The 253,966-nt window shown below is 37.9% G+C and overlaps 1 protein-coding gene across 2 annotated transcripts; it reads right to left on the reverse strand.

Annotated features, from left to right (window-relative positions):
• Positions 1-10,723: 10,723 nt before the first annotated feature.
• Positions 10,724-243,381, reverse strand: TMEFF2 (transmembrane protein with EGF like and two follistatin like domains 2). 2 transcript variants are annotated; one of them, XM_086719175.1, is made up of 11 exons: positions 242,777-243,381; positions 240,288-240,397; positions 231,665-231,794; positions 227,135-227,161; positions 109,673-109,769; positions 59,248-59,396; positions 58,456-58,515; positions 53,717-53,776; positions 16,365-16,488; positions 14,414-14,572; positions 10,724-11,053 (listed from the first exon to the last, which is right to left on the reverse strand). In XM_086719175.1, the coding sequence occupies exons 1-11, from the start codon at positions 242,946-242,948 to the stop codon at positions 10,957-10,959; spliced, it is 1,185 nt and encodes a 394-aa protein (XP_086575301.1). In that variant the 5' UTR covers positions 242,949-243,381; the 3' UTR covers positions 10,724-10,956. The 2 variants fall into 2 exon arrangements, with proteins under 2 accessions (XP_086575301.1, XP_086575302.1); XM_086719176.1 differs by lacking the exon at positions 53,717-53,776.
• Between the last annotated feature and the right edge of the window lie 10,585 nt (positions 243,382-253,966).

A 253,966-nucleotide genomic window follows, 5' to 3' on the forward strand; every position in this document is an offset into this window, starting at 1 on the left:
CAGGCTTCCTGATCTCATTTAGCTTAACATGCTTTGGGGTAGAGAGGCCAGAGATGGAAAAAAGACAGGAAAACAAATACACATGTCTGATATGATATCACTTATAGAAATCTGAAATAACCTTGTTCAACTGTCTCCCCTGGCACTCATGCTTTAAGGTAGAAAGAGCTATGTGGACAGCGGAGTTCATCAAAATGGAGATAACGAGGAGGAGGGGGTGAAAGGAGAGAGTGGCAGGAACCCAAAGGCAGCATCCTTTTAATATGTTGAAACAGGTGTTCTGGTGTGGCTCATACGTCGTGTCTGAGGATAATTTCCATAGCAAAATTTCAGAATGATCAGAGCAATGGCACCATTATTGAAACAAGCATCTGGCCGGCCAATAGGTAACCCTGAAAGCTATACAATCTCTGACCTGCTCGTGTAAAATGAAAAGTAATAGAAACCACATGATATAGCGGAACAGACTGAATCCTGCTTTGATCTGGATTCAAATTTTGATGGTGGTTTATCCTGGCTCTGTGACCTTGGCCAAATTATCTACAACTCTACGAGTTACTTTACAGCTACTTCATCGTGAAACGGCTATAATCGTGAATTGTCTCAGAGGCCCATTATAAGAAATAAGTGAAATACTACTTACTCATAAAGTGCCCCAAACAATACCTCTCCTATAAAAGATGAGTAGGAATTTAATACATGAGGCTCCTGCTTTTATCCTTAGTCAGAAAAGATAATTTTATAGACATCATACATTATCACAATCAATAAGCCATAGTATCAATTCTTAAAATCCTCCAACATAGAAAGAAAAAGTCAGTTCTTTAAGGAGTTTCCTTCCTTCCGATCAGGTCAAACACGGGGTTAGGTCTGAAATGGAAAAAGTTTGGTTCTGTGTCTTCAGGATCAATTCCGGCATAGTGTTCCTTTGAGTACGGCCACTATTCAAGTTAGCTTTTGAGGTTTTTTGATATTGCGAAACAACAACTCAATGAAGGATCAAAGGATGGAAAATTCAAGGTTGATTCATGAATTTTAAAGTAAGGATGTCTTAGAACACGGGGCGTAATGCGAAGCAGTGAGTGCCAGGGCGATGGAAACTCAAGAGAACAGAAAGACCTTAATTTCAAAGAAAGAAAGAAAAGAAAAGAATCAACAACTTAATCTCTCTAATGCCTCGGATCCTGACAGAAAAATTTGCAATGATGAAAAGAAGGGAGCAAAATACAGATGACTAGACCAATTTTCCCCACACAGACCGGAGACTGCTCACTATTTCCAGCCTTTCCAGAGACGTCTTTGAAAATCTCCCACACAGGAGCCCTCCTGATACGAGGACCTGGGGAAGGCCTCTTCACTTACGTGTTGCTGACAGAGAAACAGGCAGGGATTATGAAGTAAAATAATTTTGTATGGTATACCAGGTGCTTCTACGTATTAAATGCAGGGTTAATGGCCTTTTTATCGAAGTCCTTGGTACGATGCAGGTAGCTGGTTTATTAGGCAAAGCATTCACAAGGATTGCTCAAGAAATGAACTCAGGAGTGTGTTTCTCTATTTTTCAATTTTCCGAAAATGAAATCCAATCTGCCTAATTTCAATGTACAGTCTTTTTCTTGCAAATGCAATCTGTTCTGAGCATAAGATCTTGCTCTCCCATGAATTTTTCTAGGAGCTCACGGGTTATCTGGTGTCTCTTTTGCCCCTTCAAAACCTTTTCTTAGGATATCCGGCTTTTCTGTGTACCGGGCGAAAAGAGGGTTGACGATGTGGCAAAATGAAATTGCCGTCTTTTGTGGTGAGCCGGTGCGGTGAGCGTTCGGTCCCCTTGAGGGGTTTTTGTGCGGCTTTTCAGAGAAGCATTTCCACGTCCCCACTGAACTGATAACGGTGACACTCCGTCCCTGTTACCTTCAATCATCTTCTTCTTGTGCCAGCTCGGTGATTTGCCTTCAACCCCACTGTTCTGGCACCAGGTCTGGCACCGGCTAGGAAAAAAAAAAAAATTCTTTCGGTGTGAGTGGCAGTGAACTTCACTTCCAATTCCCCGTTAATGTGCAATCTGAAGTCTTATTCAGAGAAAAATCGTGTTCGTGTTTGTGGCCAAAAGGAAGGCAGAAAGGCGACAGATGTACGATGAGAGCAGAGGCAGCCTTTAATCGTGTTGTTGTCAAAGCAGCTTTGGATGGCCCTTTGAAGACAGCATTTTCCTTACTGCTTCTGGAAAACTAGAGACCCATTCTCCCGTCCTTTGCGGATTCCTCTCCCAGAATGTTAAACTCCTCACTGCATGCAACACTTCGGAACTCGAGATCCTTGCTACCAAGTACTCCGGTTCATACATTCGCATTTCGGAAAAATTAGATTCCTTTGCTCTGGCTAGATAAGGACTCCGGTGACTCCACTGATACATCATCCTGAGAGAAGAGCACGGAGGGTGAAACCCAGTGACTGCAGAACTCATTTTCATTTGCGCCTGGGCCAGAAATATGTCGTACGGAGGCTAAGTGTTGAAGCGTATAATGTTTACAAAGTAAAAGCCCTTTCTCCCTTAATCCCTGCGTGGCTGCAATTAAGCAGGAAGAGTTAATTGTATGTAAATCATGCATTACTGTAATTGGGCGCAAGTGAACATTCATGTACATCTTGTTGAAAAGGGAAATGTAATGTCACTACGTGGATGCTGGTGCGAAGTCTCAACCCTCTGGGGGGACGTTGGCGACGTCACCGGCTGTTAACAAGGCTCCGGTGTGTGAGCTTAATCGCGGATCCCTGCAACTAACTCCTCTGCCCTTCGAAGAACAGAGCTCCGTGCCTTTGGACGGGCTGGGAGGTAGAACGCTGGGGCCCACCTCGTCCCCAGTCCTTTCTTGGCCTCCGCTTAGAGAGATGTCGTTTTTCTCGGGCTCCTCGTCTTTTCAAACCTGAACAATACTTCCCCATGGTTTGCTCTGCGCGGCAGTTCTGACCCGTGTTTCCCCAGGCGGGCCACAGATGGATTTGTCTTCGCTCAGCCAGGGCGAGTGGGCTTCCTTTTGTTGTAGCAGGTCTTTCCTGAACGCTGCTCGGGGCTGCTTTCAGGCCCCAGGATTTTGTTTTCCAAGCGTAGCCAGATCCGATTGCTACCCGGCGGGCCGCGGTTGTGACCGCCGCGCGGCCTCCCCAGCCCGAGAGGGAGGGCTAGCCTCTGGGTGGAGGATGAGCTGTTCCTTTACTCTCCATCTAGGAAGATCCAGGGCTTTGGGGCCAGGTGGTTCTGCAGAATATAAAGGATCTAATCTGCATATCTTGAGGTCAAGAGTGGTGAGGAAGAAAATGGGCACGTGACAAAACTTTGTATTTTAGACACATTCGCTTCCTCACCCAGAGGCCTGAAGAGTCATTTTTAGAGCTGGGCCCTGGCCTCGTTCTGCCCAGCTTGCAGGCTAGCTCCTCGCCCACCAACCCGTGCATGCAGCACGTTGGTCTTCCAAGACTTCAGGGCCAGAGGCCGGCTGGGGTGTCCCCTGCCTGCTTCCTGTTTTCTCGAGGCCCTTCTATACTCTTGCAATCCCGCTTACAGGCTTTGGCCACACTTCTTCTCGAAGGGCCATTTGAAGGAACCATCTTTAAATTCCTCTTCCCATACCCATCCCCTTCTCCCCCAGTCCAATTATTTGTTGTCTCAGTTCCTCTCACCCTCCGGGGCCCTGGATTCAGCTCTCTCTCACTCGCTTTTTTCTCCCCCATCCCTCATTTTGTCAGTTGGCCTTCTGAGGGTACTTTCTGGAAACGCCATTGGTCCAGAGGTTATGGATATGAACAGGTGAAATCACTTCTAGTTATCATTGTTTCTTTCAAGTAAGTAGTAAAGAGGTTAAGTGTGTCCCTTGGAGACCACGGTGTTTTCCTCTTTGTTTTGTAAAGAGACTCCTTGAAGCAATGCGTAACAAAGCCCGTTAGAAGAATAGACTGTCTTTACTGGACGAGTTCAACGAGGAAAATTCTCTGTCCTTTTATAGCAGCTAACTTCAGCTCAGGTGATGGGTGGCAGCTGTTTGTGCATTACTCTAAGTAAGATACATTCTTTTTTTTTTTTTTATGTTTATTTATTTATTTTTGAGAGAGAGAGAGAGAGAGCAGGAGAGGGGTAGAGAGAGAGGGAGACAGGGAATCCCAAGCTGGCCCCTTGCTGTCAGCACAGAGCCAGACACGAGGCTTGATCTCACAAACTGTGAGTGAGATCATGACGTGAGCCAAAATCAAGAGTTGGACGCTCAACTGATTGAGCCACCCGGGCGCCCCTAAGTAATATAACATTCTTATGGTACTTTTAATTATTCAACTTTATATTGTGTTCAAGTTTGAAATTGGCTCAAGTATTTTTGAAAAGAGTCACATAAGGGCACCTGGGTGGCTCAGTCAGTTGAGTGTCCGACTTTGGCTCAGGTCATGATCGCTCAGCTCGTGAGTTCGAGCCCCACGTCGGGCTCTGGTATGACAGCTTGGAGCCTGGAGCCTGCTTCGGATTCTGTGTCTCCCTCTCTCTCTGCGCCTCCCCTGCTCACACTCTGTCTCTTTCTGTCTCTCAAAAATAAATAAACATTAAAAAAAAAAAGAAGGAATCACATAATACATTTTTGGGTAAATAAAAGTAAAAATATGCACATTTCTTAATGTCATCGTTATTGTTATTTAACGTTACACTACTCATACTAACTCCTGGTTCTGAATCAAATCAAATGCCTGAATTAATGCCAACAAATGGCCTTTTACTCAGAGCAATCAAGGCAGGGAAGGGAAACACCTCAAGTCAGAGGTAGGCCCCATGATGGGCTGAGTTTGACTTCAGCACAAACCCTTGGCGGAATGACGGCATTGGTACAGGCACATCGTGGGCGCGAGATGGTTACGTGGCCCGGGGCTCAGAGAGAGGCCTCTCCGGAGTGAAAAGAGACACAGAACGGCCTCATGGTGAGTGGAGGGTACAGCTGGCTTGGCAGCCCTGGATCTAGGCAGATGCAAGTTAGGCACACGGACAATTAAGGAGAACTTGTCGATCTGGCCCCCATCCTCTGTGGGCAAAGTCTGGGCAGCAGAAGGCCCCTTGCAAGGATATGGGAGACGGTGGAAATTAGTGCTAAGGGGAGACAAAGAGAAAGATACAAAGGGGCGCTTGGAGACCCTAGGCTGAACTCTGAGGGCCTCACTGAGTCATGACGGAGAGGGGTTAAACAAGAACCGCACCGTGTACACGGATAGGTTAATACTGACTATGATTCTCTGTAGCTTACCCTTTGGTGAGGATTCGGTTTATTAAAAATTGTTTTATTGTCTTCTAAAATCCTCAACATACGTTCATAGACATTATCTGAAAGGATATACACAAACACCACGGTGTTTCTCTCTTGGTGGATTGTTTTATGTTTCTGGCTTATCGGCGTTTTCTAATTTTGGTTACATGTGGTTTAGGTAACACGTTTACTTGTCATTTGGTGCACTGTGGCGACAACTTGGGACATTATCCTGTGCTTCGTTTTCAGAGCTGGACTCCTAAAGAGGCCGGCGTCTTCAACACTTAACTCCCCGGAGGAGACTTAGGCTGGATTGCGGCAAAGATGGGCTGTCGCGGAGGATGAAGTCTTCATGAGGAGAAGGAAAAAGGTGGTGAGGACATTAAGAAGGGGAGAAAGCCCCGCAAGAGAAGACCCTCACAGAGAGGGAGGGCAAACAGCCCTCTCAAAATGCCCGGCGGAATGGGTTGACTGCGTGGGTCTGGAGAATGGCTGCCTCAGGAGATCACTCTGACTAAACGCCTTGTGGATCCAAGCTTACCAGTGGCAATGGAATCACTAGGAACAGAGGACAGGTTCTCGTTCCTGTCCTCTCTCCCCCGTAACACCTGCTTTGGGGCTTCTCATTAACTCTGAGTTGAGGTTCTTGGGCCGAATTGAATTTGGTTTGGGAAGTAATGGAAAACATTATTTCCTTCTTTTCTGATCTGATGCGAGGTAAATAATGAAAAATAATTGGTAAGTTAAGAGCAAATGCAAAACCTAAGTTAAAACAGCTCATTTAGTGTTACCGGAGATAGGTATCGATGAAGGTCACCTGCCTAGAGTAGGTGGACCAATAAAGCAGATTTTTGTCCAGGACGAGGGTGGACGGAAGTGTGAATGTGATCAGGTGGGCTGCACATCAGCCATACCTTCCTGACGCTGATTTCAAAGGGTCATATTCATTTGTATATTTACGCATCAGTTATAAAGCCGATGCCATTACTCTGTGTAATCCTTCATCCTTCATATAATGGGAATGCTCGTATAAAGATAGCAGTTAATTAAGGGAAAAGGTTTTTGTTATTGATATCCAGATGATTAATTATATAACCGAGGTGGCTACTGTAATTGAGGAACGGTAACAGCTGGCACAGGTGTGCATGACTTTGGAGAAGGGAGGCAGCATCTGAGGATAAACATTAGCTGAGAGACTAATATGACTCTGAGATAATCTCCGTCATATTTTGATAGTCTGCGCTGACTTCTCCTCAAGGATTCATGAAAGTAAAGAATTCAGCCCTGCAAAGTCCCTGCAATATTGACTCACTCATCCTGTGCCTGGGAATGCACACAAGAGGTTTAACAGTATGGGCTTTATCAGGATAGACCTCTTTTAACATGAAAGAATGATCCCTCCTTTTGTTCAGACATGACGCCAGTGAACCCATTTGGAAAAAAAAAAAAAAAATAGAGGAGCTGTATTGTTTCTTAACTCTATATTGCCTCATTTTTCCAGAACCAGCTCTCTTGTCTCCACAGAGACAATCCTTTGAGCAAGTGTGATAGCTTGATGCTTCCCAGCTTTACCCATCTGATTCCTTTTACGTTTCACTTAACTGATGAACTATGTTTTTTTCGTCTTGATGACTCTTACAGCAAATATGTATTATATCCCTGAAAAAAAGTTCCATGTGTCCGAAGTTTACTCTGTACACGTCATTGTTCCAAGCACAGCATGGATTGTCTTAGTTACTTGTCGCAGCAGTGTTATTGAGGATGGGAAGACATTCTTCTCTCTGTTTTAAATACAAGGCATATGGAACTGAGGCAACTTGCTCAAGGTTGAGTAGTTAGTAAAGTGGAACTTCGCCTAGGACCAATTTCTGTCTTGAGTCAGAGGCCAAGTTTTAAAGACCATACTCTCCTTGGAGGGACCCAATCCCCACTCACCATCCAGTCACCCCGAGTCACCTCATTCTAACTTTCATTCTTTGAATAGAACTTAAACTTTATGGTTGTGTTGTTGTTTTTGTTTACTGTTTAATTAATCCTCGCCTCTATCTCCTTTGCTAGAATGTCAGCCTGGGTGCAGAGACCTGTTATCTACTTCATCACTACGTAATAGCACCTAGAATAGTCTCTGGCATGGTATAGGCGCCCAATAAATGCTCGTTGAAGAAATGGGAACAATTGGCAAGGTGCTAATTTTCTGCTTTCTGATTGTTCCCAGGCTAAGGGAAAGACAGATTTGCAGGGACAAGTAAGGAATAACATGGAAAATGCTACAACAGAATTAGGAACACTGCCAAAGGAAACATGGAAGCTTCACTGAGGAGCTGCTCTTTGCTCTGGGTACTGTGGATAGAAGAAGGCTATAAAGAGAGCAGTGAGAAGTGGATAAAATCTCAGAAGCAAGAAGTGAGAGTTTGTATGGAGAATGAGGAAGTCATCCTGTGTATCTCACTGCAAAGAGGCACATCTACCTGGCCTTGAGAGTCTTCCTGCAGGGGTCCCAAGCTCTCTGAACTGACCATTATCATAGCCTTTGTTGCGTGCTTTATAAATTTTTATTTAGCTCTCAGTCTCCCAGCAGGGCTGTGGGATCTTTGATGCAAGGAACCAGGACAATCGGACAGTGAGCTCCTTTCAGGCAGGGATTCTGCCTTACTTATCTTTGTAGTCTCAGTGCTTCGTGTGGTGCTGGTAATTGGTGGCCCTCAGTACCTGTATAATGTAAAATAAATGTATAATGAATGAATGGGAGAATGACATGGCTTAATAGCAGTTTATTTAAAGAGTTTTAGATTTAAGTTGAGAACAAACAGCAAAAATAGTGTGGTCTTGGGTAGCAATAACAAAAGTATGGTATCGGATTTCTGGATATCTAGAAGCTTAGAGCTACAGAGATCGAAATAATGAGGAAAATAAGGCCGGTGATTTGAAATGACTTGCTTAAGATTCTACAACAAACTTGTGATCAAAGTAGGAACTTGAATTTAGAGATCGTGGCTCTCAGTTAAATTTGCTTTTTACAAGTTCAACTATATTCTCTTCTGGCCAGACCACAACCGTGTAATTCTGAACTCTACGCTTAAAGAAACGAATAGACAAAGTAGAATTTGTCCAAGGAAGGATGATGCAGATGTCAGGGGGTAGGGGAAACTATATCACACGAAGATCAGATGAGAACATGAAGGATATTTCACCAGGAGAAGAAAGCACTTGCAAAGGGGCCATGCAGTGAGTGGAGAAAACATGGTATCTGTTTTTAAAGTCTTAAATTCAGAAGTCATTATTCTTTTGCTCCAGTAAGGAAAAATAAGAGCCATGGGCAGAAACCACAGAGAAGTAAAATTCAGCTCAATATGAGAAAAACAGGTCTCAAAATTAGAATTGTCTAAGAATGAAATTCCAAGTTATAAGAAATGTGCAAGCAGAGGCTGGATGATTTTCTGTCAGGACTAGATTGTGAGTTGCTTTAGAGTAAAGATCGTGTTTTACTTGTATTTTCCTAAGATTTTGCATAGCGCTTGGCACATAGTATATGGGCACTTATGATTCACTATATTTCTTTTAAAAGGATTTCCTTCATCGGATAGGTGATCATGGAGGTGAAGAGGAATGCATTGTGTTATTAACTCCAAGGACTTTTCCAACACTCAGGTTTATGATTCTTTGATAAACATTCCTGCAAAGTAGCATACTGATAATTAGCAAAGCAAGTCATTTCATACTCTTAACAGGGAAAGGTCAGTGGAACTGTTTCGTTTAAACTCTAAGTTCTGTAGTATTGTATCGTTGCTCTTCCCTTGGGAGGAAGGGTTTGTCTGCCATTACCTACTGTCTTACAAAGGAGATCACCGCTAGTACATCTCTGTGCTTTTTAATCAAACTAAAGCTCCGTGTACAAGTTTAAATGGAGTTTGTTTTGTACAAGCAGCACAAGACCGATTTTTGGAAACACTTGTGTGATGGTTATGCCAATAGTTTCACACTTTTCAGAGGGCCGATTAACCTAGAAAACCAGGTTTTTCGCAGAGACCTAAATCCTATTTAGATCGTCCCCCCTTTAAATGTTTTAACAAATATCTTAAATATCACTTCAAGAAACTTATTTTTCACCGAATATTTTATATCCAGAATGTATTAATTTGATATTTATCTTTTTTTTTTGGGACACAGAAGTGGCGTTCCTCTTACTCCGTGCAGAGGTCATTTAAAGGAGACAGAGAAAGCTCTATTTAGATGTACTACATTAGCCACAGAAAGCTGAGGAGAATGGAGTCATAATAAGGCAATTATTTGATTCCTTATTTACTTCTTACTCTCAGAGAATACTCACATCTTATTTCTTTCCAGTCATACCTATTTACGTACTGAAAAATCCCTATTAACTTCCCACTAAATTCTTTCAGATGCTATGGGATTGATTTTTTTTTTAAGTTTATTTACTTATTTTGAGAGTGTCAGAGACAGCACGAGTGGGGGAGGGGCAGAGAGAGAGGGAGACAGAGGATCCTAAGCAGGCTCCACACTGTCAGCATGGAGCCCTGTGTAGGGCTCGAACTCACTAAGCACGAGATCATGACCTGACCCAAAAATCAAGAGTCGGACACTCGACTGACTGAGCCACCCAGGCGCCCCAGGATTAATTTGCTTTCTTATATCAGCGTATAAATATACTTAAAACATGTTTCTGTGTTTTCATGAAATAATCATCATCAATCTGGTTTCACTTCAAATAATGGCGTTGCATTAGCCATAAGGCCATTCGTAAGAAATTTGGTGGGGATTCTAACTTCTTTTTAAAGAACTCTATAATATAAATGCAACAAGGTGCTTCTGAGAATCCATGACTCTGGTGTTTCCCTTTTAATGGTGTTATTAAATTTTTCTCCAAGTTGTTAATTCCGCTCGCCTAAATGGAATAGATTTTGTGCTGTGTGTATTCCTGATATGTATCTCGTTCCAGATCCTTCAGGTATATGCACTTAACGGGGGGAGTCTAAGATGTCTTCCAAATAAAAACCAATATCTTCTTTCCCGCTTTTTTATGAGTTATAAAACACTTTCCCTCCCCTTTTTCTTTGATTTAGTTTATATGCCAGAGATTTTTCAGCTCTGGGGATGAAAATGGAAGACCGGGGAAGTTGATGAAATAGAGATGATTCGGAGATCTGAAATATTTTATCCTCACTCGATACAAAGAAAATTATTTTTTCTCTTTTCCAATACCCATCATTTCCCTTGATCTTGGAATCACTCAAAACCTAGCCACTGAGTCCTGTATAAACTAATGCTCTGTCTCAAGATGTGGGGAAAGATGAACTACTGGTACATGTACAGATTGTACTAGCTTGATTATATTTACAGTTATGAGATACCGCACATTTAAGAATGCCAATTTTTTCTCATCACTGAGTATTTATTATATATAACAAATACATGGGAAAGAAAAAACTATATTGTGTGATATAAATAGTTTATTTACATTACAGAAAAAACATCAAGACAATGTATACTATTTCAAATATATCCATACATAATCAAATATAGCTGTAGTACATGTTTTCATTGGTGTAGATTACCACAAATGCAAGGCAACATGTGTAGATCTCTTGTCTTATTCTTTTGTCTATAATACTGTATTGTGTAGTCCCAGCTCTCGGTAGTCCGGCCACTGTGCAACATGCTCCCTTTAGATTAACCTCGTGGATGCTCTTGTTGTGTTGTCTGAACTGTAGTGCCCTGTATTTTGCTTCTGTCTGTGAATTCTGTTGCTTCTGGGGCATTTCCTAGAAGGTTGGAAAGTTCACAGATCTTAGTCCAGTGCTATACCTAAAATTTGGTCCTACAATTACAGAGTGAAGTCACGGATTAAGCAAACTGTCGAAATATTTCAGACCAAAGAATTTATTAGCAGCAGAAGCTGGGATTATGTTGGAAGATTTTTCCTGTTTGCTTCTCCTTGCCACTGCGTTTAAGCATTTGTTGAGGAGAACTGAGGAACAGAGGCAGAAGTCGGGGAGGAACGCGGTTACCTAGTCTTGCTCTGCTCACTCAGTGAGGCAGAAGAATGACTCAGCACAATGCGATCAAGCAAGTTGTGAGCTCATCTCCTCTCACTTTAAAGGTCTTCAACAATTTTGTATTTTAAATGTCCTAAGGATGAATGTTATATTGACATTTCAGTGCTACAAGTTTAAATTCTATCCCACCAGAGAATGAGCCAACTGTTAATATCTGATATGTACTGAAAAGAGATATTGTTCCGGTCCAGCCTAATATCACTTTTACATATTAATACTCTCAACTAGAGACATAAAGTGGGACCCGTTATTTAGCTTCTATAAAAAGCTAAATTTAGTCAAATTATCTGAAAAGCTCTGGTCTGTCTGGTGTCTTTTCTCTTGTAACAAAAGAATGCTTTGACGATGCAAATAAGAACAACGATGTAAAGTTCATATCAAATCCTATTATAGTAAGATGGGCATCGGGGATTAGATATTCATATGTATGTTCATACGTGAATAAATATTTCAGAATATATATTTATATTTTTTCCAGGGGTGTGGCAGATCTGTCAAAATGAACGTGGAGCCGAAAGTCGCATTCCCAGCAAGTCGGAGCTAGAGATAAAAAGATTAAAAATCCATCTTCCTAACAGGGCAACTCTTTTCATTCCAGAACATGTCTCTGGATGTCTATAATTTTAAGACACATGTTGTATTTAGAAGGAGGACAGATGTTTGACTAACATAATAAAAACAAGGGGAAGCAATTAGAAAAAAAGAAAGCGGGAGGAGGAGAGGAGAGAAAAAACAGGAGAGACCAGGTGATGGAGAAATTAAAAAAAAATTGAAGAGAATGAGCAGATCTCTGCTTGGTGCAATTTTATAAATATTTTAGCAACTGGGTATGTTGGAATGGGTCTTGACAGGCAAGCATGGTCAAGGTGGCCAGAAAAAGGGAGGGTTTGGGTGACGGGCAGATGGCCTCGTTGGAAAATCTGGTTTTGGAGCAGAATGTTCCCATGAGAATGAAATGAATCCACACTGGGAAAAGTGTGGCTTGTTGACTAGTATGACTCCTGGAAAGACTCTGGAAGACTAGGACATCCCAGGACAGATTTATAAAACGTGTTACAATGACGGTAACTTAGCTCACGTACTCCTCCTCAGAAGTAAACAGAGAATAGGTTTTGTTTTGTTTTAACGTGGAAAATGAAAACGGCCATTTGCCTGGAAAAAATGGCTTCCTCTAATTTGGAGCTCAGTTTAGGCTGTCGTGAGCATCAGAACACACAACGTCATGACCAACCGAGGGGCAGGATGAGCAGTGGTTAAGGGCGCAGGCTCTTGCACCAGGCAGCCTGGACTCCAGAGCTGTCTTTATTGCTCATGTGTAAACTTAGCAATTTGTTAGCTTCTCACACCTCAGAGCCTCTGTTTTGAAAACGGGGATACCTGTTCCTTTCTCACGTTATTAAATATGTGTGTGTGTGTGTGTGTGTGTGTGTGTGTGTGTATGCATACGTGCACACCCTGGGCATTCCAGCTGTTCTTATTATGTATGAGAACAGGACTGTGGCTAATAACAAACTTGAGGACATATGCTAAAATATTGAAAGCTTTGCATTTTTGTCAGTACAGGAAGTAGCAAATCCAACAGTTATGAGATCAGACCTATTAATATGAATTTGGTTGCTCGTGTACATTGTGTAGATATCAGAAGGCTCAAGCCCCTTAGAGTAACATGGCACCATTTCTTGTGTTTTAGATTCTTTTCTATCTTTCCTTTATACTCAGTATTTTTGGTTTCCTGAGTTATCTTTATGTTCCCTAGAATCTATTTTAACATAATCCATTGACTCACTTGGCATCTAAACGTGAGAGTCTAGTTGATGAGCTCAACTTGGCTTCGAGCAGCACAAAGCTCCAGTCGATGATCTTCCCTTAAGCTTTTAGGCCCAGAAAGGATTTATGAACCATATTTTGTCTTTTTCAAGAGCAAATGCCACACTTGTCCTCAAAGAAGATAGTGCAATACAGCTACAGAGATGTATTATGGCCTTTATTTTCTAAAGATATGATGCTTTATTTTATTTTCCTGTCTGTAGAAAAATAATTTTGGAGGAAACCTTCTGATTTACTATAGAGCTGTATAAATGAATGAAAGTTTAAATGTCTTGTGAATTTGGCAAAAACCTTGAAAAACTTTCTTGGAACTTTTATCTCAAGGAGGATGAAATCGGGTCAGAAAGAAGTATCTTCAATCATATGGCTGGTTAGACAGGGTGTAAATAGTACGAGTTTGGTTGCCATGAATTGACACACTGATAAAATTAAGCAAGTAAATACCTGGCCTTACTTCCTTTACCTCAAGCACAATGTCAAACATCACTGATTAACCATGATTTTTCTCTCCTGTTGAAACTGGATCCAGAGGGATCTCTCTCAGTCTAACTCTCCAGGAAACAAATTACCATTTGATTGTCCTGGAGTTTGATATAAATGCTCATCGTCATATTTGCTGCCTGTTCCCTATACCAAAGGTTTTCATGTACTGCGACATAATCTTTTTAAATTATAGCCGCTGTCTTTGAATTTTGTGATTAAAAGCTATTTCATTAACTTAAGACAAAAATGTACTTGTTTACATCAAATATGTTAAAAATGATTATATCTGTGAGTTACACTTGGAAATAGAAGTACCACAAATGAGAGCTATACATTACCACGTTTCTAGGCCTTGGAACCAATCTATTCTGACCTCTTTTGGCATACTGATCTGAGTAAAGAAGGAAACACTGGTCATTTCATTAGTCTGTTTGTAGTTTGAATGAGGACTGACTTTTTATAGCTAAAAGAGAAGAGCAGGTTTAAACAAAGATTGGCATTATGCTTTAAAGAAAAAAGTATCTTTGCCTCAGAAATAAATAATCCTCATCAACGTGAAAAAATAAGGAAAATAATTTGTACTACTCCAGCATGAAAATCGATGCTATTCATATGCTGTTATGATGAGGAAATTGGACTCCAGAGAATGGATGACCACAGAGGCCACGAAGGGACTCACATCTAGAGTGAACTGTTTCAGGCAAGGAGAAACAACATATTCCTTTATCTGGGTGGCCATTGAGCACAGGTACTGACCTGGTGATGCAGAGGACCACCACGCAGATGACAGCAATCTGAATGGTTCCAATCACAGCGGCGATTAAGACATACTGAAATCGTACAGGGCCGGGGACAACATACAGTACACTGTAGTCCTTTTTTTCACAGTGTTGACCAGTATAACCAGCATCGCACCTGGAAGAAATGAAGTGTCCGGTTACCTATAGCTGGGAGACTCATTTTTATAGTTGGCCCACACCCATTTATCTTCTTGTTTCTCTAAAAAAAAAAATGCTACTTTGTAGATATGGTTTTCTACTACTTATTTTCCACAAGATCTCCGTGTGTTTTCGGTTTCAAAAACATGAGGTTTTTCTTTGATACTCATAATAAGATTTTGAAGATAGGAGGGTTGGTAGGTGATGATGATCATGCGAGAAGTAAGAGATGTCCAGAGGTAATTGTTCTTCCTATATATTTTTGTTCAAGTGAGCCTCACATTTTCTGTAACTTGCTCTTCAGTCAACCTAAGCCAACATGATTATCTTGAGAAAAGGTTTGTTTCGGAGGATGGAGGTAAAAAACAAGGGCTATTTATTTATTTATTTATTTTTGGATAAAGCATTCTCTATGCTACTGTGAGACTGATTGTTGAAAAATATTTAGACCAGAAGTACAACAAGCAACGTCTTTAATCTGTTGATCATAAAGTTGTCTACTTATGTTAGTTAAATTTCAGTAGGAAGAAAAGTATGGTGTAGGCAATATAGTTCTGTAAAATAAACCCATGTGCTATTCATCTGAGAATGAATGCTGCTTCTCACTCACTCAGCCCTCATCAGAAAGCTCCAGTAGACCATCTCTGGGTTGCAACTAGCAGTTGACAATGGAATGAAGAACCAGTTCACATAACAACACCAATGAGGATCAACTTGTCATTGGCTTTGTGCAATTATTTTAGTACGTCACGTGGAATTTCTACATCCTGAGGTCTTTCCTTCTGCCTCAGAAGGGTTCAGTAATGGGGACCCTGGTAAGGATAAGAGAGCAGCAGGAACAAATCTCAGTTTTGTTCACTCTACCTGGCTTCACTGGAAGGTAGGTGTTAGGGTGTTCAGTTAAGGAAAACATAAAAGGAAGATAGTTCTTGGCGGGGGGGGGGGGGAGAAAGAGACACAGAAAAAGAGGAGGAGGAGAAGAAGGAGGAGAGGGAAGAGGAAGAGAGAAGAGAGAGAAAGTCCTCTCACTGTATAGCAATACACAACCTATTTCATCATATGCCACTTGTACCTTCCTTTATAAAAATGCATTTGTTTTTTAAGTTTGGCTTTACCATCTCTGAAATAATTATGTTCTATTCATGAATATTCAGCAGATATTTATATTTATTAAGTAAATTCAGACAAGGAATTTCTTTGGGTATCAACCTACTTAGAATCTGGGGAGGTACAGCTAATAATCTCACTATACAAGGCTTCTGGACAGCAGATCCGCAGAAAAGAGTATGTGTCTAGCAAAACCAAGATTGATAATATTTATTAGAACACCTGAAGGACTCTGGAAAAGACCTCCCAGAAGTGATCATGTTCTCTTAATGTATAGTCAGTCCTCATCCATTCATTTCAGAAATACTTACTGAGCACCTATTATGTGTCAAGAGCTATTCTATGTCCATGGGAAAGAGTGGTGAATAAACCAGAGGAGGAGGTTGAGTTTTTAAGAAGCTTGCAATGCCAAAAGTACAATTTAAAATTCTACTAGAAGAGTGTACATAATAATATGTTACATCGTACTCCCGTGTGTAAGGCACACCCATTTCAGGGTTTTCTAGTGGGTCTGTGTGGGGGGCGAGGGGGAGAGGCAGCGGAAAGTTTTGCTGAGGATCACTCAGTCAGACAGAATGCCATCCAATTCTCTGCAAACATCCAGAATTTAGTTTTATATTTTTACTTTCCACATTTTAATAGTTAAAGAGTGAAAACATTACCTGCAAGATGGCTCCTGCATATTGATAGAATGTTCACACTTTCCATGCATGCAGAAACCATTGTAATGTTCTGGGCAAGGTATGTGGTGCTCTCTTGCACTTTCTTCTAACTTGTTAGCATTCTCTGTGAATACAGATAAAAGCAGGCACCCCTTGTAAATACTTTCTTAGCCCAGTAAGACCAACCAGGACATTAAGAAGCAAAGCTATAGTAGGCAAAAATATTTAAAAGGGCAAGAACTAAAAGGCTAAGCTTCAGAAGAACGAGGGAGAAAGAACTGAAAGACAGACATCTTTACAATTGTGTTTAGAGATGAAACTGCAAAATTACCCAATGCTTTTCATGCTTTTATGCAATTTCTTCCATCTTTAATAGCCAGTGATGTTTCTATGAGTTGTCAGACAGCTTTAATTTTCCTTGTGTAGAGACTGTACATTGATCATAAAATAATTCAAGAAGAACTATCCTATTTTTTGAATTTCAAAGCCCAGCATAATGTCCCTAAGAGTAAATTGCTGCCGTACCTGGATACTTTCTCAGTGTGGGAGCTTAAAAGTCAAAATATGGCTGTGTTCAGTTGTTAAACAGACCTTTCCCAAAACCAATGCAAACTGCAACAAATGTATTCTTTCAGGCTTTTTTCATTTACTGTGAATGTGCATTTTACTAGCATCCATACATTTTCTTATTGCCAAAATAAAGCTATCGAAAGAACAAACGTTATTTCAGAATCATTTATGTAGATACTAACACAGTACATATTGAATGCTGTGAGTGTATTCCAATGCATGGTAGCTGGCCTGTGTTAACAACGTTATGTGGAAGTTAAACTTACAATAAAGAAAAAGTTTGTGTTCTAAAATGAACCCTTTCCTCTATCATTAACGAGTTTTGTTTTCTTACGTTTCTACGAAGACATTAAAATACTTTTTCTGACCGTTAGCCCCAATACATTTGCTTGCTATTTGTAATACCATCTCTAAATAGTCTTTGGAATATGTTCATTTTCTAATACAAAGTTTTGTCTTTTTTGAGTCTTTTCTGTAATCTGTGGCCTGACCTGACAGACTTTAAAATTGTTGCTTAAGCACATGAAAACCAGAACTTTTTGACTCAGTCTAAGACGCTCTTCCATCCCACTGGCATAGAAGTAATGGAAGCAGTGGTAATGGAAGATTAAGAATGAATTACTATTTTCATGAAATAGATTATTTCCTATTATTTCACGTAGAGGTATAGCTTTTATTACAGTGCATCCTTATAGTTTTGTATTGACGATCACAGATGATGCGTATATTCATCAGAAGAAAAAATACTTTCAATATTGGTGAATCAGACAAATGCATTGTTTATGTTTAAGCAGAGCTGTAAAATATCTACTATACACCTTTTAAGGTCTAGGTGTCCTCTGCATAACTTTAAAGTTTGAAGTATATCGTCAAATATGTTAAGTGTTTTCTTGCGTGGGAATATTTGTGTACATTCGAATGATGGGTAGTATTTCAAATCACATACTCAAATTAATGAACGATTTGTCATAAGCTGCTAGAGAGACTGGAGATTACATTTAAATCATTCATTTGTTCTATATTTGTGTCTCTTTACCTATTTAGGTGATATTTTGTTTGCACTGTATCTCTTATATTTCTACTTTGGTGAATATAGTTAAAATTAATGAACCGCTTCCATGGAAAAGACGAAGAATATACAAAACCTTCTCTTTTGTCTTCTCCCATTTTTCCAAGCTACTTTGGAATTGTGTCATGGTGTTTTGGGCACACAAATTAGAGCCTCAGTGAGCAAACACACAAAAGAGTGAAATAAGTAATGTTGGGTGCAATTTCCAACATGGGAATATGTGATTAAACTGGAAGCAGGCCAATCATGGTATTTCGATGTACCTTGGGAATGGCTTGTGGTCATTCATAAATCCATAGAGAAGATTAGGCTCATTTGCTGATGCTGCCAGGAGGCTACAAGCTGCAGTGGTCAAACCATGCACCTGCTGTTTAAAGGCGACTTTCACAGTGGGCTTTGCCAGCCAGCCCCACTGCTTATGTAACGAACCAGCACTGATTCTCATTCTTAGTTCTGGATCTTCTCCCCATGACAAACTATTCAACACTTGTATTCAGTGTTTGTTAGTAACTCTTCAGTGCTTCTGCACACCTGCACAGAGGGGAACTTTCTGTAACGTCCCTAAATTTCAGTTATACATCGTGATTTCCAGCCAATTTTTTGAACACATCTTATTAGGACTATTTTTCTTTTTGTCAGTTGCTGAAGAAGATCAAGAATTTTCTTAACTCCAAATCCGTTTTTAGGCTATTTTATTTTCAACTCCGTCCCTCACCCCATTCTGCTTTTGTTTCTGGATTGATACCATATCCACAGTTATGAACCAAAGTCCAAGGGCAAAGTAAGAGCTTGTTTGAGTTAGACTGTTGCCTTCGTGTAGTAAGAACCAGATACTTTCACAAAGTTTATTACCCAGATAGGATGATCACGTGTGAGGGGAATAGTTTCTACCATAAAATCTGCTAATTAGTTCACACCATTCCTTATGAGCTTGGAGTGCTCTGTTATGCTACTCATAGGATACTGTCAAATGAGAAAGTTAGAGAGATTGAAAATAAATGAGTAGAAGAAATGATCCCTGAGCAAGAAAATGAGGAATCATCAATATATGTCAACAAATTTATAGTCAATCCAACCAAGTAAACCAGTTGATTGAAAACCTGAATGTATAACCACTTCTAGTAATGCAATAGACATATTTTAGAAATGAGATTTAAGTATATTAAGAAGAATAGAGACACAGAAATCTAATATTCCGAACAAATATGTGTATGGATGATAATATTGGTGATCCTGATGTTTATGCACACAGAAGCATTTCAAGATTCAAAAAATATAAAAATTACGCTTTGGCAGTCCATATGTTTCCTACAGTGGCTGACAATTTAGACGTCAATTTCTCTGTCCTCCATTGAAAAAGAGGTTTAATGTAAGGGTTGTGCTCTTTCTGCTAAAAGAGATAGTGACAATGGTAGAAACTCTTCGTGTTTTTGTTTAAAATCCTTAACTGATTTCCCACCCAATTGTTTACAAATGATTTATGCTGAAAGAGATCCGGACCCTTTTAAGAAACAATTTCTGGTATAATCTGAGTTACCTGTAGCAGTTAACAGGGCTTCATACCTATTGCTAGTCACCGCTCCAGTCAAGAGCTATAGAGGTGGGTTGCTCTAAAGCACAGCTGCATGTATCATTTCTGTCATTGTGCTTTCAGAGAAAGAGATGGGTGGGGGGGGGGGAAAGAGACAGGGAAAGTTTCTACCTTACCACAAGGCAAGTAAGGGAAGTAGTTAGAAAAGGGGCAGAGGCAGGCCAAGCAGTTCCGAGACTTAAGTCTATATAACCTGGAGTGTGTGTATGTGTGTGTGTGTTCAGCGTTATTCCTGCCTTCCTCTTCCCCCAAAGCTGGGAATAATCTGTTTAGAGAATTCATCTGGCAAATAAACACATTATGGACTGAGGCAGAAATATGAGAGTGTAAAACTGGACTAAAACTATCCACATCTCCGAAGAAACCATGTTTCCTTGGACAAAGGTTAGAGTGTGGCAAAAGGAGCTTCATGGTCTCTATTCAAGTACTCTCCAGGGTGGGGTGCCCTGAGAAGCCAACCTGAACTTGCAAACCTAGAGTCCTAGTTGCAGAAATGGATGCACAAAACTATTAGTGTCTGATGCTATTAAGTATTCACTCAGTCAACCCATTTCTCTTGTTCTGATGCTCTGTTCTCTGAACAGTCTCAAAACAATTTGACTTCCGTGCAGCCTACAAATTGGGAATGGCTTTAACTGTACCACCTTGGGTTTCTCATCCATTTGACAATTATATTTCATATGAATTGAGCTGACTGGTTCTGACTTTTCTGTGTATTTTTTGGGGGGCCGGGGGGGAAGGTGAGTCAGCTTTCTCCAGCCCACTCACTTTGGGTGTTTTGTAAGATCAAAGTTCTGTAGCTACAAGCCCTACCCATAGTGCACTGTAATCTGGGAGGCCTTTTGGGGGCTGATCAGATGATATTTCTCTGGAGATAGCCCGGTTTTGCTTTAATCAGGCCTTTTTTTTTTTGAATCTATACAAATCCCTTATGTCACTGATTCTCTATAGGAGTGGTCTGCTTCTGTGTAAGGATTTCCGAGTAAGTTGGAAAGATCCTAAACCAGAGGTAACATCGAAGATTCAGTGGATGTTTTCGGGAGCCAGATTTCCACTGCACATTTTTAAGCAACTAGAACTGGTTCAGTAAGTGAATGAGGAGTAGTGGGTTTCTGGTGGTGTTAAAAAAAAGCCTTCTTACTATTGTGCAAATTTTGTAGTGTTCCTGTTTTGTAGTAACAAAAGTGTAGTGTTACTCGATTGTTTCAGACTTCTAGGTTCTTTGCATTCTAAGAGTAATATTTGTTTCTATTGCTAATAGTTACTTAAATTACCAATAAATATTTACTAATATTTAATGTGAAATATTATTACTTTTGATATGCTGGGAAAAAGAATTAGACAAATAGGGACATTATTTAGGTATAGTAAATAAAGGAAATCACTTTGCCTGAATTATGGGAACATTTACTTTATCAAAGGGTATAAAATATCTTAAATATTTACAATGCCCATAATTCAGACGTTCTAGCCTAAAGTGAACTCCCCTATGCATTATCTTCCTTTTGGAAAAAAGTATGCTTGTGGATTTAAATTTAATTAATTTATTTAGATGTTTATTTATTTTTGACAGAGAGGGCAAGAGCACAAGCAGGGGAGGGGCAGAGAGAGAGAGAGACAGCCAGTCGGAAGCAGGCTCTGCACTGACAGCTGAGAGCTTGATGTGGGGCTCAAACTCATGAACCGTGAGATCATAACCTGAGCTGAAGTTGGACGTTTAACCGACTGAGCCACCCAGGCGCTCCTTAAATTCAATATTTAACAGCATGCTTTCACATCATAAATTATCTTTGACAAGTGCAGACATACGTGTAACATCATTTCATTTACTACCTTTTTAACAAGCTTTTCCTATGGGCACACACAATGTGCCACACCTTTCCAACAAACGAAGTCTTCCATTGTGAAGATATTTATATAATATTTTTGTTTTTTACATTTAATAATGGCACAAGGAAAGCCCAGCACCGAAGTAGTCACATACTTGCACACCTGTTGTGATTACTAGATTTTACCTGTCCCCTACTTCCTGCCAGAGCTCTAAAGCAGTTTGAAAATAGTTTTATTTAACGAACATGAAAAAGAAAAATTGTCTTTATTTCTATTATATTTATATCGTGTCTGGGACAGAACCAAATTATGAATTTAGAAGTAAAGTCACGATTGTCCCTGTTGTTGATTAGAGTTGGTTTCAGAGAAAATATGTAATTCTTAGGATTTCGTGTCCTTATCTTTATCACGTATAAACATATGAGGTGGCAGTAAAGACTCATATCTTGAATATGAGCCTGAATTATAGTCGAGGGTTTTTAAAGACCAGAAAAGTGTTCCTATTGAACAGGTTCTGAACGTAATGCAATAGGAGGTCTTGCAACTTGTATTTGTTCTTCTTAACAAATTCTATAATAGCTTCACCTGCTGTCATGGTTTCTTCAAGGCGCAGATGAGTAGATGAGAAGTCTCTCTCCTTTTTTAAAGCCTCTAAGACAAGAGACTCAAATGAGAATCCTAGCTAAAAGCGACAGCTAGGGCAAGGGACGTGAAGGCATTTAAAGACACAATTGATTCTCAAGTTTTGTAAAGAGAAGTCCCAATCTTCCTAGTTATTTAATGTCTATTAAAGATTTGGAAAAATAACTTCAAAACAGAAACCAAGTCCTTGGTTACCAATTCAACATTTCTTCTACCAGTGGAACCTATTTTTTTCAGAAGAATAATGGAAACTATTTGGATCCACAATTTTGCCAGTTAGGCAGTGGTCTGGGTTGGGAATAGGATGGGTAGAGACAGAGAGAAATTCTTTTCTTTTCTTTTTTTTTTATTTTAGAGAAGGAGAGGGATAGAGAGGGCCAGAGTGGGGGAGAGAGAGAGAGAGAGGTAGAGAGAGAGAATATCTTAGGCAGGCTCCACGCTTAGTGCGGAGCCCCACCTGGGGCTCAATCCCATGATCCTGGGATCATGACCTGAGCTGAAATCAAGAGTTAGATGCTCAACTGACTGAGCCACCCAGGCACCCCACAGAAATTCTTTCTTACCCTACCATTGATCAAGCACTAATATAAAATGTGAAATGTGGTTATCCATATTACCACTTGCATATATAAATATTCTTATTGGACATTAAAAAACTAAAATAAAGTGGAAGAAAACAAATTTTCATGTTACTACATTCTCAGGCACGGCCTTAATGACGTTATTCAAGAATTGCTTGAATTTAAATTGGAAAAAGTACCAGCATCTGAAATAGACATAGTAATTTGGGGACTGGAGTGATTGAAATGCAACAATGTTGCATGATTATTTGCATGGGGTTTATTATCTCAGTGTCTACTGGTAATATATTTCCATAGGTAAAAGTGGGGAAATCTGTGAAATCTCGGGAAAGAAACTTGTACATAAACATTTTAACTTATGACATCCAAATACAGTTATTACAATTCCAGGATTTGGCATCCCAAGGCTAAATCACAGATTTAGCTATAAATTCCGGACCTCCAAAACACACACACACACACACACACACACACACACACACACACACGCATGCACGTTTATTATTAAAAGAAAAGTAAGCAGATTTTGACTCATTTGCTCTGTCTTCTGCCTCAGAAATGCCTTGCCTGGCTTCGGTGGCACAGCCCTCCAAAGCATGAAGGGAGCAGGCTACCGGGAGAAAGCGTACCCTGCCTCTAATGGTCCTTTTTCAAACTTCACCATTCAGTCAAGAGCCTATTAACTCTCAGAAAGTGGGTAACTCCTATAGGTTTAGAGGATTTAGCTTGAAGACCTTTTCAAAATACAGTATTTCATGGAACTTTAGATGTCTTTGACAACACTTCATAAATATCAGGCCTTGAGAAGAGGTAGGGATCATTAACCTCTCAGGAGTCCAGAGTTGCCTTAAGCTTATCTGGGGCAATTTGCTACATAGCTCTCCCCACTGAGCTTTTGCTGCAGCAACCCTTCTTGCTTCCAAGCTGCTCTTGGAAGACAAAGTTTACTACAAACTTCAGAGAAAGAAAAAAAAAAAAAGTACGGGAAGCCATTTTATGCCAAGAATACCCCCCTCCCCTTCTTTCTTTTGTCTTAAACTAAACTTATGCACATCTGGCCGAATTTATTTGCTCAGTGGCCAACTGGGCATCCTTTCTTAGCGAGCCTGTTTGGCGACAATGCTGAAAATGACGGTGTAAGTGACAGAGGGCTCAGGTCCTGTCTACTTCTGCCTTCCGGGCTATGCGAGTCAAGCTGTTTTTCCCTGCAGATACAGAAATGGTTAAGGGGTTCTGATAGACCTTCCCAGGTGACACGTTTGTTTTCCTCTGTGACACTGAAGTTGCTAACCAATAGAGAGCGAGGAGGATTTAGGTTGGAGCGTGCACTGAAATGCAGCAGAAAAAAGGGTTTTAATAATGTAAACAGGACAAAAAAATGGCTTGTGTTAATCTGTTACATGAATATTTCTCGAGCACTTGCTATGTGTCTGTGCTATGTACCGTAGGTAACATACTGTATCCATTGGTCGTCTCCCCATGATTTTGTTTGTCGTCTTCTAAACACAGCGAAGAAAACCGATCCGCAGACAAGGTGATGATAGTACATCTACATTTACTGGAGAATCGACCACATGCCCAACATTGTGTTAACACTTAACATGATAAAAATGTATTCTCTATCACCGCTCTTTAACGTAGATTTATAAAAATCCCATTTTGTATAAATGAGGAAATGCAAGCTCAAATAGGTTTAATTGCTTATCTTAGAAATTTGCACAATTGATGGGCAGACCTGGAGTCAAAGCCAGGGCTCTCACCAGTGTAACGTGCAGAGCAGGTAGTCAAGAACTATGAAGACAGAAGACAGTATCTGGCCTCCATATCTTACTTATTGTTTGCCCTTTATGATTCCTGACTATTTATCCCACGTGGATCCTGCTGCTGCTCTGAAAACTGGTTCTTTTCTTTTCTTCTTCCTTCTATCCTGGGAAAGATATCTTGTCCAAGGCCAGACCATCATGAGTCCCAACCTCTCCATCCTCGTCAAGGGCCTCTCCATCACTGATCTTTCTCTCCTGTATCTTCAACCCTCCTCCGTTCTTTGCTCCTTGCCACTAGCATTTAAACATTTTTGAATGTCTTCCTTCCTACAAATTTACAAAATGCTGGGTGCCTGGGTGGCTCAGTTGGTTAAGGATCTGACTCTTGATTTTGGTTCAGGTCATGATCTCATGGTTGTGAGATCGAGACCTGAGTGGGGCTCTGCACTGCTCTCTCCCTCAAAATAAATAAACATTTAAAAAAATTTTTACAGACTTCTCTTTTTTTTTTAATTTTTTTTTTCAACGTTTATTTATTTTTTTGGGGGGGGACAGAGAGAGACAGAGCATGAATGGGGGAGGGGCAGAGAGAGAGGGAGACACAGAATCGGAAACAGGCTCCAGGCTCCAAGCCATCAGCCCAGAGCCCGACGCGGGGCTGGAACTCACGGACCGTGAGATCGTGACCTGGCTGAAGTCGGACGCTCAACCAACTGCGCCACCCAGGCACCCCTTACAGACTTCTCTTAATGCATGTCCCCTCATAGGTCTCTCGTCTCCTTTCTCCTCTTCTTAAGAAGCTAAACTTCATGAAAGTGTTGTCTCCACTCCTATTCTTTACTTCCTGCACTAAACCCCATTCACTACCCACTGCTCTCTGGTCACCCCTGCAGAGAAACTGCTGGCACCACAGTCGACCCACAATATCCTTTTTTTCATTTTAAGACAAAAATTTAAGTCTATTTATTTTGAGAGAGAGCAAGTACAAGTGAGGGAGAGCAAAGAGAGAGAGGGAGAGAGAATCAGAAGCAGGCTCTGTGCCCTGTCAGTGTGGAGCCCAATGTGGGGCTTGACCTCACGAACTGCAAGATCATGACCTGAGCTGAAATCAAGAGTCTGCCACTTAACCAACTGAGCCACGCAAGCACCCGGAACCACAACGCCTTTCTTGATAAAACTAATAGTCTCTTCTCAGATGTCAGCTGTCCCGATCTGTCAGTAATTTGATACAGCTGACCACTTCCTCCACTTCTTCCTTTGTTAAGTTTTCTCTTCCCAAGGCTAATACACTATGTACCTCTTGGGTTTTTTGTTTTTGTTTTGTTTTGGTTATTCTTCCTACATTTAGGTATTCTTTTTTTTTGTACCTATTTTGTAGGTGTCTCTTTTCCAACTGATTCCTTAAGTATTGATGCTTTCCTAAAGTTCTTCTCTTTTTATACTTTAACCAGTCTCCCCCGGGAGCCCATCCTAACTCAGGGCTTCTGTTGTCACCTAAATGCCTCTGACCTCCAAATTCTGATTACTCAGCCCAGATCACCTTTTCTGAGTCCTTACAAGGCTAACCTGTATTGTGAGGTGACAAGAAAGGACACGCATTATTCATCTTAAATTTATTTGCGTCGGGACCCTCTCTCTTCTTTATAGTAACATTTTGTGGGACTCTTTCACCATCCTCTGTTCTGGGAAACATTGCATTGGACCGCGGCATCTGTAGATTTTTCACATAGCCGCAAACATAGAAAATGGGAAACGTTGTAGGTTTTAGGTAAAAGAAGGAGACCACCCGCCGGGGGGCTTTAGCCACCCGAGGCTCCTGAAGGCTAAGGTGGATTGATGAGTTAATACACCTGTTACTCATTCAGGGCACATAAGAAAACTTTGCTCTGGACTATACTCTCTCTTAGGTCAAAGGCTGTGTACTGTTTACTGTAACATCTCCAGGGTGTCGTGTAAGGACTGGCACAAAATGGGTGTGCAGTAAGCAGTATGAATGAATGAATAAACAGTATAGGAATAGGCAACGTAAGTGGAAGCCACAGGTACCTTGGTGCGGCAACTTTCAAAAGACTAGTGCCTCTTAGCTGTTTGCATCAAAGAGTCAGCCACATTTGGATAATGTGTTCTCAAAGGCACATATAATCCCTACTTTAAGCGGCAAGATAAGGTGTAATGTGGTGGAGAACTGTAATACACTCAATAGAATGTATATATTCAGGGTGACAGGAGTCGACGCACAGGTAAAAGCATATCTGCTACGCCCCTCCGTCTTTGTCAGTGAAAGGCCAAAGGCTGGAGAGCAAAAATGTGTTGCTAACCATAAAGAACAAAAAAGACACCTATAAATGACTTGAAAGTGCAAGTATAGGCAATTGATGGGTTGATGAGTTTGCACTTTTCTCCCGTATGATGTCATGGCCCAAAAAGGGCAATTCGAGAAATTACAGTGTAGATTTGGGTTCATTTGCAAAGTTGGAGTACTGCCATTTGTTAGTACCTGACCCAATTAATGTAAGTGATTCTCATGAAAGGGTTAGAAGGCACACCATCTTTTCCAATATTCGGTGATGAGACATAATTTTAAGAAACAAATGGAGCTGATTGTGCTGTGGGTGCTTCTGAAAGTTGGTTTAACATTTCAAATTAGCATTCTAAATAAAACTGATAATAAAAAAGTCATGGAGTCAATTCTAAGCAGAATTTTATAGTTTTTCTACGAAGTAATTTTGGAACATAGCATAGCCCCTGAACAGTTTAATGGCATTGAAAAGTTATTCTGTTTTGATGGTATTTCTCAATGATATCTTCGTCTATGTCTACAAATCAAGTATTTTTGTGTTTAGGCAGAATAAGACAGCTAGTAAAGGTGTTATTGTTTCCTAAAATAAAACTGTTAGTGATGTGATAATTCATCACAGATTTATTTCCATGTAGTTTCTCCATTTATCCTGTTCCGGAGACATGATAATACAAATGCACAGCCTTTTATCATGGCTCATATACACTGTGTGTTTTTTTTTTTTTTTTTACCCTAAAACTTTATGTCCAATGATTATTTGGTAATATAATAGCCATATATGTTATCATTAGGTACTGTATTGGGCTGAATAATGTGTTCCCCCCCAAACTCATGCCCCTCTGGAGCTTCAGAATGTGACATTATTTGGTAATAAGTTATCAGTTCAGATGAGTTCATACTGAGTTAGGCTGAACTCTAAATCCAATGACCACTCTTATAAGAAGGTTATATGAAGACACACACGTAGAGGGTCATGTGGAGATGGACGCAGATTGGAGCTATTTTGCTACAAGCCAAGAAATGCGGGAGCCACCAGAAGCTGGAAGAGGCAAGGAAGGATTCCCTCTTTGAGACTTCGGAGGGAGTGTAGCACTGCCAACACCTTTATTTCACACTTTTGGTCTCCAGAGCCAGGAGACTATAAACTTCTGTTGTTTTAAGTCACCCAATTTGTGGTAATTTATTATGAAAGCCTTAGCAATCTAATACAGTTACAGTTTAGCAACCAAATGGTTACACTAATAATTTCTTTTTATTTTGCATCTTTTATTTCTTAAAAAAAATTTTTTTTAATGTTTGTTTATTTTTGAGAGAGACAGAGACAGAGTGTGAGTGGGGGAGGGGCAGAGAGAGAGAAGGAGACACAGAATCCGAAGGAGGCTCTGGGCTCTGAGCGGTCAGCACAGAGCCCGACGCGGGGCTCGAACTCACCAACCACAAGAACATGACCTGAGCTGATGTCGAACTCAGCTGAAGTCAGCTTAACCAACTGAGCCACCCAGATACGCTTTTTATTTATTTTATGAAATATATTTTTTAATAATCCACATGGAATCAGTGAAAATAAAGATTGGTTTAAGCGAGTATGTGACCTGGATGGCCTTGGTTTATGTTTATTTTGCCAGCATGCTTTTACTCTCAAAAGTCTCCTAGTTTGGGTGGTAAATTATATGATTACCTTAGTTTAAATTTAGGTTGAAATATCTGTGGTTCATTACATTCCCAACACACACACACACAAACTATGTTTTAAGGTGCTGAAATGTCAAAAGATGCTAATAATCCCAGTTAAGAAGAATTTTTGAGATGATAGAAAACTTCATGGAAGAGGCTACATTTGTTTTTGATTTATTAATTCATTTTGTAAGAAAGACAGTTATCTTACATGATCATTTTGTCATACAACAAATAATGCTGCATTTTACCTTTATTTTTTTTTTTTTGCTTTCACTTCTTTTACTTTTTTTATTTTTTTCAATATATGAAGTTTATTGTCAAATTGGTTTCCATACAACACCCAGTGCTCATCCCAAAAGGTGCCCTCCTCAATACCCATCACCCACCCTCCCCTGCATTTCACCTTTAGTAGAAAGAAGCAAATGACCAAGAATCAAACTGACATCAATGACCTTTCAACAATAAGATTCACAGGTCATATGTGGCATGTGATCTCCCACATTATCTCTATCTGCATTTTCAGAATGCCTGAATAGCTAATGCTTTATGGGATTCTGACTCATTAAGAAAATGATAGTTTATTTAGCATTTTGTTTAAGAAGGATAGGAGTTTATAGTACTCTATTAAGAAAATTTGAACATTAAATTTTCTTTCAAGTGGTATCCTTCAGTTAAATGCAAATATTTTTAATCTAGGACAATTCATTCCCCAAATATTCTACGGTTTTTTTTTTTGTTTTTTTTTTTTATTTATTTTTGGGACAGAGAGAGACGGAGCATGAACGGGGGAGGGGCAGAGAGAGAGGGAGACACAGAATCGGAAACAGGCTCCAGGCTCCGAGCCATCAGCCCAGAGCCCGACATGGGGCTCGAACTCACGGACCGTGAGATCGTGACCTGGCTGAAGTCGGATGCTTAACCGACTGCGCCACCCAGGCGCCCCATTCCCCAAATATTCTAAATAGCTATGAGTTCTCTCTCTCTCTCTCTCTGTCTCTCTTCCCAATTTTGAACAACTGATTTGCTTCTCATACTACCTTAATTTCTACTTAGCGATAACTCTGAGTACAAAAAAACTGCTCTAGAAATAGTTAAGACTGAGGTGTGGATCTTAGTTTCTTTCCAGTTGGACAGCATTTAGGGCTTGATATTGGTTATTAACTAAATGGTACTTATGGTCTCAAGTATTAGTTTACCTTTTAACAGGTCTAACACACTCCCAGTGTATAATTTACAGTCTCCAAGTACATGGTTAACCACTCAAGAAATCAATAGGGATTATAAAACATGTACAAATTTGAATTTGAAGAAAGTCAAACACCTATTTTATCCATTAGAAATAAAGCAGCTGACATTTAGAACTAGAGCTTCTAAGGAAATAGAATGTATTTTGAAATAGAACGAGCACAAAATGTCTATTCCAGAGACAGTAGTGGACATAGCCAATTCAAACAAAGCACCTCACTGCTTCTGTAATGAATGCTATCCATATTAACCCACAACTTTGGGGGGGTTCTTGGTATGTGGCTGTGTAGACCTTTGGATCCACAGAAGATAAGAAGCATGTTTTATCTTACGAGGTTTTGAAATTTACTAGATCTTGGTCCTACTTTTGCCTAATTAATTCATCAACCTATTTATTCACTTAAAAATACTGACTGATTCCCTCCTATGTGCCAAGTACTACAAGTACAGGCTATACAGTGGTGAATCAAACAGGCCAACTTTCTCTCCTGAAGGGCACACATATTAGAGTGAGACGAGCAGTCTACAAAATAAAAAACAAACAAAAATCTAACATCTCAATTAGAAATGTTCCAGGGGAAAAATAGAGTATTCAGATATAGCAGAATAGGGTGGGAGGCCTCTTTAGAGAGTAAGGGAAGGCATATAGAGGAAGGAAGGATGAGAAAGAGCTGGTCAGGAGAAGAGTCTTGGGAAGACCCCTAGCTTTAGTAAATGGCACAAATGGGAAAAGACTGAAATATAGGAAAGAGACGTTCCAGGAACCAGCAAAGTGGCTACAGCAGAGGATGCCAAGTAGAGTAGAGACAGGCCCAGGATGAGTTAGAGAATCAGTGGGTTCCTTTTTATGTAGAACTTCGTAAGCCATGTTAAGGAGTACCAGTTTAAAGGGCAATGGGAAACCTATCATTTGGATAGTGTCAAGTAGATCTGACTAATATGAAAAATGAATCATTGAGGCAAAAGAGAAAAGAGAGAGAATAGATAGGAGACCATTGTAGTAGTGTGACTGCAAGACCATGTCCAAGTCTTGGACCTGGGTAGCGGCAATGGAGGGAGAAAACAAAACAAAGCAAAAAAAGTAGACTGAATATGACTTGTTTATGTGTTGTAACATGGGAGGAACAAATCAGATGACTTGGTTTTTGGCTTGAACATCTGGGTAGTGTCTTTTTGTATAATGGAGAAGACTTGAGGAGAATGTATTAAGCTCTGAGGTATACACATGACAGATGTCTGGTTATGATTTTTGGGACTGCATCGAAACTTCTATGTTTATGTTTGGGTATGCAACAACATAATTGATGTTAAAGGTAGTAAATCCATAGTTTAGTAAGAAAATTATTAAAGGGTTAGATGTCTGTTAATAACATTAAGCAAATTTATGATTATTAAGTGGAAATCTTTAGTAGGAGGAAGGACATTTAAAGTAGGAGGAAGGACATTTATAATGGTCTACAAAGGATTTGAAGATGCAAATTTAAAAGCAAGATAAAAAATATCATGAAATGAAAGGGAAAAATTAGACTGTGCAAAAACATCACTGAGGAATGTTTTTAAGCAAAGCACTTTTCTCTCTTTTTGAAAAAATTATTACAAGAAAATATAAATTATTTAAAGATTATTGTAGATTCGCTGTCTTCAGTTACCATTTTATAAAATAGGTTCTATTTTGGCCAAAAGATTATTGAATTATGTCATTTCACTTTCTTTAGTTATTTACATAAAATTTTTTTGTAGCTATTATTTTATATGAGACTGCAATACCCCTAAATATTGGGTAAATATAAGGACATGAATGTGTGTGTGTGTGTGTGTGTGTGTGCATTTTTATCCTTGATATACTAGGAGGTAGAGGCCAGAAATATTCAATTATTCTCTAACGTGATACAGCAGCTCAAAGGCGGAAAGCTAGCTCCAAAGGTCATGTGTTCTCATTTATTTTAATGAACTTTTTTTTTTAAAGACTAGTTCACATTTATAGAAAAGTTTCAAAGATGCTACAAAGAATTCTCATATACCCACAACCCAATTTTTCTGTATCTTTTCCTTTTTAATATGGTGTTCTCCTCACACTTTTTCAATGGTAAAGGATTGTCTTAGAGTTGTACATGTAGAGATAGGGGAAAAAATGAAAGAGGCAGTCACCTGGATAATTCCAAGCCAGAAAACAATTTTGTCTGAAAGATATAGATAATTGAGACAGAAATGTTTTTTTGGCCTGGAGAGATCCCTATGATTGCCTTCCTTCTCCACTTGAATTTGTAGGTATAGCTATGACTATAGGTGTTTCACTTACTAATAGGAAACTGTGTATCATTCAATGGGAAGAATGTGGGGTTTTGAGAAGGCTAAATTGCTTAGTTTCTATATTTCTTTTCTTAAAAATAAAGTATATTGGGTATTTTTCATTCTAAAGGCAATTCACATTGATTTAAGGATAGTAGGAAATATAGAAAGTAAAAGGATAGAAAGTCTTCATTGTTTACAACCTACAGAACACCATTATCCACATTTAATTTATTTACTTCTAGTCTTTTTACTACATGTATTGTTTGTGTCTGTTTACTTAGATTAGATAATACACGGGATATTGTTTTTTTTTTTTTTGTTTTTTTTTTTTAAGCTTTGTATCAGGTTGTGTCTAAAAGCTGATAGCAAATGCAGGACAGTTCGATTGTTGAGCATGGTATCTGATAAGTAGGGCAGTTAGTCTATCTGGACAAGAACCGTTCTAATTGGAAATCCACAGCTTATGTTAGCTGGGCAGTAGTAGATAGTGCAGAGACTAGAATTTAAGAGATCATTGGTGGAAAAGAAAATGGTACCAACTTTTAAAAACTAATACAGTATTATATACCAAGAGACTCAAAAGCCAAGACTCATGTTGTAAATAAGTCAAATACAGCATCTTTTATAAAAAAGGAAACTGAGAAACTACCCACATTTTCAGCAAGAGTATAATATAGTTAAGTAAGTTGTAGTGTAACTACATGGTAAAATATTATTCAACAAGAAACATTATGCCATAGAAAAAATTATGAACAATTTTGATGGCATAGAAAAATGAGTAGGATACTAAAATATGTAATGCGTGGAAAATATAAAAATTTGGAAAGAAATTACCAACATTTTGAGTTATTTTATCAGTGTTTATCTCTGGGTTGTAGAGATAATTTCCTATAATAAATGTATTTTATTTTGATAAAAATACACCAATTAAAAAATAAAAGTATCAAGTGATTCTTCCTTTTTTTTGTGTGGGGAGACTAAAAAGGAATGATTTGGTCTTTGAACTTAAGAATTTTCTCCTACTTGATTAGTTTAGATTTAAATGAACAATATTAACAATCTCTCACAGTAGAAATGTGAAATCATAGTTCCCTTAGCTTATGAAAGCTTTAATATTCATTGTCTTCATGTCCTCATACTGTTTGCAGAAAACAGATTCTCTAGTTCCCAAACCTGACTGAGTGTATCCCCACACCCTTGGAGCTCCACAATCTTTTCTTTCATAGTTAGGACTGCCAGGGATGAAATAATTATTTTTGAGTGTCCGAACTTCCTTCATATCTCTATTTTTTTTTTTTTTTTTTTTTTTTTTTTTTTTTTTGGTCTCAGGTCACTGGAAGAACTGCTACTGTGTCCTGACTGTGGTTAGACATGACAAGACTGTCCTTTCAGAGCCCTGCCAGACTTAAACACATACAGTGTGGGAATCCTGGTCTGAGAGTCAGAACAATGAATCTTTCACACCAATTAAGGAAGATCAGTTTATACAGAGAAGAGGAAGTATGCCCAGCGGAGGAACAGCTTTGCAGAGTCTCAAGATCCCATCTGTCTTTGTGCTAAACAAAGGTGGACCCACACAGACCCTTTATCATCTTTTCGAGCTAGGTCATTCCAAAGAAATTAAGCGCAAAATATGAGCAGGAAGGGCTTTAGGTACACTCATTTCATTCTTATTCTCTAAGTATCTCTCAGTATTCTCTGAGGGGTATTGAACATAAGGCACATTTGCTGTTAGTCTCCTAATATACAATTGATATGTTATAGGAGTCAAATAATTTTGGTAATTGACAGTGGATTTTTGTTAACACTGAAAATAATCTCATTTCTCCTACAAGTGAGAAGTTGTGTCAAGTTAAGTTCAAGATCTAATTTCTGTACCTACAAGTTGTGGATTCAAAGCAAGTCACATACCCCTCTACGGATCAGTTTTCTCATCTGTAAAAATAGGGATGATAGTAGTATTTGCGTCACAGGGTTATTGTGAGGAATAAATGAGAATATCCACATGAAACGCTCCGAACGAAAGCCAACAAGTAGTGAGCACTTAATAATGCTTTAGTTATTGTTATTGTCATCACATGTCCTCACAGTCATGTTTTAAAACATATCTAAAGGAACCAGTCAGAAAGGAAGCAATAGACCTAGAAATATTCTCTGTATCCCTTTAAGTTACTCTGCTTTGTTTTTACGGGAATGCACATCTGTGGAGAGATTCCCTGGCTCACATTTACAGGAGATTGTTTGTTGTATCCGCCACAAAAGACTCCGAATAGCCAAAGCAATCTTGAAAAAGAAAAGTACAGCTGGAAGCATCATAATTCTGAACCTCAAGCTACGTTACAAAGTTGTAGTCATCAAGACAGTATGGTACTGGCATAAAAACAGACACACAGATCAATGGAACAGAATAGAAAACTCAGAAATGGATCCACAACTCTATGGTCAGTTAATCTTCAACAAAGCAGGAAATAATATCCAATAGAAAAAATACAGTCTCTTCAACAAACAGTGTTGAGAAAACTGGATAGCAACATGAAGAAGAATGAAACTGGACCACTTCCTTACACCATACACAAAAACAAACTTTAAATGGATGAAAGACCTAAATGTGAGACAGGAAAGCATCAAAATCCTAGAGAACACAGGCAGCAACCTCTTTGACCTCAGTCAGAGCAACTTCTTACTAGACGCATCTCTGGAGGCAAGGAAAACAAGCAAACATGAACTATTGAGATTTTATCAAGATAAAAAGCTTCTGCACAGTGAAGGAAACAACACAACTAAAAGGCAGCCTATAGAATGGGAGAAGATATTTGCAAATGCCATATCTGATAAAGGGTTAGTATCCAAAATCTATAAAGAACTCATCAAACTCAATAACAAAAAAGCAAAGAACCCAGTTAAGAAATGGGCAGAAGACATGAATAGATATTTTTCCAAAGAAGACATCCAGATGGCCAACAGACACATGAAAAGACGCTCCACATCACCTATCGTCAAAGACATAAAAATCAAAATCATGATGAGATACCACCTCACACCTGTCAGAATGACTAAAATTAACACAGCAAACAACAAACGTTGATGAAGATGCAGAAAAGAGGAACCCTCTTACCTTATTGGTGGGAATGCAAACGGGTGCAGCCACTCTGGAAAACAGTACGAAGCTTCCTCGAAAAGGTTAAAACAGAACCACCTGATGATCTAGCAATTGCTCTACTAGGTATTTACCCAAAGGATACAAAAATACAGATTCGAAGGGGTACATACACCAAGATGTTTACAGCAGCACTATCAACACTAGCCAAATTATGGAAAGAGCCTAAATGTCCATCAACTGATGAATGGATAAAGAATGGATATATATAGAAATTGATATATATATGTATATATATACATATATATACACACACACACACACACACACACACACACATAATGATCAAAAAGAATGAACTCTTGCCATTTGCAAGGACTTGTATGGAGCTAGAGTGTATTAGGCTAAGCGAAATAAGTCAGTCAGAGAAAGACAACATATGATTTCACTCATAGTGGAATTTAAGAAACAAAACAGATGAACATAGGGAAAGGTGAAAAAAAAAAAGAGAGGGAGGCAAACCATAAGAGACCCTTAAATACAGAGAACAAAGTGAAGGTTGCTGGAGGGGAGGTAGGTGGGGGATGAGTTAAAGGGGCGATGAGTATTAAGAAGGGCATTTGTTGGGATGAGCGCTGGGTGTCATGTATAAGTGATGATTCACTAAATTCTACTCAAACCAATACTACACTATATGTTAACTAACTAGAATTTAAATAAAAACTTAAAAACAAAACAAAACAAACAAAAACCCCTAAGAGATTGTTCAGCAGAGGAAAAAATGCAGACTTTGGATCAGAGAGAGCAAAATCTCAGCATGGACATTTGATTTGGTTAATGGTCTTTTGGCAAGTTGCTTCACTTTCCTCATCGAGAAAGAAGGGAACAGGGAAGCAAATTGGCAAATACAACGTGACATGATGCCTGGGTGAGGATAGAGGCCAAAGAGCATGTGGAAGAACCTTTGTCCAGACTTGAGGGTAAAGGCGGGGAGCAATCGGCCTCTGCTTCTTCATTTTTAAAATGGTTGAAATAATGGTCCTGCCTGTTAACACTTGTGAGGCAATAAGATCGCAGGCTTGGGAGCCTAACTGTCGAGGTCCAGTTTGGGCCCGCCCCACACCACCCTCCCCAACTGTGACCGCAACCAAGTTATTTAACATGTATGCATGTGTTTAAAACATTTATAACAATATCTGGGACACGGTAAGTGCTCACTAAATTATAGTTATTTTTCCCTAATATGTGCATGCATAAATGAGCTTTTAAAAGTAAAGAAGTGTTTATTAAACAGAGTGCCTGGCCCATAGTAAGAGCTCAATAAATGAAAGCGGCTGCTATAATCATCACCATTCCCAGAGGAAGGTTATCTAAGCTGAAACATGAAGAATAAATAAGAGTTAAACAAATGAAAGAGACATGCGAGTATTCCAAGTTGGAACAATATATACAAAAACCCAGATGGGAGACACAGCATGGTTTGTAGGGACACTGGCAGTTTCTAGAGCATAAAGGTAAGGAGATGAGAGTAGAGGGAATGGATTAAGGAGTGCAATACGTGCCATGAAAGCTATTCTATATACCACCCTGCTGTACAGTAGGCACCTGTACAGTAGGCACCCATGAACTGTACAGTAGGCACCCATGAAGCATGTATGTGCAGGACTCCGCTCCTGGGGAGACAGTCTCTCCATCAGGAACTGCAGTTCCCACTGCGATGCTGGTCTTAGCCAGCCCTTGAGGATACGGTGTTGCTGGTGTTCCGCGGAAGAGATTCAGTTATACTCAGTAGTTGAGTCTTGAGAGAGCCCCGAGGAGATGAAGGAGCCCTTGATAAAAGCCAAGGGGGTAGGATTCTAGAGTCAGTAAAGGCAGACTTCATTTTGACAACCTACAAAAGAGACAAAGCCATGGTGTCTCTATCTCTAATAAAGTAATCTCTCTTTCCATGAGGTCTTATAAAAGACGTGGAATTATCTCGTGGCAAAACCAGACCAAAAAATATAATGCTTTTAGGTCATTTTTCAAACTAAAGGCAATATTAATAGTGTAATTTGAATCACTTAAAATGACAAATCTTAAGACTTGCAATGTATTCTTATCTCTCAGATACAAGAGTTGCTGAGTCAATATGATCTATTCTGATGGGAACAAGTTTGTTACAAAAGATAACATCCATATTCCTCATTTTAAAAATAACTTCATGTTTTTATATTTGATGGAGTGAGATTCTGTAATACATTGGAAAAAACATGCATAATGTTCATTCATTGTGGCAGTATATCATAATTACTCAGCTTCCTTTTATCATTAATAATGGAAGATTGTGAATAAAAACATACTAATATCCACCAGATGTTCGGAAAAACATAAATATCTCCAAATGTCAGCACATTTTAGCAAAAAGTCAACAAAATTTTGTCTACTTCTTTTTCCTTTTTTAGTTTTCTGAACATGTTCTTTGATAACGATATTTTTAATCCTCATGAAGGATTTGCTTTTGGTTTCCTTAATGTCTGCCACAAGAGACTGACTGCCTAGTTCAAATGCAGCGAACATGCATCTAGCTACCCTTTTCCCTATTACTCTATATACCAACAGGCCGGCTGATGTAATGGAAAGAGATCAGCCAGCTTTGTGGTCAAAGAGGTATCAGTTTATACATTTTCTCGGCTTCTCAGCTAGGTGACCTTGGGAAAATTGCTTAAACTTTCTGGGTCTAAATTTCTTTATCTTTACAAGGGTGATAGTAATTCTTTCATTGCAGGATCATTTCAAAGAGAAGCACTAATAAAATGCCAAGCATCCAGCCATATTCAATAAAAGGTAGCAATTATATTACTCATCTGAAGACCATTCTGATTTCTTAGGTTCCTTTGACTATCACATTTTCCCTTTTCTTCCCCATTGATACCTTAAGCCTGTTAATTTACTTTTTCTAGAATTCAAGTGTTTCCCTTCAGTAATCATTTTAGAAGCTTATTCTGTTAGCCCCAGCGCCCTCATAAATAATGCTGTGCAAGGATGAGGGCAGGCTTTGTCATGCTTTTTAACACCCAAGATGAAATTGTGGTGCAGACACTACCTGACAGATTGCACGTAGCTCTTCTTGGTAGGGAAACAATTCCCCCAATGGACTCCATAAAATGGCTAGTCAAAGTTGCATAAAATAATTTATTATTTTTTTTTTCCTGTGATGAATTCTATCATCTTAACTTGGAAAGGAAAAATGACCTACTGTAAAAATAATACCTGGGTACCGGGTCCCCACGAATGGGGTACATCATTGGATGATGTACTTTTCCAGAAGGAAAGAGCATCCTAAGAGTGCAGAAAAAAAAATGTGCTTTATAGAGTGGTACCCTGGTGTCCTGGAAGGATAATTCATTTAACCTAAAGGAGTTATTTATCCCCATCTGGTAGTTTACATACTGTGGTTTACCAGAGGGATTTTTTTCCAAAGTGACCATTTTGTACCGAGTCAGGGGAACAAATAACGAAATAGGAAAGAGGTAATAATTGAAGTCTTGGGTTTTTTTTTAGTACAGCCTTTAAAATTTCACACGGAAAACAATCCCTGGCATAGAGGTTAAGTGTAGAAGACATCATGAGGCCCTTGACTTCTGTGTCAACGTTTAGAAGAAAGCAAATACTTGATGGGAAGTTGTCTTCTTTTTATGTCTTTTTTTTTTTTTTTTTTTAAATCTGTGAGTCCCTTTTCTTCTAGCTGGTTCATTTCTGTTACTAGTCAAGTACTGTGGGTTTTAATTTCCTTTTGGTCTCAATTTGGCCCGGTGGTCTGTGACCTGAAGTACCACAAATGTATTCAGAGGTAGTAAAAATGTGTTCTTCCATATCTTGACTCATTGCTACTCTATCAGTTTATTTTATTTTGATATGGAAACTGGCGGATACTATACAAAGTCTCCCTTCCCGGAATGCAGAGAGCAGCTTATTTATATGTAGATGTAGCTATATGACATTTTCAAATGCCATACATTTGCATATGAAGGTCTCTTTCTTCCCCTTTTAGTAAACAGTCATTGCTATTACTTCCAAAGCAATGTTGAGAATTATATTTTCTATACAGGTCCTTCCTTAAAATGTTTTTTAAATGCCCAGTAGAGATAAAAAATTAAACCCTCAAACTGGAATACGCTTTTTGGGGGTGACAATTTATAGACATCTTTTGGCACCTTCTGTTTCCGTCATTTTGCACTAAAAGTCCTCGAAAATGAAACAATACGAATACGGTCAAAATGTCTTAAGAACAAAGCAAAAGTGACATTAGTTTGATATGGAGCTTCCTTTAAAAATTCACGTGGTTTTGTTTCTAGAAAGATGACTGTCGGTCTGACTTATTTATTCAACAAGTAATTATTTAATGTCTACTATACACCAGGCATTTTTTTGCCAGACAAGGCATTTACAGCGGGGGAAACCAGAGAAACTCCCTGCCCTCAGGAAGTTTATATTGTACCAAACGAAGACAGAAAGGTAAAAGCGTAGATACAAGTCTGTTGTCACTTAACACTGTGAAGAAAATGAAACATAATACTGCCACAAAGAATGCACAGGGTGCAGATGGGCCTCAAATAGGGTGGGCAAGGAGGCTTTCTTCTGAATGGTGCCAAGGGTCCTGCTGGGGGAAGAGGAGAGGCAAGGCATCCCTGAGAGCACAGAAAAGCCTGGGGTAGACATGACAGTCCAGAAACACAAGTTCTGCAACAAGAAGGACATTTTTAAATGCATCTCTCAAAGTGAAATGGTTATGTGACTTTAAAGTTTGAAGAAACATGAAGGAGGAAGGAAGAAAGAAAAAAAAGGAGAAGCTATTGAGCGTTTCCACATTTCCATTTGCTTCCAGAGCTCCCTGTTACGGGAGCAGGTCCCACTGCTCGCCAGGGTTTCATTCTTGGTCAGCTTTGCTTTTCCTTCTACCTGAGATCCCGGCACCCCCCAGACGCAGCTTCTACTTGAGGATTACGACACGATTCTTTTTATTTCTACTTCCCTCCAGATTTTTCAGCCTCATCTGCTCATTTCGATGTTGATGCCCTCATGCAAAGCGGAGGAAAAACGGACTAAAGATTCTCCTCTTCCCCATACTGAGCCAACTTCACATTGACTCTCCCCTTCCCTTGGCATTCATATCTGGTCACTTAGCAAAGCGGCTGATTTTATCTTCTGAATCCACAGAGTCTGTTTCTTCTTCTCTGCTGCCATCACTATCTACAACATTCAAACTTCATTGTCGTCTGTTTGGTTAGTACCGTATCCTGCTACCTCATCTTGCCTAGGGTCCTTCCTGTCTAACCTATTCACTTCGTTGCCAGTGTTTGTTTGTTTGTCCTGTTTTGTTTTATTATTTTTAAATTTTTAAAATTTTTTTTTTATTTTTGAGACACAGAGAGAGAGAGAGCAAGTGGGATAGGGGCAGAGAGAGAAGGAGACACAGAATCTGAAGCAGGTTCCAGGCTCTGAGCTGTGAAGCACAGAGCCCGACGGGGGGCTCCCACTCATGGACCGTGAGATCATGGCCTGAGCCCATGTCGGACACTGAACCAACTGAGCCACTCAGGCGCCCCTGTTTTGTTTTATTTTTTAAATAAAATATGACATCATTTAAGATACCTCAGTGTACCCCTATTGAGCAGAGGGTAAATTTCTACTTTCCTTGAAAATGAGAAAAGAGCCTCGTTTGATGCTCCAAACCATATTTCTATTTTAGTCCGTATGTTCCCCTTCCTCAGTCCACGCTTCAGCCACTCCAAACTATTCACATTCTCTAAAAATGCCTGCTCGTCAAATGCTTTTACCTTTGCCTTTACCAATGCTGTTCCCTATGTTTATAAAGATCCTTTCTCTTCTCTGCCAGGTAAACCCAATGGAAGTCCCAGCTTCTCTGTGACACCCTGACCTCTTGTATTTCTAGTCATAGTTACTCCATCAGCTTGAATCTCTGTTCTATTACACAGGCATCTCTGAGCTATACTTAGTTCTAGAAAGGACTCATTATACCTCCTCCCCAGGCAGGTTGTAAGGAGACAACTAGTGTGTTCTATATACAATAGATGACACAAAGTAAATAAAAACAAATATGGTTTTCTATTATTTTGTTTCTACTTCAACACTCCGAATACCTTATCTCCTATTTGCTGTGAAAAAGCTATTTGAGGGGCACCTGCGTGGCTCAGTTGGTTGAGCGGCCGACTTCAGCTCAGGTCATGATCTTTGCGGTCCGTGAGTTCGAGCCCCATGTCGGGCTCTGTGCTGACAGAGCCTGGAGCCTGCTTCACATTCTGTGTCTCCCTCTCTCTCTGCCCCTTCCCTGCTCATGCTGTGTCTCTCTCTGTCTCAAAAATAAATAAACATTAAAAAAATATTAAAAAAATAAATAAACATTAAAAAAATTTAAAAAAATAAATAAACATTAAAAAAATTTAAAAAAAAGCTATTTGAATAATTATCATTTAGGATAAGAGTGCTTGTTAGAGTAACATGCCTCTCTGAACTTAAAGTTAGGGAGAGGCTTGGGTGTAGTTTGCCTCTGAATCCCTTATTTCCTAAACAAACAAACAAACAAACAAACAAAAAGAAAAAAAAAACATTATCAGCATTAGTGAGGAACTGATCAACCCTCATAAGATGTTCACTAATTAAAATTCTGCATCCAATTCACTAATCACAGTCTCTCTAAGGCTTTGCATCTTCCACATGAGCAAACTTTATGGGTCTCAGGTTGTTTTGTTGAAGTCTTGGGTACCACCAACCTGAGGGCCAGGACACTTTACTTCAAGGGTGTCACAGTTGAACTTATGCCACTTGATAGTGTCTGAAAATGGCACTCTTCTAGGCTTGGGATTTATTTTGATGAACTTGGGGCAGTGGTGTTGACTATAGCAAGAATAATCGTCAAGAGACAATGGACGAATTTGCTAATCATTTTCGGGATTTCAACAGATTTATGCAAATTCAGGGGAAAGTCACTGTTTAGCAAGGGCTGACCACTTCAGTCTGTGGCTTTGTATGTCATCACTTTTAGGTTAATAGATGACACTGCTACCTGAGGACATCGAGATCACGTATTCAAGGCCTGTGATTTACGCATAAGGACACCAAGGCTCAGAAGGTTATGACCACATGGAGGAGCTAACACAGGTCTCCCTGGGGACCACTGTGCAGCAATGATGAGATCCAAGGGGCATTACATCTCAATCCTGAGATTTCCCCACGTGGGGGGAAATGCCTCTGTTATTCAAAGATACTGTAACCCATTTCACAGGAGATAATGGAAACAGGTAAAAGGGGGGAAAGGGTGAAGAGGGTAGAGACAGAGTTAACACTAGTTTTAAAAGTATGTTACAGGGACGCCGGGGTGGCTCAGTCGGTTGAGCACCGGCTTCAGCTCAGGTCACGATCTCACGGTCCGTGAGTTCGAGCCCCGCGTCGGGCTCTGTGCTGACAGCTCAGAGCCTGGAGCCTGTTTCGGAATCTGTGTCTCCCTCTCTCTCTGACCCTCCCCCATTCATGCTCTGTCTCTCTCTGTCCCAAAAATATAAATAAAACGTTAAAAAAAAAATAAAATAAAATAAGAAGGCTAAAATGATTTAAGATCAGTGAAAAACTGGACTCACCCATTTTAGGGATTATGACTTTTATATTAAGAATAACAGATGCGGTATACCATTATATTGTTTAAGTTTCTGATGCTGAATCATATTTTCCTACTAAAATTTTAATGTAATTTTGAATTTTTCATAGAACATGATATTTCGAGGCATGTGAATGTGGACGGTTTTCTCAGAAGAACTTTTCTTCAGCCATTTAATTTTAAAAGGTTTGTTTCATTTGTAAGGGGTGTTTTTAACCCATTGGAATCATTTTCCAAGACAGAAATACAAACGAGAGCCATTAGAAACCAGAATTCATTTACCAGAAACTAGATGCTAGTAGAACTTGAAGTAGTCACAGCAATCCCAAATATCTGCATTTACCACTGAGCGTGGGGAGGGGGGACACTGAGCACAGTAATTTCTTGTTAAGAACTCTGGCCTGCAGCAAGATAACACTGCCTCTTATATATTTGACCGTTTCGAAAACATCCTATCCCTTAATGCTCTAAAAACACAATGCACATGGCCAGTAATAGACATCGGCAGATCAGGATAATATGACAAATTGGATGAACTGACAGGTAGGTGATGAATAATTTTAACATGACCCTAAAAATAGTGAAGGGATGTTTGCACATTGACACTTCTTTAAAGGCAGATGGATATGCATGACCCGTGTTTTTAGACAGGTGTCAGGAATATTGATGGTTGGTATGGGAATGATCATTTTCTTGGCACTGTTGCAGTAGACAGTTTGCATGATTAATGACGCGTCTTAGTCTTTTTTTTTTTTTCCTCCTAGGGGCAGAAAGGGATACACACTTTTGTCACCCCAAGGAATGTAAGAATTCTGCCTGAAGGGGAAGGCAGGAGAGTTTTGTTCACCTAAAAGCACCAATTTCTTTTTTGGGGGGTGAAGGAACGGTAGTAAAATACACAAGTGGGTCTTGGCGTCTGAGATGATAGTCCCTGGTAGGATAATTGTAACAAGCTTCTTATTAACAGGGTTCCATCCCAGGGCAGAGAAGTCTCGTGCAGATGTGAAGCATGGAGCCCAGTAAGCCTAGGCTCAGACAAAAATGAAAGCGAACTGTGGCTCTGGGATGATCTGATCACATACGTGTTTGAACGAATATTAAGAACCACTCAAAAGAAACGGCGCAGGGCCAAGGCAGGAAGTAAGAGGTGAGATCATCTTCCTAACGTTTGTATTCACTTCAGGTTTCCAGAGACAATTTTCTGATTCAAATCAATTCAATATTGTTTCCAAATCCTGAACCTAGTGAGAAAGAGCTTTTCTTTCCCAAGAATAATACTGTTTGCTCAGGTTTTTAAAATGTCACATAGAGCAGTGAATGAACTATGCTATTTCAAGGCTCAAAATTAAATACAAAGTCTAATAATAGTTTGTAGGTCTACACGGCTAAACCTTGGGTAGCCCATCTACTAAAAATATCATGGTAAGGTAATGGCAAATATAAATTAAGGAGGTAAACTACAGATTTTTTTTTCTTTTTCTTTTCAAGGAATAAAGGGCAACCATGGAACTCGAGTCCCAATGAGGGGGAAAACTTGTTTATTCAAAGAAAGAATTTTCTTTTTTATACTGAGACTTATTAGCTAATACATTTAGGTGATTATGAAAGCAGACCATCTATATCTTCAAAGAAATTTAAATACAGAATACAGACTTATTTATATGAGGGGAAGGGGTGAAAATTTAATCTTCATGAACACAAGGACTAGATTGTTTCTTTATTTTCTGTTTACCCAGGAAGAGAGAGGACAAGAGTTACAATTTAAAATCCCTCCTTTGCCTTACTGGAAATATTTATGGATTTACTGATGAAATTCTCAGTAAGTAAACTCATAACAAAATGTGGGAATGATGGAGTGTGTCTTATCTGAAATAGGCTCCTCACATTTCTAACTCATAATTTTAATTGGTATACTGCTACAGTCAAGTTCTGTAATAGAGTTCTCTTAACAGGGCTAAATAACATTACCTTAGAATAATACAATTTTTACTCGAGTTCTGAAGCATTCTACACATGCTGCGGAAATGAACTCTTCCATTCCTTGAGAACACATTGAGGGGAAAAAACATTGTAACAATATGAATGGCTGCTCCAAATGGCTTTGGAGCTTTTGGAAAAGGGAGTCTGAACAAGGCATAAGCCAACCAGCAGGGAACAGAACTACCTGGGGCATACATTCAAAGCTTTAGATATAGGCAAAAGAAGACTGAGTCAAACAGCCTTGTCGTTTATTTTTTTATATAACCCAATTAATATATTCATATGCAGGAATAGAAAAAATGGAAACTTAGAACCTAAAACTCTTCAGTTTGAATTTTTTAAAAATTAGATCAAATTATGCTATCCACATTAAATAATTATTTCAACCTGAAAAATAATCACAACTTTGATGACAATATGGAAAACATGTTAGAATAGGTTTTCCTATCCTAAATTTGTGCCAACAATAATTCCCAGTAACTGCATAGTGAGTCACATCTCACAAAGGGCTGTCATTTCTAAAACATGTGAAAAATGTAGAAAACATATCATTTTCATTTTAAAGATTCTCAGAGAAGACAGGAGACTTCCCCAGATTATGTAACATTTGTAAATTGAGCAGCTGGGTTTAGAATGTAGGTCTTTTGATAACCTGTCCAGTGTGTTTTCCACAAAATCAAAACATCTCAGTAGGGAATTAACAAGCTATATAGAGAATAACTTTCAATAAATGGATTTCAATAAATGGCTACTTGTATGTTATTTCATTTATCTATGCCAGAAAGATTTACTTCATTTTTTTCTTTCAATGATTCACTTTTGGCATGAAGCTAGTGTAGATGGAAAAAAAAAAAAATTGTCCCACCTTTCAGAGATAGTCTGTTTCCAAAAAGAATATCATAAATTTTTCAAAACATTAACACAGATCTCTCAGACAATTTATTTACCAACACCTCTTTCTTAGGTACTTTTTTGTTCCAGTATAAAGGTCAACGGTACACGTACTATACGAATTGGTAGTAGTATAATCTGAGACAGAAAATAGCATTGCTGTGAAAGTTATTCATTTGTTTCAATACTAAAGTAATTACTGTAGCAAAGACTTGCTCATTTATCATTTCCCGTTGTCTCTGCTATTTTTTAAGTTGTCTTTTTAAACAAATATCCTCATTGTCCTTGTTACAAAACCAATAACTTTATTTTACGACAGCAAACCGAGGCAGCAAGGTTTATTCCCTGTTCCAAGGAGGGTCTACGCCTGGGAGCTTCTGAACAGTATTGTCCGTTAGCGTCCTTCCCTGAGGAGTGTGGCACAGTCTAGTTGACCGCTAAGTTGCATTTAAGAGACATCTTCAGCTTCCCCTTCTGTTTCACTTATGAAGGTTTTTCATGAATCCCTGAGATCTAATGTTATAGATATCAAGCATTTTGTTCCATGAACAACACAATTTTAGTCTGAAGCATTGCTGTTGGACGCTTCAAATGAATTTAGCCAGTTGATTTTAAATAGATTCTTACGAAGCAAGGTTTACAAAGATTTATACTGTAAAAGTGCCTGATAATATAAAGAAATGGTTGCTTTTGACTTCTCAAAGAATATCATTAAAGATCTTTCAAACAGGTCTGCAATTTGGTCAAAATTTGTAAGGAGCAGCTAATGTGAACTAAAAGATGACAACTTTGAACAGAAGCAAGGCAGGGACCCAGGTTATTAAAATACTACTTCAGGATAGTAAGATAAGGAGTCCAATTATGACTGGGACTTTCTTCAATTACTTACAATAGCTAAGAATATAACTTCTTTTTTAGACAGATGAATTTTTATTATTCTGATAAGCCTTTTCAGAAACAGATCTTCTCTCTTATTTGTGAAACCTTAAAACACATTTCCGTTAATGGGACAACCATCATTTTAGAAAAAGAACACGTGTGTGTGAAGCAGTGAGATAAAAAGTTTGGACCAAGCCAATGATCCTCGTTTCTGGGATTGTATCTCCTTTTGTGGCACAGGAGAATTGAAAATGCTCAGGAAACCCAGCTCTGGATTTCATAGGTCACTTAATTTGTAGAACCAATGTCATACATGCTTTACCATAATTTCTAACACCATAAAGCAGGATTTACAAACCTTGGCATTATCGGCATTTTGGTTAGGTAATTCTTTGTTGTGGAGCCCTGTCCTGTACATCACAGGATGTTTAACAGCATCCCTGACCTCCAACCATTAGATGCAAGTAGTATCCACTCTCTTCCAGACAATCAAAAATGTCCCTAGACATTGTCATATGTCACCCTATTTGAAAACCTCGGTCATAAGGTCATGGTCAACAACTTTCCCTCAAATTCATGATTTCTGCACTAAAGCTATGTACTTGGTTACATCATAAATCTTGTAAAAAAATATAATCTAATATTATTACCAAATTTTACTCATGGGAAAACTTAGGTTCTGAGAAGTTAAATACCTATTTAAGTTTCAAGTTAGCTTAGACTAGAGAAAAAAAGAAGCAAAAGTTTTTGCAGTCCTATTCCCCTCTTTCTTCTACAAAATGCTATTTGTAAGTCATGGGCTCTGAAATTCAAATGGAATTAAGAAATAAATATGACTGCACGTATCATTGGAGAATAGTTTTGCAGAAAATTCAAAACAATAGATAACATACTTTCTAACTGATTTTGGAATAAACTAAGTTATCTTATTACAGTGGTATTATTTTCCTGATGATGATGATAATGATAATGATGACAATGAAGATGGCAACAGTTTTCTTAGGGTAACATTATAATTAGCTCTATTTCCTAAGCATATACCGATTCATGGTCAAAGTAAACAGCTAAGAAACATGCTAAGTTGCAGAATGCAGCCAGCTTGAAAGCTAGAATACAGGCCTGATAATCTACTGAGAAGACTGAGAGTTAATGGTTGCTTATCGTTGCTGATGGGATATTATGCTTCCTATTGATTGTTCGAATTGTAGAAGACAATGTGAATACTCTTAAAACTACCACAGAGATAAGCTTCCCTGGCCTACCTGTTAAGTTCTTCCTCACGCTCCCGCAGCTACATTTCATTAAAAACCAGAATCTGAGAACAGAGGTATATGTGCCAACTGTGAGGAGGGGTGAGTAGCCAGGGATGTGGGGACAGGAGGGGGATTCGCTCAGAGATTATTTCAAGCAACTGGAAACCCCCAACTTCCTTGGGGTTCTTTAAATAACAGAAAAATAAAGAGGAAAAAAGCCAGTGGTGCAAGATTTGTAAAATAATTGTGACTGTACGTGAACAGTCAATCTGCAGAAGTGGATTTGGATGTGTACTGCCTGACAAAGCACTAATTGCTTGTTGGTTTACACTCTGTAGACTAATAACATGCCCTTTCTGGAATACTTAATTTCTGGAGGACAAATAGCGCTTGTTTTTAAGCTTCATTTTCTGAGTGATTTTAAAAAATTTATTAACGTTTTTTTTGTTAGACCTTTATTTCCAGTATTAAATGAAATTTTTTTTTTTAATTTTTTTTTTCAACGTTTTTTTATTTATTTTTGGGACAGAGAGAGACAGAGCATGAACGGGGGAGGGGCAGAGAGAGAGGGAGACACAGAATCGGAAACAGGCTCCAGGCTCTGAGCCATCAGCCCAGAGCCCGACGCGGGGCTCGAACCCACGGACCGCGAGATCGTGACCTGGATGAAGTCGGACGCTTAACCGACTGCGCCACCCAGGCGCCCCTAAATGAAATTTTTTAATGAAATACTCTCGAGAGGGAGTTTTCTGGATAGCACACACAGCTTTGAATCTCAGAAAATGTAAGAGAAAGTGGAAAAATAGTGGGTTTTTTTAATGGCCTGGTATATATTTTTTAGGCATTATTATGTAACACTATCAAACATTGGTAATGCGTTCACAACTCTTTGGAGAACTCTCCATCTCATTCTGTGTGGGATAATTAATAAATTCATTGTTTTATGAAACTAAACATTAACATTATCACCATAAAGGGTATTTGTTAGCATACATGCTAAGAATAAAAATCTTAGTAAATACCAAAAAAATTAAACTTGCTTTCTAAGATTTATTCATTCTTCTTTGTTATTGGTCGGATGTCTTTGGATTACGTGTTAAAGAATGGCCATGGAAATTAATGTTGTGTAAAAACTCTTACAGGTTTCACGGTGAAGGAGGACCTACCAATCCAATATGGCTAATGCTGACATTCTGTACTAATATTGTCATTTCTAGGGTTATTGAGTGAGATCCCAGAGGGATTCAAAAGTAGGGATAACAAGATTGCTCTGTACTTTACCAGAGCACCAGAATGCCTTAAAGTCATGAAATGCTTCAGGGAGAACAGGCCTCAATGTCACCCTGACTAAATGTATTATATCTAGGAAAAGAGGTAGATTGGACAAGAATTAGTCAGAAATGGCAACTCAGACAAAGGAGAATAACACAGGTCAACAGTGTTAGGTAAGCTCTGACCATGGGAGAGGATGTCCTGGCCAAAGGCACTTCCCTATCTCGATCTGAGGGTAGTGGTAGGTATCTAATTAAGAGTGTAGACATTTGTATCTTAGCTTGTTACCTTAAATATCTGAAGAATATATCCTTTATTCAAGCTCACTAAGTGACCTCATCCGGCTGGGCTTCTCAGAGAATTCAAGTCTAAGAAGAGAACGCATTGGTCAGGGGACCCGAGTCCTCCCGGTAATGCTTTCTCATTGCAAATCAACACACAGACATTGAATCTGATTAATTTGAGTTCCCTGCTGAACAACAGCTTATTCCTGGTGTGTTGAAAATTTAGATTTCTAAGTCTACAGGTCCAAGAGCTTTTATACCGAATTTAGTCAATATCCGATTCCTGCCCTGTCCTGCCCCAGTTGCCCACCTCCACTGAATCACCATGTCCACAATGTGCTGCTGGTTTTGGTTCTCCATCTTTGACTAAGCCTATCTTTTTGTCCCCAGTTTCCATCCACTTCCCAAAGCTCACCAGAATCTGTGCTCCATAATCAGCAAATTCCTCACCGCACATCTTCAGAAGTTTCACTGAAATTCTCATCTCCCTTCTTGCATCCTGAAGTACTAGGTTTCTCCTAGAATACCACACGCCTTTAGTCTTCTCACAAGGTGGCCATTTTCTCTACCCTCTTTTCCCGTGTTTCAGGACTCAGAGGTGGGTGTGGGTGCTAACCTCCCTGGTCCTCATTAGTATTTTCATGTTATTGGACCACCCCACTTCCCTCCAGCCTTATCACTGATTTTCATACATTGTTATGCCTGGAGTTTGGCTCACAAGTTAGATTTCTCTTAATTACATTTGAGTTCAAACCAAAAGTCTGAGCAATTTCCAAATGAACAGCTTAAAGGGAACAAGCTATGACCCATGAAACAAGGAACAGTGTTTAGAAACACAATATTTCCGAGGGATTTTAGCTTCAAAGATATTTAAAAACATTTTTAGTTGATTATATGTGTACACAATCTCAAATCATCAAGATGTGAGAACTGAATTTTCAATGTGCTTGATAATGTGGGTTCATATATGTGAAGCATATCAGACTCATTAACAAAAGCAGCAATCAAAGTGGTCTGGATATTTTGGGGGTTTTTTTTGAAACTGCTTGAATTCTATTTATTAGTTTTATGGAAAACAGCGTGTCTTGAAATTATGCAGAGCATTTGGACATATCCTCGTCTTCTTTCGGTTTCTCACATTCTACCCATATTTATGCCACTTTTCCTAGGAATGGAAATAACAGGCTTGAGGTAAAAGGGTAAATTAAGGTGGAGAACTGTGTCACTTTCACTCGTGGTATCTAGATGTTCATGTTCAACCAGCCTTTCCTCTTTGCCTCCTGTGTTAAACAAAGCAACAAAAGCTAATCAGCAAGGAAATGCAACTCTTTTCCTTTGATGCTTAGCTTTTGTTGCACGCATTTGTTCTGACCTCGATGCTCTGACTCTTTAAGGTGTGTGTGTATCTGTGTGTCTGCTGGTTGATGATGTACAAACACTAACTTTTCTCAGTAGAAAGAATGTTTTGCATAACGGGCATAACTTCTTATATATGACATTCCTGTTATTTCTGCTTGATACTTTCCCATCACTATGGTCACCCATTACACAGGCTTCTTTTAAAGAATGAATGTGCAGTTCTTTCATACAAACACCCTGGGATACAAACGACTAACTTTAAAGGTCAGGAAGAAAAGAAATGTAAGCGATATCACGATCTTGCAATTCTGTCAAGCCTTACGTCCTTTTACTGAATTTTTATTTGAATCTCATGTTTTAATAATCGGGTGATCATATTATTTTAAAGCGATCAAACTATATTGTACATAGAATTATGCCTGGAGGCAAACTGAAAAGTTAGCCATGTGAAAATTTAGACATACCAATGTGCTGGAGACTTACAAATGGTAGGTGCTCAATAAATACTTCTTTACAGATGAATTAAAAAGTCTGCCAAAATCTCTTGCGACAAATTATTGTACGACTTGAGTAGGAAAAAAAAGAAACCCCTTGTAATTGTATGAGTCCAGAAATGAAAGTATTTGTACAAAAACTCTGAATATATATCATATGGCTGGACCACAGCCCATACAATATGTTATACTGTCCATTAATAAATTTTCAATTGTCAGACAAAAAGGAAAATAATAACAAATAGCTGGTTTGCTAGTTTCTTGCTAATATGTTACATAATGTCTTTTTAATTTCAAACTTTAATTTTCTTTTAGTTTATTTTTTGAGAGAGAGAGCAAGTAGGGGAGAGGTAAAGAGAGGGAGAGAGAGAATCCCAAGCAGGCCCCACACTGTTTGCACAAAGCCCACTGTGGGGCTTGAACTCACACACTGAGCCAACATCAAGAGTCCCAGTGGGATGCTTAACTGACTGAGCCACTCAGGTGCCCCTTATATTCAAACTTTAACCCTAAGGAAGGAGGCTTATTATCTCCATCCAACAGATGAGGAAACTGAGGCTCAGAAAGGTCAATTAATTGGCTCCAGGTTAAATAATCAAAAGCATGGCCAGTGTTTAAACTCGGCCCTGATTTTTAGTGGCCTTAACCACTAATCTGCCTGCCACACCTTTATGGAAGAGAAAGGTACATGAGTAACACCTCAAAGTGAACAATTTGTTTCAGAAAGGAGCATTTCAAATCAGAAGAAGAGCACATAAATGATGCAGGATGCATTTATGAACTGGGGCATAAACACAAAGTTTTCCAGAGTCTACCAGGGCCCAAGGCAACTCTTCAGTAGGAAACGTTCATCTGTATTGCAAATACCATTTCTGTGTTTATCTATAACCATGAACATAACATAATATTACAGATGACTGGCTACATGATTTTATGGAGAAAACAATGAAAGCACAGAAGTTCAAGAGAGCAGGAAAAATTGTGAGCTAGAGTTCATAGAAAGCTTTATGAATTTTGCAGCAGTCTAATGTAAATCCCAGAGGGGAAAATACTTGAATTGAGATACTTTCCCTCAGAAATCTTGAGAAAATCTTGACATCTTAATTCATTTCCTGAGCTTAAATATTCTAGGCTAGTCTGGTGGCACTGTAATAGCCTGGGCAAACGTTTTTATTTATTTCACTGTTGATACCAATATTTGTGCTACAAGCTGCTGCCTGCATTTGCTGCTATTTATTTATTTCCTACAGATCAAATTATTGGCCTAGACATAACATGCTTTCCGGTGAAGTGCTCTTTGTGTTCATGAGCAAACGGAAAAAGCTTCCATTTTAAATGCAGATTTTTTTCCACATGACTGAATTAATTCATGTTATAAATATGATATGTAACCACTTGATATTCATGTTGATATACATATAGTGGAAGAAGAATCGAGGCAAATAGTAGATTAATCAAGCAAGTGCTGTATTCACATGGGTGGCTGGTCAATGTGTCAAAATACTGTGTCCAGTTCTGGGTCAACCACTTAGGTTTTCTGAGCCACAGTTTTATTCCCCCTAGTATTTGTAACCGTGTTTTATTGAATTGACATGAGAGCGAATAAGGTAATGGGAATGGATCTCTGTAAACCTAGAAAGTATCACACACACTTTTTCTATTAATGTAGGATTACTGGGTAGCAAAAACTGTTCTCTTTGGTTTCTCTTGTCTATGTGAGGAAATAGAAAACAGAAGAGTAAAATTTAAAAATCAAAGAAGACAGAGCTTGTAGGATGTTTATGAGATAGAGACAGATTCAAAGAGAGGAGGAACTCTTTGGAGCATTTCACAGCAATGTAGGTATCATGGCAAAACATTTTTGAGTCTGGAACTCTCAAGGAGTTAACCTCTAAGGTGCAGAGGGGGATCCCAAAGTCTCTAAGAATGTTAAGTAGTGACACGTCTCCTCTGGTCCCATACTATTCACGCTTTGCTGGATTCTGGAATTAGTGATGATGGTTTGAACCTTAGCTCTATCGCATACCCTTTTTAGTTAATCTCCCTGAACCTCCATTTCTCACCTGTCAAATGCATATAATATCTCCCTCACATTTCTGTCATCGAGACTGAAGGAGACAATATACGTGAAAAGCCTTTGTAAATTGCCAAGGCTTCTACAGAGAACAAGTTATTATGACAATTCACTTAGACTAGATACCCTTTCAAGATGTCAGTTTCCTCTCAGGGTGAACAAATGAGTCAATGGAATAATAGTAGGATGTATGGAATTTGGTTTAAATGTATACTTCTGGCTTCTTCCTTTCATCTTTTAGACCTGAGCTTAGTATCTAAATTAGACCCAAACTTCATATCTAAAGCATTGCTTAAAGATAAAGGAGAGGTTTCTAAAGAGAAACTTGCCTAAAAAGAATTAATCTTCTCTAAATGTTACAAGAAACGGTGAAAGGCCACAGTGTAATGCACAATAAGAAGACGAATAGACTCCATGCATACCTGTACCTAAACTCAGAGCTGGGAAGACCCTGGCTTCCTCCCAAGACTGGAGATGACTCAGGGTTAACTTTTTTCATTAACTGCTAATACAAGCAGGGGAAATTTCTTTTCCCCATATACACATTATAATTTACCATATTCTTTATCTTTACTTGGGCCTTCTGACTCTTCTGTTAATCCAGTTCCCGTCAAATCTGTAGACACACAAGGAAGATAAGCCGAACACATTCTCTCAACAGCCATTTCCCTTAGTATTCTGGGATTTATTTATTTTTTCCAATTTGGAAATATACATAAACATAACTGATTTTTTAATCTGCCCCAGAGAGACTATCATTGAGTTACACGTATTCTAATTCTGTGGTCTAGAATGTATAGGAAATTATTACAAAAAAAAAAAATCTCCCCAGCCATATGAAAAGCCTACAGGCAAATTTCATAAAAATCATTGTTAAAGATATCATCCATTCTATGTTTTCCAGTGATGCCTCGTAAGATCTATGCCAAATATTCTTTTAGAACTTAGCATTAGAGAAATTAGTTGTTTGGTTCCTGACCTGATTATTTATTTATTTTTTATCAGACACTGAAAGCCTAGGCTGCATTTTAGCAGAGACTTAGAATGATGTGTTCACCCTTGTAAAGCCCCATGGAGTGCAGAGAGCAGGGCCTCTAAATATTTGCTGAATGAACGAATTCATCACATTTCCTCTTTATACACTGGTTGCAAGGAAGCTTAGGGCTAAATGCAGTAACTGTAATAGTCCATGTTGCTGATATATTTATTTTCCTCTACAGTTATGCTTTGTGTTTTCACTTTCTCTTTTAACGATCTCATTGAATATGCTTTAATTGTAAGCCACCACAGATTATTTTGGAAACTGGTACAAAATGTCATGAAACAAAATTCATTTTATTTTCTAGATGGTAAAAGACAAAACAGTTTAAATTCATGGTTTGTTTTGCTTTTTGCGCATCTTTATGTATATGTGTATATTTTACAAACATAAAACCAAGTAAATTTTCCCTGGAAGATCATGTAGCTAGTTCTTCTGAGGCATGATCAGACTTTCCAGATAGAAAAGCAATATAATCAGAAAATATATATGCCAGATGAAGAAAAATACAATAGTTGGGCTTCCTTTTTTTCATCAAGACATGAGGGAAAATTTTTTAAAAAGAAAATGTTGCAGATTTCAAGAGGTGTAAAACATTTGCTATTTATAAAATATGCTATTTATAAAAACTTCCAGAAGGAAAGTTTAATATTAACATTTTCAAACAATGGAAACCCTCAAAAGCTCCAGCTCTGTGGAGCTTTTTGTTCTCGGAGACTTTCTGCAAGTAAATAGAAAGACCTAAATCGAAGCCCGAGTCTTAGACTGGTGAAGAAGAATAACACTAAGTGGCCCATTTAGTTTATCAGACAGGGGTCTTGTCACTCTGCCTTGAAACACAGAGCGAAAGCTCTTGATTCAGGACTCACTAACATCTTGAGTCTCATTAAAAGAGAGAGGGCAGAAGAGAGACCCAAGTCAAGCACAACCAGAAAGCAGTGGTGGCTGGGATGATCTGGCAAATTCTTTGTTTTCCTCATCTCTATTTCAGAGGTCTCTATTTCTGAGACCTCTATACGCCTGTGAGGTCTCAGAATTCACAGCTCTGCACAAGTCCAGTCACACTGTAGTCTACCTCTGCTTAGTGTTGTTGGAGGCATGGCTCTCTTAGTTTGCATTTATTTGTTTGCAAATCGGCTCTTGCTGGTCCTTACTGCAGTCTCTTTCTTTTAAATGATATTAAATATGAGACACAAGATATTTATTTTTAGGTTTAGGCTCTCTTTAAATTATATTTTCATTTTTTTAATCAGAACTGTGTGTTCTTGTATTTAAGGTAGGCTCAAAGGGGAAACTACGGTGTGTTGCTAAAGGTTTTTCACATATAGTATTGAGGACATGTAAGAAGAAAATGAGAGTGTGTTAAGACTGGTATTTCCCTTCAGTGGGAGCATCCATGGCTGTTTGTCTAACAGGGGAAGTGACTGTGACATTGAATGAGCTTGTGAACACACAGCAAACTTCTAGGAATGTGAGTCACACAGTGCCCATCTTCCCTCCTTGGGGAGTTTTGAAAATATGAAACAGAAATTAAGAGGACAATGACATACTGAGTCTCTGTTTGGTTCCTTTTATTTTCCCAATGTTTTATCCCCAAATTCATAAAAATGCAAATACTGTTGGGAACCTGGAAATATTGAGGGACATGGCTATTATTTAAATAATGTCTAACAAGGGGTATACATCGTATTTTAATAAGATTGCCAATGAAAATAAAAGCATCTAAATTAAATTCCATGGGAGTTTTAAAGTATGCAATCAATGGTTAATTAGAAACTGCAAGCTTCAATTGACATTATCTTTGTTCCTGTCTTAAATGTAGATTTCAACAAACATGTATTTTTAAACATTACTTTTATCTTAAAAATTTTTCGTCGGAAATTATTAAATAAATCTCATGTCAAACTAGAAGACCTTGGACAACATGGAGGGTCTGAATAGTTTCCATTTGCATGGATTTAAAAACACATTCTCTTTCCTTCTCATGTTCAATAAAGTGATAAGATAGGAAATAATGCCAACTGAAATTATTGTTTGAAGCCAAATTCAAATATGATTTTTTTTGGAACAATATTTCAACTCCCAAACTCTTTGAAAATGGGCAAATTGTAAGTATGTAATATGAATGACAATGAGAGAGTGGTAAACTCCATTATGATATTTAATGTACAATTTCGGAAACTCACATATATATGCATATTGATGCTAATCAACTTGAAAAGTTCTTTGTTTCAGGGAGAGGCTTGATTTTCCTATGAGTTCAATGATGGATGGTTCAACAGAGAACATTTTCATATAATATTAAATTTTTGAAGATTTTTTTTCCCAAGCGAATTAGTTTGCAAAACAGGTATAAAGGTATTTTAAGCACAGTTAGTTACTCTTTATGTGAAAGTGAAATCTTTATGAAATCTTCAAATACTTTAGGCTACAGTAAAATTAAATATGCCAGGTAGCAGCTTATAATACCTTCAAGATATAGCTATTGTTTAGAATAAAATATAGAATTTAAATTTGATTTCATTTAATATTTAAAATGTATATTATTAGCTTCAGACCTCGATTTTTCATTATCTTCTATTACTTTTAATATTTTCCTGTGGATCAGCATATTTCAAAGTGCATTCTTGGGAACATTAGTGCTGTAAAAGCGCCCCCAAAACATGTGTTATTTATCAAATAAGTTTGATAAAAGCTATATATTATAAGGGATTATTCATAATCATTTTAGGTGTGATAATAATGAAGTTTTATTTAAAAAGTGTTGATATTTTAGGGTTGCAGGCTAAAGTATTTATGAATCAAATGATGTAATTTCTGGGATTTCTTTCCACATATTTTGAAAATGCTGAAACGGGATGGAGTTTGGGATGGGACCAGGTTACTACATTTGAGTGATGAATACATATCGGTTCATTATACTATCCAGCCTACATTTGTGTGCATTGTGTATGTATTGGAACAAAAATTAAATAAATTAACTAATTAATAAAAGATTAATATCCCTTAAAAATTTTACAGTGCACATAAAGAGCTCTGAGGTGCTCTGGGTAAGAAAGTCATTTGTTTGCCTAGGCTCTTCCCAAACTTATTGACCACAGACAACTTTTTTTTAAGGAATACCTGCTAATATCTTAGCTGGACATTTGGGAACACCTATACAATAGTAGAACTAATGTTTTTCCATGTATTATTGTTCATGCCGACTCTGGGCTTCTAGCACATAAAAGGTTTTACATGTTGAAAATCATTAAAATAAAAATGAAAAATTAAAAAAAAAATCATTTTGTTACTTCCAAATCCGGAGAGGTATGAGGTATCCATAATACAATATCTGATTACCTTTCTTCAGTTTCATTGAGATTAATTTTGTATATGAATATAACTTCATAAATACTGTTAAAGAAAATGCAATAACTGAAAAAAATGAATGATAATACAGATAGAAGCACTTTCGATTGACTAAATTTAGTCACTACTGTTTGATAGTTAAATGAAAAACTCTTTAAAAAATTAAAAAAAAACCTCTACATATCGTTATCATCATCAATAATTTATTTTTATATTTCAATCCAAAATTTTATAAAATTTTATGATCTGCTATTTGCGTGCCCGTCAACTATCTCTCACTCTAGAAACATTACATTAGATAGAAATAGTTCTCAAAATAGAATTCTATAATTGCTAATAAAATGTATGTTTTTATATAAATGCTTGATAATTCTGCAGACGTCAGAAGCTACATTGTAGTTTTAAAGAACTTTATTATTTTGAAAATAGTTTACACCTACCTTTTTAACTTTGCATGAAAGAGAGATCGGCTGTATTATTATCTATAGCTGTCCTTTCTAGTGTTTTTAGAGACTAGCAAAGCTTTTTCTTGTTGACTTTAATGAAAATTCAAGCAAGAACGTTTGCATTCATCACGATATGCTGCCAAAAACTGCATTAATTTCCATTGACGCCCATTAATTTGATAAATGTTTTGTCATTTGTACCGTTTGCACTGTCAAAACAAGTTAGTTATATCTTGCTGACATTTTGACAATTGCTTTAACTCTGGCAAAAAAAAAAAAGTATTTTATTTGCTTCAACAAAAATTCACTATTGCCTATTGAAGGTTTGAACTAAGCGAGAGAAGATCAGCACATGTCAGAGTCTTGGAAGATTCAACTAAGGTTCAACGGTAAAAATGATTCTTTCAGAACTCTCTTAAAGAAGCGCTCATATTCTGTAGTAGAAAACATTATAAGTACCTGCATAATCTGTTCTTGCATAATGCCCATCTTCAGATTTAGTAGTTGTAGTTGTGTTATCTGCGTTAAAAAAAATTAACAATTAAAAGATTGATCAAATGCATCCTAAACATCTAATGTCAAATTTACATTACTCCTCCGATAGTACCTTCCTGACAATTAAGGAACTTTTACCACTATAGTTCTAAGCAACCTGTACACAAAGACAGATTTATGTCAGTTTGCTTGAGAGTGAATAGTGGAATGATATCAGCTTTCTGAAGTTTGGGGCAGAGTAGGTTCACAATTACAACTGAGATAAGGTGGATGAAAGAATAACAAGTCAAAAAGCCAGGAAACGTTTGTTTCTGAATAAGAAACAAAATAAAACTTTCTAGTACATTGTGCTTTAAAAAAATGTACTTGAAACACTTCTATTGAAATCAACACATAAAAATGGTGCCATTTGTTTTTAATTTCAAGGCTTGCTAATAAATCCTCAGCCTCTTTGCTACAAATGACTTTGGCTCTTTTTTCCCTCTGCAACGAGAATGTCTGCTGAATACAGGCTTCTGTGTTTACGGCATTATGAAGACACAGTCCCATTATATAGAAGAAAGATACGGACTGTTGCTGACAGACCCTGAGACTCCTATAATCACCAAAATGCTACAGTAGACTCTGCTATCCATTATAAATCAGAACTGTTTTTCGGAAATGAAATAGCTTGCCTAATAAGGAGTTATCTTCACTCTTCACTTCTACACGAAGGCTAAAAACATGCTTTGAAATGAATTTTGGTACGAACATTACCTTGACATCGACCCAACGACATGACTTCAATTTTCTCCTGTTTCTGACATGATGCTTCTTTGATTTGACATGCATTATCATAAGATTTCCCATCAGAAGCACAGAGGGGATTGAAGTTGGTTTGAGAGCAGTCGATGTTGCACACACACCTGTAGGAGAAGAGAAATAAAAATGGGTGAAGGGGCTTAATTGTATGCTGATGGATAGTAACTAGGCTTAGGATGGTGATCGCTTTGAAGTGCATACAAATATCGAATTATAATGTTGCACACCGGAACCTTATATGATGTTATACACCAATTTACCTCAATCAAAAACCTGTAACATCAATAATGTTAAGTGCTGGGTCGGCAACATACAAGTTGGCAAAAGTGAATTGTATCCTTCCAGGGAAGTTCCTTCACTTTTCTATCTGAGATGAAAAGAAGCACAGGACTAATTGAAAATAATTCAAAAGATTGAGAAATGGATAAAAAATAATAATAATAAGGGAATATAATCATCAGTAAATCTTGGCCGCTGGAACTTTTAAAACAGGTACATAAACTTCCATGCTGATGCCTGTAGGATTTGAATAGGTTGAGGTAGCCATGAAAGTCTGCTTTACAATTTCCTCAAATGAGATCTTACCGTGTGACTTCTATTCTCAGGATATTTGAATGGTGAGAGCGTGAAGAAAATGATTCAAAGGACATGTACACGAAAGTAAGCAAGGAGATTATTTGGAATGCAGTCAGGAGTTATATTTTTTCAGCATACATAAGGATGCACATGATGAGAACTAAAACAGGACTCTTTGATGGTCCTTAACGTTTCGGAAGGGAGCAGAAAACCCTTTGAGAATCAAATGAAAGGTACTGCTCTCTCCTCAGAAATATTCATACTCACATAAAACAACGTTTTGCATGAAATTTCAGAGTTTCCGTGGGCTCCTTGATGCCTACTCCATGGACTCCTTTCCCAGATATATACATTTTCTAATTCTTGTTTTAAGTAATAAGTAGAAGTTGATTAGCACTCATGATTTTAATATTTTTCTACAATATGCATTAAAAATGGTGAATTGGTGAGAATTAGGTTGCCTGAATTAGCAGAATTATACATTTTGTTATTTTTTTTAAAGTTTATTTATTTACTTTTGAGAGACAGAGAGAAAGCACGTGTGTGTGAGCTAGGGAAGGACAGAGAGGGAGGGAGAGAGACAGTCCCAAGCAAGCTCCATGCTATCAATGCAGTGTCCCAATAGCAGCTTGATCCCAAGAATCATGAGATCATGACCTGAGCCGAAATCAAGAGTTGGACGCTCAACCAGCTGAGCCACCCAGGCACCCCAGTATTGGACATTTTATTTATTTATTTATTTATTTATTTATTTATTTATTTAAGCAAACTTCATATGACTTTTCCTATGTTCTTATATTATAATCCTCTGTATTTTACAATCTACTTTGTTACTCAGACTACGTTTTACATGTGTGTAAATATGTCACTGCTTTAGAATATAAACTCGTATTTTAAATTTCTATTAATATTTACATCATTTTTCTAAATAGGTTATATGCTTCTTGAAGTGGTGAAGCACACATTTTACTTCTGTATATCTTACTTAGAGCTGGGCATATAATGATAACAATAATAATCAGCTTACTACATGCTGGGTTCTTAACATGCATTGCTTTATTTAATCTTTGCAACAGCTATTTTATAGATCAATGATGGAGCAATTATAAGGTCAGAGAGCTAGTAAATTGTGGAACAAGGACCACCCACGGATGTGTTGAAGTAAAATATAGCCCCTTTCCTCTCACCATTGGCTGTATGTTAGACTTTCCCAGAAAACTTGTAAATATACGAATTATCAGCAGGTTTCTGGGCCCCAGTAACTCTGGGGGTGGAGACTACGATTCTGCCTTCTCAGGCAGTCCGCCTGGCACTGAATCCACTTCCTGGGAATCACTGCTTGATCCATGTGTTGATTAAGTGAGAGAGGGTTTGTCTACACACCAGGGCTGCTCAGAGTGTAGTCCTTAGACCATCTGTATCAGAACTACCTAGATCTCTGTTAAAAGTGCCGGCAGAAATTGTGCTAATGCACTTAACTTTTTTTTTCTTTTTCTTTTTTCTTTTCTTTCTTTCTTTCTTTCTTTCTTTCTTTCTTTCTTTCTTCCTTTCTTTTTTTTTGTAAGAGAATTGCTTTAGGAACACTTGGTTATTTTTACTTTCACCTGTTTAGGAACAAATAGCTAGGACAGATGGTAACCATCTCCAAATGCTTAAGTCACTGAGGAGTGGAGTCCCTACCTCGGCCGTGATGTTGCTGCTGAGATCACAACATGGGGACCTGGGCTGATTCTTGGCATCTGAAAAACTGAGATTGGGAGCTGCCTACATGTTCAAAGAACTTTTGGTCCTTTTCACAGTGGATTTGGGAAAATGATTTTGTAGATCACCCTTGGTCTCCTTAACCGTTTGTGGTAAATAAAGAGGGGAGGATACTGACGTTTATTTTTTAAAAGTTGGTTCCATTTACCTTCAAACCAGTTTACTGTTGTTGTGTTAGATTCTGGGGATTATCTCCTTGAAAGACACCAAAATAATTATCTGTTACTGGCAGCATAACAGAGAGAAATCATGTTTTGTCATCTATCTAAAGAGCAAATTATATAACAAGGGCTTTGCAGGTATCTTCAAGTTATTTTTTGTGTCTGAGTTTATTAAACTTAGTTAGAAAATAATGCAGGATTCCAGGACGATAGTCTGAAACTCTATTGGTAGTAGTTAAATTACCCTTGTGTTCCCTACCCCACCCTATACACTCATCATTCAATAACTGCAAGTTAATAGATAAATAAATGAAATGAATAAATACAGTGACATGACTCTATATTCTTATAGAATTAATGCAAATTGTCATTACTATATTGCCATAAACACAGACATAGGATAGCAAAATAATTTCTTGACAGATATTAAATGTTCTGAGATCAAATAATGACAAAAATAATACTATCTTACTTAATGATAGTCCCTGTCCCATGGGGCACCTGGGTGGCTCAGTCTGTTAAGGGTCCAACTTCCGCTCAGGTCATGATCTTGTGGTCAGTGAGTTCGAGCCCTGCATCGGGCTCTGTGCTGACCGCTCAGAGCCTGAAGCCTGCTTCAGATTCTGTGTCTCCCTCTCTCTCTGCCCCTCCCCTGCTCATGCTCTGTCTCTATCTCGAAAAATAAATAAACATTAAAAAAAATGATAGGGCCTGTCCCAGTGCTATATGCTTTATTTTTATTTTATTTATTTATTTTTATTTGTGAGAGAGAGCAAGCATGAGCGGGGAGAGAAGCAGAGGGAGAGAGAGAGAGAGAGAGAGAGAGAGAGAGAGAGAGAGATTCTTAAGCAGGTTATCCATGCTCAGCATGAGCCCATGACCCTGGGATCATGCCCTGAGCCAAAATCAAGAGTTAGATGCTCAAACGACTGAGCCCCCCAGGTGCCCCAGTGCTATGTGCTTTATATGCAGCTACCTCTTTCATCTGTCTGTCTCTATGAGGTAGCTACTATTATCTCCATCTTAAGGATGAGACAATTGAAGCTTGGAGACGTCTCATGGCTTGTACAGGGAAGAACCTAGTTTCCAGTATCGACAGTTTGATATCAGAACCTGCACTGTTCTACGTATTGTTCAGTACAATGAAAAACAAAGCAGATCCAAATTCCTACTATTTACTCATTAACAGAATACCTTGGATGTACAGGATGTGAAAAAAATAAGATTAGGTCTCCTCTTAGAATATTTATCATGATTTTATGAATTTAAATCACAGTGACTTTTAGTATCTGACTTCCCAAACAAGTGATCCAGACTTTTTAGTATCGTAAGGATGTATCAGTAAACATTCATTTGAAGATACTCTGAACTATTATCTGGTTATTACAACAAGTAACAAGTTGATATGCACTGAATCAGTCTGGCTACAGAAGGCATCAATTGTTTAGACTATTGTACCCTTGGCAAAATTCTATCTAAAGGTGTTTCTACTTTTTATAAAAATACACACGTAGACAGACACACACACATCTACACAAACATACACTCTAAATGACACTACCGAAATTGTACATTTTAGAACCACATCTTCTCCAAGGCACTGCTTCAAAACTTTTAAGAGCTTGGAGTTTTTGGAAGTTCAGATTCACAGGGTAGAAAGATTTTGTGTGTTGATATGAATAAATGAATTTGTGTATGTGTACGGACAGTGGACTCTGGTGGCATTTACTGCATTGTTGATGTCCCAATTTATTAGTTTATACCTTCACTTTCTACAACTTTCTTAAGGGCAATGTGTATTTTTTACCTTCAGATTTCTGGAACCTGGTGGAGGGCATCATAGCAAGGTCATCGGTAATGATTGTTGAATGACTTACTGAGAGAATGGCAGGATGGACTTGGATGAAGTTAAAGAGAACAGTCATGGGGCACCTGGGTGGCTCAGTCGGTTAAGCGTCCGACTTCAGCTCAGGTCGTGATCTCGCGGTCTGTGGGTTCGAGCCCCGCGTCGGGCTCTGTGGTGACAGCCCAGGGCCTGGAGCCTGTTTCAGAGTCTGTGTCTCCCTCTCTCTGACCCTCCCCCGTTCATGTTCTGTCTCTCTCTGTCTCAAAAATAAAGGTTAAAAAAAAAAAATAAAAAAAAAAAAAGAGAACAGTCATTGTGGAGACATTAACATGCAGGAGAAAGAACCAGTGATAGGTTCATATAAACTCTCACCCAACTCTGGGCTATCTGGCTTTTGAAACAGGTTACCTACCTCCTTTCTTTACTTTGTGCCCCACAGACAAAAGAGACAGAGCACTAGCCCTTAGGGGCCTCAAAGGCATCAAAGTGCAGTTGAGAAAAGGACGCGTTTCACCAGGCAGGTTACTACTTATATTTTACGGCATTTGGGTGCAAGTTTTTCAGAACCAGGATAATTTAACCATGGTGGTGACTTGTCAGTTTATTGCTGTTTCAAACCATTGAAAAATATAAGGCTCCAATAAACGGGTGACAGAGTTATCATACAGTGTAATGGTGAGATCGCAGGCCACTCTGTGCAGTGGCAGCTTATGTAAATTAATCCAGGGTTTTTCTTTCTACGGAAATGTAAGGCAGATATTTTTAAAAACAGAAACTCTCCTTTCTTCACTGCTTTTGGCAAATAATTGCATTATTATTCATTCTGAGAGGAGTAACTAGTTAATTACAGCGTGTCACAAGTACTTTATGTGAGCCAAGGATTTATAAGGCTGAGGACTGTATGGATGCCTTTAAGTTTTGTGTTTTTTTTTTTTTTGGTATTTTCTTTCCTTTTTTTCTTTTTTCCAACCTATCTCAGTCTTTTGACATTTTGACACTGCGATTACATAGATCTCTTTTCTTCTAGGTTGCAAAGAAAAAGCATCAGCCCTACTTGAAAATAATAATTTTAAGGGTCTCTATGTGGAAATACCACCCTCTGAAATCCTTCAAAGAAAATTAACATTGACTGAAAACCCTAGCTCTCTGAATGGTAAGAAAGAAGAGAAACATCCAATAATTTAAAAAGGCCACTGGAAGGAGTGAAGAACCGAAACTATAGGAAGTAAAAAGTGGCGTCTATGGTGACTCACATGCATTTATAATTATCTTATGAATATTTGGGGGGGGGCTCAAGCCCCCAACATTAATTTAGTTCCTTGTCTCTCTCGAAATGGCTCTTCCAGGGTGTTCGGCAATGAGTTAAATAAACCCTTCCCTTATGTTTCGAAATGCCTCACTGTTGGCCAGAGCGTGAGGCTGCAAAACCTGCCAGGTAGCAAATCCCTTATTCATGTGTCTGCTTGGGGACTGCCCTCTAATATCACTAGATTTGGGTTCATCTATTAAACATGCCCGTCACTTGTTCCTCCCCCGGGTCCTTGACTCGTCCATTCCAAATTTTGTCCATACAACATCCCTAATCAGTTTTAAAGTACCCAATTGTACTGCAGTGAGGATGGCTTTCTGGGTTGTGCTGAACCTTGACTGGTTTGTTTCCCTTGTGCCTGTCTGGCTCTGGGGCTATTATGCAGACCCTTCCTGGCCTGGCCAGAAAATGAGGTCAGAGCCACTGTCCATGCTCTCCGTCAGAACTGTAATGGATGAGTTGCATTATATTAATGATAGTGAAAACAGTGTGTACTTTTCATTCAAGACTCTTGTGATACTTTAAGCCCATTTACTCATTAACTTTCATGTCACTCCTCGATTATAATGATTTTATCTGTAAAGAAACTAAAATTCAGGAAGGACTGGGTTGTGAGGGAAAAAATGAAATAAGAGATATGAAAATGCACTGAAAACAAAAACCCTCTACACAGAGCGTGGAAAAGCACTGACTGCAAGGTAGTGTTGTAAGTCTACTATATTGTTACTCAGGCGATACACGTGAGCTTGGGCCGATAATTTTTGTTTCGTTGCTGTTGTCTGTTTCGTTTGTTTTTATTTTTAAATTTGAGAAGGGCAGTCTTTCTAGTTTGGAAATCTAGGAGGAAGGAATAAGGCCCTTCTCCAGACAAATCACCAAGGACTACAGTCAGGTTTTCCAAGGGGGACCAGGGTTATCTTGTTTATGGAAAAGCTTAGTTACCATTGATATATACCTCTTTATAAGGAGGTAAACTACAGGAGTTGGTCTATTAGATGGAAGGTCTTGGGAATACTGAGAAAAAGCTTAGGGCAACAAATAGTCAACGGGTATCTGAATGAAGAAAACCAGAGCTGAGAGACCTTTCCTTGGGGTGGTGTCAGAACTTTCAAAAACAGAATCACATATTGAACAGATGGCACAATTTCTGGATAAAAGACTGATGGCCATGTATTTAAATAATATCAAATACAATAAAGGTAGATGGGGAACGTGACTAGAACCTGGAGTTTCGTATCAGATAGACTTGTGTTTCACTGAGGCTTGATCATGTGCTAGCTGTATGGCACTGAACTAGTTACTTCACCTCCTCGAGCTTGTGACAATGGAGAGACTGATTCAGGATCGTGGGGATTAAATAGAATATGCATGTGCATTGCTTAATAAAGTTTCTGAGAAGCTGTAGTTACCCAGTAAATATTGGTCCTCATTAACTTTTGGCTTAGTGGTTTCTTTCTACTCTTGGATGCAAAGAAAAATCTTCTGTGGAATATTTCAACCTTGGGTTCCCACCCAGAGACTTACACTTAGGAGACCTGATGTGAGGCTGCAGTAACCGAGGGGAGTTGTCAAAAACTCTGCAGGCGATTCCGATGTGCAGATGTGGTGAGCTGCACTTACAGAAAACACTCTTTCTCACCCTCTAAGACTAAGAGATTTTCTAATTTGGCATCTGTATGATTCACGTGAGAAATTCTGATGCACTGGGTCTGGGGAAGGACTCAGAAAATCCCTTCGCTCTTTCTAGAGCAGATAGCTGGCGTCGCCTATTGAGCAACCTCAACTATTTTGGCTTCGGTCCCACCCTTGTCTCTCTTCCCTTCATTCCATTAGAAGGAATTTAATATTCTTGTTTCATGTAAATGATTCAAGGACAGGCACTAAAAGGCTTTTCTCCACGCCTTACGGGGAAACGTTTGTGGTGTCAGGTGACAGGGACAGGTGATTAAATGCACTGACACAAAAACATCATTGGTGGCGCAATCAGCAGAAGTGATTCGCCGAGCAAAACCATGAGAGAGCAATGGGAGAGGATGTGAACCCATGGAGGGCCTCCGTGTGCCAGGCACTTAACTCCAACTTCCACATGCTCCCAGCTTTAATGTTCCCAAGACTGGGAGGAAAACGTGGAAACCGAACTATCTCCAAAGGTGAGTCAGATTTAACAGAGCTGTGATAGAGCAAATGTGATAGGGAAACGTGCAGGGGCAGACCCTACCAGAGAGCTGGGCAGCTGTAAACAGATCAATCTAATAGGAATGAACTCTTCTCATCCCAAGTAGCAGGATACAAGACTCTAGACAGATTGTGAAGGGGCCCAATTCCATCTAAGGGGTGGCCTTTATCTTCTACTGAAAGCTTTCTGAGCACAGGGTGATGAGAAGGTCACCATGATGGAAGGGGTGTTTTAGGAAGATTACACTTGCAGGGGAGTGCAGGCAGGGGGCTAATCACCAGGCTGTTGCTGTAAACTGGGGGGCTAGCAAGGAAAACCTAGGGCAGGGGTGTTGGCTCCAATGAAGAAAAGGAAGAACCAATGGGGCTTAGTGGCTCCATACTTGAGGCATATTACAGTGAGGTTCTAAGGCACAAATGTCACCAATATGCCCTTCCTGCTCTACCCTTTCCTGCCTTTTTCCTGACCTGCGTTGTGTTCCAAAGAGGATACTGACCAGAGGAGCAGCCTGGCAGCTGTGTGTGGGACTCAGGAAGGCATGCTTTCCTGGTGGGGAGAGTTTTCGCTCTTTGCTGTCGGGGCAGGGCAAACAGTTCCATCACGATAGTGACATCAGGTAAGCATCATTACCAGCAGTTGAAGGAGAATGATTCTTTGTAGTCATGTGTACCCTGCCTGGTTCCAGGACTGACTGAAGATGACTGCAACAAAACAGGCAGCAGGTATCTATTAATGCTTGCTGCCTTAGAGAGCAAACAAGGCGCCCTCCAAGCAGCGGGTGGCCGCATGCCCCTCTTCCATATAGAGGATATAGGCGAAACGGGGTTTAACTTGAGATCTGTGTTCACGTATCATGTTTGCATTTTTCCCATGATTATTTTTTCCCTTTTGAAGCAGCTGCATTTACATCTTAAAATAATCAAAGTAAACAATTCTTCTTACTCATATACATTTTTAAAAGTATCTTGAAGCAAAAATCCTTCATTAGCATTATGTGTACGCTCTTGCTCATTAAGCTGGAAAACATATTCCATAACCGAGAGTGACTCTGTGATTGCTAAGAAGTGTGGCTGCTTTGACTAGATGGGCCTTACTACAGAGCAGAATCAAAAGGCGTGAAAACCCCAGAATGAGAAGTTGGAAGTTAAAACAATACAATGCAATCGGCATTTGAATCCCGAGATGTACTAAAAATTCCCTCTTGCTCCTTCCTGTCAGGATCATGTTGCACGTTTTGACACTTCCCTTCCTCGATTCCTACGCTCACTTCAGCCAGCTCCACGTTTATATTTTGCAAGCTGGCCCTCTGGTATGCCTTCATCTGACCAAGGACTTTCAGGAGTAAATATGTATGAACATCATTACAGTCTAGATTTTCCACGAAACGGCAACTGAAGATCATATCTTTGGATTTCATCCATAAGATATAAAAAAGCAGTAGATGAATAATAGCTCTGCATTGTGATAAAGCTGCTAGTTTGAAAATATTGTCCATTACATTGTTCAGGTGGTTTTCACGATGGTGGTTTCGGGTCCTGGCGGGAATTAATTCCATTCATGGTTAAAATTTGTATCAAATGATCTCTCTTATTGCTATATGTCATCCTGTATTTTTTCCTTTATTACTCGTAGGGTCAATGTAATTTAAATTTGCTTTTAGAATGACATAAAATATTTAAGATAACACGATCAAAAACTTCATTATTTGAAGTCATAATGAAAAAAATATAATAAAAATATTCGTAGGGAATAGGACCCTAAGAAGGGAAAGTGGGAAATAAGAACGAGGATGTTCTAACTTTATCTATAATGTTATGGTTCTTAAGAAATGATCAAAGGCAAATATGGTTAAATGTTTGTTTTGTTAAAAGTAGGTGGTGGATGTCCATATGTTACATTATTTTTTATAGTTTCAAAATATAACTAAGAATAAGACTATTAGATCAGACATTTTGCTGAAAATGATGAAATTACCAAACTTGGTACGTATTTTTTGCATTGGTTCGATCCAGTTAATTTATTTCTAAATTGTTTAAACAAAATTAAAAATATATTCATATGTGTGTGTGTATGTGTCTGTGTGTGTGGAGACATCCCAGTGGAATAAAATAACATTTCTTTGTGAATAACTAAGATTGATCTTATGTGTGTATAAAAATGAGTCTCAAGCAGAGTTTATTATACGAAGGGACTCATCTCTGTGTTTCTTCCTCCCTCCTCATCTTACTTGTTCGCCCACTGAAATGTTAAACTCGTGAACACATGGTGGCATTTTAGTTAACAGGCCCAAGCCAGCATTCTTCATTGACTTCCTGCCGGTGAGTTTTGATTGCTCTGAAACAGGGCTGTATGGCAGTGCTGTCGGCCAGGAATAGTCATGAGCTATTCTGAAACCCTTGGGATGAAGGACTTTAAGTAGAAATGTTTTAGCATTTTGCCTTGAAATAAGAATACTTTAGGGCTCCTGGGTGGCTCAGTTAGTTAAGCATCTGACTCTTTATTTCAGCTCAGGTTCCCATCTCGTGGTTTGTGAGATCGAGCCTTGCATCGGACTTGGTGTTGACATCGTGGAGCTTGCTTGGGATTCTCTGTCTCCCTCTCTCTCTGCCCCTCCCCTGCTCAAAAATAGATAAATAAACATTTTAAAAAAGGAATACTTTAATTTATCAAAAATATTAAGCTTAAAAGGTAAGAAGGGAAAGGTTGTGTGACTGCCACCCTGCTGCAAACTCTCGAGGAAGGTCCAGTTGTTGAAGGTGTCGGGAAGGTTGCCACTATTACTGCCGTCCTTTTTTCTATTTTGTCTTCTCTTAGGCACATTCATTTTCATTTATCACAGATCTCATTTAGTTCATTCTAATCCCATCAGTGTAGTTGAGCACATACTTGGTGCTAGGTACTGGGCTAAACATCAGAGACATCAAGATGGCTCGTGGGATGCCGACTGGAGGCAGAGATCACAACTAAATGAGAAAAACAAGTATCCGTAAAATGGTGTCCTCAGAGTTGGACTTTGTTGGAGTGAACAACGTGTTTGAGAGCGCTGAGGAGGAAAAATGACTTCTACTTAGAGAGTCTAGGAAGGTTTCGTAGAGAATGTGACTCTTAACTAGAAGCTTAAGTGGGAGTAGAATTTCCACAGGTGGTTTCCATGGTGACTTGTAGCAAGAGGACTCAGAAATCCGATTCCGCCCTAACAGTTCATTTCTCATTTTCTTTCCTCTGTTGATGCTTCTGTGTGTTCGTTTATACAGTAAGTGATACATCACAACATTTTTCTCCTTCCCTAAAACTCTTATCTCACATTCTATATTACAAATGATAGCACATGTATCCTGTGTGGGGCCCAGGGCCATAGAGACTTCTGGAAGTCAGACCAGGCCATTGAAAGAAGTCAAGCCTCTGCTGTCTGGTATGGGCATTCTCATTCTCAAGATGCTGGATCTCTGGCTGCAGGATACAGAAGGATAAGCTGGCCTGGGACGATGATGTCTGGGGCGACCAGTTCTAAAATTCTGACACTTTGTTTCCTGATACTCATATTACCGATTATTTCTATTTATCCAGCACATCCTTGCCTGTCAATCTTCCTCACAGTGTTTGCTGCTTCATCTCTGCTAAAGCCTCTACTAAATGAGTTTGACACTCATCAGAATGTTTCTTTCCTAGAGTTGATGTTCCTGCTACTGAGTCTTTCTGAGTCTACTGCACTTTCATCATCGACAGCCTTACTCACTTGCTCTCCAACCTGTCCTGCGTTACACGTCTCTGCAGTTGAGTGGGAAGAACATGGACTCGTGAATCTTGTAATAAGGGCCTGAGCCCATTGTTTATAGCTAAGAAATGCCTGATGAGTAAATGATAGACTTGAATTAATATCTTAATTCTGCAAATGGCTTGACACATCTGTAAAGGGTAGAAAATAACTCCTGGCTCGTAAGAACACCTGCCTCCAAAGGTTTTTCTGAGGGTACACATGGAGAACAAATGGAAACATCTTCACGGGATATTTGGTGCATCGCAGGTTTTGCTGTTTTGCTGCTTCCCTTGCTCATGGATAGTTCATTCTTCATCTTGTACTAAACTGGTCTAGTCCATTCCAGACGGGCATCAAATACAATATTTTTCCACATACACTTAATTGATTAACTGCAGATAAGCTTTGATCCAATGTGCATGAAATAATTACTTGTGCACATTTCTCTAAAATGTATAAATTGAGGGTTTTTTTTCTCTCATATTTGGAAGTACAAAAAGATTAATGTCTTTTTTTTGGTTCAAAAAGAATTCTTATAACATTTTAGACTATCACTATATTGAGTAATGCTAAAAATAAGTTTGTTTCACTCCTATTTTTTTCTAGCCCTTGTTATCTCTGTCCTCTTCTTCCTTACCTTTCTGTCTTTATTACTTGTGCTCTCTCCAAAGTACACAGTCTAAGTACTTCGAAAAAAAATTTCCTGCCATTGATGGAGCTTACCATCTAGCAGAGAAGCTTACTGTTAACAACGTGGAAAGGTTTAAAGTTCTTGCTAATAATATAGGAAAACATTTTCTTTTTTTTTTTTAATTTTTTTTAACATTTTATTTATTTTTGAGACAGAGAGAGACAGAGCATGAACGGGGGAGGGGCAGAGAGAGAGGGAGACACAGAATCGGAAGCAGGCTCCAGGCTCTGAGCCATCAGCCCAGAGCCCGATGCGGGGCTCGAACTCACGGACCGCGAGATCGTGACCTGAGCTGAAGTCGGACGCTCAACCGACTGAGCCACCCAGGCGCTCCAGAAAACATTTACTTAATATGTTGTCTATAAAGATGATATAAATGTATTTATTTGCAGAGACAATATAAATGAAATGAGAGACGAATCTACTTGTTTTCAAACGTGGTAGAAACAAACTCAATTTGTAGATTTTAGATAACATACAGAGCAACATGAAAAAAGTCACATTGAATTCTTTTGCTTTCATTCATTTTTTCATGCTAGAGTTATTTGCTAATAGTGCTATTCTTTTTATTCTAATTAAAATGTCTGCATTCCTATTCTTAAGTGTGGCTGTGCAAAATGGTCCTGTTCTTGGTTTCATCTCAGAAGGCTTTTTAAGCTGAATAATCAAATGTGGACCTTCTTTTAGTAATAGCAAATGGCCACTGCAGGAACACAACATGTTTTTTTAAGACAGTGTTTTGAATTACTTATAAGAGGAGAAATCCTTTTAATGAAACCAATAATCTATTGACTATACAAATGCTAGAGTTATTACCTGAAACCAGGAAATTGATTCATTATTTTAACTTTGTTGTACTATAAGGGATTTGATTTATTTTTACCCATGCTATATATTCATTTCACGAATTGTCAATCTTCTATCTCAAGCAAACTATATTATAAACTTTTTCAATTCAAAACAATACTTCTTTTTTACCACATATTATCTTTTATATTTTTCAAACCACATAATATCTTTTATATTTTTCCAAAAGATATTACCACATAATATCTTTTATATTTTTCAAACTAAGTACCTCTAAGTACCTAGTTACTAGTACCTGCCACACCGTAAATGGACATAGGATAAAACATAGATAAATTCTACTTAAGTAAATCAGCCTATAGTTGATTCTAATTTAAAATCATTGAGCAATAACTTTTGTTTGTACTGCTGAATAGCGTGTATTCTATACTTTTTTCACTTACAAATAATCTACCGAGATTTGACAGTTGTCAGGCAGTCAGACTTGGGGCTTGCTGAGATCCTTATCAGATACGTTGGACCAATGCCAACGATGCATACAGGATGCTCTCGTTACTCATCCGGATGTTGTATCGGTCAGTGGCTCCTTTGACATGAGCTGGAGTTTAAGCTTAATGTTAGCCCTAAATAAATGACCTGTTTGTTCTCTAGTTTGGGATTTTTCTAAAGTGAAAAAAGTACTTTTTAAATGTGAAGTTCTGGGGCGCCTGGGTGGCGCAGTGGGTTAAGCGTCCGACTTCAGCCAGGTCACGATCTCGCGGTCCGTGAGTTCGAGCCCCGTGTCGGGCTCTGGGCTGATGGCTCAGAGCCTGGAGCCTGTTTCCGATTCTGCGTCTCCCTCTCTCTCTGCCCCTCGCCCGTTCATGCTCTGTCTCTCTCTGTCCCAAAAATAAATAAAAAACGTTGAAAAAAAAATTTAAAAATAAATAAATAAATAAATAAATAAATGTGAAGTTCTAATCAAGGTAATATAATTAAAAATACATAAAACATCTAGGGGCATGTGGGTGGCTCAGTTGGTTAAGCATCCGACTCTTGATTTCGGCTCAGGTCGTGATCTCAAGCTTGTGAGATGGAGCCCCGTATCCGGCTCCATGCTGAGAGTGGAGTGTGCTTAAGTCTCTCTCTCTCTCTCTCTCTCTCTCTCTCTCTGCGTCTTCCCCACTAGCACACTCTTAAAAAAAAAATGCATTTCTTTCTAGAAAGAAATGGGGATGATGTTAGCTTTATATTCATACTCGCATAGATCAGAGAGTAACTTGGATCACAAGAGATTCAAAATATTGTGCTAGGAAAATTGCCAGTATATAAACTGGAATACCAAAGTACAGAGAAATTAGTAAAAGTGTATACAAATTAAAAATTCTCCTTTCTGAACATAGATAAAAAATCAGAGGCTAATCCAGAATTGAGACAGTAAAATGTTCAGAATCAAAAAACAGCTAAAGGTATGTATACACATACTGTAAGCTAGAAGTCATCAGGGAAATGAAAGGGCCTCTGAATTGCTGTCTCTCCTCTGCCTCTGTTGAGTCAGTTCACGGCACAGCCCAGGTGAGGCTTTTAAAATGTAAATGAGATCAAATCATTTCCTTGCTTAAAACCCAGCAAAGCCGTCCCATCAACCTTAGAATAAAATCTATGGTTCTTACCATGGTTGATGAGGCCCTGCATAATCTGGCCCTTGACTAGCTCTCCAATTTCATTTCTCCACCCTTTTCATGCTCCAACCACACTTGAGTGTTACTGCTTTCTGGACACACCATATATGCTTCTGTCACCAGGATATTTCATTTTCTGTCCCCTCTGCCTGGCACGTTCCTACATCAGATATTTGCATGGCTCAAATCTGACCTTTTCCGAGAAGCCTTCCCTGACTACCCTATCAAAGTCAGAACACTTCCATCTCTGACTCCTAACATTATTGCATATATGATTTTTAAAATTGTCTGTTTTCTTTAAAAAAAAAAAGTTAAAAAAAAAAAAGGGCGGGCGGGGGGCGCTGTGTGGCTCAGTGGGTTGAGTGTCCGACTTCAGCTCAGGTCAGGATCTCTCAGTTTGTGAGTTCAAGCCCCGCGTGGGGCTCTGTGCTCACAGCTAGGAGCCTGGAGCCTGCTTCGGATTCTGTGTCTCCCTCTCTCTGCCCCTCCCCCGCTCATGCTGTGTCTCTCTCTCTCTCTCTGTCAAAAATAAACATTAAAAAAAAAAGGAAAACTGTCTGTTTTCTTCATTTCAGTGTATGCTTTGTGTAAAAAGTGACTTTGTCTGCCTTGTTTTCTGCTGCAGACTTCAGCAGCAGAAAACTGCTGTTTTCTTTAGGCCTAGAACAATATCTGGCACATAATAGGCACTCAATAAATACTTGTTGAATAAATGAATAAATACATATACTTCTGACTTTAAAATAAAATATACTTATATTTTAGTGATCTGGGCAAAGTTTTGATTTGAAGTCTATGGTTAATTAGGTCGATGCATATTATTTTGCTTGAATCATCAAGAACAGTATTCATCATTCTTATATACAATAAACATTAATATTTGTTAAAGATTTAGCTCATAGTGGGTGTGCAATAAATATTTGCTAAATAAATGGAGTGCCACCATGTATAAGTTATTAGACATTGGTATTTAATTATATAAAAAAAAAAGGACAAATGTCCCTCTTAGGTGGATTAAGTTATTTTAAACATGTTGATGGATTTCATGTCCCAAGGGTAAGTCTTCAGTAATCAGTGGGGGTAAAAGTCCACAGTTTGACAACCTTAGGCTTCATGCAGTGCATACAATTAGCCTTTTCATTATCTATGTACATTCTTGGCAATCCTTATTATATAACTTCAACCTTTTCTATTCAGTATTTAAAACGGTTTGGACTCCCCATCTGTCAGAATCTTCTTATTCTGAACAAAACCTCAAATCAACCTTTTTCCTTTTAATGATAATTTAGTTTGTGCCAACCTTTGTTATTACTATCCTTAACATCACCTATCCTTTAAAGTATGAGTCAGTGTTTACTGCAGCAGGAGAGGATGATTAAAGGCTACTGTCTGCTATAAGCCTTTGCCAATCAAGCAGTTTCTTCATCTTTAGGCGATTCAATTTATTTGTCTAATGTAAGTAATTTGATCATTCTGATCTGAATTCCAATTATACTCCTATCAACAGATCTATTTCATTTCAAAGACTTCAGCAGCAACTACTGAAAACTAAGCAAACTTAGGTTTGTACTGGTTGAAAGTGCTTTCCATAGGTTCAAAAATTTAGATGGAACAAGGAGAAAAATGCGTATCAATGTATTGCCGGTGTTATATGCAGCTATTACTAAATCACAAATTGGAATCAGGAAGCGTGTTCCATACTGCATAAATATTTTGGAGCGAAAGACTTTGCCTTTTCACAGACATTGTGACATTATTTTGACCATGGTTCTGGAGACTGCTAGTCAGAGGGCACACTCTGCAGCAAATGTGGGTAATAAGCAAGCAAACGCAAAGCAAACAATGCTCCCTTTGCTTTGCAAGATTTCTTAGGCAACAGCGATGTTCTACTTTCCTGATACATATGCTGCGCCTCAGCAGACAGTATGTTGTCAGGGCGGTCTTTAGTGAGTATTAGGGACTGGACTATATGTTGCTATATAAAGTTTTATCTACAGAAATGATTTACAAAAGTTAAATCTAAAAATTATAACTGTGACTTGTCATTGGAATTTTTTTGTTGACGGACATTAAAATGTTTGAATGGCATTCTAGAGGCTATCATCAATTTTTTTTTTTTTTTTGCCACGCTGGTAAGGACTAAAATGGGTTACAGAGTTTTAGGTGTTTTGTTTTGTTTTTTTTTTTTTAATTTTTTTTTCTTAATGTTTTTATTTATTCTTGAGACAGAGAGAGACAGAGCATGAACAGGGGAGGGGCAGAGAGAGAGGGAGACACAGAATCGGAAGCAGGCTCCAGGCTCTGAGCCATCAGCCCAGAGCCCGACGCGGGGCTCAAACCCACACCGCGAGATCGTGACCTGAGCCGAAGTCGGACGCTCAACCGACTGAGCCACCCAGGCGCCCCCAGAGTTTTAGATGTTAATTTTGAATGTGGTCCATTTGGCTATGTATTCTGCAACATACGTGCCCTTTGGAAACACTATGATTAAAGGCTGAAACCGAGGCAAAACTGTACAATTTATAGTCTATTTCTTTAAAGACTAAAGAATGATCATCTTTTTGGTAATGTTTCGAAATAGTAGGAAACATGGGTCCTATTAAATACACCTTATAGGAATCTTCTTTAAACAATCTATACTAAGTAAAATATTTATTAGGTTTTTAAAAGAATAATCTATATGCAGGGAACAATGGTGATCGTTTAATAAGCAGAACAAAACATATGAATAATAAGTGTGACATTTAGGAGACAGCTCCTTTCGATGAACGGTACACAGCATTTTTCTTGGTATCATTTTCAGGAAAGTTGTACGAGAGCTGTCAGGTAGCTTGAGAGACTAGGGTTTGTCCTCTTTTACTTGAAGCATAATGCCGGTGTCACAAAATGTTGGTGTTGTCTCACTAGATCATAGCACGGTGTCATAGTTCAGGCAATCACTGTGTCAGCCTAACCTAACTGCATTGTACGCTTGCAGTCATAGATAATGAAAAGTTTCACAGGATGAGACATTTACAATGAATGTTGGCTAAATATAAGGTCTATACAGAGATGAGTCAATATACCATGCCTTGAGTCACAAAGGAGAATACTTACTAAATTCTACTAAATACTTACTAAATTCTAAAAGACTGCTTTCAATGGACAATGATGATGGTACCAATTTTTGGAGTGGTGGCCACATCATAAAAAAGAATTTGCATATGGACCAAAGATGACAGAATCCCATGAATTGAGAGGTATGATTACCTTAACGCTGTTAAAAAATTATTGGAAATATGCAAAGAGGTATTAGGTTACAGGGAACTAAATAGGATGATTCTCATTTCCATTCAACATAAACTAATTAGTGGATATACATCTACCTTTGTTTATTAACGATTCATAATTAGATTAGATTAGTCAAGGGCCATTTACTCTTTCAATCTTTTACACCACTGTTCGACCACAGTAACCCAAAACTCTTTGACAACTATCTGCATAAAGCACTCAATCAAATAACTAATATAATTTTAATCCCATGCCTCATCAGCTAAAACATGAACTGTGAAACACTAATACTCCCGGTCTGAGACCCTGCTCTCAATTGACGAGATGCACCTAGGACCCTATGAGTTCACCTCATGGCCTTTCACACTTTCACACATGCTCTTTTAGGAGCTGGTCATTACAGGTTCAGTGAAATTGGACATTTCTCTATTTCAGCCAGTGAATGAGATGCAGTACCCAAAAGGTGTTTTCCTTAACTGGAGGAAGGAAAAGAAAACTAGGTTACATTTTCTTTAACATTACCAAACATTACATCTTCACTGGGTAATAATAAGGCAGTACGGCAGAAAGCTGTAGAAGGAAAATTACAAAAGGCAGAACCTTGCTGTACTCGTTCGTGCAGTTATTTACTCAACAGATTTGTGCTGAACATCTAACTGGTAGCAGCACTGGTTTTTGTTTTGTTTTGTTTTCATTTTGAAATTTCAGGGGTTTTTTTGGGGGGGGAGGATACAAAGGCAAACAAGTAAGCTCCTACAGTTAAAAGCAAGGGACAAAAAATTAGAGAGTGCTTCTCTAGAGGCACAGGCAAGGCTGAGAGGTTAACTGAGTCTAGATGTGGAAGAGGATCGAGGCTTCTTTGAGGAGGAACAGAAGCTGAGTAGCATTTGGTTGGGCACAGAAGTGGAGATGAACGTGCAAGCTGGAGGGAAGAGATTGCCCCCAAGTACAGAGGCACGAAGCTTCTGCTCAAGGAGCTGTAAGGTGGTGTGGTAGACCTGACAGTCTTGTGTGCCAAGGAAGGAGGAGACTGAGGCTGAAGAGGTAGGCGGGACCAGATCATGGGTAGATCTACGACAGGTGAGGGACTTCAAACTTTACTGGGAAGTTCCCAGATCTTTGAAGAATGGAAGCAGAAGAGTGACGAGGGTAATGGGAATGGGTTGGAGAGGCAGAGACTGGAAGAGGAGGAATGATGAGGCCCGAATGATTGGATTACCCCTGTTAGCAACTGACCCTTCTTTTCCTCTTCTCACTTTCTATGTTAGTACTCTTTCCTGGTTTTCTTGTACTTCTCTGGCTCCCTCTTCTCAGCCTATTTAACTTCTTTTTTTCTCCCTCACACTCTACAGGTTGATGTTCTCCAAAGCTCAGTCCTAGTTTCCCCTTTCTTCTCTTTTTATAATCTTTCTCTAGGAAATCTCTTCTATTCACAGTCTACAGGTTCAAATTTATTTTTCCAGCCCAGAATCCGCTAGAATCCACCCCTGGCATCCAGCTGCCTACTTGACATTCCTACTTGGGTGTTTCACAGGCACCATAAACTAATACTAAAAGGTAAACTCTTGTTCTTTTTCCAGAAATTTACTTCTTCCGTTTTCCCACCGACATCAGCCACACGGGCGAGCCAGAGCCTAGAGGCAGAGTTGGTGCTTCCTCCCTCTCTTACCTCTCCCCAGATCTACTCCTCACTGTCCCCACTACCACCTAAGATGGCATGAGTTGACGAAACCTCTGCTTGCTGGCAGAGTGAGAGCAAGGGACTCAGGGGGCTGTGGGGTTGGGGGAATTCACTATTTGATTCTATGAGGATGAGAAGTACCTTCGAAGTCTGAAGAAATGCAAACCCTATTAGGGGCAATTTTAGTTCCTCTGAGCCTCAGATCACTACTCTGTCAATAAATAGATATTCTTTCTGATTGGTAAAGTCATTAAAGATAGCCAGAAAAAAATTCTACATAAATATTTCAGAGTTTTTACTCAGAAAAAAAAATGAAAGTGGGTCAATATTTTCCTTTTGCTTATAAGCCTTTAGCTTATCCTTATCACAGGTTTTTTTTTTTTTTAACCCTTACACATTCAGATACCAAAAATAACCACTTCCTGATCCTCATTACTCTCAGTGTTGCAAACATTTTTCTCTTATTCACACTCTGGGCATTTAATCTAGTGTATTTGTCTTCCTCTCATTTTATTTTATTCAACCATTATTTAAAAGGGGATTTGATTGGGGTACCTGGGTGGCTCAGTCAGTTAAGCGTCTGACTTCGGCTCAGGTCATGATCTCACAGTTGGTGGGTTCGAGCCCCACATCAGGCTCTGTGCTGACAGCTCAGAGCCTGGAGCCTGTTTCGGATTCTGTGTCTTCCTCTCTCTCTGCACCTCCCCTGCTCACACTCTGTCTCTCTCTCTCTCTCTCTCTCTCTCTCTCTCAAAAATAAATAAACATTAAAAGGGGACTTGATTGGCTTTGTCCAAGTGAACTGGTGTCCTGTAGTTGACAGTATCATATGGGGACTGGCTGAGAATGACATTAGATCTTGTTCCTTTTTCCCTCTCTTGCCCTTACCCACTCAAGTCCCGTCATGATTTCTCTGTGAAACTGATCCACTTAGTAGTATAGTTCTTCCATGAAATTTGACAAATTATGTTTTTGGTTTATTTGCAGTATTTTTTCAAGGTAGCAAAATTAACTTTGCTGCATTTATGAAGTAGCCAGGATATGCTAAAATCCTAATCTTAATTCACTATACTTGTGGAATCAAATTCCTTCTAACCACAACAACATTATTACATAATATTGTTACTCTATTACACACCATAACACAATATCTGTTGTAATTCTTAGCATTTATTTTAAGGCAAAATATTCTTGGAAATAACTCTCCTGGAAGGAAAAATTCTGCTGAAATTGTTATGCTATTATTTGCTTTGTTTATTTATAACAAAGTTTATTGGTATAAATTTAAAAAGTAAATAGATATCTAGAAGTTTGACATTTTACTACTTGTCACTATTTGGATGGTTACAATACTATCCCAAAATATTATGTTGAACGAGGTTTTTTATGTAAGTGATTACCTGCCAATTATTTGATTTTTTTTTTAATTTTTTAATGTTTATTTTTGAGATGGAGACAGAGTGCAAGTGGGGGAGGGGCAGAGAGAGAGGGAGACACAGAATCTGAAACAGGCTCCAGGCTCTGAGCTGTCAGCACAGAGCCCGACGCAGGGCTCGAACTCACAAACTGCGAGATCACGACCTGAGCCAAAGTCGGTCGCCTAACCAACTGAGCCCCGTGGGGGCCCCATTTAAAAAATTTTTTAAATGTTTATTTACTTCTTTTTTTATTTTTTTTATGTTTATTTATTATTGAGACACAGAGAGACACAGAGCATGAGCAGGGGAGGGGTAGAGAGAGAGGGGAGACACAGAATCAAAAGCAGGCTCCAGGCTCTGAGCTGTCAGCACAGAGCCCGATGCGGGGCTCGAACCCACCAACTGTGAGATTGTGACCTGAGCCGAAGTTGGACGCTTAACTGACTGAGCCACCCGGGTGCCCCTGATTTCAATAAAAGAGAGTCATCAAAGTAAATGACACCATATATAGTTTTTTACTCTTATTGTTGCAACTCTTTTTATTTTATTTTATTTTTTTACATTTATTTATTTTTGATAGACAGAGACAGAGCACAAGTGGGGGAGGGGCAGAGAGAGAGACACACACAGAATTCGAAACAGGATCCAGACTTCAAGCTGTCAGCACAGAGCCCGATGTGGGGCTTGATCTCACAAACTGGGAGATCATGACCTGAGCAGAAGTCGGATGCTTGACCGACTGAGCCACCCAGGCTCCCCTATTATTGGAACTCTTAAACAAAAAGGTGTTAATCGATTATTGAACACAGAATCATTGAGAAGTATTAGGAATATCTTCATCTAGATATGCTATGTAGAATTTGTCTTTTCAGCTCACAGTGCCCTCAAATGTTTAAATAATGGGCACTCTGATCTAACTTTGGCTAAACAACTTAAATAACAAAAAATAAATGCACACTGCATACCAGGAAATTAACTGACAATTCTGAGCTGAAGGAAGGAAAAGATAACTCTACCATAATGAGTGCACATTTAGAAAAAAAATAATGTTAGTATAAAAATAGCTTTGAAAATTTGTTTTCAGAATTGCTTCCTTCCTCTGAAATGATGATTATAACATGCACAAGATATTGCATTTATAAATATTGTCTGTTTTTTATCTTTAGGGTCCTTGTATTTTATATTGATTTTTCCTGATGGTTTATCTATATTAAAGTTTGCACATTTCTCTTTACTGAGAATAAAAGGCATTTAGAAGTTGCTAGATGGCAATTCAAGAGGACAGAAAAGGTTAGTCAAACAATTAGAATAATACATATATAAACTATATCAAAATGATCAGAGCATTACATGAAGAATTGGTTTTGCACGATGAGAATTATTTTAAAGGCTTTCAGGTTTCATAATATGAAGAAACTACCATAATACTATTTTTGTTTGCTCATATAGAGAAAGTTTTCCGTTTTGGAAATGTGTCTAAGCAGATACACACTAAAATAGTAGGTTTCATACTATGCTTCTAGGAAACGATTCTGTTGGGAGCTCAACCAAGATTCAAGATGTTCTGCCGCTAAAATAAAATAATAACAGTTTTTTTTTCCAATTCTCTCAGAGAAACAGCATTTTTTTTCTGATTTGTAAGCTTTTCTCACCCACGTTTTTTTTTTTTTTTTCAGTTTCATTGGTTCTTTAATCTGTAATTGGCATGTGCAGCTATATGATGAGGAAACGAATGAACCAAGGGTACAGAAGAAAAGAAACACATCTTTTATGTATTAATTCTCAAATATATGTCATGAATCATTATTCTTTATGTGTAGAGATTTGCATTCATATGAAAACAGTCATGTTTCTGCAGGTGACTTTCCTCCTAGTTCTCTCAATCAATTAAAATACCATTATTTCATGGAAATCTGCAGAGAATGTCATAATGTTCAGGTGCTCAAGTGCTTAAGCACAACTGAGGACCTAGAACCACTGAATTAAAAAGCTAAATTTATTTATGAGTTTTGTTTTTTTTTTTTACTTTTTGAGTATAAATTATAATCCAGAGGTGTCCAGCTATATTTAAGAATCAGGCTAAGTGAAATAAGCCATACAGAGAAAGACAGATACCATATGTTTTCACTCTTATGTGGATCCTGAGGAACTTACCAGAAGACCATGGGGGAGGGGAAGGGAAAAAAAAAAAGTTAGAGAGGGAGGGAGCCAAACCATAAGAGACTCTTCAAAACTGAGAATAAACTGAGGGTTGATGGGGAGGGGGGTGGGAGAGAGGGTGGGTGGGTGATGGGTACTGAGGAGGGCACCTGTTGGGATGAGCACTGGGTGTTGTATGGAAACCAATTTGACAATACATTTCATAATAAGAGAAAAGAATCATGCTTAAGTATGATGATAGTACTTCATATTGTTTGAGCTGAACATCTTCTCTGAAGTAGCAAAGAAAATACAAACAAGTTAGAAAACACATTAACTCATGTCTGTGTTGGGGAAGTTATTTTCAAAAAGATTTATGTTAAGTGACACTATTACTGGCTGCATATCTAATCTAACTCAAGACCTTGAAGATGGTCTCTGGTTTGCATTCCATTAAAAGTTTTTAATAAGATTTCAACAAAAATAATAATAAAAAGCATTCCATTTCACCTTTGCTTCCCCTTAACAATTCAGAGTATCAATTATAACATAACCTTCATTTGACTTGCAACCATCCCTGTGCTCTCAACAGCATATTAAATTGTGTGTGAACACTTTAAGGGCAAAGTAAATGTCTTGTTTTACTTTTTAACTTTTGTTCCATTTTAAAGTAACCTCTCCGATGTGTAACACCCAACTGTATCTATTAAATAGTACTTAGAAGCATTTGTCTTCTTACTTTACAAGCATTTTGAATAGTTGGAAAGGCATTAAGGTGAAAAATTTAAGAGTACATATTCCTTATTCACATCTTAGACACTGTATCTCTCCAAATACAGGTGTTGTCTTTCATTATAATTATCGCACTAATACCATTCTGGAATTGGAACAGTTGCTTAGTGAACTTCCTTTTATTTTACCACTCACTTGCCTAGGACGGCTGGCTGATCACAGGATTCTTAGAAGAAATAGGCTGAAGCAGGATGTCAAAGAAAGAAAAAGGAATTTTGATTATTAAAAGTTCTAGAGTTCTCCACCCCTTTAAAGGAGTGTAGCAATTAACAAAGGAAACAGAATAAAATTTGAAAAGAAAGGAAAATGAAAATTTATAGGAAAGGTTGAAAGATAAAAGAGAAGAAACACTTTTGGCACCCAGAGAACTATCATTTTTAAAAGCAAACTCAGCAGTTCCTACCGTGTGTTGATCAGTGAGCAAATATGCTGTTAATCTGCTTTCCCAGTAGTGTTTTTCAAAGTCTGGTCTGCAAAGAGGATGACACGAGGGCCTCTGAGAGCCTGCCGCAAGTGGGCAGGGGTCAGCCCCAGTGGAAGCAACGGTAGAAGGCATGGGAATTCCAGACTTAATAGCTAGAATAGTTTGCCAGGAGGATACCACCATTTCAGGAATATTTTTGTTAGGTGAACTTACGCTGTAGAAAATGAGACTGAATTTCTCATTTATCATCAGTGGACAGTCTGAACCATCTAAATCTTGGAGAAAAAGAGCTTCAACATAGCTCGCAAGTGACACCCAAGGAAAGAGCTAAGCCTTCATATTATACAAACAAAAGTTCACGTTACAAACAAGGACGGTACCAAATTGATGTACGCTCTATAGTCCTTTTGTTGTTGTTTAGAAAGGGAAGATTTCCAAATTTTTTTAATGTTTATTTATTTTTGACAGAGAGAGATAATTTAGATAATAATCTTAGGAGATAGGCATCTCCCAATGAGCATGTTAAGTATTATGTTTGATTTCCCAATATTATGAGTATGAAAAAGAGACATGATGTTGGGATTTTTTTTTTTTTTGGTTGGTATTTGGCTTGCTTATTCATTTATGAATAGGTCCTGATTTACCTAAATATAGTTTGTCAATATATAAGGTGTGTGGATCATGATTTGTCCTATTTTTCCCTTCTTCATCTGAGTGGAAACTTAATGATCTTTTTCCCTTCTTTATCTGAGTGGTAAATTAATGACCACATTTCCTAGTCCAATGGCCAATGCTTTGGCTTTTCTCTAAAATGGCCAGCCTTCCACTTTTCCTCTAAGACACATTGAATAGATTGAATACACAAAAATCAACAATCATGGATATGCCCAGCATCTCTCTATACCCCCTACCCCCACCTATAGCATTTGTGTGTATGAAGGGGTGGGGGACTACACCAACACCAGGGATGTCCTCCTTCTTGTCTAACTACATTCTAGGAACTTTCTGCCTGCCATTCTAGACAGTTTCTGCCTGCACTTTGAGAGAGAGAGGGGTGATAATGGGAAAGAGGAGGGGGACAGAAGCATTTTTGACTTTCTCCAAAAGTAGCATTATCTATATAGAAAAGTCTGCCCAATTTTCTGACTCGTTTTATTTTATGTTTTTCAAAATAGGCTGGTGATAGAGATGGGCAGTCTTTGTTTCTGCAGGAAAATAATTAGTGGGTATTTACTGCATTTTTAAATACAGGTTTTGTTTGTTTGTTTTGTTTTTGTTTTTGTTTTTTGCCTTTTACTTTGTGAAATACCTGCAGGTTTGGGTAGTTTTTTTCTTTGTTTAATTATCTATCTATCTATTTATCTATCAATCATTTCTATCTCTTACATTTTTAGTTGTTTTATTACTAGGAAAAATATTCATTAGGTTTGTTAGCCAGACCCAAGATTAAACTGGGAGATTTTCTCCTCACCACACCTATAATACCCCTTTCTAGGGATGTTTCCATTCCATTATCCTTACTTGATTCCTTACTTCAATATTACTTGAATTTGGGACAGACTATACTTGTTGAAGGAAGGCTTAGCAATTCACATTGATTAAAGATAATCATATGTTTCAAAGTGATTAAAAGTCATGTTAAAGCAAGATTAACACTAAATAGGTCTTCCCTCTGAAATTCTTTGAAAAAACACAGTAGAGGGAAGGGCTTTGGGAGCAAAGCAGGACCAGCTCAAGGGTGTATTTGCAACAAATCTCCCTTATGCACATATTTATTATTGCTAAAGCACAACAGTCCCATATTTCTTCATTCATGAAATATTTTTGAATATATTCCCCATACATGAGGTGTTTCATAGTTGATTTATCATAAATACTGAAATGGAATTATATTTAATGGCTACTTGCTGTTCTTCATTTAGTTACATGGTGCATTAAGTCAACACAAGCTGCAATAAGCCAACACATTATTTCAATTTAAATATAGCATAAGATTGTAGTCTGTAAAAAATTCATGAGTGCCCTGCAGTATATTGTTATTTTTGTTTTGTTTTTTAAATTCGGTGGGTTCTTGTCTTTTCATGAGTAAAATAAAAAAGAAGCTGTGAAATTTATCAAATTAAGTGGAATGCTTCCTTATGTTAGTGTCAAACACCACAGAGCTGTGTCAGACATTGATAGTTCATTAATGGAATTCTAGAAGTTATTCTGCAATATAATTTTAAAATTTAAGTTAGAATTTACCTGTTGTAAATTGTGTACAGCAGACATATTTTCTAATATGGAAGACACACGTTTTAAAATATACACTCTGAGTATAGGATCAGTGTTTCCTGTGAGGAGATTTTGTTTTTTTGCTTTTACCTTAAGGATAAGGGAGATGGATGCCAGAGTTTTATTTTTCCAAGCCCTCAATTTACAGTCTATCCTCAGCTTTATTTACCAGTTGCCCAGTGGTTTCTCCAAACGCATTTTAAATTCAGTATCTATTTCTATGTCAGTGACCACTGAAAGGCTGTAGCATGAAAAATAAACATATATTGGACTCTGAGAAGAATAATGTTGCCAGCTTTTTATGCACAGTTTTCTAAATTAAGCTCATTGCATGGATAATTTCCCGTAACCACAGGGGGCCAGAGCTGGCTGGCCGACTGGGAGAAAAGAAATGAGGAACAGAGAGGCCTGCACAAAGCGGGAAGGAATGAGGTATACTATTGCCTAATGTAAAGGAGAAAGACTAATATCCCCACTCAGGGAGGTGCTAGGAAGTTTACTCAGTCAGCACTAAATAGCTGATCTGGAGAAATTGCATTGGCAGTCAGTGAGAAATCCAGACTTCATGTTATGTGTGTTGTGTTGGTGACTGAGAGTGTCTATGGTTGTTTTGTTTGAATGATGCCCACTTTTCTAGGACTGTTAATGGTGGCTCAATTTCAATTTAAAGCTTTTCTATTGAGCTTTTGAATTATTGAGCCGGGGATAATGATGGGCCTGCGATCCAGTTGTAAAGTTACTGGTTAAGTTGGTGCTGGGAAAGGTCTTATCTGAGGAAGAAATTCAACACACAGAAAAGCCTTTCACTGTGATATAGGATTTTTGTTGGGGGGGAAAAAGCATGCTGGATGAGGAAGACATAGAAAACAGCACAGTTCAAATCCAAGAAAGTTGGTGAAACTCTCAGCCATCAAGTTATAAAGGGTAGAAATGTTTTTTTCTGTGTAATGAAAAGCAAAATTTCTGCTTCAGCATGTTATCATGGTATAAAATTCAGTACCTGCACTTTCTATAGGAAGAGATCTGAAAATGTACCACAGTAATAGAAAATCTGTCTGGAAGCAATACTTTGATTTCTGGCATATGTCTTTTTAAATTGGGAGATTTAGAAATGCATAAACAGATTTCCCAGTACTTCCTTCCTCTCTAGGTGTGGTACTAGTCTAAAATGAAGCAGGATACGGGATGGGTGCTGGCTTGAGGGGGCGTGATAAACAGTGTGCGTGTGTGTGTGTGTGTGTGTGTGTGTGTGTGTGTGTGTGTTTGTGCAGTGGCTGAGTGCAGAGCACCGAGGCAGCTCAAATGCTTCTGTAGCTTTGTACAAAGAGAAAAATACATACTCGACTGAACTATTTAACCAACACATTTATTTCTAAACTGCAGACTTGAATTGTTGCTCGGTTATTCATATATTCTTATATGAAACATGATAAAAATACAATGCATTTATCGCTAAGATGCTGGTAAGAAACTAGTAAAGAAATAAACACACATTGTTTGTAACCTTCTGCCTTCCATCCCATCTCTTCCCTGCAATCCCCAACCCCCCCCCCCCCCCACGCAAGCCCCTGCCTGGCTCTCACTTTGGCTCATTTCACATTATCATAAATCTGAAACAATATATATCATTCATTTCTTGGTCACATATTTGCCACTAGGTATTCTATTGCAAGGAAACAGACCACTGTGAAGATACCAGTCACTTTGCTGCCAGAATTTGCCTGGAATTGTTGGTTAGGGTACCGTGTGCTTTGTTTTGTTTGGGCACAGGAGGAGGAGGGAAAGCCGAAGTGTGAAGGCAAAGGTGAAGAAAGGCATAACCCTATTGCGGGTCAGTGTAGGTACTTTGCTGCTGTAACAGATGACAGTGTGTCGATGGGCATTAATATTTGATGCGCATCATCATGTTATACTTTATGTGCACCTTCACAATATTGTGAGGGAGTAAGGTTGCTCTAGACAAGGATTTATATGGCCAAGTGCAGTGGCTTCTACTTGGTGAAATTAGCACACATCCTGTCCTTACAACGTCAAAAGGGATGCTTCTGTTTATACTGAATAAACAGGCAGAGGCTGGGTCCAGCCTTTTTTAAAAACACTGTATTATCTTGAGTGCATAAACAAGACGGACAAAATAGTTTTTCCTAAATGGCACACTGATGCATTTTGTATTCTGCTCTGTGGAAACAAAGACTTAGCTTCTGTCATACAAAAGACCCTTGAAACGGATCTGGAAGTGAAAGCTTATGCTTTATGGGATAGACCAATGAAGAAAACTGAAGAAAATGCTTAGATCTACAAAGGCTTCTGCTCATTTTTATTTTCTTTTTCTGAAAATTGAATACAAGTTCTTGGAAGCATTATTTGCTCACACAATGCCTGACCACATGTGCAAACCATTAAAAGGGCGTAGTTTCCCTGCCATTTTGATGTCCAAAATAAAAATGTAAATGCTAATGGAATGGTTTCTCCAGTTATGCTCCAGCTGTCCTTTATATCATTAACTCTTTTCTCAAGTACAATGATTCATTCATGACAATAACCTAAATAAGACTTTTTAGAGGTCAGAAAGAAGCCATGCGTGAAGGGAAGACAGTCCAATGATAAGGGGGTCAAAAAAGAAACCAGTACATGCAGTTTGTGGAAAGATAAGAATCTGAAATCACAAAGGCAGTCAGTCATGAGATCTTGCAACATTTGAGGAATACATTAAGGTCAATTTATCTTATTGATTGTTTTTCACAAAGACCACTCACCAGAATATAAATGAAGCTTCCACATCATTTATTCATTCACCCATTCACCACTCATTCCATTGAGCATGTTATCAACGCTTCCTCAGTGTTGCATTTTACATATGACAAAGGGGTGCTGGAATATACATCAGAGAGGAACCCTGTCCTTGAGGAGGTTACCATCGAGTAAAGTCCTGAAGACAACAGGCATATAACCAATAGAGAGTAAAAGGGAAAAGGGAGCAAATCAATAGAGAAGAATGATAGGAATGTGGCAGGCGGCATCTCACATGGCCCTTAATGACCCAGCCTCCTGGTATTCTTGTCCTTATGTAATTCCCACCCCTGCCTTGAAGGTGGGGCTGGTCCCGGTAGCTCTTCTCAGTAAAAGTGATGGGCAGGGCTGATGTCATGGATATATGACCTATCCACACAGGGCCCTGTACTCAGTTTAGTGTTCTGTTGTCATCGACTGGAAATTTTATCTTTGAATTTCATAAGTGAAGTTCAGTGACACAATGGAGCCTGCACACGAGCAGAAGAGTGAGATTCAGTATGTGTGTCTGCCTCCTTTCTTGGCTACCCTATTCCCATATAAGTGTTCGCAATGCCCCATGAGCACAGAATTCCAGTGGAGCCTTGATTTATGGGCGTTCGGTGAGACTCAAAGCAAGGGCAAAGTAAGCTGTCTACTTCTACAATTGAGTCAATGGGGCACTGGCAGCCTCATAAGACGTCCCTTCTGTCCAAATAACTTGCTCAGAGACAGGAAGAAGGAAATAGCATCTTAAGAAACACAAATGACCAAGGAACTCCATCACATATATATTTTTATTCATGCTAATTCCCTTGATTAACTGACTACCTGCACTAAAAATTATGACTTAGAAGGAAAGAGAAAGGACAAGCCATAGTTCGTTGTGTTTTGTTTGTTTGTTTGTTTGTTTTTTGGTCCTTCCTTCCTTATCAGTAAACCCAAGGTGGAGAGTGTTGCTAGAATGTGTGAGCATCAAGAAATAAAATAAAATAAAAACAGGTGAGTTAGTTTTGTGCAGCCGTTTCCACCGTTCTAGTAAGAATGAAATATATATGCATGTATACGCTACAAAGTATGATTGTGCCATTTTAATGACCGTATATAAATTAAATGGTCTTATATTTGCACTTAAGCTTGGCTGTGTACAATACAAAAATTAACAGTAAAAAACATACTAAGAATTTTAAATTTTAATCTTTTTTCTAGTCAGAATGACATAGCAAATAAAAATCACCATGACAACTCAAGAAAGAGAGACTAACAAAAGAAAGGAAGAAAACCTTTAATAGAACTTGTCTCTGCTTTTTGAACCAAGGGCATCGCTTTTCCTTTTGTGTTGGGCCCCGCAAAGGGCAGGCCATGATGATGGGATGTCACTTCCCAAATTAGGTCATAGAAATATTCTGGCTTCAGTGATGGAGGAAATGGCATTGCAGGTAGAGGAGACTATGTAATCTAGGCTCGGGCAACACCTCTTTTTTTTTTTTTTTTTTAATTTTTTTTTTTTTTCAACGTTTATTTATTTTTGGGACAGAGAGAGACAGAGCATGAACGGGGGAGGGGCAGAGAGAGAGAGAGGGACAGAATCGGAAACAGGCTCCAGGCTCTGAGCCATCCGCCCAGAGCCTGACGCGGGGCTCAAACTCATGGACCGCGAGATCGTGACTGGCTGAAGTGGGACGCTTAACCGACTGCGCCACCCAGGCGCCCCATCGGGCAACACTTCTTAAATCTTTTGATCACAAGGCCCCTTTATGGTCTTAAAAAATGTTGAAGTCCTTAAAGAACTTTTATTATGCAAATTATACCTATTGATATTTACCATAATAGAAACTAAAGCCGAGGTATTTAAAAATTTTTATTTATTAATTCATTTAAAAACAATAATGTACTTATTACATGTTGACATAAATAACATTTTAATAAAATGCTATATTTTCTAAGAATAGCTTCAGCGAGAAGAATGGCGACGTGTACATTGTGCCATTAATGTTTCACTTAATAGAAGAAAGCTGGATTCTAATTGAACCTGTTGACTAACACATTATTAAGTAGCCCAGAGAAAGCTCACTGTGCATTTGTGTGAGGATGAGAATGAAAAAGGCTGATAGTACCTTAGTCCCTGGACCAGACACTGGGAACTACTGATCTAAGGTGTGAAGATGGGAGAGTTCAGAGAACATATGGATGCTACAGAAGGGGGAAAAAAAGTCTCAGGAAGATAGATCTCAGAAGGCTTGAGTATCATGCCCAACATTTTATTCAGTAGAGGGTTTGGCAGAAATTCTTTGTTGTTAATCCAAAAGCCACTCTTGCTCTCCTTCCTTGTTAAAGAATTCTTGGTTCTATTCAGGTATTGAAAGCTCATGTTTTTTTTTTTGGGGGGGGGGTGTATTGATTGGCCTTCTCCCTTTTCCATGATTGTTATAAGCCCAAATATGCGACACAAAGTGGCACTGAAAAGAAGTCTGCCATTGCAGGTGGTGATGGCAACGTGTAAGTTTTCTTCAGGACAGAGGCTTGCTCCTTTCTGCCCTTGGATGCTGTGCTGTAAGAATATGATGCGCGAGCTTGCTGCAGCCATCCTACATGATGATGAGAAGGCCAAGGGAACCTTAGAGAGCTGACCCAGAGCCTGGATATTGTTAAGCCATTGGATTGTTGGAGATTTTGAAACTATGAACTGACAGCCCATTGATGTCTATGAAGACTGAACTGATTCCATAGATTGAGAGGTACCAAGTAGGTAGCTATTAACACAGTCCAGGTGAGGGTCATATGGGTCTGAAATATACTGGCATCAACAGGAACAAACAAGAATATAATAGAGGTGGAAGAATTGTGGCAGTAAAATCTGTAGGACCTGGCAGCTGTGCAGATGGGCATTGTATGTATGGACGGGGGGATGGAAAGGAAGGATCCACAATGACACAGTTAGTTGCTTACCTAAGTGATTGGAACAGTGGTTCCAGAAACACTGCAGATGTAACAGGTTTGGGGGGAAGATGATGGATTAAATTTGGACATATGGAGTGAAGGAGAGAACCTAAAATACACAGGACATGGTTGGTGCTCAAAGAATGTTCGTTGTGCTATGGGAGAGAATAGATCTGATTATCTATAAAGTTTGTTTCCTCATATCCTCCATACTTTTACTAAAATGTTGCCTTCTTAGGAGAGCCTTCCTGAACACTCTGTCTAAAATTTTAATATTCACTCCCCACTTCTTTAACACGTGTCCAACATGTCCTATCAAGTGCCATGTTACTTTCATGCTCTTTTTTAAACCTGTGCACTTATCTCTAGTAAAATACACATATTTTTACTTATTTATCATGTTTTCCTAATAGAAAGTAAGCTTAGGAATGAAACTTTTTATTTGTTTTGTTCACTTCTGTAACTCCAGCACCCAGACCAATGCCTGACACAGAGCAGATAACCAATAGGTGTTAAACAGATAAATGAATGCTCAGACCATGAGAGTCAGAGCTGCACAATATCTGTCTATCATACGCCTAAAGTTGGCAATTGAAGCCTCAGGACTAGATAAATGTAACATAATTGGATACTGAACCCACAAAGGTAATAACAGATACTTGCTGAGGTCTAAGGATTGTCCTAAACATTTTATCTACATCTCAGCACTTAACCCTTACAAAAATCCTGTGGGTGGACAGGTATCTCTCCCACTTTAAAGATAGAGAAGCTGAGGTTAGACAGGTTTAGGTAACTCAACTAACATCACAAAACTAGTGAGGTTGCTGGGCCTTTATGTAAGAGACCAGAATAAGCTCTTGTGTAGATCTTTAATAGAAATTTCACCTCTAATGGATGCAGTTTTAAATTGTGTTCAGCCATGGTATACAGTTTAAAAAAAAAAAAAATGATCTGGAGTTGCTCCTGCTTCCTGGTTTTATAAAAAGTAGAAGTGACCCCTTTGTAAACTTTCAGGAAAAAAAATTCCTAACTGAAATCAGAAGATCATTCAGATAACTAGACACATTCGTACACCTCTCTTCTAAAATGTGAATAAGGCAACGGTAAAGATTGATCAAATAAAAACATTAACATTTAGAGTTAAAATTAATTGGTCTAAAGAGGCAGAGCACTTGTGACCCCATTGGTTTTCTACCCAGAACTGTAGTGAAGTGACCTGGAGGACCTTAGAAAATATGTGACAACTAGCATTATAGGGAAGATTACACTTCTCTTAAAGTCACATGTCAGTTGCAAGTTAAAGTTATGTGACTTAGAAGGTCAGTCATGACATCCTTTCCCTTAATGCCTCAGAGATGGGCTTCACAAAGAAAATGACTACATGCTTATTTCATCCCAAACAGACTCAGCTTAAGGATGGTTCTCCCCCTTCCATGAAAAAAAGCAGGCTATTAGTGGAGATAAAGCCTCTTGGCTTTGCTACATGTTTTTACATTTTGTTCATGGACATGAGATGGAAAAACAAGGTGAAAATAATTCTTTTATTGAGTATTCAATTAAAAAACGTCACAGCTTTGCCATTAGTTTGTATAAATCCTAGAGATGAGTTTTAAACGAGAGTGTGTTATTATGTTGAGGAAAGCTGGAAGTGTATAACCTTGGGCAGATCATTTAACATCTCTCTGCTTTACATTTACAGGCAGTAATACAAAGAGACAGGATTATATGATCTCCAAGGTCCCATCCAGCCGACTGAACGCACTCTGATTATTTGAAAGGCCATTTGGTGTAGTAGTGAGGATCCTGGGCTCTAGAACCAGACAGCCTACGTTTAAATCCTGCTTCACTCCACTAGTAGCCACAATATATGACATAGGGTTTATTGTAACCCTACAAGCCTCAGTTTCCTCACTGGTGAAATGAACATAAAACACTCATAGGATCCTTTTGCGTATTAAACATACTCAGCTTTGTAAACTATTAGCATTGGATTTAATACAAAATCAATAAACAGCAGTGTGAACAATTGCCATTTATTTTATATTGTAAATTAAATTTTTTTTCCTTTAACAACAAAAAATAACTTTCCTAAGAATTTGGGATGGTATGATTTTTCATGGTTTAAACTCTTTAATCTACTTAACACCTACACTATGTTTTGAAGCATAAAAAATAATTCAAAGCATTAATTTCATTTATTTAATCCAAAATAATTGGTTTGATTGTTTTCACTCTCTTTCATCCCCCACCTTAGTAGGATAAGTGCTAGATTCAAGACCTACCTAAAAAGCTGCTTTGGAGACTTAGAAATTTCTGATATGCTAGGGTGCCATCACACGGGTCACCGATAATGAGAGAATGAATAATATTTCTCCAAATCACAGTCTGAACAATAACTTATTATAATATAGGCAAACAGAAATATTTTTGAGATCTATGTTTTTGAGTAAAAAGTTTGAAGAAAACTCGTTAATGAATTATGCTCTGATGCATCTTTCTAATACCCTTACAAGTGTTCAAGTTCTCTTTACATGTATGAAGGCACCGAGACTCAGGAAGGTTAAGGAGTTTGCCTAAGGCCACACAGAAGTAAGTGACAACACCAAAATTTAAGCTCGGTCTGACTTTAGCATCTGAGCTCTTAATTAGACTGATTTTAGCACAAAGGTCCTCTGTTCGTTCAGCCTTCTGCCTTCTGTTTTACACAAAGTCTATGGTTTCTCCAGATACTGAGCTGCCTCATTATATCTATCTATCTATCTATCTATCTATCTATCTATCTATCTATCCATACAATCACCTGTCTATCTATCCACCCACCATCCATCCACCAAAGCATGTTTTTGTCTATTAAAATAAGACCGGTAGGATTTGAACTCTTGATTCATGGCCAATGAATAAAGTTTCTCAGATATAGTTTTAAGTATAATACACCAAATTTAAGTCACTACAAGTAGTCAAAGATTAAGCTAAAAAAGATATTCATTTCCTTCCCCTTCCACCTTCCTCCTCATCCCTCCATGGGAAAAAAAAAATCACTAATATGTTGCACATTGTAGGAAGAAAAATGACTTTACCTATTTTTTTTGTTCTCTTTTCTTTTTACAAGTTCCTATATTTGTAGGCCTCACATGGAAAATTAATTTCTGCTTTATTCTTGTAAGCTTAGTTTTATATTCCTAAATATATCCTTCTTATCAGAAGCCAATCAAACATTTTGCTCTCCCCTGTTTATAAGTTGTCCTACTTTATGTTTCTGATTCTGTTCATCTCTGATGCTTTTTTCTTCTTTTTCATAGGCATTGTGGTGCTGGAGATTTGGAGGCACCCCTAGGCAGCCTCTTAATTTTCTGAACCTCAGGCCAGTCAACCTAATTCATGTGGGCCCTGAAGAGGAGACAGGGAAGGTGGCACAGCGAGCCAGCCAGAGGACTTCACTAGTCCATTTCTCACTGGGTAGAGCATGGATGGGCAGGTAGACACATCTGCAGTTAAGTTTTCAGGGCCACCCCACTTCAAGGCCTTTGGGGATAAGCACATTGGAAGCTTGGCCAATGTTTTGATCCATTTGTGCTGCTATGTCAAAAATACCATAAACTGGGTGGCTTATAAAAACAGTTAATTTATTTCTCACCATTCTGGAGAACTCCAAGATCATGGCACGGGTGTCTGGAGGTGCCCACTTCCTCACAGATAGCGGTCTCTGACATCACAAGGAGAAGGGGTGAGCTGGCATTCTGGGTTCTTTTCTACATGGACACTGATCATGCAGTCTCCACTCTCATGACCTAGCCACCTCCCAAAGGCCCTACGTCCTACGACCATCACCTTGGAGGTTAGGTTTCAACATACGATTTAGGGAGGAAACAAACATTCAGACCATGGCGGTATCATTTGCCAACTTTGAGTCTCTGTCTTCTCTAATGACCCCTAATTTCTCCATTGTTTTCTTTTTCAAGAGTCAATCTCACTCCACATCTATGTTTTCTCACCCGTGTCAAGTTTATCAGTTTGGACAAGATATTATTGTGCTGTAGTAATAAACAACTTCAACATTTCAGTGGCTTAAAATGACAAAGATCTATTTATTACTCATGTTTCATTTCACCCAAAGACCCAGGAAGCAGTCACCTACTTGAACGTTGCCGGTTACTATTCCAGAAAAAGGAAAGAACTTGGCAGAATTTTGTATTGGCAATCAAATACTCAGCCACTGGTCAAGGCACTGAACTAGACATGAGTTTCCCCAACCTCAAGTACAGTCCAATAACACAGCAGGATTTGCATTCCCTACCTACTTTGGAGGCAGGAAGTCAGAAATATTTAGTGACCACCTGGGCAGTAATTTTATATTCTAATTAAACAAATGGAGGACAGCAGCTCCTCCATATTTTTCTTATTTGGTCTACTTCTAACTTCTGTCATTAATATATACTGATGTCTTTCTATTTTCATTAGTTTATCCTTTCCTTCCAATATCATATTATTTTCTTTAACTATTTTGGGTCCTTTTTACCCAACAGTCTAACTTTTTGCTATCCCCAGTGTCTATTTTCATTGCTCAGCCCCAAATTCACTTTCTTTATTAGATTTCTCTGAACTCCTGCAGCTCTTCCTGTCTGCACCACACAACTTAACCTTTAATTATTTGCCTACTGGGCATTCCGTGCGTTTCTGCCTTTTGTCAGCTGAATCAGAAAGTAACTTTTTCTCATCACCTCCCTCTCATGCTCCAAATTGACTCTACCTCCTGATCCCTATTCCCACTATTCTTTCCTGGTGCTCATCCTCAAAATTTTACCTTCTCTTTGACTCTTGCTCTAAACTCTTGTTTCTTATAATTGTGTCATTTACGCATTCTTCCGCGTGTACCCATTGTGCTCATGTGGGTCATATGACAGTGAAGGTGAAAAAGCACATTACAGACTCCAAATACAAAAGGATACTGCTCTTTATCCCTTTAACTATTGTTCTTTCCTTCATTTATTTATTTTTCATTCATGCATTCATGTACTTACTCAGGCCCTAAATGCTTTCTTGGAGCTGTGCTTGTTACTGGCGAAGGCACAAATTATATACCAGTCTCTGCTTTCCAGGAGGTTACATTTCAGTTGGGGAAATCACATACATACACTTCCAGGTCACTAGGTACTGACAAAATTGAAATGGGAGAAAGTGCCATGGGATAAGGGAGAAGGGGGCAATGGCTATGTTCTGGAGTGGTCTAGTAAAGCTCAGGAGGACGGACAGTGCAGATGACTAAATCAAATCACTTCCAGATGAACACATCTGAAGGCTTCTCAGTATACCCAGAATGAAATCAACACTTGTCACTGAGGCCTTCTAGAAACTTCATGATTAGGCCCTTTTTCAACTTCATCTAAGACCTTAGCCACACTAAGCTTCAATTAGTTCCTTCAGCACACCAAGCTCCCCTGCACTCTTGTGCCTTTAGGCTACAGGTTCTCTCTGCTCAGATTTCGAGGTGTACAGATTTTTATGAGGCTGGCTCTTGCCTTGCCTCCTATTTGGATCCACAGCAATCTTCAGAGAGGCATTCCCTACATACCCAAACTTGAGTGGTGTCTCCTTCCCCCAGGACTCTGTTTTCTGAACTTGTATTATCTGAAAGTATCTTGCTTGCTTACTATTTTATTTCTTTATCACTTAATCCCCTCCTCCTCCATCTCTCCTCTTCTTAGAATCTATGTCACCTCCACAGATGAGAACTTCCCCAAAATGTAAGCTCATTACAGGCTCGAACTTGTTCTATGTCAAATACTGTATCGCCGGGGCTCAGAGAGAAGATGACCCATCACACATACTAAGTAAACATCTACTGCTCCTGTACAGCTTTCCCGATTCTAGTATCTCTCTTTCAGGGCCATTATTAAACTTTCACTCCTGGGTTCTTTCTCTTAATGCTACTTTTACTACGTAGCACATGTTCTGGCGGGAGGGATATACGTGGAAGTGAGAAATGCCACTTCCGAGACTGGCTGATAAAAATTCCCATGTATGATCTTTTCTTCTTTTTGTGCTTTTTATTAAATGAGTGAATAGAATCTCAGTGATTTGGGGAAACACAGGCCCATGGCATGGAAAGAGATACAGTTCCTAAAGACCTTGTGAAGACTGATTAGGAACACTTGCCTTGAAATGTGATAAGAGCAAGAAATAAGTGTGTGTGTGTGTGTGTGATATCTCTGAGAATTTGACACTTATCTGTTATTACATTTAGTGTTGTTAGGTAGAAGCTAGACATGAGCAGTGGAAGGAACGCCCCAAGGCAGAGCCCTTAGTCCTTGAAGGGGAATGGTGGAGGCATGAGATGGAGGCAAGGACGGTGATAAATAAGCTACATATTAAAGCCCAGGGACACAACATCCTGACCTTGTGGCTTCCAAGACCTTGGGGATGACAGATCGAGAGCCATAGGTGCAAAGCACGTGCTCTCCTCCTCTTTCACCTCCGTCCCGAGGTAACCTCAGCCTCATTATCATGCATTTGCATTGTGGGAACAGCCCCCTCCCCCCACCCCCCCAAAGAGAAAGGCTGCCAGGACCACTCCAGTACAAACCTTGTATGGTCAAAAACTCCCCCTCGCAACCTGTGGGAGGAGTTCCCCAAATGATTGGAAGCAGCCTCCATTAGAGACCACCCCACTGTAGTCAGTCACTGCTCCTCCCAGCTCAGAGAGATGCAACAAATACCCAATGTCAAAACTACCTAAGGGCTGATTCCGCTTCATGGAACGCGCTGGCTCTCACACCTTGAGAGTGTACTTCTGCTTTAATAAACTGCTTTGTGCTTGCTACTTTCCTTCTGGCTGTCTTTATTTGAGCATGGATCCCCACGTAAATCTTCTTGTGGGCATTCCAAGGACCGAGACCTCCATTTACACGATGCAGGCTCTCCCACCAGTAATGGTGTTGCGGGAAGTAATATATTTGACAACTGAGTCTTCCATCATTTGGCTATGGGTACTTTTCCAGCCCTTCAGTATTACACACAATCTCATAAGCTATTCTTCCTTCTGAAAAGGCAGTTTCTATAACTACCTTAATTCTACCCTGACATCTGTTCTTTAGCATTATGCACTAAAATGGGAGGGCATGCACCTTGGACTTAGAAAAATCTGAGGTTGAACTCAAGAACTGCTCCTATATAGCAACATATATTTGGCATGTTATTGATCTCTCAACACTTGGTTTCCTTCTTTCTCTAAGTGGAGGAAAATAAGACCTAACTTACTGCAACTTTGTAAAGGATTAGATGAGATGGCTCACTTGACTTCTATGGAGGGTACACTTGACTTCCATGCTAATTAAACATACATTCCTCTCTCTGTTTTCCCAGGGAAATGTCGCCCCCTTCTCTACACCTGTAAAACTCCTCTGAGTCTTGCAAGTTCTCCATTGTGTCCCCAATTTTCTGGAGCACAGTGTTTACAAAATAGGTCACAGGGTGGACTCTGACTTTGAATCTTGACTTTGAACTTTAATAGCTAAGTAAATTTAGACATGTTATTTAACACCTTTGTGCTTCAGTTTCATCATATTTAAAACTGCAATAGTAATAACACCCTTTAGTCAATGAGGATTACATGAATTAATAAATACAAAGCCCGTAGAGGAGTGCAGGGCACAAAGTAAGTGCTTCCTCATGTCTGGTTGTTTTTTTTTTTTCTTTCTTTCAGCAAAAATAAATTCAATTAAAATTAAACTGCATACTTCAATCAAATATATTCTTTCATTTCTTTGTCATAATTAATAATTCGATTTGAATGTTTTAAAGTGCTGCGTTCATGTCGATATCTATGTTTATTACAGAAATACATCACTAATGTTTGCTAATGTGAAGACAGTATTTTATTTCACTTATTATTTTTGCATTTGTGCCACTTGTTGTGTATATCTTTTAATATCTGCTCATTATAGTCACTATGGCTACTTGTAGTCTAGCATTACTTTTATTACCCTGGATAGTACAATTTTGATTGCAGAAAGCTCATTTTAGAATGAGCTCAGAGAATAGAGAAAACTACTATGTCAAAGACTTTAAAAAGACTGTAATGAATAAAAAAGAGCTGTGGTAAACAATCTTTAGAAGATCATCCGTCCCAAGTGCATCATCCTGATTTCTTATGTTTCATTCATAGCTTAGTGGTGAGGGGAAGAATGGATCCACTCCTGAATGATTCTACTTGGCACTGGGTGGGGGATTAGAAAAATCAGACCTCCCTTTCCTTCATTTATTTTTTTCTTTACTACAATAAGCATTTAGAGCTTCAGGAATATTGATTGTCCAATGGGGTGTTGCATGTAATTTTACAATTTGTTCAATCACTTAGTAGAAAATACACATCCTGCTTGTAGGGGGATGTGTCTGGAACGGACTGATGTTGGCTGTGGAGGATGGCTTGCTGATTTGTTGTTTAGATGAACTAACACACACGATATATTACTGTTTGGAAGTAAACCACTGAAGACTAGCAATAGTTTCTACCCAATTTAAAACACCTTTGGGAGGACAGTTTCTCTGTAAATAATGCTTATACCTCAGAAAGCTATTTATTATGAATGCTCTGGAAACAGACAACGAAATGTTTACAGTTCACGAACCATCCAGTCTCTTGGAGTTAACCAAGAAAAATGTCTAAGGTGGACCCAGAAGGGAATTAGGTTTTGGTAAGTTTTTTAGATCTCAAAAGTTGGGACAGTGCTCTCAAATCCATTCGTCTTGAGAAGTTCACAAATTTTGAAAGGAAAATGATATAATATAATAGAACACAGAAATTATGTTCAAATCTGAATATGGTCTTCATAAGTTTATTTAACATTCCTAACAATCTCCAAGCTCATCCTTAACCTTAAGTAAAAATTTTGGGGAGGGGATCTATGGATGTGTAAACAATGACTTGATTTTCATTAAAAATATATACAGGCACGTGTATGCACACATACATAAACACTGATGTGGGGGGAGTATATTCCTCCAAATTTTGCAGCGGTTTTCTTGGAATGGAGGGATGATGGAGATGCCATTTTAATAGAGTTTTTATGCTTCTAGTTTTTTCAAATTCTCTGCGATAAACATGTGCCACTTTTATAATCAGAAAAAAACCTATTTTAATGTAACCTTCAAGAAGATCTACGAGATTGGGAAATAAAAGGCTTGACATGATATGTTGAAGTGCCAAACGGCAAGACACAGCAGCGCACTGCCACTACCACAGGGATTAAAACCCACTGGCATAGGGGCCATATTCAGCTGCCATTGAATGTAGCGATTTTCCCCTTTTTCTCTGACATGCCATAACTTCTATTCTTATGGCCAGAATACGCATTTGTAATCAATTCTCTTTTGCTACTTGGAAAGGGGCACACAGCCCATCAGCTACTCCCAGAGATAGTAAGGACAACGTCACTTAGCAAATGGCTTACTGAACAGCGCCCTTGTTCGTCTGGGTTCCTCAGTGTTCTCTGCTTCTTGCACACACTGTGACACGTGGCTGATAGTGGCACACCAGCATTAAAGGAAGGAGGAATGTTGAATGCTCATCTCTCACATGCCTCCTTTCTGGATAAAAAGATCTAAAACCTACCTAGTTAATATATAAATTATGTCCCCCCCCCGGTCCATTAAGAAGGTTGCTACTGTCACTTCAAAAGCAGCAAACTGAAGTTGAAACAGCTCAAAATAATCAGGTTTTGGTGAAGATACGTCTGTTCTTTGCAACGTTATACCTAATAACCTCCTCTAATTGGGCATATATAGTCATGACATCTTCCACAGATAATTCAATGCTTCCATGAAGAACAAACAAAACAAAACGAAGGAAAGCCATCCAGTCTCTAAGGAAATGTATGTACATAGTGAGAAAGAAAATACTTCAAGGTCATCATAGACAATGTGGACCTGCTCATGGTGGATTTCCTCACTTAAGTCTTTGTTTTCATATTCTATTTCAAGACAAAAGATATGAAATTCAGTATATGTGTGTGTATATACATAATGTATACTACACATGCACCCACTCAATTTATCCCATTAAATATATGAGAAGACAGTGAGTGGTGGCCTCTTGAGTCAGTCTGTTGGGGTTCAAATCCTAGCTCTTCCGCTTACTGTCTGGCTTTGGGCAGTTTGTGTAGCCACTCTGTGCCTCAGTTTCCTTTCTTGAAAATGGAAAATATTAACGCATCTAACTTCATGAGAGTATGAGAAGGATTAAATAGCTCCATAATATTTTGGAAATATTAATACTGGATTAATAATTTTGGAAATATTAATAATGGAAAAATGTTAATGCATCTAACTTCATGAGATTATGAGGATTAAATAGCTCCATAAGCGTAAACGTTATGATGGCGGCTGCCATATGGGAAACAAACTTTTGGAAGTTCTGTCATATTTTGATAACTGTGCGAATCATACTTTCATGTCTGAGACTGGGGCGTTAACAGTGGGACGCGAGAAGATGGAATAGGTGCTCTCTAATTCTAGCGGGGAGCAATCTTTGACTCGGTGTATACTAGAAACTGAGACTCAGACAAGTCTAGAGGAAATTGAGAATGAGAGCTTGATGAACGAACACCAAAAGTAAGGCAAACCCCATTAGCAGGGTAGAGTCCAAAAACAAGATTCAAACAGCAAGTAAAAAGAGACACAAGTAACAAAAACAGTTAAATTAGTGGTAGAAATACACGTACTTAGGAATTTTGTTCCTTTGTTCTGCTTTCATGCAGTATTTCATTATTTTTATATAAAACGTAAGTTACATGATTTATATTGCACAAGCTAAATAAAAATGATTAAAAGCATATAAAACATATGTGAAAGTTTAGAATACTTTATTCCTATTTTTTCTGGTAGTCCACACCAGATTTATGTTTGTATCTGTTACACCATAATTAAGTTTCATCAATCATTATGTGATAGCATAGTTGTAGCATAGTTACTGAGAAAAATTCAAAAGAACTTAGGTGAAAAATTTCAAAAGAACTTAGGGGAAAATCTAATTCCTTTTGAAGGAGCCCAGTATCACAGAAGACCTGAGGTAAGCCATTGTTTTAAAGACCATGGCTTATTTGCAAATTTCAATTTTATTTATTAAAAAAAAATTTTTTTTAACGTTTATTCATTTTTGAGAGAGAGAGAGACAGAGCATGAATGGGGGAAGGTCAGACAGAGAGGGAGACACAGAATCTGAAACAAGCTCCAGGCTCTGAGCTGTCAGCACAGAGCCCGACACGGGGCTCGAACTCACGGACCGGGAGATCATGACCTGAGCCGAAGTCGGACGCCCAACCGACTGAGCCACCCAGGCGCCCCTCAATTTTATTTTTTAAGTTTCACTTTTCACAAAGTATAATGTTCCATTTTTGGTGGGTGGGTTAGTTGTTCATTTGTTGTTTGTTTTCTGAGATTGCCTGTTGTTCATTTGAAGTGGCATTGTTATTCGTTTATCTCTCAAAGTGACAAAATGTTAGATTCAGTTTGCAGATTTATTACTGGCAGCTACTACAGAAGGAAGTTTGGGTCACAGATCAGGTGTTTGTTGGCACAGATCATTGTATAGACCATGTAACAAATACTAGTCCTTTTTAACTCCAATTGCATTCTAAATTTTATTTCTTTGTGTGGAATTAAAAAAACACAAGTTATTTTTTTCTTGATTAAGATAACTGGAGGAATGCATAATAAGAAAGAAATAAAATCAAACGAACTTTTACATTTGTCTATGGATTTGCTAAAAATGTCTGCATTTCCCCTTGGAATTGTGGGAATGGAAATAGGTGTGTTACCCCAAATCAAGAGCTGCATATTTTAGTCTCTGGAAAAATTTTCTGGGCAAATGGAGGCATTGAAGGAAAGAGATTTGTCTTTACTCTTCAGTCTCCACCCATCTACACAAACAGAAAATACGATGGCAGTTTTCAGAGGTGACCGCACTGCCTTCATGGTGGAGGAGAAGAGACGATTTGAGGGAGGCAATATCCCAAGTCCACGAATCTTGAGATTGGAAAGGTTTTCTCATAAAGTCATATTTATATCCAACAAAAACCTTGGATTTTTCAAGAGCAGACCTATTTTTATTTTTTTTATGTGTGTTTTTATTCTCTCCATGAGTAAATTCATTAGAAGTCAGTCCTAGTTATGGTAAGCACATTTACAGCTCTGAGGCAAGAGAGCAAAGGAAATCAATAAAAGGGAAACACCCTGAGAGGAGCCTGAATGAACTCTTGAATCACTAAGATTTTGTGACTAATCAGCATCCTCTTCTTGAAATATCCTGTATACAATCCTAACTGATCTTTTTACTTCGTAGAAAACAACTGGAAACTTTCCAAATGTAACACAATCTTTTTGTTCATTTGTTGACCGGTAGTAGTTTTAAAAGAAATCATTTTCTGTATTCTCCTCAGAGGGGTCTTAATTTTCCCTTTCAAACTCGTAATCCAAAAGCACTAAAGTCAGCAGGACCTAATGCCTAATTTGCTACTATGTATGGTGAAATCTAGTGCCAACGATCATCCACGGCCATTGTCCTGCTTCAAATATTCATGATTCTCCACAGTCCAAAATGCATTAAAGGTGGGAATGATGCCAACAACACACAGTCATCCTAGTGACAAGGAGCCTTCTCAGATCAAAGAAGCAAGATGTTAAGGACTTCAAACTAAACTGTCTTTGTAAGAGACACTCACAAAAGCAACGTCAAAGCCCACACCCTCAGTTATGGAACGCCAATGACATAAGAAAAACAGAGATGCTCATTCAGTTTCTCTGAGCTCATTTTACTGCAACTACTTTGCTTTTTCCCTTTCTTCCCATTGCAGTCAAACTCAAGGATGCTATACAGTAAAACTGGAACACATTATCAATGCTTTCAAAGACAAAATGAATGACTACTGAGGAATTAATAGAATTTTAGTCAATAAGATTTTGCCAGTGGAGCCTGAGTAGCATGTAGAGTGGGATACAAAAGCAAAGTTAAAATGGAAATAGGAGCTAGAAAGCATACACACGAAGCAAATACACATAATTTAAGTTGCCCCTTTATATCATTTGTCACGAGCCACATCTGCTTTTACACCTGTGCTCCCTTCCTTGATCTATGCTGACATCCTGAAAATGTTAGGCAGGCAGCCAATTTCTTACCCAGTCATTCCTATGATCAGACTCAGCTATCAACTTGCTTTTTTCTTATATTAAATCAAGTATCAACCCCGGGGCTCTGAACTACTTCTGACTGACAGGACCAACAGAAAGTTCTAGGCTAATTACTTCTTAGGAATAGTTCCCAGTGCAAAGAGAGTTACCATTGACCTACTTTGGACTTACAGAAATAATTTATCAGGTAAGATAATTAAGGGAATATAAACCTGTTTCTAAAACGAACCAAGTATCAGAAGTATTTGTTGAAATTATAAGTTGGTATTCCCAGTGCTATCAGATTGGCTTTATTACTCTGCAATGAGTCAATTTTCTTATGTTTGACTTATTTATAAGCTATTCTTTTTCTTTATAAATTATATTTGGCAGGAGGCATTTGAGAGTCTCTTTGATGTATAAACATATTAGTTTTGACTTTTTTCAGTCTGGATATTAAGAGAAACAATCTTTTAAGCCCTTCTTTCCTTTCCCTCTTAACCCCTTCCCTATAAGCAAATTTACACATCCCTTTGCACAGGTGTTCCATTTGTTTGAAGTCCATCCTAAATAAAGGGATGCCCCGATATGAGAGTGGATATATCTGTGGTGTGGACCACTTCCCATGTGGACTTTTAATTCTCTCTTTTGGAAGCTTAATTGTTTCCTACACTATAGGAAAATTACTGTAACTGAAGAATCTTCTGTAGCAATGGTGGTTCTCTGCTATTGAGAAAATCTTCGGGTCTCTAGAGTCTTGATGTTGTCCATAAGAAGAAGGAAAAGGCAAGAGAAAAACCTTGAAATGAAATCATAGAATGTACGTGAGGGGTTTATATGAGCTTATAAACCATCTGTTTTTCTCAAAGGCATTAAAATGTAATGTCTTTAGTATCACGGTTTATCAATGCCATTCTCTAATTATTATTAGTTCTCTTCCTCTATTTTCCTTACCCCTCTACTATTCATTCATTCATTCGTTCGTTTATTTATTTTCTCCATGTCCAGCGTGACTTGTTTTTGTTTTTTTAATTTTTTAACGTTTATTTATTTTTGGAAGACAGAGAGACAGAGTGTAAGCAGGGGAGGGGCAGAGAGAGAGAGAGAAAGAGACACAGAATCTGAAGCAGGCTCCAGGCTCTGAGCTGTTAGCACAGAGCCCGATGCGGGGCTTGAACCCACAAAGTGGGGGATCATGAGCTGGGCTGAAGTTGGACACTTAACAGACTGAGCCACCCAGGCGCCCCCAGCGTGACTTGTTTAACTCCAAAACTCATCTGTGAAAAGATCAAGTGATTGTGATTGATTGTAACTGACCAACCGGCTTTTTAATTCTAACAAAGATATGTCCTCATTTGGCAAGTACCTAAGCATTTTTGGATAACTAGACTTAGTTTCTGTGATGAAATATAAAATATTAATTTCTTAGGCCAGGGTTAAAGAAAGACCAGGAATTAATTTCTCATCTTTGTTCCCATATCACAAATACAGTAATAATTATTCACATCTTGTTAATTACTTCATAACGCAGGATTGAGGAAATTTGCATGTATAAAACAGTGGGTTTAGTTAGTATCAAAGGCAAAAATAAAATTGAACACTGAGTTGTACTCCTTGTTGCCACACAGCATATGCAATACGTTATGTTTGCGAGAGGACCTGGCCGTGGTTTCATCTAAAATCAACAGCACATCAAAACTCCCCTGCTTCAGTTGACCAGTACGAGTCAGATCACTCCCCAACTGCCTTCTGTTGTACTTTATAGCCTCTTTCCTTCCATGCCTATTTAACTTCATTTATCGCTTTATTCTTGCGTCCTTCAGCTGTTCCCAATCTGCCCTTCATGGTCATAACTAAATACAAAATGTTAACATACAAAGGTATTTATGTAAATGAAAATCAATACGCTTATCACTTTCAGCACCATTCCTTCTTGCTTACATTGGACATTTTAAGTACATTTTATTTAAATGCTAACAACTTTTCATTCTTGCCTGGGAAGTATAATGATCTTCTTGGCTCCCTGCCCCCTGCATCCCTCTAATCTTCACAGCTATAGCCACTTAGCCCCATCTGGAGGTTCAGCTTTATTCCGCATTTTGGAACTAATCTTGTCTCTAGGCTGGGGGCGTACAAGATGTCCTAGCCAAAAGCTAACTGATTCAGCATCCAGTCAGCCTTGCTGCTGATTTCATTCTGACCTTGTAATTTATTTCTGAGATCTAGACGCTCGTCTCAGCCCCTTGTAACCAAGGCTTGGCTTTCTACACCAGTTCCGGCAAGTGGGTATCCATCCAGTCTTGCCCGGATCTGTCTCTCTTTTCCTGATTGATAACCAATTCCTTGATCACTGAAGTTCTGCTTTGTCCTTCTTGTTCCCTTTGTATAACTGGGTTTCTTTTTCTTAGCTCCAGTTGCATGGCTGGGACCTATGACCTCCTGTTGAATTTTTCGGATGCCACCAGCCCTGTGTGTATCTGCTCATATTCCACCTGCCCTCATACCATAGATTGGAACTTTTGCTAGAATACCAGGAGTGACACTGCTTGCCTGGACATTTTCCCACTGCCTGCTGCAGGCATCTCCCTTGTCACCAGCTTGAATCCTGCAGGTCTTGAGTCACTACATCTAAGCTGCCTGCAATCTGGCTATTTTCTTATTGCAGACATGGCAGGAAAGAAATATTATTTTAATTGCATCTTTGGCTGAATTGTTAGGCTAACACCCTCTAGTTACTTTCACCTCACCTCTTTATTGTGGACTGCCACTTAAACGCTTCAAAACTCAGTTTCCTCTTTGTAAAGTGAAAGGATGGTGGAATTTACCCCTAGGGTTAAAGATAAGCAACAAGAAAAAGTATACAGATGGATCAAACCCATAGTGAGCAACCAGTAGCTTTTAGCGGCTATTCATATCGTTTCTTAAATCTTTGCATCTGCAAAGGAAACTATGTTACCTAAAGATGACCACTGAAGAGACGAGAAACCAGGGGAATGGAAATTCTAAGAAAAAATTAGGAACCCGTGTGAATTTTTTTTAAGTAAAATAATTGACAGCAAGATAATTAACAGCTTTAAAAATGATGTTGAACTACAGATGCAGTCACCAGGAAACATTAAAAATGTAATGTTTAAAGGATGTCTTTCCTATCAGTGTGTCTCAATATATATAATGGCTATGACTATATAGAGTCCAAAAGCATTGAGAGAGCAAAATGATTCTTTGAGTCAGTCATTTATTTTAAAGCAGTGTTTCATAGTCATTTGGGGGAGTTTTAGATAAGTAAAAATTTAAGCCCTACTTCTCTGAAATTCTGATTTATTTATTAGTTTTGGGGTGGAACAAAAGAATTAGTGTGTCTAAAAAGTTTCCAGAGTAACTGTGATGATCAGCCAGGTTTGGGAACGATAAATTCATTAGCCATTAAGATGCCCAAAATGCTCTTAAGAAATTACACATTTATTTCCCTCAAGGCGGTCAAACCAGTACATAAGCTCTCACCTGGCTGCTAGCTGCCCATTGGTGAGAAATGTTTGGCAGGTATGGAAAACTCTACTGCTGTCTGCATTTATTAGTGGGTGGCTAATTCACCTGGCTACAGAGTCTACCTGTAAGTACCTGATTAGTTTACCCTAAGAACTCCAGTTTGCTCTGTTGGAATCCACCACTTAATCCTCATTCAAAAAAACTGTAAATATTTTAAGTGCAAGCTGTTTCACTCTTGCCAAAATTATCTTGCCTTCAGTTTTTTTCTTCTTGTTCTTTGGATGAGTGGCTCCCTCCACCCACAAAAGTTTGATCCAAAGTATTGTTTGCCTCCAGCTCTACTGAGATAGAGTTGCCATATAACATTGTATAAATTTAAGATGCGCACGTGTTTGATATGCTTATATATTGCAATATGATTACCACCATACTGTTAGTAACGCCTCCATCACGTGACACAACCACCATTTCTTTTTTTTGCGATAAGAACATTTAAGATTTACTCTCTTTGCCACCTTGATCGAAATGATTGTTAACTCCTCTAGACAAACACAGTCTGCACAATGAAGACAACAAAGGGCACTTGGCTGTTTTCCTGAAAGGTATGTGTATAAGTGAGGGGGGAACCCTGCCTCTTTCCACTATCACACCACAAAGACCTCACGCTGAACTTTGGGTTGCTCCCTTTGGGGATGATTTAGGCAGGACTAATACCTGTGGATGCCCCAGAGGACTAACATTTTGGGACTCATTCAAAATAATGAATATTGTTCATTATTTGTTCAACATGTTTCCAGAAGGAGTCGAGTATTGTTTGGATGAAGGGAGAAGTTGATCCTAGAGAGAAGCCCAGAAATCATTCTTTGCTTTACTGCCTTCTTAATTTGGCTATGGGTGCGCATATGCAGAACCCTTCAATTCTCTGCAATTACTCAGATCCACCATCTTAGAAAGCAGATTAGCAACCATCCATTGTTTATTGACCATGGTTCCTAAGAAACGTCCTGATAAGTATGATTTTTCTATCCATCTTTTAACATTGACAGTATTTGGGGGTCTAAAAGGTATCTTAGCGTATCGTATCAAGTAACGAACGTTAACAGCTGCCTGGCTAGTCCAGCTCTTAATTCAGCCTCAGAAATTCCTTGCTGTTATTATAGCCCTTAATTTCCCCCTTAGGAACTGGATTGGAAAACGTGCTGAAAATGTCTTTTAGGAAATGGTCGAGGGAATAAAAAGAAATTATTGTCATGATTTGTTTAAAGAATAAAAAGAACGCGTTACCAGACATCCTCAGCATCTTCATCACATTCTGCACCAAACTGGCAGATATCACAGGTGGAAGTCTCCTTTTGACTGGTTTCTCCTGAGCCTTCATGAACTGGAGAGCAGAAAAAAGGAAACAAAAAGAATTCCCATAAGTATGCTTACTACCCACACTCGAAGACTATTTTAACAAGGCTACTTTTCCAAAAGACCAGTTTGCTTTTTGGGCCTTCAAAGAATGTCTTATTCACCTCTTTTCTTCCCTAAATTTAGGGGAAACTCTAGCAATAATATGCAGCCATTGCTATGTAATAAACACTTGAGGTTCTTACAAACAAAATGAAACAACAAATAAGAGGTTTAGTGGATTTGTCAAAAAGACTTGGTTAATAAGTAGACCATATGAGTTATTAATTAAAAGGGATTTAGATTGTTACTTGCCTAGAGGAAATATCTCGTGTTTACTTTACAAACAATACTTTGCATTTTCTCTTTCCTAAATTATAAATCTTTTTCATTCAAAGACTTTTATACATAATTAAAAACATTTAAAAGGGCAGTCTTGACTTATTAGATATGTCTTCTCTCTTCTTTTTTTTTGCAAAATGTTTAGTACTTATAAGGAAAATATGTTGATTATAAGTTTGTAGAAAAAAGCTTTGAGCTGGTTTATACAGTAATTTCTTGAATCTTATATAAATATTGCACAGAGCCCATCACAGTGATTTCCTCCAGGAGGATTATGAACATATATTTCATTTAAAAAATACATATTCTCATTGATGAAAATTATTCATATTGGTCTTTTTTTCTCCCATAAATTACAAGTATAAAATATGCAATATATAACTTAATTACAAAATTAACTTTTCAAAATCAGGACACAGTCATGTAAGTTGGACTCAAATATTTTGACTCCAAGGAATGAAAATCTGAGCAACACTTTTGAGATGATGGATTACTATTTATCCAGTTAAAAAAAATATACAGTTGAAAGTAAAAATAGTTTTGGTTATAGATGACAAATTGCAATAACCTAACTACTTTATTCTGTGGACAGATCATATACTTAAAAAAAAAAAAAACAGACGTAAATCAAGAGGATCTTTCTGTTTTAAACATTTTTGTTTTTATTTTATTTTTGAGAGAGATGGAGACAATGCAAGTTGGGCAGAGGCAGAGAGAGCAGAGAGAGAATCCCAAGCAGGCCCTGCACTGGCAGCACAGAGCCAGACATGGGACTCCAACCCACGAAAGTGTGAGATCATGACCTGAGCTGAAACCAAGAGTTGGGCGCTTAACTGACCGAACCACCCAGGTGCCCCATAAATCAAGAGGATCTTTAAAAGTGCACTTCTGGGGTGCCTGGGTGGCTCAGTCGGTTAAGCGGCTGACTTCAGCTCAGGTCACGATCTCGCGGTCCCTGAGTTCGAGCCCCGCCTCAGGCTCTGGACTGATGGCTCAGAGCCTGGAGCCTGCTTCTGATTCTGTGTCTCCCTCTCTCTCTGCCCCTCCCCCGTTCATGCTCTGTCTCTCTCTGTCTCAAAAATAAATAAAGGTTAAAAAAAATTAAAAAAAAATAAATAAAAGTGCACTTCTGCAAAACGTTAACTATTTTCAATAGAAAAAGAAACTAAGCAATTAAGTATGGAAATTTCTCCAATCTTTATGGACCCTAATAAGATCACATTGTCTTTAACAAAGACAGAATGTATTAAGAAGCACACGGAAACTAACAAATCCAATCCTACTTATTTTGTTTTAATATGATATTTTCCTCATTTATTCTCTAATAGCAAGAGAGTTTTTAACATTTACAAAAGCAGAGGACTTTATTCCTCGCTTTTCTTTAATTTACTGCTGTGCACGTAAGTGATTTGATTTACCAAAAAAAAAAAAAAAAAAAAAAAAGACAGGAAGATATCTGAAAGAGTTCACTGTTTTATAGTTTTTTTCAGGAAAGGTAGAAATATTTAGTTTTTCCAAAGCAACTTTTCTTCCCCCTCTGTTTTTGATGGTTTGCACTCACATTTCAAAAGAATTATGAATTAAAGAGACAAGTTCAATTACAAAAGTATGGAGGGTATAGTTTTAAATTTGGAAGACTTGAGAAAAGGTATTCCTCCCCAGAAAGAAGGAATTTTAGACTTTGATAGAATAGACAGCAGTTATTATCCACTCTATTACTTTAATACAGTGGACCATGGGGATAAGAAGGAAGCTGTGGTCTCTCCTCAGGAGAGAACGAACAGCTGCGGCCTCTTTATTACTTTCTTATTATTAATGCAACACAGAAGCTGCTAATGGGAGAGAGCCTTTTAGTGTTAGCAAGATTAGCAGCTTCCAGACTAAAACGTCCCACCACTCAGGAAACATACAAACGCAACGGGAAGGTCCTTAATGAGCAGTTACGGCCACTTAGGGGCAGCTCCGTTTTCTTTGGCAGTAGAGATCCGAGGTTACGGATCTACTGGAAGTAATCTAGGGGATGAGTTGTGCTAACTCAGCAGAACCACTACTAATATTTCTACTCGAAGTCATGTTTCATTTCTATAAACGGACGGTTATTGGTAGAATGAAGATGTCTGCAAATTCTCCCATACGGATGAAGCGGCCAATTCAGAAGTAGCAGTGGCAATGCCTCCATCAATAAATATTCAGGGAATAAAGTGATTGTATTTGAAGTCATCCACAATGAAAACTAAAGTAACATCGCTCCATATTACCTGAAGCATAGGCTTGCACCTTTGTAATAAATTGGTACGTGGTTTTCATTGAAGCAAGCAGACGAGTGGTTATTAAATAGGGTGGGGCTCAGAAGCTCTGGTAGATTTTGTTCATTTATTTTAGTTTTTGGCATAACTGCCTAGGATATCCTTGTAGACACTGGAGTTGTAGCCTTGATGCCTGGATACGTATATTCTAAAAACCGGACCATCCCTGCTTAAGAATCTCTGCCCTAGGCAAGAAGACTTTGTCCCGAGCATTCTCTCTTTGCGTTGTTGAGCACAGGACTTGTGACGCATTAAAGTCCACAGGGAGCATCCGGAGGTTTGATGAAAATGCAGGTTCTGATTCGGTAGGTGCGAGGTTATGCTTTGCTTACAAGCTCCCACAGGCCGATGCTCTGGGTCCACAGACCACATTCTGGGTTGCAAGGGGAGCACTGTGTTTTTCAACCCACAATCCATAATTTATTAGCGGGTAGTGAGAAGGTAGTGGGTCACTTACCAGAGTTTTTGTAAACATGAGAGAGAATATACCAGAATAGAAAACACTGAGTGCATCTCGTTTAGCAAGTGTAGGTTTTATTTTACAACACTGTTTTAGTTATCCGTATGTACATCTACACAGAGCTGCAATATAAATTTCATTTCTTACTAAAGGTCACAGTCATAAAAGCCTGAAAACCACTGATTTAGCACACGGTAGCTGCTCAGTAAATGTGTATCGAATTGGACTATTTCTTCTTCCCGTTCTTTCTACGTTGTCAGAAATGAGAAGGGTCAGTGCTTCATCATTTGCATTCGTCCACTGATTACATGGGAGTAAAAGTCATTTATTCTAAAGTATTAGTTCAACTATGCATTTGCATTTTAATCCTTTTATTTTGTGAGGTAAAATCATTATTTCCCTGTATTCTGTAGAAACTTAGATTTCAGCAACTGACTGAGGGAAATGTGAGGGGTGAAGGAGGCAGTGCTCCTACAAGCATATTTTATCAATTGTGCAGCCCTGTAGTTAGCCCTGTTTTCATCCCTGGAGATTCTGAATTGGGGGATTATAAGAGATAATCAAATCACTTCTCTCTCAACTCTCCTTGCCCCTGGTGGTTTCATCTGGAGGTTACCAAAGTTCGTTTATCACCACCTTGTTCTGGCCCAACACAGGTCTTCACATTGGATGCGCCTGCTGGGCCATATTCTCTTCTTGACTCACTGTAGTGTCTCCTGGGTCTCTTGCTAGCCTAACCTGTGTTATGCCATGTCTGAAAACATCACGAAATAATAATGTTCAAACAGTTATTCAATGTCACTTATTTTGTCAAAAATTGCACTAACATTTATATTCATTGAAATGCTCAGATCTTAAGTGTATCTTTCAATCAGTTTTGGGGAATGCCCATCAAGACAAGGAACAACTCTATCATCCCAGAAGGTTCCTTTGTGCCCCCTTCCCAGCCATCATCCTACCTCCACTCTGTCTCTAAATAAGGCAGATCAGTGATCTGATTTCTGTCACCGCAGAAATCTGTTTTAACTATTCTAGAAAATCACATCAAGGGAATCACACAGTACTTAATTATTGTGCTCACCTTTGTCACTCAGCATCATAGTTTTTGAGGTTAATTCAGGTAGCAATGTGTATCAGCAGTTTATTTCTCTTTATTGCTTGGTATTCAGTTAAATGAATATATCAAAATGTACCATTTTCTTGTTGCAAAACATGGTTGTTTTCAGTCACTAGCTGGAAACAATAACTGAGTATTTATTAATCAAGCTGGTAAAAGACTTTTTGCACATGTTAGTTTTTACATCTCTTGGACAACTGAGTGTCAAGTACAAATTATTCTTGTTTCTCTTTTTTATTCTCAAGTTGCAGGAATCTTGAATATATTTAGGTTTCAATTTTTGTCAGATGTGAACGCTGTCAGAAGTCGTGAGGTAGAGGCTGAGGTTCTTTGTTTTTCCCCTATGGACAGGGTTTTTTCCTCTTGACCTGTGTATGTAGTGAAATATGCTGATTGATCTTCATGTTAAGCCAACCTCCCATTGTTGGGATAAGTCCAGCTTAATCCTTTTATATAATGCTGGATTTCATTTAATGATATTTTGTCCAATTTTTAAAAATCTGTGTTCATAGGATATACTGGCAGTGATTTTCTTCCCTTATATTGTTCTTGTTTGGTCTTAGTATCAGGAATAAAACTGTCTCATGATATGAATTGAAAGTTTTCCCACTTTCTCTATTTTAAGAAAGTTTGTGTATGATGATACTATCATTTGACTTCGCTATACAAGGCTATTTACATTTTCTATTTATTGATTTCTGCCCTTATGCTTATTATTTCCTTTCTGCCATACAGTCAGGGTTTACTTTATTATTTTTCTTTTCTTTTTTAAAATATTTATTTATTTTGAGGGGGGGAGAGAGAGAGAGAGAGAGAGAATCCCAAGCAAGCTCTACACTGTCAGTGCAGAGCCCAATGCAGGGCTCAATCCCATGAATCCTGAGATCATGACCTGGGCAGAAACCAAGAGCCAAACATTCAACTGACTGAGCCACTCAGACACCTCTATTGTATTTCTAGTTTCTCAAAATGGAAGCTTGATTTTCTACCTTTAATATTTCCTAAGATAGTCATTTAAATCTATAAATTTCCTTCTAAAGACTGTTTTAGCTGCATCCCATGAATATGGATATATTGTGTTTTCATGTATTTATGTTCAAAATATATATTGTAATATCCTTTGGGTTTTTTCCCCTCTGGTCCATGGATTATTTTAGTAAGTGTGTTTTTAACCTCAAACTATTTGAGGCTTTTCCAGGCTATCTTATTTTTATTCATCTTTAATAATTCTATCATGGATGAAGAACATATTCTGTTTAATTTAAATTCTTTGAAATTACTGAAACTTGTTTTATGGCTCAGAACATGATCTATCTTTTTGAATATTCCATATGCATCTTAGAAGGTGTAACTTCTGGGGCGCCTGGGTGGCGCAGTCGGTTAAGCGTCCGACTTCAGCCGGGTCACGATCTCGCGGTCCGTGAGTTCGAGCCCCGCGTCAGGCTCTGGGCTGATGGCTCAGAGCCTGGAGCCTGTTTCCGATTCTGTGTCTCCCTCTCTCTCTGCCCCTCCCCCATTCATGCTCTGTCTCTCTCTGTCCCAAAAATAAATAAAAAAAAAAAACGTTGAAAAAAAAAAAATTTAAAGAAGGTGTAACTTCTTTTGAGGAGTAGTTTTCTATAAATGTTAATGAGCTTAAGTTGATGGTTCATATTATTCGAAGCATCCATAACTATACTAAGCTTTTGTTTAATTGTTCTATTTTTTCCTGAGAAAGGTATTTAAAATCTCTATCAGTGACAGTAAAATTATTTTTAGCACTCTTTTGCTGTGTTATTTTCTTTTGTCCTGTATTTGGAAGCTTTGATATTGGGTGTGTAAACATTTAACAGTCTTATGTCTTTTTAAATAAGTGACCTTTCTACTGTTATGAAGTGCCCCCTTTTAATCTCTGGTTACACTATTCATCTTGAAATCAACTTTGTTCTGAAATGTATATATTCATAGCAGCTTTTGTTTGCTTACTGTTTCTATTTACTTACACCCAACATGTCTGTTACAAGTTTAAAGGGTGTTTCTTGAAAACAACATACAGTTGGATCTTTCTTTTTTACCCAGGCCGAATATGTCTGCATTTAATCAGGGCATTTCATGAATTTACTTTAATGCAATAATCAAGATGTTTGGTTTTAAGTCCATCAACTTGGTACTTGATTCATAGTTGGCCTATCTTTTTGGGTTCCTCTGTTGTCTTTTCTATCTTACTGTTTTCTTTCATTTAGGTGAATCAAATATTCCATCTTGTTCATTTTATCTTATCTTTTCTAATTTTTTTGGTTATACTTTTTATGTTATTATTTTGGCGGTTGCTTTAAGAATTATAAAGTGCGTTAAATAAAAAAAAACAAGCAAACTCGATTTTTGTATCATCTAAAATTCTGTATACTAGAATTTGGGAAGAGTACTTAAAGATCTACAGGAATAGTATATTTCTAATAAAATTGGATATGCCTTCCCCAAAAAAACAACAAAAGAATTACAGTATGCCTCTTTATTACTTCACGAACAATTTAAGAACTTTATGGCAATATATTTTTAATTACCGTAGTTTACATTTTGCATATTTATTGTCATGTATCACACTTCTGCCGTTTTAAAATTAGTTCTACTTTACACAGCTGCCCTACTTGCTTTTGTTAATTTCAAAGGCAAAGGCCAGAGATTTCTGTACTAACGAAGACTCCCGCCTGTCATTGTTAAATGACCGACTTGTGACACATTTGCTCTAACTTTTCAAACTTATCTATAGTCTCACATTCACCATGAAAAACATTATTGACATATGACATTTATAGTAGATTGTTTTATTTTTCCCATTATGTTTCTACACTTTCCAATAAAAGGACTGTATAATTCCTTTCCACATCCATATTTCCATTGAGTTCCATGGTGCCACTATTGTTCTTGTGACTTGCTTTTGCCACTGAAATGTGGATGGAAATGAGAAGCTATATAAAAGCCATTATGTGACTTTCTACTTTCCTGCTCTTTCCCTTTGCATGAAAAAGGCATATTCCAGAATAAGAGTGGTTACTTTATTTTTAAATTTTTTTTAATGTTTATTTATTTTTGTGAGAGAGAGGGAGACACAGAGTGTGAGCAGAGGAGGAGCAGAGAGGGAGGGAGAACCAGAATCCAAAGCAGGCTCTAGGCTCTGAGCTGTCAGCACAGATCCCGACGCGGGGCTCGAACTCACGAACCATGAGATCATGACCTGAGCCGATGTCAGATGCCCAACCGACTGAGCCACCCAGGCGCCCAGGAGTGGTTCCTTCAACCAATCCAAGAATGAGATGATATTCAGAGCACAGCCACAGTTAGCTGCACTCATGAGAGCAAGAATTATACCACTGATGTTATAAACCTGTGAGATTTTTTTTTTTAATTTATTTTGAGAGAAAGAGAGAGGGAGGACATGCATGTGAGTGGGGAGGGACAGAGGGAGAGAGAGAGAGAGAGAGAGAGAGAGGGAGGGAGAGAATCCCAAGTAGGCTTCATACTGTCAGCACAGAGCCCCACACAGGGCCCAAACTCACAAACCACGATGTCATGACCTGAGCCGAAATCAAGAGTCAGACGCTTAAACAACTGAGCCGCCCAGGTGCCCCAAGCCTCTGAGATTTTGAAGTCATTTGCAACTCGACATTTACCCAGTGACAGATGACTAATAAGATACCAATGAATGTTACCAGTTAATGCTAAGGAAATGTATTTTCACACTTGTTTTCCACACCTCAGATTTCGGTCGCATTACTTACCTACACAACCCTAGATCTACTTTTAATTTTCTGCAACTCTGCCTTCAAACTTTTTGCTATCTGTTTTCTACAGCAACACATATTCTCCAATAGTTAAGGTGTGTTTCTTTTTAACATTTTTATTTTTTCACAGCCTAGCAGAACCTATCCCAGTCTGTGGATGGTTCCCATCGCCTTCATCATGTAGCTCACTAGTAGATCTCCTGGACATATATACGGTGTCCCATTTAAATCAAGCATAGCATAAACGTTAAACGTAGTACAAGCATGTATGAATAGAAGCCTCCACATGTGCCAAGCCTGAAATGAAACAGGCAATCCCTAGCACATCACTGTGTCCACAAAAAGAATGAGACTTCTGAGCTTAAACGTGACCCACATGTATTGGTTCTAAACTGGTTTACATTACTCTACAGTTGAAAAAAAATTCCATACATTTTATGTAGGCCTTAATCTGAATGTTTGCTAAATCTAGAATGCCTTCTTCTTTTTCCGTTTTATGGTTGCTATCAATCAGGTATTCAATGTTGCTGCTGTTTTTGTGTCTTTCCTAGGTAGGTCGACTGACAAAGTAATTCTTGGCAGACTTAACTTCTTCCGCTTTGTTTACATAGAAAAAAGATTTAAATCAGTGATACCATTCAATATAACTGTTGTTACTAAAATTACTTTGATTACTAAATTATGAACAGCAATGTTTCATTTTGAATTACTTCCAGAAGTTATTATTTCATTATCACTGAAGCTGACTTTTGAGTTTACCTTCCAATGAAGGAAAATTCCACTTAAACAATGGGAAGTTTTTATTTTATTTTTTATTTAAAAAAAAATTTTTTTTAATGTTTATTTATTTTTGAGACAGAGAGAGACAGAGCATGAACAGGGGAGGGTCAGAGAGAGAAGGAGACACAGAATCCGAAACAGGCTCCAGGCTCTGAGCTGTCAGCACAGAGCCCGACGTGGGGCTCGAACTCACGGACCGCGAGATCGTGACCTGAGCCAAAGTCAGACGCTTAACCGACTGAGCCACCCAGGCGCCCCCCGACAATGGGAAGTTTTTAAATCAGAACTCTTCTTTAATTGGAACGACTTGTCTATTTTGCCTTTTGTATGCCAGTTTTACCTCTCACATGCCTTTCCCATGTAAGTGGAATTTAAACGATGGCAGCTGCTGACAGTTCTTAGAGGCTCAGATAATTCTAAGCCTTGGTCATGTTCTGTTGCATTTCCCAACATTTCCCTAGAAACCCCAATATGAATTTAAAGAAAAATAAGAATAAGAAATATTTTCCTTTTATTCATATTATAATGCAAGGATATTTGTTATATGAAAAATAATTACACCATTACATCATAATTACTGAAATTCTGAAGCAAGAGAAGTAGCATTTTGCCGTGCTGTTTACAAAACTAACCCAGATTCATCGTGTATATGTATTGGCTCCACCAGGCAATAAGATGTTTCCGATTTTAGGGAGGAAATCCATTATCTTTGCTTCAGTTTAATTAAAAGAGGTACAGTTCCACCGACAATTTTTAATTTTTAAGTGATTTAAGTGCCAAAAACTAGAGGAAGGCTACAATTACACTTACACATAGTGATCTAAAATTCTAAAAACCACTTGAAAGTCTAAGACCTAAGTTCACGACTGAGCAAATGTAATTTTATATTAAACACTCAAAAGAAGAGATCATTACAGAAAATTTAATTTTTCATAATTAAACTAGTTTGCTAGAGCTTGACAAAGTTCCTTTAGAAATCACACGTAATTTATCTTCTGCACAACTAAAAATAATTTAAGAGATGAATACGATGCTACTATGTTGATGCACAATTCAACTGCCATCACTGAAGTCTGCCTGATTTCATTCAGTCCTATCGAGCTAGAACCAAAGGTACTCAGTCGATTAAAAAAAAAGAAGTGACAGAGAAATGAAATGAGGAAAGAAGAAATGAGAGAAGGAAGGAAGGATGGAAAAAATAAAATAAGAAAGGAAAAATGCTTACTTTGTTTGACATCATGCATACCAGAATTCATGAAAGCGAGTTACTATGTCAGACTTCAGGCAACTCTATCATTTCAATCATGTGATAATTACAAACAAAAATACTCTTCTCATCCTCAGTATCATGAATTTGAATCATTTTACACAAATTCATATAAATAATTTAAATGTTTTTCTTATTAAATGCCTGAACGATGAGACATTTATTTTTTTATTGGTGAATTCTGAACATTGGCTTGGGTTAAATGAGTTGCTGTAGAGCACGGTGAATACCAAATCCTCACGAGAGGAGACAGAAAAGATTAGGAGGCGGAAACAGTAAATGTGAGGGACAGCTGAGTACAGAGTTGCTGATGAGGACAACACGGAATGAGGCATTCGTTGGATAAGGATGTATAGTCAGGAAAAGGGTTTTTATGGAAGCATGGCGTTGAGGCATCACCGTATTCTGACAAGCATGAGGGAGTGGAGAGGAACAAGTGTATGCGGAGAGAAAGAGGACGATCAGGGAAGCAGTGTCCTTGAGAAGGGCTGGGTTTAGACGCAGGTGTAGTGGTTGGTCTCAGAGGTAGGGACACATCTTCCACTCCAGGAGGGATGGCAGATTATGTGGGTGCAGACGTATGGAGGCAGTGACACTGGAAAGGGAAAGATGAAACAGGTCTCCTCTGGGTGTCTTTATTACCTCTATCGTATCTCTACTTAAGAGAAAGGCCATCGGTTGGCAGGACGTGGTAAGAAAGGAAAAGAGGTGAAATACTGTAGGAGAGTGAATGTGAATGAAGACAGAAGGCTTTCTAAGTCTTTCTGCTACTAATTTGTTGCTTCCCAACTTGGTGCTTAATTCTCCTAATTAGCAAATCTCTGATGAATAAAGATATATCTTTATTAGCTTGCACTTCTGTATGTATTTAGTACATGACATTTGGTGTTGAGAACTTAAAGGCATTTTGTGATGTTGAAAGTTTCCTTTGAATCATCAGATAACGACTAAATTGGCAACGAAGTTAACTCGAACCTACTTAATGTTTGTTTTGCTAAAGGGGCTTCACAATCTGGTAACAATTTACATGCCATGTTTATCTCCTAAATATTTTCCCATTCCGTCTTGTCACCACTGAACTAGTTCTGACCTGCATCATGCTTTGCCTAAACTTCTAGCTACCTGACCTCTGTACTTGCAAACTTGCCTCTCTTAAATATATCTCCCATGTATCTCATTGAAATGCAAATCTGATCACGCCATTTAAAATAGAAAATGACATGAAGTAATCTAAAGGCAACTGGATGACATACAAAATTCAGGCCTTGGGCCGGGAGGGTTGGATTTGCGTTGCCTAGATTCTCTCTTGATCCCCCCGATTTCTCATGTGAAAAATGAGAAGCCTGCCTCGCTTAGTTTCCAGGCGGTGGTGAAGATTAAATGGAAGGATGTGTGAAAGTGTTTTGCACCCTCTTATGTGCTCTGCCACCCTAAGGTGTGAGCATTAAGAAAGTATTAAAGGTGAAATAAAGTCATTATCTTATTCCAGGCGACAAGGTTCTTTGAAGGATGTCTAAGGCTAAATGTCACAAACGTGAATTTTTGGCCCTTGTAAGTGGCCTTGGACTGATACTGAAGTAGGAGTCTTTGTGGGAGCAGGGAAATAAGAATCCCAAACAACATAACAAAATGGAGAAAGAAAAATACTGAGCAACTTACAGAGGACGTCTTGCACCACAATATCCCATTTAGTGTCTTATGTGAAGGAGGGAAATGGACTGAGGAAGGTGCAGGTGAGAAGTGGATGGGAAGTCCCTGATAGATACTCTCAGAAATTGTCCAAAGCTCCAAGCCTTTTTGTTCTAGTGTACGGGATCTCAGAACAAAGAAAGCACCAAAGTGACATTTTCTTTCTCTTTTTTATTGATGGAGGTAAGAATTCATTCAATAAGGCTTTATCTCCACCCCCCACCCCCACTTGCCTGCTATGGGCTTTGGCTTTCACGAAAAGCCCAAAAACCATATTCTGTCTGGTTTTGACTCCCAGCTCCAAGTGAGACTTAAAACTGAAATTTATAAAGATCAAGGCTTGTTTGAATATATAACATATTGATATAAATAGGCCAGTGAAATAAAAGAGCAGCAGTAATAATGAAGCCAATTTTAAGAGGTCACAGCATTTCATAAAACTGGTAGTTAAAGCAATAATTTTTCTGAAGTGCCTGTGATATTTTCCAGCCTAGTTTTGCTATCTCAAGTCCAGTCTTTAATTCTGGGAATCACAAACACTAAAATAATAGGAAAATGTCAGGGCTGGAATTCGGTGTTTGTGGTAAGTTTGTGATCAGATCGGTCTGGTGCTCGAGCTAGGAACATATCTTCCTCCACCCCCACTTGTTCCATACTGAGAGTACCTGTTTCATTTCTATAATTTCCCTACTGCCTACTGGCTCTAGTTGGTGGAGCTCGGTTACTATTGTGTTTTCCTTTTCTAGTTTACAGCTGTCTCTCAAGCTCGGGGTTCAAATCGGTAACATATTGCCTACTCCCTAGTACTCTTGAAGACCTCTCTTGTGAAATACATTTTGGAATCAGCCCTACTTGCAACCAAGTAAGGCAGGCCCTGCTGTCTTCTGTTTCACTCCCTCCCAGAAGAAGTGCTTGCACATACACTATTTCAAGTCAACATAAACAAAAGAAGACAAGAAAAAAATGTACTCTCAAAAGTGTAAGGATAGAAAGGGCAGGATTACCCAATTTGAGGTGTGAAAGAAGACAGGAACGTCTTCCACAAAATGGAAACAAAGAAAACACAAAACAAAACAAAACCCACAAAATTGTCTAAGAAAGCTAGCATGCTGGAGTAGCTTGGAAATTGACTTCTGGCTAATCAATATGTCTACTTACAGAACCATTAGCTCAGTCTGAATCTGCCAAGTGGAAAGAATGAATAATTGTGGGAAAGACGTCTAGATTTTTTAAAAATTGCATGGATTTTAGAGAAAATTTTATTGCCATTAGATTGCCAAAGATATCCAGAGAGGAATGGAAAGTGGTAAAAAAATTTTAATATTAACAATGATCTATTGGGAATTCATAATGACACCAATTTTCTAAACTTTAGATTTTTAAACTCAGACCACTTTCATTTATAGTTTCATCAAAATAAATGGTCCTTTTATTTTGAACACCTTATACCTGCATTGTAAGATAATTGGAAATAAATTAATTTCTCTGTTTTTATAGATTTAGGGAAAAAAATCTTCAGGTTTTAGGGAAAGTTGCCCTTTGTCTAAACCATGAAGATTTAGGTTTAATAGGGACTGTAGCTTATTGCTTCTGTTTAATGTTTGTCTTAATAATTACAGTATTGAAATACATCTATGCTAAAATTATCAGGCATAAAACTATGATTTAACTTTGTGAATAAATAAAAACACATTGATAAATACAATAGTTGCAAGAAGAAAACATTTTAAAAGGCCAACACATTTGTATTATAACATTGTTATACTGATGGAATTAGTAGCAAACATTTTTTTTTTTTTTTTACTCTTCTATTTTTGTAGAGCTTTACTGTTGTTCATCTAATTTAAGATTGTAGTTCAGTTTAGGGGTGCCTGGGTGGCTCAGTCGGTTAAATGTCCGACTCTTGATTTAGGCTCAGGTCATGATCTCATGTGGTTCATGGGGTCAAGCCCTACCTTACTGGCTCTGCACTGACAGGGAGGAGTCTGCCTGGGATTCCTTCTTTCCCTCTCTCTGTGCTCCTCCCCCACTCATAATCTCTCTCTCTCAAAATAAATAAATAAACTTCAAAAAAGATTGTAATTTCAGTTTAGAAGTTAATGAGTTGTTTTTTTTTAAAGTCAGTTTAGAAATCAAGGAAGTATTTCTAATGAGTATGAAATATTGGTCAATAAGCAAACTTGAATGATACATATTATATTTAAAAATATAAATATTAAGTATAAATACAACTCTGTTTAAAGTTTCCCTATTTATTACCATTAGGATAAAAACCCACAGTCCTTAACATTGTATACTAAGGGATACAGGAGTGCTGATGCATACGGGCACATGTACCCCAATGTCTACAGCAGCACTTTCAACAATAACCAAATTATGGAAAGAGCCTAAATGTCCATCAACTGATGAATGGATAAAGAAGATGTGGTTTATATATACAATGGAATACTACTTGGCAATGAGAAAGAATGAAATCTGGTCGTTTGCATCACCATGGATGGAACTGGCGGGTATTATGCTAAGTGAAAGAAGTCAGGCAGAGAAAGACAAATACCATATGTTTTCACTCATAGGTGGATCTTGGGAAACTTAACAGAAGACCATGGGGAGAGGAAGGGGGAAAAAGAATTACAGAGAGGGAGGGAGGCAAACTATAAGAGACTCTTAAATACTGAGAACTGCAGGCTGATGGGGGGTGAGGGAGAGGGGAAGTGGGTGATGGGCACTGGAAGAGGGCTCCTGTTGGGATGAGCACTGGGTGTTGCATGGAAACCAATTTGACAATAAATTATAGTTAAGAAAATAAAAAAAAAGTCATTTATGAATTACCACCAACCTATCATTCTGTCTTCATCTCTAGGCACCCAGCATGCTCCTAATGGTATAGCTCCTCATGGTTGCCTGGGTGGGATTCACACGTGCAGTTTCTACTGTTTAATGGCCAATTCTGACTCTAACTTGAAGACTCTGGTGTAGCCCCACACTGTTCAGGAAAGATGCCCTCACTTTCCGCCCTTGTCCTTTATTCCCAGGATGTGTAGAGCTCTTGGTGTGTGTCCCCAACACATTCTCTGTATGTAGCACTTTGAAGAAGTAGGGTTGATTCGCCGATTCTCCCAATGTCTTGTGAGTTCTTCAAGGTCAAGTCATATGCTTTATTTGCTCTTATATCTATTCTCAGCTCAGGGCTTGGGAGGTGATGGGAAATAGTGGTCAGAGAGGGGAATTCCAGAATTTGAGGTCTTTTGTGTTGTAGCAGTTAGCAGGTAATGAGAAGATAGGACCACATTTCCAGGCAGCTGAAATGAGGTCGAGGAGTCTGAGGAATTATGGGGGCCAGTATTGAGAAGAAATAGAAGAGAGACTCTGTGGTAGTTACATGTTGTGCATAAAATGTCTGGGCACAGGGCGAGATTACCTTTCCCTGGATATTAAATAGGCCCTGGAACTAGTTCTGGCCAATGAGTTGTTGAATGGAAGTGATAGCTGGTTGAAGATCTTCCCTTTTATTGAAGAATGCCCAAGAGGGGCAGGAATGGAGGCCAAATTAGAAGGCTATGGCACGGTGATAGTAAACAATAGAAGATGGGCACATAATTTGGAGAGAGAATGGACCAGATCTGGTGATTGATTAGGTGAAGGTATAAAGTCAACATTCAAGAGACCTATTCCATCTGCCCAGGTCCCTGAGTGATTGCAATGCTGCCCTCACCTAGCACCTTACCCAGTCACTCTGTAGTAAATGTGTGGTGAGAATAAAAAAAAAATAATAATAAATAAATAAACAAACCTGGGTTCTTTTAAGAGATGTTTGTTTCTACTGAATACCCTTGCATAACCTAGCATAACTTGATTATGTCGGAACATGCGGCTGAGAAGCATGAATGCAATCTGTTCCATTGCGCTGATTTCACCAACTCCCAGGTACCTAACTGATGGTTACCCTGGAACAGAGCATACAAAAGTGAGCAAGCACTGATTCATTGAGGAAAAAGGCAGTGATGTGGGGTTCAGCAGCTTATACCTAAAGTATGGGAAAGAGTAATATCAGCAAATAGCATGGGTTTTGAATAAGACGCAGTTTAATGAGTGACGATATCAGCTTTCCTTGATGACGGTTTGAAGATGATGATACGAAGCCAGAAATATATGGCTTCTTCCTAGCCTTACATGGAAAGGTAGAGAAGGAAATAAGATTTGGAGGAAGATTATGCTATCACTGGGGAGAATATACAAGGGAATCATCAAAACATTTAGGATAATTTAACCTTACTTTTTTCACTAGAGCTAATATTGATAATAGCTACCAAGAAACCAAAAAACAAAAAACCACACACCCAGAACATACTAAGTTCTTGTATCCTTAAATAGGCCCAATTTTACTTTCACAGAGCATAAAGGAAAGATTTCCTAACAATTATTGGTATTTTAAAAGCTATGTTCACATGCATGCTTTTAATGCCTTAACGCCCTTTGACACAAAGGTCAGATTGTGGCTGATCTGGGGTATCCCCCAATGGAAAACATTTTTTTCCTATCTCAAAACACTTTATGCTTCCTGCTCAAATTCGTACCCACAAAACATTCTGTACTGTTGCTTTCATTTTCCCCCAATGCTGCTTAGATTTCTTCATGCATATTCGTATTTTTAGATCAGATAAAATGAATAGAAGTTTCTTTCCCTGAAAAAATATGTAGTGTGATTCAAAGAAAATGTTAATTAAATGAAATGCTTACAGTCTTGTGAAATATTGATATGTAGCAACTAATTTTGTCTCTGTACTCAATTGCTTTTTCTTTGTATATCTGAAGCACCGTTCTTCTGGAGTTTTGTAGCTGTACAAGCACGGTTATTGACAGCATTTTTCAATGGAAGAGAAGGGGGATGGAAAAGGGATTTCAGTGCACTAAACACCATCTCTTTCAAGATATGCCTAAATATGAGGTAGTACTCAGGGACTAATCAGGTCTTTACTGCGTTATATTCATTTTCTAAGAAAAACCACCTCCATATATAAATACTTTCCACCAACACAAATCAAATGCAAATATCAAAATGAAGGGGACAATTCCTGTGTTGTAAAATCCATGTCAGAAACATGGGCTGTCTTTCATGACAACAGTTTCATACCTCCTCTGCTCCCAGGCTGCCTGACAAGCAGGTCACAGAGAAAGGTGACAAAACACACAAAGGATTGCCTAAAAAGGGATTTCAGAAAAACATGTACTTGAGCTTTACGCCTAAGAGGGTCAGATGGCTGAGGCAGTGATTTGTTTATGTACAGATGAGCTAGTGCATAGGGATGGAAAAATATTCAGGTGAAGAATTTCTAAATGGGGAAGGTATCTTTTAAAGACAGCTTCTATTACATAGCAGCGATACCTGGCAGAGTCACAGGGCAAGGTGACTGCACTATAAACAATGAAGTCTTCTTAGTGAAAACTGATGCATATTGAGAGAGATCTGTGTGTGGGATACAACAGCCAAGAGTGTCACTTTTACAGTATACGTTTTTAAAAGCAGGTTTCACATCAGCTTCAGTGCAACTGGGAAGGATTTCAACTTTTTTTTTTAAGACAAATTACTTAGATTTGACTACTATTAAAAAGCCCAAGACTCTATACTACAAACAGCCATGTTAGATTAGAAACACAATTTCAGTAAAATTAAGAAGCCAGTTGTTGCATTCTTGGTGCATAGAAATGTACATTAAAAAAAATGACTAGTTTGTTTAGTGCATCTGTTAAATGATACAATATCCATATCTATGATTACTCCAGAGACCAAATTAAGAACATTCCTCATTTCTTGGTTTGTCTCTAAGGAGAACACAGGAAAACAAATGCTGATCAAAAGATTAATGGACTTCTCAATGTATAATACATTAACCACTCCTTCAACCTTTGGGAAACAAAAAAATAAAATAAAATAAAAACGAAGTGTTGTCTGGCAGATTCTTGGTAAATATTGTACTGTTTTAAGGTCCTTGTCAGGATGGATTTGATTAAGTCTGTGAATCTTTTCTGAATATTCCTATAGCAATCTAGACAGAAACACCATACATAAAAATGTTCTTTATTCCAGAACAGATGAAACTCCCAGGGTAAAAGATTTAGGTATCTCTGAAGGTTTCTTATCACCCGGCAGCATAACTCTCTGATGGTTCAGTGCCTGAAAGGCTTGTCTGAGATCACTCATCAAATAAATCAAATAGTTGGCTGGCTAAAAGAGTGGGCTCCCATAGTACTCTCATGTCTTTGCTTTCAGACATCAAATCTTTCTTCTACGGAGCCAGCAGAGAAGTTAACATGTAACTTGGCACATCCAACCCTAAATATCAACCTGCTTTAAGTTGCAGCTAGTAGTTCTAAGAAGGTGTGACTGACCTAGGCAATGACTAGATTTTACTGTTAACATTTTAAACCACGAATTCCAAAACCTTGATATGTTGCAGAAAAGGTGGTGGTGAGAAGGCTGGAAATGTACTGAGTTTTGTCTCCAACTATCTTGAAGGAATCTTATTGAAACATAGAAAATCCACTTCAGTGGGGTGATCTTAAAATATTCTATAAACATTTATTGAATGATGATAAAATTATATTTGACGTAACCTTTTGGATAACAGTGGACTAAAAGCAGCATATTGAATTACTACTGTAAAAATGAGTCTTTTAAAAACTAGAAATCAGATGCTATAGGATCATATTGTTCAGTATGGTAGCCAGTGGCCCCTTGTAGCTGTTTAAATGGATGTTAACTGAAACTAAATAAACATCCAGTTTTCTCAGTTGCACTATCAACATTTCAAGAAATTAACAGCAATATGTAACTAGTGATTACCCCCATTGGCCAAGACAGATGCAGAACATTTCCCTCAACACAAAACGTTCTATTGGACAACACTGCTCTAGAAAGATGTAACTCTGAAACATCATAAAACTGTATTCGTGAATCAGTTTTCCCAATTCAGCAATTTTGTTTTAGAGCCTTTCAACCTATATAAGATAGGAGACGGTGTGACTGACATTTTTATCTTCCTATGAGGTGGAGATAATATCTTACCATGATGCATACATGTATGGTATGACTGTGTATGCCACGTTAGATATATATCCGTTTGATTAATAAACACAATAGAAATTCTTAATTCATAAACCCTTGTTTTCTGGGGATCCTGGGTGGCTTGGTCAGTTAAGGATCTGACTCCTAATTTTTGCTCGAGTCCTGATGTCACAGTTTGTGAGATCGAGCCCTGCATCGGGCTCTGTGCTGCCAGAGCGGAGCTCTGCTTGGGATTCTCTCCCTTTCTCTCTCTCTCTGCCCTTCCCCTGCTCGCATGCTCGCTCTCTCTCAAAATAAATAAGCTTAGAAAAACAAACAAACTTTGTTCTCTTACTCTTCCTCAAGTGCTTAAAAAGCATGGCTATCGTCTAATTCAGTCTCTAAACATCGTGGTGATGAGTATGACCATGACTGTGACATCAAGCTCAGAAGATTAGAACTGGCATGACAGAGTGAATGTGGTTTTAATAAATACATTTTGTTCTTCTGTCCGAGGCTTTGGCTACCACACTTGCAATTATATTTATAGTTTGGGTTAGCATGCCTACCTCTTACACCAAGATTAATTATTGTGCCTGGACTACAGCGTCTATATATACACATTGCTTAGCACAGATCCTTGAAAAAATGTTTCCTTCTCATGGGGGCCGAATTCTTCCATATATAAACTTAGCCGTGTGAGTTTAAGCCAAGACAACATGGGAGCCTTGAGCAGTATATTACTTGTAATAGGGCAGGCTTGATTTTTGGTGGCTAAAAACTTCCTACAGAAGAATTCTCTTCCCAACTGGCATCAACAGGCTTTTCATTACTAGCAGTTTGAGGAGGGAGATTAAAGCAGAATGAAGGCATATAGAGATTTAATTCTGTGTGCACATCTAGAAGCAGTGATAAGCTGGGGATCTGGCATTACCTTGATATCTTAGAGATAAATGGGTAGCTGAATAAATAGAAGTCTTTGGTTTCTGCAGCTGTCACTAACATATTTCACCCTAATTGCAAAATACTTATTTTAAACACTAGAAAACACACCGAGGAAGCTAACCTCAGCCGGTGAAAGGGAGATTTTCAATTGCTAACTTTTCTAAATTAATTCAGTGTGAGAGATGCTAAGGATGTCATTTTATTCTTTATACTTTTAACTTTGTACTCTGTACGTGGGGGAGGAAAGAACTACCTCTCGGATTTCTTTGTGGGTAAGAAACACTTTATTTTGCTCTGTGCCCTACTATTCACACATTACTTGGCCCATGATAAGGCACTTAGGAAATATTTGCTGAATAAAAGAAAGAATAGGTTTTGGCTGAGACAAGAAAAAGAGTCATTTTTAAACTTAATATTTACAGGTATATATTTATAGCTATAATGTTTCCTTACTCAAATATGTGTGTGTGTGTGTGTATATATGTGTGTGTGTGTATGTGTATATGTGTATATATATATATATACATATATATGTGTATATATATATATACATATATATATGTGTATATATATATGTGTATATATATGTGTATATATATGTGTATATATATGTGTATATGTGTATATATATGTGTGTATATGTGTATATATATGTGTATATATATATATGTGTATATGTGTATATATATGTGTGTATATGTGTATATATATATGTGTGTATATATATATGTGTGTATATGTGTATATATATGTGTGTGTATGTGTATATATATATGTGTGTATATGTGTATATATATGTGTGTATATGTGTATATATATATATATGTGTGTATATGTGTGTATATATATATGTGTGTATATGTGTGTATATATATATGTGTGTATATGTGTGTATATATATATGTGTGTATATGTATGTATATATATGTGTGTGTATATGTGTGTATATATATGTGTGTATATATATATGTGTGTGTATATGTGTGTATATATATGTGTGTGTATATGTGTGTATATATATATGTGTGTATATGTGTGTATATATATGTGTGTGTATATATATACACATATACGTATATGTGTATATATATATACACATATGTATATGTGTATATATATATGTGTATATATATATATACACACACACATATATTGCTTTCTTACACTTGAAAAACTAGTGTGTACCACTTTTCCTCCCACCCTCCCTTCTTTCTACTTTTCCTCCATCCTTTTCCTCCTTCTTCGATTATCGTTGAGAGTTTTAGATAATGAATCACGTCCTGGATCTTGGAAGTCTGCACCACAGAAATACCTTCTTCAAACGTTTATTTATTTACAAATATGATGACACTAAGACATTAAGATAAAACTGGATATTGAATTCTTAATTCACTGATATCACCCATATTAATTCATTCTGCCAACTCTCACTGAACACCTTCTATCTGGTAGTACTGGGGACAAAGTAGCGAGCTAACTAACGTTCCTGTCATCATGGCAATTAGAGGGTTGCGAGGAAATATTTTTAAACAGCTCTGAATAATTCACGACTGTACACAGTTTGTTTTCAAAAGTCACCGAGTTCGGGGCGCCTGGGTGGCGCAGTCGGTTAAGCGTCCGACTTCAGCCAGGTCACGATCTCGCGATCCGCAAGCCCGAGCCCCGCGTCGGGCTCTGGGCTGATGGCTCAGAGCCTGGAGCCTGTTTCCGATTCTGTGTCTCCCTCTCTCTCTGCCCCTCCCCCGTTCATGCTCTGTCTCTCTCTGTCCCAAAAATAAATAAACGTTGAAAAAAAAAATTAAAAAAAAAAAAAGTCACCGAGTTCACGTACTTCTCGAGTCCCGTTCGCTCCCCCTACCTCACCACTACCATCTCATTAGGAAGCAATGGGAGAGTGAAACTGAAGGAGCCGGTTTTGAAGAACTATACATTGATATTGTGGAATCTGGGCTCTGGAGGGGCCCGCCACAGACGGTGAAGTGTCATGTGGGTGAGCAGGCAGCAGCCGGTGGGCCAAAAAACCTGCACAGAAAGGGCCTCAGCGTGTAGTCAGGGTAGGAGTAAGGATCAAACTCAAGGCTCAGCCTTCCGACCACATACCACCCCTTACAGTCCTCCAAAAAGGGCAATACAAGCTTCGGTTTGCCCATTTCCCTACCCGTTCGTTCCCAGAGAAATCTGGGTTCAGAAAACGATATCTAAATGATAATGTGTCATTGTACTGACGAGTAGGGTTACAGTGCTTGAGACTATCTGTCATAAGCAAGCAAGGCTATCTGACATAAGCAAGAAAGGCAGCTAGATGGCACATCAAAGACATTTCTTGACCAGAAAGTGAAAAATAGCAGTTGGGAGTTGTAGCAAATGTACTTAAGAATCTAGAGGAGCTTCTCGGGCATTTATTAGAAGCTAATTCAAACCCTTAGGGTTATGGAAGACTTTGTGAAAAGCACCTCTTCACTGACCAACTGTCAATTAGCAAAGGAGAGAATGCCTCAAGTGCTCCATTATGATGATGATGATCAAATAGACGGGCTTTGATTACTATAATAATGGTAGAATAATTTATAAAAAATCTTTGGTTTTCTATATGAAAAGAATTAATAACTGGTGATCATCTGTAAAACCTACTGTGGAAAACTGCAAGCATAATTGCCCAGTGATGCCGATTTGTTTTTTTCTCTTTCAAACTTTTCAGGTGATCTAATATAATGAGAAATAATAATCATTAAGGTTTGATCATGCTAATCTAATTTTCTGGATGGCTTATTAACCTTCCAAGGATGTCTTTATTCTACTTCTTGATCATTAGATCAGGCAATAATTAGGGCAAGAATGAGGAATGCCAATTATATAATGATATGTGAGAAGACAGCGAATGGTATCCTGGATATTTAGGCTTATGTTTCAAGTCTGGCTACATTCACGCACACACACACACACACACACACACCCACACATGCACACAAGCACAACTTGCTGATTTCTTATAAGAAAGAGATTTAACAAAACATATATTTTAAAATATAATTCAAATATTTTTTCCTAAACTGAATCAGAAAAATTCGCAATTTATCTTTGCTGGTTCTCTATACGTATATTACAAATTATGTGTGGTGACTTCAGGCATACGGCCCTCATTAGCTCTTTCTCAGTGTTTCAGCTGAATCTCACTTCATGCAAACTGACAATTATATTTTATGTAGTGTCAGCTTATAAATAAAAAATTAATCGCAAACTTGACAACAAAGTTGCACCCTATAATCTCCTATATAAATTCTGGTCTAAAAGAGGAACAATATAAACACTGCTCAGAGTAGGTATGGTGCTACACTGCTCTCTCCTTGGTAGGTTTAACAGGGTTCATCCAGTGATTGAATCCATACTTCTTCATATTCTATTTCTACTAAGTGTGTGTGTGTGTGTGTGTGTGTGTGTGTGTGTACTGTGTCAACTAGTGGTGTTCCTTAAATACATTCTCCTTTTATTTTATAATATAGCAGCTACGGAGGTCCTCATCTCAGATCTCATTTTAAGAAAGAACTTGCCATTTAGCTGGAAGATACGTCGTCAGCTGGGAATCTCAGGTTGCTAGCAATTTTATGATTCAGCTTTAAAAATTTTTTTTTTCTTAACATTTATTTATTTTTGAGAGACAGAGACAGAGAATGAACAGGGAAGGAACAGAGGAGAGGGAGACACAGAATCTGAAGTAGGCTCCAGGCTCTGAGCTGTTAGTACACAGCCTGACAGTGGGCTCGAACATACGAACCATGAGATCATGACCTAAGCCCAAGTCAGTTGCTTAACCAACTGAGCCATCCAGATGCCCCAATGACTCAGCTTTTAAAAAGCCCAGGCCACTTTATTCTTGTGCAGCCACAGCCAATGACCAAGAACAATGGGGGAATTAGGCTATGGCAATTCCGGCCCAACGTAAGACTCCCCCTAATGAGCAATATTTGCTCTGAATACTAACATACGGTTGACCTAATTTTTGCTAGATTTGCACCTTGGTCTGAGGTTTACTCAGCCCAATCCTACTACCCTTCTGCTTCCCTTTTACAGGTATTAGATCAAAATCAGCCTGAGGAATTTCCCAACCCAATTTTGCTTCCTCTACATTTTCTCGTTCACTCCTCCAGTAAACTTTTTACACTCCTAAATTTGTCTTGGTGTCTACTTCCCAGAGGACCAAATGGACACATATGGTACTAGAGTTTTAGAAGGGTATGTGGAAATCTACATAGAGACTTCATTTGCCAGCCCGTCTTATGCCTAGATATGGCCATATGGCTAAGTTCTTGGCAATGGAATATGGCTGAAAGTGATGTGTGTAAGTACTGCTTCAATTCCTTAAGAGGAAATTCCTCGCCTTCCACTTCTGTTGTTTTCCTCTTCCTGAAAGTTGGCACATTGATGTGGCACTGATCAAGCTTCTAATATGTAGGGAATTTCTTTAAAGAAGGGGTCAACAAATCACTGCCCACAGGCAAAAGCTAACCTGTGGACTGTTTCGTACAATCTGTTAGCTAAAAATGGTTTTCACATTTTTTAAGCATTGTTAAAAGAATAAAAAGAAGCAAAACATGTAACAGAAACCATATATGGTCCACCGACCCTAAAATACTATTTGACCTTTTATGGAAAAGACTGCTGACCCCTGGCTTAGTACAGATCAGTAAGTTAGATGAAGCCTGGGTCTCTGAAGGATCATGGGGAGCAAAACTGTTCACCTGTCCTGCAGGCCTGGTCTGTAATGTGAGAGAGACACTTCTTTCTCTTCTGAGCCACAGTATTATTGTGCCTAGCTGTTACGGCTATTAACACATGTGCAAATAAAGAAAAGATCAAACATTAAAACAAGTTTACCTTCCTCCCCAAATTTTATATAACACAGTCATTTCTTCATCTAACCTGTGAACAGCTTTCTTTTTTTTTTTTTTTTTGGGTAAATTCTTATTTTGTTTATTAGTTTTTAAAAACCTAAAGCATTTTTCATGCTTGTTACTTGTATATCATGTCTAGGAAGATAGAAAAATATGTAAACTTGAGATATCATAAGAAGTATAAAGTCTATTAACTTCCCTTAATCCAAAATACCTTACCATTATTTCTAGAACTGGCCTCTACCTTACACAAAAACATGATGATGGTAGTGATGTAATTGAGGTTGGGGGAGCAAAGATAATTTTACAAATGGCTAAACAATGACTGCATATGCTAGAGGGTAATTTATTATAAACATAGGGTCTACTAACTCATATCAATTACACTGTATTACGACAAAATAATTTACTATCATATGGGCTTTGTACAGTCAGCCATTTAGGAACTTACACAGCATACGTTTTTTGTACACTTTTGTGAGCCTTGTATTGAGGTAGAGAAAGCAAGTCGTTTTGGTATTTCCAGATACACAGCAACTGAACATATTTTACATGTATCAATTCAAATGGCCAGTTTTACTGCTCCCAGATTTTCTTTTTTTGACAGCAATTAAGAATTGAATTATATAAATAATCCCTTTGCCAAATCCTAAACATGTGCTCATTCAGGCTACTGTTTTATATACCCCAAATCTCACTTGCTTGCCAAATTCTTATCTGCTTCTCGTTCCACAAAATTCTCTGAAGAATATTTGATCAAGTAAGTGTGATATTTAAAAGCAAATCTTTGGGGCGCCTGGGTGGCGCAGTCGGTTAAGCGTCCGACTTCAGCCAGGTCACGATCTCGCGCTCCGTGAGTTCGAGCCCCGCGTCGGGCTCTGGGCTGATGGCTCAGAGCCTGGAGCCTGTTTCCGATTCTGCGTCTCCCTCTCTCTCTGCCCCTCCCCCGTTCATGCTCTGTCTCTCTCTGTCCCAAAAATAAATAAACGTTGAAAAAAAAAATAAAAAAAAAAATAAAAGCAAATCTTTAAAACAAACAAACAAGAAAACCCTGTCTTTTTTCCAAATGTTTATTTATCTATTTTGAGAAGGAGAGAGAGCGCATGCATACATGTCTGCGCATGTGAGCAGGGAAGGAGCAGAGAGGGAAAGAGAGAATCCCAAGCAAGTTCCACACTGACAGCTCAGAGCCGGACACGGGGCTCAATCTCACCATCTCATGAACGGTGAGATCATGACCCGAGCTGAAATCAAGAGTCGGACACTGACTGAGCCACCTAGGTGCCCCCAAGTCCCCCTATCTTTTATAATTTTATTTGTGCCACCAAAATAAAATAGATTTTAAAAAACCAGCATTCGTTGCAATGATATTTAGAAAAATGGTATAGGAATGTGTAAGAGTAAGCAAATTTTGTTATGACAGACGGTGAAGAATGCAAAAAAGAGCTTCTTGTAATAGGTATTTTCAGACACAATACTAGGACCTATTTCAAAACATTTAAATTACTGGAAAAGTAAAGTGGAACTCTGTTCTTCTAACAGCTTCTTGGTGCATAGCTTATTGGTTTACCACAAATCTGCAGAAAATGCAGTATACTTCCTAATTTAGCCTTGCAGCTTTCTCTGAAAAATGTCTTTGCAAAGAACCTGGTCTACTCTAATACTAAGCCTATAAATGCAGGGCATAAAAATGTGTTTTTCTCCTAAGTAGTCTGAGGTTTTGTTTAATTTAGCAAATTTCACCATAAAGAGGTACAAGATGGAAGTCATTTCTTTCAAGTGTTATTAATTTTAACTTAATAAAGATAGAGCAATCAGCTTGATGATGTGCCAATTTATTAAATTCATATACCTGAAATTTAATTTCTACAGAATTAACTGTGATAAAATATCAAGCTTTCTTTTCTAAAGAATCAGGGAATCATAACTATTACCAAAAAATACCAAGGGGGAGGGCGATGATATAAAACTGCTATCAGAGGCAAAAAAAAGTCTCAGTGCTTTTGAATTAACTCAGTGATTATTTTGTTCGCTTACCATGGGCATGTTATATAGAGAAAATATCATGGAGAAAGTATTAGAGTGTTCTTTGTGGTCTGTAAAACTATACTCTTTAATGCATGAAACTCAATAATGAGAATCACAGTTTATTAACCTATTTACTTGTTTTTGAAGTTGACCCTGGACCTGTTTTTGGTCCTTATAGTTAGTTCTGTGATGAACACCTTCATAAATACATCATTGTTTTGTCTTGTGTTAAAACATATGTGTAGGAGTGGAGTTTTTTTAATCAAAGAATTTGAAAATCTTCTGTCTTTATTTCCTGTTATGTCCTTACCCACAGCAGACACTTCTATTCAAGTCTAGTGCTCTTTCTAAGACCCTGTGTGGCTCGGAATTCTTAGAGCATTGTGATCCAAACAGCCGGTATAATTATATAGAAAGTCAGAGTTAGCATGCCAAATATGATCTATCTATCTTCTTTCTCCTATGATTTTCTAAAACAGTCATCCCAATTTCAATGCTTCTAAAAATAAATGAATTTAGCAACATCACTGAAACTTTGCTAACATTTTATCACTTTTTAATCATTAAATTTTTTTAATGTTTTATTTATTTTTGAAAGACAGAGAGAGACAGAGTGTGAACAGGGGAGGAGCAGAGAGGGAGAGAGACACAGAATCCGAAGCAGGCTCCAGGCTCTGAGCTGTCAGCACAGAGCCCCACGCGGGGCTCGAACTCAAAGACTGTGAGATCATGACCTGAGCTGAAGTCGATCCTTAACGGACTAAGCCACCCAGGTGCCCCACTTTTTATCATTTTTAAACTTTCTCTCACTTTTATCATAGCTATTGCATTTGTATTCCTTGTCTCACATGTGATGATGAACTTTCTCACATATGTATGTTTGCTAGTTACCTTTACTCTGAAATTTTTTTTTTTGAGAGAGAAGGGGGGGCAAGCTGGGGAGAGGGGGGAATGGGAGGGAAAGAGATAATATCTTAAGCTTAAGCAGGCTCCACACTAAGTTCAGAGCCCAAGGCAGGGCTCGATCCCACAACCCTGGGATCATGACCTAAGCCAAAATCAAGAGTTGATGTTCAACCAACTGAGCCACCCAAGTGTCCCCTGAAATGAATTTTCATTAAAATTGTTTCACCTATTTACTGGGATTCTATAGATAAATGACCTTCCTTGATAACTAGTTAAGATTTGTGTAACCTTTTCTCCATCTGGTATTTATTTTGGTGCCTTTCCCCAAACTATTATCCCTAAAAACTAATTTTTATCACTTTGAATAACATGGTTTATTTTTAGCCATAAAATACATTTTCAAGTAAATAAAAATGGAAGGCAGTAAAATACGTCAAAATGCTAAACAGAACATTGTGTTGTATCAGTTATGTTTCTTGCATTTTGGAACATGTCTACACTAGCAAGATTTGTAGAGTTATAGGAGAAGAGTTGTTTTGAAGTCAAAAAGTAAGAGGAAAAAACTCTTTACACAGCAGTTACTACCTGTAGTGTTTGGACAACTCATCGTCTCTCAAAATGGATATTATAGTACTTCTCTACATAATCAATACTTACCACCTCCTTCCCCTGCAATAAAAAAAAATCCAATATTGTTTCTTGAATGCCCTAATTATATTTTCACCTTGCAGACTATGTTCACTCTTTCTTCACATCTGAGATGTCTATCTCCATTTCTAAACTTCTAAGATTTATTTTGCCTTTAGGTTCAACTCAAGCAATTAGAGAGCTAAGTTGTATTGTAGGTAAAGGGAGGGCTTAGGGAAGGTAATTCAATTTTATTTGGGGCCTTTTCTATGCCAGATTCCGGTCCCAAGCATTTTAAAAACACTCTTCATATCACCCTCACTAGAATCATTGTATCACTGAATTGCACCTACCTAGAGATAAATGCTGGAGTAGGTAATTATGAATTCCTAATTTAGTACTCAAAATAACTCTATGGGGTGGGCATAATCAAGCCTACTTATACATGCATGTAGAATCAGAGACGTTAAAAGTCCTGCGTAAAGGCACACAGCTAGCAGTGGTAGAGAAGGGATTAGCAGATAGCTCCATTGAAATCCTGAAGTCAGGCTCTTACTGCCATTCATTTTCTTCGACGCCTCTGATCTGAAAGGTTCAAGTTTTGCTCTGACATTATTTATTTCTCGTCTAAACACCTGTATTATTTACTGTGGGCGCCACTGACTTGGCATTCCTTTCCTTGCATCATAGCTGTATGCTTGCACCATTAAATGAATGCTCTGTTCCACAACCAGATCATAACTGCCTTGAGCGGGGAGGTGATATCTATTATCCGAATAGTGCCAATTCTGATGCCTTGCACATAGTGGGTGCTTATTAAGTGAATCTTACTTAAAATCCTCTTACTGAGGATAACCGTTAATCTAAGTATCGGTGTGAAAGACAATGAAATGTCTTTATACTTACAAAATACAAGGAAAGAAGAACGGATCCAGGGGAGAATAATTCTTTTATTGAAAGAGAAAAAAAGACAAAAGTCCCATTTTATAATTTCTCCACTTTTATTTTCACCTTTCTACCCCTTCACTATAATCTTAAACACACTTAGTGAGTTTTTATTTCTTATGATATTATTTTATATAGAGCTCTATACACGTGGTTACTCTATCATCATTTTGATTCTTTATTTAGCCAGAAAATGAGATTCCACCAAAAAAGGGAATTGATGCTGTGTACTTTTTGATAGCAGCAAGCATTTAAAAATGTGTGAGTGGGTGTCTAGCACAGGTTGATTTTTTTTTTTTTTTTTTTTTTAGTTTTACATTAATGTTTAATCTGGAGGCGATTCATTAGATCTTTGTCACTGAATTACAGGCACTTTTTAGTTTCCTTGCCTCACCTACTGCTAAAAAATGCAGTTGTAGCTATTCTAAGCCTAATAGTGCTTGGTTTTCCTTTAAATATTTTAAACTGAAAACTGGAATAAAAGTCCTTCTCAGATGAACCAGCCTCCAATACAAGTAAAGGTTTAACTTCTTTTCTTGTCTCCTTCTCAGAAATGAAATCTGTATTCAGGATGTAACGCTTCTTCTGAAGTGCTTGGAGAATCAGAGAAAATGGCCCATTTTCATTTTAATGAATCATGCTGGAGAATAAATTTACATGATGTTAATACTGAGACCTGGAAGATGGTATGGTATAATGCTCATAATAAAGGATTTAGGAACCATGACAGTTCTGGGGTATGAATTCTGGTAAGCCACTCATGTGTGACTTTGGATAAGTTACTGGAGCTCACAGTTGCTCAGTAAATTGAGATGGAGTGCTAGAGAGAGGCAGCACATCGCTGAGAACCAATTCTGTGAGGCCAAAATGAGATAAACAAGGCATCAGGGCTATACCTTCCTTATGCACCCCAGGATTTTGTGCACGTAACACAGCACTATGCAGTTGGGCATCACTCATTGTGGGTTCTTTCGCTGAAACTGACAGCAGCTGAAAGGCTTTTCTCCTACAGGTTGAGGGACTAATCCCATCTCAGGCAGTCTATGGAGAGGGAGATTGGGAGGATGCAGACCTCAACACAGTATGTTTAGCTCTAGCTCTCTCTCTCTCTCTGCTATGGAATCCTCAGCAGTTTATATCTAATCATTATTTTTAAAAGCATTATGAAGGGGCGACTGGGTGGCGCAGTCGGTTAAGCGTCCGACTTCAGCCAGGTCACGATCTCGTGGTCCGTGAGTTCGAGCCCCGCGTGGGGCTCTGGGCTGATGGCTCAGAGCCTGGAGCCTGTTTCCGATTCTGTGTCTCCCTCTCTCTCTGCCCCTCCCCCATTCATGCTCTGTCTCTCTCTGTCCCAAAAATAAATAAACGTTGAAAAAAAAAAAATTAAAAAAAAAAAAAAGCATTATGAAGGGGAAATCCGTATCTACGGAGCTAGGGAAGTGAATTCATAGAAGCAGGAAAAATAAAAAAAACAAAGACCCACCAAGGAAGTACCTTCAGGATTCAGTAAACTAGCTGGATCGGGAAAGTCAAATGTACAAACGTGCAAATCTGGCACAAAGCTATTAAGAGAGACTTTGACCATTATCTCCCAGCATTGCCTCATCATGCAATTAGCACTCCAGACAGCCCTGCATTTCAAAGGCCTTGCTCATACGGGCAGGATCCATTTCCCAAGTGTGAAGAGAGCCACTTTAAAATGGCTACTGTGGGCTTTGGTAGATTGTTTTTCTCTCTTTTGTGGGTCAGTTCCCTCACCAGGAAAAGGGACCCTACCAAATTCCACAAAAAAGATTGGGAAGGTTAAAGGCCTTCACACAGGACAAATGAAATGTTTGCATCTTTGGCCAGTATAAATCCTCAGCACTGCCAGAAACGGAAATACTTAATAAGTAATCGGTTGTTGAATTCATGGACACCTCTCCACAAGTTAAGAAAGAGCCTTTAAGTTTTGTGCATTCACTTATTTGTTCGTTTGTCTTGCCTTCATAATCATTATGCAGTATCAGCGAGCTGCCATGAAAACTGCATTAAAGCACATTTAGAGTGCTTTTTTTTTTTCTTTTTTTGGTCCTTCAAAGATCATACATGACTAAAGGCAATTTCAATTATCTTGTAATTTATCTTTTTTTTTTTTTTTTCTTTTGGGAAAAACCATCTTCTGACAAGCGTTTGCTTGAGTAAAAGTTTATGCAGACTATTTCAAATCACTGATTATGGAAACTGCTTGCAATCTGGTTGCCCATGAAATATTCCTACTACGATTCTTTTTTTAGTAGTGCATGCTCTATAGTATGTACCACCCTGGTAACACTCCAGAAAAGGAAAAGGGCTGTTCGCTGAGGAGATAAAATGTTCATAGTAACGATCAAGATTTATGATCCATCTCTATCATGGTAGGTGCCAAACTAATAGAGAATTAGACACATTTCCTACCAAGGGACAAGCAACCTTAAGATCACACATCTCATTCCTTGTGGAATACACTTCCCATTGTGTTTGGCCCATATGCAATCTCTGAAGACACATGCCTTGAAATATTTGTATTTTGTTAACACACAGTGCTGCAATTTATTACCTAGCTGCTATACACGGCAGAAAAAATGCATCAGAAGCCAGTTTTCTCTTTTAATATGACATGTGTAATAAAAATTAGGCCTCATTTGCTAGATTGGACTTGAGAAGGAAAGAATTGGTATATATATATATATATATATATATATATATATATATCTTTTTGACATTAAAAAAAATCACACTATACATAAAACTCAATCTGGAAGCTCATAGGTAGATATTTTTACCCCACTCTGGGCAAGAAATCTAGGGGAAAAATCCAGCTATTTAATCAATGAGGAGGACTTTGCCTGTTCATTGGGAAAAACCAAAAAGTAATTCATTCATTTATTTCCTAACCACAACGTATTTAATCCCCAGGGTGCCTGGGTGGCTCGGTCAGTTGAGCATCTGACTCTTGATTTTGGTTCGGGTCATGATCCCAGGGTCTAAGATCTGGAATTGAGCCCTGTGTCAGGCTCCATGCTGGGTGTGAAGCCTGCTTTGGATTTTGTCTCTCTCTCTCTCTCCCTCTGCCTTTGCCCCTACTCTGTTTCTGTCTCTGTCTCTCTCTCCCTTTGTCTCTCTAAAGAAAAAAAAAATTAAAAATTTAATCCTCAACCATGACGACTCTAAGGACGTGTATGAAATACCTTGAGAGAAAACAACCTATAATTCTATTCAGTAAAGTGTCAGGGTTGTGGGGGTTGTTAGGTAGATAGAAGACAATATCCAGGTAAGAAAAAGGAGAAAAATCTAAAATATAAACATTGACCCCAAAGTGTGTGGGTTCCACTTTCACAGTGTCTGGAGTCCCACCCAGCACCAGCAGAGTGAAAAGTCACTTGAGGGGTAATATTACAGCTGCAGGAATGACCTGAGGGGCTAGGGTTGAGAGACAGCCCATCAAATCTTTGTTTGTTTAATAAACCTACGGCATAGTGCCAAATTGGTTAAATGTACCATGTCTGCGTTCACTCAAGCATGTTACCACAGTGAAATTAAAAAAGAAATGAAAAGGGAACTGATCCATTATAACTAGATGCAATGGAAGAGACTAAAGACGATATTACAAACTTTTCTGTTTAATGTACAGGAGTGAGTTGCTGACAAATAATATTTCCGCGGAAGTTCTTTATATCATCCCTGACAGACTCAAATCTCTGTATGGTATCTGTTGAACCCTCAGTGAACATCTTTCTTAATAAAACTATATTTTCAAACACTCATGATCTTTCGACATTACATATTTTAGTTGTATGTTTGAACACAAAAGAAGAAACAGCTTCCATATACACCAAAAATAAATTTATTTATAAAGAAGCAAATGCTGGGGTGCCTGGGTGGCTCAGTCGGTTGAGCGTCGGACTTCGGCTCAGGTCGTGATCTCACAGCTCATGAGTTCAAGCCCCACGTCGGGCTCTGTGCTGACAGTTCGGAGCCTCCTTCAGATTCTGTGCCTCCCTCTCTCTCTGCCCTCCCCTGCTCATGCTCTCTCTCTCTCTCTCTCTCTCAAAACTAAATAAACATTATTTTTTTTTTTTTAAAAATGAAGAAGCAAATGCTGGGAGGCAACATTTAGTACAATCCACTCCCGTTCTTCACCTTGAGCCAAACATTGATTTAGAAAGGACAAACTCCTTCCAGCATGGTTCCAATCCCTATAGCTACCTGATTCACTAGGGGACTGTAGTGCTTCAGTGTTGGATTTTTCTGTCTGTAGCTCAACAATGAGAAAACGGGTTCTTTAGAGAGGCTCTGCAAAGCAATATAGGTGTTGGGACTTCAATCCCTTCCACCGTATCCAGAAACTTTCTATTATTTCAAAGCAAATAAGATTTTTTTTCCCCTACCACATCCAAAGGGGCTAAATTGTGCCCATACTGAAGAAGGGACTGAGTCCATGAAGAACCATGGAAGATTGAAGAGGTAGTGGAAAAGGAGAGGCTCATAACTATTTACAGGGTCTATTTGCCCACCAGTCAGAGGAATATAAAGTTAATGTATTTTTAGCTAATGGAGTCCTTGCGTTTTTCCCAGACCACCACTGGCTGCAGAATTTATAAAAAGAGTGGGATCTCGTCCCACCTGATGGCAGAAGCAGTGAGCGACATTTGGGTCAGGGCAAGTTGACCCTGATAACGTTACTCGTGGTATCAGCATCAGCTGCTTTGAATGAAACAACAGATATGCAGAATGTAGCACAGAATTGAATCAATTACCCTGATAGTTTCTGAAATATTCATGCACCCTTTGCTGTCCAGGCGAACTCAAGTACTCAGTTTGTATCTTATTCATATTTCATGCTTCCTATCTTGCAATCTTTTGACTTATGCTATTCCTTTTGCCAAAAACTGTTTTTCTCTCTTCTCCCATCTCTGAATGCCCCAAATCTATTACACGCATCTCAAATACTACCGTCAAAATAGCTTTTGTGCTTAACCTTCCACCCACCCTTGCCCCCTTTTTCCTGAAGTAGGTCTTTCTTTTCAGAAATTTGGAGACTTAGGCCCTAACGTGGGCTGTCAATCATGCTCACCTGGGCTGTAGGGTGAATTCTGGGTATGTGGTCTCATAATTCTCAGTGAGGGTAGGATCTGTGTCTAAATTATATTTGTATCCCTTTAATCCACTTACCACACTAGGCGCTCAGTAGATCTTTGTTTAACAAACACATTGAGACAAAAATGGCATTTGGGGATTGAATCAACCAATTGCTGCAATTTGCCACTGAGTTTAGGGTATCTGGACAAAACCTCAGCTCCCTGGACTCCAGCACGGTCTTTCCTAACCTCCTTTCCTTTTCTTTTTAAAATCTTTAGGCCCAGGTAAGGCCTTTCTCCCCACCCCCAATCATCCCTTCTTTTTCCTGCTTGACCTAGTTACTCTGATAGGAGAACTAGGTCAGCAGTCTAGGGACAAATCACCTCAGCCTTTTTTTCTCCCAGAGGTGAAGGCGACTGAATATTGGTCTCCAAGTGGCAAAGAATCCTGCCTTGAAGTTCTTCGACAACTTGGAAGAGCATAGGCTCTAAGACACTCTCGCCTCTCTTTCTGAGTCTAAAGGTCCACATTCAACTTGTAGGTTCCAATCCGTAGAGTCCTCATTGACAATCCCTTTGCCTTTTCCCATATCCAGATAGCCCTGAACACTTGCCGGAGAAAGCCTCTGTGATCCGGTTCCACCTCTGTGTTCTCATAGCCACCACCCTAGACTGAGCCTGCAGGCACACACTATGTGCCCTGTGCTCCTCTCAGGCTGTCTGCATAGACTGGGTTTGAGCTCACCTTATTCTGCTTCCCAGCTGTGTGACTTTATAGAACACTCCTAATTTTTTGTTTCCTTATCTAGACAATGGGGATGATAATGTCTACTTTACTGAGAGGATTAAACAAGAAAAGGCATGTAAATCGGGTGACACAATGCCTAGAACAAGGTAAACTTTAAGCTTAAGAAAGGGTTTTACCTGTTCTCTGCAAAACTACATTCTTTTCTTCTTCCATGCAGAGATCTCCTTAAGTTGCCTTTTCTCCTTTTGCGTAACAAAATTCAACCATCCACCACTTAACTGTCAGACTGTCCTATATAAGTCTATCCTTACCGATCTGTTTCTTTTTCCCTAAGCATCGCTCATTTTCTGCAGCATGTAAATTAGAAATAGTATGTATTATCTTGTATCCTTTTATGTTGCCTTCTATAAACTTGACTACCAGATTTTTAAAGGACAGGGCCATGTTTATGGTCAAGTGTTCTACATGGGCTAAGCCCAGTGCTAGCATGTAGAGAGTAATAAACATATATTTATCAACAATTGAAAGAAAATGCCAAAAGACAAAAATTGTGAATTCTTCAGTGGAATGACTCTGAAGTTTCCCAGAACTGTTTATTACTGTTCTGGCTTGCTAATTTTAAGCGTGACAAAAATGCACTAGCCCATTCATAAAATTCTCTGGCATCATGACATGTCTTTAATCTTCTGTAGTTAAATATCATCACAGCCAAATGTAGTGATATAATAAAAAGCAATCTATTATCATAATAAGTTGCCAGGAGTACAATCAGTCACAATGGCAGTTCTCTGACACCTTGCCATCCCCAGGCTCTCCCTCCACAGTGTGTGACATAAAACAATTTACATGTTTTCTATATAAAGGAGGATCAAGGAAATCCGATAATTGACGTAGAAACAGCAGGGATAGCTGAAAAAATGGTAACATCAAATTCGCCCATTACATCCAGGAGGCAACGTAAGTATGGGTGTTTGTCTACTCACTTATTATAGTGTTACTCAACTCTGAAAATGTCTACCTCTGTAGGCCAGGTGCCACAGGTAGTTGAACAGCCAAACTAGTGTAAGAAATTGAATCGAACAGGTATGATGGCCCGGGAGTCTCATTAGTTATACATGGATTTTTTATAGGATAAGAAAGACTTCATTGCTCTGACAAGAAGTTATTCATCTACATTTTTAAAACTGGCAAGACATTACCAATTTCATGGTTCTATTCCTGTCACTAAGCATGCCACGAACTCTAATGCTCCGTTAATGTGTTGGAATATCACACGTGGGAGATGGTGAGCGCAGCAAGGAAGCAGCATCTGTCTCCTACACTCAAGCTGCATGCTCTCTCGTCTCCAGTCTTTTGGACGTGTTGTCAACACCCAGCTCCCCAGACTCCTACTCTAAGTAGTATCACACCTGCTGCAAGGCTTAGGGAGTCTCTGCAGCCAGTTCACGGCGGCAGTGCTTGTGGTAGGTTCCCGTGTGGGTAGCTGTTTGAGGCTTTGAGAGTTGTTTAATGGCTCCTTTCAAACACCTATTCCTGAATGACGGAATTACAAATCCCAGCCAAAGCAAAAGTCACACAGTAGCGGCAACTTCCGGAAAACCACAGAGACTGTTAGGACAGTGGAGTAGTTACTGAGCAGTTACACTCAACCCTTGTCCTCTGCCCTACCTGCACCTCCACACCCCTAGCGCACCCACTAAGTTTATTTATTTATTTTTTTTTTTTTAATTTTTTTTTTCAACGTTTTTATTTATTTTTGGGACAGAGAGAGACAGAGCATGAACCGGGGAGGGGCAGACAGAGAGGGAGACACAGAATCGGAAACAGGCTCCAGGCTCTGAGCCATCAGCCCAGAGCCCGACGCGGGGCTCGAACTCACGGACTGCGAGATCGTGACCTGGCTGAAGTCGGACGCTTAACCTACTGCGCCACCCAGGCGCCCCGTAAGTTTATAAATCCATAAAAGAAAGAAAAGATAGAGTATTAGCTCCCTAAAAGAGAGAGGAAAACAACTCCTTTGCTTATTTGCACTTGAGTAAGTTTATGCATGCATTTTAGATTAAACTCTTAATAGCTCAACACAAAGAGCGGACATTTGGAAAGTGGACTATCTCTGTAACATTTGCTGGCAGAATCTTCCATTGCTAAACCTGGCATTCTGGTTTTATTATGTGACTTTATGAGCAATAAGATTAGATTTTTTTTTCAAATGCAATTTTTCTGAAGGAAAATATTAATTTGAGGGTTATTATCACAGTACTGAATTTCAATGTAAAACTCCAACTCATTAAAAACCATGAAATGAAATGTGTATTTCATGTTCAAATATTCACAAACTGCGATAAAAAGAAGAAGATGGGGATAAATTTCTAAAGTCCAGTGATATCTATGTCCTACAACTCTGCTCTCTTTGCAATAGGTGTGTGTTACTCCTTCAGAATGATTTCCTATTTAAGATATTGTGACTACTTACTCTTAAAAGTTTGTTTTAAAAACAGGTGGATTGCTTTCTTTACCAGAAGCTTAAACATCTGAAGTCCGGATACTTACCCAGGCTTTGAGCCTACAATTCCATTTCTTCTGGTCTTGTTAAAGCTCAGTTATAAGAAATAATATTCCCAGATTGTGGTCTAGTTATTTACTGGTAATGACAATTCCTGTTGTATTCTGCGTGATGCTATCTTTTATTTCTGGAGTCAGTATAAACAAATGGAATCATGATAAAGTTTGACTTTACTAAGTACTAGTGAAGAAATTCTCTTCAGTGTTCTTCATTTTATTTTCAAATATGTGGGGTTCTGTGTATTTATTTTCAAATATGTAATATTCTTTTATATTACCATATGGTAATTGACATTAATCAAATGTGTGGTATTTAAAGATAATTGATATTCATTTGGTTAAAAAGAATTTGGGGATTTGAGCACCTGGGTGGCTCAGCTGGTTAAGCATCAGACTCTTGATTTCAGCTCAGGTCATGATCTCACGGTTTGTGGGTTTGATTCCTGCATCAGGCTTTGCGTGGACAGTGTGGAGACTGCTTGGAATTCTCTTTCCCTCCCCCTCTCTACCTCTCCTCCCTCTCAAAATGAATAAAAACTTACAAAAAAGAATTGGGGGACTTTATAAATGGCCAAGAAGAGAATGTTCCATGTTTTAGAAAAGTCTTCAGTGTTCCCAAGGACATTTTTGTCAGCGACTGGGGATTCACTGGGAAAGAAGTTTGTATAGAATCCTGTGACAGAATAGATAAAATAAAAAAAGCAAAATAAAATAAAATAAAATAAAATAAAATAAAAGCCCCCCTCCCCCAAGATGTTCATATCCTATTCTCCTGAACTGGTGAATGTGTTATCTTACACAGTAAAAGGGTCTTTGCAGATGTGATTAAGGAGATGGCAAGATCCTCGATCATCCAGGTGGGGCCAATGTAATCACAAAGATGCTTATAAGAGAGAGGCAGCAGACCAAATGAGCAGAAGGCAATGTGACAATGGGAACTGTGAAAGGCCAATGTGATGCAGGGCCATGAATCATAAAAGGTGGATGGCCTCTGAAGCTGGAAAAGGCAAGAAAACAGATTCTCTTCTAGAGCATCAATAAGGCACATAATCCTTCTCAGACAATGCGCCCCAATGTTTATAGCAGCGCTATCAAGAATAGCCAAATTATGGAAAAAACCCAAATGTCCAACAACTGATGAATGGATAAAGATTTTATCTATATCTATATCTATATCTATATCTATATCTATATCTATAATGGAATATTACTCAGAGATGAAAAAGAATGAAATCTTGCCATCTGCAACAATGTGGATGGAACTGGAAAGTATTATGCTAAGCAAAATAAGTCAGTCAGAGAAAGACAAATATCGTATGATTTCATTCATACATGGAATTTGAGAAACTCAACAGATGAACATAGGGGAAGGGAAGGAAAAATAAGATAAAAACTGAGAGGGAGGGAAGCCATGAGAAACTCTTAAGTACAGAGAACACACTGAGGGTTGCTGGAGGGTGGGTTAAATGGGTGATGCACACTAAGGAGGGCACTTTTTGGAGTGAGCACTGGGTATCATATGTAAGAGATGAATCACTGGGTTCTACTCCTAAAGCCAAGACTACACCGTATGTTAACTACCTTGAAAATAAATTAATGAAAATGAGTAAATAAATAATTAGTAAATAAATATAAATAAAATAAATATAATAAAAATATAAATATAAATAGATATAAATAAAAACAAAACAAAACAAACAAACAAAAAAGACACACAGCCCTTCTCATACCTTAGCCCCATAAGATTCATTTTGGATTTCTGACCTCTAGATCTGTAAGATAAAAAAAAAAAAAAAAAAAAAAAAGTGTTGTTTTTAAGCCACTAAATTTGTGGCACTTTGTGACTTCAGAAAGAGAGAGCCAATATAAACCCAAAACACAAAAGGTTTACTTAGGAGAGCATCTTTTGTTACTTTCTCCAGCTGCCCCTTTCTTGGGCAGATGCATGTTGCTGCTGCTGTTCCTTCCCTGCTTTGTTCATAGACTAGGGATCATTTGATAGCAGGTGCCTTTCCTGTGTGTCCCTGTTCTAATGGAGCTCACATTTTACTGGGAAGAAATAGATGCTACATAAATGGATGAATAGGTACAGTATACAGTAGGTGGTAAAAAAAAAATCAAAACAAGGACACAGAGGGCAAAGTTTAAATCCTAGCTATTTATTTTGGAGGGAGTATTATTTGATCTGGTTTAGCAACTTCTTTTCTAGAATACATGTCAAATTCTGCTCCTTTGTTATTACCAATTATCTGTCCATAGAGAAGTATTCATTTGATCCTTCCCAACAGACGTTTGCTTTTTTTAAAATAACATCTCCCCACTCTTCAGGTAGTAGAAGGCTAAGTGTACCTCACATGTAAGAGCTAGTCATAACTGGACATGTAGAAAACAGTACAAGAAATCATTTGGATGCAAGTCCCACATCTGAATTCCAAGGTCTCAATCGCAACAGCATGTAAACATTTGATTCTCTTCCTTAGCAGTGGCCCGATGGGAACCAGACAAGAGCCTGTGCCAGAAATTTCCAGGTAAAATCTGACATTTCATGACATGTAGACGTAGGCCCAATCAGATCTTATTGGTCATTTACTGATCCACTGCAGTGGTTTTAGAGTTAAAACCCAAGGTGAAAGCCTTTGAGATTGTATTTAAGCCCCAATAACTCTAAAGTTAGAAGGAATAGACAAAACAAACAAACAGTCAAAAAAGTAAAGAAGAAAAGAAAAAGATAAGGAAGGGAAGGGAAGTCCTGGGTTTTCATATACGTAGGGGCTGGTCTTATAGACACAAGGATTATGCCCACAACCAGGTTTTTGTTTTGTTTTGTTTTCTTGAGCTCTGGATTGTCATTTAACTCATGGTATTAGCGGTAGGTCATGGTAATTCTCTACACAGAACATTCTCTACATAGGACATTCATATGTCTTGAACTTTGATATTCCAGGCAGTTGCTTTTGAATGTACTTACTAGTAATTTGGCTTGAATCAAGATTGTCTGCAGTATTTATTTATTTTTTATTTGTATTTTAAAGAGAGAGAGAGAGCATGTGAGCAGGGGAGAGGGACAGAGGGAAAGAGAGACAGAATCTCAAGCAAGCTCCAGGCTCAGCATGGAGCCCAACATGAAGCTCCATCCCACAACTCTGGGATCATGACCTGAGCCAAAATCAAGAGTTGGATGCTCAGTAAATTGAGCTATCCAGGCCCTCTTTATCTTCATTATTTAAATTACCGTTGAAAAGGAGGAATGTTGATAGACTATACTCTAGTTGATGTTTATGAGGTCTGCTGAGACTGAGAGGGTCAAGTAAATTTGGGTCTCAGGACACAGATAAAAGTTGCATATCATATGAATACTATTATATTGCTTTCCATGTCACTTTGTTTTCATTCTCATTTTAATGTTCAATGAAGCCTCTCAGTCCACCTGTATTCCATTTAATGTAACAAAAGGCTAAGTTCCAGAGACACTCACCAAACATATTTCAAATGGTATTTGAACATAACCATTTGAAATAAAATTCTACCACATACCCATCCAGGGGGAAAACATTCTTAGTAATTGTTGGGGGAGGGATTGATATGTCCGCCTCAATTTTTTATGTTGCCTTTAAGCTCTTTGTGGCTGAAAAGGATGTTACTCTGATACAAAGAAAAAACAATGTTCAGACTTAAAAAGAAAAGTCTATTGTCAATATATATTTGATTAGACATCATGTTCTAACATTTAGTCTGATATTACTTATAGTCAGCTGAAGCCCTTTAAATGTATCCTATAATTTTAATATGTAATTAAGAATATATTTTGAAACATCCTTCCTCCCCTCTACTAACTGTTAAATTTATCCTTAAGAATTATTACACTTTCTATTTTTGTCTTGAGTTGCAAAGGGCATGGTAATCAATAATAACTGTAAAATAATGTGGAACAATTAGTTTTTCTTGCACGCTCATAATCTGTGTTGACATCAGTTGGCATTAGTTAATGCATCTATTGTGGAGAGGGGGAAATTAAGTTGCCAATAATAAAGTTTCATATTCACTATTATTAATAACATTTTTTTGTTTCAAATAATTTTTGAAAACGTGTGTTCTAGCATCCCACTAGCAGCAAGAATGGATATAGAGTCTTTTCGGTTAGAACCCAATGACTTTCCAAGCACGACTCTTAAAAAATGAGTCACCACATTCCTTTGAGTTTTACCAACACATTCGTTTGAGTTTTAATTGGGTATACCTGTTTCAAAACTGAATCTATACTGCCTTTCGTATCTTGAAAGCTCATGATAAATTTACTCGAGTAAGGCAGTTTGCACATTTATAATAAGCATAACATTTGATCACAAAAGTTGAATTTAAACATTGGAGTTGAATTTGCCTCCAATACACATTGTTCCCTATAATGCCTAATGGGTCTACCAACTTAAATTAACATCCTCATCATTTCTTTCTTGCCTTTGTCATGTCCTGGGTAGGTTTGCTATTGTTTTCTTAGTCTTCCTTCACTGTGTGTATGTATTTACACACACACACACACACACACGCACGCACGCACGCACACACATATATTTTTTTTTCTTTTTTTTTTTTTGCCATATGATTCTGATTCTTCCATAGCCAGCTTTCATTTCTCTGTAGATGGGAAAGTCCTCAAGCCTCCCTCTTCAGATTTTACAAAGATGGGAGCTTGGAAGGTAACTTGAATGAGGGGACACAGCTGAAGCCATAAAGAGGTCCATGTTTTTAGCCTGACAATATTTTACAAATAAAACCCTAAGAGCAGAATTGATTATGCACAGTTTACTATTTATACTCAGAACTTTCTGCTTATATTGCTGATGAGCCAAAACCCTAAATGATCAACAGTAACTTTTAAATAACAAACAGCTTAGAGGAATGTAATTCAATTCCTTTCAGCTCCATATTTATTGGAGATGGTGAAAAATTGTATAAATATAAATAGATGACGTAAAAATTGATCCCGATGAAGGACAGAAATGAATAGAAATATACCTTTCCAACTAGATAGATGTATTTTCCAGGGTGCTCCCATGTATTATCTTATATATACATGGCATGGTGGTGAATCCTTAAGGAAGTCTTTGAGGAAGTTTTGAAATAACAACATCATAGAATTCAATAAGGAAAAAATTCAGTTATCCTTCTTGCCTTGAAAATAAATTCTAACACTCAATAAACCTAACACTTTTTTTTTGCAGAAAAAGAAATATAGAAAACAATTTTTCAAGATAAGAATAAGGACAAGAACCAATAATAACAACACAAATCCTTACAATATAGAAAATAGCATCGATATAGAGACTCTTGTCACTAATTCACTTTAGAGGCAAAGAACAAAAGACTTTCCATAATGATCCTGGGAGAAGCTAATGGCAAAGCCAGATACTATCAGAGTATTCAATTTAGGACTTCTAATTCAAGACTAGTGCTTCCTGCACACTGGTAATAAAAGTCTTCTGTAACTTACTTTAAACACAAAATAAATAAATAAATTGTCAAAACATTTAGAAGCCACAACCAACAAATGAAATGTATATAAGATAAATACATTTCATCGTCTTTGACATAATCCATACTCTGAGGTTAACTTATATCCACAGGTCATATGACTAACTTAAATGCTGCTTTGGACACTTGGTCATGGCTTAGTCTTCAGTTCTCACCCTGTAAACTATGAAGAGATTTTCATAACGAGGAGAAGAGTTATTACAGTATGTGGAGACATTGTTCCACAGAACACAGAAAACAGAATTTGAATGGATGTTCTACTGCTTTGAAAGAGGAAGCAGGGGCGCCTGGGTGGCGCAGTCGGTTAAGCGTCCGACTTCAGCCAGGTCACGATCTCGCGCTCCGTGAGTTCGAGCCCCGCGTCGGGCTCTGGGCTGATGGCTCAGAGCCTGGAGCCTGTTTCCGATTCTGTGTCTCCCTCTCTCTCTGCCCCTCCCCCGTTCATGCTCTGTCTCTCTCTGTCCCAAAAATAGATAAATGTTGGAAAAAAAAAAATTTTAGAAAGAGGAAGCAGTTGACAATCCTTAACTTTCTCTTCTGTTTGGGCTGTGACCTGGCTGTTCATCTATTAACAATAAAATCAATGGAATATTAATTGGGCCTAATTCATTCCAATGGAAAGCTGACATTTCTTACATGAAGATATTTTTAACTAGAGTTGAAAATTTTATATACATTAATAAGCATTAATTATACATTATATATTATATACATTATATTATATATATATTATATATATTATATATTATATGTATATATTATATACATTAATAAGCATTAATATAAAACAACAGAAATGTGACTGTATTTATTAGACAGGTGAATTTTTTAACGGTTTAAGGAGTATTATTCCAAAAGCTTATTCTTTGCCATTTAAAAATTCTGCATATAAGAAAATGTTTCTTGCATGACTGATTCCTTTCAAATTAGTCTTCTATGTTTAATTTCAGGCTACAAATGTCCTCATTATTTTCAAAATTGTCAAAATAAAAATATGTTTTAAGACTTGGATGTATCTTTGAGTATTCTAAAAACACAAATATATTTTTTGCATCATTTTTACTCTTATTTTTTATTATTTTCATATACAAATATAACATTTAATAAGGAATTGAATAATAAGATTTGTGTGTACACTAAATTTTGCAGACAGAATAGTTATAAGCACACACAGTTTTAAACAACTTAAGAAAATCATGTTGACGTCACCCTAGGTATTTATTGAGATGATTTTTTTAAAAATTGCTTGTACCTTTCTTCATGTAAGAAGCTGCCTTAATTGTTTATTACAAGCACACCTAACACAGTGTGCACAGCACGCTTTGCAAAGAATTGCAAGTTAAGGACATTTCACAATAGAATTATGTGGATTTAGCTATAATTCCAGCTTATTCGTTTCCTAATTCATATATCATAACATCTTCTCTCTGGCCAAGGCTTATAAAGAATATATGTATTTTTAACATAGTCCCTTTTCATTTTCATTGCAATTCTAAGTACTGCCTTTTGTTCTTGTGGCGTAACAGAAGAAGACGATTATAGGTCATCATGTCTCAATGGTACTTCACTGTGCTCTTTGACCTCCATTATTAGTATTTCTTATGATCTATATTTAATTGGCTTATGGAAATGTATCATTGACAAAACATATTCCCATTCAGAGCTCCTGTTAGCCCAAAAATCTTTTAAATGAAATGAAGAAGGTGCCAGGCTACGATTCCATGTATGTTACACATGTTACCACATGTAGACTTTGCCAAAGTGCTAATAACACTCTCCGTTTAAACAACAGCTTAGAGGAAGAGAAAAATGAAGAAAAGGAAGGTCACAAGCATCTGGTCAATGACAATTACATTTTCCTCAATTAACCAAAATACGCCCTTGTATTTTGTATATTATACACCCTTGCACACCCTTGTATATAATTCTGCGCTTGCCATTTAATAGCCCATACTATCATTTAACAATGCTTTAGGGTAGGAAGTAACCTCTCCAAATAATAATACCTAACTTGAATTTAACCATAATAGTGGAATAAAATAAAACACTAACATATATCCTTTAAAAACAAAGTGTCATTTTACCCAATGAATAGTATGAAATGTAATGTCATATTCTGCTGAGCAAAACACTCTGAATCCAAATCTCATTTGAATGGAACCTGACCCTTGGTGAAACAACTTATTTTTTTAAAATATATTTATTTGTAATTTTAAAACTTTTTGGTCAATATAATATCAATGTTTTCAAATTAATTCTTGCCATTCAGAATTAAAATAATTTGCTCCAGAAGTGCTGAAGTCACAGTAGGCAAAGTGCTAAGAAATGAAGTCTTAAAGAAACACTAAGTTTCCTTATAGATGCTTCCTGATGAGACTGGAGATTTTTAGAAACAAGGGTGAACCAAAGTTCCACCATGTTTTCCAATTTCATGTACAGCAGGGAAGCCGAGCTAGAGGCAGAAATAGTCTGCTGCTTTTCTCTCAACTGGATGAGAAAAGTACACTTTGAAATATAAGGACAAATTAGCTATATTGACAGCTCAGTAAAACTGTAATTCCTGAAGATTTTTTCTTTGGGTAAATGGCAATCCTATGAAGGGCAGCAGAATACGATCTCTAAAAGCATATTTTCTGCCAGCTGATCATCATAATTCATTATGTGTATCTGAGTAAGTATTGCAAAAACAATTTTTTTAGAATAAGCACTGAACAAGACTGGTAAAATAGTAGTCCATTTAGTTATTCAATAAGAATTGATTTGAATTTTTCAGAGTATTTCAGTGATAGAAACCCTGCATGAAATTGTGTTTAGAGTTGGTTTTTAAAGCCAAGGGTATTATATTTTTGAAATTCTCAACAATGTCAACATTCCAAAACTACATTAGCACTTGGTTAACATTCTCAAAAGTCAGCCAGGTAGTATCCACAGGGCATATACATCGTGAATTGAGGAAAAATCAAAATAGACTTCCTTCCTTCTTTTCCCTTGCCTTATTCCATCTTTTCCAGTTGTTTATATTTCAATCTTTAGAGCAAACAAATGGTATTTTTTTTCTTCACACTAGAAATAGGAACCAAAAGAACTTGAGTAATATTCATAGTTAAATTATGTACTTTAGTAGTCAACGTGCCTGTTGATTTTGATTATTGGTTTGTTTGGTATTTGAGTAATATCTGATTAGATTTTACTGCTTGAACAGAGGTCCATGAACTAATTCTTTGGGAAGCTTGGAACATTAGGGGTTCTGAGGGCTTTCAGATCTATGGTTTTTTTCAAAGCAAGCATTTTTGCATATACATCTCTTGTTACTATTGTGTTTCACTTGAATGGCTAATGCCCTGTGTTCTGAAACCTTTCAACTAAGACCAGAATGAGTGTCCTCACTCACAGTTTTGTAAGCATGACTCCAATTGTCCCCATTATCTGATAGTTCCAGATGGCTCATGTACAGATCCCTACAACTTAAGAGAGATTGGCTTCAGTTTTTTAACAACTATGTCAAATTAATTACTGGCAGCTTCAAAGGCTGTTTAAAGGAAAAAAGGTTTTCTACTCAATTTTCTCATTTTGGCACGCAGAATTGCATCATATGCCTCAGACTATGCTGCTACCCAACAGATACAGGCACTAAAAGCACATAGACATGTATGTTCATTTCAAGATTTATTTTTCCAAATTCTTAGGTAGACCTAATCCCATTGGCCCCTTTTACATCTAAGGAATCTATGTCCTAAAACATTAGTGAATTGTTCAAAATCATATCAGCAAGTACAAATCAAGCTTGGCTAAGAAGTCAGAGTCTTGTTACCATGCCTCGGTCTTCCCATACCACATGGTAACAACTGAATCACTTTTTTTCTTTTTTCTTTCTTTTTTTTTTTTTTTTTTTTTTTTTTTTTACAGCTTAGGAGTAACAGTATATTTAGTTCCACAATGCTTCTGAATAAAAATAGGTTAATTAATGGAAAAAATGTAGACAACTTTTAGTTTTTCAAACTGTTTTAATAAGCATTACTCCTATTCAAGTGTATTATAAATTTATATACCACTCTATCTCATAGACAGAAGTTTCTGAAAAACGTTCAAAGAACAAATGTTAATGGGTTATGGTTCTGCTCACATTTTTATTTTCAAAGTTAGTAAATTCTTTAAAATGGAAAAAAAAGTTTTAAATTCAATAAGCCTTTTCATATTATACCAAGGAACCTGCCTTACCCAATTTAATTCAAGTTTAATTCAATGAAACCAACATATAGAGAATACCTATGGCAGACTGGTTTTACTTAAAATGTATGCCATGCAGCCTTTAGGGTAATTTCTTGATTGGCTTCGAGACTGAGAAACTGACTTTGTTCTTGATGTTTTGTTGGACTAGTGGCCTACTGGAAACCTTTGTCCAGAAAGACCCGCCTCATCCCTGGGCTTCTAGGAGAGTCTGACTCCAGCTATTTTCCAACAATTTTTAGTTGTCATTTTGACTATTAAGGCATAAAACAAAACTACTGCTATTTTTTTCGGGTTTATTATATTTGTGGTATTTTAAATTTGCATTCTGTTTTCTTTTTTCCATCCGAATAAATATTCACTTTTATACTTAATTTTTCTTTCTCTTAAAATGTGAACTCAACATCTTACAGGCTTGAAAGGGATTACATTGAATCTGTAAATTACTTTGAATTGTATGGAAATTTTAGCAATATTAATTCTTCCAACCCATAAGCACAGTATATCTTTCCATTTCAACTTCTTTTATCAATGTCTTATAGTTTTCAGAATACAGGTCTTTCACCTTCTTAGTTAAATTTATTTCTAGGTATTTTATTCTTTTTGATGTTATTGCAAATAGGATTGTGTTCTTAATCTCTTTTTTTGATAGTTCCTTATTAGTTTATAGAAATACAACAGAAATCTGTATACGAATTTTATATCCTGCAACTTTATTGAATTTATTTATTAGTTTTAATATTTTTTGTAGAGATTTTAGAGTTTCTATGTATAGTATCATGTCATCTGCAAATAGTGACCATTTTACTTCTTCCTTTCCGATGTGGATACCTTTTATTTTATTCTTCTAACTAATTGCTCTGGCTAGAACTTCCAATACTATGTTGAATAAAAGTGGCAAGAGTGGGTGTCCTTGTCTTGTTCTTGATCTTAGAGAAAAGATTTCAGCTTTTCACTGTTGAACAGGAGGTTAGCTGTGGGCTTGTCATATATAGCCCTTATTATGTTGAGGTATGTTCCCTCTATATCCATTTTTTTCAGTTTAATCATAAATGCATATTGAATTTTGTTAAATGCTTTTTCTGCATCTATCAAGATGGTCATATGATCTTCATCCTTCATTTTGTTACCGTGGTTTATCACATTGATTGATTTGCAAATATTAAACTATCCTTGCATCCCTGGAATAAACCCCACTTGGTCATGGTGCATGATCCTTTTATCTGTCTATCTATGAATTAATTAATTAACTTATATTTTATTTAATATTTTTAATTTTAAAATTTATTTTATTTTATTATTTTTAATTTTTTATTTTGGTGTATGAGCCTTTTAATGTTTTAAGTTGAATTTGAATTTGGTTTGCTAATATTTTGCCGAGGGCAATTTCATAATGTATAAAAATATTGAATCGCTATCACATACACCTGTAACTAATACAATATTGCATGTAAATTATAATTCAATAAAAGAATTATAGGCTTGGGTTGTTCTTTAGGTACTATGAATTTACAGAAGAAGAAAAAGACACACTGGGGAAGTCATGAAGAGCTGGTAAATGAACAATCTGGAGTAGGAACTCCCGTGTTCTGATTCAAATACACATGTGCCATATCACTAGACTATACTGTATGCCAGGCAATACCTCAGGCTGTAACAAGCAACAAGCAGACTCTGTCTTCTTGCTTAGCGATCTAATACAACATGGCAAATATACTTTCTCCTAACTAAATATTGGTGAATCTAAATAACACATCTGAAGAGGAACTCAGATCCCCAAAAGCAAGTTATGCCAACCTTAGGCAAAACACATACTGTGAAATTCCAAAGTTCTCTACATTACAGTTTCCGTATCAACATAATGAAGAAATGAGTATTCTAAAGTTGTTGGAGGAATAAATGAGATTCTGCATGTCAATCATATAGCACAGTATCTGGTACATACAAAGACTCAATGGATGTAATTTAATTTAGCATTAGAGCAACTGATATAAAAAAAAATAGAAGGAATTGAAATGTTAAGCAATAAGAGCATGTCAGGGAGATGTGTATAAAACAGAACACACAAATTACTGAAGCTTATATAGTAAGACACTATTATCACATAAAAGAGAAGAACAAACAAAATTAAAGTCATTTGCTTCTCTTTTAGCTTTTAGTTCGTCATTTTGCAATGGCTAGCCCAGGAATGAAGGTCATGCTTATGAGCCTATCACCACTACATAGACCATGTATTCTCTGTTAAAAGTCACAATGGAATTCTATTTCCCTCACAATAAATGGCAAAGCCTACACTATGGTGGTATATAAGGCCCCCAGGATGTGCCCCAACCGCAACCTCATTTTCCATGTTTCTCTCCTTCTTCACTCTGCTCCAGCTACACTAGCCTTATATTTCTTCAAACAGGACCTAGAACGCTCTGTCCCCCGGATATCTCCATGGCTCATTCTCCTTCACCTCTTTAAGTTTTTATTTTATTCTTTAGGTTTATTTACTTATTTTGGCAGAGAGGGAGAGAGAGTGTGTGTGTGTATGTGTGAGCAAGGAAGGGACAGAGACAGAGGGAGAGAGAGAGAATCCCAACCAGGCTCTGTGTTATCAGCACAGAACCCAGTACGAGGGACTCAGTCTCAAGAATTGTGACATCATAACCTGAGCCAAAATCAAGAGTCAGCTGCATAAGCGACTGAGCCACCCAGGCGCCCCAAGTTTTTATTTTAATGTCACTTTTTCAATAAGTCTTTTCTTAACTATACTATGGGAAACTGCAACCTTTAGTGTGTTCCTAAAATGAAACTCATTTTTTTTTCCTCTATGAGCATTCTGTGGTGTGAAAATTAAAGCTGAGTCTCCTATGAGTTTTCTCCTAAACCCTAGGATCACTTCTGAACCTATGTAATGGGAATAGTGTTATCCCATTCATTTAGAATTAGTTGCCCAGAAACTCAGAAATGGAATTTTATTATTCTATTAACTATGTTTATTGCTCTATAACTCAATTTTTTTTTTAATGTTTATTTATTTTTGAGACAGAGAGAGACAGAGCATGAACGGGGGAGGGGCAGAGAGAGAGGGAGACACAGAATTGGAAGCAGGCTCCAGGCTCTGAGCCATCAGCCCAGAGCCTGACGCGGGGCTCAAACTCACGGACTGCGAGATGGTGACCTGAGCTGAAGTCGGACCCTTAACCGACTGAGCCACCCAGCCGCCCCAACAATTTCTTATTGAATATGGTCTTTCTGGATATTAGTTCTTCCTTAAACTCTGTTTTCTGATGGTTATTCCTGATTCCAAGGGATATCCCTTTCCTGAACATCAGTATGCCAAAATGAATACAGTTGCCGTCTGTATTTCCTTTCCTTATACCCATTTGCCAGCATCAACCGACCAATAAGTACCTTCACCAACCTATGCTTGGATCTTGGATGATATATGGACCCACTGGTTTTGGGTTCACCTTCACACATGTGTCCTCATGTGTTTGTCTTTAGAACAACTGGTCTCTATCTTGCTTCCATTTCAGAACTGTAGCAATCTTGTAGTTCCATGAGGGGTCAGCTCTAACCTTTCTTTCTTGTCTAATTCCTTTGCCCATTATATATTCACAAAACCCTAATTGTGACTCAGTATGTAATTCTTAATAGAAGCTTTTAAGGACGTAGCCTTGCTTTCAATTCTGCAAGTAAAACACCTGGTAGAGTGCTATAGAAATCATGAATTATTATGTATATTGAATCAGGCAGTCAGTCTGTGAGCATTTAGAGTTGGATTCCAGGGTTCTCTTGGTGCAAATCAAATCAATGGTGAGGTCATCAGTAGAAGGGGAATAAAAATAGATTGTATGCCTTTGTTGTATATGCAGAGCTGCTGTAACTTTGAGATCAGAGCATGCTTGGTATGCTTAAGTAAGAGCTGAGGAAAAAGGAAAGAGAGTGGTAGGAGATAAAATCAGAGATGTAGCAGGGGTTAGATCATTATATTGTTGCGAAGTTCATTATATGACTTGGATTTCACCCTGAATGAGATGGAAAGCCATTTGGAAGTTTTGAGTTGAGGAGTGACACATTCTGACTTCTATTTCTAAAAGTCTGGCTGCTCTATTGGAAAGAGGCTGTAAGAAAGCAACGTCAAAGAAGGGAGAAACATCAAGAGGCTACTTTAAGAGACAAAGACAGAATCAGAGAAGAGAGTGAGAGACACACAGAGGCCGAGGGAGGGAGAGAATTATGGTGGCTTAGGAAAGGGGGGTAGCTGTAGGTGTTTGGGAGAATACTATGTATATTTTGTATGTAGCTTCTGGCAGGATTTACTAACAGGTAAGATACAGAGTTTGAGAGAAAGAAAGAAGTGAAGGTTTCGGGCAAGACTCCAAAATTTTTGGCATGGACAACTGGAGAATGCCCTTAGATGTAGAAATTTGGAGAATAAGGTGGGTCAAATTTGGAGGTTGATTATCAGAATAATTTCCAGCTAGGTTAGTTTTCTTTGAGAGAACATAAACCTACTTATATGAGATTTTATTTTAATGTCTGAAGATATAGGTCAAATATTTATAACCCTGCAAACTCATTATATTGTGTACTTTACCTCAGTCTTCTAATTCATATTGCAATATATAAAACCATTAAAATAGTGATAAAAAAACAGACAGTGGTTATTGGCAAACATTTTAATGCAAAATTCTGACAATTTTAAACCTCTTCTATTCATATTGTATTCATCTTGGATAATTTAACTGGATGAATTAAAGATAACATAAATTATTCAACTGTAACTGATTTAAAAGCAAACAGCACATTCATTTTATCATTTTTCTCTTAGAGCCTTTCATTAAAATTCAGCCATTCTGCAATTGATTGTCACAATTTTCTGGCCAATACATTCATTTCCTATCATGTTCAAAGAAAATTATTTGAATTTTAAAAATCTTATTCTACATGTAGTTTATTGAACATTCAAGTCTTGACAGTTTAATTCTATATTTGTGGTATGAAAGGCAGTTCTTTTCTTTATACCTGTCTTATTTCTTTAAGTTAGTTATATGTGAAATTGTAACCCTGACTGTTACCTCATGTTAACTCAAGACAAGAAAATATGTGTGAATATCGTGAAGAGATTTGACCTGGAAAGTTTCATTTATTGAAAAGGCTGTTGTTGGATTTTACCACATGAATTATTACCAGAATATTTTAAATATTCATAAGAAGTCTAATTGATGTTGTAACGTTGAGCAACACACTTTTTTCATTTGACCTATTCCAAAATGACACATTTTTTTAACCAAAATACTTCAGTGTTCGCAAGATAGAAGTTGACCGTTTATGTATTCCATGAATTGTTACAGAAGTGAACCTAAAGTGTAATATTGTTTTTTGCATGGCCCTCTCTCCCTTAAGTAGCATAATCCATTTTACAATAAATATAACCATTTACTGAAAGTATCTATCAAGTAATGAACCTGTGTTTTAGGCAGCTATTTTCCAAATATTGTAGGTAAAAATAATAGCAGCTACTATTTTGCAGAGATCTTCGAGATAGCAGGCACTGGGCAATACACTTTCTATCACTATCCCACCCAGCTTTCACAATACCCTTCAAAGGAGGTGCCCTTGTTGTTTCTATTTTGTGAATACAGAAATGAGAGCAAAGAGCTATTAGCAGACAATGGTATGCTTCTTTAATTCAGCTGTCATTTCTGAAATTGCAATACTGAGTCACCATATACTATCTGCCATTACCGTGTCATGATGCAACTACAAAACATGTATTTTCAGATATGTAGGAATTATAAGATTAAAGAGAATCTGAGTTATTACATCCTTAACCCCATTGCTTTTTCTTCAGGAAGGACTTCATCTAATGTCTTCCAAGCAAATAAGAATTATACCCCAATATTGAGGAATACTTTAGAAAATGCAGCTTGAGTTAGAAAAGGGATGCTTAAGAAAGTCATACTGGGCACTCTAAAATACTCTTGCTACCGATAGAAATTGGCAAATGAATAAAAAAAGCTTGAAGGGCAAGTTATTAATGCGTATGAACAGATTTTATATATATATATGTATATATATAAATGTACAGATATATACATATCTCATGTATATATACATGTACATACACATATACAGATATATATATATACATATATATATACACATATACATATACAGATATATATATATCTCCTGAGTGGGACAATTCTGTTTCTAGGAATTTATCCCAACTACCTAAAATGAGCATAAAGATTAAATCCCCTAGATGAAGGTTACAGTGATTTAGACATAGTGAAAAACCAGGATCTGAAATCTCTAAGAACAGGGGTTATATAAACAGTAAAGGAATGCTAGGCATTTATTAAACTCGATGTTTGAGAAGCCTATTCATTGATATAGAAATAAGGTCATGACAAACCATTATTAGGAAAACACAAACTATGGAAAAATATATAAATTGTGCTCCTCTTTGGAGGTTTAAAAATGTATCTTGGTATATTTGAGGGTTGTCTTTCGTAATGCAGGTAAAAGTAATTTTGTTTTGAGGGATTTTTTTTCTCATTATTTTATACAATAAACAGGTAATGACAATATAACCAAAGAGTATTATAAGAAAGCTACCATTTCATGTGTTTTCTCTTCCTGAAACACTGCCTCTGCTTAGATTACATCATTTTCAAAAGAGGTCCATCATTTACTAAGTTCTTTAATTATCTTAATGAAGAATAGACTATACTCTTTTTATGAAGACTTTTTAAAAACAATCAACACTTGACAATGTGAAATCTATTCATTCAAAATAATAAACCTTATTTTAGGTACTCCCTGTCTGCACGACAATTTTTTTACTGTTTGGGAGAGTCTAAGATGAAGCGTATATGGTCCGAGTTCCTATGAAACTTACAAGTAGAAGAACTAAAACACATAAAACCTAACTATAATTCCAGACAAAATGTAAGAAGTATGTCAATAGTGATATAAAGTCTTACAGTAGCAGGGAGATGAAAAATATTTCCAAATCATTGAATCAAGAGAAGTTTAATGGAGATGATGGCATTTGATCTCGATGTTTGACTTGAATGGGTTGGACTTTTACAGAAGAAGTCAAGGAGTTTAGCATTTCCAGTAAGTAAGAGTTATGTGAGAAATATTTTGGAGGGAATCAAACAGAGTAAATAGTATGGTTTGTATTATAGAGCTAGTATTTGATAAGTAATAGTGAAATATAAGAGTGTAAGGGAGTTAAAACAAGGTCTAAGCATTCTGGAAAAAAAAGGGTAAGGTGTTTAGATTTTATTATGTATTGATTGGAGAGTTATTAAAAGCTTTTGAATAAAGAAACATTACCTATGTTAAGTACAAATAATATTAAGGCTACATATACTTAGGATCAAGGGACTATTAGGTTATATACAGATCAACTGAGTCATAGATTCTGAGTGCTTCAGCATTACATGAAATAAAAATCTTGGTATCTTGATGGACCAGTACAAAAGTAAAAGGAAAATCTTCAGAATTTTTTTCTTTATTTCAATTGAGTTACTGAGGAAATTATTCTCTTACTAGAGTTTTTTTTTAAGATTCTTAAACTGACTTAACACAATATTCTAAATCTTACCATGAATATCAATGCAAATACTTACACTAGCTACAATAATTTGTGAAAAATTAAGAACCATAATTGGGAAAAAAATAGCTTTTTAAAAGCAGAACTGCCCAAAGGATACAGTATTATGTGCTGATAAAATAGTCTACCAAAATAAAGGTCAAAGTTTTTTGTAAACCTGGAAAATGTGTATGTATCCACAAGACAATTATTCTATGTTTATAAGACACTGAGATCTCCGTTAAATTCCCAAATATAATAATTCAAATGACTTCTGCACATGTGTCAGCCTGAGTGCATATGCTGCAGTAAAACACCATTTCTGTATCTCAAGGGGAACTGCCTCAATATATGAGTAGTGTTGGATAGTCAAAGAATCACAAGGCAGCAAGAATCACAAATTAACAAACATCTTGTTTATCTTCTGTTTGCCTTATAAAACCCTGTCTCTGATTCTCTACCAAAAAAACCATGCGACATCTTTTTTTTAGAAAATAATTAAGACATAATTTCTGTTTAATAATGTCATAATGACCATGTGTTATACAGTAAGCTCACTTTTGTTGTTGTTGTTGTTCTGGAAGTAAATGGGGAAAAAAAGGCAAATAGTTAGCCAGTCCTCTATTGAAACTGATCAATTATCTGTTAGTTCAAGCATGTCAACATTTTAAATTGATTGTCTTGGCAGGTGATTAACTGCTCATTTCAACAAACAGGTCACTAACCTAGCCAACAAGCTCAAAATGGGCACTTTTGGTTAAAAAGGTCTTGGACACAACAAATAAAATAAGTGGCTAAAAACAAAAATTGATAACCTTAGCAACAATTTGAGTTGCATATAGTACTCATAAAGGTTGTTAATATAATCTATTTCTAGGAAGGACAGGACTTTATTTAAATATAAACCTTTTTGTAATAAAAATGAATGCTAGATAATTCCACAGCCTTCTCTAGACTAAAAGATTTCTCCAGGTCATTGTGCTATGCCTCATAACTTTCATTTTTAAATTCTTTAATAATCTTTGCTAATCCATGGCAACAAATTCTCTATGGTAATCCTAAATTGTTAAGCATTAAACTAACACTATTCTTGAAAAAGCATCAGTGAGAAGGACACTGTACATTACAGATGCAAATGTAAAATGGTGCAGCTGCTGTAGAAAATAGTTTGTAGAAATTCCTCAAAAAGTTAAACCTAATTATCATACACCCCAGTACTTTGACTCTTTGGTACACAACTGGAATAATGGAAAGTAAAAACTCAAAAAAAACACTAGTATACCATGTTCATTGCAACATTATTCTCAAAGGTCAAAAAGTGTAAACAATCCAATTGCTCATCAACTGATGAATAAATAAACACAATGTGACATATAGGTACAGACAGAATGTTATTTAGCTATACAAAAGCGGTGAAGCTCTGATAAATGTTACAACGTGGATGGACCTTTGAAAACATGCCAAGTGAAATGAGCCAGGCACAAAAGGCCAAATATTAACATTCCACTTACATGAAATATCCAGAATATCTAGGTAAATTCACAGAACACAAAGCAGATTAGAATTCACCAGTGGTGTGGGGGGGGGGGTTATTGTTAATGGATAGATGTCCTGTTTAGGATGATGGGAATGTTTTGGAAATAGAAAGTGGTAATGGCTGCATGATTTTGTAAATGTAATTAATGCCACTGATTGTATACTTAAAAATGATTAAAATGGCAAATTTTGTGTTATACATAGTTTACATTTATATACGAATGCATCAATGAAAGCCATGTGTAGTAAATAATTAGTATGAGTCCATGTACTATATTTTTATTTATGGATCCTAGAGCGTGCTTTTAAAAAATCAATAGAGCCATATAGTTGGTTCATATGCAATCTACTGCGGGCTAAATCTCTGCAAATCCCTTTCTGTTATATTGACGCATTGCTGGTTGCCACTTCTTAACAATTTTCCACCTCCTCAAGGTATTTTTTTTCTGTAGTGCATTGATCCTCATTGCATTTACTTCTAACCACTTCTACTTGAACAGGACATATTAAATTGTTAACCAATAATAAATGCTTAATTATTGAAGATGCCTGTAGACTTAATGAACACTCTTCTTATATTATTATCTCTATTATACACAACGAAGAAGGGAAGAAGTAGACAGCTTCAAGATAGACTTTGAGTGCCAGGTCCATATTATGCAATGTTACAATATACATGGTAGGGAAGTATGAGGGAAGGACAGATATCATAATGACTTCTAGGTTTCTGGCTTACAGAATTCGATAGAAATAGGAAATTCTGGAAAACCAGATTCTGATATATGCAATACGTTTGCACGTACGTGTGGGGGAAGAGGATTAATTTGGATTTGGAAATCTTAAGTTGTAGGTGTTTTTAAAGAAATTTTGAGATATACTTAATGGCCTTACTGTGTAGGCACTTACATTTCCAAGTTTAAAACTCAAAGAAGTCTGTGCTGGAGACACAAATTAAGAAGCCATTATGACAATTATAGATCATAATAAAAGTCATAGGTATAGGTGATATGGCTTGGAGAAATTCTAGAATAAGTCATGGAGATTAAACAAAAAAGAGAGTAAAGAACAGTAGACAATCTTCAACCTTCCACTGAGGAACTTTAATATTTAATGCCTGGATGATGAGGATGAGCCAGCAAAAGAGGCAGAGAAGTTACTATTGGAGCTGTATGAGGAAACTTGGCCAGGCAAGTCATGGAAACTGAAGAAACAAGGTTTCTGAAGACTAAGAAGTCAATGGAGTCACCTCCTTCTAAGCACTCAAGTTTGAGGACTAGAAAATGTCCTTTGCATTTCATAACCCGTAAGTCACTGGTAACTTTATAGAAAGCTGTTTATGTGGCAAGTTCAGGTAGAAAACCAAACTGAAGTGGGCTGAGTGGTGAGTAGGAAGTGAAGTAATTGAGTTTGAGAGTATAGACAATTCTAAACAAGGAGAGAAAAGGGAGTTGTTACCTAGAGGTGGAAGGCGATTTTGGTGGTTGTTTTTAGCTGGTATCTTACATCTTTAGAATAAAAATCTAACTGGGGGCGCCTGGGTGGCGCAGTCGGTTAAGCGTCCGACTTCAGCCAGGTCACGATCTCGCGGTCCGTGAGTTCGAGCCCCGCGTCGGGCTCTGGGCTGATGGCTCGGAGCCTGGAGCCTGTTTCCGATTCTGTGTCTCCCTCTCTCTCTGCCCCTCCTCCGTTCATGCTCTGTTTCTCTCTGTCCCCCCAAAATAAAAATAAATGTTGAAAAAAAAATTAAAAAAAAAAATCTAACTGTACTTTTTCTTCTTTTCTGTCTAAACAGCATCTCTCCTCCCGTCCAAGACTAAACCCTTGCCCAACTAAACCTATCCCAACCCTTCCTCAGGATATACAGCATTTATTAAGTATTTACTATATACTAATTTATTATAAACATACAATTTTACGATTTGTTGGGATTCTTGCACGTCCCTTTGTATTAATTTCTCGATTATTGAAAACCCACTTGTTTTCTTTCTAGCATAGCTGAATCAGTTTTTTTAAAGATGCTTTGGCTATTATTCTGTATACATATGGCTTTTCTTGGATAATAACTGTAAATACATATTCCACAATTTCACGTGCTTTAACTTGCTTTCACTAATGCCAAAAGTTATATAAAAGCACTTAAAATTAATATTGGCATTTATTAAAGGTATTTGTTGATTTCAAAATGCTTAGGCTTATGTACTATTGAAAAAATATCAGCACTGTAGCAAATGTTAGAAACATTATTTCAGTTGTATTCTTATTTCTACCAGTGATTGTTAATAATGAAAAGATTAACAATTGGGTAGTGTGAATAGACAAGAAATACTCCTCTTGATATTTTTCAGGTAAATTATAGTGTTCTATAAGAAAGACCAATCTTTTTCACATAGTTTTGAATGTCTTAGTTATCATAGATCATATGTTACCATGAAACAAGAAAACCAATTTACATGAATTAATACTAGTCTTACAATTACGCAAAGTAAATGGATGTACAGGTTATACAACATATTTTTGTTTTAGATATTTCTTCATTAAGAAATTTCTTTTCTCTGGGGCGCCTGGGTGGCGCAGTCGGTTGGGCGTCCGACTTCAGCCAGGTCACGATCTCGCGGTCCGTGAGTTCGAGCCCCGCGTCAGGCTCTGGGCTGATGGCTCAGAGCTTGGAGCCTGTTTCCGATTCTGTGTCTCCCTCTCTCTCTGCCCCTCCCCCGTTCATGCTCTGTCTCTGTCTGTCCCAAAAATAAATAAAAAACGTTGAAAAAAAAATTTAAAAAAAAAAAAAAAAAAAAAAAAGAAATTTCTTTTCTCTTAATAGAAATGATATAAATGATATGAAATAAATATGTCATTTAACCACATTAAATTAATTCTAATAAGTTGTTTAGATTGTTTTGAATACATATGATAGCAAATACAATTAGCATCTCTAAGAATAGTAGAATAAAATGAGAGATTTTTCAATAAATAATGAACTTATACAGTGAACATAATACAAGTTCTGAAATAGTGATTTTAATATGAGCAGTTACTCAAAAGTAAGTGACATTAATAGTAGCTAACAGTTGCTAAGTACTTAGTATTCACTAGGCACTTTATCTCATTGTTTATCTACAACTTCCTAATGAGGTAAGTCGTATTATTATCCCTATACACTGACAGCAACTGAAGCTCGGAGAGGGTACATCACTGATAAGCAGTAGAGCAGGCATTTGGATTTAGATCTGACTTCAAAGCTTGGCTCTTAACTTCCATGGTTTAGTAACATTCACAACCAAAACTGATATGAGGCTTCTTAGCATTACCTTTTTCCTTAAGAACAATATTGAATCAAGGTTTGAAAGTGTGTGTGTGTGTGTGTGTGTGTGTGTGTGTGTGTGTGTGTGCATGTGTATTATAGCCCTTAACCAATGCTAAGTTTGGGGGTATTTTTCATTAAAAAAACAAAAACCACAAAAGCAAATATCAAATTAACAATTCAGATTATGGAAAACATGAATATAGTCCTAAATCCATAAGAGTTATATTAAGTTACATGAAAATAAAATTTACATGTAATGATCTATTTTTGTAGGAGACAATTTTACATCATCAGTGTAATGTTTAGTCTTGAATTCCGAAAGTATACTTGGAGTAAATACAATGAAAATTAAAAATATAAGAACACATATAAGTTCAATTCAATAAATATGTTTAATAAGGCAAATCATAAGACTTGCCTGATAGAAGTCTGAGTGTTATTCAGTAAGCAAAATGAAGATAAACAAATGAATCAATTCAATGAATACACAGATAAGTTACTGTACGTTACCAAAAGAATATCATGTGTTGATGTTATTAGTCACTGGGTATTACCATAAAGGACATAATTTTGTAATTTCTGCTGATGTTGATAACAATCTGAACAGACTGGCAAAAGAGCATGATTCGATTCCAAATGTAACAACTTATATCTAAGAAAGTATTACCTGAGAACTGATCTGAATCTGTGGGACACTTATCTTTTAGAAATATTTTGATATAAGTTAAAATTACTGCCAGTACTCTGACGTAAGAAATAAAGGAATCGATTCTCACCTGAAGATGAGAATTCTTAAAAATGTTAAATCTCAGTGCTTCATGTTATTTATGATTACTTACACAAATTGGTAAACCTTTTAAGCAAGAGATCAAATATTTCTAGCTCAATAATAATTCAAAACAAAGACATTTTATATCTGTAGTTATGTTTATTGAAAGAATAAGTATTTTTCTCACTTCATTCACTAACAGTTCCATTTTAATAAGTGCTACTATGTACATACCCAATAGATGGTTTGTGGTTTAAAAAAATCATTATTTTTCTTAACTTTTATATTTGTGATCTTAAAAAATTTTTTTTAATGTTTACTTATTTCTGAGAGAGACAGAGACAGAATGAGAGTGGGTTAGGGGCAGAGACAGAGGGAGACGCAGAATCCAAAGCAGGCTCCAGGTTCTGAGCTGTCAGCACAGAGCCTGATGCGGGGCTCCAACCCACGAGCTGTGAGATCATGGCCTGAGCCAAAGTCAGACGCTCAACTGACTGAGCCACCCAGGCGCCCATATTTGTGATTTTTTTTTAATTAACTATTTTTTATAACGAGACCTTAAGATATAATTACCAATAGATGGGGGCTATCAGAAAATAGCTGCAATCCAAGGTGATAAAAATATTATTTGTTTGAGAAAACTTATATAAATACAGTGCTTTATCAAGGTTATGAAAACTACATTTAAGAGATTTTTCATAAACTCTAGATGATATAGAATTTATTTCTGAGAACTATAATCAACTCAATGTAAGCAGACTTAAAATTACCTAACATCAAATTGTTACATACTCAAATAAACTTGTCATAAGAAAAATGAAAACATTGATAATAGGTTAACTACTAAGTAGAAGTGATAGATTCTTAAAGTGGGGAGGAATGACAGTTTTTTGAAAAGGAAGCCAAGGATCCAACGAGAATATTAGGAAAGGAAGACTGAGTTAACGGTATTTAAGTGGAAAGCTCTTGGTTTCTATTGATAAAATTAACAGAATTGGAATAAATCTAATCTACTAGAGAATAGTTTGCTTTTATTCCTTTATGATTTCCATCCAAAAGAGTCTGAACATTTTCAGACTCCATTCTCCAAACTCAACGATGCTCTGATCAAAATGGAGGGTTTGTGCCACGAATTTTAGATTAGAGCTCATTTCATAATGGAAGTCTGTGCCATCAGATGCCTTGGTGGCTCTTCAGTTGACTACCTAGAATGATGGTTAGTTTCTGAACAACTTCTCTGGGAATCCTATTTCTAGCAGGCATCCACTCTGTGGTAAAGATTTCGGGAATGACATAACTCCTCCACTATGATAGCTCTAAGAGAATCAAAGTTTCAGCACAGAAAATTGCTTTGTGTTTAAGGGATATATGCAAGTTACAGTGGAACAAAATGCCTTTCCTCTCTCTCCAGCTTGAAGAGCCCTCAGCATGTGTTCCGTAATGCCTCTGTATGATGAGATGCACAGTAAACAGTGCAGAGATACTTGCTGGGTTTAATTATATAAGTTGTACAGGAACTGAGAGCTTCTTCAGGACACCTAAATATGAAGGCTGTTTTCTAGTTTTAAAAATTACAACAATTTATGCCTGAAAAAGATAAATTCTCTGAAGACCAAGTTTCTTTATGTAATAGATTTAAAATGTTTATAAAGTAAGTCTGATCTAGACCTGAGTTGTTCAGATATGGAAATTCTTTATGTTTATTTCCATGTTTGCTTTCCATACAGTTTTTACAACCCTTTATCATGATGACTCTTCTCAGAAAAGAATTCAAATACATTCTGAAAAACATACCATTTTTATTATTATATATTTTACCAGGATTACTTAGGGAATATGTGATAACTTCTAACTTGGCAAGAATGTCTGCATACTAGTCCCAGACTTATTAACTATGTTACCCACTTTTAAATGTTTAATCTCTCTGTCTTTGGTTCTAGAGCAGAGGTCAGAAATTTTTTTCTGTAAGATGCCAGACAGTAAATATATTAGAAACATGGACCATGGGGCAAAATCAAGGACATTATGTAGGTACTTATATGACAAGACAGAAACTAAGCTTCCATAATTTTTTTATTGATTAAATATAATAAGAATTGAGTACAGTTTTGTGTAATACAGATCTACTAGTGAGAAAATGTAATTACTCTTTGGGAGGAAGATAACATTTTGCTTAATTGTGGTCTACAGTTAGTGTTCCCCAACATCATAAATAACCGTAAGTGGGTTTTTTTTGTACTGTGATTTCATATATTAATTCTTTGAATATATTTTTTCACCAACGCAGGTAGTGCCACATGCTGACAGAAACACAGGCACACGTGGTTTTAATGAAGTATATTTATCTCTTGGAAGGAATTTACAGAATTCTATTGGATCATCTTGATATTTGCCTTTTAGCTGGTTCTTAAAATTGTAGATTAATGAATTCCAATTGAACGTGACGTGGAAGCTCCTCAATTGCACAGCAAAATGCATTCTGAAAAATGCAAATTTCCGTTGCACTTGCATCTAGGCTTGCAAAGTGCCTGGGTGGTTCAGTCGGTTGAGATTCTGACCTGGGCTCAGGTCATGATCTCATGGTTCGTAGGTTTGAGACCTACATCAGGCTCTGGGCTGACAGTTCAGAGCCTGGAGCCTGCTTTGGATCCTCTGTCTCCCTCTCTGTCTCTGCCCCTCCCCTGATTGTGCTCATTCACTCTCTCCCTCTCAAAAATAAATAAACTTAAAAAAGAGAGAGAGAGAGAGAAAAGTGCTTCGGGACTCTAGTTGGGGCCCAGAAAATAAATTTGCTATGATTTGTGTGAGAATGGAGATCTCATTTCTTGATTTAATTTTGACTGTAGCCAAGAGTGTCTAAAACAGCTTGACATTACTTGTGATTCATACATCAGTTTTCTCAAAATTACTTTACAGCAGTGTAAGTGTCATATATAGATGCTGTTTGCTTTGGAATTTTAACTTGAATTTATTAAGAAACATTATCGAATTTGCAGCAAACATTAATTTCTAAACTTGCCATAAATCACAGTGGCTGAGGGCTGGACTTGGCCTTGGGTTGTAGGCTTCAGACCCCTGTTCTAAAGGGTACCAAAGGCAATGGTTTACATTATTCCACAGTATCTATTGTTTTTTTATGTGCCTTGAGCAAGATGTAAAAAACCTTATAGTGGCTATTCTCTCATGAATTTCTTAAATAATCATTTGTTAAGATCTACAATGTTATTTTGAAGTCTACTAGATGTCAGAGAACTAGAAGTTGGAAAGAGACATGTCAGCAGACAGTCCAACGTAATATAGTGTTAAAGAGAAATATATTAATGTACTATAGGAGCAAAGAAGAGAAAGCCAATTATTTATGATTTATCAGATTTATCAGGCTGTACTTCGAATCAGATGCCAGATGAGAAGGTATTTGATCTTAGTCATAAAGCATTTGTAGTAATTTCTTAAGTAGAGAAGTCAGGAAAGGGAACTCTTGAACAAAGAGACTACTTTGTATCCAGAGGGCTGGGAGGCAAAAAAAGATTATTCTGTGTCCCCAGAGAAATGACAGCCAGTGGGAGCAAAGTGGAAGGAGAGGAAGGGGTTGGGGGAAAGATGTGGCTGGAGAGGCAAGGCAGGTCACTGAGGTGGCCTGTGGAACCAGGGATTCACAAGCTTTGACAGTCCAAACAAATCATCTGGACAATGTGGATAAAATGTAACTGCCGATTCAGCTGGTGGGGCCTCCACTCTGTATTTCTAACAAGATCCCAGGGGTGGTGATGCTGCTGGCTGGAGGACCCCCCCAAACGTGAATAGCAAAACTACCTGACACTAAGGTTTGAGCTCTCTTCCCTCTTCTGCTAGTGAATCCAGTGCTGTGGAGATTTTAAGCAGGGAAGTAACACAGTCAAACTCTGGAATTTCAGAAAGGCACTGTAAGCTATAAGGAGTATGGAACACATATAGAAGAGAATGAGGATATGGGGAGAGTGGCTGAGAGAAACTTGTGCTCAGGAGAGGAACGCTGAAAGCCCGTGGTAAAATGTGATAATGATGATACAAATTGTAAAAACATTCAACAGGTAAATATGTAAATCAGGTGGAATGACTTGATAAAAATAGCGAAGTAGCAATAGCCGAGTTTCCTTGAAAAATATTCATCAGGCAGCCATAATAAAATCTGGCCTCACTCCATCCCAACCCCTCTATTCTCCAGCGAAAAAGCAAAAACAGGATTTGATTTCCTTGGCGCTAAAAAAAAGTACTTAGTAACAGGACTCATTCCAACAGGATATATACAAGAAAAATATTTTGGCATATAATAGCTAACCTCCACTCTGCTAAAACTGATGTCAGAGGAACTTAGACTCTGCCAAAATAGGAGCTTTATTTTAAGGCTCCAGAAAAAAATCAGATGGTAAATTATGCGGATTTTCTTAAGAATGGGACAAGCATTTCTCCTTTTGAAGTGGCTTAGTTCTGCCAAAGAACCGTGTGATTTTTACTGTCCTTTAAAACCCAGCGCATGGTACTTCCTTGTATGGCTTCTGTGGTGATCAACAGGCAATGAAATCAAGCAAGTGTATGAAAACTGTATACGTCTACTTGGTCCAACACTAATTTAGTGCAGAATAATGAGATCAGAGTACCCGTACAGAATGAACATACATACAAACATTACCTATAAATAAAATATCCTTTATTTTTATACCTTTTAAGAGAATACTATCAGGTATTAATAAATTGATGGAATTATATGCGTGCCTTATTCAATGTGGTTGCATCTTTACAAATACAGAAAACCATAACAGAATGGCAAAAAATGTAAAGTGAAGGTGTGAGAATCAGCCTGGAATCCAGAAACGAAATTAAGGCACACATATTAAGATGTATACGTACAACAAGGCACACGAATTGGGCTCTGAGCCTTACAGCATCCGTGCAATAGGTAAAGCTATTTATCTCTTTTTCCATGTGAACTTTAAAACAACTTCTCCTTTATACCAAATGGTAGAAAAACAAATAAGCTACCATATAGCTGCACTGTAAAATTATATTAAAGGAGAAAATTACCTCTCAACCTTTGGCAAGTTACTTGTAGCTCATTCTGGATGGGCTAATGGCTGCTGTTTTGTAGTTCTTCTGAACTAAAGATTTGTTCTTTAGTGTATTTACTGAGGCAATATTCGTGATGTTTTGCAGTATCTTTATTTCACATTTAGTTTTTCTGTGCTGAACTTCTGTTATGATGTGCTAATTTGATTTTCCCTTGCTTGGTTTGATAAATGAACTTACATATTTGTTTTTTCTAGAGTCAAAAACTGAGATAATTTCTCTGGGTTACAAACACCTTCAAAATCGAGTGAATCGTGGGAAGTCAACAACACTTATTAAATCTTTGAAGTTTAAAAATATGACCTACAACGTGCATACAGAATTGGCTTTCCTAGTGCCGTCTGTAGTGACAGGCAAATATTTAGTAAATTCACATGATCATTATTAGGATGACAACGAGGGGACATACTACATTGCTGCTAGAAAGTAATAGTTTAAAATTGACCTTTCTCCCGTGGCACTGATTTTCTACTACACCACTACAAGGGAATCATTATTGTAAGGCTTCAAAATCTGTATCAATTGCTATTCCCAAGTAAATCTTATTCTCTTAAAATCAATATGCTTGTTGATAAACTAGTTCTCAGAGTTATTACAAATCATGATGATGTTTTGAACAAGCTAATGGTCACAAGAACGTTAATCGATTTTCCTACTTGGGAAAAAAAAAAACTGTGCAGATAGCTGCCTTTTATTCAATATTGAGCTGGTTCATTTGTAGACTGATTTAATTTTGATTCAGTAGGCTTATGAGAAATAAGAAAATGTTTGAATTTCCAAGTCACTCCTTTCTGTTGTGACATTTTGTTCTTTCATTCCGTCATCTCCATTAGTTTGCCAACTGGCACTGACAGGAGTGTAAAACTACTTCAAATTGTTACTTCAGCAGTACCCTGCCTGCCAAGATCTGATCAGCTGCTCCTCTAAATGCACCTTTCACTCTTTCCTAACTGAAGCCGACTGAGCCTGCCGTGCTGCTGGGTAATAAATCTCATCCCGCAGCTTTTAATGGGATCACCTGACTTCCACCACTTTAAGATAAACATGCATGAATGCAATCATTATGAAAATGAATGTCTAGTCTGCAAATTGGAGGGGTTGTGGGGTACAGGACCACAGGGGCAAGCGCTCACACTCTTTTCTATTTATGGCTTCATTTGAGCTGATTTATCCATCTCTTTCTCATCTCCCCTGTCTCAGCAGTTATAAACTGCATCACCTTTGCTTAACCTGAGAATGCAGTCAAGCTTTTCCCTACTGAAGACATTCTAACGGGGCTCTGTGGGTCACCTGACAAACACCGGCAGAAGTGATGGATGCTGCATTCTTCCTTCTGTGGATCCGGATGCTTTGTGCCTTCTCTGGGTCAAATTAGGACTCCCGAGAATAATATCAGGATCCCCTACATAGTTGTGAAATGTCACGATCTTCTGAATGGAAAAGATCAGCAAGTATTTCAAATTTATGCAGTCAACCTCAGAGAACCAGACTGAACACATAAAACTTTTCAGATGACAGAAAACATGAATAAGCAAGTAGAAAATGGGCTTCTTGGCTGACATCTTGCAAATGAAGTTTAAACATGCAAGGACAGAAGAGTAATTCATATTGATTGTAAAACTAAGAGGAAACAAATATATTCTTCCAGTATTTCAAACTTTGTCACACGTCACGGATGCCCCCTTATTTCCCATAATCCATCCGCATTGCCCAACAAGCACATCCCTTCTGAGGACTAGATCTTAGTCACTCTAGAACTGTTTTGCTTCTTGCATAGTAGTGCCTTTTAAATTTTTTATCCATAATATTCACAGAATTAAATCCTTCTCATTAGCTAGTAGGGTCTTATATTCTCTCAAAAGCTATTATGACGAAACTTCTCACAGAAGAGGCATTAATTAATTGGGAGAGCGTACCATGAAAGAACCATTCCCATTACTGTCCCAAACAACAGCACTTGTATGAGAGTATATACTATAGAAACATTTTCTTAAAGTTTTCTCATTGGGAAGCGAATACATTTGGAAACCACTGTGTCTTTAAGGTTTGAGAAATTACCTTCTTTGTCTTAGCTCTAACTGAATTTTTTTTTTTTAAGACAGAGAGAGACAGAGCATGAGTGGGGATGGGGCAGAGAGAGAGGGAAACACAGAATCTGAAGCAGACTCCAGGCTCTGAGCTGTCAGCACAGAGCCTGACACGGGCTCGAACTCACGGACCGCGAGATCATGACCTGAGCCGAAGTCGGACGCTCAACCGACTGAACCACCAGGGTGCCCTAGCTCTAGCTGAATATTATCTTAAACTAGAAGTCAGGTCTTAAAAGATATGCAGCAGGGCGAGATAAGCAAATAAGTAAAACATGAAATTATTCTTCAGTTATTACATAAGGAAAGCCCATTTATGCAGTAAAAAGAAAAGTCATTCACCACACCTTCAATTTAAAAAGTATACTTTGTAATTTTTTTAAATAAATACTACAGAAATATAAATGTTCTTGTATTCAAATCAATGTTGCATTGTATTGAGTGCTGCATTTAGTCATCCCTTCAAAGGATTAATTTTTAAATTCACCAAGAATATCCTTAAAGTATGCTAACTATTAATTTCACTTAAATTTAGACAAAAGTAAAATATTTTAGAGAATGTTTAATGAAGTTTTGTTTTAAAACAAATACCAATAAACATCGACATATCTACCAAAAATCCAGGTGGAACTGGAAAAATTCAGTCTATCATTCAGATATTTGAGAAAGAAACAACCAAAAAAGGTGAGGCATTTGTAAAGCACTTTCTGAAACATTTTTTATCTTCATTCATTACATCCAGTTGGATACTGCTTTATGCATAAAATAAGTTCTTAATAAGCTGTGCTAATTAATTAGGTGATGGGGGAAAGTACAATCTGAATAATTTACCATTTCTTTTCTATGGAAATGTTGTCAATTGTGAATACATTTGCCAAGTCTATATGACAGGTTGGGTAACAGAAAAGTCCTATAAATTATTCAAGTATCTCAAATACATTCAATTATTTGTATAATGATACTCTACGATATATCTCAGAAAAAAAAATCACCAGAATTTGTATGAGAACAGAAGGTGAAAACTAAAACTGCCAGTCCCGAACTGAAGATACTGACTGCATTTTTCAGGTCTCATGTCACAGCTTGGTGCACCCTGGATACAGTTTTCAGATACAGAGATGTGGGCCACTTGGTAGTATTTCTTTGTGCATTTCAGTGTATTTTGCTATGCCAAATACATCTGAGAGAGACAAGACACCCTTGCAACTAGAAGGAAGGGAAAACGACTCACACTTCTTACATTACTTGGTGTTTTATACTTAGCACCGTGGTGTCTTCTCCTCACAGTCATGGTAGGGAAACCGAGGCTCAGACACGCTGGGTACACCCCACCCTGGTTACACCTCATACCTGTCCTCTTACACTGTGTGGGGCTATCTCCCAACCACAAAGAAACACTTCGTGTGTGTAACGCAGCTTTGGCTACTTTAAAAGAACGCCTCCTATTTTTAAACTCAGGCAACTCATTCATTCATTTTTCCTGTTGTAGTTATCGATTTCTTTGCACGAGGACAGAAGTAATTCTTGGTTTGGGTTTCTAAATTTTGTTGTTTTGCCAAACAATTTCGGACTACTGTATTTAGTTAGACGTTATGTCAGCGAGGCATTCTTGCTCTGACAGCTATAACGCTAAGTACAGGAATGAGATTATTATCGCCAAGCAACTCTAGCCTCCACCAAGCTTTCTGACAGATGAGAGTGTGAGCTTCTTCCTCAGTCTGGGGAGAATCTCCGGTACTAATGGCATCTCGATTGCCTCGGACCATTTCCAAATGACCCTCCATCAGCAAGGAGAAAGAAAAATTTACCGGACCCTTATTGTTCATCAAGGTATAATCTTGTAAATGCTTACAGAAAGCCACGTATTGACTAACAATAGAGCAAATTATACAGGGTTCATTAAATACCACAAGCCACCTAATTCGCAGCTGTTATCTCTGTGAATTCTTAATGGTGTTAGAAGAGTTTCCCTTCTGCCTTTAAGCGCTGCCCCTCCTGCCTTCTCTCCTCCCTCCTTCCTTCCTCAAATCCAAAACGTAAGAAGTATTCATTCGGGGAGCATCTGAGAGATCAATAAGGCCGTTTCGTTCGTTTAAGCTGCATGAGAAGTCCTCCTGTTTATTTTGGAGAAGTCTGTGACTTGCTGGCACGGGACCGTTATCTAGGGGAAACGTTGAAGCATGTGCTAAGTCATGACAAGAACAGAACTGACTCGGTTTAAAGGAAAACAAAAAATGGGCAGCTGTCCAAATTTATAATTTTAACTTTGTGTTACATTAATTGAAATGCCCAATCCTTTTAAGTCCCAAATATGCTAGTTTGAGGAGTCTGGGGCATTTTCAGTAATACTTCCTTTACATTTTTATGTTATTCTTTCCCCTCAAGGTAAGTCTGAACTTCATAAAAACCCTTAAAACTAGAAGAAAAGTTACCCAGCACAACTTAAACTTCTACCTCCGTTGAAACTTAATTTTAATGATGATGTATGTACATACTCTTTGACAACCCGTTAAAGTTCTCAGATACAGAGATGTGGGCCACTTGGTAGTATTTCTCAGTGCAAAGCTGCACACAAAATTCTACCGTGCAGAATAGCGATCTGATTCATATTTCCCACACGGATTTGCGACCTCAACCTTAGATTTTGATCCCTGCAACTTTCAGTCTTTTACATAAGGTTAGCCTTTCGCTGATTAAACTTAAGTCCAAATAAATTGCATCTGTCACATTATTTTTTCAGTTTCCATTTCAGATAAAAACCAATTTTGAAAAAGCTAAAAAAAATGTTATTTTACACAGTGCCTATATATATTTTTCATTTTTCTCCAAATCTCTCTTTTTTAATTTTTTTAATGTTTACTTATTTTTCACAGAGAGAGAGAAAGAGAGAGAGCATGCATGGAGGAGGGGCAGAGAGAGAGGGAGACAGAATCCGAAGCAGGCTCCAGGCTCTGAGCTGTCAGCACAGAGCCCGACGTGGGGCTCAAACTCACAGACTGCTAGATCATGACCTGACCCGAAGGCGGACGCTCAACCGACTGAGCCACCCAGGAGCCCCGCAAATCTCTCAATTTTAAAAATATTTCAGAACTGACATATCAAGAAGCAATCCAGCATTAGCATAGCATAATAGTATTCTCAGTTTTTACCGAGACTACTGACAGATATTCTAATAAATCACCTTAACCTTCAAATTTACTTTTAATATCATCTACTATAAATATGCCACATTAGCTTTCCTTCTTAAATTCTTGCACAATCAGATATTATATTTTGACAAAAGAAAGGATATGCTAAAAATGCACACTTGAATTTACAAGTAGAAAATTAACTTCAGAACAAGTTAACTGTTGCTGCCTTATCTCAAGAAAAATATAGACAAACAGCATATATTTTCATTCTTGTACAACTCACTTTTAATAAGAATGAAAGTGCTGGGGTAGTCAGCATTAGTAAGGCTACAATATTTTGAATATGCCAGGAGCTTATCAGGTACAATATGTTAATTTTTTTCTAATAGTGTAATGAAGTCTGAAGCTTTCAGGGAGATGTAGCTCTGATAATGGGCCTGTTTAAAACAACATTAAGAAAACCCTGATTATGGATTTCTCAGCAGCTTCCAAATGCTAACGGAGAAAGCAATTTCTTCATAGGAGGTTGTTGCTCTCAGAAAACGTGTTTCCATTCTAAGTGCTGCAGCAGAACATTCTGGCATCCCTCAAGAGGTAGTGGGACTCTCGAGTGTGTGCATTCTGGGTAATTTGTGTATCTGATATATATTGCCATTATATATCTTTCAATAGCCACATATTTCCTCTGGGACATTCCTGGGTGCCCCTTGTGCGTGAGTGTTGTGCACAGAGCAATCTTAACCTGTTCTGGCCTGGGGCTCTTAAATTAGGTATTTTAGCTCTGGTGCCAGTTTATATTTCTGTGTACCTAGGTGGGCAAGGCTGAATAAACTACTAGGACTCCTGCAATAATCCTGCAGGCCTGAGAATCTGCTTCTTGAGTTCCCCAATTGTATATTCTGGATCTTTTGTTGTTGTTGTTGTTTAGTCTACCAATTCTCCCATTTGTGCATCTCTAGTCATCTTGAAAATATAACCCAGTGGTAGATTTATAAGGGGAAAACGTGAAATATCCTGACACTTTTTACCAGCCAGCCATTTTATGTAAATAGTATCATCTTCAGAGCAATGCTTTCTGGCCATGAAGTAGGGAGTCCTTGTGCTATCGAAGGAAAAAGAACACTTTCAGAGGGAAACATTTTAATAGTTTAGCTCATGTCACTCTGAAAAATCCCCCATGTGGTGGGGTAAAAGTTTGAAGACCTCATATTTGTTCTTACATTTCAATTTTAAGATGTATCCTGATTTTTAAAATGTTAAAATACATAAATACTGCAGCATAGAATTAAGGAAATATGATTTTGTGATTTGGAATTTGTCTGTTTTGCTCCAGAACCACCTAGTCTAAGGATCGGACCCTACTGTGTACATCTATGAGAGAGTAGTCCTTTTCAATATGCATGTAGAAGTAGCTGGAAAGACTGAGGCACACCACACTGTATAATCTACGTTATGTGCATAATAGAATAGTTATTTAATTTTATTTGTGTACTTATTTGCCACACCAAGAGTCACCAATTTTCTTAAAAAATCTCTTTTATTCATGTTTCCATAGCTCTTTAAAAAAATGCACATCTGATACTAATATAGGTCACTTGTCCTAATTTAACTGAAACTGCACGATTTTGGTAAGTATGCAACAAACAGATACAGAATGTCTACACTTGATTTAAATTGTGTTGCATTGTGATTTGTAATCTTAAAATTAAAATTGTCATTCAATAGTGATATTATTACTATTTTCAATTATTTTTTTATTATATAGTAATAATCTTAATTTGTCCAGAGAAACAAGAAATTAAAAATATTTACTATTTTTTTCTTTCATGATTGAGGGTACAGAATAATAATTAAATTCACTAAATATAAAATTAGGAACTTAAATTTTTTTCCCAAATTCCATGCTATGCCATTATTTCATGGGCTTCTTCCTTTTTTTTTTTTTTTTTTAAATACAAGCTCCACAATTTTAAGTTTATAGTAAAATTTTAAAGTTTTCACATATTTCAAAGAGTAGTTTTTCATTCTTCCAAAATACATAGGAATCTACTAATTAAACTCCGTATTTCATGACCTATTAATTCAGCAGTTATTATAATCCATCTTTAATTGGATTAGCTATAATTACAATTAAATGGCTCTCTGAATCATAAAAGGTTAAATACAAGTCATTTTCCATTTAAAGACTTAAATGTGAGTTGATCATGGTAAGAAAGAAAAAGATACTTCATTCTAAGGTTAATTGCTAAGCCTTTTCCTCTATTTTCATGAAGTCAACTTCCTTATCTTGTGCTATTTTTTTTATGGTTCATAAAACCTTTCAACTCCACAACATACTGTCCAAATACATGGTATCTTCAATAAATAGTTTTTTATAATCTATAATTCTTACAATATAGCCACCACTTACCTGTATGCAAATGTGGATAAAATAATTCTTTTCCTCCATCCAATAGGTTATGTTTCTACTTAAGTTCAGTTTGTGACAGTGATATCACTGACAGGAGGAGAAAGAAAGACTGAAGACCTTTGTGATCAATTTAATTTTGGTGAATTGTTTCTTTTTTCTTCTCTCTCTCCTTCTCTCTCTCCCTGTTTTCTTCCTGTACTTATTCCCCGCCCCCCACACACAGATATACGTTTATTGTGTTTTTTTAACACCAAGGTTTTAAAATTAATATTTTAAACCTATTTCCATTCAAAACAAGTCATTCAATGGTGAACAATTAATTTTACACTTATCAAAAGAACATTATGATCATTATACTTTCTTCAGAAAGATAATATATTAGTATTTTGAATCACTAAGTTTATATAATTTGGAAGCAAAGCCCTGGATTTCCTATTAGGCACTTTGAAATTAACTACATCATTTGAGAAAATTTTAGGAAAAGAATAAAAAGGGAAGAAAAAGATGCATAGAAGAAATGATAGCATGTTTGCTACAGCATGATATTTACTTCAATTCCATAAATACTGTTAAGGATAAAGCACATGTCAGGAGTCCCTTGTTCTTTTTTAAGCATATTTCTTTATTTTAAGACAAAGAGAGAGTGAGAGAGCATAAGGGAGGGGCAGAGAGAGAAGGAGAGAGAGAAAATCCCAAGCAGGCTCCACAGCCCGATGCAGGGCTCGAACCCACAAACTGTGAGATCATGACCTGAACTGAAACAAAGACTGTGATGCTTAACTGACTGAGCCACCCAGGTGCCCCCAAGTCCCTTTTTTTTTTAATGTTTTTTTAATGTTTATTTATTTTTGAGACAGAGAGAGACAGAGCATGAATGGGGGAGGGTCAGAGAGAGAGGGAGACACAGAATCTGAAGTAGGGTCCAGGCTCTGAGCTGTCAGCACAGAGCCCGACACGGGGCTCGAACTCACAGACCGTAAGATCATGACCTGAGCTGAAGTCGGACGCTTAACCGACTGAGCCACCCAGGCGCCCCCAGAAGTCCCTTCTTAATAGAAGTATGTGATAAGTACCCAATCATGCATTGTACAAGGTAGTATTTCTTTATTTCTTTATTTTTTAATTTTAGAGAGAGCTGGGGAGAGGGGCAGAGGGGTAGGAGAGAGAGAAAATTAAGCAGGCTCCACGCTCAGCATAAAGCCCATCGAGGGGCTCAATCCCATGCTCCTGGGATCATGACCTCAGCGGAAATCAAGAGGCAGATGTGCAATCAGCTGAGCCACCCAGGTGCCTGGTAGTATTTCATCAGGATTTATGGTGTTCATCAGAGAAGAGGAGAGATGCCATCTGATCAAGTTACATAGCAAAGGATTCATGACGGTGCTGTACCCCAGGGAATATGAAGTAAGAGAATGAAGGTAAATGGCATGCCAAGAGTTAGGACAAGCATGAACAAAGGCCTGTGAGCAGGAAAGTCCCAGAAACAATACTTAGTCCCACTGAATTGGAGTGTTGGCTATAAAGAAGGGGGTCGTGAAATAAAATTCTGGAGAAAATGGATGAAGTGATATTATAGAGAGCCTCAAATGCCAGTTTGAGGAGTCCAAGACCAATACAGAATTTCCAACAAGGAAATGACAGGATTTGGGCTGTGCTTTAGATCAATTCATAGAAGAACAGATCAGAGTATCAGAATGAAGGGAGACGGGGAGTAGAGAGAGTAGAAATAGATTGGCTGCCATAGTCTGAGCAGGAACAATAAGGGAGAGGGTGCCAAGAAGTTCTCAGGAGGAAATAATCCTGAATGAGTCAGACTAAATGAAAGGCCTCAGTTACATACTTATACAGAGTCTGATGAGTAACATATTTTGAAAACACTGGAAATTTAACATTAGAACTTGAATTATCTTACACGCATCACACTATTTTGGGTGATGCAATTATATCTGTGATATAGAGGACTCCTTGTTCAAAAGAAATAAGTCAATAGGAAAGGCAGGGACATTCTACTATGTGGTAATAAGAAGTATCTGTCCTTAAAACCTGTGAGATTAATAGTCAATATCTGAGCCAGGATAAGTAGCTAAGGGATACTTTGCATTGATTCTCAGCCGGAAGATATAGATGATGTTTAACAACAGTAGTTCTCAAACTTCAGTGGGCAGAAGAATTACCCTAAGGGCTTGTGGGAATGCAGATTGTTGAGATACCCCTCCCCAGAGTTTCTGATACAGGTTGAGGACCAGAATCCGCATTTCTAGTAAGTGCATATGTGACGCTGATATTTCATTCCACAGGTTACAGAATGTTAAAAGTGACAGCTTACGGGAAATTAAAACACCTAGATATTTACTAGAATGCCCTTTGTCCTAATCAAGAATATCAAAAAATTGTGTTGCCTTGCTGAAACAGCATTCCTCAGGTTGAAAACAAAGCAATGAAGATAGTTTCTATTCCTGATTTAATTTTTACCAGCAAAGAAGAGCTTAGTCCTGAATCTGATATAATGGAAACTTTTAGAGGACGCATACATGTTATTTTAATAGTTGAGAAAAGGCTACTAAAGCACATCCTAATTTTTAGGAAATCATATTAAAAAACAACTTAAGAAGAAATAGCTATCATATTCCCCTTGGGGTTCCATGGCCAGAAAATTTAAAGGAAATAGAGAATAAAATTTGAAAATCTGATAATACAATCACAAATGATACTGATGAGGAAAATAAAGAATCAGTATCCAAGGAAACCAGTGTCGTTGCTTAGGGCTCTCTTTCTGATGAGCTCTTATTTAAATGAGACGTGTGTAAAATATGAAGGGAAGAACATATAACCAAAGATGAATACAAAAAAGAAGAAACAATCTTTAAGAATAGGACCAAGAGGCTAAAATATTTTTTACTTATGCCAAGTGCACTAAAGAGTTTTCTCTTTAATATGCATAAAATATGTGTGTATATGTTATAAATTCACTATCAGACTAAAAACATTTTTTAAATGATGGATACAGTCACTGCTTAGGAAAATGATATACTGTTAAATGTGATAAAATGGTGGTTTACTTCTATTTCTCTCCACTGGGAGAATTATCTTCACATTAGGAATGATAGCATCATAAAGAGGTAATTGAAGCACAAAATAAAAGCAAAGATTATGAGAGCATTTAGCCTCTTTAAATGAATGTTCAAGTCCAGACACAGATGAATTACATTTGAAAGGTTGTGAAACAAATCATTCTGCATAATCACTAGGAAATGATGGTGAATAGAGGAAACCCCGGAAGATTAGAGATGGGAAAATAACTCAATTTTCAAAACTGGATAGAAGTAAAGTATGGGATTTATAGAGTTGTCAGATAATTGTTAAAACTAAAAAACTTTGGGGGTTGTCTGGGTGGCTCAGTGGGTTAAATGTCCGACTCTTGATTTCAATTCAGGTCATGATCTAACAGTGGTGAGATCGAGACCTGCGTCAGCAGATTCTCTCTCCTTCTCCTTCTGTCCCTCCCTTGTGTGCTTGTGCACACACACATGTGCTCGCTCTCTCTCTCTCTCTCTCAAAAATAAATAAATAAATAAATAAATAAAGCCTAAAAATGTTTGTAAAATGCTGTCATAGTATTAGTTTGGAACCTCTAGTGAGTGGTGAACATGAAAATTGAATAAACAAATGAATGAATAAATAAGTATAAACAATACCAAGAATACACTCTGACCAAGGCACACCAAAAGTCGATTTCATATTTCATGAGATTTCTATCAGATTCTAATTAAAACACAGGAATTTCAAGATGCCTTTGTAGCTATGACAGAGAATGTGCAACAAATGTTGGACATTTAGGTGAATTAGTTCTGTAGAAGAGCTCTCCTTAGGGGCTCTAATTACGAATCAGAAGAATGGACTCTTAGGAGGTAGCTTCCCTCCTTGGCTCTGCTCCATTCAGCTCAACTTTTTTTTCTATAAATATCTTAACTGAAAACTAAATGGTGTTCCTATCAAATATGTAGTTGACTCAAAGCTAGAGAAACTATTATCTTTGACACCAGAAATAGGATATAAATTGATCTCGACGGACTAAAGAGATGAGCCAAATCCAATATAATGAAACTGAACTAGGATAAATGAACAATCCTGGATTCGTGTGCAGGTAGCAATCGTACGTGTTGAAAGCAGATCTTTCTCTTAACAATTGGTGTGACAATGACTTCAGAGCTTTAATCAACTACAAATTTACCAAGACAACATATGTGGAAGGGCCTTATGATGCCTGGCAAATAGTTGGGTTTTGTTGAATTTCGCTACAAAGCAACCACATAATTTGGTTGCTAAAGTTGTAGGCTGACTTGCAGGAGTAAGGCGCACACACGAAGGGAGATAATACTTCCATTTCATCCTGGCCTGGTTAAATCATTCACAGAGCGTTTTGCCCAGTTAGGAGTTCTTCATTAAAAGAAGTACACTGGTAAAGTAAGTAACATTTTAGAAGGGGTGACTGAAATGATGTCATGTTAGGAAAACAGATGGTGGGGCTAAGGGGTGGGTGAGGTTTAGCAGGAGAAGAGAATGACTACAGTAAGCACAGTATTAATATTTAAAAGGTTGCCATGTGGGAAAGGAAAATTTTTAATATTTAAATTGCACCGGAAGAGCTGAGGAAAGATGAAGAGAAAAATATTTCCACCTGAAACGAGAAAGAACTTTCTAATAAGTTCAGTTTTCCAACAAGGAAAGATACCATGTAATGAAGTGAGATTCCACATGTTTCTTCCAGAGGCAGGACTGTGGGGAAGGTGGAGAGGGGATTTCTAAGTTGGTTTAAGAAGCTGGTCTTAATGACTCCTATAGTTCCTACCAAATCAATTCAGTAAATATTTATTGAACATTTACCATGTGGAAGGCAACCTTCCCCTTTTGGGAGTATATAAAAGCAAATGGGATAAAGACTCTCCTAAACATACCTATGATCTTGTCAGTGGAGCTGAGGTGTGTACTTCATTAATTTTAAGACTGTAATACTTAGAGATAAGTGATTTAAAAACCACACTGTGCTCTGGAAGAAGAGGAGAGAAAGTAGTGTAGATATATCCCAGTGAACAGGGCCCCAAGGATGTGTAAGATTTTTATAGGCTATAATTGGTGAGGAAAAGAGGTAATAAAATAATTTCAAGTAAACAGGAAATTACAGTAAAGATAACACCCTGAGGGGCGCCTGGGTGGCGCAGTCGGTTGAGCGTCCGACTTCAGCCGGGTCACGATCTCGCGCTCCGTGAGTTCGAGCCCCGCGTCAGGCTCTGGGCTGATGGCTCAGAGCCTGGAACCTGTTTCCGATTCTGTGTCTCCCCCTCTTTCTGCCCCTCCCCCGTTCATGCTCTGTCTCTCTCTGTCCCAAAAATAAATAAACGTTAAAAAAAAAAATTTAAAAAAAAAAAAAAAAAGATAACACCCTGAGAGAAAGGCTAAAAAGAAAGTTGGTTAGTTGGGGCAAAGTTTGATGGTAACAGGGAAGGAAGGAAAGATAACGCTCAGAGAGGGCTGTGAAAGCTATGCCCCATCTTCTAGAGGCAGGAAGAATCCAAAAGAGTGTGGAATCACCATAATTGGAATTTTGCTTTAGGAATTGGCATATGTGTATAAGTTGAATGCCACAGCGGCATTTGGAAAACAGGTAGCCAAAATAGAGGCAAATAAAGATATTTGTGTTTATTGAATACCATCTAGGATTCAGAGCACTAAGTGAGATCCTTTACATAAAAACATCTCTCTTAATCCTCAAAAATTTATATGAATAAATATAACTACAAAAATGGTACAGACTCAAGTGAGTGTTATCACACTATGATAATATAAACTAGAAACATAGCCATAATTTTCAGGCAATGGTGGCGTCTTCTCAGGAAACATAAGAAAGCAATTCATTAGAATACTTTTGAAAGACCCTCTTTGGGGAGTCAGAAAGGAAAAGCAAGAGTTTCATGTGAGTTTTCATTATATTTAGAATCAAATTATTATATCTAGGATCTTATATGAGAATGTAGTTTGCAAATTTAAAACTTAAGCATAATATAAATGTTGGGTACCATGAATTTGTTACATGTAGATTGAAAACTTGAGCTCTCCTATTAGCAGTGAACGTAATCTGTCATATAGAGATAATTTTGATGAATGAGTTACTTCTCAGGGGGCCAAATGTGGTATCTTTTCACTTAAACCATATATACTTTACAACATTGAACACCTTTATTTTTTTATTCTAATGCCATGAGTGAATGAGGAGAGTACATTAATTTGTATCACAAAGATAGTGGTTCCCTGTCGCAACCGAGGCAAAAATTCTGTCTGAAGATCGACAAATGACGAGAGTAGCAATTAGTAAACTTTTGGATTGGAACCTATTTAAACTTCTGTTGTGGATCACAACTGATTGGTAACTAATAAAAAAAAAAGTTATGATCGGAAAGCAAGAATTAATAGACAGGATTTATTTGGTGTGCACCTGAGATCCACTGGCCTCATGAAATGCATACTTATACCTACATACTGAGAGAATTATCATTTATTAAAAGCCCCCACTGATAAAACACAGTGGGCTACTTTATATTCATAAAGCTGTGGCTGAGAAAATGCAACAAGATTCCAACCAGATTCCAATCAGCAAATTCCCTAATTGATTGATTTAGCCTACTTACTTAGGACAACTCTACTTGAAGACCTCTGGGAAGGGCACACACTAGTTACTGAACAGCTATTCTTTTGTGATCCATTAAATGATGTCAAGGTTTTATATTATTTGCCCATATTTAAAAGTTAAATTTTGGGGGCGCCTGGGTGGCTCAGTCGGTTGAGCGGCCGACTTCGGCTCAGGTCACGATCTCACACTCCGTGAGTTCGAGCCCCGCGTCGGGCTCTGTGCTGACCGCTCAGAGCCTGGAGCCTGTTCCGATTCTGTGTCTCCCTCTCTCTCTGCCCCTCCCCCGTTCATGCTCTGTCTCTCTCTGTCTCAAAAATAAATAAACGTAAAAAAAAATAAATAAAATAAAAAATAAAAGTTAAATTTTGCATTAAAATCTAGATCTCCTGCTTCCCATGAAAAATCAGATCTAGCATGTATGAGTACATATTCATACAGAACAACCATTAGAGAAATTAACTTGCTCATTTAGACAAGGTGTGAACTCTTTAGTTTACTGTGGGCTCTACCAATCCTTTCTTTGCTTTTTTTTTTTTAAGCACCCATATTATTCACTTATGTGTCTGATCTATTTCTCTTATGTAGTCCGGATCTGTTGTTTTTCTTACAGTTAGCAGCAAAATTGGGCATTTGAAAGCCACTTGAATTCCCTCTGAAGGTGTGGTCCACTGATCAGCATTACAGGAATTTTTATACATCAGATGACTTCTGGTGTGTATAGCTATTACATTTACTTTTTGATTTATTTTGTTCCTATTAAAAAGTGCAAAAAGTGACAAAAATTCAGGCCTTTATTTTTATAAGTGTATTTATGTATTTATGCAAACTCATATGAGAAAATTAAAGTCATCGGTGAGTAACTATACTGTATTTGCTATGGACTTCAATGACAAAATTTGCCTAATTTACATACATTGCATATTTGGTATTTATTCTTTTTTTAATATCACAGGTGGCTAGACATTCACATAATAAATATGCTTTTACCTTGAATCAGTTGAACTTCAAGAAAAATTAATTACATTAACCATTTGATTTATTTCCTTTTATAATTTAAGAATCCCCACGACAATGACAATTTTTTGCTAATTTCTGAGTAGTAGATGCATCTTCCTGTATTATTCTCTACATTTATCAAGTGAGTTTCTTTGAAGGACATAAGACCTATCTACAGTCTCTTCTTAGTGATATTTCTGTAATAGTCACCCTTAATTTAGAAAGATCATACGTGCATTACAACTGTTGATTTCTCTTGAGTTTTAACTTCATAATTTCCTGTTCTTAGGCAGTCTGAATTCTACATAAACATTTATTAGCTATGTGTTTATACAAGCAGTTACATTAAAAAATGACATTGCATGTGTTACTAAGTTATTTTGAAAACTCAGTTGATATTGAAACACTTACACAATAATAAATCTTCAGTTATCTAGTATGAAAAACATATAATTCCTGTTTGTTCGTCTGTTTTAAATTTCTGTTCAAGTGTATTGAGGAGAACAAAGAAAACACATTCATGAGGGTTTGCATTCCTTCCTAAATTGTCACCATCAACATCACTCTCCTCATTTTCTGATTTCGTTTGTTAAGTATCACTTGGGAAAAATTTGCCTCCTTTTTCTATATTTGAAGAAAGATTAGTATGAAAAATTAATTTTTCCCAATTATCGAGGGCATGAGATTGGGGAACAGATAAGTAGGTTTATTTTAAAAAATGGACTCTACACATTTCCATCTTTCTGTTCCCACTCCATTTTCTGTTTTCTCTGAGTATCCCACTCTCTTTTTCCAATAGCAGTGGAACAGAGACAGAAGCTGCTGTCAGTTCTTCAGTTTACCCTTCTTTCCTTCAGCAATGTTTTTGCTGAATTGTCTTCCACACTTCTTTTAATTTGATTCTGTCCTCTGTTTTGTAAACAGCCTTACGATTGGCTAAATAAATTGTGTGTGTGTGTGTGTGTGTGTGTGTGTGTGTGTGTGCACGCGTGTGTGTGTGCACATGTGTATCAAGGTTGATTCGATGCTTTGAATCTCATTCCAGAGTGAAAGTGAATGACCAGCGGTTAAACGGCTTATTTAAATAAAATAAGGTCAAACACAGAATTGTTTTGCTTTCATTCATTTTTATGTTACCTTATCCAAAGAGAAAATAGTGCTCTTATACAGTTTGATAATAGGTGGTTTAACATTTATAGTTTCTCTATTAAATATCATATTCACTTGTGGGATTATTTCCAACTTGACTTTGTGAATGATAACTCTTCTGGTATTAAGATTAAAGTAATTAAGGGCCAAATAATGGCTAATTTAAGATTTGAGAGTTTTCTGGAATTTTTAAAAAATACAAATTTTAATTAATTAAAACAATAATACACATGAGTAATCATTATGAGCTGACATACTTGAAACAAATGGGTATTATGTTTTGGAATATTTTCTCTTTCCCTAAGGACAATTGGAGACACATTTTTAACAGAACAAAACTCATTTTCTAAGGATGTAAAAGCAGATGTTCTATAGCGCTAGCCACAGTATATAGAACATTAAATTATTTAACAATATTTAATATTATTATTTAACATTAACATTATTTATTTATTTTAAAATTCATTTATTTTGAGAGAGAGAAAGTGTGTGAGCATCTGCGCTCATGCACAAGCTGGGAAAGGGCAGCAAGAGAGAATCCCAAGCAGGCTCAGCACTGTCAGCGTGGAGCCTGATGTGGGTCTTGAATTCATGAACCCTGAGATCATGACCTGCACCGAAACCCCGAGCTGGATGCTTAACCAACTGAGCCACCTAACAGTAACATTATTTAATACAGGAATTTGATTTTGACCTTTTTTTGCAAGGTACCAATGCATTTGAATTTAACAAACAATTTCATTAGAAAAATGTATATTTATGCATCTATAATTCTGTTTGTCCATTCTATAAAATACCTAGTGAATGGCATCTTATCACTGCACACATGAACCTTTAAATATGCATACATACATTTTGTACTGTAAAATTTTTAGCTGAAAAGGGAAGCAATAAGGAAGAATGTGATAACCCGTAGCAGCAACTTTTAAGATACAATTTTTATTTAAAATAAGATCCTTATTTATGGAGCGCCTGGGTGGCTCAGTCAGTTAAGCATCCGACTCTTGATTTCAGCTCAGGTCATGATTTCACAGTTTTTGAGTTCGAGCCCCACATTGGGCTCTGTGCCAATGGTGCTTGGGATTCTCCCTCTCTCTGTCTCTGCCTGCTTTCTCTCTTTCTCAAAAACAAAATAAAATAAATAAAAAAATAAAATAAAAAGATCCTTATTTTTAGATACAGTAGATAGTGGCATTTTTAAAGTCTATATTATGCTAGGAATCAGAATGACTTCAATTAATAATAATTTAATATTTTTTAAAATATTTTGTAATGTTTTTATTTATTTTTGAGAGAGAGAGAGAGAGTAAGCAGGGGAGGGGCAGAAAGAGAGGGAGACACAGAACCCAAAGCAGTCTCCAAGCTCTAAGTTGTCAGCACAGAGCCCGATTGGGGCTCGAACCTATGAACCGTGAGATCATGACCTGAGCTGAAGTCAGACACTTAACTGACTGAGCCACCCAGGTGCCCCAATAATAATTTAATATTTTTAAAGTAATATATCCATTCACCTTATGTAACCTTTTTGGGGGATGTAGCTCATATATAATAAAAAAAGAAAAAACATAAGTAAATTTCTCTATGAGGGAGAACAGAATAGTGACTAAGGTCAGATTCTAGACACAATTTGCTCAAGTTCATACCCTGACTCGGTCATTTACCAGCTATGTAATCTCAGAAAACTTCTCTGTTCCTCAGTTTTCATCTAAATGTTTTAAGGTTGCTGCAATGATTAAATGTTTTAGTTTAACTATAGAACTTAAAATAGAAGGATATAGCAAATACTATATAAATTTATTCTGTCAATGCGGCACTTCTAAAAATTGGAATTCTTTTGAAGAAAAAACTGAAAAGTACTTCAGTTACTTAAGTGAACTGATTAAATGAAAAGCCCTCACATCTAGTGGTAGCAGGTGACTGAAACAAAGTTTGTTTACTTATGTGTCTACTGTCCCAAGACAGACAAAAGAATGAGCTCATTAGGGCAAGATATATAAATAGCCATAAAGAATCTTTGAAAAAATGTAAATGTCACACGAGACAAAATAACTGAAACCCTTTCAAGGTGCCATCCTTATAGCAACTATGGAAAATTTTTAAAATCTTTATTGTCAGGAAAAACTAGATTATTCTTAGAAGACAGGCTACTGGCCAAAAAAAAAAAAAAAAAAAAAAAAAAAATAATGTGGAGAAAAAAATAACAGAGACTTCATGTTTGGTTTTTAAAGAGTCGGACATTTAATGTATTTTTTTATATTGGGTTAGATTATGACACTACAGGGTTAGGTATGGAAAGCGGAATGAGTATGACAACTGGAAAAATTAATGGCCTAAAAATATTTTAATTAATTTTCCACACTGACTTTCCTTAAGTGATAATTATGTCAGATGTTTAGAGTCTGATGACAGCATTCTCCCTGCAGCCTGATTTGCAAGCTCTTCTCTGAGTGTCTGCTTAGTCATGTGGACTGTTACATTTCTGATTCATTGAGAGAATGTGAATATCCTATTTTCTGAATTTGTAAGCTTTATAGAGCCCCATAGCGACAGCCTGTAATTTTTGTGTATGTCTGTATGTGTAAATTATTTTCCAATTGCACATTTTCTAGCAACTCTTTCAAATAAAAAAAGATCTTCCAACAAAGTGTTGGAAAATATTGGCTAGAGAATCTTGCATAAGAGCACCCAATGATGTATTAATGGTATGGTGATTACCCTTGAACAACTTTCCCCACTTACAGGCTAGTGAAAGCTAAGCAGGGTTGATGCTCTATGAGGCTGCATGGGAATTTTTTATGTGGAAAGTTCAAAGGAAGAACTTTAATCACACTAAAGGAAATATAAGCATTTCAGTTTTAATCTTCATGACCTAACGTGTAGGCTTTATTTTTAACCACGGTAACATATTAAGGGACATCATTAAGCTATGATGGGTATATAAAGATCACAGTCTGATTCTATTTTCGGCTGCTGCTTTTAGGGGGCACCCTTCACCTTTAAAATAGCTCGTTTCAGCATTCTAAGGTTTCTCTTTCTAGTATTACTGGCATCACAGAAACGAGCAGGAACTTTTGTGTATATGTTGAAAACATGCACTGATATCTAACAGCAGAGTAAAGGCTAACTCACAGTGGGTACACACATATTCAGGTATGCACTGTGGGCTGGACTAATGTTAAAGATAATTAACATCCAACTGTGTTCACATCTCGACTGATTTCCAAACTAACCCTTCCATCTCATTATAACCAATTCCGAACACTTGATTGAGGTCCAATGGAAGCATTTTCTGGGACTTCCAGCCCCACAGCCATTAGTTATCGGATGGCTGTGTTTTTTCACGTAGTAAGCAGTTTGCTTTTTTTTTTTTTTCCTTGCATCCCCACGATGCAAATAAATACAGTACTGTATTAATGCCTATTTTACAAAACTGCTTCAGTTGTGATATACATTTTTAATATAATAAACTGACTGCATTACGGAAAAAAAATTCCAGAACAAATAAACTCATAAAAATTCATTGGTAATGTCTGTTCCTCAATTAAGGAAAGTCTGTCTATCGAGCTTAGGAGAATTGCTTGTAATGAGTGGAAAGTTCCATCATGTTCCCCACAAATCGCTACAGCTAATGCTTACATGGAGGTTGCATGGAGTTATTAATTTGGGCTGTATTTCAAGGACAAGTTCCACTGACCTTTTTGTTCCTTTCATCAGCAGTGATACTTTGGTTCAGTCAAAAAGAAAAGAAGCCTGGTTTTTAAGATCCTGTTACTATTCCATTTGGAAAAGCAGCTATGTTATTTGTCCAAATATAACATGTATTCTGAGGAGAAGGTGCTAGATCTGAAAGGTTTCAGTTTCCACTATAAAATGAATGTCATAGTAGGGGAAGACGAGGTTATCAGAAATTATAATCATAGACTTGATCGACAGTCCATGGAGAAACTTGAGATTTCTGTTCCCCTAGGTTTCTATTTCCTTGCCTTGTCCTTCTTCCCACACTTGACATGTTACAGAATTTTGACAATTGAAGAACATCTCTGGAGTACTGATTACTCTGCCTGTGATCTCCTCGCCTATGTGGAGCTGTGTAGTAAGTCATTGACTATCAGAGGAGCCTTTAAAAAGACAGTTTACTCTTCATTATTATTGAAGAATGCTGCAGTGAGTGATCTGAGGAAGTCCAAATGGCCAAAGGACACATTTTAAATTTGTTTTGTTCCCAGGCATTACAGAGTAAAGCATGGTGCAAAATTAATCTCTTCGGCAAGAGAGTGTGGGGTATACAAAGCATCTGCTGGCTGCCTCTGGAATAAAAACACTGCATTTGTCTAGACTTTATTTATGATCCGTTTTTGGCATAACTAGTCGTTACTGCTGAAAGCCAAATTATAGCAGCCTTGTGTAACAGATTACCTCAAAAGAAGACAAATTCAAGAGCGGACTTTTTTTAAAATTTTAAACAAATGTATTTTTAGTCTATCTTCTATGTCCAGGAGTCCCTAAGTCCCACAGCATTTCCAGCTTTTTGAGAATGACAAGAAAACCACAAAGAGAGAAAAAACAGGAGAATGGCTTATTTTTTTCCCTCCCATTTCCCCACAAACTGCAATCTACCAATCACTTTGTGATTACAGTTTTCAGGCCTTAATCTTGCCTTCAAATCCTGTTTATTGTCTTACAGGCTCTGGGGGATTGGGAAGTCACATGGTTCATGTGGAGGGCCTCTAGAGGAAGGGAACTGCGTTCTTCAGGATGGCACTCAGCGAAAGCTTTTCCAGAAGCACTTGTAAGTCTGATGAGTGAATTTCAGCTTCACATCAACTTTTTTTTCTTTTTGCAATTTAATTTGCACAAAAAGCAAGCAGTGCTCTTCTGCCTCCAAAAATATGTACGAGTGGGTGTGTATACAAGAGTGAGAGAGACGGGCGAGTGAAGGGAGAGAAAGAAGGAATTGAAGAGAAAGCTCAAATTATGCTTGTTCCATCTTTCAAGCTTCATTCGGGCTTTTTCTTTATTAGAAAGTAGTGCTTATTAAAGACTCTTCTGGGAGTTTTTAATATTTGAAGAAATGGAGCTTTGAACTGAGAAGACGGGAAAGAAATATTTAGAGGTACGCTGAATCTACAAACTGCCCAGATACGAAGCTCAGAGTAAGAGCTTAGTTGGTAGAGTTCTTTCTACACTTGCACCATATAACTGGACTCAAAATTAGCACTTACAGTAATGATAGTAATGATTATACTACTGTACCCTAAAGAACAGTAAGTAACCTGCAGTGAAATGTATTATGATCATACATTCCAATCAGAGAAGAAGTGTATCTTATCCTTCTCATCATATGCTTTTATACAATTTATTGGTGAAGAAAGTGACTAAACACAAAATCCAATGAAAACAAGATATCACATAACCTCATGGGGAGCATTCAATGGCAATATATTAGTATTCTGGTGCCTTTATTAAGTACAACCTCTGCCTGGTATTGACTTGCTCCAGAAAACCCATTATAGAACAACCCCATTTAAAGCTCTGAAAACCAAATGGTTGAATCACTGTATCATACATCTGAAACTAATGTAAAACTGTATGTTAACTAACTGGAACTAAAATAAAAACTTAAAAAGCCAAAAAAAAATAAATAAAGCTCAGAAAACCAGTGTTTTGTTGCCACACAGTATTTATAGTTGATATTAAAAAGTTCCATGTAGGGGCACCTGGGTGGCCCAGTCAGTTAAGCATCCGACTTTGGCTCAGGTCATGATCTCAAGGCTTGTGAGTTCGAGCCCCGTGTCAGGCTCTGTGCTGACAGCTCAGAGCCCAGAGTCTGCTTCAGATTCTGTGTCTTCCTCTCTCTCTCTCTGCCCCTCCCCTGTTCATGCTCTATCTCTCAAAAATAAACAAACACAAAAAATATAAGTACCATGTGTGATTTTTGAGACATATCTTGTTCATTTTACATGGCTACAAAATTAATTTAAAAATTAATTAGCGAGCATATGAATTAGCTAAACTATCTTTTTTATTTTTATAAATTTGTGGGTTTTTTTTTCTCAATGGAAACTCAGCTACCAAACTGTACCTTTAAAAAGTATACAAACAAGAACAGTGAGGGGTAGGAATTGTTGTTATTGACAATACAACGTAGACCTACACTAACCAAAGGATAAAAGGAGCAGCCAGGTGTCAGTCATGCCCCCGAGAATAAGGGCCACTGTAGGAAATTTCATTTGTCTTAATTAAGCTTTGATTCAGCATCTTGGAAAAACCCTCACTTGCTCAGCCCTACACTGTTCAGGTGAAAGCGCTTTGTGAAGTTTAAGAACCAAATCTAAATAACAGAAACTAAACTCATCATTTTCAGGGTGATTTTGGTGTATCCTACAATACATAATTATTCCCCAGAGATCTGCCCAACAAGTATATCCTGCCTTTACATTGCATCCTAAATTCTTTGCGCCATTCTCATTATCTTCTGATTTGGGTGACTTTCCCTAAAGTGTATCACATCCAAGGCATTGAAAAGTAATCCCTGAGCACATGCTCTATGGTCTACACAGTAGGTACCTCACAATTCCTTTTACATTCAGTGATATTATAACTTCCTAGGGAACAAGTGGGGCTGGGGGAAAGAACTGCCTACTCAGCATACTTCCCCTCATCAGCTTCTCTTTTGTCTTCAGGTTCAAGTCTTTGTTACTATTCCATAGCCTTGGAGAAAAATGCTGAATTTAGCACATGGGGTTTACATTTTTTTCTTCCAAGTTTTTATTTAAATTCCAGTTAGTTAACATACAGTATAATATTAGTTTCACGGGTAGGATTTGGTGATTCATCTCTTACATACAACACCCAGTGCTCACCACTTGAATTTATATTTTAATTCTCTTTAGAAAGTTCTACATGGGGTAGGCCATTCATTATATCCTTTGAGAGGTTTTTCTCCCTGAGAAATGTCTTATTACGTCGGTTAAGAATGCAGGCACCAGGTTTTTTTAAAAAGCTCTCCAGGCAATTCTAACGTCCAGCAAAATTTAAGAAACACTGACCCAAGTATCATTTTAAGGTGATCACCATGGCTGTAGTATGGAGAACTGTTTAGAGAAACCAAGCATTCTATTTTTACATGCTAATTGTGAGATCTCTGAAACCCAAGTCTAGAAGCAAATACACTGATTAGGGAACTACAGGGAAAAACTGGGAAATGGAAGATTTTGTTTTCGTGACAATCACGGAAGAGGTGATTGGAGTTGCAGGTTAATTTCATTACTTTTCTTTCTTTTTATTTTGAGAGAGAGAGAGAGAAGGGGAGGGGCAGAAGGAGAGGGAGAGAGACAGGGAGACAGAGAGACAACCAGGAGCCAGACATGGGGCTCGAAACCACAAACCATGAGCCCAAATCAAGAGCCAGATGCTGAACTGACTGAGCCACCCAGGTGCCCTTGCAGGCTAATTTCAAAGATTAGTCCTCTAGGCCAGAAGTATAAGAAGAAACAAAAGACTGTTATTTTCACACAAACTTTGACACTTGGAAGTGCTACTTGTTAGGAACCACAGTGTCGTGGCCTCCTTCTTCTCCCCACTCCTGCGGAGGGGCTTTAGTGATGTGCGTCTATGAAATCTGACCTCGGGGTAGCATGAACAAGTGACACCGCCAGTGGATTGAAGCTGTACTCCTGGCAGGCCTGCACCTGGTGTCCTGAGCAATAGGACCAATCAGAATCGGGCCCAGGAGGATGAAAATTGGTACATGTTCCACACTGGCTGAGGGTAACTGCTCGGGAATCTTGTGAGTCATGTCCTTAGGGGACACTAGAGTGGTTGGGAAAGATCTGTTTAGGGAGGAAGAGGGCTGGAGGTCCCATAATAGCAATTAGGGGGTGGTAATCCAAAGAAACATGTGTTACCCGCAAAAGAATAATGAATGCATTCATGCATAATCAAGAACTGAGTGCACGAAGACGTCTGCCAATTTTTATCTCATACATAACTCAGTAATCCATACTGTCCGGCTCAGGACAACACTGAGGTGCCTGTGAGGGACTGAAGAGCTGTCATTTGTACTATTAAACGCTAAATGTGAAGCTTGCAACAATAAGATAAGGTAATTGGCCATAGGGTCTCTTCCCTTCCACATCTATACCATTTTCAAAGGACTAAAGTAGGCCCTAGAATCAGAGATCTCCTTCCATTTTGTTGTACAGGCACCAAAGTATTTGCCACCATTGATGTTATAATTATTTCCAACCTCATGGAAGGTAATTAAGCAAGAGAGAGACCAAGACATCATATAATAATACAGGAGTCATGCAAACAAGATTTGGTGCTGCTGTAAAAGTAACGAATGGCCTCACGAACAGCGTCATACTCATCAATTGCAAAATTTCTTATTTGAGGGTTGTTGTAAAAATTGCAAAATATAACAGCTATGAGGGTAGCTAGTACAGTGCTTGCACATAGTTGACAGTTACTCAATATTTATTTTATTAGAAGTGAGCATAAACTAGTAAAAAGAAAAATTCTGATAGAATCATTTGATTCACTAATGATTTCCAATTTATTTAACGATTGCATTTGTCTGATACGTACAAAAGAACTATATCAGAATAACCTATGAGCCATTAATATAAAAAGCTGAGAGGGGTGCCTGGGTGGCTCAGTTGGTTGAGCGTCTGACTTAGGCTGAGGTCATGATCTCACAGTCTGTGAGTTCAAGTGTGAGTCAGGCTCTGTGCTGACAGTTCAGAGTGTGGAGCCTGCTTCAGATTCTGTGTCTCCCTCTCTCTCTGCCTCTCCCCTGCTCATGCTCTGTCTCTATCTCTCTCTCAAAAAAAAAAAAAGGTTGAGAAATGAAGAAAACTGCTGTCTAATTATTATTATAAGCAGAGACAACTATCCTAAGAATATAGTTCATCAAAATCTTATTTCAGTGAATTAATTTGCATGCATAGTAAGAATGAACCAGTCATATGTCAGTCTCCATTAGAACCCTACAATTTAGAATCTTAGGCATAAAAATATTAATTTAGTATTTCATTTAAACTTATAGTAGTGTTAATTTTAAGAAAGTTCTTCAACACTCCGTGGAGAGTCTACCTTCAAATATTTAAATTATTACTCTTGATAATATTATAAGTCCAAGAATTAGTTTATTTGCTCGAGATGCTTTAGACCTTTGTAAAAGAAATAGATTTTACATATAACGAAAAGGTAGAGACTAAACCAAATTATGTGTTCATATAACTTTTAATGCTAACACTTACAAATAATTTGCAAGAATTTTATACAGCATGATCTACTTGGATAATGGTAAGTTTGGGAAAAATTCTGAATTTTCACAGATGGTTCTGCATCCAGTTTTCCACTGCACTTCTTCCCAGTATATACTCACTTCGTATCTGCCAACGTATGGATGCATTGTCAGTTTTGCAATGCATGATGTGCTGATGCCCGGCCACTTGTGTGCAGACTCACCGATGTGGGCCAATGACCAGGTTGCTGGCGTCAGCTCTACCCTGCCCGTGATGAACTAACGACTATGGGGCAGGCTGACCATCACGTATTTTGCCAACCATTTGACATTCTAATTAGACTATTTAAAATCGACACTCAGAAGGCAGATCATAACTCTTGAGGGCTAATATCTGTTGATTTACCATTCTTGTATTTCCTAGGGGAGAAACCAACACCTGTGGTATGAAAAATGCAGACTATCGACTGTCTACAATGTTTGTTTTCTGTTTTGAAAGATGCTGATCTGCCACAGATGCGTGTACCTTGTAATACTTGAAATACTGTACACTCGACTGGAGGTAAAAGTGCTGATGCTGCTCAAATATGCATGAGGTGGCTGGTGCGTACTTGGGAATGCACCAGAACTGCTGGCACGGGTTCAATCAGTAAATAAACATAAAACAGCTTTTTCATTTTTAGATACAATTTTATCCAAACCAGCTTATGTTCTTTCATGGTGGCGGAAGGAGGGGGTGAATACAAAACAGTGCCTGCATCTTAAATGTGAAGCCAGAGGAAATTAAATGCAATGTCAATTCCATTAGCTGGTTTTTGATTAGAGACACGGTTGCTGTTGAAAATAGGGAAGGTTCTCTGGGTGTTCCCAGTGGCTCTCCTGGGTTCCTTTAATTTAGAGAAGTCGAAAACCATAAGGGAAAGGGATCTGACGTGGAGTGGTACACTTCAGTGACTTGTCCCACAGAGAAGCGGAAGGTGTGCACAGGCAGAGATGGGGGGATACCAAACAATATAGGACACTATCAACGATCTCTAATGGATAGGGCAGGGTTGGTTAGAGCTTTACGTAGAAGAGATGGTTCTGATCGAGGGTATGGCTTGAGGACATAATGGCGACGTGAAAACTCTACACATTAGCACGATGAGCATGCCAAGTCAAATTTCTGACATAGACCTGACTAATATTCACTCCTCAGATTCCACAGATCAAGCATGGTGGAGAGTTTCTATTTAGAAATTACTGTGATGCCTATGTCTCCTCTGAGGACGACAGACAGAGCTTTGTATCAACTTTAATAAGTACTATCATTTTACTTTCATCATGTATTTCATTGTTTGGGGGCAACGGGTAGAGTAGCATCTCTTCCGAATAATCTAACTAAATTATTTGTGCTTCCATACTGCTGATAGTGGTCAGGTTCTCTTCTCTATTTTGGCTGCAGGGTATTCAGGCAGTCTCTGGAGGGGTGCTTCTACTTGAATTCCACCTCCACGGTCCGTAGGAATACCTTCGCAAGGTTAGGCACAGTGCAGCCACCACATATCTGCACGCAGCTGATTTGAAAGGCTCCCTTGCTCTTCCCACTATGCTCTTTGGAAAGCATCTTCCTCCACTCTAACAGATTTCTCTAATATTGCATCTTAGAAGAATGGCTTTACAGGTTGGTTTTTTGTTCGTTTGTTTGTTTGGTTGGTTGGTTGGTTTTTTTGCCTTTTTCCTCCCAGAAAGCCCATGAGATCTTAACGCAAAATCTTCCATACCCTTCCCAGAAACATTAAATTGGGTACCTATTACTCTTCCTGTAACAAAAAATACACTTTCTTTCATTGGCCGATGTACCTCACTGGAAGACAACCATGAGATTTTGGTAGGATACATAACTGTTTTCAAAGCTTCTGCTTCCAATAAAATCACTTAGACAACTAAAATATTAAAATAGTAGAAAGCTGGGAGGCACCTTAAATATCAGCATGTTTCTGACTTTGAGCCTGTTGGGACGAGTAATTTAGTTTCATTAACTAAAGTGACTGTCCTTGTCACTCTGGCAGATCAGCGCTGACTTGGGGACAATGTCTGTGTAGGAAAGAATAAAGAGGAGAAAGCACGGGTTTTTAATAAAATAATATAGATTGTGAAGACCCTATAAACACTTGGATACATAACTGTAATTCTGAAATACTGCTATTGGATCTGAGACTGTGCATAGGATTTTTATCAAACGTAGACTGTTCAAGACAGGCAAGGGTTTGTATCCAGATGGGCAGGATTCTTAAATTTGGAATCTATGGCTCTAGGTCACAGCTTCCAATTGAATAAGGAAGGGGAGGCCTGTCAGGATTTCTGGAGTTCCCGGGTGGGCTTTCTCTCTGAAATCACTTTAAAACCCTCGGAAACAGTTGGCAGTGCTGCGGGCAGCTGCCCAAGTAGCAACTGCAACAGTTGTATCAATACAGCTACTGTTATAAGGAAGAGGACGGCCAAGATCCACGAAATATCCCAATAAGAAGAGGTCTGAGTTTTTGGGGTTTTTTGTTTTTGTTTTTTTTTGAAAAGATGAAGCCTAACAATTGTTTCTATAATACCTAAGATTTTCAGATATCTCTGCTTGCAATATCGTAAGAAACTGGAACAGGCATCGGGCTAGAGACCACAGCTGTTAGTGCTCATTATATGATTTATAGCATATGGGATAATGCATTTGAATATAAGATACATTAAAATACAAGGGAAAGCTTAGAATAAACAGGAAAACAGAACCTTCAACACTACTCTTCTTTTTTTCTTTTTCAATACCATTTACTCCTGATCGATTCTTTCATTCCACAGATATCTACAGAAACCTAACCTGAGCCAAGCACTTAGGTTGGTACTGAGGATGCAGCTATGAAAGAAAAAAATAAAACCCCTGTCCTCTTGGAGCTTACCTTCACCATTTTTTGCTTCATCGACTAATTCTATAGTTTCTTTAAAAAAATTTTTTTTAAATGTTTATTTTCGAGAGACAGAGAGACAGAGCATGAGAGGGGGAGGGGCAGAGAGAGAGGGAGACACAGAATCCCAAGCAGGCTCCAGGCTCTGAGCTGTCAGCACAGAGCCCTACGCGGGGCTCGAACTCACAAACCGCGAGATCACGACCTGAGCCGAAGCCGGACGCTTAACCGACTGAGCCACCCAGGCGCCCCATAGTTTCTTTAACTCAAATAAACGATGCCTCGTCCAAGATGCGATCAACAGGTAACATCTGATGAATGTTCATATGGGTCAGGCATTGTTGTAGTAAATGTGCCACCTACATTGGCACGTTTAATCCTCCCAGCAACCCTTCAAGGCAGAAGCTGTCTTACAGACGGGAAAAGGAAGACACAGCGTGGAATGCACTTGCTTAAAGTTGCATCGTTAGGAAGTAGCAGCACCAGGGCTGAACCCACAGTCGGGTCACAGAATGAGCCTGCATCCTTAACCCCTCCACCTTATTGCCTCTCATGATAACATACACTCGCGATGTCATTAGTAGGTATTCCTGATTATTTTGTTTCTATTGACTTAAATGTGAAACGCATTGCTACTTTGTGTTTTTAAAGAACAATTTTCTGTTTATAAACCGGGTATATCACCAGTAACAAATCCTACATATGCCAGAAATATGCAGGCCATGAGAGTACTTAAAAATAAACACCAAAATCACAGTTCTGAAGTCTGATTCTGAATTTGGCATTTATAAATAATTACACTTGAAGTTGTTCTCTCACCTCGACGCCAGCTTTTACTGTATCTATAGAAGTAAATGCCATTTATTTTGGAGGGTGTGCAGAATCCTGAGACCAAGAAAAGGGACCTTTCGGATTGTTGGTCAAACCCTTCATTTCAGAGATGAGAAACTGAGGTCAAGAGAGGTTTTTGTTTTTTTTTTCAGGTCACACTTGAAAGTTTCAGCTCACTTAGAGACTTCTCACTTGTTCTTTAAACGAATTCGAGAATTAACGGATCGAGATGCACTTCCTATAGAAAGCTGAAGATAAGATATAGCTATAAAATTCTCTCTCTGGCAACTTCCAGAATGTTTAATATGAACGTTGTGATTTAAAGAAATCAGCATCAACATTTCCTATTTGACTCTTGGGACAATTTAATGAAGGATTTAAGTGTTCTCCAGCACCGACAGCGTTCGCATTCAGACATGAAATAGATGAGGCCTGCGTAAGGGATAGCGGCAGCACGGTATAAACCATTTACACACGGTGTCAAACAGAACTGAGCTCCAATTTTGATTTTGTCTCTTAGTAACTAGGAAATCTTGGGCAATTTTTTTTTTCTGAGCCTTGGTTTTCCCTTCTGTAAAATGGAGAGATAGATGTCTATTACTTAGGTTGTTGTATAAATTAAATAGGACAATGCATTTTAAGCACTAAAATAATAAAAACGCACAAAACTTGAGTTTCGGTACATTCTGTGGTTCAAAAGAAGAAATAATTAGCTCACAAAAAGTAGACGTCGCTTTGACGCCACACGTACTCCTAGGCTTGGCTACGCCATTTGTTCTTCCTGTCCTGAATCCCTCAAATTTTAGTAAAAGTATCCTTGAGCAACTAGAACCGTCTTCTAGACTATGGTAAAAAAAAATACAGATGAAACCTTTGATAATACAAAGCCTTTTTAAGCTTAAAAAGATCTTTCGTTGTCTGGCTTACAATAACACTTTTAGCATCATGTGCACCCTTCCTCCTTCCTCTCCTTGAATTTTACATTCCAGTCATGCGAAGCCATCTGTTGTTCCCTGAAAATGCCATGCTGTTCCACACTTCCATGTATCTACATGCCATTTCCTTTGTCTCAAATGGCCCTTTTCTTCTTGTTCTTTTGCCAACCTCTTGCCGGCCTCTTGTACTAACAAAGCTCCTCAGAGGCAGGATCCATGCCTCTCTGGCACAGAGCCTGGAACATATATGAGGGCCATGCAAATATGTGTCACATGAATGAATGAGGAAGATGATCAAGCTGAGCCATTTTTGTTTTAATTAGATCTCATAATAACGTAACGAAATGTATTTGTGCAGTTATATAATGGCTGTCTAAGAAGGAATAAAACAGACTCAGAAAATCCATTGACTAATGGTATTACTATTGTTCAAATGTGATAATATGTTCACAAAGGATCAAATTTGAAGGACAACCCTTATTTGGATATATGCTATGAAAATTATACCTCTAATATATTGTGTGTCAGGAAGTTTGACACCTAAAGTTATTATTTTTAACGTGAAAACAAGACAGATATGATACTAGCCAAGCATTTTAACTATCAGTCAAGTACATTACATGGCACATATTGGCGCTATTAACATCGTTTCAGTAATACTGCGTGATACTCAGTGGAAGACAATCTATTCAAAATCTGCCTAAAATATTTGTATCAGAATATCACAAGTCATAAACATTGCCTATGGTTACAATGATGAGACTGGAAATTGCTAGTCTTTCCTATCTTTTTGTCTCCACTAAGTTTCTCTGACATTGGAATGTATTACTCAGCACGTTAGTATCTCTAGTATGAATTTCTCCTAGAGCTAGGTAAATAACTAAAAGTACTCACGAAATGAACAGCTGAAACCAGGAATAAAAATAAGTGTTCACTATCCATTGGTCAATAGGAAATGGTTAGTTTGTGAATTAAAAAAAAATCAAATTGGGAAACGATTAAAAAATGTCAAATTTTTCAAACCCCAAACTACTTTTCAAAGTTTAACTCATGTCTTATCTCCTTTCCGAGGTTCTCTCTACCGCTTGATCAATCATTCCTTTCTGAATGACTGCACATCATGGTTTTGGGTCTGATTCTTTCCAATCTGCATGCTTTCACTCTCCTCAAGGACTACAGGCTCCTCCTCAAGGAGAAGAGATTATTTTATAAAGATTCCTACTTAACCCCACTGTGCTGTAAACACAGTAAATACATAATAAATATTTGGTGGTTCCTGTTTGTTAACAAATGCCAAATGGGGAATTGCAACCACAACAATTGTGATTGTTTTGCCCTACTATTATTTGTCGTTAAGGAAAACCCCCAAGGCAAGAGTGTGTTCAAGGAGGAACAGAGCAGATAGTCTTGAGAGCGGAGTCAAGAAAGAATAGCATCGGGGACTAATTCATCATTTGAAAAATAGATTGTCTCCTGTTCCCTAGGCAGTCTGCTGCTGAGCATAGATGGGCTACAGTAACCAGATTGGTTCATTAAAATATAGTCCCTTTAGTTCACCATGACTCATCTTTATGATGAAGCTGTGATTCTGGGAACTGAATGTGCTAATTTTGCTACTCTCATGACACGCAAAAGAATAACATAAAACTTAATTTTTAATGACTTCACGTTCAGTTTACTGCCATTGTATAGCTCCACCTCTGTATGGACCCCACACATAATAAAATTTGGTAATACAAAGAACTGTCATAGCAGTTCCTTTGAGCAATGGCCCACTCTAACTGCTTGGGATTGAAAGTTTGTGGATCTGCCTTAAGGAAATGCTCTAGATAATTAAAAAGGCTTTCTCCGTCCTTCAATATCTCCCACCTCATTGCCCTACTCCATTAAACGTCACTGCCATGTTAACATGATTATTGTTTGTTTTTCACATCTATATCGCCAGAACAAGTGCCTCAGACATAAAATGTTTAACTAATGAATAAAATCATTTGCCGTATCAGTTCTAGACAGGAAAGTCTAAATCAAGGACATGAACTTAAGTTTTCTCTGAGACCACAGCTAATGGTGAAAAGTAACAAGGGCAGTAAGAATCACTTGGTCACCATTTGCTTTAGTGAGTTACACAAACTTTATGACTGCCAGAAGCTTAGTATTCTCAGGAAATTTTCCACTGTGATGTTACTGCCTAGGAAGGACAGTTGTTGGAACTGCCTTCTAAAATTTTGGTAGCCTTAGATCTTTGGAGCAAGAGTGCGTGTGTGTGTGTGTATGTGTGTGTGTGTGTGTGTGTGTGTGTGTGTGTGTGGTGGGGGGAAGTCGAGGTGCATGGAATTTAAATATCCAGTAGATTTCACGAGGGGCCTCGTTTCAAAGTCACTGTTGATCCTGAAATTTGAGTCTCTGGGTGAATCATATAAATGGTGTATATCACCATTTGGCTCAAATGTTGTATACTTTGTTGAATCATAGGATATCTATATTACATGTTATATTATATGTTATATATTAACATATGTTATATGTTACATTATATTAAATGTTGTATACTTTGTTGAGTCATAGGATATCTATATTATAAGATCTAGTGTTAGAGATTTAAATACCATGTTTTATAAAAATAGTTGAAAGATCCATGAAATTTTCTTAGAAAACCTGTCTTCTGACACAACTCTGGACTAAGCCGCTTGGGAGAAAAATAAACAAGTTAAAAACATTCATTAAGAAAAGAACCGGCATAGCAACAACCTACCTACAGAACCACAAAACAACAACATAACAACACAACAATTGAAAAGTGAACCAAAGATCTAAATACTAAAAACTCATAGAGACAGATCCACGTTTCTGTAGAGCCTGAATATATATCATTTAATGGAACTCCTTTAAGAAAAAACCCAATATTATAAATGCTCAATTACATATGGAGGCCGAGAAGGGGCCTGGAAGTTGAAGCTACAAGCATTTCCCAAGGAGCAGCCTCTGCGCATCGCCATAATCAGTCTGCTCAGGCAGGACGGACAATACTTATAGAACAGCTTTTTCAGGGAAACCCAAGTCAGGAAACATAAAATAGATGGAAAAAGAAATGGGGGAAGACCAGGGAAAGGCATTGTAGCAGCAATGATGCCATGGCGATTAGGCACTGAAGTGGGAATACTGCACAGTAGTAACACTGACAGCAGAAAGAAGAAAGTCTATTTTGAAGGGAGATAGGAGAAAAGAGCTTTTGCTTTGTGGGAATCAAGGAGGTATTTAAATCTGAGAATCTAGTCTAGGGTCATCACTCTGTCATGCTAAAGGCTTATCGACCATAGGACAGCTATTTTATTGCTAGAAAACTGCTAGATGATTGTGGGGCTCACCCTGAGGAAACAAGAGCCAATGCCCGGGAACATTCTTCCACCTTCCAGTCTCCTCTTCCCATTTCACCTCACATTCCTCTCTGCTCTGTCTCCCATCCTGCCACTTGCACACCAGTGTTTCCACACAGATTCTACCAATGAAATAGCACATTCCTCTGGGTGAAAATTATACGACAGAAGTGATTACATAAGTGAGGTCCATCCAAACGTAGGCATTGTGCACTTTCACACGCAAAAACTTTCAAATTTATTATACATAATGTAAGCAATTAGACAAGTGGCTTGAGTGAGAAATGATTTGAAAGTCAAACATTCAGACTAGGTTGAAAATGACTGCGTCCTTTTCTTCTGATGAAGAAAACTTGGCTTTGGAACCACTCTTTTCCCAGCACGCTAGTGCTGGATTGCCCAGATCATCAGTTCGTTGTGGGGAGAAGTCAGTCTTGTTCATTTTTATTTTTTAACCTTGGGTCTCTCCTTCAGTGCCTGGTGTTAAATGGATGCTCAATAAAGTGTAAGAAATGAGCATCTCCTGTGAACACATTAAATACTGGGGGAGAAGAAAAAAACTACATTCGCAACAAAGTGCTCAACGTCCACCATATTAGAGAGCCTAAAATTGCAGAGAGTATTTTGAAAGGTGCTGACAACTCAAAGGCCATAACAACCTTGAGGAAGAAAAAAGAATGGGAGGAGGATGCTTCAAGCCCCGAGTCCTCAGTGATTTGGGTGAAAGTTAGCTAATAATGATCCCGGTGACTGTCAGACAATATTTGACGCCAACTTAGTAAACTTATTTAAGACACGTTTATGAGGAAAAACAAGTCTAAAAGTAAAAGCAGTATCCATTCAACCCTATATCCACTGTCACTTTCATCTGGGACCTGCTATGTTTACATTGACCCACAGTCATTAACAAACAAAAACCCTTCACGTTAGGTGTTGAGTCTATTACTTATGGAGGAAAGTACACATATGACAGGGAAGAAATCTTTTAACATGTCTTAAAGCCCCACATTTTAGCTATCTGAAAAAATTCAACCATGGCATGCAGATTCATCCACCAAAGTCACCTAAACTTTTACCGTAGTTGAGATTGACAATTTTAGCAAATTACAACTTTTCAACTGGGGTAAATAACTTTTATTCCAATCCATGATCTTTGTTGGCTTTAGAGTTTAAATAGCTCCACCCTAACTGTACAAACCTACAGAAGAAACTTTGCTACAACCCACAATATAGGCATGGTATGAGCTCCCCCTACTGGTACAACACTATTCCCACTTCATGAATCCAGTAAGGGTGACCCCTGTGAGTTCCAGAGTATAACAGAATCACAATTTAAGGTTAAAGAGGAGGAGAAGCTAAACAAGTTTTAAAAAAATCAAATAACCACCCTAGACAAAACAAAACAGAAAAACAACCATACTCATTCAAAAACAATCTCTGCCAAAGACATCTTTACAAATATTTAACAGCACCTTTTAAATCCCCACCCAAGACTGGACAGGAGAGAGAGAGTGAATTAAATGATGCCACTCTCAGGATGTTCTGGTGTCTGCATTTGCATTTCAACATACCGACAAGCAGAGTTTAAATGTAGTGGTGTTCATATATCTCTCTAGCAGCACATGTATCATTTTGCCCTATAACAGCAGACGTGAGAGGCTACAGGCTTTAGAGAAATAAAATAGGGTAGCAGCATGGAGGTCGAACAAAGTCTATCTGAGGGCCTTGGGATTTTTTTGTTTTTTGGGTTTTTTTTTTTTTGTTTTTGTTTTTTTTGCGTTTGAAAGTGACCTCTAATATATACCTATGTGAACTGGGAAACTACAAGTGGAAGCCGTAAGTTTTATGTTTCAAGACACTCAAATTAGTTGTCTCCAGAGGAAAAAAAAATTCAATGTGAGAATCATGGTAAATATAGGTAAAAGTGCTACTGTGGGGACATTCGCATTGACAGAGCGGAACTGCCACAAAGGTGTTGCTAGTGATAAGTTGTTACAGAAAAAATATAATGAAAGAAATGGAACTCCCACTCTTTGAGTCAGCAGAAGGGAGCTGTTTCATGATATTTGCTATATTCGTAAGGCTGCAATTTGATTATATTGGATTCTGTTATCACAATCTGTTACATATCCTACATAGAATATAAATACATAAAGCCATTTAAAGGCCAAATTATAGAGCTGCGTAGTTTTATATTTTACCTTTTACTGCCACACCAGTGGTGACGCTTAAGTGGTATACATTAAAAATGGTAAATGAAAAACAAAAACACTATTATCATATGAAGGCTTTATTGAAAAGCCACTGGTTGAAAATCCCAAAAGTACATCAATCTGCTTTCCTCTTGAAGTCTGAGAAAATTGCCTTAGATAAGTATAATAGGCTCAATGCATGGGCTTAGTCTTTTTGTTGTTGTTGTTTTAGTGATACTTTTTATGAAACATTTTCATGTCCTAAAGTAAAGCTCTCTTTTCATTCATGTGGAATGTGAATGGAGAATTTGAGGACTACAAAATGAGGTGACGGGATTATCTTTTTTCCTTTCCCTTTCCAGATCCTTCTTTACATTGGCATATAACACTTTTGCTCATACCAGCATCATTATGGAAAGGGATGGAAAGTGATTTGAGTAAATACGGGGCACCAGTACATCTGTCACCTTCTCTTTATCTTTGTTGCCACTACCCTGGCCAGGTCAAGGTCATCTTTACCTGTCCTGCCACAATAATCCTTTGTACTGGTTTCTTTGCTTCCTCTCTTATTTCATCTACAATTCATTGTCCACACAGCAGAGAGTAGTCTTTCAAAAATATAAGCCAGATTATATTACTCCCTTTCTAAGGCTTCCCCTGACATTATGAATACAATCCAATTCCTTATCACTTCTCCACTCTCTGCTTCCCATCTTCCTGCTCATCGTTTTGTTCAAGCTATACTTAGTTTCTTCCTGTTTCTGGATTTCACTAAGATCTCCCTTAGAGCATTCACATTTGCTCTTTCTTTGCTTCAAATGCCTTGCCTCTGGATCTTGGAGCACCTTTCTTTTCTATAATTCAGGAGTTCAGTGCAAATCTCTCTCTTCCCACAAAACGCAGTCACTTTGTATTACATCACTTTGCTTTACTTTATTAAAAGAAACGATCACTCGACGAAATGTTCTTATCTCTTTATTTACTTATTTTATGTCTGTTTCTTCCCTTGAGAATTAGGCTTCATGTTAACAGGGACTTCTTCTGTATCCCAAACACCTAAAGCACAGCTGGCACAAAGTATAATAATAGCATGATGCTATATTATCCATACTAGGAGAATATACAGTATAATATATGGATAAGTACTACGTTATCAAAAACCACATGGAATACATTCTTTGAATAAAAAATCTGTGTGTGTGTGTGTGTGTGTGTGTGTGTGTGTGTGTGTGTGTGTTTGTGCATGCACATGTGCACACACCAAGAAGTCCAAGCCCAGGTCACATCACACAAAATAAATAGCATAGGTGTTTCCCCAATTAGTGCAAATTTCCTACTTCACAGCTACTTCCCTTTCAAATTCATAGATGTTTAATATATTTTCACATAAAAGATTATAGATTTTAAATTTAAATCCCTGACTTTAAAATATATGGCAGACTTCACATGAAACAGCAGAGAAAGCGGACAAGTAGGACCTTCAGGGGCTTGAGTTTAAGCCCCTGGCTGTGCCACTAACTACACAGTCCTGGACAAGTAACTCAGACTTTGTGTCTTTTATTTTCTTCATTGGAAAATGGTGCTGATATGCTTTTCTTGAACAGTTATAGTAAGTATTTACGGCTTGGCTATAAAAACCTGACACATAGCAGGCATTCATTAAGTTTGTTAATAAAAGTATTAGTCTTTAGAGTGTTACACTCGGCTTAATTATTAGAGAAGAGAAGCTATATGAATGTTAGTGGCTTATGTAACTATACATACACACATCTTTGTAAATTAGCACCGATGTGTCTTTATCAGTTCCTATTACTCAGTTGGAAAGCAGCATACCTAAAAATCACACCCTATTTGAAGCACTTTTCTGTCTATTCCTTATCATTCCAGGAAGTTCCGGGAGTAGTATGCAGCTATTGAATTTTTCGTCTGCTTGGCCTTGTCCCAGAGGTACAAAAATTAGGAACTTTGTCAAAAGAAATGCTCCCTCAGCATTATCAGTAAATACCGTGTGCTAGAAATGTCAGAAATAGTACTTTTTAATTCTCGGATATTTAGAGCTAAAAACTACTTAGAAAAAGTGAGAAAAATATCTCTGAAATTCAGAAAAAATTCTTTGTTGAACCCAATACTTCCTTGAGTATAACAGAAGTCCCTTTCATAAATTCATCCAGCCAATCATTTGGAGTTCAAGGTGTACCACAGATGACCAAGTCCTTTGATTTTTAATACCTTTGTTTAAGAAAAATGTTTCATGGTCAGGAGTTCTTGAAAAACATGGTTTAAACAGAATTTAACCTGCTTCTCACTGGAAGATATTTCAGTCTTTTGCATGTGACTAAGGTGCTCAATGGTCCCACTTTTAACAAGGCTGAGGAGTTTGCTGAATTTTCTGTGCTAAAGCTGGAAAAGTCTCGGGGCGCCTGGCTGGCTGCGTTGTTGGAGTGTGCAACTCTTGATCTCGGGGTTGTGAGTTCGAGCCCACGCTGTGTGTGGAGATTACTTAAAAATAAAATCTTTAAAAAAAAAACTAGAAAAGTCTCGGGCAAACGGAAACAAGGTCGTCATCCAATATGTGACTCTTCAAAAGGAACGAAAATATACTGCATTTCCCAATCTCACTTACCTGGAGACTCTGGTATAATAGCATCTTGAAGCATTCAAGTTCCACAGAACACATTTTCAGAAATTCCAGCGGAGGGGAAGGTTTCAGCTCTCCTACTCAGCAGTATTAAACATTGATTTCCACCTTTGTCTTGTCTGGCCAGAATGAAACTGATTTTTTCCTAATGAAATATGTGCCGGCAGCATTGAGTGCTATTTTAGATGGAAAGGAAAATGTATATGTGGTAGAGTTAGGAAGAAAATCTATGCCTGTGACACATTTTTCTCGGTTTCTTCTCAAAACAAATGTGTAGGGAGTACAGAAACAATCGAGGAGGGAAGTGCATTAAATGAGTAAATATCGTTTGGGTTAATAATGCAAAGAGATGTTAAAAGTCGGAACCTATAAGCAACAATAGTCTACCCAGTCTATTTAAAATTCCACCTGTTTTGTTTCTTACTTGGACACTAAAAGTCTATTTCTACAAAATATTAAACCTCGCTGCTTTCTCCTCTCTTCTGAAATTTTGCATTGGAACATCCTTTTCTCTCTCATCAGACTGCCCTCCTGCCTTGTTCCTCCAAACTCTCCTTTTTATCCCTCACAAATCTGTTCTTTTATATCTGAGCACAGCATTAGCACATTGTTCCTATTTCATGGATGGGGGGGGAATAGATGGGGTGGAAAGGGTGGGGTGAGGGGTGTGGCTTGGAGTTGATAAAATAAATATAATCACTCTCTTCTCATTTCTTAAGGAACGATGTCTCTATTCACATGCACATCAGTCCGTATTCATATACACATCAATTAATTGCTATGGTAGGAGTGGATATCATTGCCCAGTCAGCTCATTTATCCACCCATTATTTTATCCAATATTTATTAAGTGCCTAACTACATGCCAGGCACAGTTCTGGGGAATTCTGCTGGTAGTATCTTCACTTTCAGTCTCAAACAGTGAGGTGACATACTCTAAAATCATTGCTCTAGAATCTTCGTGGCATCACGTGGAGGCTCCTTTTTCCTCTTCCCTATATTGCTGCATATCTCATAACAGCTGAAGCTCACAGAGTCCCGCTTTTATTTCATTAGGTTAAGAAGCTTTCTAGATGGAAGGAACAAATACCCAGTGTTCTATTTTGCACGTAATATTCTTTGATGCTAAAGTACATTTTATGTGGGGTAATCATTGTAATTCCTTGAAAACTCAGAAAAGACAGGCTTTTTTCACTAGTTCAATGTCAAATAAATGAAAGCATCAAGTGGATTTCCAAATGATTCTGTTCTCTGGCCAAAGTCATTTGGTATTTTAATAAGTAATTTGGATGTGAAATAAAGTACTCACATAGGGTAAAATTACCTCAATTACCTACAAACTAACTAACTAGAATCCTAAAATAACTTCAATTTTTTTTTTTTTCTCACACACGACTTTTAGGAGAATGAGGTAAATCACAAGTGAACACGTTGATATACTAGTATCAGTTGATGCTCTTCAAAAACAAAGAAAAGGCAATGGAAAAAAGCCTTTCAGATTAAGCTTGCAGCCTATTTTTGCCAGAATTCTCTTTGGTTACCTTTATTTTCTTTGAGTTTTGTACACATAAGGATATATAAGTGGGTGCTTAATTTTGAAGCTGGTTTAGGTTTATGAATATCATCTTCTCGCCTGTTCTTGGTGGGATGGGGCATGCTCTAATTTTGGGGTTTGTTGTTTTTCAGTCCTCTTCTATGAAATTAAGATAATTCTACAGGTTTTTTCAGTACATAAAGCCCTTCACATTCAACTTTTATTTTGGATTTCAAATAATTTAAGCTGTAGTTTGCAAATGCGAAGGAAACATTTTGAAATTCAAGCACACTTGTTTTCTGTTAGTGTCAGAGCCTTAGTTCAGCCGAGGAAATATTTAATGAGATCCTACTAAGCACCAGGTCTTGTGGCCTGTGTATATAAGAGTGTTAATAACAATTACCTCCAGACAAATATACAAACAGATTATTTCAACGAATTAGTTTGATGATACAAAGGAGAATCGGTGAGAGGTATTTAGACCAATCAGGAGATCGAAGGAAATCTTCCTGTAGAGTCTGATCCCTGATTTAGTCTTGGAAGGTGACTAATATTTAGGCAAAAGCATGGGGAAGAATGAAGAGCATGAGCAAAGCAAAAAGGCACGAAATCAATTGTGTTGTATCCCAATGAACTACTGTCAATGAAAAGGTATACTGGAGTGGCAAGTCTGAGGTGAAGAAGACTAGTGATGAGTATAGAGAGGCAGGTACTGGACTAATTCTGGAGGTCTTTGTTTCTCCTACTAGAAGACTGACTTTAATTCTAAGGAAGATGGACAGCCATTGTTGGGTTGTAAGCAGGGCAATGATATGCTCAGAGAAGTGTTTAATATAAATCATTCTGACTGTGTGAGTAAGAAAAAAATTAGGATGACAAGACTGAAAGCAGGGAGACCTGTTAGGAGGCTTTTTTTCAACGTTATAGACGAGGAATGCCTAGGGATTGAAATAGGGGATTGGTGGATGGTCTGGAGATATAGATTTGAGAACTGTCCACAATGGAAAATCCACAGAGCATGCTGATTTATAGGACTGGACTGGCTTTATAACTCTGCCACATTCCATTTCAAAGCACAGCTCGGCATACAGGAGCTCTCTCTTAGTGAAAGGCCAAGGGAGTTTTCTAATCAATGTCTGAACATTGGACAGCATGGACCTCAAAAGCAGTGAGAGTGTGAGCTTCCAGAATATAACCATTTCATACCATCCCACCATTTAAGATGCAGTATAATAACTTTACTACTAATTCCCTTCTTTTTCTAAACTGCCAGCTGTGTTTCTCTTTAATTATATTTAAAAATAACACCTACTTTCAAAGACAACCACATCCAAGCTGCTATTATGGTTGTCTTTTGAGCAACTGAATAAGTCCTCAACATTGTAAACTCTCCAACCCTTAAAATCTCAAAAGGCATCACAAAGCTCGAAGGGTTGAGAAAAGATGACGCTCTCTAGCTCAACATATTTTTTCACCAAGTTTCCACCAATACCACTAATATCGATGTGTCAGAAATTCTACTTGCCAAAGGTCATGCTTTTCCTGTTAGTGCTATGGTCTCCGGAGAGGACAGTCAGTGTATCTGGAATGACTCTTGTCCTAATTTAGTGCTTACAAGATCATGAGAAATTTCTCAATTTTGCCAGGAACAAATATGTGCAGAGCACATCAGTTTTACATAGAAGCCATCATAAAAATGGGTTTCCTCTTTAACTGATTTCATAATAATGAGTTTTCTGTTTGTGGCCTTTACCCAAAGAAGGTAATGACAAAACAGCCACCGATTCAGCCAAACTATGGGATTAAGGAGTGAGAAAAGCAGCTGGAAAATGAGAAAATTGGGGGAAAGATTAAGGTTATAAGAAATATTTAATTAGGACTGGATTCAGCTTAAATGATCCATCTGTAGAACAGGTTTTTGGAAGCATCAGACCTTATTTAAAATCCGGTTAGTTCCCCTATTATTCTTCTCAAAGAGATCAGCAAGGAATACAAAACTAAAAGATTTTTCAGAACCCGTTTACTAACTGACAAGCTCTGGAATAATTCTTTTGGTTTGACTCATTGAGCCAGGATGCTAACATTATTTAAACATTGTTTTCTATTTATTCCTGGATTTTTCTCTATTCCAGAGTTATAACAACTGTGTAATTTACCAGAGAAAATGAAATTGCTCTTTGTTAAGTACACATGGAAAATCATATGCTACAATATGTATTGAACATTTAGTATGGTGAAAAAAAAAAAGCTATATTTTCAAATCCAAGTTTGAAACCAATTCTGTGCAATTTGGCATGCACTGTGGCATACAGAGGGATTCCTATGTGTTGGTGACAAGTGAAATTTTCTGCTTGCTTAAAAATATCAAAACAGAAGAAGGACATCTTAAATAAAACCCCAAATAAGAAGTACCTTAAGAGAAAAAAATGGATTAGACTATAGCAAAACCTAGAGTATCTGTTCAATAAAGGACCACAGACAATGTCCCTCAGATAGGTAGCCAACTGATAGATCTAAGACAAACAAGAGATACTTTAGAAAATATACCACAGATTCCTGCAAATCAACAGCCACCAGACAAAAGAACGTTATCTCTTTTCTTCCCCACTTCCTCCCTTACTTCAACACAGTGCATTCTCAACACACATCTTACAAAATCAGCAGTCAGATCACGGCTTCCAGTTCACTCACAGAAAGAGCCAAACCTTGTAGGAAGGTCTACAGGCTCACCCCCACCTCCTTTCCTCAACTCCAAGCACCCTCTCCCCTGCTTTAGTTCAACTAGCATCCTTGATCTTCTTGGATCACCCAAGTACGCTTTGCACTTATCCTGGAATGCCCTCCCTTTGCTTATCTGCAAGGTTTGCTCCTTCATTTCCTCCTTATCTTTGTCCAGCCCTTCTGGATCATCCCGTGCTAACTAGCAGCACCCCTCCCCCAACCTTTCCTTATCCCATTTTTCCCCCTCCATAGAAGTCATTAGCATGTGACAATCTATATTTTCCTTTGTTTATTTGTTTACTGTTTGGGTCTCTTCACAAGAAATAAGCTCTACAAGATAGGAAATTTTGCCTGTTTTTTCCCTTTGTTTTAAATTTTAAAGATCATAAAGGAGGCCAGGGTGCAATATTCACATTTTCCCCTTCTCAGCTATTGGGGAGTGTTGCATACAGACAGCTCATTGCCGAGTCTCTTTCCTGGTCTATTGTGCAGAAGAAGAGAGCCACCTGGCCCAAGGCAACACTCCCTCTTTGGGGTTGCCCACATCAGTGGGTATCAATGGAGGGATGTGAAGGTCAGCCCCATTTGTTCTGATTCAGTACAATTAATAGGGGCCCTCCCATCTTAAGAGCTCTGTAGGAACATTGCTGTGGCTTTTTTTAAACTGCACCAGTTCAGCTTCTCCCTCTGCCCAGTCCTACTTTCCTCCCTTGCACAGATGTTGATCCTGAGACTACTACTCAGTAAACTTTGAATGCACAGATCTCAACCTCAAGGTCTACTTCTTCGGAAACCCTGCCAGGATCACAGATGAAGAAACTAAAAACAGAGTCTAAGTAACCTGCCCACGGTCACATTGCTAGAAAGTGGTGGAGATGGGATCAAACCTACAGGCTCTAAATCCAGAACCTGTGTGTGTATGTATGTATGTATGTATGTATTCTTTTTAATGTTTATTTATTTATTTTGAGAGAGAGAGAAAGAGGGAGAGAGCATAAGCGCTGGAGGGGCAGACAGAAAGAGAGAGAGAGAATCCCAAGCAGGCTCCATGCTGTCAGTGTAGAGCCTGACACGGGGCTTGAACTCATGAACCATGAGATCATGACCTGAGCTGAAATCAAGGATTGAACGCTTAACCAACTGAGCCATGCAGGCAACCCCAGAACCTGTGTTTTTAATCATTACTTCCTGCTGCTACACAAATATCCATACTGCCCCCTACCACCAACAATAATTTAAAGTATACTGAATACCTTACAGTGAATACTTAGGGGACAAAAAGGAATGGGATTAGGGATGGGGGATGAAGGAGAAAATGAATAGAGGAGAATAAGTGGCAATCATAATGTGCCATGGACTTGGAGTATGATTAACTTAGATAACAGACAACAAAAACCCATAGTCGTTTGGGTACTAGGTTGAATAGAACAGATGAATTCAGAAATAAAAATGGGAGTGAGAAGGGAGTAAGAAGATGGGATAATGAAATCATATATGAGTGTTGATAGCATTTATGATTTACATAAACCACAGAGTATGGGGTCTGGTGTAGTTGTTATAAACAGCTACCGCAAGAGGTATAGTTGTGCCACTACAGTTTCCTTCATTCTTGGAGTTCAAGGACTGACTTGGTTATCATATGCACCGTTTTTGGGTTTGAGGATAAGCTGTTTATCCTTCATGGTCATCATTCACACATCCAAAGGCTATTATTGTGGATAAATAAATTAATGTTATTTTAGTGCTTTTTATAAACCATGGAATGTTTTACAAATAATTATAAGGGCACCTGGGTGGCTCAGTCAGTTAAGCCTCAGACTCCTGATTTTGACTCAAGTCATGATCTCCCAGTCCGTGAGATTGAGCCCTACATCGGGCTCTGTGCTGACACCATGGAGCCTGACTGGGATTCTCTCTCCCTCTCTCCCTCCCCTGCTCAGACATCCTCTCTCTCAAAATAAACAAAAAATAAATTTAAAAAACCCAAATAATTACGTATTAAGTATCAGCATCCTTACAGATTTATCTAAGTATGCTCTGACATCAAGTGGGACTATAATCAAATCTTTCCACCTATTTTAAAAGAATTTCTTTCTAAGAAGCTCAAGTCTTGGAAAAACTTCTCAATGCTTGGAACCCTAATGCACATTCTTCCTTGTAAGTGTACTGAATTCTCTATATTGTGAATCCATGTCATTTCTTCTTTTTTGGTTTTCTGTGGAGGCAATATGCCTGCCATTTTAGTTTCAAGAGCAATTATTTATTGTTCTGAAATTTTAAACATTATTCCTCATTTCTTGTCTATCTTGCGTAAGTCCAGTTCTTCTGACATCAACCCTCATTTTACTTCCCCTGAAGGTATGGAGCAAGCTGCCTCTTCCAAATACTGAAAACTGTGATGGGATTCGTGGGGTTCTTCTCATTATCTCGGCATCAATACTTTCAACCGTGGATTTAAAAATAACTGATTAAAAGATTCAAACTTCTAATTAAACTCTTCAGAGAAATTATATTCTTAGAATAAATGGGAATAAAGAGCAAAGGTAATATATATTCTTTTAATTTCACTTTTAATTTTTTGGAGTTCAAAGTTCCTTGCATTAGTTTGTTATAATCATCTTTCCTATAAGTAGATATTATTCTCTTTTACTGATAAGATAAATGATTCTCCAAGGAGACGAGGGTAAAAATCAAATAGGCAGCCTTCAAGCCAATTAAAAATTTAGAATACATATCTTCTGATTTGTAATCCAAAGCATTTCTATCACCCTACACACAATGATTGCATTTCTTTTCCTAGGTTTTTTTTTTTAAACCCATACAGATGATTCAGACAAAAGTTGGTAGCATCCATTTCACATTCTCAAGCAATCTTCTCTAGAAATTCAGACAACTCTTACTATTCTACTGGGGTGAAAAGTTATTTTTATGTTTAAGATGGTAATCAGGTTGAAAACAAAGTATAGCCAAGTTGATAACAAAGGTTCCTTTCTCCTCCTTCTTCATTTTCCATCATTCTCACTTTGTTCCCCTCTTCTGTTTGCTTTTCGTATTTTTTCCAATTTTATTATCCATTACGTGTTCCTCATTCATTCTACCTCTATTTCATTACTCCATTGCAATATTGCTTTTCTTTGAGATGAAGAGAAAGCACAATGGATTACAGCCCAGGAAAAGCTGGGATAAGATTTCAGTTGCAGTTCAGATGGCTATACGCCCATCTCCAGGCAAAAGAGCAGCTCTCAGGCATAGGACAACAGAAGTGAGGAAAGTTTCCACTTTCTCCCCCTGTGTATTGCCCTGAAAGAATCTCAGCCCTTGCATACATGATAGAATTTCTTTATTGAATCAGTATTTAAGCTGAAGCTGCTTACAAGTGATGCCCGTCAGATTTTGGCTGTCATGGAGAAAATGCATGGTGAGGCATATTGTGTTTGCTGGAACTTGACCATGCCAGTGAAGCAGAGAAGACACAAATCGAGGTCAGGAAAGGGAACGTGTACAGCAACACGGAAGAGAAAAATTTCTTCGCCTTATACAAGAACATTTTATGGAATGAATATTCAATTCCTTGTTATTTACAGTATATTTAACATTTTATTTCTGCAGGGGATTATTTTTCTTTTGATAATTAGAATCATAATTTTTCCCATTGTGTGCTAAGAAGAGAATTTACATGTAATCTCCTTTTGAGTAAAAAAAAAAAAAAAAACCTGTGTCATATTCATTGTTACAGCTGCAGAAACCTTGCCACAACACCTAGGTTCTGTCAGGCTTGTTCAATTCAACCAAATTCCTGAGTATCCTCAAATTCATATTAGAAACATAACGATTTTTAAAAAACAATTTTTAAGTTCTCAAACTTCTTACAATACTGTTTCCCCATTTTTGGCAATCCACATTAATCAGAAATAGCAGCCTAGGGTCTAAAATTTGTTGCACTGTAAACACCTCTTGCTCAACCCAAAATGTATAAACAGTAAACATCCTAATTTTAGATATCTGAGTAATACCATACAAAGTTCATTTTCACAGGGCAACTTTGCATTAAATAAAAATATATCATAACTGGTTTCATACAGTAAAGTTATCTCAACAATTGCCTGGATATTAAAAATCAGTCTTGATACTAGTCATGGATGTAAACTTGATTTGTTACTATACGTATCTGATATTCATCTCTTAAGTGATTTTTTTGAATCTATGTAATTATATAAGTTGTATAAATAGGCCCAGTGCTTCATTTTACCTCACAAAATGAAAGTACACCCAACTGTATCTAACCTTAGAAACATTTGATTTCTACAGATATTATCATACAACTTCCCATAAGATGTTATTAAAATTTACTTGTGGAGTTTTCAAGACCTACAGCAGGATAATACATTTATACTTCTTTTAATAGTTAAAATATTTTTAACCAGTTAAAAAATAATTTTACCAGAATTATTTTTTATTTCCAGAAATCTATCAAAAATCCAGTAAATCCAGAAATATTTTTAAGAGAATAAAGGAAAATATTCATGGCTTGGTCTTTATAATATGACTAAAAGGCTTTGAGAGAAAAGCAGGGGTTAAAAATTATTCTTTAACCACCCACACACCCCTGGATTTTAAGAGGAGGTTTCTTTAATACTTTTTTTCTTACTGCAGTATTTGTTGCTTAAGGAAGTCTGTGGGAGGATAAGATATTATTATCCCTCCTACACACACCCGTTTTCTTATTTACAACATTAAATCTCCATATATATAAGTACTTGAAACGCCAACCCTTTTCTTTCAGCTACGATCTTAAATTCTTTGGACTTTGGTCCACACGTTACCACACATTACCTTCCTATAGGACACATTTATAGTTAATTGTAGTTTATCCTGATTTTTTTTTTTCAAGTGTGAGACTATCCAAAAAGGGTATTTGAGGTAGATGCATTTCCAACTTTTTGTCTGAAAACAGAATTCCATAAGCAGCAAGTTTTATGTTCAAAACAAATAATACAAAATTATTCTTTGCATTAGTGAGTTTTCTTGAACACTAAAAGGACACAGTCACCGGCATGGGAAAACCCAACCTTTAAGATTTGTATGCAGTGTTTCCTATTACACTGTAAGTTACTTTTATAAATGAACGCATATTTGCAGATCATGTTGGAGATTAGTAAACATGTTTTACCTGAGTAAAGTTAGCCCTTTGAACTGTTTCATCATTTGTTCAAAACAAATAATACAAAATTATTCTTTGCATTAGTGAGTTTTCTTGAACACTAAAAGGACACAGTCACCGGCATGGGAAAACCCAACCTTTAAGATTTGTATGCAGTGTTTCCTATTACACTGTAAGTTACTTTTATAAATGAACGCATATTTGCAGATCATGTTGGAGATTAGTAAACATGTTTTACCTGAGTAAAGTTAGCCCTTTGAACTGTTTCATCTGAATAAATAGATCAATAGTTAAAATTTTTAAAATTCCCTATAAAATGTATACTAATGTCATGAAACCTTTATATTGCTTTCATATTGTGGTAAAAATGTTCCCTCAAATGTAGTAAATGACAGATATGCCCTTGTGCAAATGGGTTAAACTTAAGTTATTTTAAGGTAATTAGTTCTAACCTTCATTGCTAATATAAAATTCATTAATTTAAAAAATACAGGAAAATCTTGGGGCGCCTGGGTGGCGCAGTCGGTTAAGCGTCCGACTTCAGCCAGGTCACGATCTCGCGGTCCGTGAGTTCGAGCCCCGCGTCAGGCTCTGGGCTGATGGCTCAGAGCCTGGAGCCTGTTTCCGATTCTGTGTCTCCCTCTCTCTCTGCCCCTCCTCCGTTCATGCTCTGTCTCTCTCTGTCCCCCAAAAAATAAATAAACGTTGAAAAAAAAAATTAAAAAAAAAATACAGGAAAATCTTAAAAAAAATAAAAATTTATGTATTTTGAAGTGATTTTGGATTTGGAGGTTTCATGATATCATTTATAATAGCTACACATACAACGTGTTTTTGCAAATAAATCTGTTCACTTCTTTATTCAGATCAATGCATTCCAGTTGGGAATTATATTAACTTTTGTTAAAAGAAATTAGAAAAATAATCATTAACCATACAAAGTGCTTGCAAATATGCCCCAATTATTAACTAAATACACATTATTGAGAATATATCCTATGGAGACCTGTTAGAACAATCACTAGCTAGGATTGATGGATTAACCAAACAATCACAGGTCATTTAATCACTTCTGGTTAATTCAAAGGAAACGGATTCTGGCTCCTCTGATGCTTGGTAACAGGAACTCTGACAGAATACAGAGGCAAGACTATCTTCTTTAATAGCAGGGGTAGTGAATCAAATATATTTTATGTACAATCCAATGGATATGTGGATTGGAATTGTTCAGGTTACCCTAAACTAGGTCTTTAGGTTTAATTAACTCAGCTTTTTTGGTACCTTGTAGTACAGTAAAAAAATTAAAGAAAATTAAAACTATTAGTATTTCAGAGCAAAGTAAGACAAAGACTAGAAAAAAAAAGTAATTTAGTTTAAAAAAATGTTTGGTCTTTGATTTAAAAAAATAGTTTTCACAGAGTAAATACTCAATACCACAACTTTCAGAACAACAACTATTGAAAAAAAGAGTACAACTCACAATTAAATGGGTTATATGTCCTTTCTTTTTTATAAAACAATTATCTTTTAAGAAGTTGCTTTGTTTTTTTCCCCTCAAAGTTACTATAAAGCACAAATAATTGAAAGGAAGAGTAAAAAGCAAAAAGGAGATGAAAATAAGAAAAGGAGAGTGGTTTCTAAATAATGTACAAAATTCAAGTTATAAACATCATATTCACGGCATCGAAATTATTTCCTAAAACATACTACCTTATTTAGATCACTGGATAACACACTGAACCAAAGATCTCAATATGGACTGAAACAGGGAAGAGTGATGTTGACCTCACTTCCACATGCATGAGCTAATTACAATGAATGAAAGCTGGAATCCACCATCAGAAACATAAACCATGTCTTCTTAAGAAATAAATTAAAATGAAGAAATGATGTGTGATATGATAGGGGACTCAAATGGAAAAAAGTATATTGTGGCATTTTAACAGAAAGAGCAATGAAGATTTTCTGTGGTCCGGTTTGTTTTGTTTTTAAATTTTTTCTTAACATTTATTCATTTTTGAGAGACAGAGTGTGAGTGGGGGAGGGGCAGAGACGTGGGAGTCACAGAGTCTGAAGCAGGCTTCAGGCTCCGAGCTGTCAACACAGAGCCTAACGCAGGCTAGAACTCATGGACCCCACAAGATCATGACCTGAACTGCAGTCAGCCACTTAACCGACTGAGCCAACCAGGCGCCCCGAGTTTGTTGTTTTTAAAGATGTAAAAAAATTAACAAGACTTGTTGCATGAACAGTGGAACAGTCGAAACTCAACGTAATTATCTGCAAAAGTAGGTAATCTATATATAAAGACTAAATATAGCTGGGAAATAAACAGAATTTTGCATACGAACTACTTCCTTCCAAAAGCAACACTTTTAAAACTGATTAATTCCTTAATATTCTAATGGTGAAATATCTACTCAAGCAACTTTTTCCTTTCTTTTTCTCTTTACTATTTAATTTGTTCTAAGCTCTTCTTTCCAAATAATTAGAGAAGCTTTCTTAGGAACACTATATTAATCAGCCAGAGAGGCTGGCAGGAAAACAATTTCTTAGAAGTAGTGAGAGACTGTCCTAACATCCAATGACTGTTCAATGTCATGTGACATTAAATACATCTTAACGCTCTCATGGTACTAAATCTTGACTTCTGTTCAGTTTTACCCTTTATGGGAAAAATTGCTCTCCAATATTTTGCTGTAATTGTGTTCTCCGGGTATTACTTAAACTAATAAGACTTTCATTACGTAAAGCAACTTGATAAATCTTTGAAGTATTACCCAAACTAGATAGTGTGATAAGTTAGATCTTTCTTGAACCCAAGGCCTTCTTTTCTTTATCTTTCATCAAATTCTGCATTTAAACACTAAAATTGACTTGGAATCATACATTTGATCATTTTATACAGCTTAAGCAAGGCCTCAAGAATGTATGTTTTTATACATTCTCTTTTTATTATTCTTATTGAAATTATACCTAACTTTTTTTTTTTCTTGTTGTCCATAAAGGTGGAATTTTGTTTGGATTTCATTTGAAAAAAACATTTTGGGATATTTACAGTGAATATTCAATTCATAAATAAAGGCTTATTTGACATCAGATCCAATTTAAAAGTTTCCACCTCTCTTTTGCATACTTCCTTAAACACATAATTTAATAATGAAAACACGTCTTACATTAGTAAAAATAATAGAGATTAATTTAGCCAAAGAAGTAAACCTAATATCTTATTTTCATGGGCTTATACTTTGTTTCTCTTTTTTACCTTTTTTTATGAACTAAAGCTCCTTCAGTTTCAAATTATTGATGTGATAAATAAGATCTTGTTTACATGATAGTTATGTATGTGTTAATCCCAATACCTGGTATTTTAGGACAATATTATATATTTTAAAATCTCAATATTTAAGTAATTTTCTCATGAGTTCTTTCTGCCCTGCTAAATGTTCTTGGAGGCTTCCTTTAGGAATTTTTGAAATGCATATCTCTCTTAAAGATAACTCAGGCACAAACAAATGAATGAACAAGAAAGATTAGATGAGATGTTCTTAAGTATGATTCATAAGTATATCAAAATATTTGCATGTATACACATTTATGTAATAAGTAGAATGATACTTTGTTTTCCCTTTTCCTAAAATGAAAAAGATGAATTTGTATCAGACATCTGTAATGGCAAATACATAAGTTAATACCCATAAATAATATCTACAGGTAAGTCTTCAAATATATAAAAAGGTAACTCTTACCTCCATCTCCAGATCCTGATCCTGCATCTGGGGGAAAAAGAAATACTTTGTTTTTGTTTGAAAACATATTCAAAAACTACTTATGACTTTATTTAGTTCACGTTTACTTTCTTCATTAAAACAATCATATAATGGAGAAAATTACTAATACTTAACCTGAAAATATATATTCATATCAATTTAATTTAATTTGTATAATATAACTTATAAAATAAATTCTCTATTATTTTCATTCTTAAACTTTGTAAGAAAAACTATTATCTAGCTTTGATACAATTCCTAAAATGGACTATGTAAAATCTCTCATATTTTTATTTTAACCAGGATGAATTTGGTGCCATTAACTGAAAAAAAAAAAAAAAAAGGAAAACAAAATGCTTATAAGAGTGAGATTCAGAAATTAAACAGGCTAAGACATGTGGCAAATAAACTCATAATTAAGGCATATTATTATACATCACATATACACAAAAAGAAAAAAAAAACAGTTTATAGATGATTATCTTTTCATGTAATTGCTAATATGTTTTCCAAATACCACAACTGTGGATGAGTTTATCTGCCACCAACTTCATCCTTTGTTTTTAAAATCAATAGAGGAGTGACTTTTGTCTTTGTGCTTAAAGTTGCATACACCCTAAGTGATGCTGGCAGGAAAAAAAAAAAAAAATGATACCCTGCCTTCGACATTCCTCTTTCTCCATTTCTTTTCTCCCCTCCCTCCTACATAATTACAGTTGATCAAAGGTGTCGATTTCTGACAACTCAGTTCCAAGGGACAGTCAGTTTTCTAGGTGGGAGTCAAGACCATTGAGTTTCCATCTGGTTCTACCTCTTAAATGTGGACATCATCTTCCTTTTGCCTCTCCACTTCTTTTCATTCTAAAAAATTTTTTTTTATTATTTTTTTTTTATTTTTTTTTTTTTAACGTTTATTTATTTTTGGGACAGAGAGAGACAGAGCATGAACGGGGGAGGGGCAGAGAGAGAGGGAGACACAGAATTGGAAACAGGCTCCAGGCTCTGAGCCATCAGCCCAGAGCCCAACGCGGGGCTCGAACTCCCGGACCGCGAGATCGTGACCTGGCTGAAGTCGGATGCTTAACCGACTGCGCCACCCAGGCGCCCCTAAAAAAATTTTTTTTTTTTTAATGTTTACTTATTTTTGAGAGAGAGAGACACAGAGTATAAGCAGGGGAAGGGCAGAGAAAAAGGGAGACACAGAACCCAAAGCAGGTTCCAGGCTCTGAGCTGAGCTGTCAGCACAGAGCCCAACGCGCACTTGAACTCAAATACGGGAAGATCGTGACCTGAGACAAAGTCGGACGCTTAACCGACTGAGCCACCAAGGCGCTCCACTTCTTTTCATTCTAAATACATTTGGTTATGTATTTTTAATGTTAATACTGGGGATTAAGACTAATACTGGTATTCTTTGTCTGAAATGCCCTCCTCTCACACGGAAATCTCAATGATTCAAGAACGATATCAAATGGCACTTCTGAAGGAGTAGTAGTTTAAATAATCAGCCTTGGTGGAGACTCATATTCACTAAATTCATAGAGTCTAACACTGTATTAAGTCAGAAAGCCAAGTCATTTATTAACTTGTGTCTTTAGCCCAGCAGGGTCTTTCCTTAAGGCAAGCTAACTGGTAAAACAATTTATAAGAAAAACCCTTCTTACTAAATGTATGACCAAGTAAGGATTTTAATCATATGCCTTCTCTGTTTAATGGTAACAGATCAACAAAGGCTGATGCATTCATCTCCATAGTAGAATAGTGCTGTCAACTGAACTGACCATCAGAACTCATGGCACCATCACTTTTGGATAGGACAGTGCTTGAATGGTCAATGTTTACATACTTTCACAGCTAAAATTTGAACTAAATTTATTTGAATTAATTTTAAAGCTTAATTCAGTATTACTTATAAGTATCAGAGCCTAACAGGTTGTTATATTATAACACGAATATATTCTATATGTTTTAGTTAAATGTGTACAGCTTCTTGTTTCTTCTGAAGACTGTAAACTTTTTAAAATCAAGAACCATGTCTTATTCAGCTTTTTATCCTTATAGTCACATAAGAGGAAATATGTAAAAGCTTACAGATTCAAATCTCCAAACATTACTCATTTGATAGCATAAGGAATGTTATGTAACCTTAAGCTTATTTGTCCTCTATTCAATGAGTGTAGTAATGTCTATGTCGTTGGGTTGTTTTGAGGCTTACTGCACAATAGCGTGTTTTAAATGCTTATCACTGTGCCTGGAACATAAAAATTAAGGTTTTGAGTAAACATCTTGCCTATTCATTTATAGGTTTTCTAATAAATACACATGGTTTGGGAAAAGAAAAAAAATGGCAGCAGTATATTGGCTTGTATTTCCCATGTATCTTCCTAAAAAGTGAAGGGACATGATCTTTAAGACAATTTTTGTTTTATGAGACACAAATCAAGTAAGTAGGGAAGAAAGGAGGAGCAGATGGAAAAAATAACCACAGGTCCATGGCATCATTATGAAATAGTGATGAAAAGTTTTGAGGCTTCTCTAATATAAAATAAGCCATCTTGGCAAACCAGAGGCAAGCAGTCTACTAAATCCTTATTGATGAGACAAAAACACCTAAGAAGTCATGTTGTTGAACTTGAAAATTTGAACTCCTAGCCAACACAAAAAACTGAGAGTGAGACTATTGAGCAGACTGCCTAATAGGAAACCATTTTTTGGACAAAAAAAAAAAAAAAAAAAGATTTGTAGGTTCAATGAAATATAATAAAGTTATATCTTCTACTGGCTTTTATTCCTAGACATCACAACTTGCCATCTCTATTCAGTGTCAAATAGCATTTTAAAAATAAATGGAAAATCTACAAAGAAGGAAAATTTCTTTTAGATCAAAAGTCAGAACTCTAATTTATTTACAGTCAGACCTGGTTAATCAAAATTACTTTGGTCCCTCCATCATTATTCAGATCAAAAACCTTTTAGATTTTTAAGTCAATGGGAAACATTCAGCAAGATTGGCTTACTAATTAAATCCTACAGAAATCTAAGTATGCGAATCAGGTAGGTATGGATTACTCAACTGCGATTAAATTTTCTACTTGGCTCACTCTTTATTTTCATAGTATAAACAATACATTAGGAACTAGAATGTAAAGATTTGTGTGAATCAGGAGAATGTGCTTGCCTGAACCTACAAGAAGTTGGAGGTTGGCAAGTAAGAAAGAAAGATTATGGCACCAAATGTTCCTAGCCATACCATAACTTAATGATTCTTTATTATAACTGCCCACTGACTCTCATTTGGCTACTGTCAGAGACAGACTGATAAGGTAAATGATCTTGAACAGATAAATCCTTTTCTCAGTACTCTCTGGTATTTGCCTCCAACATTCTTGGCTTCTAAGAGTCAGAGGTTCCATTTTTTCCCCCATTTGATTCGTCTTAACGTATCACTTTAAATTTTCTCCATAGGTATGGCAGATTGATTTTTCATATTTAGTTTGCTCCCTGTCTTTCTTTCTGTTTCCCCCATCTCTACTATGATAGTACCATGCTGGCCCTCCTTCCTCCCTACTGGGGAAGCAAGTCCAATGCCTCTCACATGTTGCTGTCATTTTCATTCGTTACTTCTTAGATGAAGTGGCAATGATCTATTTGCTCTAGCAAATAAGAGGTAAGTGGGGCACCAGGAAGGACGTTCACATAATGAGGGAAAGAATCATATAACAGAAATGATTACTTAAAAACCAAAACCAAAACAAAAAAGCCTACATCATCATCTGTGAGTAATAATATCATTCTCTTCTACTAGTTTTTAGGAACTTTACTAGTCACTGGTACAATTTGGAACACAATCAATTACCAGCCATCAACAGACTTAAAATAATCTTTTAAAGAATACAAGACTTTCTCCTTGCTCATTTACCATCCTGACCCAACCATCATACACATGACTTTGTACAAAGTTCCCTAGAATAGAAAAACACCTGTTATCTACAAAATACGTGTGATCTATCTAATAGTTGTTATCTTTCCATTAAAATAGACTTTCCCTGGCACGATTCTGTGTTTTCACTTTTGAAGGAAGCTCATATTTTCTAGTGCTGCTGAGGTTACCCAAACTTTCACTTTCAAACCCAGATCTGCAAAACTGCCCTCTGGCAGATGATGCTATTGTTCAAAACAAACAAACCAACTTTATCCGTGCTTAGATAAGTTTCTCTATATTTGGCACATAGGCAGTAAATCTAGAGCTCTAATTATATTATTCAACTGTCTGCACTTCATTAAATAACATATGTATTAAAATCAACATCCTTATGGTAGATTTTCTCTTTCTTCCATAAGTGATTCGAAATGTAAACGAGGCAAAAATAAGAATAATGCATGCCTTGTGCGAAAGAGTAAGAGGCTTATCCAGCCAGTACAGAGTCTGAACGATTTATCTGGAGATAACATAACAGGAAAAGCAAAGGTTCCCAAAGGTCTCGGGAGTCTTTAGGATCATATACATACCTGTGGCACATGATCCTTCAGACACCACAAGTATCTCACTCTGCTGTTTGCATGCAGCCTGTCGCAGGTAGCACTCATTCTGGTAACTCTCCCCATTGGAGCCACACACAGGCACATAGTCACTGTTGCACTGGGGAACACACAGATATAAGCATATGGTTACTACTGGAGTCTGCATACCTTTGAGACCTTGAACAGAAATAATCATTTGCAAAAGAAAGTACTTGTTTTCATTTTCAGTAATCCCCATCATTTCCATTAAGTCTTTGACCTTACAAGGGCATCATTCAAAGATACAGAAAAGTAATGTCAAGTCGGGCCAATCAGTCATTTGATTCAGATGGGGGGACGGGGGGAGAAAAAAAGCTTCTGAATTGATCAGGTAATTCCAACAAAGTGATTGGACAAGCAATTGTAAAAAGATGTTGCAAAAAATGTATCAACATTATTTAATACTGCTTTTCAGATATATGTCCATCTGGCTTGGTGGAAAGAATCAAAACACGCTACAACATTCACGTTATTAAAAATAAGTAATGCCTATCCGTGTTTGGAGCAGAGGTATATAGCTGCAATACCAATGAAGTCAGTTACGCCTTACTATGTTTTTTCTCTATTGAATTTTAATCTTTACACATTTCTAAATATTTGGGTAAGACATTTGGATTACTAATTCATTTGTCATGTATCTTTAGATCATCAGATATGGACAGATATAGTGCAAGAAAAAAAACAGCAAATGGAATACAAGGGAAAAATCGGTAACTATGGAAGAAAGGTTTACTGATAAGTATGTAAAACATATATATGTAAACTTGATTGATTATTGAAAAGTATGACTATTAATATATATTTCATAAAAAGAAAAGTTCATTTTTAAAACAACCTCATTACAAAAAAGTACACATTTTACAATGTAAATGAGGCAACCTACAGGGTATGCTCATTGTAATATAATCACACTCTAAGGCATTAGAGATATTTGGCTGTGTCCTATACCTGCTAATTACACTAGAGATGTGATTATCTCATGATTACTACTACTGATGCTTCACTGTTTAATTGTAACAAACATAATAACCACGATGATTACTTATAAATACCCACCTATGCTAGAAACTAAGTAAAGCAAATCATACATACATATGCATGTGGAAACACTCTTCTGTTTCTAGTTCTTACTAAAAGATTTGGATTTCTCATGGCTGTAAGTACATACATAATTTTGTACATACAAAATTAACCAGTGATCTGGTGAGGTGGCTAGAAAAGTTTTAATGTATATGATAATAAACCTGAAACGCTATCATAAGTTAAATTCGACTCAAAGATTTATGCCAAAAAAAAAAAAAAGAACAGATTTTCAGTAAGGTTACGATCTTATAATAAAAAAAACTGAAATTTATTTTTTTACTCTATTTTCTTAGAATATCTGTACTTTCTCCCTCTCAATCAACCATTTAACTCTTGCTCTTTTTGTTTATGTAAAATGGCTTAATCACCCTAGTAATTTATAAATAAAATGGGATAAATCAATGTTCTCTGAAATGAAAAGTCTTATTTTATGAGTCTTGCTTTGTATCTGTTACTGGAAAACTAAAATAGAACTTATTAATAGTGATACACTTTTCTCCCAATAGTAAGTCCAAATTGTATGACACTCATATTATGATCTCCATAATTGCTAACATGATGATTTAGGTATTAAATCACATCTATTTAGAAATTACTTACATGTGATTAAAATCATTTAAATATTTTAAATATGACATATTTTAGAAATCTGCACTTCTACAATTTCTAATCTACATATTCTGGAAGCTCTCTATGCAGTAATTCCTTTTCACAGTTATACTGTTGGCTCCCAGACTCAGTCTATCTATGTGATTATATTTTTTAATGATTTTTTTTAATATTTATTTATTTTTGAGAGAAAGAGAGAGAAAGGGACAGAGAGAGAGGGTGACATAGAATCCAAAGCAGGCTCCAGGCTCTAGGCTGTCAGCACAGAGCCCGACTCAGGGCTCGAACTCACGGACCACAAGATCATGACATGAGCCAAAGTCGGATACTTAAGCAACTGAGCCACCTGGGCACCCCTATCCTATGTGATTATATTTAAACTTCATTAGAACCTTTTACTAATGAGGATATTTAAATAGGTATTCACTTCTGATCAGGTGATAACCTATATAAGGGCTGCCTTCCACAAGCTTTCTAAAATATATACGCATTTTTCAAAATGTTTTCATATTTTTGAGAGAGAGAGAGAGAGAGAGAGAGAGAGAAAGAGAGAGAGAGAGCAGGGGAGGGGCAGAGAGAGAGGGAGAGTCAGAATTCCAAGCAGGTTCCGCACTGTCAGTGCAGACCTTAATGTAGGCCTCCAAGCCACAAACAGTGAGATCATGACCTGAGCAGAAGTCAGATGCTTAACTGACTGAGTCATCCAGGTGCCCCAACATATGTGGATTTTTTAACTTACATCTCAGAATTGACCTACCATAGGTCAATCTTCCAGTGAGCAGAACTGACGTAGTACCACATAAATGGTGCTCATGTCAGAAACATGGCCTGGGAGGATTTGTGAGGAACCATTGACATTAAAATGGTATCTGAGCACATGGAGGAGAGATCTGAGAGAAGTGAACAACTGGTGACATAGTCTTGCTGACACTTTCAGTAGGCAGAAGGTAATCAAAATTAGTGTGATGGCTGGACTAGTTGGCTTCTCATGCTCAGGTTCTGGCATTCTTGTCCTTGGCTACCTGTTAATCTCCACCTTCAAACCTGCTTACATTACTCTGGGTCCACATTTTCTTCTTTCCAACCCCTGGAACCTCTCTATTTATCTTTCTCATCTACTTCTGCAGAATACTCAGATGTAGTCAGCGGACAGGGGGTGAGGGGTGGGAAGTATTTATTATCTCTGACAAGTGCTAGAACACAATGCCGACATGCATCTTAAAATATGGAATAAACTGATAAAGTGTTCCTATGCCACTTCTGAAGGACGCGGTAAGCCAAATGTGAACAGTGCTAAAAACAGAGCTGCCAAGTTCCATGCACAAGCCAAAAGGGAGATTTGTATGGAGCTGAAGAGAGCTCAACTGTAGATTACCAGCACGATGTTTTTGGCCTTTAGTACCACGACTTGCACTCATTAATATGAATAATGCAAGGAGGAAGCATACTCTAAATCCTTAAGCCTCAGGAGTGCAAGTCTGGTCCTCATTTCTCCAATTTCTCTCACTGCCTCGGTGTAGGACCTTGTGGACATCACTCAACAGTTAAATATTTAACAAGCTTATAGCTCAGTTTCCCCATCTGAAGTGGTTAACTAGGACATTTAGGAGGATTAACAGAGTCATGTTTCTAAAATACCTGGGAATATCCATGTAGGAAAAGAAACGTTAACTATTTGTCTCTCATGGTATGTATTGTTTTGAGTACAGCTGACACCCCGTCTAACGCTGATACTAAACACACGTGTCTAAAATTAAAGAAATAAAGGAAAACAGGATACCCTGGTACATAAAAATAGGCTAAGTACTATGTTAAAATATGCCAAATTATTGGAAATACTTTTTAGTGGTAATCATAATACTGCTCAGTTTCAGATGAAGGGACAGATTCAGACGTTAAGTGATTTGCTAAAGGCCACATAGTTGGCTGGTAAGAGAAAAAAAACAAGACTCAGGCCCAGATGGTTAGACCCATAAATGTATGTGTTGTACAAACCTCCTCTCAGGGGAACAGTGATCCTATTTTTCTTAAGATGTTGTAAAAATCTTAAGTTTGTTTTCCAAATATGTGTTTTCCAGTGGAATGGTTTTGCTCCAAAGTGTCCACATTGCTTAAGAAAGTAGCTACATATCACACTGGTGGGTTCAATGACTTGACACTCTAGAATATATGGAATTCATTTTACTACAAATGAACAAAAAAATGTATGCGAGAAGTTTTTTCATATGATTTATTGCTTGTTTGGTTAATGAAGATTTCTTTTAGCTGAGATTTCAGCATCTAGAAGCTAGGTATAACTTACATTTTCTAGATTGTTGGCACTTTCCATGGAATCTGGCATGTAGAAGGCACTCCACAGATGTTAAGTGAATTCTTGTTATATTCCCAGTTGTCAAAGGCTTAAGAATAATGGCTTAGGATATGGTATGTTTCTCTTCCAAAAAAGAAAAAGATAAAAAACCTGCACATGTCCCAATCCTTTGATCATTCAATAAGCAACTTTCTCTTCTCTGTAACCACATTTCTTTAAATGAAAGAAAATACGACTTTAAGAGTGGGCAAGCCTGTGGTTATGGTGAAAGTGACTCTGTGTGACTTCTCAGGCTAGGTCATTAAAGGATACAGCTTCTGTCTGGCTCTCTCTCTCTTTCTGGACACTTGCCCTTAATACCCAGCCATTGTGGTATGAGGTAGGCCAAACTAACACACACAGAGAGATCCACATTGAGGACCCAGGTCTCCAGTTGATAGACTTATGAGTGAGAGCCCTGAGGAGAGTACAGAACCAAGCCTTTGAGTTCTCTCCCTTCCTCGGCTAATGCCAAGGGAAGCAGACATGAGATATTTCCATCAAGCCCTGTCCAGTTGTAGATTCATGAGCAAAAAAAAAAAAAAAAAAAAAGGTTCATTATTTATTTTATTTTATTTTTTATTTTAAAAAATTTACATCCAAATTAGTTAGCATATAGTGCAACAATGACTTCAGGAGTAGATTTCCTAGTGCCCCTTACCCATTTAGCCCATCCCCCTTCCCACAACCCCTCCAGCGACCCTCAGTTTGTTCTCCATATTTGTGAGTCTCTTCTGTTTTATCCCCCTCCCTGTTTTTATATTATTTTTGTTTCCCTTCCCTTATGTTCACCTGTTTTGTTCATTATTTTTAAGTCACTAAGTTCTGGGCAATTTGTTATGCAGTCCTAGTAAGTGGAAGAACTGCGGATCTAAAACGTGCTTATTAAATGAAAACATTTAATATCTGAATTAAATAATATCTGAAAAGCATAACTTCATCATATTTTTGAATTACAAACTGATAACTGGTCATTGTATGACCAGTGCTATCTATGAAAAACTGCATATGGTCCTTCCTCCCTCCTTCCCTCCTTTCCTTTTTCCTTCCTTCTCTTCTTACTTTATCCTTCCTTCCTTCCATCCACCTATCCATCCATCCAACTGTCTCTAAATTTTCCTCTCCACAACTGATTTATCAGAAGATTTATCAGCATGTCATCTGGTATTTAGATAGAAATGAGGCTGCAGGCCATTTCTGGAACTCATATCATCACCAAAAACTCAGGTGTACTACCTGTGATATTGAATTGTCTACAATAATTTGGTATTGTTGTTGCTGTTACTGATATTTTCATGTATTTTTGCATGTATAATGTCTTGGGAAAAAATTAGATTTGGTGTCAAAGGACCTAGGTTCTTACTTTAAGATCACCACTTAATAATGGTGATGGGCCTGAATTACCTCATCGGTAAAAGGAGGATAAAACAATTAACTCACTCAGTTGTGACAAGTAAAGGGTAGAATGTGTTTATTTAATTTAAATTTAATTTAATTTAATTTAATTTTTTAAATGTTTATCTATTTATTTTGAGAGAGAGAGAGGGAGAGAAAAGAGAAAGCACGCCCAGGAGCAGGGGAGAGGCACACAGGGAGGGAGGCAGAGGGAGAATCCCAAGCAGGCTCCACGCTGTCAGCACAAAGCCCATTGTGGGGGGTCCATCTCACAAACAGTGAGATCATGACCTGAGCAGAGATCAAGAGTTGGATGCTTGACCAACAGAGCCACCCAGATGCCCCTATGTTTATTTTAGATCATCTAAGAGAAGTGAAGGCAAATACATGTTCTCTTTAGTGCTTCAATAATAATCCAAGTTGGCAAACTACAGATCACACCCACGCTTCCCTTTGAAATTTATCTCTCAGACAGAATGACCATCGTTCACATTCTAATTTGAATGAAAGAATTTGTGACTGTATCCATAAACACAGGAGACTAGGAGTAGATAACCTCAGCTAGTTTAGACTAGGATATAGGAAATAGATTCTCAAGACATCTATCATCTATCTATATGGAGGGAAAACACACACACACACACACACACACACACACACACACACACCAAAACCTCAAATTCATTGGAATGTACTAGAAAGGAATGAATCAAGATACTCTTAGCCTAAAATATCTTATTATTCTTTGCACAACTTGTGCATTTTCTTTGATCTTGAACCTAAATCAGCCACTCTACAGTCTTAGTATGTATAGAGTCTAAATTTTCCATGAAGGGAATGTTTATTTTCTCTTGACAGACTGACATCTGTCACAAAGCATAAGCTAATAGCAGTAAAATCTAGTAGTAAATTTAAATACTATAGGCATTAAAAAAACAAATTTATTTTCTTATTCAAACTTGTTTTCATTGCCCTCTCCTCAATCAATTCCACTGAACAATTATTTAAATTAATGACAAATGTAACTGGCTGACCAAAACATGAAAAGCACAAATATTTTTGTTGATAAAAAGTTTTACCAAAACCCTTTGTGGAACCTGAAAACTGAATACAGTTTCTTTAATAAGAAAACTATACATTTCCTTGTAGTAGCATGCACCCATTTAGAATTTTGTGAACTCCATTATTTTTCTCTTGTCGAAATCTTGTTAGAATTATGGTTTTTCCTTTGAGGAACATTCTTTTTGGTTCATTTTATACTGCGCATGAATTCACTTCTTATGCCTACCCTGGGTCATGAAAGTAAGACCAATTTATGGGAATCACAAACTGTAAGGGGGAAAATCCACAAAATCCTTTGGGCCTTTAATTACTGATTTGTCCAAATGTACTTTTCCCTGAGTTAACATTTGGGGAAAGTATGAATTGGAGAGTTTTCATGCTCTACCTCTCCCATGTAGTTCATTGAAAAAACATAATTACATTGTTCAGTGCGGCTGGAGACCTTAGAGGTTCGTGTCACGTGCATATTAAATATGCACAAATATGTTTCTAACACTATAATATGGTCTGAAAGACTGTAGTGTGGTCACAGCAATATTCACCCACCAGGAGGTGGTGCACTTTGCAAATATTAGTTGTTTTATTGCTTTTCTTAGAAAGAAGAAAATAATTTGCAAGAAGCTTTTAACTTATCTACAAACCATTCAAACTATATTTAAATCTGAATTCCCTTATCTCTTTCACTGGGAGGTCAAATTCAATTCAAAATATTTAATTTCATCAACAATTCTAAATATTGCATACTATAACAAGTTTTTAGACCTGAATTTCACTTTAATGTTTTCATTTGTTCTGTAACATTTTTTTTCTTATTTTTTTAGTTTTGCTTACCCAGTCTGGGAAGTTTTACCTGATCTCACTTATATAGTTTTGTTTATGCACGTATTTCTTGGTTGAACCTTATGTTAGATTTCATGTGTATTTACAAAAGTAATTCAGCAACACTCAAAGGTGAATATAAGACATTAATACAATAGCTGTGGTAGTTGAGGGTACATATGCTTATGTAAACATTCTGAGAGAAAAGAGGGCTTATAATTTACGTGGTATAAAGCATTTGTTAGATGATGGCTGTAATAATGACATGAGTTCTATCTTCAATAGATACGCATAATGTAGTTTTGATGATACAAGTGCTACAGTCTCCCATTCTATTTACAAAAAAATTATTTTATTTATTCTTTTAACATGAGGCAAACTCCATCTTCCTAACATTCATAAAATGACCTGCAGCTATTTGCACTCTTTCGGGTTTTTGGGAGATCTAGCTGTAATTCAACGTGATACCCATGAAAAGTTGATATATACTAATAAGTTCCAAGATTTCCAAAACTAGCACAGTAGTTCTGAAGTCACGCTAATAAGGAGTTCATTTAAAAACTTAACTGGGGGCGCCTGGGTGGCGCAGTCGGTTAAGCGTCCGACTTCAGCCAGGTCACGATCTCGCGGTCCGTGAGTTCGAGCCCCGCGTCAGGCTCTGGGCTGATGGCTCAGAGCCTGGAGCCTGTTTCCGATTCTGTGTCTCCCTCTCTCTCTGCCCCTCCCCCGTTCATGCTCTGTCTCTCTCTGTCCCAAAAATAAATAAACATTGAAAAAAATTTTTAAAAACTTAACTGGATTGCCAGGATCATAAGACCCAAGGCCATTAAAACAGAGCAGTATGATAAAAAAAAAAAAAAAAAAAAAAAAAGACAGCCCCAATCAAAAAGAACAAAAGTACAAATCCACACTTCTTATCCATTGATTGTTGTAGCTACTATCCCCAGCAGTTGTTGAATTATAAAATTCTTGCTAGATGGGACACATAAACCTAATTTGCTTCTGACACATCAAAGGAACAACCTGAAACTTTCTACCTCCAGTGGCATTTATAACTCTGGCATACACATTTCTCCAAAAAGCTATGTCTTTTTGACATCCGTTGGCTCTCTTGGCAGGACAACACTTTTGCTTGGTGCCAGCTTTCCTCTTAGCTTGCACAGCTATAAATTGCCAAGTGATGGTTTGTAAAGGGAGATCCCTTCTTTGTAGTCTCATCAATGAAGAAGAAGACGCAAATATCAGACTTCTTACCTTGAACTGACAGACGCAAGTCACAGTGTCTCCAATTCTTAAACATTCCCCATCAAATTTACAGGTGTTGGTGTCACAGAGGAAGAGATCATTTTCTCTGTCATCATAACCTCAAATTTAAAGAAAATATTCCAGTCATTTAAAGATGTTACAGATTTTAAAAACAACCACAACAAAAGCACTATCTTGCAGCTTTAAAAGAATTGCTCTAAATTTTTATTCCATTAACCACAGCTGTATTGCAAGGTCATTCTCTACTGATAACCTCCAAAATCTAGTTAAGTGATCAATATTCATTTCTTTTTTTTCACAATTCTTTTTTAATGAATTATCTTTTAATATTCTCTTTTGATTGTGCTATTTTATTTTAGCCAGAGTTAATACTGGCAGCAGTGAATGAAGGTTTATAACTTGATCCCCAGCTTCTTTATTTTTTTTCTCATTAAGTAGAGTACAGTTTATGACCCCCCCCCCCCCACCAAGCCTACATTTTAGAAAAAAGCTGTTGATGGTCTCTGAATGTCATTTTACCATTTTTCCATCCTTAATCATTCTTTTGCCTTAAGGTCTGAAGCAACCCCTTATTTGGAATTTCTCCAGACAAAGAGGAAACAAAGCCCCAATAATAAAGATAAACAGGCACAGTGTTTTCTGTGATGGTCTGTCTGGCTCAAATGAAGATTGATCACCTCTAAGTTAACAGGGTGGAGGGGGGTGCCAGGTTCTTGAAAACCTGCCTTGAAAACAAGTTTATTCTCTTTAGTCTCTGCAAATCTCCTTAAGATATCCGGCTCATAGTACATCTCTTGATTGCCAACCTCAATTTCCCATTTAAGTTAGTTATTTCCTAAAGCGATACTGTACTTGGGATGAAGCAAACCAGGCATGTTGGTCTACAAAGCTGTGACCATTCATTTCAAGCACAGGTTGTTTCATAGCCCTATGATAAAGCACCTAAAAAAGTGACCAGACACCTGAAAACTGGAACTTAGCTTTTCAAAAATAACATACATGCGCCCATGAACTAGGAATAAGTTAAAGAAGACATGCTAAATTTTATAAAAATACCAAAGTTAGAAATTGCCAAAAACAGAACAAAGGCAATCTATTGACCCAAATCTAACAGGGTGCAAATCTCAACCTGTCTTTAAAAAAGCACAAACTATCATGATGCATAATAATGTTCCTCATGGCAGTAACAACCTAGGACTACATGTTCTTTCATCCTATGAGTTACAGTTGGCCATTCCCACCTCTCCAAAGTTACACACACTTCAGCTCACATACATCCCTGGAAGCCACTTTGTTCAGAGCCAGATTTAACTACAGCAGAATTATATTTACAGAAGATGAAAAATTACGTGCACGCTTGCTAAAACTAGAACAGACCAGACCTAGGGGACAATACCCAGGCATGTGAATGCAATTTAAAATGCCAATGAAATCACACCACAATCCCGCCCGGGTATACTCTGGGCTGTCACACTGAAATGCAAAGCCAGCCCGGAGTACAGCAACTCCCATCCTCGGGCCCTATGTACTTGGGAGGCTTCGGCTGAGCAAAGCCTGCCAAGCTCTCGCGTTCAGACTCTGAAGGGACCCCGGCAAGCAAGAAGAGCGCCGGACCCACTCGGAGGAAGCTTGCCCAGAAATGGAGTCAGCCCGGGGTCGGTTCCGCCCGCCCGCAGGAGCCTGCCCGCCTCGGCTATGCCCACCCAGGCCTGGGAGACCGACGACTGATTCTTTTCTCAACTTCCCTTCCCCATCAGCAGCTTGGGGAGGCAAGAGAGAAGCATCTCTGGGCTGCAAAAACACGTCTTTGAAGGAGGATGTGGGAGAGAGGAAGAGACGGAGAGAGGGAAAGGGAGAGAGAAAGGGGAAGACAGAGAGAGATATTGATTCTCTTAAACCCCAAGCTCCTTTAGAATCCGTGTGACCTGGTCTTGAAAGCAAGACCAGGGCACCCCATGGCACTTTTGCCAGAAATCAGTGTTTCCCCTGCAGTCACTCTTGGATTTATCGCTTTCTCGCTTGTTCCTTCCCATAAAGTTATTTCTCGTTCGTTTTAGCTAGACTTTTTCCTTTCATGATGGAAAGGTTCTGTTTTAGTCCCCACCCCCCACCCCACCCCACCCCCCACCCCCCCAGCCCCCAAGGACTGGTGCTCATTTCGGTGGATCCACAAAACCATCCCGTCCAGTATTTCTTAAAATATCCGCCGCTCTAAGGGCAAGGATGCAAAAGGTTCCTACACGTGTACTTTTTGCCCACCCCAGACCCCGTCACCACCACCCCCCCCCCCGCCCCAGCTTCCGCAGCGGCCTGGAAGGTTCCCAGTGCTCCTCGGGGTGGAGGTCGGTCGTCCGAGAGGTTTGGGGCAGTAAGAGGCACGGGGCTGAGGAGACGCACTAAGGTGGGCTTGGTCTGCGCTGGTAACGCGTCCCCTCTGCGGGGCCGAAGGGGGTCGGGCGCTGGGGTGGTGGACTTACCAGAGCAGTTCCAACCGGTGGGCGTTTGGCAGTCACTTAAGGAGGTAGGGAAAGCCGCGAGCTTCACCGGGCGGGCTACGATGAGTAGCATCACCGGCAGCAGCAGCAGCCAGCAGAAGCCCTCGCAGAGTGTCCAGCTGCTGCACTGCCGCGGGGACTCCCACAGCACCATGACTAGTTCGCGCAACTCTGCAGTAGCAAACGGCTTCCGAAGAACACGCGATCGCGGGGGCCGGGCAGCGGGCTACTGGGCATCCCGCGGACGGCGGCAGCAGAGGCGGCGGCGGCGGCAGTGGCACCCGACGGGGAAGCAGCAGCCAAACCCGCGCATGGTCTCCGGAGTTTCAGCAACATCCAGTGACCCGGCCCAGCCCCGGGAGCGAGAGGGTCGTCCGCCGAGAAGCTGCGCCGGAGACTCGGGGGGCTGCTGCCATAAGGAGGGGGATCTGGGAAGCCAGGGGACCACGAGAAGACCGGAGTCCGGAGGGCGGAGGAGAGGAGTCCAAGGAGGCTGCGTGCAAGGAGAGTCAAAGCGCCCCACAGCCCCGCAGCCGCCTCTCGCGCTCTGCCGCCCGCATCCCTCTGGCGTTTGGGAAGCAGCAGGTCCTTAGCCCGCCCGAGATCACGTGGGAAGAGGCAGGCGGGCGCTGATTGGCGGAGCGGGATGCAGGTCCCGCGAGGGAGGGGTCGGCGAGGAGGTGCAAGGAGGAGGCGACGGCGGATGCCACAGATGGGCCAGCTCGCCAGGCGCTGGCCCGAGTGCGGCTAGGCGGGGACGGCTCGGGGGAGAAGCGCGGGCTCCAGAGTGGGCGACTCTCACAGCTTTATATACCACCTGCCCTTTCACTTTCCGCCCCACGACCCCCCCCCCCCACCCCGAGCTCTGGGTCCGGTCTAGGGCTCCCCGATCTAGCTCCCCTCGTCAGTGCGTGACCCCGGGCTGCGAGTGCCAGCCGCGGCTGGGTGGCGTCTCTCCGAGCTGCGGCCGGCGAGGGCTGAGGTGGCGGAGGAGCGGGAGCAGCAGGGCAGAGAGGGGAGAGCGGGCCCAGAGGAGAGGGTGTCCTGCTGGCGCCCCGCGCTCCTGCGTGCGGGAGCGCGCCGCCTGTATCCGGATTCAAGCTGGGGAAATCGCCGCGCGAGCCCAGGAACCTTTCTCTGGGGAGGTGGCAGAGACCAGGAGAGGGTGAGAGGCGGTGGTGTGAGAACAGCTCTGGCCGGCCTGGAAGCAGCAGCAGTTTCCCCCGGAGCCTGCGACCCGGAGGCTGCTCGCCAAGCTGACTCAGCCAGCCTTGCAGGCTCTCTCTCCTCTTCCTTCTCTCTCCCTCTCTCCCTCCCCTCCCCGGCCCCCTGCAGCTCCGACGCAGCCCGGGGAGCCCAGACTCTGGAGCCTTCTCGTCACTCGCTCCTCTCCAGCCGGGAGCGTGTTAGTGCGGCTGCCCGGGAGGCGCGGGGAAGTGTGTTCCGGAGGTCAGATTGGCTCCGCACAAGTGGTCGGGGAGAGGCGGGGAGGGCTCCTCCGCGGCAGCAACGGGTGGGTTGCGGGCGCAGCCCCCGGGAAGCGGCTTCCCAGAAGAGCGGCTCACTCGGGCGGCGCGGGGAGCGGCCCTGCGCGCTCTAGCGGATCTCTCCGCCCCATCGCCGGCGACCCGGGGAGGCGAGAAGGTCTAACTCGACTGGACTATCTCGCTCGGTGCCCTTCTTTCTTTCGCTCCAGCCGGCGCTGAGCAAAGGCGTAGCGGGACCCGCCTTCCGCCTGCTGCATTCTTCACGCAGTTAGACACTCTTTAGCCTAATGGTATTTTAGTCGCTAGTAACCGGACCGAGAGCTTCCCGGGACGTGGATGGAGAGGAACATTTTTCCGTCGTGACCCGGGTCGTTATTGCGGTCACAGTGTTTTGGATGACCTACAAGGAAGAATTTTCTTTTCTGTGTGATTGTTTAGTGATTCGGGATTTTTTCTTTTTTTTTTTTTTTTCTCGCAGCACCCTCCCTATTTCTCTCTCCCTCCCTCCTTCTTTCCTCTTTCTCTTCTCTGCCTCCTCCCTCCTTCCTTTTTACCTTCCTTCCTTCCTTCCTTCCTTCTTTCCTTCCTTCCTTCCTTCTTTCCTTCCTTCCTTCCTTCCTCCTTCCCTTCCTTCCTTCCTTTCTCTTTTTTCCCTTCCTTCCTTTCTTCCATCCTTCCTTCCTTCCAACCTTCCTCCCTTTCTTTCTTTCTTTCTTTCTTTCTTTCTTTCTTAGCCCTCATCTCTGTTTCTCTCTTTTAGAATCTCGCCTTTCCCCCTCTCCTTCTGGTTCCCCGAATTTAGAAGAGCGTGTTTGATAGTATCTCACAGGCAATTAGCGTCCATCCCCAATCACTTAAAAGAGGCATCAGTACACTTTGAAAGCAGGGACTATCTATCTTTGGCAGGCACCGTCAGAAAAACAAATTGTGCCCGAGCTATCCTTTTAAGTACCTTAACCTCCAACCTCCTCCCACTTCCTTGCTTTTTAACTTCTCCTTTGAGAGATGTGATCGTGCAGCACCTCAGAGCCTCAAAGAAATCTCATCTTTTTTCCTGTGTGAAACCCATCCCTTTATCTTACATCTCCGCCTCCGCCCCAAGATTACCCCCCAACCCTCGCCCACTTCCAAAGATTTCTGAGCCTCAGTGTCTCTCACTCCTGGCAATTAAGTAGCAGATCCCAGCATTCTAGTCGGTGGCATCTCGCTTCTCACCGACAAAGACTCCATTAAAACAGATCAATTAGACCAGACGTTGGAGGCATCAGAAAATCGGCTTCCAGACAGCGCAGCTAAATTCTTTAAGGAAACGGAATGCCCATTAGCTACAGCTGCCAGCCGATATTGCAAAAACAAGGAATCAGGGATGTCTTTCGCTGCACCCTTTCAGCAGAAAAGGCAACATAAATATACACTTAATGTAGATCAAGATTTAACAACTCCCAGTTCAGAGTGAGGACATGTCATTTTCCATAGCAAGGCTGGTGTGGTAACTAATCAGGCTTATGAAAATAAGTCATGCTTAAAACTAAAGGCAAAGTCCTTAAAAGTGTTTATGCAGTAATTATGATAATGACAGGGACCTGCTAGGAATTCAGTACTTGGCTGTATAAGTAGAATTTTACAGCACCTCTTAGCAGAGTAGAACTGTTATTGAATTCTCTGCTAAGTAAATTTTTGGCATGCTTTCTACTAATATGTACTCTTCCTAAGACATTTTGCCCAAAGTAACTTAAAACTCCAAAGGAGTTAATTACTGGTTGTGACTGGTTAACAAATGCAGTTACTTGCACAGAGATTCTTTAAATTACTAAACAGTTTCAGGCAAAGCCTTTCCAATAGGAATGCTGTGATTTTGTTTAGCTTGCTTTGTACTTGGTGTTAAAGTGCCACCAAGAAACAAATTCTGAAACTGGCAGGCACCACCAAGTGGCAGAAGAACATCACTCACTGCACAGAGCATAGGATCGCTGAACATGTAAATACAAATATATACGTTATTTAGCCTCATCATTAGTACCAAAGAAATAGACAGGGATTACATTTTATGGCAATGAAGATTGGATTAGTGATTGGATTAGTGCTTCAACTTTTCCCCCAACAGGTCAAATCGGTTTCCTTATTAGAATTGAATTTAAAACTAGGTCTACAAATTGTATTTTGCATCGTGCATTATATGAATACTAGGTACACAATCCAATCTTGTCATGCATTTGCAAAATTTCTTATTTTCAAGGAGTACGGAATATTTACTTTCAATATCCCTGAGCTAAAACAGTTTATTTATGGCACACACACTCTAGAATTGACTCAGAGGGTGAGAGTCAAGTTATCATATTTTTAAGTACAAACAGAACAGAATTTTTTTTTTCCATAGAGATTTTTTTAAAAGTTTTTTTCTCCCCTTACATGGAAAGGGCATTGTTAAGAATGGTGAGATTACTCAGAGTTTTAATGGGGGTGCAGGTGGGGGAAGGGAGAAAAAGTTATTCCAGAACAAGAAACATTTAAGATAAATAAATAAATCTGGGAAAATAAGACATACTGCCAATCAGAGCTCTATCTCCTTTCTGATCTCTAACACTTTCTGATGTTTCAATGATGGTAAGATATATAGTATGCTTATTAAGCGTCAGACATTGTTTCCTTCAGGAGGAAACACATTTTTAAGCCCCACAAAACCCCCATGAGATAAGACATTCCTTTATCTCCATTTTATAGAAAAGCACATAGCTTCTTTTTTTAAATGTTTATTTGTTTTGAGAGGGGGGAGGGAAGGGGGAGAGAGAGGGAGAGAATCTCACGCAAGCTCCACGCTGTCAGCACAGAGCACAGCATGGATGGATGTCAGGAACCCTGAAATCATGACGTGAGCCAGAATCAAGAGTTGGGCAGTTAGCCCACTGAGTCACCCAGGTGCCAGAACCAAAATGGCATATCGCTTTTAAAGCATCAGGGGGCTTGCCCATTGTAACAAGCTCGGTCAATGGCACAGCTGGGACTCAGCACAGTTTTGTCTGTCAGAGCCCAAAACCCAAATCACCATTTCTTGCTGGTATGACTACTACCTCGTAGCTTCTATGAAAGGAAACTAACTAGGAACATATTCTTTCTGTCCATGCAGCTGCTTTGCCCTTCCTATGGAGTACCAGGAAGACCCGAACATTAAATTTCATACTTGCAATTCTTATTAATTACCTCATATGAGTTACTTAAGAAGCTGTTTAAAAGGAGACAAATTCCAGGGGCACCTGGGTGGTTCAGCCGGTGAAGAGTCCAACTGGTTCAGGTCATGATCTCCTGGTTCGTGGGTTCAAGTCCTGCATCAGGCTCTGTGCTGACAGCTCAGAGCCTGGAGCCTGCTTCAGATTCTGTGTCTCCCTCTCTCTCTACCCTCACCCTGTGGTCTCTCTCTCTCTCTCTCTCTCTCTCAAAAATAAGTAAACATTAAAAATAAATAAACAAATAAATACTACACAAATTCCAGGTCTCACTAGCAGGATGTTAATTCAGTTTGGAGTTGGACCATGGAATCTGTATTTTAATATTCTTCCTTGTTTAAGAACTAAGGTACTGCCTACACCTATATAACAAATGAAAGGATATCTGGATTCTTGCTCGGTTTTCACAGGACTTTTGGCAGAGAAGGTTCTAAGACAAGATAGAGGCTTACACTCAAAAAAAAATAATAATAATTAATAAGAGAGGTGGGGGGGGATGCTTGCCTGGCTCAGTGGTCGTGAGTTTGAGCCCCATGCTGTGTGTATAGATTACGTAAACATTTTTTAAAAAAACATAAAGGCTTATACTCAGTGTATAGATGAGCTTTCATTCGTGTCTGTCTCTATATCTACCATTAAGTATTGAATTTCTTTATGCATATGTTCACCAAATATGCAGTAAACTTCTACTATGTCTGACTTAGTAGCTTCATGACTGTGAACAGTTTTCTCATTTGTAAAATATAGGTAATAGTAATACCTACCTCCAAGGGTTCTTCTGAAAATTAAGGGAAATATAATATATGATTTAATGATAATGGCCGTGGGGTGAATCTCTATAGAGAATGAATGAACACATAAATATGTGTATATAGTCAGGTATACATTTATATATAATAATTTATATAAAATATGTAATTAAAAGTAATTAATGATATCCAAGATATATATGTGTGATATTAGAGTGTACAGTATGTTGATTATTAATAATGAAATATGGTATCATTTTCATATCTAACCCAAAACCTTATTTTCTAGCCTACCTCGATTATATAGACACAAATCATTATATCCTTAGCTTTCAATAGCTTTTCCTCAGCTATTTACAATTTATTATTATAAAAAGTACATGTTATATTATCAATAACAAGTATATTAATACATCACGTATTTAATTTGTAGATCAAATGCTATTCACAATGTTTCCAAGATGTCATCTTCATTTCAGGCAGAATTTTTTTTTTTAACTGAGAGTAAATTTGCTATTTTTCCACGCTTTGCTGTAATTATTTAATGATGCATATATAACAAGCCATGATTTAAAGAAATAATTTTATAATGTAACTTTTCCTATGCCTTATTGATTCCAGTGCCCTTAATTATTTTTCATAGTTTATGTTTAGATTTATAATTACAGTGATAGAGAAATAGTGTATTTCCTCTTATGGCAATGGACCATGATCACCTGGGGAATTAAAAAAAGTACTTATGCGGAGTCTTTACTCCGTGACCTTGAGTCTCTGGAGGTAAGGTGGAACCAGAAGCTTGAATCAGTTTGGAGTGAAACTGCTCTGTGTTAGGTGGGGTTTTTTGTTTTTTTGTTTCTTTTTGGGTTTGGTTTTGGTTTCCTTTGGTTTTGTTTGTTTGTTACCCAACTTACTTGTGTCAGTGGCAGAGCAGGTCTCTTGGGAACTAATATTCTCAACCATTTTGTTGCTCCTTCTGCATAAGTGTTTCTTCCTCCTCTTCCCTACTCCCCCAAAAAGAAGAAAAAGAAAAACTGAGGTGGAGAAGCTTCTGTCATAAAATAAATTTGGGAAAGGCTCCAGATAAACTCTACTTAGCTTCACAATGCACATTTGCATATTAAAGGCTCTGAGGAGCCCTGCAGTAAAATCAAACCAAAACAACATCAAATAAAACTAAACACCTATTTAACTTTATTGAACTCAGGTTTTCCAATATTATTTGATCATGGAATCCCTCTTAGCAAGAAAACACTGCAATAAACTATGGCAATGGATTTCCATTTATTACACCATTAGTAACAATAGTTTAAAGGAATGAAGCTTTAAAAAAAATTGTGTCAGCATGTTAGATAAGGCTGGTCATTTTCTCTGGCTTCTCCTTTCACAGAAACGGCAGTAAAGCCAGCTCACAGTAGGGTAAATATTCCGCAACTCTTATTTTCTGATGCAACTTTCCCTGTCATTATAAACATTATAAATATTCACAACCTTTAAAATTTTTCCTTGGTTTTCTCTTACATAAATTCTAAATTAGATAGCGGTATTTCCGTAGCAGTGATTATAACATAGGAAAAGATGCAGATTGTATCTGATAACACTACTTTGTGAAAAGCTGTGGTTCACATGTGGAACATGCTAAAAGTATTTAAATAGAAACTTTTGCAAGGTCTTAAAGAGAGTTTAATTGACTTCTTTACACCTCTATGCTTACTGCTTTGCATTGCAGTGAAAATCCAGACACTTAGCCCCTCACTGGCTATTATTAGAGCTTCTGATATGAGGGCAGGGCAAAGCTTTATGACAGGGTAACTGTGCATATGGGAGTTGGAATCTTTGACCTGACATTTACAAGCTGGGCATCCATGGAGAAGTTACTTAGTTTCTCTGAGTCTCCGTTTTCTATTGTCCAGAGTTATTTTTATTTCTTGAGTATCAAAAAGAAATTTAGCCTGGTGTAAGAAAAGAGAGAATGTGGTGTGGGGCTCTAGAGGAGGAAGAAGGCAAGTTACAGGAAGGACTAAACTCTATAAATAGAAAGCCATCCAGAGAGTTAAGGCAGAGGTTCATTTCATCTTTCTGGGGCAGCAGCATCTTTTTTTTTTTTTTTTTTCTTTAATGTTACTTTAGCTATTTCCATTATTCTTTCTCCCTATAGACTAGTTTTCTCTGCAATCCTAACATCCCCATCTCAGATGTCTGTTTATAAATTGCATTTAGTTGCTGAATATTATATATGTATTATTGTGAAATTGTATATATTTAATTTTTTTTTAATGTTTATTTTTGAGAGAGACAGAGAGACAGAGCACAACTGGAGGAGGGGCAGAGAGAGGGGAAGACACAGGATCTGAAGCAGGCTCCAGGCTCTGAACTGTCAGCACAGAGCTGATGTGGGACTCAAACCCACAAACCATTAGATCCTGACCTGAGCCTAAGTTGAAGTCGGACCCTTAACCAACTGAGCCACCCAGGTGCCCCTATATTTTAAATTTTAGTACATCTGATAAAGGAGAAGAGATGTTTCCATGACAAAATTATTTAATATCCATAAAACTAGTTTATTTTTTAGTGTATATAAATTCTTTTTCCCTTTCTTTTTCTTTCTTTCTCTTTCTTTCTTTCTTTCTTTCTTTCTTTCTTTCTTTCTTTCTTTCTTTCTTTTGTTGCTGTCAGTAAAAAATTTACTTGTTTTAAGAAAATCCAAATGCCGGCATTGTCCAAAAATATTTAACGGGTTTATTTATAATTGTTATAGGGTTGAACTACCAAGACTTGTTCATTTTGACTTGCATTAATGCTTTAGGTCCCAACATTTATATTAAAAATTCACACGCAAGTAGGGGCGCCTGGGTGGCTCAGTCGGTTAAGCGTCTGACTTCAGCTCAGGTCACGATCTCACGGTCCATGAGTTCGAGCCCCGCGTCGGGCTCTGGGCTGATGGCTCAGAGCCTGGAGCCTGTTTCCGATTCTGTGTCTCCCTCTCTCTCTGCCCCTCCCCCGTTCATGCTCTGTCTCTCTCTGTCTCAAAAATAAATAAACGTTAAAAAAAAAAAATTCACACACAAGTGAAAATGGAAAAACTGCCAAGACCTGCTTTCTGTCCCGTATGTTTCCACTTGCAACCATATACGTAGGTACTTTTTGACCCCACGGGGCTCACAAAAAGAAGAAAATTTTTTTTCAACGTTCATTTATTTTTGAGACAGAGAGAGACAGAGCATGAACGGGGGAGGGGTAAAGAGAGAGGGAGACACAGAATCGGAAACAGGCTCCAGCTCAGAGCCATCAGCCCAGAGCCTGAGTCGGGGCTCGAACTCCGGGACCGGGAGATCGTGACCTGAGCTGAAATCGGCCGCTTAACCGACTGAGCCACCCAGGTGCCCCGAGAATTTTGTTTAAAGAATGAAATATGTTCCATCATAGTGGTTTCTTAAGCACATTCTCCACGGGCGCAGCATGCTAGCTGGATGCCTTTGGCATAATTGTTACACATTTGACATGGATAAGCATACAGGGTGGTGTCTTCAAAAACAGCTCACCAGATAGGCCTCACTTGCCTTTTGCAAAGAACCAATAGCTACACTGAGGAAGCACAGATCGGTCTGAAGCAATTTCTCGCACCACACCCTGGAAAGGAAGTTAGGGAATCAGAAGTCCAGTGGACTTCTGGTAAGATCTAATTTCAGGGAGGGCCACGGTACCAAGCCTGTAATGATGAGGTTTCTCCATCCGTCCAGTAGAGGGCGCGCTCTTGAGAGCGGTTTTTGTAGCTAGTTGCTTCCTGGGTGCTTTACCACAGCTGGATTTGAGGGCAGTTTCAGCTTTTTAGGAGTCATGGTATAGAGACCACCTTACTTAGCTCCCTCTTCTTTGCTTGGAGCTTGGCGAGCTAGAGGGGGCTCTGGAGTTAGCAAACTCTCTTATTTATTTATTTTTTTATAAATTCTGACTCTCATATATAAGATTTGCTTTCCGTGCACAATAATTAGTCAAATAATATTGGATTTCAAAGATCTTTAATTTCAGCTCAGGGACGTCATTCTTTGTCTATGTATATTCTAAGGATGTAGCAAAATGCTTTATACATAGTTGACAGTCAACAGATGATACTAAATTATGCTATAGCTAAGCACGTTAATGAACACATTCCAGAAAGAGTGGAGCTATTTACACTTTTACCAGGAAAGGTAGTGAAATCACTTTGGAATAACCTAGAAGTTCTCAGTGAACCTTTTAAAAGGCAAGACTTATTTTGGAGTAAAAAGCTGGCACTAAGAAGGTGACGGTTAGAGCACATCAGGGAGCACCTCAGCATCGGGCAGTGGTTTGAACTTCTCACTTCTTCTACCCAGGTGTTTCCTCCCGAGCAGCTGTTAGTCTCAGCACCTCCTGTGGGCAGTCCTTTATTCTGGTCCCAGCCTGTAACTGTGCCTTTATTTTCTACCACCTTTGTATTTCCTGTTGCTTCAGGTCAGGAGATCAGCCACTCAATTCATCAGACCATGAAACAAATAACAATTATCGTGTTGTCAAATTTGTGGTTTTCAAGTGATATGAACAAAAAGAGAGAAAGGTAGGCAGCAGGTGGTATTTTGGGGGCCTCTCTCTCACACACAAACCACATCTATGTATATATATATAGACACACACATGCATGCATATGTGCATGATATATAATGTATACATAAGTGTATATATGGGAGCATGCATACCTCTATACACAATGAACAATTCAAATCATAAAGAGATGATATAGAGTCATCCTGGCACCGTAGCTCCTAGGTCTTCTCATTGTATAAAGGTAACTGCTGTCACTAGTCTTTTAGAATCCTTCTAAATGTATTCAGACATATTTTCTCTCTCTCTCATAGATAAAATGTATAGAGACATATTTAAAAACGCACTGAGTACATCAATATGCCATGGAATAGATAGATAGATAGGTAGATAGATAGATAGATAGATGATAGATAGATGAGACAGAGGAATTAAAAGGATACACACTCCTATAAATACACAGATAAATATCTTATATATTTATCTGTATTCATATGTGCGTGCATGTGTGTCCTTTTGATTTGCAAATGGTTTCTCAACCATATACACTGTTACATTTTTTCTTTCTTTTTTTTTTAATGTTTATTTACTTTTGAGAGAAAGAGAGTGCAAGCAGGGTAGGGACAGAGAGAGAGGGGGAGACACAGGATCCAAAGCCGGCTCTGCAACTCACATACCTCCAGTTGGTGACCTGAGCAGAAGTCGGACACTTATTCGATTGAGCCACTCAGGTGCCCCTATTTCTTGTTTCATTCGCTTAATAAACACAAGGAGATCTACTTCATTTGGCTTGTATAATTTCATGTTGAATGTCTCAATTTATTCAGGTTCTTATTTATGGGCATTTGCCTTATTTTACTTTTCAAATCGAAATTAATGCAGCAGTGATTATATGATACAGTGTCTTTTCCACAGGGGTATCTACCCCACTCCCCCCAATTAAGAAACGAAAGGACACGCCCACAGCACAGCTGTGCTTGTAGAGGGAAATACTGAGGTAGCTAACCAATCAGAGCCTTACATTTTGCCTCTTAACTACTCTCCACTAAGAATGTATTTAACCTGAGTACAATATTGGAAATATTAGAAATACCTTTCAAATTTAATTCTGATATTCTTACACACAAATGTGACAGTTAGACAGGATTTCTTACAAGG

The sequence above is a fragment of the Puma concolor genome, chromosome C1, assembly GCF_028749965.1.
Source record: "Puma concolor isolate L17-30 chromosome C1, mPumCon1.1.hap2, whole genome shotgun sequence".
Taxonomy (NCBI): Eukaryota; Metazoa; Chordata; class Mammalia; order Carnivora; family Felidae; genus Puma; species Puma concolor.

Coding starts and splice junctions, on each gene's coding strand:
- TMEFF2 (XM_086719175.1), bottom strand. CDS start 242,948: ATGGTGCTGTGGGAGTCCCCGCGGCAGTGCAGCAGCTGGACACTCTGC. Junction 231,795..240,287: donor CTTGCGTCTGTCAGTTCAAG/GTAAGAAGTCTG, acceptor TGTGTTCCCCAG/TGCAACAGTGACTATGTGCC. Junction 227,162..231,664: donor TGAAGGATCATGTGCCACAG/GTATGTATATGA, acceptor TTTTTCCCCCAG/ATGCAGGATCAGGATCTGGA.